General features: G+C 42.2%; 3 protein-coding genes across 25 annotated transcripts; 2 read left to right on the top strand and 1 right to left on the bottom strand.

The window, feature by feature from the left end:
- Nucleotides 1–93104: 93104 nt before the first annotated feature.
- Nucleotides 93105–213920, top strand: LOC106606370 (collagen alpha-1(XIII) chain). 22 transcript variants are annotated; one of them, XM_014202527.2, is made up of 42 exons: nucleotides 93105–93843; nucleotides 100120–100189; nucleotides 151940–151947; nucleotides 155538–155564; nucleotides 158365–158400; nucleotides 160044–160070; nucleotides 164886–164936; nucleotides 167262–167297; nucleotides 167933–167959; nucleotides 168240–168266; nucleotides 170609–170635; nucleotides 170783–170809; nucleotides 170901–170927; nucleotides 177145–177207; nucleotides 179008–179100; nucleotides 179258–179299; nucleotides 179422–179439; nucleotides 180042–180068; nucleotides 180577–180612; nucleotides 183210–183236; nucleotides 187600–187644; nucleotides 189032–189067; nucleotides 189161–189214; nucleotides 189805–189891; nucleotides 190003–190029; nucleotides 190217–190252; nucleotides 190357–190413; nucleotides 190520–190543; nucleotides 191189–191278; nucleotides 191428–191562; nucleotides 192304–192375; nucleotides 192567–192611; nucleotides 192763–192813; nucleotides 192948–192974; nucleotides 193130–193216; nucleotides 195810–195845; nucleotides 197663–197716; nucleotides 197894–197947; nucleotides 198150–198185; nucleotides 201545–201631; nucleotides 207457–207495; nucleotides 210933–213920. In XM_014202527.2, exons 1-42 carry the CDS (start codon nucleotides 93544–93546, stop codon nucleotides 210960–210962), a joined length of 2205 nt encoding a protein of 734 aa, XP_014058002.2. In that variant the 5' UTR covers nucleotides 93105–93543; the 3' UTR covers nucleotides 210963–213920. The 22 variants fall into 22 exon arrangements, with proteins under 22 accessions (XP_014058002.2, XP_014058017.2, XP_045576474.1 ...); XM_014202542.2 differs by lacking the exon at nucleotides 201545–201631 and adding an exon at nucleotides 202149–202226 and having other exon boundaries at nucleotides 177142–177207; XM_045720518.1 differs by having other exon boundaries at nucleotides 177142–177207.
- Nucleotides 213921–218926: 5006 nt separating this feature from the next.
- On the top strand, nucleotides 218927–235168 carry LOC106608672 (cGMP-dependent protein kinase 2-like). Its single transcript, XM_045695799.1, has 18 exons — nucleotides 218927–219423; nucleotides 220912–221117; nucleotides 221198–221311; nucleotides 221720–221825; nucleotides 222992–223055; nucleotides 223146–223223; nucleotides 223416–223510; nucleotides 223892–223960; nucleotides 224128–224226; nucleotides 224450–224600; nucleotides 224732–224868; nucleotides 228983–229072; nucleotides 229539–229680; nucleotides 230872–231035; nucleotides 231423–231545; nucleotides 233383–233445; nucleotides 234234–234300; nucleotides 234423–235168. Exons 1-18 carry the CDS (start codon nucleotides 218927–218929, stop codon nucleotides 234516–234518), a joined length of 2361 nt encoding a protein of 786 aa, XP_045551755.1. The 3' UTR covers nucleotides 234519–235168.
- A 17276-nt stretch (nucleotides 235169–252444) lies between these two features.
- LOC106606354 (uncharacterized) lies at nucleotides 252445–288137 on the bottom strand. Of its 2 annotated transcripts, none has more exons than XM_014202515.2 (8): nucleotides 287702–288137; nucleotides 270384–271219; nucleotides 264424–264585; nucleotides 259502–259667; nucleotides 257295–257428; nucleotides 257007–257128; nucleotides 254860–254965; nucleotides 252445–254663 (listed from the first exon to the last, which is right to left on the bottom strand). In XM_014202515.2, exons 1-7 carry the CDS (start codon nucleotides 287778–287780, stop codon nucleotides 254869–254871), a joined length of 1596 nt encoding a protein of 531 aa, XP_014057990.1. In that variant the 5' UTR covers nucleotides 287781–288137; the 3' UTR covers nucleotides 252445–254663; nucleotides 254860–254868. The 2 variants fall into 2 exon arrangements, with proteins under 2 accessions (XP_014057990.1, XP_014057985.1); XM_014202510.2 differs by having other exon boundaries at nucleotides 254864–254965.
- Nucleotides 288138–288358: the final 221 nt, after the last annotated feature.

Here is a 288358-nt window from a genome sequence, read left to right as displayed (position 1 = left end):
AATAAAACAAACAAGGAACACACGACTTTATCGTTTTTTTTAATTTTTTTTTACAAATGTTAAATCTCGTGCTTCTCTCGTGGGCTGATATTTCTCGGGGCTAGTTTAGAGGGCACATTGCTCATCAGCCCTGCTATCCTCATAGGGCCTATTATATTATAGGGTAAGTAATAAGGTAAGTAGTATGGTGATACTATACCAATTACCTATATTACATGAATACCTTCTTCCTTATTATAAATATGAATGGGTCCTTGTGTTGCCACAATTTCATTATTTGTACCTCCAATAAATCCCAATACCGGGATCAGGTCCTCAACAGGTTGTATCATCTGGCCTTGTTACTTATGGTTGATGCATCTCAATGTAAAAGTAATGAGCTGATTAAATGGTAGTCGATACAGAAGTAACAAATTGTGTTTGAACTGATGAAAAGATTCGAAGCATTGTACGATAGTGTTGAAATTATGGTATCACCCGCACACTTTGGAGAAACGACTTCCTTTGCAGTGCCAATTACTAGGTAAATTATACTTCCAACAGAGGGCAGTAAAATACAACTTTAGCTGTGTCGAACTATTATTTGGCGGGAGAGGCTATTCATGCTTTGCACCTGACGTCATAAACAGGTCTGCTCGCTGTCCGGTGCAATACTGAAGCCCAACTCGTTAACTTCGTTACTAGTTTCTTCAAAACTTATATCTAAATTACTGAATTGGCCAACATGCCTGTAATAAATTGTGTGACAATCGCACCGGAATGGAAGGGGTTAACTTCCATCGCATCCCACCGGATTGTGAACCGTCGGCAAAGGTGGCTAAGCTGTAGGGAAAACTAAGTACGGATTGTTGAATGGACGCCCATGAAGAAGCACTCTCGATTGTGCTGTGGGCATTTCTAGTCTGGTAAATCTTGTCACAGTTTGCTACCTAGCAATGCAGTCTTTGGTAAATCATCAACTTGAGTAAATTTAACTTGCTCAGTATTTATACTTTAATCAGTTAGCTAGTTGATCACTCTAAACCAGCAAACAGATCGATCACGGCCGCTTATGAGCAGTGGTGGAAAAAGCACCTAATTGTCATATTTGAGTAAAAGTAAAGATATCTTAATAGAAAATGACTCAAGTAAAAGTGTCACCCTGTAAAATACTACTTGAGTAAAAGTCTAAGTATTGGTTTTAAATATACTTGTAAAATGTAACGAGTACTTTTGGGTGTCAGGGAAAAAGTACATTATTTTCTTTAGGAATGTAGTGAAGTAAAAGTTGTCAAATATAAATAGTAAATTACAGATACCCCCAAAAACGAGTTAAGTAAAAATACTTTAAAGTATTACTTAAGTACTTTACACCAATGCTTATGAGTAGCTCACCAAACAATATCCAAAAGGTTCCTTAAAAGGTCAGTTACGATCACCACTTTATTTTAAGAATGTGAAATGTCAGAATAATAGTAGAGGGAATGATTTATTTCAGCTTTTATTTCTTTCATCACATTCCCAGTGGGTCAGACGTTTACATACACTCAATTAGTATTTGGTAGCGTTGCCTTTAAATTGGGTCAAATGTTTCGGGTAGCCTTTCACAAGCTTCCCACAATAAGTTTATTGAATTTTGGCCCATTCCTCTTGACAGAGCTGGTGTAACTGAGTCAGGTTTGTAGGCCTCCTTGCTCACACACACTTTTTCAGTTCTGCTCACAAATTTTCTATAGGATTATGGTCAGGGCTTTGTGATGGCCACTCCAATACCTTGACTTTGTTGTCCTTAATCCATTTTGCCACAACTTTGGAAGTATTTTTTATTTTACCAGGTAAGTAGACTGAGAACAGATTCTCATTTACAGCAACAACCTGGGGAATAGTTTCAGGGGAGAGGAGGGGGATGAATGAGCCAATTGTAAGCTGGGGATGATTAGATGGCCGTAATGGTATGAGGGCCAGTTTGGGAATTTAGCCAGGACACTGGGGTTAACACCCCTACAATAAGTTCAATGTGATCTTGAATGACCTCAGAGTCAGGACACCCGTTTAACGTCCCATCCGAAGGACCGCACCCTACACAGCGCAGTGTCCCCAATCACTGCCCTGTGGCATTGTTTAGACCAGAGGAAAGAGTGCCTCCTACTGGCCCTCCAACACCACTTCCAGCAGCATCTGGTCTCCCATCCAGGACCAACCCTGCTTAGCTTCAGAAGCAAGCCAGCAGTAGGATGCAGGGTGGTATGCTGCTAGCATACCAGCTGCTGGTATGCTTGGTGTCATTGTCAATTTGGAAGACCCATTTGCGACCAAGCTTCAATTAGCCTATCAGAAGCTTCTAAAGCCATGACATTGAATTTTCCAAGCTGTTTAAAGGCACAGTCAACTTAGTGTATGTAAACTTCTGACCCACTGGATTTGTGATACAGTGAATAATAAGTGAAATAATCTGTCTGTAAACCATTGTTGGAAAAATTACTTTTGTCATGCACAAAGTAGATATCCTAACCGACTTGCCAAAACTATAGTTTGTTAACAAGACATTTGTGGAGTGGTTGAAAAAAAGAGTTTTAATGACTCCAACCTAAGTGTATGTAAACTTCCGACTTCAACTGTACATGGCCAGTATTGAATAGAAGAGGATCCTAGCCAATTTCGAACTCTTGAGAGACGGTTTTACAACCAGAGTATGTGGCATTGATTTTATCAACTGTGCACCCCTATCAACTACGTTGTAGGCCATTTGCGGTTATACACGAGTGCTGGTGGAAAGTTATTTTAGAACATCAGACATGACAACAACATTACTACTAATAGTTAATTAGCGAGAACCAGCCAAACTACACAATATGTTTTGAATTAGCTATCTAGTTATTCTGTTGTGTATCATTATTTTACCTGCTGCGCAAATGTCTCTCTCGCTCTCTCTCTCCCCTCTGGCTACAGCCCACTGGAACACGCTGGTGTAGCTTTGGGATTGGGAGACAACATCGGGAGTCTGTGTATTAGTTGGACTCCCTGAGTGTTGCATCTTCGACTGGTTGGAAACGGAAAATAACAATATATGCACATGTGGGTACGCAGATCTGCGAGCAACTGCGGCCCCTCCTAATGATGATTTCCCAATGTTTTTATTTGTGGCCCCCCGCCCCCATCAAAGTTGCCCATCCCTGGTCTAGACCCTCCCTGCAGTTTGATCTAGCCATACAAAGCCCCAGTGTGTCTCATAGACTCCGGTGGAACCGCACAGTGAATACAGGTGGTGGATCAGGAAACAACATCGTGTTGGAACACCATGTGTGCCTCACAAAAGCACCTCAACCAACATCAAGGGGCTACTGTCCAGTTTGACATTTGCATAGAAAGTCAGCAGGACCACTGGAGAGCAGACAGTCCTCATGCGGCGATTTGATAAAGACTGATCTGAAGTCAGAGTCTGGAAAGCACTCCATCTCCAGTAGATCTGAGGACATCAACCATATCGTAAGTGTGCTTCTTGATCAGAAGATATTTGCTTTGACACCTGGCAGGTTCTACTCAAGCTTCCAGAACTTCCAAATAAACCTGTTGCACAAATTGGACTATGAGGAACTAGTGTTGTGGATCAACAACCACAAACTGAGTCCAAACTGTCTGCTCGTATGCATTCGTTGTCATTATAAAGGAATAAATAATACTGGTTCAATGACAAGATTTTGAAGGTAGAGTGTGGTCTTTGTGTTAATTTAAAGGAGTGTCATTTTGAGAGAAGATCCAACATTATTTTTAAGTGATACATACTAAGACGCACAACTGATCACTGAATTAGCAGGTTTCGCAGATCAGACAGTGGTTATACAAGTCAGATAATACTATTTTTACATTTAAGTCATTTTGCAGACGCTCTTATCCAGAGTGCATAAATGTTACCTTCTTGTCCCCCGTGGGAATCGAACACACAATCCTGGCATTGCAAGCGCAGTGCTCTACCAACAGAGCCACACGGGATTATATCAGGGCTTATCAAATAATATGAAGGCAATTAACGTGTCATGGAAATTCTTACACAGGGACACTCAGTCAATCTTAAATGAATCATTGTTTATTGTCACCGCACTAGAGAGGTTCCAACCAACTCAATGCACCATAGTACACATGTCAATCAGGAGCTCTTCCTTGGCAGTCCTAGTAGCTGTCTTGTATACGGCTATACACAGACAAGTTATATTTGCATGATTTAGCATAATTAATTCATCATTACCATTTTGTTTCATTCATGTGACAGACCAATACTGGTTCATAACATGTGACAGACCAATACCTCACAAGGCTTCTTCTCTCTAAGCTGAGACCTTGAAACTGAGATCTTTCATTCATACTCAAAACAAGGTCTGGGTGTACTGCCAAATTGCAGCTACTGATAGTGAGGATTTGTACTGTCAACCACTTGCATGAACACAGACATTGGTTTATAGATCAGCACATGAATAGAAAACAGAAATGAGTTATAAGAAAAGCACAAACCTTAAAATTCCATTACACATGTACACACACAAACACATGGCATGCCCCCCACCCCACATAGCTGCAATCCCATCCACCCCCTTCTCCTTCTCTCCCCACATAGCCGTACCCCACCCCCAACCCCTCTCACCCGATATCTCTGACACATTTTAGTAACACACAAATAACTTACCTTTGAACCACGGTGTGGACCTCATCGACAGCCATTCGAATGAGATGCTTGTGGGAACAAGGACATTTGAAGTAGACAAAATGTCTCTTGTCTTTAGCAGAGTGTTCAAGCAGAGGAGTTGTAATGCCTTCATCGACTCGATTTTGTGTATAGAGCACACTTTTGTTCTATTTTCTGGGATGTTGCAAACTAGCTAGCGTACGGAACAACTTTCTGCAAAATGTGTCCTAACCAGACCCGGCGCCAGGATAAAGTGACTAAGGGAGTAGTTGAAATCGGTGCGGTGACACAGTTTTGGGGGGTTCTGGCATTTGAATTAAGTAGAATTCTGCTTGTATCACGCTATACCACAATAAACATGAAGTTCAAACGCTGAGACTCCAAGACCATTGATTGAGTGCTTTGGAAGTGATAGGTTGGCGTGAAATCTGTGGCCTATCTCCGCTGCACTGCATCATCAGCACAATGGACAGCGCCTTCCACACTAAAGCAAGGCTGTTTTGGTAATGAATATAGGCTACAAGATGGGGTAATTCACCTATTACACACAGCCTATGTAAATGCAGCCGTACACACAGCTGTCTTAACAAAATAATGCAAACTAAATGCTGAAAGTAGTAGCCTAGTTATTCATGAATGCAAATAAAAATACAGAATAGCAATTTGGCTTAGAATACCGACACAACTGCGAATGCGCACAGAACAAAACAGCAGTACCACGTAGGCCTTGTAAACAAAATATCAGATCAATGAAGGCAAGACAAATCTATATTTAGGCTAGTTACATTAACAGTAAACATAAGGCGAATGGAGATCCAAACAACCAAAACATAGCCTACTACAGTGAGATACAGCCAGGATAAAGTGACCAAGGGAGCAGTTGAAATCGGTGAGGTGGCACAATTTTGGGGGGGTTCTTGCAATGGAATTACATTGAATTATGCTTATCACCACAATAAACATAAGTTCAAATGCCGAGACCATTGAGTGCTTTTGTCCAAGAAATGACAGGTTGGAGCGAAATCTACGCTGCGCTCTACCAGCACCTACACACTAAAGCAAGGCTGTTGAAAACCTAAGCTGGTGGCTAAGGAAGTCATTTTGAAATTCCATACCCTAGGTTTTTGCTGAAATTATGCAACTGGCTATATCACCAAGATGTTGATCAAAACCAACCAGCTAGATTGTTTCTTATCTTTTCAGAAGAGTTGCAGCCTCCTTGATGCTCTGTGAAAATTCCCGAGTAATTGATTCTTCCATTCTTCCAAAAATCTTCTTGTAAGATCCCCTTTCATATGCCAGTTGGATAAGTTGAGCTTTCCTCGGGTGTAGCTTGCTTCTGTGCTGACTGATCACATTTGTTAAAGTGGAAAATTTGTTCTTGCATGTAGCTGTGGTCGCCCCAAAAGTCAATCTATGTGTCAGTGCAATAAACACGGTCGGCATAGCGCAGAAAGTTCTAGAGAATCGTTGCAGGATATCAAGTAGGGTCCATTTCTCCTCATTGGAGCCGTGGCAGGCGACTTCAGTCTGCATAAACTGCAGAGCAACACTAAACTCAGCTTGCGCCAAATATTTTGCATAGATCCAGAAGTGGTTTCACCTTTTTCACATCTAATAGAAAGTCAAGGCTCTCTGGATCAAGGGCACACAGGGCCTCCACCAGTTGGCTGTTGCGTTCTCTGAATCGTTCTGACATTTCACCAATGACTGCACCCAAGAACAGTCTCTTCTCTGTCCTGCTTGGGGTTGGCGGCGCGTCAGTGCAGAACCCGCTGTCACATCTCAGCTTCTCAACGCACTCCGGACAGCTGTGGATCTGTTGCTTTTGCCTAGAGTAATTTGTTTGAAGGATCAAGAACACTGAGGAATGATTCTGTGCGCTATGGTGGCTGTAAACTTAAAGCCGGGGTCCGTCAACGCCTTCAGCCGCCCTGTAGCCTTGAGCCTTAATTCTGTGTTGTATGAACGCGTGCATTCGATGTCAGAGAGGAACTTTACAATGCTGTCACAACTTTTAACAACCATTGACACAGTAGCCAGGTTTCCCCTTCTTTGGCTTTGTTTGTGTACTTTGTCTCAGCCAATTTCTTATATCCATTGTGGAAGTGGCAGATTAGCTGGTTCGAGCTAGCTAAATAGGCTAAGGCTAATAACAATTTAGAGCTTTTTACAGCTAGCTAAGAAGCGAACTAAACTGTAGTAGTGGGGCGTGAGGTAGGGTTGAGTGAAGCAGCTTCAATGGTAAACTTGACCCTGCCCTTATAAATCAAATATTACAGTGTATCACGTTATTCACTTAGCCTACCACCAATAAGTGTTTTTCCCACTTTTTATGGAAACCTAAAGGAGTCATACCTAACCGCCCAAGTGGCTATTCATACCCACCCCACACATACCGCTGTGTGCTCTGTCCATTGTGCTGAGAAATTTTCACCAACCTGTCACAATTATATTTTTTGTTGCTATTTTTATATACTGCTCAAAAAAAGAAAGGGAACACTTAAACAACACATCCTAGATCTGAATGAAAGAAATAATCTTATTAAATACTTTTTTCTTTACATAGTTGAATGTGCTGACATCAAAATCACACAAAAATAATCAATGGAAATCCAATTTATCAACCCATGGAGGTCTGGATTTGGAGTCACACTCAAAATTAAAGTGGAAAACCACACTACAGGCTGATCCAACTTTGATGTAATGTCCTTAAAACAAGTCAAAATGATGCTCAGTAGTGTGTGGGGCCTCCACGTGCCTGTATGACCTCCCTACAACGCCTGGGCATGCTCCTGATGAGGTGGCGGATGGTCTCCTGAGGGATCTCCTCCCAGACCTGGACTAAAGCATCCGCCAACTCCTGGACAGTCTGTGGAGCAACGTGGCATTGGTGGATGGAGCGAGACATGATGTCCCAGATGTGCTCAATTGGATTCAGGTCTGGGGAACGGGCGGGCCAGTCCATAGCATCAATGCCTTCCTCTTGCAGGAACTGCTGACACACTCCAGCCACATGAGGTCTAGCATTGTCTTGCATTAGGAGGAACCCAGGGCCAACCGCACCAGCATATGGTCTCACAAGGGGTCTTAGGATCTCATCTCGGGACCTAATGGCAGTCAGGCTACCTCTGGCGAGCACATGGAGGGCTGTGCGGCCCCCCAAAGAAATGCCACCCCACACCATGACTGACCCACCGCCAAACCGGTCATGCTGGAGGATGTTGCAGGCAGCAGAACGTTCTCCACGGCGTCTCCAGACTCTGTCACGTCTGTCACGTGCTCAGTGTGAACCTGCTTTCATCTGTGAAGAGCACAGGGTGCCAGTGGCAAATTTGCCAATCTTGGTGTTCTCTGGCAAATGCCAAACGTCCTGCACGGTGTTGGGCTGTAAGCACAACCCCCACCTGTGGACATCGGGCCCTCATACATCCTCATGGAGTCTGTTTCTGACCGTTTGAGCAGACACATGCACATTTGTGGCCTGCTGGAGGTCATTTTGCAGTGCTCTGGCAGTGCTCCTCCTGCTCCTCCTTGCACAAAGCGGAGGTAGCGGTCCTGCTGCTGGGTTGTTGCCCTCCTACGGCCTCCTCCATGTCTCCTGATGTACTGGCCTGTCTCCTGGTAGCGCCTCCATGCTCTGGACACTACGCTGACAGACACAGCAAATGGAATCCACATTTGAAACTAAAGAAGATGTGATATTTCCTGCATAGCTGGTGACCAAGCCAATAAAAGGCCATGGTGACCGCTAAAGCACATTTATTGTATTGATTTTCATCGGAAATGTACAACTACGGCATTCGCATCTTAACGTAACATACAATAAAATAAAAATAAAATTACTCTGGGGAAAAAAAGCGGAATGATTCTGAACACTCAAGTCCCAACTTCGGAAGACCATTTTCAAATGCTCACTGAAGTTTCTAGCGACAAGCGTCCATTAGCTAGCTGAGAAGGGCTCATCAGAACGACTGACTGAACTGAAATGACTGAACAGAATCTGTTCTTCTGCCTGGGAAGGGCTGATCATGACGACTCACTGAACCGAATCCATTTGTCTCAACACTCGACTCTCAGCTGTGTGACATACGTCATATATTTGGGCACCAGGCGTGCCTGTATCAGGCCTCCAGTGTCCGGTCTGGAGCGTGAAGTCACTAGCTCTGCTGGTCTGCTACTGCATGACAACCTAGCGGTGCTAAAAGCCCTTGTCTGACATAGAAATCCTATGTAAATTACGACGGCCAATGTCTGCATTTGTTTTTGACACATGTATTATATTACAGACACCATCATTGCATACTTTTATATTATATTATGTAAGATAAACATAAAAATATAAAACAAATATATAAAATATATACAAACATTTTCCTTAAAGTATTTATTTTAGAGAGTACTAATGTTTGTCCCCACTACAACAAAAACATACTTAAATCCATGTAACTTCGTCCTTGAAATATTTCATTGAAATACTGTAGAATTCCATTCATTCCTATGGCATACTGCTCCAACTGGAGAGTGCCAGTATGGCTGACCGGTGGCTTCAAAGACTCTCATTGCCAATACATAGCGTCAGTAATCCAGGGTTTATATACATAATTGGTTTAGTCTCTCAGGCAGGATGAAAATGACTACATCGACCATGATCCTTTGCTAGTTATGCCACTTTCACCATGATCCTTAGAGATTTGTTTGTTGTCGCTATTCAGCAATCGATAGCATTAATAGTAATGTCGTTTTTTTTTGTAGGCAATGACTCCGCCATGGTTCGTTGGGCAAAGACTATGGGGAAAATGAACAAAGTTTTTCTAGGGTTTTTGGATAAACACAGAATACAAGGTCTGTGGTAAACCTAGGCTTAGAAGATCTTATACATTTTGTTTTATGAAATAATCTTCATCAGTTTACATCATTTTTTGTGAAATTTGAAGCATTTATGTAATAAAATAAAAAAAGCACATCAAAACTTCTGAATTCTTAAAGGTCATGTTAATGATATCATCTCATAGAACACAGCGTATAAGATTTCCTAAGCCTGTGTTAACATCAGACCTTATTTTCGGCATTTATCCCAAAACCCTATTCTTTCCCCCTTCATTTTCCCCATAGGAATGGCTGAACGAACCAGAGGTAACTCATTTCCGTTTTTAGAACTCCATGCTGGCAAGCTCTGTAGCCTCGCTCTTGTTTTGCCCATCGTTCCTAGGTCTATGCTATAAAACAGTCGAGGAAGAGATGATCTTGTGTACAGCTTTATGTAAAAATGATCTCTCAGGTAGTGTAAAGTGATGATATTGTGAATAAGAGCTTGCTAGTAATTCACATTCAGGTGGACAGAGTGGTTTGGGCTCTCGTCTTGCCCTGCCCTGTTGTATCTCGCTTGCTACCCAGTAGAGGTCAGCATCTGCATGTCTACTGTGATTCCTTCAATGTAATTGTCTCAGGCATTAAGTTACAGCAGACTAGTTAAACACTCTGAATCTATTGATTAAGGCCTGAGATTGTGTTGTAAGTATTGATCTGGTAGGCACATTGCACAGGCTTTATACATATATTTAAATGTTACATGTCTTACACACAGATAAATGTATAGGTTTATAACACGTAGATGTACAATATTTTGCCATTGTACCCCACTAGTTGTGTTACTTTGAAAACACACATGAGAGTCAATATAATAGAATACTTAAGTGATGTGATTTGTTTATTTAAAAAAATATATATATATATTTTTCAGGGGTGACCAAGAGCATTTTCACTCCCAAAACAACCAAGCCCACACAGCTGCAGGACTATTTTGAAAACATTCTGCATAAGCATGAAATATTGTCCAGATTGGCCTTGACTGACACAAGCACACCACGCCAAATCAAACTGAGAAATATTGTGTCATGCCATAAAACGTGTGAATTACTCAGTGTATCTGCTGACAACCCAAGATCAGTTAATGATAAAAAAGATGATCATTTTTATCCAGAGTTGTGAAGTAAAGCAGAACCAGATGGCAGTTATATAGATGGAAGCAGAGAGGATGCAGACCCTTCTAACATTGGCCTTTATTTGTTTAATGACCTAACCTACACTGTAGCCAGCTCACAGGATGGTCCTGTCTGTAATGGCCATAGGGTGCCAGATGCCTGCTTCATCCTCAGGAGGAACAGAAGAGATGGTTTCCCCAGGCCTGTCTGTGCGGGCTCTGTTAGAGGAAGCTTCGGGGGGAGGGGGGGGGGGTCCAGAGTATCTGCACAAGAGGGGCATGTACAGTCTTAGTCCTCGTTCACTAACAGAATGGTGAAAACACCTTTGTGCAACCGTCCAAACAGACTCTGAGCCCGCTGATGAGACGACTGGACCTGCTCCCATAGGGGCTAGACTACGCAAATGAATACCTCTGATTGATGGGGGCAATTGATGAATAGAATTTGAAGTCCATCATTTCATTTCAATGACTGGAATTGACCCTTAAACTACACCCTTTCCCTGACTAAAATGACGTACAGTAGGCCTCCGTTCAAGATGTTAACCTGGGATGTATCAGAGATCTCAGGGTGCCTACCTACTCACCATCTCAGATTGCACAACAGCAGTGTTATAAAGGCTGCGTTATGCAGTGGTGGATGTATTGCTTACCTTCATGTTAACGAATGGCTGGTCCAGTGGTCTTGAATTCGCTTTTTCCAAGTTGGATCACGATGAGGTCATCAACCCGCATTGACACAGAACATGAACCTGAACACACCTATACAGACGGGATAAATGAGTGCCTACTGAGTATACCAACGAGTAGAAAAGTATCATCTAGCTTGTACAGTACGTCGGAGGTCCTTTTAGCTCACTTGCGTGTCTGTCCAACCAATTAGCATGAAGATGACCTTTTCACCTGTTTGATTTTCGGCTCCATTCCAAGCAACGCACAACGTCTCAGAGGCTTGTGTGGGGTGTAAGTCTCTGAAGTGTGGAGGAGGTTCTTTTATTAAAGCAAACCTGTCGGTGGTCTTGTGTCTGTGACATCTATTGGAGGACCTGAGCTGATAACAGGAGCTTTGACAAATATTTACCCAAGAGACAGTGGAGATTATGCAGTGAGACCCCAGTTACTTTTTTTCATGTATATTTTATTGTCAGGGTCAGGTGGAGTTTGAACACAAAACGGATACATTTTTTTGTCTGAATGGATAACTTGAATTACGGCTTTTGAACACCAAGGAAAAAGACCATGGTCAAGTTAAGACCATGGCCAGATTTTCGTTTACCGGTCAGAATCTCCTCTGGAGTATATGATCTCATGGATGAGAGGCTGTATGTGTTTCCAGCTTTAAATACAGCGTAAAGGTGAACAGGAAGCTCTGAGTTTGTGTGTCATGATTCAAGACCCACATCCTGGGAATGTGACCCTCTGTACCAAGGTGTGATTTCCCCATCCCTTCCCCTCGCTGTCACCTCCCACCCCCACCCCACCCCACTCATACGACAACCCTTTGTTATCTCAGTACACTCCTTATCTGTCAGTTAAGGGTTGCGGGAGATGTTTACTCCGATGGCTTTTTTTTCATACGACCTGCTCTAAGGTGCAGGAAGAGTGGGATGGAGAGTTTGTCAGTTCCTACTTCTGCTGATGTCAGACTGCTTCAGAGACTATTTGTAAATGGATAACTCGGATGGTTTTATCAACAACAGAAAGCTCAGGGCTTGATTAGAGGAGTGAGTTATGAATTATGATAGCTTGACATTTGTAGCTTCCTATTGTGGTTGCTGCTGCTCCTTTCCTCCTCTAGGTGCTTGTTTCCCCTTCTGCTGACCTCCTCAAGGCTCTGCTTAGTTTGACAGTGGTGGAAGAGAGGCGTACATCTTTTTGTCAGATACTCAGTGTTCCTTATTACCTAACTGGCCTGTAACTTCTTATTCACTGAATCTGACCACAGCTGACTCCCCGTAAATCAAAGGAGCCCAAAACACACTCTGCTCTCTGGGGGGGGGTGCACGACTTATAATTCCTAATACAGTCTGATGGTCTGTTACCATACGAAGAGAGAAAAGTACCTCTCCCATTGTTGGCCCTGCGTTCCGTGACAGGTTCTGTTATCCCTTGGATAAGTAGCCAGCAGATACGTATGGTAATGCAATGGTTTCATGTTTAGTCTTTCTAACATCGTGGGGTTTGGATATGTTTTGCGATTATGAAAATCATATGGAGCCCATTTTTATAATCTAGTGTCAGGTGATTCAGACCTGTGACAAACGCATCAACAGCACATGGATGGACGGGGTTCAAGTCATTTCCCAGGAACCCACCTAAAAGAGCCCCCAAACCGCACTCAGGTGGCACCGTAAAGAGCCAGCTGGAAAAGTAGTCTACATGTGTTTACTCTATGGCTGTTTTGGCTGCTTCCCCATGCATTTATGGCTCATATTGTAATTTATGTAATAATGACCCTTGAAGTAGGATTCATTTGAGGGGATATTTAGTTGGTACTTTTATGCCTGTTCGGTCATGACCGTCTGTGGGAAGTTGTCAAATCTGCTTTTGGCTCTGAAATAGAGATAGTTAGTGATGTCTTTCTACAATGGTAAAGTGAATGTGTGGCCAATGCTTTACTTACTAATACTGTGAGATGTCTCACCTAGTCTCTGTCAGTTTAGGCCATGTAAAAAGATGACTGAAGCGCTGCCCTTCTAAAGCAGTCCAAATGCGATTACGTTCACCTTTCTTGTGGTCGGAAATGACATACAAATTGGACCTACTGTGAATGCCATTGGTGGGCTCAGTCATGAGGAGACCCAAATAGCAGACCCTTCCTCTGCTGAGACTGTTAAAGGCGTCAGTGATTGCCAGTTCCATCTATCCATTCAATTCCATCCTCATAGGACTCACAAAGGTCCTGATGGCATAACGGTAGGAGATAGAGTTTGCAGGTATAATTACTGGGATGAAAAATATACAGTGCATTCGGAAAGTCTTCAGACCCATTGACTTTTCAGAATGTTGTTACGTTGCAGCCTTGTTCTGAAATGGATTAAATTGTTGTTTTTTTCCCTCATCAATCTACACACAATACCCCATAATGACAAAGCAAAAACAGGTTTTTAGAAATGTTTGCAAATGTATTAAATATAAAAAACTCATACCATTTACATAAGTTTTCAGACCCTTTACTCAGTACTTTGTTGAAGCACCTTTGGCAGTGATTACAGCCTCAAGTCGTCTTGGGTATGACGCTACAAACTTGGCATACCTGTATTTGGGGAGTTTCTCCCATTCTTCTCTGCAGATCCTCTAAAGCTCTGTCAGGTTGGATGGGGAGCGTCGCTGCACAGCTATTTTCAGGTCTCTCCAGAGATGTTCGATCGGGTTCAAGTCCGGATTCTGGCTGCGTCACTCAAGGACATTCAGGGGCTTGTTCCGAAGAACTCCTGCGTTGTCTTGGCTGTGTGTTTAGGGTTGTGTTCCTGTTAGACTGGGCCGAAGGTTCACCTTCCGAGGTCCTGTGCAATCTGGAGCAGGTTTTCATCAGTGATCTCTCTACTTTGCTCCGTTCATCTTTCCCTCGATCCTGACTAGTCTTTCAGTCCCTGCTGCTGAAAAACATCCCCACAGCATAATGGTGCCACCACCATGCTTCATCGAAGGGATGGTGCCAGGTTTCCTCCAGACATGACGCTTGGCATTCAGGCCAAAGAGTGCAATCTTGGTTTCATCAGACCAGAGAATCTTGTTTCTCATGGTCAGAGTCCTTTAGGTGCCTTTTGGGAATCTCCAAGCAGGCTGTCATGTGCCTTTTACTGAGGAATGGCTTCCGTCTGGCCACTCTACCATAAAGGCCTGATTGGTGGAGTGCTGCAGAGATGGTTGTCCTTCTGGAAGGTTCTCCCATCTCCACAGAGGAACTCTGGAGCTCTGTCAGAGTGACCATCGGGTTCTTGTGTCGGGTTCTTGCCTCGACACAATCCTGTCTCGGCGCTCTACGGACAATTCCTTCGACCTCATGGCTTGGTTTTTGTTCTGACATGCACTGTCAACTGTGGGACCTTATATAGACAGGTGTGTGCCTTTCCAAATCATGTCCAATCAATTGAATTTACCACTGGTGGACTCCAGGTTGTAGAAACATCTCAAGGGTGATCAATGGAAACAGGATGCACCTGAGCTCAATTTCAAGTCTCAACGCAAAGGGTCTGAATATTTATGTAAATAAGGTATTTCGGTTTAAAATATATATTTGCTAACATTTCTAAAAACCTGTTTTCACTTTGTTATTATGGGGTATTGTGTGTAGATTTATGAGGGAAAAAAAGAATTGAAACCATTGTAGAATAAGGCTGTAACGTAACAAAATCTGGAAAAGGGGAAGGGCTCTGAATACTTCCCGAATGCAATGTATATACAATATCCCTCTAATGCCACACTCTGATTCCTATAAGATTCCTATAACACTTTATCTTCAGTAATTTGGATTTAATAGCTCTAGCTAAACTCATTCTAGACCAGATTATATTTCTGGAGAAATTTACACAGCTCTTCCGTTAGAGAATGAGCAACATCCTAAATGAGGCTACAATAAAATGGTACCTGAGGGGTGAAGGCCTGAGGAGAATTGCCTAGTAGAGAATGGGATAGAGATTGACTGTGGATGGAAACCCACCAGTGTGCTGAGGGTCTGTGAAATACCCCGCTAAATTGGAGAGGTGCAGTGTCGTGGATCCGACTTTATTTCAGTTGGAATCAGTCGACAGCTGATTTGTTTTATTTGCCATTCATCATGTCTTGACACTGTTATTTCTCCTCCTCTGTAAAGGGGAGGGGAACTGCTAAAGGACTTCAATTTGAAATGTACATAACATTTTTGAAAGGTGCTCCGATATTTAGATGAATTTAGTCCTTTGATAGAAAGCTATGAATTAAAGAGGGGGGGACGTTGCAATATAAGAACATTTTAAAATCCACTCTGTAAAACGATTAATGCAAATAGAGTCAATAAGAAATGCTGTAGTCCACTATCTCAAAATGGCTTTCGAAAAAGTGTAAAGTCATGTTGGACGCCGTTGCACGTTCGTGACGCTGGGTCACCAGAGCTGGAGGAAGCAGGGCGGGGTGGGGAAGTTCTAACCTAGAACAGGCTGTCCCACCAGAACGTGCTCACATAATAGACCTATCATGCCGTATCAGCGTGGGCACCTATGCCAGGGATTTATAGGGTCCAGAAAAGTGGGCGATAGTTCCTCTCCAGCAAATCTGGGGCCCTCAAGACAGGAAAATAGTACATCCCCCAGGGGCCCTGGGGAATAGCACCCAAAAATCTCCCTCATCTGCTCTTGGAACCCAGCAAGTCGTCCCGAAAAGAGTCTCAGAACAGAAATAACGCTTTAAAGTGAAGGAGCTGAACAGAGGAGCAGGTTTCGGGTTTCGCTCAGACGGCGCTGTCGTGTCAAAATAGGCCCTCGGAGTGGCGACAAGGCCCGGGCCACTGAGTTGACTCCACTGCCAACCCCCGCATTCCACACGGGTATTTTTAGAGGTGGCATTTAAACTTGGCAGAGCGTCATTTCCCAGGCAATCTGCAGTATTTCCTGTTCCTGTGAAAGATGGAGGTCTGAGGACACACACAACCACCCAGGCAGCCCACGTCTAAAATACATAAGCTTGTCATCTGCCTTACTTCAAATTAATATATTCTTTGATGCTTTTCAACCCCAAAAATGTTTTCCATACTCGTGGTTTGACACTCGTACGAGGCCCGTTATTTACGTGCTACACATACATAGACACCCAAACGAACAGACATCACGATATGTCAGCCATTTCATAAATGTAATCTGACACTGAGTTCCAAACGAAGAGTAGACAAAATAGTGCCTTGTCCAGTAGTCCCACCCTTCATGAAGGTACACGGATCGTGAAGGGAGACCTGTGGTGGAACCTGTGGGTATCAATCTCTATTTGATACCTAGGCATGGTGGCAAGCCTTTGTTTCTGTGGTTCTTTCACTTTATTGCCTGTTTAGTCCAAAACAAGATGAAGATGAGTGGAGGGAGGACAGGGACAGACAGCTGAGTGGATGTAATCCAGCGTGCTCTGTCTTAAAAGCAATTCATAAATCACAACATAACTGTGGAGCTACTGAATTATAGCATGAGAAGATTGCGTCTGTCATCAGCGTTTTGTCCTCGACACATCTGTTGCGAACGTCTTTATTTGCTAAGGACTGACAAATGGTTTATGAACTGTTTCTGTGCTGTAGGCTCTGTGTGCTCATTTTACTCTGGTGCTTGAATGTGAGGACAAACATGTAGTTCTCCTTCCAGGCTTATCATGGACAGAAAACATATTTGTTGGAAGTTGCATTAGACACCAAATGACCACACTGGCTAATGGTCACATTATTTCTAATTATCTTCAGGACAGAAAAAAGATCTGTGTAAAAATGTTGTACAGTAGCTTCTAATGGCCGTCTAGTTTCGACCCTTTTCTTTCAACAGTGTGTGAACCATGGAGTCCCAGCTGGGGACTGTTGGAGTTTCTGTTTCCATTCCAGGCCTACTCACCAGAGAGCGCGGAGCAGTGGATAAATTCTGTCTACACTATCTGGTTGCTTGTCACTTATCACTCACGTTAATGTTGGTGCCGCTGTATTAAAAGCACTCCCTTGACTCTGAAAGATCAGCGGTGCCGGACAGCATGAACGGCTTGAAGTGTGTAAAACGCATAAGAATGTTTCCACGCTAACAAGGGAGAGTGTTACTGAGACCGTCTCCAAAATGTCACAGATTCTTGAATAGGTGCCTGATTTTTCAGGCTGTGGAGTATGCGGAGGTGTTGATAGGTGTTCCCAAAGACATCGTTTTCCAATGAAAGCCCGGACAGGGGTTGCCACAAGCAGATCTCATTTTATGGCCCCTGGCTCGATCCAGGGAACTTTCTATATTTCCGCCATAAAAATAGTATTATGATCCTCGTTTAAACCCCCATTATGAAGCCAGGATGTAAAATGGAGGTTTTTTGTTGAAAGGAAAGGTGGATTTTCCATTGCTTAATACCTGAAAACAAGTGGAAATGCAAATGTGAACTTTGCCTCTTGTATAGCAAAGAAAGTTCTCAATCCACAAGGAAAAGTCACCGTGCTGCTTTGTATAGCAGCACATGGGGTGAATTACTGTTGACTATTTACTACTGTCCCATTGGTGGGCGACATGGTTTATGGTCATCTTTTAATCCTCTCTATTACTGTATTTATGCTTGCTGAAACATCTGCTTCTTATGAGAGATTGCATAAAACACCTACCTACTGTCTAAACCCTGTACACTAGCAAGGAGGTAAACCTGCAGGCAATTTCCCTCTGCGGGATACACTCTTGACCAACACTTGATACCTGAGTGACTCAGTAAGTGTGTGTGTGTGGAAGTGTGTGTATTCAGCATCTCGTACAGTTAAGGCTGGGCTGAACCTACAGTAATTGTGTGTCCATCTGGAAAAGGAGTCAAGCTCGTAAATCACAAAATCCAGCGCCGCGGGTTGGCAAAGGACTCTCTACCATAAATGTGTCTTTTGTAAAAAAAAAAAAGAAAAGAAAATGCTAATTTACTGTTCAACGACATATAGAATTGCCCTCTTACAAATACAGATGTTTCTCAAAGTACAGGAGCTCCTTTCCCAGCAGTGTTAGTGCCACCTGTAGAAACGCTTGTCTTGTCTACTATATCCAGCTCAATGGCATTAACCTGTTTGTAGGAGGGCCTGCAAATGAAAAATGGATTATAGGATTTAACAAGATGTTCCTAAATGAATTATGTGTTGTAAAATTTGATAGCCACAATCCTAGTATGGAGTTAAATGTAAAAATCAGTTCATCCGGACTATGGTTTCCCCAACACAGTGCACCCACAGACACATGCATGCATAGGCTACACACACACACACACACACACACACACACACACACACACACACACACACACACACACACACACACATATTCATCACAACCTGCTTAACAGAATTCACAGAAGTAACTCCAACCACACAGCCAGTATAATATTCCGTATAATATATTATATTCAATAGCAGGTACTTCATGAGTTAGTACACATTGCTTAAAACATGTAATTGATATAACCAATCTCATTTATGTCATATGTTTATATGGGTGGGGAGTGCGAACACATTTAAAAAGGTTCACTAACTATCCCTTGACATCTCCGCATTACCCTATTTGGGGCTCCTGTTTATAGGCCCATCACTTTGACGGAGAGTCACCCCAACAACATCACATAACAGTGTTGGATTTCAAAGGCCCGTTGGCACGCAAACCTCTCGTGTACATCCCTTTGAAGCTCATGTCTGGGGTCGGATACAAAACAATACCAGGTAAATATAGAGGCCACAGGATCAGGTATTAGGCTGCAACCGGAGTAGGAATTACCACAGCTTCTCTTTACATACAGATGGTTTCAAACCTATACATAAGTTATTACTATATGCTTTAAAGAGGCAATCTTCAGTTGCTTCATCAATGTTTGGACTTCTGAATTAATCAAAAGTACCCATTTGATTCTTGGAGAATGTCATTTGTAAATGCCTCATCAAATTGTATTTGTCACAAGCTTTGTAAAACAACAGGTGTAGACTAACGGTGAAATGCTTACTTACGGGTCCTTTTCCAACAATGCAGAGTTAAAAATATGATATAAAAAATGGAAATAGTGACGCAAGGAATAAATACACAGTGAATAACTATAACGAGTCAAAATAACATGGCTATATACCGGGAGTACCAGTACCTAGTCGATGTGCAGGGGTAGGTAGTAATTTACATACAGGTAGGGGGAAAGTAACTAGGCAACAGGGTAGATAGTACAGTAGCAGCAGTGTATGTGAAATTGTGTGAGTGTGTTTGTGGCGCCAGTATACATGTGTGCGCATGTTGTGTGGGGGGGTGGGGGCATATGTAGTGTGTGGGTAGAGTCCAGTGTGTGTGAATAGTCAGTGGAAGAGAGTTAGTGAAAAAATAGTCAATGCAGGTAGTCCTGGTTGCCATTTGATGAGCTATTTAACAGTCTTGTTTAGCTGTTTTATGGCTTGGGGGTAAAAGCAGTTCAGGGTCCTATTGGTTCCAGACTTGGTGCATTGGTACCGCTTGTCATTCGGTAGCCGAGAGAACAGTCTATGGCTTGGGTGGCTGGAGTCTTTGACAATTTTTTGGGCCTTCCTCTGACACCGCCTGGTATAGAGATCCTGGATGGCAGGGAGCTCGGCCCCAGTGATGTACTGGGCCTTACTCACCAACCTCTGTAGCACCTTGTGGTCGGGTGCCTTGCAGTTGACAAACCAATAACTTTTTGAGTATCTGATTTCCCATGCCAAATCTTTTCAGTCTCCTGAGGGGGAGGAGGCGCTGTCGTCCTGTCTTCACAACTGTGTGGGTGTGTGGACCATGTTAATTCTTTAGTGATGTGGACACAGAGGAGCTTGAAGCTCTTGACCCACTCCACTACAGCCCCGTCGATGTGGATGGGGGCATGCTCGCCCCTCTGTTTCCTGTAGTCCACAATCAGCTCCTTTTGTCTTGCTGATGTTGAGGGAGAGGTTGTTGTCCTGGCTCCACACTGCCAGCTTCACAGTCGTGGGTGAACAAGGGAGTACAGGAGGGAACTAAGCACACATCCCTGAGGGGTGCCCGTGTTGATGGTCAGCGTGGTGCATGTGTGGTTGCCTACCCTCACCGCCTGGGGGCGGACCATCAGGAAGTCCAGGATCCAGTTGCATAGGTCAATTGTCGTACCCAATCAGAACCCAAAATATAAGCTTGTTATACTCCAATGTTTGTAAACAAAGTAAATGTAAACAAACACTATGTAGCCTCAAAACATGGTTAAAACTAGACTTTCTGATCTCATGGATGATCAGTCCTTCCACCCATAGCTCTACCTATGAATTTGAGAGTGGTTACATTTCTCCAGCCCTATCACTCTGCTTTTTACCAAAACAGGGCTGGGGAGTATGCTTTATTATTTCAACAACTGATGGCAGCTTTAATTAGAAGTTACCAAGTAAAGCCTATGCAGTCCAATAACATGCGTGAAAATATTTACAGTTTGATATAGTCACTGAATTTAGAAATGAAAAAAGCTATGAAGTTATGATAATGGATTGCATTTGTTTAGTACTTTTTACTGGTCTCAAATTATTTTACATTTAATAGGTGTTAAGTCACCCAATCCACAAATTTGAATGAATTATTGGAAAATATGAATTATTTACGACATTAGAATATGGGTTGATACACATTTTCCAAAGGTCACAATGTTTCCAAGATAAATAGGTGTGAGTGTATGTGTCAGCTATTGTCTCTGGGCCAGTAGGTGGCATTCTTCCATCTGCATAGAGCCACTGTGACTGTATCCTGGTCCGTGTGGCAAAGGTCACAAACGGATCTCTCTCTGTCTCTCACTCACTCTCTGCCTTTCACTTACGCTATATGCTCTCTTTCCCCCATACGAAGATACTCTCTCTTCCCCTTATGTCTCTCTCATGCTCCACCTCTCTCTCTCTCCCCTCAAACTCTTTCTCTCTCTGTCCTTTCTCTCTTTCTCCTTCCCTTTCTCTGTTTCTGAGTGTATCCACTGTCTCTTTAGGCCTCTTTTGAGGCCTACTAGGAGCCTATGTAGTCACCATGGTTCAGAGGCAGTGTAATATGAGCATAGTCCTTGACCGGGGGGGTAGAGGGTAGAGTTGATATACGCGTCAGGGTCGTCACTTCAACAGCCACTCCAGACACCAGTTTAGGCATCAGGTGTGTGTCACCTCTCAAGTTTAAAGGCCTGCCTGGAGGCAATGAAAGGACTTCTGCTGGGTCCTGGGTCCTGGGTCATTCAGCTCACAAAACTCTATCCATATCCAATGAAAACAGAATATTTTCAGATCACTACAACGTCAATCAATCAAATGCATTTAGAAATCCCTTCTTACATCAGCTGATGTCACAAAGTGCTGTACAGGAACCCAGCCTAAAACCCCAAACAGCAAGCAATGCAGGCGTAGAAGTACCACATACTGCTGTTTCAGCTTAAATGTTATCACTACTTTGTCTTTGAAACTCCCTGATATCATCACTACGTTTGGTAAGGAACGAGTACCGTATAGACTGAAACAGAAAAGGGTTGATCTAATCTAGGCTGCTGCCTGCCCAAAATATACTGTAGGCCTAATGTCCTCATCCCTATCTTGTTTATCAGTGCTCCGCTGTCATGATCGAGAGGCTTGTTTTGTGGTTTTGCATATCGTGGTGCAACACGTCATAAGCTCCCATGACCTCTAAGCCCTGGCCCTAAAACATTCCCCCCTGTAGTGTTGCGGCTTCTGACTGCTGGGCCTTAGCACTACTGATTTATGGATACAACTGTGGATTAGCGATAAAGACACCTGTCCTGCCCTCCATCATCAGCTATTCCCACGCTAAGGAGCTCTGTGCTAACCTCAGCTGGAATGTCACCTCGCCAACCCCCGGTGGGTCAAAGGGACCATGTCCTATTGACAGTCCTCCTCACTACGGCCTTGTTCCCCCAAACCTGCTCCCCTGACAAACCGACAGCAAAACCTTTACTGAGGAATGGCAACCGTGAGGAACATTGTCACTGGTTATTTGTGATTGGATTCAGACTTGTTGTATAACAGTATGGAGGAGATGCAGAGATGGGTACTGAGTCAAAGATGTCAAATTGTCCATTGATTCACTAGGCCTAAAAACATACGAGTAATATTATAATTGTGGCAGATGTTTGTGTATATAGCACATTTTATGTTTAGGTTTTCAATATATCACAAACTGTTTCTGCATAAACGCAACATGCAACAATTTCAAAGATTTTACCGAGTTACAGTTCATATAAGGAAATCTGTCAATTGAAATACATTCATTAAGCTCTAATCTATGGATTTCACATGACTGGGAATGCAGATATGCGTCTGTTGATCACAGATACTTTTAAAAAAAAGGAAGGGGCATGGATCAGAAAACCAGTCAGAATCTGGTGTGACTACCATTTGCCTTATGCAGCACGACACATCTCATTCGCAGTTGATCAGGCTATTGATTGTTGTCCCACTCCTCTTCAATGGCTGTGCGGATATGCTGGATATTGGCGGGAACTCGAACACGCTGTCGTACACATCGATCCAGACTATCCCAAACATGTTCAATGGGTGACGTGTCTGGTGAGTATGCAGACCATGGAAGAACTGGGACATTTTTAGCTTCCAGGAATTGTGTACAGATTATTGCAACATGGGGCTGTGCATTATCATGCTGAAACATGAGCTGATGGCAGCGGATGAATGGCATGACAATGGGCCTCAGGATCTCGTCACGGTATCTCTGTGCATTCAAATTGCCATTGATAAAATGCATTGTGTTCATTTTCCGTAGCTTATGCCTGTCCTTACCCTAACCCTAAGCACTAAGCAAACCGCTCGCCCACACAATGCCATACACGTGGTCTGTGGTTGTGAGGCTGGCTGGACATACTGACAAATTCTCTAAAATGACGTTGGAGGCAGCTTATGGTAGAGAAATTAACATTACATTTTCTGGCAACAGCTCTGGTGGACATTCCTGCAATCAGCGTGCCAATTGCACACTCTCTCAAAACCCGGTGGCATTGTGTTGTGACAAAACTGCCCATTTTAGAGTGACATTTTGTCCCCAGCACAAAGTGCACCTGTGTAATGGTCATGCTGTTTAATCAGCTTCCGGATATGCCACACCTGTCCGGTGGATGGATTATCTTGGCAAAGGAGAAATTCTCACTAACATGGATTTGAAAACATCTGTTTACAAAATTTAAGAGAAATAAGCTTTTTATGCATACGGGACATTTCTGGGATCTTTTATTTCAGAACACTTTACATGTTGCGTTAGTTTTGTTGTTCAGTATATATTAAACCATGTTGGATTAGGGTAAGTACCAACAGCCCCACAGAAGTTGAACTCCAACCCCTGTGGCACACACGTTGTTGACGTGACTGATTTGTGGTTCTTCCAGGTAGGTAGTGTTATGGTCCTCTACCACCGTGGAAGAGCAGCTTGTGGCATTGGCCTTCTAAAAGATTGAGACACACTGGCATACCTTCTGACCGTGACATGACACCACATCACCCTGGTCAGTACCACAGCTATTTCACTGCAGATCTTTATGTCACTGCAAGGACATCTTTGTTTTTAAACACTTACTGGAAGGATCATCAGTCTAAAATAAACCAGCAAGATGTGCTGCTGACCTCACAAGAAGCACAAAGTGACCTTTGACTGGGACATGCAAGGGTATCAAAGAATGGCATTGTGAAAACCGTATGGTTTGGTGCACATAAGCTACAATGTCTATGGAAGAAGTATAATACAGTGATATAAGAGTGCATTACAGTCAAAAGGTAAATTAATCTATTATTGATTATTACAAATGGATCAATGTAGGATTTTGTTTATAACACCATAAAGCCTTGGCTGAATAAAACATAGAATTACCTTTTTCTTGCTATTGCGCTGTAGTTGCAAACAACCGAATGACCTTTGTAATAAATTACAAGAGCACACGTGAACTAAGCTTCTTCCCATTTGGGATGGGGGAAAGATCGAACAAAGTAAGAGGGCCATGGAATGGTTGGGTTCTTTCCATAATCACATCCTTGTCATTCTTGGACCTGCCTGGCTCTCTGAAGTCTTTGTGTTGCTAACCCCCCCATAGAGGAGCATCAATGAGAGATAGACAGTGGTCTGACAGCCTTGGGTAGCACACTGTGTAGCATCGCCCTGTTGGACTTCACTGTGGTAAATCCATTGAGCTTGTGCAGCCTGTTCACATAGTGTGTCCCTCTTTGCTTCTGCAGGCATTGGGACCGCAGCCCAACATTATCTAATGGAGCAGGATTCATTATACCGATTGAACAGATCACCATTTAACAGAAGGAGCAGTTTGTGGGGAACCTGCTATGATACCGATCTGGTTTCCATCTACTGTAGTTATACTCCGCTTGGGATGATCGTACACTCTCCGTCAAATAGCTAAACGTTTCAGAGATCCGTTTTTAATAAAGCAAGCCATCTGTCTGTCTTACATGGATAGAATGTATCTACATTCTTTACAACTGAATGAATAAAAAAAGATCGAATTTGAGATTGTGGTCCAATGCCAGTGATGCATTAGCTATACAGAACCAAATTGATCATATGGTGTAGTGTGAGGCATAACAAGGGTATGATTACTTGCACCTGGTTCACTGACCTGGTTTCCATGACTACCGTCTTCTACTGCACACTGGTATTGTCGACAGAGTGAATTTGTCAAAAAATAATGCTGAAGATAGCAGATTTTCTCTGCAATTAATTATTTTTGGGAGAAAGAGCTCTGTGGGATTCAACTGTTTTTCACATATGGCTGCACTGACTGATCAATCTGGTTTACATTAAGTTTATTTGTTTCAATTTGTGTGTCCCTCCCCATTCTGAGATGACTCCTCCAGACACCGGGGCTTTGAAAACCATGCATCGTATGAAAAAACACTATGCTGGTCACAGATGTTTAAAAGGTTCCCGATTCAAGCCTGCGGATGACTAATTTGAGCCACTGTTTTGAAATAAGTTTGGACTGACCGTATTGAAACTTCCTGCAGCCGCGCTTATTGCTTTTTGTCATATCGCACAACTATAATAAATCTATAACCTTTACAGAAGCTTCTGCCATGGACAGACGATATCCTATGCTAAATCTACGCATAAATAAATGGTCATTAGATCATTCTACTTAGATTTTCATATATTACCCCTCAAACTCCCCTGTATGGAAAAGTATGCTTGAGACTAGACCTGCCATGAAGAACGTACCCACCATATCCCCCTTTCCCAGCTGTTGGGCATTTTCCAAATCTCTGCTGATCCTCCCAAGAGCTCTGAACATCCCAACCACCACAGTGACCCACTGCACAACTCAAAGCAGCCCATCTTCCCCACACTGTAATTATGGCTGGGTAATGTATCAAGGGACGTACTCGCTTAAAAGCTTTGACTCTTCTTTTTGAAATGGTATACGGCCTGTCTTGTGGGTGGGAGATGAAAGGTGGAAGCCAAGAATGGGCTTCTTGTCAGGGGGGGAGACCTGGCTGGAGAGGCTACGTGTCGCTGTGACGTCATTCCGGGCTTTTGACCAACACGGATAGGAGATACATCTACCTGGCTGAAACCATTGGCTGTGAGGATGTTTGAAACGGGTCTAGAAAATAACATTTTGTTTTGCTACACTGTCAAATGTTATCGGTCTACCTGACCGGTGTTTACCCGAAATGTTAGTTAGTAAACATGTGTGTAGGTTACTGATGTTTCAAAGGACACACATCTGGAGGTGTGTGCTTGTAGTGTGGTCTCGTTAGTCTTTTATCAACAGATGAAATCCATAATACCCCCATTAGTGAATATTGAAAAGGACCAAATGATGTGTTCAGAGAACAGGTGGCATGCCCTGCTGCTTTTATGGGTGCAGATGTGTAAGCTAACCCAGAAGGGTAGGAGCCAGTGACTCGCGGTACCCCTGCAAAACGATGGTCCACAGAGGTAGGGCCGGACGTTTGGCTCCACCTAGCCACTTTGAAGACCGTGCTTGTCTCGCTTGCCTCACATTTAAGACCTTGGAGTCCTTGAAGAAATGAGAAAAGGAGCCTGGTCTGTCCTGCTCTGACTCCTTTTCTGTATAGAGTTACGTGCTATAGGGTTGGTTCATTACAATAGGTTCTGAAGGTGAGAAGCAGCTTCTATGCAGGGCTGCTGCAGGCACATTTTTATTGATATACACTGTGATCCCCTGTGACATTCCTGAAACTGATTAGGTTAGGTGACTTCTTGGCACTGTCTCTGCAGAAGATAAATGGGTGGCAAGCAACACAGGCAGAACATTTATGATGAAGTATGTTCTTGTAATTGTTGGTCAGGCTTGTGCTTCATGGCAATTTGTACCTAAAGAGGCCTGAAGACTCTATTTGAAAGAAAGTGAACGTACGTGAACACAAACTTACTATAAGTGTGTTCTGTCATTGCTTTGTAAAGGTAACCAATGGCAAGGCAAAGGGTTGGTCTTGGTTAATAAGAATAATCCAAAATGCGGTCAACTTTTATTCCCCACGATATAACATCAATGTATCGTTAATGTAGTCTTTTTAGTACCCTCCAGTAAAGGTATTACAATTATGTTTTCCCTTCCCCAGCTGACCAGTGACCATGAAGATGTTCTCCATGTTTAGGTTGAATCTCCATTAAATGAAAAGGTATATTACAAGGATGGGCTGCCATTTGTTTTTAGGAGTTACCTCTACAATCCTTACAACAGAATGAGTAATGTTATCTTGCCAACAGGTTCCCCTTTACTCACTCTGAAGGAAACATGCAGTTCAGCCATACTTTGAATGATGAAAATGGACTGAAACATGCTACCTTGACATCTAAAATCTTAAACATCCCTTTGCACTAGCGATTAACTTCGACCAGTATCAGATATACTCTTCGAGGAGTTCTGCGGTTTTGAAAAATGTATTAAAATAATTTTGAAGTATTTTAATCCCTAGTAATGGAAGTTCATTAGTTGAACTTGGCCAGTCATTGGAAGGTGAGCAAGCTTCTGGGAACTGAGGTAAAAATGCATGATAAGTAATGTGGCAGATGTCCTTTAAACACTTCTTCGACAGGAGCAGGTACTGTTAGGGCAGATGGCTTCTTAGCCAGTTTCCATGAATACTGTACATGCTTATTATATCAAAGGATATAGATACCTACACATTTTGTAACATAATATTGTTACATGCATACATTGTACAGTGTTTTAATTTTACTTTGTCTCTGAGTACACTTTGAATATAGTTAATTTTTTACAATTATTTTTGACACGTAATCCCTCTGTGTAGCATGGGATTTCTGTTTTTGCTATATACAGGAAAACAAGACAGTTTTCCTTAGCAAAGGCATATATCTCAACAAAAAATCCAAATGTATCTGTCTTTTCTCTGTAATATGTACAGTAAACTTTGAAGAAAATGTATTCCAATAATAATGTGTCTGACTCCAGAAGCCATTTTACATTATACCTGTGCTGTTAAATTGAGAAAATATATTCCATGAGAAACTGGCCCAAATATGATACCCAAAACAGAAATAAATCATGTTCTAAAATTATATGCATGTAAATGCTGAAATTCCATGACATGTTTTGTAAAGCAAAAAATATCAACGGTTAAAAATCACAGACATCTTGCATTTGAAAGAGAAAAGAATCGTGGAGGAATGTCCGTTGGGCTGAGGAGGCTTTGCGGTATCAGGACTGTGCTCTGGCCGTTTTGTTCTCTCTGGGTGGCAGGGATGTCTATCTTGAGAGAGCCATGAGAATGGATTTCCCATTGGATGTCCTTGAGCAGAATTATTCCTTTGCTATGTAATTGTGCTTGAACTTCAGGAAATTGAGGTTGATGGTAGGACTTGGCTCCAGGGACAATGAATTACCCTAAACACAACAGCCTGATTAATTCTGTACAGCAACCTGTCACTGACGACTAGAATTGCGTAGTTGGGTTGAGTAAACACCACTACATTTATTGACTCTGAAGTTCCCCACTATAATGTTTTTCCCCACTGTAACGCTATAACATTGACTGATCATTATGCATGGAGGTGTTGTACCTTGGATAATTCAACAACTGTTTGAACACTTAAATGCTTGCTGTAAAGTAATTATGGTTCTTGTATTTCATGAAAGAGCAATGGCGATAAATGTTAATCTTACATGGCATGCATTTGGACCCAAGTCTTTCTTCAGACGAGGATGGTTAATCTTAAAACATCATACTGCCTGTCTGGGGGGGCACACCATTTTGTCATAATTTTCAAATAAACATAATTTATGTTAATACCTGCACCTACACAACTGAGGGCAGTGATCCATACACACTATAAAACACGCATTTCTCTTTACACTTTACTGTTGCCTGTACTCCACGAACAAGCTTGTATAATGGTAACTAGTGAGAGAGTGCACCATCAATTGCACAAAAATAGATTTTGCATCTTGCATCAAATTGCATCTTGGCTAATCTATATATGGACATCTTAACTCACATTCAGCACATCAACTCCAACACCAACCTCCATGCTCCACCATCTTTCTTCCACACAGACAGTGTGTGTCTTCTCTGAGGGCCACCTCAGCCTGGCCTGGTGCTGCAGGATGGCTGCTAAAGCCATCAACCTGCCCTGGCCAGGGCCAGATAAATCACCTAGTAATAACAGACGTCAGCAGATAAGGGGGGGCCGAGCTACCTGCCATAAATCTCTTCTCCTGCTGTCCTCTCAATGTCCACTTTGGTGTGGGGAGCAGCGTGTAATCTCTGGAGTTGCCCCCCACCCTCGCCCCACACCACCACCCCAACCCCCTGATTTAGGGCTGTGAGAATTTTTGAGGGGTCTCTTCCCATTGCACCTCTTTCCTTTTTTTAAGGAGGCTGTTTGTTTAGGGTGTTCTGGTTTGTCACTATTGTTTATGTCACTTGTGCTATTGTACCTGAGACACTGTTCTCACAAAACCCCCATATGCCTACTATTTTTGTGAACTCTTACATTTAGTTGGCTTCTTGCTAAAACATTAGAGCTGTAAAAAAATATATATTTCTAAACCACTGGGGGAAAATGTCAGATGACTTCAACAAAAGTACAGCGAATACATGTAATCATTTGCTATCCCTATTTATAATTAGAGATCAAATGTGCCTCATCAGGGAGGAAATGGAAGACAACCAGTGGTTTACAGAAGCTGTGATGTCATCCCCAAGATGGCCTCTTGATTTTTCTTCTAGTAGCATAACGAATTGGAAGTAAAACTAGCCCCTAATATGCAGCCCTCGGTAGCGGAGGGATGATAGATGATGCAGACAGTGCTGGATCCTTCGGCTGCATCCTCAGGCAGCTTTCCAGGGCCAGATTGCCTGGATTACATTCCCCTTCTGGCCAACCTGCCATGGGTCTGCGCTTGTCTTTAAGGCCATGGAGGGAAGGAGGGATACTGTGAGGTCTTTTCATGCATCCCTATGTTCTTGTATTTGGAAGTGTAGTTACTGGCCAAGGCCAAAGTGCCAATGGCCTTTGACATGCCACTTGTCCTTACCATGTACTACACACATCGGTACATGTATAAGTAGTATAGAGCTAAGCTATACAGTATATCAACATTATGAAATTGGTCATAGATAGATAGGCATTTATCACAAATATAACAGTCGGTTTAGTCTAATTCTTCAGACAATAGATTGGCCTGTCTTGAAATGCATTTCCTGCCTCAGAAAACGTAACGTTTTTCCTAACTTCTGTTCCCTGAAGGAGGGAAATGAGGATCTAAAATCATGCCTGACAAGGCCAATGAAATCTGCGCCTTGCTGGAAGATCTGCCTTCCACAGGTGATATGCGTGAGGCTCGGGTTCATTCCTTCAATTGAATACCGCTCTTCACCGATACCAGGAATGGGCAGAGCGGGGGCCAAACAGGTGTTGTACCTAGTTTCCCTCCTTCATGGAACAGTAGTGAAAGTCATAACATTACGGTCCCTTTCAGTCAGTCAACTTCGGTACAACATACTATGGGGAAATAGAATCACTCCCCAAGCCGACCCCAACGAATGATAAATTAAACGGCCCCGCCAGGTGTAGCAGTCTGGGTAATGTGCACATGGCACGCTGCCTGGTGACTTTCCTTTGTCCCAGCCATGAGCACACTGTGGGCTAGACTGGGAGTAGTGACATCCAAGCGATAAAACCAAAAGTGTTTGGTGTTGCCCAACTCGCCGCAGCACAAATATTTCATATCTCCCTTTAAACAATTCCCAAGACACTACCAGGCCCCTGGTGGAGTGGACACGTACACCACTAGGTAACCCTTGCCCCTTGCTGTTATATGGCAGGTAGCCTCTGCAATACAGTGGGAGAGACTGCCCTAATGCAAGCTGGATTAGCAAAACAGACAAAAAGCTGGTCACATAACTGGTTATCCCATGTCCGTTCAATGTATGTGTGTAAAGATCGCTCCGGACACAGGGAATGTAACTTCTGATGCTCTTCAAAAGGTGGAGGGGAAAGGGGAAATAGCTCAAAGCTAAGGACCTGTAGGACATAGCCATGACTTTCGGGCCAAAGGCTGCATTTGGACGAATCGTCACCTTAGAGTTGCCCGGGGCGAACTTAGTACAGGAAGGATGTACAGATAACGCGAGGAGGTCCCCAACATGTTTAACCAAAGCCATGAGCAGGGAGGTTTTTGTAGGAGAGGATCTTCAGATCCACCGACTCCAGATGCTCAAAGGGGGCCGAACACAGTGCCTCCAAAACCATGCCAAGTCCCATGTGGGCGCAATAGGTTTAGAGACCATCTGAGACACAACGTACCACTTTCAGGAACCACACAACCATGGGGTGGGCCTCCGGTGAGGCTCCGTCAATTCCCACATGACACGCTGAGATAACGGCCATGTAAACTTTTAAAGTGGAGAATGCTCGAAAATCTCCTGTAGGAAGACAAGGATGTCCCTCATAGAGCACTGAAACCAGCCCTTTATCTTGACACCAGAGCTCAAACGCTTGCCACTTATACGAACACAGCCCTCTTGTGGAGGGCGCCCTTGCGGACTGAATGGTAGCAATAACTTTGGAGGTAAACCTCTAGCCATCAGATTGCCAGGCCCATTGGAACCATATCTCTGGCTTCACATACCAAACATGCCTGTGCGCCTGGGAGTTGCCATAGGTCCCTGCTTAAAAGTATAATGATCTCCGCAAACCAAGGCTGCCTGTGCCAACGGGGAGTCAAAATATCAATGATAAGCCCTCCTGACTCCAACGTAGGCTGAATCAGAACCACTGGCGGAAACTCATAAAGGAGCATCCAAAGCCACTGGTGCGCCAGAGCGTCCGTTCCCAACAGGGCACTTGGGTCCCTTGTCAAGAGAAATTGACGACACTTCACATTTTCTTGTGATGGGTCAAGATGTGCGTCATCCCTGCCGAACCTCTCCCATATCTGGGCAACCACCCAGGGGTGTAGTCTCCACTCCTCAGGAAAAGCCCCCCCCCCCGGATAGCAGATCCTACCTCACTTTAGGAAACTGGGAGCATGCATCACCTCAAGTGAGAGACAATGCGCACTGCACCACAGCAACAGGGAGTGAGTCAAAGCGAGGAGGGCAAGGGAACATATGTCCCCATGCCTGTTTGTTGATATGCCACTGTCGTCATGTTCTCGGATCTAACCAGCACATGCCAGCCTGACAAACGTGTGAGGTGGCACCTGAGCGCCAAGTACATTGTCAGAATTTCCAGGTAATTGATATGCTGGGCACTCTGTGACACTGTCCTTACTCCCTGAATTGAGTGGGGGGTTGCGTCTGTCGTGACCACATTGCAGAACAACACCTGGCCATGAGAACCCCTTGCGACAGTAGCCGGGGATCAGGGACACCTGAATCGACTGGTTTAGGTTGCGAGATGCATCCAAGCGGGTGGCTAGCACCCATCGCTGGAACTGCCGCATCAATAACAGTCCCAGGGGAAAGACCACTATCATAGAAACCATCATCACAGTAGGCGCAGGAACTAGTGAAAATGTTGGACCAAGCAGATCTGGAACCCGGACACCCTCTCCAGGGATAGAAAAGTGTGATTTACGCATGAGTCTAACTTGAGACCCAGGAATGGGGTTAGACTGTTCTTTTTCTGGTTTACAATGCAACAACCTACAGTATAGAGCGAAAATGGATGTGTGTAACACTGCTTGTTCCCTTGAACAAGCAGTCTTATCAGCAAACCGTCCAGATAGGTCAACACCATCAACCCCTGGACCCTGAAACGTTGTGAGGCGAGGGGGACTACAGTGGGGGAAAAAAGTATTTGATCCCCTGCTGATTTTGTACGTTTGCCCACTGACAAAGAAAGGATCAGTCTATAATTTTAATGGTAGGTTTATTTGAACAGTGAGAGACAGAATAACAACAAAAATATCCAGAAAAATGCATGTCAGAAATGTTATACATTGATTTGCATTTTAATAAAGGAAATACGTTTTTGACCCCCTCTCAATCAGAAAGATTTCTGGCTCCCAGGTGTCTTTTATACAGGTAACGAGCTGAGATTAGGAGCACACTCTTAAAGGGAGTGCTCCTAACCGCAGCTTGTTACCTGTAAAAAAGACACCTGTCCACAGAAGCAATCAATCAATCAGATTCCAAACTCTCCACCATAGCCAAGACCAAAGAGCTCTCCAAGGATGTCAGGGACAAGATTGTAGACCTACACAAGGCTGGAATGGGCTACAAGACCATCGCCAAGCAGCTTGGTGAGAAGGTGACAACATTTGGTGCGATTATTCGCAAATGGAAGAAACACAAAAGAACTGTCAATATCCCTCGGCCTGGGGCTCCATGCAAGATCTCATTATCTCTATTGAGATAAAAAAAAAATGGCTGCATTGGACCTATAAAAACCACTCTGTAGCAATGTGGTTAGTGCAGTAGGCTATATCTTTTATTTAGCTAGGCAAGTCAGTTATGAACAAATTCTTGTTTACAATGACAGCCTACTGGGGAACAGTGGGTTAACTGCCTTGTTCAGGAGCAGAACGACAGATTTTTACCTTGTCAGCTCAGGGATTCAATCCAGCCACCTTTCGGTTACTGGCCCAACGCTCTAACCACAAGGCTACCTGTTGCCTAGTGATTATACTGCATATTTGATATATTCACTATTCTTGAATTGTCCTGCCAAAGTTTGTTCTTCTCAGACTATTTTTAAATTGTATTTCAAAACGTTAGGTATATGATCACTTGTATATGATGACTTGTGCATTACTTGTGAGGCATCAATACAAATCATTAGATTTTATTTACATTTTTTGACTGGACTTCTCAGCAGGTGGAGGGACAGAGAGAGTGAGAGAGAGCCGCAGTGAAGCTGCGTCTACCATCCCATCTGCTCCTCCTCCCTCCGCTGACTGACAAAGAAGGGGTCACCGTCTTCCAACTGATGGCAAAACTCGTGTCACACTTCATTATTTTTGACTCATGCACCAAATCATGTTGTTACTCATATGGCCAGAGAACGTGAAATACTTATTGATATTAGAAAGACACAAGCCGCTAATAACGCAGTCTATCAATACAATTTGTGGCACGAGTGTATAGGGAGAGGGCATTTTATGGCTTTTAAAAGTGTTGAATAAAGTGTTAACAGTGATTAATAAAATCTTAAACATGATCTCACTTCTAAAAACAGCAGCTTGTTGAGTCTTTCTCTAGTCATGGTTTTTAATGTTTTGAAATCTCACACTGTAGAGTCGACTATCAACTTTGCTTTGGGCTTGTGGAAACTGGTGATCTGAGTTACACTAAACTCAGCAAAAAAAGAAACGGCCCTTTTTCAGGGCCCTGTCTTTCAAAGATAATTCGTAAAAATCCAAATAACTTCACAGATCTTCATTGTAAAAGGTTTAAACATTGTTTCCCATGCTTGTTCAATGAACCATAAACAATTAATGAACATGCACCTGTGGAACGGTCGTTAAGACACTAACAGCTTACAGACGGTAGGCAATTAAGGTCACAGTTATGAAAACTTTGGATACTAAAGAGACATTTCTACTGACTCTGAAAAACACCAAAAGAAAGATGCCCAGGGTCCCTGCTCATCTGCGTGAACGTGCTTTAGGCATGCTGCAAGGAGGCATGAGGACGGCAGATGTGGCCAGGGCAATAAATTGCAATGTCCGTACTGTGAGACGCCTAAGACAGTGCTACAGGGAGACAGGAAAGACAGCTGATCGTCCTCACAGTGGCAGACCACGTGTAACAACACCTGCACAGGATCAGTACATCCGGACATCACACCTGCGGGACAGGTACAGGATGGCAGCAACAACTGCCCGAGTTACACCAGGAACACACAATCCCTCCATCAGTGCTCAGACTGTCCGCAATAGGCTGAGAGAGGCTGGACTGAGGGCTTGTAGGCCTGTTGTAAGGCAGGCCTCACTAGACATCACAAACCCACCGTCGCTGGACCAGACAGGACTGGCAAAAAGTGCTCTTCACTGACGAGTAATTATACTTCAGTATTCCATAGTAACATCTGACAAAAATATCTAAAGACACTGAGGCAGCAGACTTTGTGAAAATTAATATTTGTGTCATTCTCAAAACTTTTGGCCACGACTATATGTCAGAGCAACAACCAAGCCATGAGGTCCAAGGAATTTTCCAGAGAGCTCCGAGACAGGATTGTGTCGAGGCACAGATCTGGGGAAGGGTACCAAAACATATATGCAGCTTTGAAGGCCCCCAAGAACACTGTGGCATCCATCATTCTTAAATGGAAGAAGTTTGTGACCACCAAGACTCTTCCTAGAGCTGGCCAGCCAAACTGAGCAATCGAGGGAGAAGGGCCTTGGTCAGGGAGCTGACCAAGAACCCGATGTTCACTCTGACCGAGCTCCAGAGCTCCTCTGTGGTGATGGGCGAAGCTTCCAGAAGGACAACCATCTCTGCAGCACTCCTCCAATCAGGCCTTTATGGTAGAGTGGCCAGACGGAAGCCATTGCTCAGTAAAAGGCACATGACTTGAACTCTTTGGCCTGAATGCCAAGCGTCACGTCTGGAGGAAACCTGACACCACCCCTACGATGAATCATGGTGGTGGCAGCATCATGCTGTGTGGATGTTTTTCAGGGACTAGCTGACTAGTCAGGATTGAGAAAAAGATGAACGGAGCAAAGTACAGCGACAGTGGCCAGACGAAAGCCACTCTTCAGTAAAAGGCAGACTAGTCAGGATCGAGGGGAAAGATGAACGGAGCAAAGTACAGAGAGATCCTTGAGGATAACCTGCTCCAGAGCTCTCAGGCCCTCACACAGGGGCAAAGGTTCACCTTCCAACAGGACAACAACTCTAAGCACACAGCCAAGACAACTCAGGCTTGGCTTCGGGACAAGTCTCTGAATGTCCTTGAGTGGCCCAGCCAGAGCCCGGACTTGAACACAATTGAACATCTCTGGAGAGATCTGAATATAGCTGTGCAGCGAAACTCCCCATCCAACTTGACAGAGCTTGAAAGGATCTGCAGAGAAGAATGTGAGAAACTCCCCAAATACAGGTGTGCAAAGCTTGTAGCGTCATATCCAAGAGGACTAGAGGCTGTAATCGCTGCCAAAGGTGCTTCAACAAAGTACTGATAAAGGGTCTGAATACTTATGTAAATGTGATATTTCAGTTTTTATTTTATTCATTTGCAAAATGTTTTTTCTTTCTCATTATGGGGTATTGTGTGTAGATTCAATTTAATCCATTTTAAAATAAGGTTGTAACGTTACAACATTTGGAAAAGGTCAAGGTGTCCTAATCCTTTCCAAATGCGCTGTATACTAAACTGCTACCCAAGCAGTTCCAGTGTTAGGAAGCCGGAATAGCTAGCAGTAGCTAGCTCGCCTCATCAAGTTAACTAACCTGGCAAGCCCGATATGCAGTGCTCGTTAGCTAGCCTGCCTCGAAAGTCTACGTAGGTCCAAATCCCTGAGGTGGGACCCAGACCCTTCTGGGAAGAGTGGTGTGGTGGTGGCAAGTGGTGCTTAACGAAGGCAGACACAGGCGGCGGGGGGATACCCACATAACCTGGTCGCCCTCTCTCTTTGAGTAGCCTCCCGTAACTGGCAACAGAGCACACAGAATCCGGGAGACAACTCAGACTCAGCCAAGGTATGGGCACCCGGGAGAGGAAGTCACTATCGGAAACACCAAGCCCCCTAAAGAATGCTACATGATTGTCAAGAGAACCTGCGCTGCGGACTAGTAGGGGAACACTGCCAGCCATCTCCTAGTCTCGCACACAAACTGATTAGAGCGAGGGCAGCCTGAGCATGCACCGAGCAGAGACACCATACATACTTCAGCACACAATGTCCAGGGGGTGAGCAACATAAGACATTATTGTGTTCTAATTGTTTGTTTTAGTAGAGTGAGTATCGTTCCTATTCACACCGAGGTGAAGAGCGGAATAATTTAAGGCACATATACAAGGCTCACGCTTATCACCTGTGGAAGGCGGGTCTTCAAGCAAGGCGCAGATTTCATTAGCCTTGTCGGGGCGTGATTTTATATCCTTCAACCGAAGTCGCAAGAGTGCGACTCCCCATAGTGTTTTTTTTACCGAAGTTGACTGACTGAAAGGGAACTATAGTTCATATTATATCCACATTCTTAGTGATCAATCACAATGCAAGGAAACTTGAAATGTATCAACTTCCATCCAAACATTGATGGGAGATTTGTCAGTACTGTCCTCTGGTGCTCTCTCTGAAGCAGCTACCACGACCACCGTTGACACAACCAGCCGATTCCATGCAGGAGTGTTTGAAGTCCCAGCTGCTCCCATTTCCTCTGTCCACAGGTGCTGGCAACACCAAAGCACTGGTTGGCCAAAGAAGGTTAGGAGCTTACGGCAGTCTCATAAAACACAGCTTTAGTACAAAGATTCTATATCTCCTATAAAAAAAGAACATGTTGGATTCCAACATCTGTCCAACAGCTGGAAGATGTGTTAACCCATAAACAAAGTAACATTAGAGTCTAATGCAGGTGTAAAATGCGGGGTCTCTTCAATGGCAAAGGTTGGAAGACTGCGTGTGCGTAATGTCCTCCTTGATTGATACACCATATTTCTTTGGGGGTGTTGAATCACGCATGAGTTTGATAATATGGGCTTGAGTGCTTCTTGTCGTGAGAGAGCCATATGCAGCGCTGTTAATATTAGATTGAGCTTTAACGTGCTGTCCATGCTTTGAATGAGGCTATATCATAAAATATGATTATTACATTGTGAAAAGGAAAAGTGTTTATTGGGGGATAGTCGCAGATAGTAAACGGCAAGTTATTATTTTATTTATTTGTTGTTACATTTCACTTTGTTCAGTCACCTCTGGAATAGTGTTTATCTACTTTATTGAATTTAGGTCAAAGTTGACGTCAGTGGGTTGGTTGTTCATGCCTAAGGTTGCAAAGGAAGGGTATATTACTGGAAACTTAAGATTACCAGCAAACTACCAGAATTTTGGTAACTTTCAAGGAATATATGGAATTTTATCAGATGACATCTAGTGGCCTTTTTGCATACTTCAGGTTATTACAGGTGTCTGCCGTTATCTCTGGCCCTCTGTGTGGCCTTATCACATGTACAATATATGTAAGATGATTTTAAAATAAAAAATAGAATGACAAAGCTGTAAAACATTATCTTAAATATAAATCATCAATTTAGTGAATACCATTGGTGTTAAATATGAGGGTTTTAGTATGTCTTTTTTTTGTAAATGTTTTGGGGCCAAACTGGTGCCAGTTTGACCATTCTCCTCAGTGAATTTCATAAAAATGTAAATTGTAAAACATTTAAAGTTATCCTTTTTAGATAAAACTATACTAAATATAATCACGTCACCAAATAACTGATTGATACACACAATTGTGCAACGGTCTACAGTAGCCTCAACAGCACTCAGTAGGGTAGCACTATTGTGTAGCGGGAGGACAGCTAGCTTCCGAGCTACAAAACCTAGGAGGCTCATTGTTCTCACCCCCTTCCATAGACTTACACAGTAATTATGGCAACTTCCAGAGGACGTCCTCCAACCTATCAAAGCTCTTGCAGCATGAACTGACATGTTGTCATTTACATTTACATTTAAGTCATTTCGCAGACTTACAAATTGGTGGATTCACCTTATGATATCCAGTGGAACAACCACTTTACAATAGTGCATCTAAATCTTTTAAGGGGGGGGGGTTAGAAGGATTACTTTATCCTATCCTAGGTATTCCTTAAAGAGGTGGGGTTTCAGGTGTCTCCGGAAGGTGGTGATTGACTCCGCTGTCCTGGCGTTGTGAGGGAGCTTGTTCCACCATTGGGGTGCCAGAGCAGCGAACAGTTTTGACTGGGCTGAGCGGGAACTGTGCTTCCTCAGAGGTAGGGAGGCGAGCAGGCCAGAGGTGGATGAGCGCAGTGCCCTTGTTTGGGTGTAGGGCCTGATCAGAGCCTGAAGGTAAGGAGGTGCCGTTCCCCTCACAGCTCCGTAGGCAAGCACCATGGTCTTGTAGCGGATGCGAGCTTCAACAGGAAGCCAGTGGAGAGAGCGGAGGAGCGGGGTGACGTGAGAGAACTTGGGAAGGTTGAACACCAGACGGGCTGCGGCGTTCTGGATGAGTTGTAGGGGTTTAATGGCACAGGCAGGGAGCCCAGCCAACAGCGAGTTGCAGTAATCCAGACGGGAGATGACAAGTGCCTGGATTAGGACCTGCGCCGCTTCCTGTGTGAGGCAGGGTCGTACTCCCAATCAAAGGATCAGAGAATTAATCTAGTACTGAAAACATAAACTACAGCTAGCTTGCACTGCAGTGTATAAAATCTGGTGAGTCGTTGACTCAAAGAGAGAAAGACAATAGTTGAACAGTTTTGAAAAAATTCATTTATTCCAAAATTAAGGAGAAGCAATAGAGAGAGAGATTTCATTATTTTTTTAAAAACTTTAAATTTCACTTACTTAGCTAGCAAATGCAGCTAGGTAGTTTAGCCTACTGAAACACCCTGCTCAAACAGAGGGATGCTATGTTAGCTAGCTTGCTATGACTATCCAACACAACACTGGAACTCTTCCAAGTGAAGGTAAACTTTTGGTATTACTAATTTATTGCCACCATGGCCGGGGGGTGTAACTGCTTACTGACTGAACACTGTAACGTTACTGCATGATTGTAGAGGGTTTACTAACGCGTTAGTTCTATTAGCTATGCTGACTATGACGTTACTTTAGCTAATATGTAGGCTGTTTTTAGAGGTTTGGCTTGGAAATGTTTTTTGTCATACAGTTGATGTGTTGTGCATTGAAGTTCACAAGCGAAGGGAAGATAAGGAATACAGCGTGGCTGTTTTGAGAGTGAACTCTGTTTACGTGTGGTCAGGGGTGTAGTCATTCCTGCCGATTCTGTTGACATTTTTTTCTTAAACGGAACAAAACAGGGATAAACATACCAGAATTTGTCGAATGGAAACTCTCGTTTGCAACTGTTGGATTAATAATTTCACCCTATATCAGCTAGATGCAGGCAAGAGTGTGCGGTATTTGTCTCTTGACCTGTGTGCACCTTTATTGTAAACTTGCATTCAGAGGTTAGGTTGTAGCATCCTCATTATGGGTATACGGACAATTTGAGTATAATGTAGTAGCCTAAACCTATCGCTGTTACATTGAACTAAGTGAATGCAATATGAATGAGCGTCATCCAATATGCTATACTAAAAATAAGGCCATGCTCATTTTTTTGGTGTCTTCCCTCATCTTGAACAGCACTGACCTGGCTGGGAATTATATAGAAGAAACCGACATACAGTATCAATAGTCTGGAGTGGACTAACACACTGTCTTAGGCTAGGATCTAGGATAAATGTTTTGGTAGATACAGTGGGGTCCGGAATTATTGGATCCTTTGATAAAGATGAGCAAAAAAGACTGTATAGAATAAATAATACAAATACTGAGCTATATTGTATGCAAAACAAAATGAAATTATTTTATACTAATACAATTGCTCAGAGAAAGAGATTTTGTAATACAACTTTAAAAAATCTAAAAAAGACAGGTGTCAAATTTATTGGATCCCATGTTTTCAATACTCCAGCACCCTCCCCTTGTGAGGATCATTATGTACAGTAGTAGGGTGTAGCCATTTGAATCATTATCTTAATCTGTTACTCCAGCAAGTAAAGATTCCTAATTTGTAAGGTCAACGTGTTGCCTGGAAAAAGGACTGACCTGTTTGTACAACAGAGTGAGAACAAATTTATTCCCTGAGCTTTTGAGCGGCAGCGCCTCAGGCATCTCTTTTCATCTACTATAACTCTGTTGACATCCACCACGCTTGCAAGCTGTTTTCACTTTCCCTTAAAAGGACTTTCCCATGTCCCCCAACAGGCCTCGTTGTGAGTTACAATAGTATTTGGGCATGAAGGGCCTCAGCAGTGCACCAATGTGTTGCACAGCTGATACCAATCATAGCAACACAGCGCCAGCAGCAGTCTAATGTTTACCTCAGGATAGGTGATGGGGTGCCTCAGCCCCTTCAAACAGACTGTTCTCCATCAAGCACAATGTTTCCCATGAATTAGCATTCAGGGCAACCCTGATAATTAGCCACCATGCAGCCAGCAATGTTGCCCACACAAGGAATATATTGGCTTGGATTGCATTTAGAAACAGAGATCAGACTAACACCACTATATATGTAAGCATGAAATGCTTGTATGGAAGGTAAGGATATGAATGCTTGGATGTCCAGAGCAGTGTCTGTCGCAGACATGTTTACATTGGTCAAATGTAATGTTAAACAAAGACGCCTGGGCCTCCCGAGTGGCGCGGTAGTCTAAGGCACTGCATCGCAGTGCTCGCTGTGCCACTAGAGTATCTGGGTTCGAGTCCAGGCTCTGTCGCGGCTGGCCACGGCCGGGAGACCCATGGGGCGGTGCATAATTGGCCAAGCGTCGTACGAGTTAGGGGAGGGCCGGCAGGGATGTCCTTGTCCCATTGCGCACAAGCAACTCCTGTGGTGGGCCGGGGGCAGTGTGCGCTGACACGGTCTCCAGGTGCACAGCGTTTCCTCTGACACATTGGTGCGGCTGGCTTCCGGGTTAAGTGGACATTGTGTCAAGAAGCAGTGTGGCTTGTTTGGGTTGTGTTTCGGAGGATGCACGGCTCTCGACCTTCGCCTCTCCCGAGTCCGTATGGGAGTTGCAGCCATGAGACAAGACTGTAACTACCAATTAGATTCCACAAAATTGGGGAGAAAAAGGGGTAAAAGTAAGAAGAGAAAAAAAGACTCCTGATTAGGGCCAGAGTGTTTACAATGACTCTGGTCAGCCCAGGTCAGGAAGTACATATGATTTTGATCATACCTGCATCTGTTCAGACCAGATGTGAGAACATTGGACTTTTGTTTCTAATATATGTGACTCACCACCTGGATTCGGTCTTATGTAGCAACATTTGAAATTGTGGTTTTTACATTGGATAAAAGTAGAGACTCAGAGCTAGAACATGGTATATCATACACTACAGTTGAAGAACAATGGGGAAGTATTTCTTCTTTGAAAGTTGATAAACTCGTATCCTGACTTTTGAGAAAATGGCCTTTGAATGTTTTAGTGTCTAGTGAAGAGCTCTTCTTTGTCTACACCCATTCAGCATTGTTCACACCCTCTTAAGCTTTAGCCTCACCCATCTCGTTTAGCTCTCGGAGTGCACACTTGACGCTCTGGCCGATGATTGGATAACATGAAAACAGCTCTGCTGGCAACATTTTCATTACGCTTTTTTGCAGTCATTTACTGACACCCGCCATATTCAACGTGTGTTGTACACACATCACGTAACGTTAGCTAACGAGCCAGCCAGCTAACATGAGCTAGTTAAACAACAATGAACAGTGCCAACAATGCCACAGTGCTGGGAGCTAACCAACCAGGTTCAATGTTAGCTAGCTTTGAAATCAGTGGAATTAGATCACACACGTTAGCTAACGATCATAACGTTAGCTAACGAGCCTGCCAGCTAACGTTAGCTAGTTAAACAACAATGAACACAGTGCCAAATCATGTCGTTACTACCCTGCATGAATACGGCTAGATAGCTAACAGTACACTTTAGCGTGAAATGAAACCACTTCCTGTAAAAATTTGAAATGTGTAATATCTGAAAATGTAGATAACTAACACTAGACTAACTTACCTGTATACATCATCATGCATGATGGGCGCGTCTCCCTGTCAGGAATGCCATACCACGGTTACCCTTAGTTTGAAGATGTAACAGAGACAGGTGTTTCCTCCATCTCTTTAGCTATCATACTCTAATTCCACTGATTTCAAAACTTGATCCTCCAGAAAGTGGAGAGCAACACTTAACCTGTAGGGGGCAGTATTGACACGGCCGGATAAAAAACGTACCCGATTTAATCTGGTTACTACTCCTGCCCAGTAACTAGAATATGCATATAATTATTGGCTTTGGATAGAAAACACCCTAAAGTTTCTAAAACTGTTTGAATGGTGTCTGTGAGTATAACAGAACTCATATGGCAGGCAGAAACCTGAGAAGATTCCTTACAGGAAGTGCCCTCTCTGACAAGATCTTGTTCTTCTTGTCTCTGTTTATTGAAGACTGAGGATCTTTGCTGTAACGTGACACTTCCTACGGCTCCCATAGGCTCTCAGAGCCCGGGAAAAAGCTGAATGATATCGAGGCAGCCCCAGGCTGAAACACATTATCGCTTTTGGCAAGTGGCCGATCAGAGGACAATGGGCTTAGGCGCGTGCACGAGTCGACTCCATGCTTTATTTTCTTTCGTCTTTTTACCTAAACGCAGATTCCCGGTCTGAATATTAGCGCTTTTTTACAAAAAAATGGCATAAAAATTGATTTTAAACAGCGGTTGACATGCTTCGAAGTACGGTAATGGAATATTTCGAATTTTTTTGTCACGAAATGCGTCGTGCGCGTGACCCTTATTTACACTTCGGATAGTGTCTTGAACGCACGAACAAAACGTCGCTATTTGGATATAACAATGGATTATTTGGGACCAAACCAACATTTGTTATTGAAGTAGAAGTCCTGGGAGTGCATTCTGACGAAGAACACCAAAGGTAATAACATTTTTCTTATAGTAAATCTGACTTTGGTGAGTGCTAAACTTGCTGGGTGTCTAAATAGCTAGCCCTGTGATGCCGGGCTATCTACTTAGAATATTGCAAAATGTGCTTTCACCGAAAAGCTATTTTAAAATCGGACATATCGAGTGCATAGAGGAGTTCTGTATCTATAATTCTTAAAATAATTGTTATGCTTTTTGTGAACGTTTATCGTGAGTAATTTAGTACATTTTTAGTAAATTCACCAGAAGTTTGCGGGGGGTATGCTTGTTCTGAACGTCACATGCTAATGTAAAAAGCTGTTTTTTTATATAAATATGAACTTGATTGAACAAAACATGCATGTATTGTATAACATAATGTCCTAGGTGTGTCATCTGATGAATATCATCAAAGGTTAGTGCTGCATTTAGCTGTCTTCTGGGTTTTTGTGACATTATATGCTAGCTTGAAATGGGTGTCTGATTATTTCTGGCTGGGTACTCTGCTGACATAATCTAATGTTTTGCTTTCGTTGTAAAGCCTTTTTGAAATCGGACAGTGTGGTTAGATTAACGAGAGTCTTGTCTTTAAAATGGTGTAAAATAGTAATATGTTTGAGAAATTGAAGTAATAGCATTTCTAAGGTATTTGAATAACGCGCCACAGGATTCCACTGGCTGTTACGTAGGTGGGACGATTTCGTCCCGCCGACCCTAGAGAGGTTAAGCAGCTCCACCTCACATTACATAAAAAAAAAGCCACGTCGACAGGATTACCAACACAGACTGACGAGCTCAAATAGACAGAAGCTTTCTATATGGCAGACCAATCGTAACTCATCTCTCGGCATGTCCAGCCCACTCATTATCTCAGCCAATCATGGCTAGTGGTAAGGTTGCTGGCTTTTTCTGTGGCTTAACCAACAAGGCTCTAATTTAACAATTGTATTCATATTTACAGATGCCATACAAGTTTGTTATGAAGGCACATGAAAGTTCACATGCTCGAGAAGGCATTTCTGCCCCAAAACAAATTTGATTAAAAAAAGTTTTTACGTTCAAATGGCTCTCTGGTGAAGTCATGACTTGCGACATACGCCTAGTTTCCTGAATCGGGTCACATATTGTTTCAGTGTATCTCAACAGTATTTCAGTCTGTGATTCCAATTGCCTCATTCCATCCCTCTCCTCTCCCCTGCCACTCTTTTCCAGGTCATTGCTGTGAAAGTGTTCTCAGTCAACTTATCTTGTGAAGTAAGGGTTAAATAAATACATACATTTTGGAGACAGAGCCGTCTAGGAGCAGACAGCTGTGAAACGCGTCAGTCTCTCTGTGTGGGTCATTCTTACTGAGAGGCCCTTAACCCAATCAGTGTGCAGGGGTCAACTTTGCCTTGCAAAATACTGAGTAGGGTTGTGACAGACAAGCTTGGCAATAACATTTAACAGCCATTTCTGCTCATGAAAGTTCTGTTCTCATTTCACAACCGCAGTAAAACTTTAAACCTGTGACTGACAACGTAGGCCTTCACTCATTTATTGTGAACAGACTTGTTGGTTGAGGTCAAAGGGGAACTGGGGAGACGTCGTCTTCATATTAGGGGGGCCTCATTTTTTGAAATACATCTAGTCTCTCAAAAGAAGACCAGAAGGATAGGGTATTACTTCCCATTAATTGGCAGGTGGGTGGAGAGGGACACTCATTCAACGTTAGCTTGTAATATAGGCAGGAAGTCCATTCTTAAGAAACCACAGCACAGGGAGACAATATACCTTACCAGGCCCTTTTAAAGACAGCAGCTTGTGTCTAAAGATTATGTTCTCCCTCTCCTGTGCAGCTGTCTCTCCTTTGTTTAGGTAGATTACTTTCAGCGGCGGGAGCTTCAGGCTGAAGAATGCGGGATGTTCTCTCCCCTCGGGTCCTGATGGACTATGCAGGTTTGGGAATCAGGAGAGAAATTGGTGGCTGAAAGAGAGGGACACTGCGACTGGAGAAAAATATCAGGACACTCGATAGGAGATGTAATGGAACTGTCTTTTCTTCCTTTTCAGGTAGTGCATCACTCCCTCCAGGGCCGGCTCTAGCCTTTTGGGGGCCCTAAGCGAGATTTGGTTGGGGGGCCCCTCACCTCGCGGCAAAATATTTTAGTAGTCCCTCTCTTGATGGAGGGGAAAATTTTATTTTAAAGCTAATTTGCTTAAATTCTACACATTTTGCAATGACTTAAGCCATGTTCATGATATCTTAGTGAGAATGACTAACAAAATCAATGGGAGCCTCCTGGAGGTCAGGGTCCCTGGGCATGTGCCCCCTGCGTGCCTGGTCAGTATTGCGTGCCCGGTCAGTTACTACAAGTTTGGATGGCTGCTAGACTAACTACCAATCAAAAACATTTTAGTTGACATGTCTAATTGAGTGACTGTCAGCGACCTGACATAACAAGTGAAAAACTGCTGATGCACAACCAAATTTTGAAATTGCACCTGGTGTATTCTACTATTCTTACTCTCATTACTGCCCGGGGGTCCTAAGCGACCACTTGTGTCTCTTATACCTGGAACCGGCCCTGTCTCCCTCTCTCTTTCTTTGTCTCTCTCTCATCTTAATACTTTCCTGCTCTGTCCCTCTGCCCCTGTGTCACCCAGTCTCAGTACAAAGGCCCTGGTATGAGAAGGGATAGGAGATGGGAGATGTGAGGTGGGCGGCCAGTGTGGATTGCCGTCTCCCTTTACCGGAGGAAGTGGATCTGCGTGTCCGATCCCAACGTGCATAAAGCTGTCAAACACCAATTGATGGTGATGAACAACCTCTGGTGATCAGGGAGAGTGATGACTGGTTTAAAGATATATGGGATGAATGATGATTGAGCAGTCCAGGTGTGATATCCTTCATTCAAAGACAATGATATAGACTCAAACTGCCATTACGCACAGCTAAATGTTCACTCTTTCAAATGCCATTTGCTATTTGCCTTAGAAATAAATATGTAAGGCACAGTACAGAAATAGGTTCTGGCAAAAACATTATAAATCTATAGATACATCATTTACATGGTTTATTAATTGGATGTTGACATGTTTGTGGCATCAGAATGAGTCATAGGGGAGTTAAAAATGATTAAACCCTGCCTAAATGTCAAATCCCTCCAGCTCTGAATGTAACGTACTGTTGTAATAATGTTTATTTATGAAGCCCGGCCATGATCAAGGCTCAGTTCGGGTTGTTTATTTCACTTTCAGAATCTTTTTGTCTCTGTAATGGCTCATTACGGCCATATGTTGTTCCTAAACCCGAAGTTCTAGAGCATTCTTCCTTATTTTGTTTTGCGCACATTGCACCCATTATCTGTTTCCACTAATTCCTGTCGAGAGCAATGCCCTTTTGCCTTGCTCATGCTCTCAAGACAAAGGTGAGTGAGTGTGGGTGGAGGGGGTTGTTGAATGAAGGCCTTTACTCGTCCCCCTCCTGAGGGTGAAGGTGGACCCCTGGGGGCAGGAGTCCCACTACCCCTTTTAAGTGCTACTCGAGCTTCCTGCTCCGGCCGGCCTTTGTTCTGCTGTTGTGAGAACAGGGGCTGCACACAGAGCCTGGGCGCTCAAAGCATGTGTTCTTCTAATTTGCCTTGATAACTGCCAGATGATGAGGCCAGGGCCAAGCAGTACACAGGGGGCCCTTATTGGCTCTTCTACAGCTGCTGTGCTGGTGGTTGTGGTGGAGGGGACAGGAAGGGGTCCGTCTGCTAGAGTGGGACAGGGAGAAACCGGGGCTTCTAGAGAGCAGTTCCTGGCAAGACAACTCCACTTCCTGTGTCATGGGAGCTATCTGAGTCACCTACTCCTCTACATCTCAGTCCTCCATCGGCCTTAATCATGGGGTGCCCGCAACCATGCACACGCCATATTCCTCACACAGCCCACCCGCCCTTCTCCCGACCGGCGACATTACAGCTACCAGTCGGAGGCAAGGCGCTTTTTCCAGCGTCAAGCCAGTGGCATGCCTACTCCCTGTCGCCACTTATTTTTATATTTTTATATATTTTTATTATTTAAGAAAAAGTTTTGTGGAAAACTACTGTAAATGATTGTGTGTGCAAAATATATCAGCTAACCAGAGGCAGTCCTGCATTTTTTGTCCTCATGCTAGCTAGCAGTAGCCACCGCAGTCATTTTGGAATGGCAGTGTCAGCCAATCAACTCCTTTGTTGTTCAACGCGATGTGCCATTCCATAATGGCTGCTGTGACTACTGCTAGCTAGCATGAGGACGAAAATGGCAATTTTCCAGGAAAACTAGCAGTATTTCAATCTTCTCGATGTATCAGTGTGGATAAAGGCAACACTTGGAGTACAGTGGCATATCCCATGCCTGCATTGAAGTACGTTTCTGACCCATATCTCATGCTGGCTCCACGGTGTGTTAATGTAACCATGATTGTGTTCAGACCCCAATGCAGCTCAGTGTAAACAAGCATAATGATAGGGTTGTAATCTTCTGGCAAGTTTCTAGCTAGCTAGCTAACATTAGCAAGACATCTAACGTCAGCAAGCTAGCCAAGTAATGTTAACTATCTAGGCTAGCTAAAACTACACAAAAATGAAGGAAAGCAGTAATGTTACTTACTTGAGCAAACAAACTTTGCATTCTAATCTGGTGCATAAACAGATGAGAGAACTAAAAATGATGAAAATAAAAAAACAAGGTCTATTGTCAATAGCAAATGATTCAACTCTAGTCTCTCTATGCAAGATTCAAATCTAGGCTACCGAATTGGTGCTTGTGAATGGGTGCTCCATCTATCTATATCGACTGAATGGGTGCCGCTAGGGTATTATTGTTGGGTATTTTCAAGGAGGTGATAAATACAAACAATTAAACTGTTCTTTAGTTCCAAAAGCTTGTGGAGTTTTCTTTTTCAAAAGCTACTGGCTACTATCAAGTATGAAAGACCGGTTTGAAAGCTCGATGGAGGATGGTAACAAAGATAACTTCCTGTTGAAGGCTTTTCGGCTTCTTCTGTGGGATTTGAGGTGCCGCCACCTACTGTACGTTGTGTTGCCCCGAAAAAAAAAAGTAGTAAATCAATCTACTTAATCTATAAATGATTAGCTGTGTCACTTTTTGTGTCATCCTGAATGATTTTAAATGCATTATGTCCACAAGTGTGGTTGTATTGTGTTTTAAAATTGGCAATTTAAATCAAATCAAATTAAAATCGCAATAAATGTAAGGTATTCTACAAACTACAAAAACAGCTTGCAGCTTCTGGTTGGCTGTGGTTAGCTGGAAGGTGACAGGCCGAATTTGAGATTAGAGAAATTCCTTGCTATTGTCTTTAAAATTAACTCATGGCTAAATGGCTTGCCTAGGGCTTATAGCTGTCCTCTAAGTGGAGGCTAAAAGCCAGAGATGGAAAACTGGCCTGCCAAGGTCTGATGATTGCAGGCTACTCGCCAGAGATGCAAATCACGTCTTGAGCGGCAAACTCCGCTTGCCTTCTGGCGGTAGAAATGTATACCCTTGGAGATAGGGAAAGCGGAAAATAGCAAGCGGGAGGAACTTTTTTGTCAATTTGATGAAATTAACCTAATTAAATACAATTTCAGGCAAATTACCTCAGCCGTAGTTAAGCAGCACACTTGCCCATAAGCCCAAAATTTGCCCACAGATATTGAACTATAGTGAAAACGGCTTCCTTTAATTTGGCTACTAATATTTACTAGTCATTTTGATAGTGTATGTGCCTTCTATGTCAAAGCCTTTGTCATTTCTATTTCCTCTTGGTTAAGTAGACACTCAGGTTCTGTCTGCAATGATCTGTAATGATCCATTCAGAGAGAATCACCTTATTGAAATCCAGGATGCCGGCTGTCTGTCAAGGCCCATCTGCTGTCTAATGAGCTTTCAAGTAGCCTACGCTACTGGTATTGAGCACGCTGTAATGTCAACATGCGCTTGATAATTTGGCCTATCCTTTACGCTCTATGGCTATTAAATCTGTTTATGTTAGATCAGCCCACAGTCTGATGCAGTCTTAATTTATATTCCTGCTCATTAGGCGTCATAGCAGAGCTCTGTGTGTGATGGAGGGGCTGTGAGTGTACATTAGTCATGAAGGTGCCGGGTCTTACCATGTATGTCCTCCAGCTGGACAGACAATTAGACGCCTCTCCTCTCTGTCTGAGATGCATGGAGCAGGAGACGCAGCACGGCCATTTTGGAATCAGCGATGGGCCTCTGTTGTGTTATTTAGTGCTAATGTCGATTTCAGGGCTTTGTGACTGACGTGCACTCACTGAGCATCAAATGACCAGACATGGACATAGATTCAGTTAGCAGTCAATATGTGTGAGTTGTTGTAATCAAACAAAATGTCTTCCTTTATTTATAGTACCTTTTATTTCACCTGAATGAGAACACATTCTCACGTACTGCAATTACCTCTAGAATTGTTCAGTTGAAACACAGTCCAGGTACAGACAATGTACAGACAATGGACCAGATTTGAGCATCTGACTCTAAAAACCTTGAACATCATTACCCCAAAATGACTGTCTTGGTCAAAGAGCATGAAGTTATAAATGCATATGATTTTCCACATGGATGACCCACATGCAGCTTCCACCCACTGTCTGTATGATTATATGAAAGCATGACCAGGAAGCAATTTGTTAGGGCTGGGAAGTCTGAAGACGAGAGGTCTGTAGGTCAACACAGCAGCTATTTCCACTTACCCCTCTGTCAAGGGTGAATGCCAGTGTGTTTTGTGCAATGAAGTTTCCTTTGTCTTCTTGAAACAGGAGAGAGAGGGAGACACTATATTTAACCGCCCCATTGAAATGCACAGGCTGTGTAGACAGGTATGGGGAGTTAAATGTTTCCAAGCCGTGAAAGTCAAAGGCTCTGGTATTTCCCCATGAAAATTCACCATCCATCAATTCATTTTGGCTAAAAGTATCACAGATGCACTAATGGATTAAGGTAACATATGTTATTACAAATTTATACAATTGTAATAACAGTGTGTTATCTTAATTTGCTAATAAATTCATAACCCCACCAAACTTTCTCAGCGACACATGGAGGAAGACACTGCTCTTGTCTACAGAGTGAATTTAGCTGTCAACACTCGGTGATGAAAATGTTTGATGTTTCCGTTCTGCTTTCACCTCCACAGGGAGATTTTCTCCACTGACCCAGTTGTCCGCCGTGAGGATGAGAACGCCGCATAGAGCAAGGCCATGTTACACCGGGGGCGGACACTGAAAGCCCGGATCATTAAACGCTTCATCAAAACGTTTTACTGCACCTTGTAGGGGAAACATTGCAAGATGAACAGCCATAATAATGACAAAGCTCTATATTACAGAGGATATGGAATAATATTTGAAGAGGCTGTTACAGATGGTTAAAAGTACGGCTTTGGGATCTTCAGTCTGGAAATGCTCAAGATAACCAAGAAGATGTACAAAGAAAAAGTTGATTTAATCAGAATCGTCCTGCTTTAATATTTTTAATTACTGTATTTCGATATTTAAGTCATAGTTTTGTTATAATAAACTGAAATGCATCTCGAAAAATGTTTGTTTATCATACAACAGAAAATATGGCCAGTGGTTGGATTTCACTGAGATTTCCAGTGAAATCTCAGTCTGGAACTCCAAGGTTCAGAGAAGCCGTCGCTCTCTAGGACCCCCCCCCAAAAAAACCCAACAACATTAGAGACCTCGTATTTGTACCTCTTGTCTGTCTTAGTCCAATCTATTTTGTCTTTCAGACTTGGACTGTCCTTGGAAACTGCAGGCATATCCCAGTCCTCACAGCTCTTAACAGTATTGTAGAACCTGAGATGTTTGGCCTTCTCCTTAAAGGCTAGATGTCATCGAATGATAATTGACCATTTCGTGACAGGTGATCGTAGTGTTGAATGACATTTCCTTCCATTATTGGAGAGAAAGTATGGGCTGTCTGTGAATACAGTACATGTACGCCCGCCATTCACAACCAGTAGCTCTCCGGAGTCAACCACACCTGTGGTTAGGGAGACATAAATAAAAACAGAACAGCTCCAAACACACAGGTGAATGAGCAGCAGCGCTACAGTATTAGAGTTAAGGACCTAGATTTATGACCCCTGGGTTACACTGTAGGCCCAAATGCCCAGTAGGGACAAATCAAATCAAATATATTTATATAGCCCTTCTTAGATCAGCTGATATCTCAAAGTGCTGTACAGAAACCCAGCCTAAAACCCCAAACAGCAAGCAATACAGGTGTAGAAGCACAGTGGCTAGGAAAAACTCCATTGCATTTCCCCTGCTGTAACCACTACGGCCTCATAATTCACTCTCTTTGACATTGTCTGTCAAGTGGAGTCTGCTGATATAAATGTAGTCCTCAGGGTCAATACTCAAGAATCACGTTGAGTCTGTAAGGGAGGGCCAAAATACCCATTGTCCATTCGTGTTTATAATCATGACTTGAAGCCAGACGAGAAATCATATACACCACAAATCTCTGTACCTCACATCCGTAATATTGAAAGCTGATGAAAGACATACCAATTCTAGGTGCCTAACCACTGAGCACGCATTGGTTTAATGAAACGTGGAATAGACGTTGAATTGACGTCTGTGCCCAGTGGGTATTTACATCGTTGATGGATTATGGCTCAGACACTTTCTGATCAACTGTGCACCTCTTGGATGGGAGACCTGTTCTCGAGCAGATCGATGCCGAGGTCAAAGGTCACAATAGAAGAGCCAGACAATGTGGACTCATTAGAGAACATGGGTACCTTCAGTTTGCTGTCCCACCCTAAAACTGAAACCACCAATGATTAAACAGGAAGCTAGGAAGACTTGGACCTAAAACACAGGAGACTTACAAGAGCAGGAACACAGGCCTATGTAGTCATTAAAGAGTGCATTAGGAGTAATGTTTTCCCCATGTGCTTGGGCTAACTGTAAGATACATGGAAAACAATTAAGAATCATACAGTCATACAGGCAGGATGGCGGGTTTAATCCAATCATTAAATTATAAGATTAAGAACATATGCCTACAGTATGCAAGCTGCTGTTAAGATGAAATGACTAAAAAAGGTTTTTTCAAAAATAATATTTCTGGAAAACAAAAAGCCCAGACAAAAAAAGTAGATCTGAGAGTGACCCAATTCTGTGAAAATGAAACAAAGAGTGGGCAGCTTCAATTACACTTACAATTTACAATTGTAATTTTTCAAAAGCGGTAAAAGGATTATCCATCGGTTGCTGCTGTAATTTACTACAACTGGTCACATGGCCCCTTGGAAGACGCAGTGCAACTTTGCCAGAAGTCAAGCGAGCATATTTTGGAAATGAGGCTACAACTTCAAAAGAGACAATTAGCCATGCTACGGTGGGCCACTCCTTAGGAGGAGACAGTGAACCCAGCTGCTACACATTTGAGAAGGACTGTGCTACTTCCCCTTTTAAATCCAGTCATGGTTTTTGTGGCATATCGATCAGAAATCAAAGTGGTATTTTATGGATATATACTGTGGCTATAAGTGCATAAATAATAACTATACGCCTAAATATATTGCTGCCTTCAAGTGCTGTTGTAAATGTGAACATATGAGATTCCGACTTAAATGATGTACAAAGTCGGAATTACTAATAGTTAAAGAGGGACCGAACTGGCTGATTTCGCCTAGGTTTTCCTCTACTTCATTAAGAGTGCTTTGATGGGGGGTTTCTATTGTGTGTCGTCACATGTGGGATTCAATCTGGCAACACAGTTACAGTCACTCATCCAACACAGTCTAACCAGCTCTGCTAGGGTGAGTAAAATGGTAATCGTGAGACAACTTTAGCTTTATTAGCTTCGGTGCTTGACTGAGACATCACAGATTCCCCTAATCTCAGACTTTCCTGTTTTAGAAAATACTTTATGTCCAAAATTATAATTTTTACATATGTTATTCAATTTTGGGAATATAATCAAATCCAATTTTGTAACACACACCGAATACAACAGGCGTAGACTTTACCGTGAAATGCTTACTTACAAGCCCTTAATCAACAATGCAGTTTTAAGAAAATAGAGTTAAGAAAATATTTACTATTAAAAAAAGTAACACAATAAAATAGCAACAATGAGGCTATATATAGGGGGTAACAAGTCAATGTGCAGGGGTACAGGTTAGTCAAGGTAATTTGTACATGTAGGTAGGGGTAAAGTGACTATGCATAGATAAACAGCGAGGCCGCAGCAGTGTAAAAACAAAAAGGGGGGGTCAATGCAAATAGTCCAGATGGCCATTTGATTAATTGTTCAGCAGTCTTATGGCTTGGGGGTAGAAGCTGTTAAGGAGCCTTTTGGACCTAGACTTGGCACTCCGGTACCGCTTGCTGTGCGGTAGCAGAGAGAACAGTCTATGACTTGGGTGACTGGAGTCTTTGACAATTTTTTGGGCCTTCCTCTGACACCGCCTAGTATATAGGTCCAGGATGGCAGGAAGCTTGGCCCCAGTGATGTACTGCCAAGCCTTATGGTCGGATGCCGAGCAATTATGTACATGACTACAACCTATGCCACAAAAAGTATCATTTTTTTTCTCCCACAGTTCCTCTTCAACCAAAAGATTATAAAACAAAGGCGTTTTTAACGTCGTCAAATTTTGACAATGTGGATAATGTTGCTAGTTTGACATTGTTTGCAAGCTGGCTAACTTTAATATTAGCAATGTTAGCTAGCTCATCTGGCTAGCTAAACTCTCAATGGCTGATGAATTGTTATCTGTGTTGAAAAACACTTGAATGTGATAATGTCTATTTTACAACTTCACCAACTGCAAAACCAGAATTCCAAGGAATATTTGAAGGCAGCATTTAACTTTATCATTAGGAAATGGTAAAAAAATTGAAAAGGTCAAGGGTGTATGAAAATGGGTGGATGTACAGTACCAGTCAAAAGTCTGGACTCATTCAAGAGTTTTTCTTTATTTGTACTATTTTCTACATTGTAGAATAATAGTGAAGACATAACAACTATGAAATAACACATATGGAATCATGTCGTAACCAAAAAGCAAAGAGAAACGACAGTCCATTACTTTAAGACATGAAGGTCAGTCAATCCGGTCTTTGAAAGTTTCTTCAAGTGCAGTCGCAAAAATCATCAAGCGCTATGATGAAACTAGCTGTCATGAGGACCGCCACAGGAAAGGAAGACCAATAGTTACCTCTGCTGCAGAGGAGACGTTCATTAGAGTTACCAGCCTCAGAAATTGCAGCCCAAATAAATGCTTCACAGAGTTCAAGTAACAGACACATCTCAACATCAACTGTTCAGAGTAGACTGCATGAATCAGGCCTTCATGGTGAAATTGCTGCAAAGAAACCACTACTAAAAGACACCAATAAGAGGAAGAGACTTGCTTGGGCCAAGAAACACGAGCAATGGACATTAGACCAGTGGAAATCTGTCCTTTGGTCTGATCAGTCCAAATTTGTCATTTTTAATTTCAACCGCTGTCTTTGTGAGAGGCAGAGTAGGTGAACGGATGATCTCTGCATGTGTGGTTCCCACCATGAAGCATGGAGGAGGTGGGATGGTGTGGGGGTGCTTTGCTGGTCACACTGTCAGTGAATTATTTAGAATTCCAGGCACACTTAACCAGCATGGCTACCACAGCATTCTGCTGTGATGCGCCATCCCAACTGGTTTGCGCTTAGTAGGACTATCATTTGTTTTTCAACAGGACAATGACCCAGCACACCTCCAGGCTGTGTAAGGGCTATTTGACCAAGAAGGTGAGTGATGGAGTGCTGCATCAGATGACCTGGCCTCCACAATCACCTGACCTCAACCCAATTGAGATTGTTTGTGATGAGTTGGAATGCAGAGTGAAGAAAAAGCAGCCAACAAGTGCTCAGCATATGTGGGAACTCCTTTAAGACACATTCCAGGTGAAGCTGGTTGAGAGATTGCCAAGAGTGTGCAAATGTGTCATCAAGGCAAAAGGTGTCTACTTTGAAGAATATAAAATATCAAATATATTTTGATTTGTTTAACACTTTTTTGGGGTTACTACATGATTCCACATGTTATTTCATAGTTTTGATGTCTTCACTATTATTCTACAATGTAGAAAATAGTCAAAATAAAGAAAAACCTTTGAATGAGTAGGTGTGTCTAAACTTTTGACTGGTATTGTACGTTAGAGATGTTGACTGCGGTTTGATCTGGGCGGTTAATAGAGGTTTTACAACCCGTTGCTAGATACAGACCACACAAAAACTGTGAACATAAATACAAGTTGATACGGTTCTTCTTTCAAACAGTTTGAAGCAACTATATCTTCAGGATATCCTCGTTATCAACACAAGTGCTACAAAAAAATCGATATTGTTGCAATTAACCAACATCAAGCACTTTTTTTACAAGCACAAAGGGCAGTAACCATTTTTGTATTTCAGGACAATAAGACTGCGTTTAGACAGGCAGACCAATTTTGATCTTTTTTTCACTAATTTGTCATTTGAACAATCAGATCTGAGCTGAAAAAGATCTGCCTGTCTAAACACAGATTATTACTTGCATGGTCATTCCAAGGACCCAATTGGAGGCTACTTCCTAATGGATAAAAATACACCCCCCTCCCCAACCTGTGTGTGTATGTGTGTGTCTACCTTGTAGCCTATACATTAAACTAGAGCAAAGAAATCACCCTAAATCTCCTTACATTTATCTACTTTCCTGAGGCTACAATTCTTTGAAGAGAAACAAAACATACTTTGAACGTAACCTGATGAACTTGATAGATGTTCGTTAGGACTACCCTTTCATCTCTTTAATGGAAACATGGTATGAAACTTGTAGCTGTCAGAACTTTAGCAATTATGGACATTGCTGTTTACCTGACCTCAATTCTACACACTTACCCCTCTGATATTACCAGTGCCTCAATGCCTCAATTTAGAAAAGCATCATGGCGACTTTCTTTAACTGTGAAATGTCATCTGTTGTTAGTCTCCGTTGAAAATGTATGAATCATCCTAACAAAAGTTGCTTAGGATCCCTTGAAGTTGTGGTGAATGGCCCTATGGTTTCCAGTGAAAATGGAGACTGGAAAGTATAGAGAAAAAATACAAAAACACTATACCTCAAATAAAATGACATAGAAGTAAAATATACACTTTATTCATAAACTAAGCTGTTACAGTGCCTTCGGAAAGTAGTCAGACCCCTGGACTTTTTCCACATTTTGTTACCTTACAGCCTTATTCTAAAATGAATTAAATACAATTAAATCCTTAGCAATCTACACACAATACCTCATAATGACAAAGTGAAAACAGGTTTTCAGTAAGTAATTTTTTCTTTTTTACATAAGTATTCAGACTCTTTGCTATGAGACTGGAAATTGAACTCAGGTGCATCCTGTTTCCATTGATCATCCTTGAGTTGTTTCTTCAACTTGATTGGAGTCCACCTGTGGTAAATTGATTTGATTGGACATTATTTGGAAAGGCACACACCTGTCTATATAAGGTCCCACACTTGACAGTGCATATCAGAGCAAAAACCAAGCCATGAGGTCGAAGAAATTGTCCGTAGAGCTCCGAGACAGGATTCTGTCAAGGCACAGATCTGGGGAAGGGTACCAAAACATTTCTGCAGCATTGAAGGTCCCCAAGAACACAGTGGCCTCCATCATTCCTAAATGAAAGAATTTTGCAACCACCAAGACTCTTTCTAGAGCTGGCTGCCCGACCACCTGAGCAATCAGGGAAGAAGGGCCTTGGTCAGAGAGGTGACCAAGAACCCGATGGTCACTCTGACAGAGCTCCAGAGTTCCTCTGTGGAGATCAAATCAAATGTTATTGGTCACATACACATGGTTAGCAGATGTTAATGCGAGTATAGCGAAATGCTTGTGCTTCTAGTTCCAACAGTGCAGTAATATCTAACAAGTAATCTAACAAAAGTTTTGAGGATCAGCGAAGTGGAGATGTTGTTTCCAATCAGGCCTTTATGGTAGAGTGGCAAGACAGAAGCCACTCCTCAGTAAAAGACACATGACAGCCCGCTTGGAGTTTGCCAAAAGGCACATAAAGACTCTCAGACCATGAGAAACAAGATTCTCTGATCCAATGAAACTCAGATTGAACTCTTTGGCCAGAATGCCAAGCGTCACGTCTGGAGGAAACCTGGCACAAACTAGATTACGGTGAAGCATGTTGGTGGCAGCATCATGCTGTGGGGTGTTTTTCAGTGTCAGGGAGTGGGAGACTAGTCAGGATCAGTGGTGGAAAAAGTACTCAGTTGTCATACTTGAGTAAAAGTAAAGATACCTTCATAGAAAATTACTCAAGTAAAAGTGAAATTCACCCAGTAAAATAATACTAGGTAAAAGTCTATAAGTTTTAAATATACTTAAGTATCAAAAGTAAATGGAATTGCTAAAATGTACTTAAGTATCAAAAGTAAAAGTACACGTATTAACCATTTCAAATTCCTTATATTAAGCAAACCAGACGGCACCGTTAATGTTTTTCTATTTATTTGCGGATAGTCAGGGGCACACTCCAACACTCAGACATAATTTACAAACTTTTGCGTGTCAAGGAAAATGTATGGACTAAAAGTACATTCTTTTCTTTTGGAATGTAGTGAAGTAAAAGTAAAAGTTGGCAAAAACATAAATGGTAAAGTACAGATACCCCCAAAAAACGACAAATACTAAAATATTTCTACTTAAGTACTTTAGACCACTGGTCAGGATCGAGGCAAAGATGAATGGAGCAAAGTGCAGAGAGATCCTTAATGAAAACCTGCTCCAGAGCCCTCAGGACCTCAGACTGGGGCGAAGTTTCACCTTCCAACAGGACAACAACCCTAAGCACAGAGCCAAGACAACGCAGGAGTAGCTTCGGGACAAGTCTCTGAATGTCCTTGAGTGGCCCAGCCAGAGCCCGGACTTGAACCCAATCGAACATCTCTGGAGAGACCTGAAAATATCTGTGCAGCAACGCTCCCCATCCAACCTGACAGAGCTTGAGAGGATCTGCAGAGAAGAATGGGAGAAACTCCCCAAATACAGGTGTGCTAAGCTTGTAGCGTCATACCCAAGAAGACTTGAGGCTGTAATCACTGCCAAATGTGCTTGAACAAGGGTCTGAATACTTATTTAAATGTGATATTTCAAAAACCTGCATTTGCTTTGTCGGTATGGGATATTGAGTGTAGATTAATGAGGGATTAAAAAAAAAAGTCAAGGGGTCTGAATACTTTCCGAAGGCACTGTACGTGTATCTGTACTTTTTAAAGCAATGGAGTGTCCCTCTGCTCCTTTTACTGTAATGCACCCCAGATTTGTTGACATGATATTATGTTGCACACTTTTTCAAGCTTCTTGGCTCTTATGCACAACTTTCCTGTGGTATTTTCTGGGAGACAGACGGACAGCCGTTGCTGGAAATATCATTTGTTGGGTCATCAACAAGACACCATCAAATTTTAAGAGTTGCTTGCATTTAAAATAAAAACACAGTGGAACTGATTGCGTTGAACTCACTTAAATGACCCGTAGGTGCTTTGCCCTGAAGCGTATGCATGAAAGGATTGGCTCCATATGCACCCCTCCACCAGAAGGTATGCCCAATTTCTCATGGCTTCTGAACTAACTCTGGTTGGGAAGAGGGAGGACCAATAATAAGGACCAATCTAAACCAAATCTAAATCAAATGAACATGATTACCATGCAATTTATAGAAGTATTCAAAATCAGTGAACTGCAACTGATGAAACCCGGGATTGATTCAATTGACTTGGCTCTTACCTTAAAAATGGACAAAATCAATGTACGAAGCATTTAGGCTGTCATTCATCAAGTGCTCTGGACAGAATTACCACCCACTAACTTCTGCGATGGTCATTAATGGGACGTCCGACACATGAGTCAACAGAGCAAGCCACTGGCATAATGAGAGGGGTTTAGTCCATTCAGTTTCTAGTCAACTGTGACATGGCTGTAATTACTCCTCATTGACCTTCATATAATTCCCTCAAACTCAAGTCTGGACATCTAAGCCAGTTCCACTGCGTTTTGTCATTGTTCCCCACCAATCAGGGACTGATTTAGACCTGGGACACCAGGTGGGTGCAATTCATTATCAGGTAGAACAGAAAACCAGCAGACTCCGGACCTCGTAGGGTAAGAGTTGAATACCCCTGATCTTACGGAACGAAACAGTCCTCTCCCCTCAGAGCAGTTGGGAACGTCTGTCTCTCCAGCCTCAATAACTACAAACTTCAGCTTATGTGATCCATTAGTACAGAAGGATTGCACAGGCCAAGACCAGTGCTTATGTTATTCAGAGCTTCTGTTGGCAGGTCCTGAAGGGGTACTAATGGCCAGTGTTTTAAAGGTGGCTAATGTCATACTGTACAGTTCCAAGACTTGCACAAAGGTGTCAAGCTAAGAGGCTCATTATTTGAAGTGCTTTGTGTGTATTACGTGTCATATAACATGTCAACCTGAAATCTATATAGATCTTTTGGAGACAGGCTATACTGTATTTACAGTATATCTGTAACTCAACATATTTCAATGATTGCTTCATATTTAGGCTGCAGTATATTATTCACACTGTAATACAATATTGATGCCAGGGCTATACGATGTTGTTCAGGATATCCCCTGTATCAGTAGAGCATCTCTACAAGCTATCCATTTCCAACCAGAGCTGCTCTCAGCCTCACAACACAGTTTGACACACATTGTTTTGAAATAGCCAAAAAGCTATGAAGCATGGCCATCTAGCAATGCTGGCTAACACTGACTCATAATCTGCCATTGTATAGGGGATCACCAGGCTTTAACCCCTGACATGGCTCATCCCCTCCCCTCCCCCTGCCCCCATACCCACCCATCCCCTCCACTATGCACTCAGTGGAGTGATTGAGGTCCATGCCAGAGGCGATAACAACAGAGCCCCATCCTGGATGAAAGGGTACATTATCAGTTTATTGCCTTGAAAACACTTAACCATCATGCTGACCCAGAGAGGATGAAGCCCCTGTGCCGTCCCGTCCACACAGACGTGATCCCCTGGACCCCCGTCCATACAGTGAAGCTGGGCTGTGGTTCAGTGACCTGACAGGTTCTTAAGGAGGGCACCCCAGAGCCTCCATCATCTTCAGGGATGTGTCAGTCATCCCAGACCATCTCTACCTGAATGTACTGTAGAAAGACGTAACTCAAAAGCCGAGACATCTTGTTCCCAGCCATGTGTTTTTCTGAAGTCTCCATATGAAAGCTTGGTTCACTCTCAGTTTTTTAAATTGTTCTGTTGTTTTTATCTTCATTCTGTTATCTCACTGGAAACATGGTATTCTTGGAATCACTGCTCTTGGATTCAAAATATGTAAGATTTAGGTTCTAGGAAACCACTGGGTTGAGAGAGAGAGAGGTACAGTATGTTGATGTCATGGCTGATGTCTCTTAACTGCAATACTAGTGTTGTTAGCTGTTAATTACATACAATTGTTTATAATGCTTATGATGATAGGCTTATTACATTAAAGCATTGTGTGCATTTGGAATTGCAGGGATGAACTATTAATCCAAAGTGTTACAATAGGCACCAAGCAAGCAGTGAGAACAATTTGACATGTATGCCATGTGTCAAAGAGACGTGGACCAGTAATCTCAAAGTATTTTATTACGTAATGTTCTGATTGGTTTAATCATATGCAAATGTGGACAAGGGGTACAGTGGGGGCGGGGAATAGGGTTTGAGTGTGACTGACAGTAACCAGTGGTAGGAACCTGGAACATCTGCAGTCACCGTGGCAATGAGATGACAGACAGGGCTTGGGAATTATCACGCAGATTACTGGTGCAGACTTTACTGCTATTCAGCCACCCTGCGTTTTATGTCAGAGTGTCTCCAAATGCACTGGCGTGGGGACTGTTGAGGGGATAAGAGCTGCTAGAACCATAAAACACACAAGCCAGTTGGGATTTGCTGGAAATGTACAGCACCACTCTCCTTTTTTCCCCCAACACTAAATATAAACATGGACAGCTGAGGTGGGCATGATCAAATGCTTCCTGGGGTTAAAGTTCTGATTTATGCCAAAGAAACACCAACAACGCCTTTAATTGGGGCCGGTTCTGCCAGCACAAATTTATAGAACAGTTGCTTGGAGACTGACTCTTGGAGCCTGACGATGTCCCAGCTGTGCAACACGTAAAATGTTATTTCTGCAACCTGCATCCTTCATTTACTTAGTTATTGTGATCTTGCGTAGGAAACAAAAAGTGGCACTTGGCACACTCCCTTTGGTGAGAAAAATACAGAACTTTTTAAACTACCAGGCGTTGGGTTTTTTGGAATGCACATGTGTTTACAGATCAATATTCCTGCTGTTGGAAGGACAGAGGAGTAATGGAGTGTGTTTGGGATGGAAAGTGTGTATGAAGTGGTGGAGCGGATGGCTCCACTAAGACCGAGGGGAGCTTGGGGCTGGTATTTCAATGATCCCTGCCAGTCTAATTGGTTTGTGCGGGCGTCTGATTAGCCCTTGAATTGCAGCAATTACCAGAGGTGATCTCATGTTTTCTCAGCTGACAGCCGAGCCAATCTAGCTGCAGGCCAACAATTAGGCCTGTTTGCTTCTAATAGACAAAGTATAGACTGGCATCACACAGACAGAGTTACATGCATTACTGGGTTCCAGGAAAGAGTATGATTACCCACTGTCCTGAGATGATATCTGGTAATCGAGGCAACAAATACTAGTGTGTCTAGGACATTGGTTAACTATGACTGACTGAAATAGTTGTCGGTTGTCACTGGAACCTTCCTTTTTATGCTCTTCTGTTATTCCCAATTTGCTTCTCCCCATTTCATCAGGTTGAAGGTTTTAGTCAACCCCCAACAAGCAGCTGATCGTAGTCATAACAGGCTTTCACTGGGAACAAAGGCAGAGAGGGAGCTGGGATTTTAAAGCCTACTGAGAACAAATGTCACTGCTTTGCGCTGATACAAACGATGAGGAAAGTGGACATGAAAGTTGTATTTTCACAGTAGAAGGAGAAATCCCATTTCATCTAAAACATCCCAAAACAGTCCTATAGTCTCTCAGCGTTATTAAAGGCTCAGACAGGTACTGTATGTATGTTCCACTTGTCTTTCAGGAACCTTCTACTGTATATTTGTCTAAGGATACACCAAGGAGAGGACACAAATCTAAAGTATGACATTTCATTGGAACCAAAATGTATAATCCACTCTGTTTGTTTTGTTGAGCTGGCTATAGTTGGATGGCCATTATTTGCATGTTCATCTGTACCATCCCAACCATTTCACATAACATAACTTGTTGTCTGGGCTTAGTATCGTCTTATTTTTTTTAAATTGTACCTTTATTTAACCAGGCAAATCAGTTAAGAACAAATTCTTATTTTACAATGAAGGCCTACTCCGGCCAAACCCTCCCCTAACCCGGACGACGCTGGGCCAATTGTGCGCCGCCCTATGGGAGATATTGTATCAATTCAATCGTACTTTCAAAAAATCTTGCAAAGTCCTATCAAGTCATTCACTCTGGAAACAATGCCATGTTCACCTAACTACCACAACCTTGGAATCAGTCTAGCAGATGCAGTCTCCTCCTGCTCCATATTGCACCTCTATTGTACCTTCAGCTGCCCTGAGGGTCACTTTAGAGTCGACATGCCTTTCATTAGACCCGTGTCAGGAGTAATGCCGCGTTCAAAACAACTGGGAGCTTGGAACTCGGAAATCTCCGACTTCAGTGCATTTAAAACAACTGGGAATTCAGAAAAAAAAATTGCTCCGACTGGGAAAAAATCTATTTGAACTGTCGTCCAACTCGGAATCTCAACTCGGGAACTCAGGCCTCTTTCTAGAGCTCTGACCTTCCGACCTGAAGCTCACTGACGTGTTGATTTGACAGAACTCAGTTCCCAGTTGTTTTGAATGTAGCATTAGATAGAACGAGGTTGAGAGAGAGTGATGGGGTGGAAACCACCCAGAGGGGCATCAAAGCACTTCCTTCTTTTTTTCCTTGAGGTCGCTGCACTTGTGGACCCGAGGGAGGTAGCCATCATGCCATGGAACCCTGACAAGGCCGTTTCTGCTCAGTCCTTCCAGCTCCTGAGTGATGACTTGGGTGGAACATCGATTGCCATGCTCCACAACTTAGCTCAGATCCCTCACGCTGGCAGACATGGCCTCAACTGCTCTAGGGAATGATCTTATAACTTTGTCAGAGACAGGATCTTCCTGAATAGTACTGATGCTACAATTCAAGTTTGGGGTAACAGTATTACTCTGCACCTTGTAAGTATGCTTATGGATCCAATATGAATAAGACTGGCTTTCTCTCACAGCACACAAAGGCTACATGAAGGTGGACATCAACAACATGAACAAACTGAGGAGCATTTGATTAGTAGCTTGAGGGAAAGCCATATAAACTTTCAGGAAACCTGGGTTAAGATACCTACCATATATTTCCAAGTAAAATTCTGTCCACAACCTACTGTGTACAGTACACGTATCACTAATGTAATCTCGTAAACATTGTTTTCCAGTTTTCATTAACAAAAAACATGGCTGTGTTGGGGAGGCATTTGTTCCACTAAGATTACTGTCTCATCCTCTCTCACAGGATGCTAAACTCTACAGGATGCCTGGTCCTAACTTGGATGTTCAGGAGCTTTAATGTAAATGAATCCCACCAAAAGGCCTCTTTGTAATTGTCATACTGTCCTGCCAAATAGCTGCTATTACTACGCTGGCAAGTTGTCTGTCCAGTACTCTTCCCCTAATGACACAATACTTAGGAGTGTTATCAGTCACTTATGGTGTTTTAATGGTGCTTTAATGGCGCTAAGGAACAAAAGTCTCATTGACTTGGCAAAAGTTAACATAGTTGTCCCTTCATTTCTACAAATTTGCCAACTTGGAATTGTGAACATGCAATTCGATTCCAATTCTTTTGGCAAGCTGCTTCTTCGTAGGAACTCAATGGCCCGCACTTAAATGATTAGAGATCCATAAAAAAATATACCTGGATTCAGTGATAGATCTTCAACGTGTTTGGAACCAGAAATTAAACAAAAACTTGGAAAAACCTGGGGGAGATGCATTGCATCATACCCAAAATGACTTTCACAGCTTGCACTAGGGCTAAGCCTACATCCAGTCAGTGAGAGAAAAACACCAGAAAGAGCAGATTCCATTTGGGAGTATCTATATCCTCTCTGTGAACTACCGAGCTGCATGCTTGGCAAGACACAGGAGATAAGGAGTTTCAGCCTGCTTGGATTTTCTCCTGTGGTGAGGCAGTGGTACCTCTAAGAAATCAGACTGTTAAAGACTCTACTGGCTGGTTTAGGGGCAGATGCTACAGGACCAATGCCCTGGGCTTCTCTGGTTTATGTATTTTGGCTGCACCTCAAGGAGGCATAGTGTTCCTCTCCTCTCCTATTCCCAGACAGTCTGAACTGCCTTAAGCTCACTGTTGTGACGTGCCGGCTAACCTGCAAGTATTTCTGGCTGCCTGGACCCGCTGAGGGAGACCGTAGACTGTCTTACAGTCACACCTATTGTAGCAGGTATGTGTGACCGTGCTAGCCATTTGAGCCAAAGGCCAGGTCAATAAAGGAGATACTTAGTCAGTTGCACGACTGAATGCATTCAACCGAAATGTGTCTTCTCTGAGTAAGAGATGTGCGGGGGCTGCCTTAATCGACATCCATGGCACAGTTGTTGTTGGGTGGTTAACTTTTGCTCAAGTGCAACAGTAGATTTTTTCCACCTTGGACAGCTCGGAGATTCAAATCAGCGACTTTTTCGATTACTGGCCCAACGCTCTTAACCGCTAGGCTACCTGCTCCTAAGTTCAACTTCCTCCTCTGTTTAATTGGTATTGCCTGGCCAAAGGCACATAGCATGGGGAGGGAGGGGAGGAGACGGGGAGGAGGGAGGGGAGGAGACGGGGAGGGGGCTGCTGGTGTCATGGATGTTTAGTGTCAGAAGTGCCGGATGCTTCCATTCCTCCCACCTGTTTTGCCTGCCTTGACTGAACCTCAGAGTCAATTAGAGCTCCGTCAGGCTGAATGGAAACAGCGCGCACACACACACAAACACAAACACACACACACTGCTGTGCACAGTGAGAGATAGTAGCCAACAGGCTGATTTACTAGAGGCAGAGATTCTCAGACTGCTCTGTTTATCGTCTCTTTTACTCTATAATGTTTCAGCTCCTTTAGGCTGATACCTTTTTCATCTGGCCTTTACCATCTGTTAACAGAGAGATGACCTGCTCATAGACAACTATTTCATTGTCTGATGAGACTCATTCACAGACTAAATTAAATGATGAAGCAGACAGCAGAAAAAAGACATTTGCACTTATCATGCAACATTATGGTGTAATTACATGTAACTAAACGGTAAATATGTGAGAAAGTAATTTGAACAGAACATGGCAACTTTCCTTTCATTTCCAGTTACCATGTACAATTGTGTAATTACATTCTGGCTGTCTGCTAACTATAAGGCATATGGGTACAATGTTAAGTGCAACCAAAAACTTGTACCGGTAAACATCAACTCTTGCAGATGGCTTTAATTTAGAAAGGCACATCTTAACCATACACAGTGTGGTGAGGCCTGGTCCATCTCATGCTCTTGGTTACGACTCAGGATCCAAGCGGCCAAACCAAAATCTAAACGAGTTAACTGGGGTCTGGGCACACAGTGCAGTCTGTAGCCAAAGGGCATGACCAAACAAAAGTGGGTCCAAACCATGAGACCAGGACTTGGTGCTGAAGCAGCACTTCTCATCTGAATGCGGTTCTCATAATAAACCTCTTCCAATGACTTCACTCACCGTGGGGTTAGTGTAATTAAATCATGTAGCTCTGTTCTTTAGATATCATTTCTTATTTTTGTGGGAGTCCAGAAATATCATCTGACTCCTCATTAATGATTGTAATAATAAATTATAAGTTGGTGAGTATGGTTTCCTTTCATTTTCCCTTATGGCTCGTTTCATAAATCTTGATTGGCTGGGTTAGATTATTTAGCCTGGTTTGCCTCTGGGAGTGCAGGAATGACTGAAATAGCTACAGTATCTTTAGACAATTGTTCAAACTGATTACAATGTACAGTGGGGTCTGGAATTCTTCACACCCTTGATAAAGATGAGCAATAATGACTGTATAAAATAAATAATTCAAATACTGAGCTATATTGTTAGTAAATCTTTTTAAATTATTTTATACTAATACAAATGTTCAGAAAAATATATATTTTTAAATTCTCTAAAAAGGTAGGGGTTAAAATGATTGACACCCCTAAATGATTACTATAATCCTGAATGAATCGTGTATAATGACGAGTGAGAAAGTTACAGAGGTTCAACGAGTAAACCCCCATGACATGCTAACCTCCCCTGTTATTGATAATGGTGAGAGGGTCTTGGGGGTATAATCTTTGACCCTCTGTACCTTTCTCACTCGTCATTATTCACAATTCATTCAGGATTATCCATAATCATGGTAGCATCCACTTTAATGTAGAAGTGTATAGAAACATATTATATTATTATTTATAATAAAAGTGACTCCAAAATGACACAAATGATTTACCACATAATCTAAAACACAACCAAAACTTAAAATGCATCCAACAAGTTTGTATAGTCACAAGCTTGATGCGGTAATTCTGTGGTAGGAATATGGGACCAAATATTAAACTTTTGACTACTTTATTTATGAGAATTCTGACCCCTACTTTTTGAGAAAAAAGGTATTAATTGTTAAACAAAATCTTTGTATCTTTGTAAATCAATTGTATTAGTATAAAATAATATATACACTGAACAAAAACATAAACACAACATGTAAAATGTTGGTCCCATGTTTTATGAGCTGAAATAAAAGATCCCAGAAATGTTCCTGTCACGTCCTGACCAGTATAATGGGTTATTTGTTATTGTAGTTTGGTCAGGACGTGGCAGGGGTGTGTTTGTTTTGTGTTGTCGGGTTTCTTTCGGTATTGTTCTATGTTTTGTATTTCTATGTTCGTATTTCTAGTATTTGTATTTCTATGTTAGTTTTGGGAACGACCTCCAATTAGAAGCAGCTGGTTGTCGTTGCTTCTAATTGGAGGCCATATTTATATGGGTTTATTTTCTATTGTGTTTGTGGGTGATTGTTCCAGGTATAGTCAAGGACTGTCGTGCGTTTTGTTTCAGTGTTCACGCTTAAATAAAAATATAAGTATGGACACTTACCACGCTGCGTATTGGTCAGATATTTCTTACTCTTCATCAGAAGACGAAACGTATGACAGTTCCATATGCACACAAATGTTATTTCTCCCAAATGTTGTGCACAAATTTGTTTACATCCCGGTTAGTGAGTATTTCTCACTTTGCCAAGACAATCCATCCACCTGACAGGTGTGGCTTATCAAGAAGCTGATTAAACAGCATGATCATTATACAGGTTCACCTTGAGCTGGAGACAATAAAAGGACACTCTAAAATGTGCAGTTTTGACACACATCATAATGCTACAGATGTCTCTAGTTTTGAGGGAGCGTGCAATTGGCATGCTGACTACAGTAATGTCCACCAGAGCTGTTGCCATAGAATTTAATGTTCATTTCTCTACCATAAGCCAATGTCGTTTTAGAGAATTTGGCAGCACGTCCAACCGGCCTCACAACCGCAGACCACGTATATGGCGTCATGTGGGTGAGCTGTTTGCTGATGTCAACGTTGTGAACAGGCAATTTGAATGCACAGAAATACTGTGACGAGATCCTGAGGCCCATTGTGAGGCCCATTTTAAATATCTGTGACCAACTAATGCATATCTGTATTCCCAGTCATGTGAAATCTATAGATTAGGGCCTAAAGAATTAATTTCAATTGACTGATTTCCTCATGTAACTCAGTAAAATCTTTGAAATTGTTACATGTTCCATTTATATTTTTGTTCAGTATAATTTCCCAATTATTGTTGAGCATACAATATTGCTCAGTATTTGAATTATTTATTTTATACAGTATTTATTGCTCATCTTTATCAAGGGTTTCAATAATTTCGAACCCCACTGTACAATCCTACAATAATAACATGGGGGAACTTAGAGTTGTCCATCACTAAATGAGGCTAGATGAAGCCTATATACAGTGATTTTCAGAAAGTATTCAGAACCCCTCACTTTTTCAACATTTTGTTACGTTACAGCCTTATTCTAAAATCGATTAAATAAAAAAAATCCTTATCAATCTAGACACAATACCCCATAATGACAAAGCAAAAACAGGTTTTTAGCAATTTTTGCAAATTTCTAAAATGTTTTAAACTGGATAGACTTCTGGCAACGATGTGGCGAGGGGCAGCACCTAACTAAATATAGCTGGAGCTCCAACTATATTTTAACAAATTATTCAACGCCTAGTTACACATTTTGTTAACTAATTGTCCAAGATATTGGTTACATGGAAAAACGACTTAGAAAGCCACAAAAGCAGACACTTTTGACAAAAAAAAACACAAAAATGGCGTCTCTAAATGCAGCTAGCAAGAAAAATGGCGGAGAAGAACAGTCTGATGACCCAGTACTAAATGAGATTCACAAAATGAACAAAAATCTCGAAGAGAAAATGGGCGAAGATGTGGCTGAAATAAAACATACAGTGGGTGCACTGAAAACAAAAGTGGACACTCAACAACCAAGTTACAAACACAGAAGAGAAGAAATCAACCCTGGAGGACAAGAACACCTGCCTAAACGACACAGTTGAAAAAATGGAGACTGTGATTTGAAAAACTCAAAGAACGACTTCAATACCAGGAAAATTACAGGCAAGAAACACACTTCGGATCAGAGAGGTTCCCAAAATCCACATAAATACGGAGGATTGTGTAAAATACATTTTATGCAACCTATTTGATAACGCACTGGAGAATGTTAACAACATGACCATCGAGAGAACACATCGGACACTGACGACACTGCGCCCAGGACCAGCTCCACGCAACCCCCGGCCTATCCTGGTGAAATTCTTACGATACACCGATGGGGAGAAAGTCCAGCTCAGAGCAAAAAGAGTTTAGGACTTTTCACTTGAAAGGGTCAAAGGTGGAGTTTTTTCCTGACTTTTCCAAGGAGGTTCAGGACAAGAGAAATACATTCACGGAGGTGAGACACGTGCATGAAACGGGGACTGAAATACTCGTTGCAATATCCTGCCATGTTCTGGGTTACTGTGTGAGGATCACTACGTCGTTTCACAGACCTAAAGGAGGCAAAGGAGTGTGTCGCGGACGTCAGTGAGGCCGAACAAATTGAGTAACGTGGTAGGCTATGGAAGATCCGCATGGTGACGGCGGTTCATCACGGATGGACTACCATTTTTCTCTGAGGTGATAGAGCTTCCTATATTGTGAGTAACAGTCTCATTGAGTGTTTATGCTGTGAATGCTGCCTATAATTTATCTTTCTGGTTTACAGTTGATATCATTGTAGTACTAGATTAAGCAGGATTATAGTCCAAGCATATCATTTTGTGTCATGGTTATAGTGGCGATAAACATATTATTTTAAGTTTTCACTCTTATAACAGCATTAATGGGTCAATACATGTATATGCCACAACAGGCATGTTTGTGCCATGTGTGATGGGCACAACTCAAAGTGGTTGGTATAGGTCATAATAATGGTAAAGTAACTGTCTCCCTTTTGTGTTTGTTCTCTGCTTACATTCCTGCCTTTTGGAAATAGACAGTTCATGTATCAGCCTACATGAGAAAGGTAATCTCTTCTTTTTAAGAGAATAATGATCAGCCTGTCTTTATGTTTGATGTTTTTGGTTGATCTATGTCATTTCTATGACATGTCATCTCTGTTATTTCAAAATGTATATGGTCATGCCTATATTTGGCGTTGGTAAAACATTCTTATTCTAGTTGGAGCGTCAGTGCTCGGAAGACCTCGGGACACTTCACATGGATGAAGGCCTGGTTTAGGGGAAGGGAGATTTATATTTTGTATTTACATTTTTTTGTATCTTGTGGGGTTGGGATATGTTTGACATATTTGTTCTATGGGAAGTTTAGTGCTCTAGGTAATTTGGTATTTTATTAGGATCCCCATTAGCTGTTGCAAAAGCAGCAGCTACTCTTCCAGGTTTGCTGTTTATTTGAGCAATATGAGATGGAAGGAAGTTCCATGTAGTAAGGGCTCTATATAATACTGTACTCTTTCATGAATTTGTTCTGGATTTGGGGACTGTGAAAAGACCCCTGGTGGCAAGTCTGGTGGGATAAGTGTGTGTGTCAGAGCTATGTGTAAGTTGACTATGCAAAGAATTTGGGATTTTCAACACATTGTTTCGTATAAAAAGAAGTGATGCAGTCAGTCTCTCCTCAACTCTTATCCAAGAGAGACTGGCATGGATAGTATTTATATCAGCCCTCTGATTACAATGAAGAGCAAAATGTGCCGCTCTGTTCTGGGCCAGCTCCACCTTAACTAGGTCTTTCCTTGCAGCACTGGACCACACAACAATAATCAAGTTTAGACAAAACTTAGAGCCTGCAGAACTTTCTTTTCGGAGTGTGGTGTCAAAAAAGCAGAGCATCTCTTTATTACGTCTAGACCTCTCCCCATCTTTACAACCATTGAATCTATATGTTTTGACCATGACAGTTTACAGTCTAAGGTAACGCCAAGTAATTTAGTCTCCTCAACTTGTTCAACGTTCATTACCAGATTCAACTGAGGTCTAGAACTTGGGGAATGATTTGTACCAAATACAATGCTCTTAGTTTTAGAGATGTTCAGGACCAGTTTATTACTGGCCACCTATTCCAAAACAGACTGCAACTCTTTGTTAAGGGTTTCAGGGACTTCATTAGCTGTGGTTGCTGATGCATATATGGTTGAATCATCAGCATATATGGACACACATGTTTTGTTTAATGCCAGTGGCAGGTTATTGGTAAAAAATACATGTTAGAGAAATTAGAGACGCTTCCAAGAAAACCCTTTGAGTTTTTTTAGATAGATTTGCTGTGAATCCACGATATGGCAGAGGTTGAAAAGCCATAACACATACGCTTTTTCAACAACAGGTTATGGCCAATAATATCAAAGGCTGCACTGAAATCTAACAGTACAGCTCCCAAGCTTATAGGTCTGCTGTTATAACCAGTAAAGGCCACTTTACCACTCTTGGGTAGTGGAATTACTTTGGCTTCCCTGCAGGCCTGAGAACAAAGACTTTCCTTTAGGCTCAGATAAAAAAAATATGACAGATAGGAGTGGCTATAGAGTCAGCCACCATCCTCAGGAGCTTTCCATCTAAGTTGTCAATGCCAGGAGGTTTATTATTTTTGATCGATAACAATTTTCCCACCTCTCCCACACCAACTTTACAAAATTCAAACTTGCAATGATCTTCTTTCGTTATTAGTTTTTTTATGCGTGAATACAATTGCTCACTGTTAGTTTTTGGCATTTCCTGCCTAAGTTCGCCCACTTTGCCAATGAAATAACTATTAAAATAATTGGCAACATGAAATGTTTTTGTGATGAATAAGCCATCTGAATATGATGAAAAATGGAGTTGAATTTGTCTTTCTGCCTATAATTTAAGTACTCAAGTTTTTTTCCCATCATTCTTTATATCATTGATCTTGGCTTCATAATACAGTTTCTTCTTTTTGTTGGGTTTAGTCACATAATTTCTCAATTTGCAGTAAGTCAGCCAGTCAGATGTGCTGCCAGACTTACTAGCCACTCATTTTGCCCCATCTCTTTCAACCATACCGTTTTTCAATTCCTCATCAATCCATGGAACCTTAACAGTTCTAACAGTCAGTTTCTTAACAGGTGCATGTTTATCAATAATTGGAAGAAGCAATTTCATAAATTCATCAAGTACAGCGTCTGGATGCTCCTCATTAATCACATCAGACCAATAAATATTTTTAACATCACCCACGTAAGAGTCACAGCCAAATCTTTTGTATGATCTCTTATACATTATTTTAGGCCCAGCTGTTGGAACTTTGGCTTTCCTGGATATAGCCACTATATTGTGATCACTGCATCCAATGGGTACGGATACTATCAGGTATAAAGGTAAGACCCAGATGCAGATAACGTCAAATTAACACTGGTTTAATAATCCAACAGGAGCAGGCAATAGACCGGTCAAGGCAGGCAGGGGTCAGTAAACTAGAAGTGGGGCAACGTTACCGGACGCCAGGCTGGCTAAGGGTCAGGCTAGGCAGAGGTCAATAATCCAGAGGTGGTGCAAAGGTACAGGTTGGCAGGCAGGCTCAGGGTCAGGCAGAGTGGTCAGGCAGGCGGGCTCAGAGTCAGGACAAGCAAGGGTCAAAACCAGGAGGGCAAGAAAAAGAGAGACTGGGAAAAGCAGGAGCTGAGACACAAAAACACTGGTTGACTTGACAAACAAGACGAATCAGGGGATAATGGGGAAGATGGGCGACACCTGGAGGAGGGTGGAGACAATCACAAAGACAGGTGAAACAGATCAGGATGTGACAGATACAGCTTTAGAACAAAGTTCTACAATATTAGTAAAATGTGATCGATACATGTGGATGATCTTGTTCCTGTAGTGTTTGTAAACACCCTGGTAGGTTGATTAATAACCTGAACCAGATTACAGGCACTGGTTACAGTAAAAAGCTTCCTCTTGAGCGGACAGCTTGATGAAAACCAGTCAATATTCAGGTCCCCAAGAAAGTAGACTTCTCTGTTTACATCACATACACTATCAAGCATTCACACATATTATGGTGGTGACAAGCACCAGTGTTAAAACTCCAGGGTTGGATGGGATACCCAGTGATTTCTATAAAATGTTTGCAGAGCAATATTGAAAACATTTAACACATCGATTGACACAGGTGAGCTCCAGCCTTCTATGAGTGATGCAGTAATTACCCTAATCCTCTAAAAGGGAAAGGATCCCTATGAAGCTGGGAGCTACTGTCCTATTTCTTTGATAAACTGTGATGGAAAATTGTTTACAAAACTTCTGGCTATGAGGGGGAAACATATCATTAAGAAAATCCTCAATCCAGACCAGGTAGGATTTGTGAAAGGCAGAACTTCATCTGATAATCTTAGACGCCTATTGCATGTCATCTGGAAGGCAAAATATTTGGATTCTTTAGTGGCAGCCTTATCCCTAGATGCAGAGAAAGCCTTTGATAGGGTGGGCTGGGACTACCTGCATTATATAATAAATGAATTTGGATTTGGACGGGGCTTTCAGAATATTATTAAACTTATGTACAACAACCCCAAATCCATAGTATTCACTAACGGACTACGATCATCTCCATTTTCAGTAGTACAAGGCACGAAACAAGGGAACTGTCTCTCGCCTAACCTATTTATTATAGCATTAGAACCATTAGCTGAAGCCATTAGGCTGCATCAGTCAATCAAAGGGGTTAATATGAGAGGTACTTGGGGATCGCTTTAAATCCTGGTCTAGAGAACAAAATTCAACTCCATTTTAAGAGCTGGGATAAGCTACAAATCTCATTATGGGGTAGGATACAAGTTATAAAGATGGCCATAGCTCCTAAACTGAATTACGTCGTCAACATGTTACCACTATCCATACCTGTCTATACTTTTAAATCCAAAGACAAAATGATTACTGAGTTTATTTCGGCCGGTAAAAAGGCCAGGAACTAGCGAGATTACAGGCAAAGACTGAGAAGGGAGGATTAAAGCTCCCTAACATGCAATTATATCAAGAAGCCTTTGTAGTTGCCCAAAAAGGCTCTCTCTTTATTGAGAACTCGACTAGGCCAATTTGGGTGGACATGGAAGAGGACCTTAATGCCCCATTCGGAGCATCAGATTATTTGAGTCAACAAAAGGTGGGACTGCAGAATCCAATAATGTCCCATATAAAAAATATATGGAGTCAGATTCATAAGAGAGAGAGAGATCTGCACCTTTCTTGACAAGCTCTGCTTCGTTATGGAACAACCCTAAATTGAAAATAGGGGGACAATAGGGCTTTCTGTAAAGAATGGTATAGTAAGGGGATAACGAACATTGGTTGTCTATATCAAGAAAACACTTTTACCTCTTTTGAAGATCTAAGGTCCAAGTATAATTTACAGAAACAATAGTTTTGGAGATTTCTCCAGCTTATGTTTAAGGTAGGACAGAAAAACAACAAATTCCCAGTACAGTCTGATATAAGTGTTAAGATAGAAATCCTTTGCAAATTACCACCTACTGCAGGGCTTATATACTGCTCAAAAAAATAAAGGGAACACTAAAATAACACATCCTAGATCTGAATGAATGAAATAATCTTATTAAATACTTTTTTCTTTACATAGTTGAATGTGCTGACAACAAAATCACACAAAAATAATCAATGGAAATCCAATTTATCAACCCATGGAGGTCTGGATTTGGAGTCACACTCAAAATTAAAGTGGAAAACCACACTACAGGCTGATCCAACTTTGATATAATGTCTTTAAAACAAGTCAAAATGAGGCTCAGTAGTGTGTGTGGCCTCCACGTGCCTGTATGACATCCCTACAATGCCTGGGCATGCTCCTGATGAGGTGGCGGATGGTCTCCTGAGGGATCTCCTCCCAGACCTGGACTAAAGCATCCGCCAACTCCTGGACAGTCTGTGGTGCAACGTGGCGTTGGTGGATGTAGCGAGACATGATGTCCCAGATGTGCTCAATTGGATTCAGGTCTGGGGAACGGGCGGGCCAGTCCATAGCATCAATGCCTTCCTCTTGCAGGAACTGCTGACACACTCCAGCCACATGAGGTCTAGCATTGTCTTGCATTAGGAGGAACCCAGGGCCAACCGCACCAGCATATGGTCTCACAAGGGGTCTGAGGATCTCATCTCGGTACCTAATGGCAGTCAGGCTGTGCAGCCCCCCAAAGAAATGCCACCCCACACCATGACTGACCCACCGCCAAACCGGTCATGCTGGAGGATGTTGCAGGCAGCAGAACGTTCTCCACGGCGTCTCCAGACTCTGTCACGTCTGTCACGTGCTCAGTGTGAACCTGCTTTCATCTGTGAAGAGCACAGGGCGCCAGTGGCGAATTTGCCAATCTTGGTGTTCTCTAGCAAATGCCAAACGTCCTGCACGGTGTTGGGCTGTAAGCACAACCCCCAGCTGTGGACGTCGGGCCCTCATACCACCCTCATGGAGTCTGTTTCTGACCGTTTGAGCAGACACATGCACATTTGTGGCCTGCTGGAGGTCATTTTGCAGGGCTCTGGCAGTGCTCCTCCTGCTCCTCCTTGCACAAAGGCGGAGGTAGCGGTCCTGCTGCTGGGTTGTTGCCCTCCTACGGCCTCCTCCATGTCTCCTGATGTACTGGCCTGTCTCCTGGTAGCACCTCCATGCTCTGGACACTACGCTGACAGACACAGCAAACCTTCTTGCCATAGCTCACATTGATGTGACATCCTGGATGAGCTGCACTACCTGAGCCACTTGTGTGGGTTGTAGACTCCGTCTCATGCTACCACTAGAGTGAAAGCACCGCCAGCATTCAAAAGTGACCAAAACATCAGCCAGGAAGCATAGGAACTGAGAAGTGGTCTGTGGTCCACCTGCAGAACCACTCCTTTATTGGGGGTGTCTTGCTAATTGCCTATAATTTCCACCTGTTGTCTATTTTATTTGCACAACAGCATGTGAAATTTATTGTCAATCGGTGTTGCTTCGTAAGTGGACAGTTTGATTTCACAGAAGTGTGATTGACTTGGAGTTACATTGTGTTGTTTAAGTGTTCCTTTTTTGAGCAGTGTATATATAGCCACCTTATAGGTGGATTTAATGGAACTTGTAAGGGCCTAAAGTCCGTATGGGAAAAAGACTTGGAGGTAACATTTGGTGAGGAGGAATGGAATACAATAGTACAACAGATGCTCCTCCCTATGAGAGATGCCCGGTCCAAGTGTTCAATAGGATGTATTGGACTCCTCTGAGGATAAACAGAATAGGTTTGAATGAATCCAACCTATGCTGGAGATGTCAGTCAAGCACAGGTGACATAATCCATATGTTCTGTAACTGTCCAAGCTTGCATACCTTTTGGCAGAAGGTAATGGAAAAGATTGGGGATATTCTGGGTACCACAATACTTGCAAATCCTGCTTTATTATTACTGAATATCACTAAGGATATTGATAGACTGAGAAGCTCATGATTAAACTGGCTAAAAGTTGCTCTAACCACAGCCAAAAGAGTCATATTGAGACACTGGAGGGAGAAGGAATGGTATATAGCCTTGGGAGAAACAGCTTCATAGGAAAGATTGATTTATAAAATGAATGGTAAACTTGATAACTTTTCTGACATCTGGGGACATTTTCTCTCAGAGATAGAAAGAGAAAACAATATGTAAACCTTTTCCGCATTTTGTTGCGCGTTGCAGCCTTGTTCTAGATTAAATGATTGTATTTTTTTCTCATCAGTCTGCACCCACCCTGGTGGCGGGGCAGGGTTGGGGAGTTGTTGTCATTGTTGGGTGTTATGTGTGGATTGATGGGGGGGGGGTCTGGGTGCTTTCCGAATGAACTGTATACATTTATGTCTGTCAAGTTATTGTTTAATGCCAAATGTAATTCAATTGCATTGTAGTTATATCGTGAAAGGAAACAATTTAAACGGAAATGACTAAAAACATAGTGTAGTCATAGCAAGAAAAAAATATTTATGTAACCGTTACTGAGCATGTTGTTGTAGTTGAAGTGGTCTGTTGGTTTATTCTGTAGGTTGGACTACTTTGAACATCATCCCTGCCTGATTTAAAGCTTTTGAAAAAGCTAACATAAGTGAAGGTGACAGATGGGAGCAATAATAAATATTCTATGTTGCAAAAAAATGAAATACCTTATTTACATAAGTATTCAGCACCTTTGCTATGAGACTGGAAAATGAGCTCAGGTGCATCTTGTTTCCATTGATCATCCTTGAGATGTTTCTACAACTTGATTAGAGTCCACCTGTGGTAAATTAAATTGAAAGGCACACACCGGTCTATATAAGGTCCCACAGTTGACAGTGCATGTCAGAGCAAAAACCAAGCCATGAGGTCGAAGGAATTGGCCGTAGAGCTCAGAGACAGTATTGTGTCAAGGCACAGATCTGGGGAAGGGTACCAAAACATTTCTGCAGCATTGAAGGTCCCCAAGAACACAGTGGCCCCCACCATTCTTAAATGGAAGAAGTTTAGAACCACCAAGACTCTTCCTAGAGCTGGGTGCCCAGCCAAACTGAGCAATCAGGGAAGAAGGGCCTTGGTCAGGGAGGTGACCAAGAACCCAATGGTCATTCTGAATGAGCTCCAGAGTTCCTCTGTGGAGATGGGAGAACCTTCCAGAGGGACAACCATCTCTGCAGCATTCTACCAATCAGGCCTTTATGGTAGAATGGCCAGACAGAAGCCACTCCTCAGTAAAAGGCACATCACAGCCCACTTGGAGTTTGCCAAAAGGCACGTAAAGGATTCTCTGGTCTAATGAAACCAAGATTGAAATCTTTGGCCTGAATGCCAAGTGTCATGTCTGGAGGAAACCAGGCACCATCACTACGGTGAAGCATGGTGGTGGCAGCAGCATCATACTGTGGGGATGTTTTTTAGCGGAAGGGACTGGGAGACTAGTTAGGATCGAGGGAAAGATTAATGAAGCAAAGTACAGAGATCCTTGATGAAAACCTGCTCCAGTGCGCTTAGCTCCAGTCTGAGGTCCTAAGGTTCACCTTCCAACAGGACAACAACCTTAAGCACAGAGCCAAGACAACGCAGGAGTGGCTTCGGGACAAGTCTCTGAATGTCCTTGAGTGGCCCAGCCAGAACCCGGCCTTGAACCCGATCGAACATCTCTGGAGAGACCTGAAAATAGCTGTGCAGCGACGCTCCCCATCCAACCTGACAGAGCTTGAGAGGATCTGCAGAGAAGAATGGGAGAAACTCCCCAAATACAGGTGTGCCAAGCTTGTAGTGTCATACCCAAGAAGACTCGAGGCTGTAATCGTTGCCAAATGTGCTTCAACAAAGTACTGAGTAAAGGGTCTGAATACTTATGTAAATGTGATTTTTCCGGGGGGGTTTTGTATTAGAAATTTGCAAAATTAAATACAAACCTGTTATTGCTTTGTCATTATAGGGTATTTTGTGTAGATTGATGAGGAGAAAAAACTATTTAATCAATTTTAGAATAAGGCTGTAATGTAACAAAATGTGGAAAAAGTCGAGGGGTCAGAATACTTTTCGAATGCACTGTATACAGTACATCAGCTTTTTACCCTTAACTTTGCAAATTTGTGTCAATGTTTTTTTCTGTGAAAACTGCAAGAATCCCCTAAAACCCAGAAAGAGAAATTATACCAAACCACTTCCCCTAATTTTCTAAATATGTATTTTTATGAACTTAAAATCACAGCTTTTTAAAGTGTTTTTGTGGTGAACTATTTGGCAAATTGACTTTTAATGCTCAGCAATGGGACCCAGGTGAAGCTAAGGTGAGAGCCATGGGTTCAATTATGTGGTGGGACACTGAGACACGTTTAGACGAGAAAACTAGAATGAAAAAAAAATTGCTGTGGAAATCGGTAATGTACTGTATCAAATGCAACTAAGCAAATAAGCTGTGTAATTCAATGACACACTTTGAAAGGAAAGAAATGATAAGCAGAGAGTTCAATTTAAGTACTCTGCACAATCCAAAACGATTTTCCTCCACCGACTCTCTTGTTTTTCTTTCTTCATTAAAGAGACTCGCTCCACATCTGTGCTGGAACGACTCCCTGCCTTCGAAAACCTCAGCGTAGCCGTTTCTAATTTGTCATTCCTTACACGTTTTTTAAACTTAACCAGCAGGCTCAAAGAGAATAGGGGGTAAGGAGGGTGGATTGGGCGTGGGATGGAGGATGACCCAAGGCAGTAATAACCATCCAGTGCCTGTCTTCATACTTGTTGGACTCCTCAGTAAGAAGGTTGCAGAGAGACATGTCCAGATGTTTATTGGCTTATCCCTCTGCTCACTGCTTTGCCTTTTCAGACACAAACAAGTGGTATTTTGCGTATGTTAGTGTTTGAATTCATCTATATTAGTCGAATGGGGCACGTGGCAATTGAATTACATCAAATGTAACATGTATGTTAAATGTTTTAGTTGACGCTAATCACTTGCTGTTCACCCAAATTTGAAGTCCTAACACACATGTGAAGGCTACAAGTCCCATTCCATTACCAGTGCATTTCAAGCCCTTGCCCATTGGCAATGTAAATAAAGTACATATAGGTGATGAAAATCCATACCCAATCTTAGTGGTGAGCTGTGTAGAGTCAGTGCAGACATGTGCCTGGGTTTAAAGTTCCTGACCTGGCTGAGATACCCAGGGTCTGGCCAGTGCCTTTCCTCATCCCTCAGAGGATGTCGAGCTGGAAGGGGGCAAGCGCTCGCTCTCCCAAAACTAAATGACCTGACCATAAGTGTACCAAGAGCCTATAATTTATTTGACATGGATGTCAGCAATACTTTAATATCCAATAAGAAAATAACATTGAGGGTGGAGTGCTGGACTAATTCTAGAAGTGTGAGAAAACCGCATGCACCGCCAGAAGGCTTGACGCGCGGGCTACATTCACCAGACACAGAAATCTACCTCACCTCGTGTTTTGTTAAATGTAATGTCAAAATGTAGATTGATGCCTAAATAGACATACCCAAAAGTAATTATTTATCATGAGCGGGCCATAGACATTATACAATACCTATTAATGCTTATATTTCCACCTTTCTGGTACAAATAGTTCTAAATTGCTGAGGTGTTGTCACTTATGAGGACACAAGCTCAAGTACATAGTACAAATATGTGACCGACCAGCTCGATTCGGTCTTATGTAGCAAAATTTGAAATGGTGTTTTTTACATTGGATAAAAGTAGAGACTCAGAGCTAGAAAATTGTATATCATACACTACAGTTGAAGAACAATGGGAAATTATTTCTGCTTTGAAAGTTGATAAACTCATATCCTCACTTTTGAGAAAATGGCCTTTGAATGTTTTGGTACCTAATGAAGAGCTCTTCTTTGTCTACACTCATTCAGCATCGTTCACACTCTCTTAAGCTTTATCCCCACCCATCTCTTTAAGGGTTGATCTGAGCGTTCTGTCCTAACAACACCAGCTTGCTAGCTACTTCCAGACACAAATGAGAGAGCAGCTCACTGACCATTTTACTCACCCTAGCAGAGCTGGTTAGGCTGTTTTTATGTTATCCAAAGCGTAAGTGACTGTAACTGTGCTGCTGGCAACAATTTACGCTTTTTGCCAATGTTTATTGACACCGGCCATATTCAACGGGTGTTGAGCATTCGTAAATTCGGCAGTTATTCTGCGCTCTGGCACACTGACGAGAGAGCTCTAAAATCAGAGTAGACAGCCAGAGCGAATTTACCAACGTTTACTAACGTTAGCTAGCTAGCTTACAGTACACTTTAACTTGAAATGAAAAGGACTTTCTGTCAAAATTTGAAATGTGTAATATCTGAAAATGTAGTTAGCTAGACTATCTTACATATACATGGAATGGACACTTCTCCCTGTCACGGATGCCATGGTTGCCCTTACTAAGTTTGAAGTTGTAATCCGGAGACATGTGATTTCTCCATCTCTTTAGCTATCATACTCTAATTCCACTGATTTCAAAACTCGGTCCTCCAGAAAGTGGAGAGCAACACTTATGCAGTTCTACTACGCAATATATATATATTTTAAACACGTTAGACAGGATTACCTACACGTACTGACCAGCTCAAATAGACAGAAGCCCGCTACATGGCAGACCAATCCAAACTCATCTCTCAGCATGTCCAGCCCACTCATTATCTCAGCCAATCAAATGGCTCTCCTGTGATGTAGTGACACACAACATACGCTTAGTTTCCTGAAACGAGTCACATATGATATAAGTATGAAAATATGAAATTATTTCCTATTCAACAAAACTGTATGAATAAGGCTTGACATGACATATGCTTTTTAAATATAGTACAATTACATTATAAAATGACTAACTATAAGATTCCACCTTCCTTATAACTTAAAAAAAACATATTTGTATCTTTAGAGTTAGAGAAAATGTGCATATCTTCTAACGGTCTCTCTTTTTATTAAAACTTCTACCCCCACCCTTCTGAACATCGGACAGTGCTCTAGCTTGGCTTCAGTGGTGTCATGCCCATAGGGGCACAAAGGCACATGCTACCTCAAATTTGTTGTGTTTTTATTCCGTAGATGTTAAATGAATTACAAAAAAAATGTAAGCCCACGTTTTATCATAATTATTTATAAAAAGATCTGTCAGCGGTATTTTGAGGAGGGGGCACACTGAATGAACCAGGGAAAGAGTACCCCCCCCCTATTCTCCCCAGTAAGTGGTTCCTTTCAAGGTGCACAGAGCAAAGATATGCCTAGGCAGGACCCTACATACTCTAGTGAGTGAGGTAACATCAGTGGAGGAGGGGAGTGAGTGTAGAGTGACACACACAGCGTTTGATTTTAATTTTAGCTGTCGGTGATGGGCAGGAGGTATGTTTGTAAATGAATTTGATCAAGCTATGTAGCCTATTGATTCCTTCTTGATTAATAAAGAAAACAAAATGTTTTGTTGTTTCTCTGTAATACTAGCCACCTACAGTAGCAATTTTATGAAGTTGGAAATTCAAAGACCGTAACCAGGTTTCCATCCAACCTTTTTATGCAAGTAAAGTACGTTGGATAAAAAATGTCACGACAGGCCTGATGTAAATTTGTCGTTAAACTTTCCAAATGTTGTCAGAACCAAATACTCTAGACAATGTGGGATCTTTTTGTGTCTGGAAAATAAATTATGCGAGAAATGGCGGTGTAAAAAAATATTGCGCAAATATTTATATAATAGCCATCAGTATCAAAGTAAACTTGGAGTCACGCGATGCTCTGTTGTGTTAGCCCATTCTGTTAGCCTGACGACTCACACTAAATTCTTCTGCTGCTATGACGTTTGCTATAGTAACGTCCGTGGGCGTGGCGTAGCATTCGGCCGGAGCGTTGTGTGGGTAGCCAGGAAAATGTTGTGTGGTCCTCCCACTACGAAACAGGAAAGCATGCAGTTCATTAGACTATAGACAAAATAAGTTATGATGACCTTCACAGGGTGGTGAAAGTGCACGGGGAGCTTTACGATCCTTTCCAGTACGTTTCGAAGGTCTGGTGACTTGCTCTTTTGTCCATAATAATAATCACGACACAGGAAATGACCTAGATGCAGACACAGGTGGCGGACATTACAGTTCTCAATCATTTATTATAACATGGGCCAAAGGGCAGGCCGAGGACAGGCAGAGGTATGAGTCAGGTCAGAGTCAAGCAGGTACAGGACGGCAAGCAGGCTCGGGGTCAGGGCAGGCAGAGTTTCATAATCAGGTCAGTGTCAGGCAGGTACAGGACGGCAGGCAGGCTCGGGGTCAGGGCAGGCAGAATGGTCAGAACCGGGAAAACTGGGAAACAAACACTTGAGAAACAGGAAAACGGGAAAGCACGCTGGTAAGACCTGACAAGACGAACTGGCAACAGACAAACAGAGAACACAGGTATAAATGCTCAGGGGATAATGGGGAAGATCAGCGACACCTGGAGGGGGGTGGAGACGAGCACAAAGACAGGTGAAACTGATCAGGGTGTGACAATAATCTCATCATGTCGGTAGCCTAACCGCACTGTATCTGTGAGCGCACGTGCCAACCCCAGAGTGGGCACATTCGCTATATAACCAAAAACTTTTGAAGACAAAACCATCAGTAAAAATGCAATGGAAACATATTTAACTTGTATTTTTTTGTCAGTACATGGGAACTTAACCGCAAAAGTTATTTTTATATGCACTACGTTATCATGCACTGCCTTTTATCCCCAACAAGTACATTTGATGGAAACACATATCTGATGGGGGGGGGGGGATTTGTACAGATTCTTTAAATATTTTATTTATTTTCCACTGTGAAATTCATAGACAGAGCTATGCATGCAAAGATTGACAGACATTTAGATTGTTATTTACAAACTCAAATGACAATAAATAGATACACAACTGACATAAATTGCTTTTAACTCTTAGTTTATGATAGTATATACCAGTGTAGCAGTTGTACTAAACTCCAAAAGTTCTTAAAGACTCCATGTGCATAATTTATTAAAATGACAATTAAACAGGTAAAGAGAAAAAACATGTATATTTTTCTGCATAGGCTATCTAAGCATACTTAGATATGCAGAAAAATATACATGTTTTTTTTCATCTCAAATTTATCTTGTCCGTCATTGACAATCAAACAGTTTTTTGTTTCAAATTTATTAATGCTTTTAGATTACTTTGATAAAGTTGGCTATAAATCGATAAAACCACTCTCTCCTGCTGCGCTAGAAACTAAGGATTGCAGGCATGTACTTTGTCAGTGGCTGTGATGTAGCGTTCGGCCAGGATTTGATGGACAGTCGGAGACATCACAGCTTCAAGTGGTGTCAGATTTCACAGCCTGAATCACGCAGGCTGAAAAGATATACTCCCGAGTCTGTGAAATCTAGGGCTATCGCTGAATGCAAGCCATTTCGTAAAGAGAGAGAGAGAGAGAGAGAGAGAGAGAGAGGCCAGCTCTACCTCATTAGAGTCCATGTAGGGTTGAGCAGATCATTGAATGAGTGCAGCCCCGTGACTGTCCCACCATGTAATAACGCAGAGGTTGTAATTCTGATCTAAAAAAAGCCACAGCTGTTTGATAATGTGGTAAAACCACAAGGAAATAAACTACTTTTAAGCTCTCTGGAAGGTGTACTGAGTTCAGGAAAGCTTTGAATTTGTTTTATATGATTGTCCTCAGAATCCTTGCATGAAGAGTATGCAGACATTTTGTTCTCTTTTGTATTTAAGCATGCATGGTGGTCCAATCACAGACGTGGAGAAGTGATGTGTTCTCTCTCTGGTTCTTAATGGAGTTGCATGCTGCTACGGAAAGGTCCTCACTAGCTAACAGGACAAGGTCCTTCTCCGGACACACCTGAAGATGACTTTTAATAATTAGCCTTACACGGAACCCAAACCGGGTGCGCGCGTCCACCATCGTGCATACATTTATTTTGTCCCCCTACACCAAACACGATCACGACACGCAGGTTAAAATATCAAAACAAACTCTGAACCAATGACATTAATTTGGGGACAGGTCGAAAAGCATTAAACATTTATGGCAATTTAGATAGTTAGCTTGCACTTGCTAGGTAATTTGTCCTATTTAGCTAGCTTGCTGTTGCTAGCTAATTTGTCCTATTTAGCTAGCTTGCTGTTGCTAGCTAATTTGTCCTGGGATATAAACATTAGGTTGTTATTTTACCTGAAATGCACAAGGTCCCCTACTCTGACAATTAATCCACATATGAAAACGGTCAACCGAATCATTTCTAGTCATCTCTCCTCCTTCCAGGCTTTTTCATCATTTAACTTAGATGGTGATTGGCATCTAAACTTTCATAGTATTACCATGACAACCGGCAACAGTTCGTCTTTCAATCACCCACGTGACTCGAGCAGTGTAGTCAGGGTATTAGGGACTGTGAAGATACTCCTGAACCCGGAGCTTTCCCCTCAGCATCACAAGAGATGGGCAACAGCGATGGTTCAAGATGGATCACAGCAATTGTCCCCGCATCACAGGAAAGGCCTTGCCTAACTCTCAACGAGAGAACAGCGCAAGACTGGTGTTCCCTCTCAACCCGGCTTGGTTCTATGTTGTTAGACATCTGAACTTTTCCGCTATGAATCTGTCAACATGCTAGACTGCTAGACAGGCCGTTAGGTTTTTCAGGTTGTGGATCATGAACAGAGCCATGGTTTCTCCTTATAGAGTAATATACACCATGGGACATAATTCATTAACAGTGACTTATAAAGCCCAGAGATTTTCCTCAATGTACTCACATGCCAAAAAAATGTGGGTCTGTAGTCAATCTAACCCAATTAGTTTTGTCATAGGTTACACAACATATGTTTTTACAGCCAAACGAACACAAGCATTATATAACTACATACTAACAATACCCCCTGATGTGGAAGGAAAGGAAGTTGGTCAGCTAAACAAAGCACTGCCTCAGTGCTTCCACAGCAGGACGACAGTCCCAAAATAGTGTTTTTCACTAATGTCTACAGTTGGGCACAACGTGACTGTAATCAATGGTCTGATTTCTCTCTTTTTTTAGCAAGGCTTTGACAATTTATAGGACAATACTTACACATGTATCTGCTCTAGAGATACACAGTAGAGTAGTGTGGGGGTAGATAAATGAGAACAGACAACACATGGACAACACATGCTTTGCTTCCACCTCCACTATGTCAAACCTGCAGAGCCCCTGCATAGTAATGAAGTATTAACTATTGTTAAACCTGCTTGCACTGTATTCTGCTACTGGTATGACATCAATAACGCTTTGTGTGATTTGAATGAGCTGCATCCTACAACTGGTGTTAAAGGGGTTCCCTTCAATGTGGGTACAACGTGTGCATGCGTGCGTGTGTGTGTGACAGAGAGAGCGAGAGGAAAAATGTAGTTGCCCATTTGCTCAGGCATGCATTACAATGCACACATATAGTATAGTACCTAACCAGTCAATAAACATGAGTGATGTGTCTAAATAAATATCTATTACATGGGTGCAGCAGCACACTTGAAATATTTGTTTATCCCACAAGAGAGGTCACCCTTGCCTCTCTCAAATATACATTAGCTCATTTCTGAAGAGGGCTGGTGCCTCATGCTCCTAGGGCAAGATAATATCCCTTTAGAAACGTTTCAGAGTGCTGTTATAAACATCAGATAAATATAAACAAGTATTTATCTGATGGCAAGCATGGCTAATTCCAGATGCCACCGTGTTCAGAAGACGCACCAGATGAGGTGATTTTCAGTTATCCCTCAAGGAGATGTCAGCTCCAGTCAGGTAACGTTCATAACAATAGAGTGACTCACGTTAAAACTATAACATTCATATTGTGATGCATCATAATGCTGCGTTTGGGATTGACCAGATGTGAAAACACGCGATACTACTGTCCATACTTCACGGTGCACTGTGAACGCCTGAATCAGTATCACCATTCTAGGTTAACTGAATATTTCTCTGAGGATGAGAGGCAGAGAGCAATAAATATCAAATCAAACGCTTTACTCTAATTTAGTACTGAATGAGGCATACATCACTCAGTTTGATTTCTTTTACAACCCAGTGTTTAAATTCACTCTGTCATCATTCTTAAACACTAATTGATACACTTTGTGTCACAGCTGGGATGCTGGTAGGATGTTCTGGTACCAACGTACTAATTTAATTGGATCTAATCTTATGATTGCAATAAATGTGTATTTTTTACACAGTTCATTCTCAAAGTAGGTTTTTTGATTCCTGAATCACAAAGCCATCTGGCCATTTCAATGTTGTAATTACAAGGGTTTACAGCAGCATGGGTTCATTATATGCTCTGGATGGACCTAAGTCTCTTAGTAATAAACTCTGGTATAGGGTTGTAGCACCGTAAGATGTGGTTGACAGTAGAGGGGGCATCTCTTGATCTGGCTTCAAGTCAGGAAACTCTCTATTAGCTTTTATAAACGTTCTGTGGTGCCGTGGAAATCTGACCATTATCGAAACCACCCGTGTGGTTTTGTAAAAGCAATTAGACAGTCACTGGTTGAAGTCATCCATCTTGATTCAGGTGGCCGACGAGATTCATCTGCGCTCAAAGCCACAGTGGTAGTTGAGCGGTAGTTGCTACAGACAGTTGCTACAGCGCAACAGCAAACAAATGCTCCCGTTATTAAAACTGACGTGCCCTGCAATTGGAAGGATTAATCAATATCCAGTGGATATAATTAGAGAACGCAATATTTAGGGGGACATCTTCCTAAATTTGAACCTGTCTCACAAAAGAGTGGAAACATATGGTTTTACTTTTGAAAGACTGCTTACCTAGTAAACATGCACTCTGGTGAGGCTAATCTGGAAAATGATTTGACATAAATTACAATAAACACTGACAAATAACTATGTGGCATTAATCAAGATACTCTTGCTGCAGTATGTTCGCTAAGGGCTGGGTTCAATCTGTATCGCAGAAGTATCGTGGGAGATCCGCGTTATAGCTTGATTGAAATTTAAAGGCAATGTTCCCGCGTTCGCGGAGACTGCATTCACGGTAAACGCTGCATATGTTGGGCTCAATCGGAAATTACCTTTACATTTTTAAGCAGATATGGCCCAAGTGACAATGGCTATGTACAACTGACTACAATTCCTGGCAGGCATTGGAAAGTGCCAAACACACCCCACAGATGCCCTCACCAAACTTAGGCACACACACACACACACACACACACACACACACACACACACACACACACACACACACACACACACACACACACACACACACACACACACACACACACACACACACACACACTTCTATGCTCTTCCTCTCTCTCTCTCCAATCATTTCAGCGTCTGATTCAGATGCAGTTCTGCTCCTCTCCTGCTCCTTCGCTGTGCCAAATACTGTCCTGGGTGCCATCTTTCACATGCACTCTGCGTCCAGGGGACAAGTGTCCTTTTGTCCTCAGGCTAACAGGGAGCACTGCTACTCTCTGTGCCCTGTTAGAGATACTGCAAATAAGGGTCCCAATTTGGATTTAACTTAATGGCATCTCCGATGGATATTGAAAATGGTTGCATAGGGTCAGGTCCCCATAGCACATGCACTACCTGATCAAACAAAGTGGCACAAACAGAACCCAGCTCAGTAATATTATTTTGCCTCTGGCTGGATAGTCATTTTAATGCAGTGGGAGCCCTCAAAGAGCCCTCAGACTGAACTAAACACTATTATTTGGCTGTGGGTAAAACAATGACTGCAAACTAGTCAAAGGGGGAGGGATGTTTGTCTTTCTCTGACAGGGCAACCAGATCCATGAGGTATTCATACCTACTCTCAACTTGCTCAATTTCCACATTATTTATTACAAGATTTAGTTGAGGTTTAGGGTTTAGTGAATGATTTGTCCCAAATACAATGCTTTTAGATTTAGAAATATGTAGGACTAACTTATTCCTTGCTACCCACTCTGAAACTAACTGCAGCTATTTGTTAAGTGTTGCCGTCATTTCAGTCACTGTAGTAGCTGACGTGTATAGTGTTGAGTCATCTGCTTTACTCAAAGCCAGTGGAATGTCGTTAATAAAGATTGAAAAAAAAGTAAGGGACCTAGACAGCTGCCCTGGGGAATTCCTGATTCTACATGGATTATGTTGCAGAGGCTTCCATTAAATAACACCCTCTGTGTTCAGTTAGACAGGTAAGTCTTTATCCACAATATAGCAGGGGGTGTAAAGCCATAACACATACGTTTTTCCAGCAGCAGACTATCATTGATAATGTCAAAAGCCGCACTGAAGTCTAACAAAACCGTCCCACAATCTTTTTATAATTTGTGTAAGTGCTGTGCTTGTTGAATATCCTTCCCTCTAAGCGTGCTGAAAGTCTGTTGTCAATTTGTTTACTGTAAAATAGCATTGTATCTGGTCAAGCACAATTTTTTCAAAAAGATTACTAAGGGTTGGTAACAGGCTGATGCGTCGGCTATTTGAGCCAGTAAAGGGGGCTTTACTATTTTTAGTTTCTTCTTATTTTTATTCAGTTTAGTCACATGATTTCTCGATTTGCAATACATTTGCCAATCGGTTGTGCAACCAGACTTATTTGCCATTCCTTTTGCCTCATCCCTCTCAAACATAAACATTTTAAATTCATCATCAATCCAAGGGGATTTAACCGTTTTTACAGCATTTTCTTAATGGGTGCATGCTTCTTAGTAACTGGAATAAGCAATTTAATAAATGTGTTATGTGCAGCATCTGTTTGCTCCTCATTACACACCAAGGACCAACAAATATTATTTACATCAACAACATAGGAATCACTACAAATAATATTGTATGACCTCTTATACACTATATTAGGCCCAGATATGGCTAATATATTGTGATCACTACATCCGATGGATCTGGATGCTGCTTTCAAGCTAATTTCTGCAGCGTTAATAAAGATGTGATCAATACATATTGATGATTCCCTTCCTGTGCTGTTTGTAACTACCCTGGTAGGTTGACTGATAACCTGAACCAGGTTGCAGGCACTGGTTACAGTTTGAAGCTTTTTCTTGAGTGGGCAGCTTTATTGAAAGCCATATGTTGTCATGGGCTATTTTGAGCACTTTTCTTCTGGGATGCTTACTTGTTTTCATTGCTTTACTGGGAAGCTTAGCAGAAGTAGATATGCTCATGTTATTTATGTTAGTGCAGGGTGAGCTGCACACAGTGGACTTCCAACTAGGGCACACCGCCTCAGTGCTAACAGCATAACTCTGGTTCATAGGCACATGGTTACTGCATACAATAGCTGTAGGATCAGCAGAGGCATTCAGGGCAGTTAGAGGGACATACATTAGGTTACTTACATTGTGTCTACCAACACCCCTGGTATAATGTACATTTTCTGAAGCATTATGACAACACAGCATCACAATGGTAGTGATTAACTGAGCTGGGCTTGGGTCATTGGTAAGTCATTGTCTCAACACATCCTTATAATGCTGTGAAAAGTGATTTGGGTGGATCCCATCCTCCTTATAAGACGTGTTTTGTTTCCACAAGGTATCAACATTGTCCACAAAAGTTACACCCATTGAGCTGCAATAATCACGTAGACAGTTGTGAAGAGAAAGAATCCTGCTAAAGCGTTCAATGCCACAATTCAGAGAGGGCACAGGACCTGATATGATGGGTCTTTTATTAGGGTCTAGCAGAGAGTCAATCAGCATTTTGAAATCCAGTTTCAACTGTTCAGAGCTACCTTTCATAATGTCATTAAAACCCACATGGACTACGATAGAATCAATATTCATGACCTAACGTAGTGCATTCGGGAGCAGCTTAGTAATGTCATTTACTCGAGCTCTGTGATAGGACATTATTTTTGCACCAGGAATGGTCACATTCCTTACCATGGAGCTCCCCAAAATCATGGCTGGCGAGAAGGATAAGGAAATCCACCCACTCCCACGCTTCACAGGATTCAGAGAACCTTTTATGGATGGGCGAGAGGCAGGATAACTTGAGCTCGTTGCACCTAGCGCCTTGTGAAGGCCTCTGACAGATGGAGAAGCCCCACTCGATCCAGATTAGGGACGGAAGGTTGCCGACATCGACTTTGAAATCGTAGGAGTAGGCACTGCGGCCACAGACACAGGTACCCTCACCGACGAAGGTGCCGGAAGATCAGGCTCCAGGACGGAGAAACTATTTGTTGTTTGTATTCACTCTGGGTCTCTCGTTAGGAGTGTAGACTGCTTTGCGGGAGGCCAGTGTCTTCGGCTTCCACGGCTCGTGACATGCGACCATCGTTGATTACCTTGCTCCTCTTGCTGTGCTCCTTTGACTCCGCTATCAGATGGGGGAGCTCCGGGCAACAACGGCCAGTCGGATAACGACAAACGACAAGGCGGAGATGCATCCAACAAGCGCGAACGCCATCCAGTCACCGTCGTAGAAAAGGTAAACATTCCACTCTGCGTTCTCTACAGTTTCTTACGTAGGCTGGCGACCCACGTGATCAAGGAAGCCACCTCAAGCCTATAATCTTTGGCAAGCAAACAGTTTTGGAACTTTAAGTGATCCGGTTCATCCCGAAACAAAGCGTAGTAGATACAGCTCCTACATCGCTGGAACCGTTCATTTATTTCTCCAGAAAAAGAGGGCTCCATTGCAAAACTCATCTGGGATTAACTTCGTTAGCTTGATGGCTAGCAGCTTAGCGGCTCTGTCAAGCAGGCTTCAACCTGTCTGTTCAGCGGGATTCCGGGACAAGAAATAGCGGTCCTAGCTGTTAAAAGATAACATGTCAAGGAATCCACGCAAAAACAAGTTCGGTATTTCTATTTAATGTTTTAGTCAAAAATAACAAGCCAAGTGTTTCCAGCATACAGTGTTCAGCTGCTGATGACGTCACAAGGGTGCGGCAACTGCCAAAGCACTCTTCATGAGAGTTGGACTTAATGTTTTAGCCTAAGGATGAGTCTGAGTTTTATTTCACTGTTAGTTTTACACAAAATAATTCTACATTTTCAGTTAATAAAATTGACAATTGTTTATTTTGGATGATGGGTGTACTGTTGCTTGTATGCGTTGTATGCGTGTGCTTACTGTGACTGTCACCCTGATATTGGCTACACTAGCCCAGCTACTTCAGTGCTTGATGAGCTGGAGCGAAGATACTGTGTCCCGGTGTTGTTGCCGTTCAGATGGTTATCAATATTAGTCATTTATTGTGTAGGATACTATCCTACTTGAAATAAAATCAAGGGAGGGAAAAAATTGACCATGTTAGCTAGCACCGGCGATACCATGAATACAGTGAAAGCGCCAAGTTGCTGTCTGGCTTCATAACGTCCAAACTCTTGTGGTATTTCAATGGTAAATCTCGTCCCTAGCTGTATTCCAAAATAGTTTTGTATAGGCTATACTATATATGGTGTAGTGTGGCTACACTATACTTTGTATAGTGTGGGTATAACCACACCTGTAACTACAAGTATAATTGTCTAAAATGCCTCTTCATTTTAATCAAACATAGGGTCAGGCATAAGCTATGCTTTGGTCAACAAAATCACTATTCAGTTAACCTCATTGGACTATTTCCTACTCTTCGATGTTATCAGAAACTGACTAGTCATCAGTGGGGTAAAGTACTTAAGTAAAAATACTTTAAAGTAAAATACTTTAAAGTAAAGTCGTTTTTGGGGTATATTTACTTTACTATTTATATTTTTGCCAATGTTTACTTTTACATTCCTAAAGAAAATAATGTAGTTTTTACTCCATAGATTTTCCCTGACACCCAAAAGTACTCGTTACATTTTGACTGGAATATGGTCCAATTCACACACTTATGAAGAGAACATCCCTGGTCGTCCCTACTGCCTCAGATCTGGCAGACTCACTACACACAAATGCTTCTTGTTTGTAAATGATGTCTGAGTGTTGGAGGGTGTCCCTGGCTATCTGTCAATAAAAAGAACAAGAAAATGGTGCAGTCTGGTTTGCTTAATATAAGGAATTTGAAACGATTTATACTTTTACTTTTGATACTTAGCAATTCCATTTACTTTAGATACTTAAGTGTATTTAAAACCAAATACTTTTAGACTTTTACTCAAGCAGTATTTTACTGGGTGACTTTAACTTTTACTTGAGTCATTTTCACTTCGGTTAGCAAGGGGTTACCATGTTCCCTTTCTCATCTCAACTGTGCTCACCTAAAAATATCCTCCGCTGGTACTGGATCAAAGGGGGCAGCAACACCGACGTGGATCCCGCCCCGCGATTTCGCCTAATAGGAGGAGCATGTAGACAACTCTACAGTGGAGCAGAAGGCCCATGGTAACCACTTTAGCACAGAGGCGAGTGAGTGGGTAGGGTTTCAGCTGTTCAGCGAGTGCTCTCTGGTGATCTCGCAGAGATAGTAGTCTAGAGCCTGTCGTCTAGGACACTGCAGGACCGCTTTGAAGAGCTCATCAAATGGCAAAGCTGAACCACACGGAAACTGAATAGAGCTCCCTTTCAAATAGGAAATGACTTATTGATTTATCCAAATCTACAGAAAGCCTCACATGACTTTGATATAGACACTCACCTGAAGATAGTAAGGTGGTTGGAGAAGAAGACAGTTGCAATCCCCCCCTGTCAAAAGTTAGGTCGTAAGGATTTCTATACCTTACGATTCGCTTTTCATCGTTCTCCCGATGAATATTGGAATTTCGTAGTGGATAAAAATCGAATAGACACTTACAACAAAAATGGAAGAAGATCAAAAGTGGGGAGTTGTTGATAAAAGTGTGCGGAGGACTTGCAGTGACCACCCTTGCAAAAAGGGTGGTCACTGGACGATTTGGAAAGATTTGTCCGGTATAACTGTCTGCATCGCATTATCTTTATTGTCTCTTGGATTTTGCGTTCTCGTTTACCTGAGGACCTCGGAGCTGAAGTCCAGGATACTAAACCTGGAAAAACAGAGAGATACGCAGCTCTCCGCGTGGATCACACTCGAGCAGGTGGAACCCGTTGTCTTTGGACGAATAGATCAGATTCTGGAAGAGGTAAGGGTTATGGACAGATTATTCCATATGAAACATATTCTTACTTTTTGTTCAAGTGATACATTGCAAGTAGGCCTACTGTGTTTTTGAAATGATAATAGGTTATGGGAATTTTAAAAAATACACACCTGTGGGGAAACAAGCTATTTAAAATGTAAAACCTATTTAATCATTCCGTTGGCTGCGCTAATGAAAATATTGATTAAGCTACTTAAAAAATGTAGAATATGTATTTTGTTTACATGTCTTATTTTAAAGGGCATGGATAGGATGTGTAGCCCAGTGGCGGTTCAGACCATTTCAACTGGGGGGGTGGGGGGCAAGCTGGGGCCAGTTGTACTGTTAGAGGGGCCAGTTACATTAGACGTTATTGTTGTCATATCGTTTTCTTCACTGCATTGCAGGCATTAGCAGGCAAAAGACCATGTTCATAATCATCATCGTTGCCACTGTCTAATAACAGATGTAAAAAAAGAACGATAGCAAAAATTTGTTATGGGAAAAATATTTCATACTCTACATTTAGGGGGGCCACAAGGGGGTCCAAAATTATTGTCAAAGGGGCACTGGCCCCTCCTGCCCCCCCACCCCCCCCAGAAGCGCTAGTGGTGTAGCCTGCCGCGCATATCGATGTCTCTCACTCATTCCACAAGTGGTTGAAGCAGCGGCAGTTCCGATTGGTATTAGACCAGCTGCTCATGTTAACATGCACGAGAATATAATATCCAAAGTTCAAATAAGTTTGTTTATAATAGCCTACGTTTCAATTAAGAATTTAGTCTAATATATATTTTATATTTTATTTAATCACATGCACTCTCATAGTCTACCTGTGCTACCTTAATATCTTTCTTTTAACTTTTTGGATTGTATGTCTTGTTTTGTATTGCTTAATGCACCGTTTGAGCTAGAAACACAAGCATTTCTCTGCACCTGCGATAACATCTGCAAATCTGTGTACTCGACCAATAAACTTTGATTTTATTTGTATTTTATTTGTATATTGCATGGATGAAATGTCCATAGCACGCTGGCTTTAGTTCAAAGTCTATTTTTTATCCCTAAATGTAAACCGAATGGCAGGATAATTTTTCGTCCGTCTTTGCGGCATCGTCATGGTTTAGATAACAGGACTGTGAATGACCCTGGGATCAAATCTGTTGTTTTAAAATGTGCTTTTCAACGGGCCCTTGCGCTGGCCACTTCCACACTCATACCAACAACCTCTTCTCTTGTGATTGAAGTCCCGCAGGGCCCCTATTCCCCCCCTGTTTACTTTAGGCTACCTTTGTTGCATAACCCCCCCCCCCCCCAGCCCTCCACTTTTACTCAGGACATCATTGTAAATGCACTTATTGTAGGGACAGCAGTGCACTTCAAAGGGGTGCGTCAGAAGACTCCCTTTTCACTGCAATCATGGTCGCCACACTATTTTCAGGATGCACATTAATGTGTTCTTATACAACATGTACATAGGTTTGTCTTTTGTTCATCTCGGATTTAAAGAATGTATCTGTGATGTTTCTTTATCAGTTATTAGCAGAATATTAGCAGACTTGACATTTTGCATGTCTCAAATAGCTATGGAGCTTATATGTTTGATACCTTCCTTGTCCTTATTGCAGTTATTGACTATCTGCTATTGAGCATTGTGCATCCTAAAAAGTGGAGTCCTATAAACAAGCTTACTCCAGTCTTGCTGGAGGTATTGTGATTCACCCCTTTGTTTAGATCTGTTTATATATCTGGCCATTATTAATATGATGCAACAGCAGATGTGGCCGCTTCTAGCCCGACTGCCTTCGCGTGTTTCTGTCCAGAACCTCCAAGACTTTCTATTGATTTACTGCAAGTTGGAATCCTCTCTGGAAAATGGAAGCTGCAGAGGCCTAAATTATTTCCCACTATTCACATTCTGATTTTGAGGAAATATCTCATACATTTGCTGGATAATGTTCATGTTTTTGGACTCTAATCTTTGTTGCCTGAATATATATTTTCTGCTCTCCATCTCTCTATTCCTCTGAAAAAGCACAGTACCTGTACACTAAATACAGAAATTGGTAAAGTATTCTCCCACCTGGATAATGGCAAGAAAAAAATACAGTACAGAGTGCTGATGCCCTTGAATCTCAGCAGTCACATGTGACACGAAAAGCTGCTGAAACCACATCAATGGTCCGGTCACTGAATAGAGAAGTCTGCTGGGAGGAGGAACATATGTAACCAAAGGACTTCAAACGATCAATATTAACCCAACTTGTACCATCACAGACATATTATTTCTTTAGTCTAGGAATGAATATAGTTGTGTCTTTACTAGCAGACTGACTTGAGAGTGATAACAGGTATCATGATGTGGGTGGATGGATGGATGGTGAGGAGTCCGACTCAGTTATAGTCCATACATGGCAGCTGAGGCTCTCGCTCCTTTTTGGTTTAGGGGACAGAGAAAGGGAGGGTAAAGAGGGGGGCACATTCTCCGCCTCTCTGCCTCCCCACTTTAATGGTAACCCGATGCCAGAGTTTTTGATCTGGTTTTAACATTCTATTTTAAAAGGATGACAAAACATTTTACAGTCCCAAAGTCAGATTAATATTAAGACCCTCTGACTTTGCTGCCCAGGGGCCCTGCTATGGAGGCACTATAGTGAGCGCTGTCCCCTTGTCCTGTCCTGTGGCTACATCTCTGTTACTGGACTGAGGGCCTTTGGGGCATATTCTCCAAAATTCTGCTGTGAAACCTATACCCCACCTGACTCTCGCTGATTTCTCGAACAGACGTGCCACTAACACATGGGTATCATCAATCACATGGTCTTGAATCATTTAACACCAGGACATAAAATACATTATTGATCCTTTTGTTCTCATCAACAATCAACGTGTTGTTTCCATGTGTCATTAAGAGATTCACCTCCACACTCTTGTTTGCCCTCTGCAAATTCTGATCCCCTCCCGGACGCAATGGACACACCAAATACCCGCTGGTCTGGATTGTTAAATCAGCTGTAAAGGAACTTGACCTTTGCCTTCTTTGCTTTCCGAGGGGCCCTAAATCAATACACATCTACAAATCAAATCAAATTGTATTCGTCACATGCGCCGAATACAACAGGTGTGGTAGACCTTACAGTGAAATGCTTAATTACAAGCCCTTAACCAATAATGCCGTTAAGAAGAAAAAAAGTTTTAAGAAAGTATTTACTAAATAAACTGAAGTAAACAATAAATAAATACACATTAAAAAAAAATAAGAAAATGGAAAAATAACAAATAATTAAAGAGCAACAATAAAATAACAGGATCTACACATCTTCTGAGGCTGTGGTTGTTTTGAAATGTCTTGGGTACCGAAATATTGAGATACAGTACAAGAGGAGAATTGTAAGGTGGTTCCATCATGCAAAAAAGTTGGAGATCTCATTCTTATCCACTTGTGTTCTACAGACCTCTCAGCCCTGATCCTTCCTTAGAACTGAATCTCTCACTGCTAAATCACTGTGAGAGGTTGAGCTCTGGTCTTGGCCTCAGCCCTACTGTACCTGGCTGTGACTCCACCAGAGAACTTTACTCTGGCAGAGCACAAAGGCGTCTCAGGCACTTCTAGATTGTGTTGTTTTAATTCCCCTGACTTACTAGCACATGTAGCATTTATCCCCACTACTCCGCTGTTGCTTTCTGCTCTCTTGAACTGCAGCATTAGGTAACATGCAAAGAGATGGCGGGTGGCTGTGTGCTCAGCGATGGTCTGCCTGCCCAGAAAACCACATCTAGTTTACACACTGTGGGGTGACAGACCAGCAGGGACCAGAGCGAGGAAACCGGGGCAAGTGGAGGTGTATTTTCCCTTTTCTACACCCCAGAATCTGGACTGAAACTCACACGAGCTTGAACAGGCCTCTGTCATTGTTCATGTTAAACAGGCCAGTTTTAAGGTGACATAATGACGTGTTCAGGGAAAGTCAGAGAATTTTCAAAGAATGAATGTTTCTCAAGACTTTTGATTTTGCTACATTGGATTTGACACCTGAGGTGTATTGTTGAAAGGTCAGCCTCTGGGTTTTATGAGTAGGCAGTGCTAGGCACTGAAAAGAAGAGTGTTTCAATCAGTGGAAGTGTCACACCTGCTCCCGCTCTTCCCCCCTGGCACTCGAGGGCGCCAGGCTCCCCAGCATTGCGTACTCCTGCCACCATCATTACGCACACCTTCCTTCCCCCCGTCACGCGCATCAGCGATTATTGGACTGACCTGGACTCAATCACCTCTGTCATTATATGCCTGGTTACCCGCTCTGTTCCTTGCTGCAGCATTAATTGTCGTTTGTCTTTGTCTACCCGTGTGCTGACGCTGTTTCTGTTCTGTTACCTGTCTGTTCCTGATTAAATGTTGACTCCCCATACCTGCTTCTCATCTCCGGCGTCGGTCCTTACAGGAAGACATTTTCTATTTCTACAGGAGTGGCTTAAACTGCGTAGAAATAGCAGCTCACAAGTCATTTTTACTGTACAGCTACTGTGATTTTTCAGAGCAATACAGAGATACAGAGCAGGAAATATGTATTCGGGCAACAGAGCTTAGAGTACAAAAACATGAACCACAAACATTATCCAACAAATGTATGAGATATTTCCTCAAAATCAGAATGTTAATAGTGGGAAATTATTTAGGCCTCTGCAGCTTACATTTTCCAGAGAGGATTCCAACTTGCAGTAAATGAATAGAAAGTCTTGGAGGTTCTGGACAGAAACACGCAAAGGCAGTCGGCTAGACGTTTTGGACGTTTTTAGAAAGTTCTTGGGATGTTGTGTCATGGTCCCCAGGAGGTTTTTGTCACGTGCTAGTCCCAGGTGTTCCAAGTAAAAGTAAAGTAATAAAATGTAATAGGGGGTTTTAAGGTAAGTGGTACGCTGTTCAGCTAAAATAGTGTAAAAGTCTTTAATCAATGATAGTATGATTACATTTGACATGATCAGTTAGTACTGACTTTTCAATATGGGTTTTAATTTAAAAACTCTGGATTTGGGTTATAAGGATATTTCTGCTGCGCCACAAAGTCTGTAGAATTTCAGAAGTCTCCTACACATTCATTACCTATGATGCATCTCTGCACTTAGCAAAATAGTGCCACCTGCCCTGCTATTTAAGTTATCAGTTAATCTGATTATTCTCTTATTGAGTTAATTTACTTATTTCAGTCATTTGAGTTTGGATTTTCAGTATAGTTGCCTAATGTTGGTGGAGCATATTATTTTGTTTTAATGTTACTCCTGAATCCCTATGATAAATATAATAGTTTTTCTTCTGTGTATTTTTAACAGAGCTGAGATTTACTTTGAACAGCAAAGTGTAGGAATAAACCTACAGGTGGGTGAAATCTGTCATTGATACAGATATGGTGGCGTAGCAGGAAGTTTGTAATGCTGTCAACAAAGAGATTGTAAGTTCAAATCCCAGGTGAGAACATGTCAAATAATAAATACTCTTTAAACAAACATGCACAATGTAATCACATACAGTACCATTCAAAAGTTTGGACACACCTACTCATTCATGGGTTTTTCTTTATTTTTACATTTTCTACATTGTAGAATAATAGTGAAGACATCAAAACTATGAAATAACACACATGGAATCATGTAGTAACCAAAAAAGTGTTAAACAAATGTTTTATATTTGAGATTCTTCAAAGTAGCCACCCAGTGTAAAAACTATTTCTTTTTGAGGGGGAGAACGTTTCTTTGCGACTACCAGGTGACGTCCCCGGTACAAACCGGGAACTAGACAAAACTTCCAGGGGACCATGACACAACGTCCTGACGACTTTAGGCGACCATTTTGTTCTAACGACTCATTATTGTTTGCAGGGGCCATAACATATACATTAATTTTAAGCTGTTGAATTAAAGTTGATACCAAGAATGGACTCACTTTTCCATGACCAGTTTGCTCCATTCCCGAGTCTGTAGTGCAGTATCTTGGTTAGAGACCAGATAAGAACATTGAGCTAACATACACAGTTCCTTTATTGTACCCGATGCTTAGAATTACTGAACACTCATAACTACAACATGTCAACTCCAGCACCTGTTGGAGGTCTTTAAACAGCACACTGACATGCCTCTGACAGTAAGTACTATGAATTGTCTTGACTGCTGTGCAGTGGGACAGTACTGGAAATTCTGTTTTGGTTCAGGGTTGAAAAGCAAACTATACTCTGAATTCATCACCATCCACAAACTAATATTGTCTTCCGTTTTTTTACCCACGTGCAGAAATTGGCGGCTCGACTTCCCAAAACACGAGAGACCAGAGAAGCGCCCCCTAGCTGTGTCTGTCCACCAGGTAAGCCTCTGTCCCACCCACTTCTCACCTCTTACCCCACACCCTCACTTTTGACTGATTCTAGCACACCTCCTGCAGCTGTGCTCAGGTTTAATCGAGGGTTTTATCCACCACGACTAATCTGTGCTGCTCAAATCCTGCTTTGGTTTCACCCCTCTGGGTGAGCTCAGTTTGCCCTGTTTAAATGGGTCACTACCCTGAGTACGTAAGCGGGAGGAGTGTAGGGTAGACTTGAGTACTCATAGTGAGATCCGCTCCTCAAGGCATTAGCTACCTGCGACTACCATAAAAGTAGCCAGGGTGCCCGTTTTTTTCTGCTTTCTTGCTAACTTCTTATGAAAATATATTTTGTATTTATTATTATGGATTCCCATTAGCTGCTGCCAAGGCAGCAGCTACTCTTCCTGGGGTCCAGCAAAATTAAGGCAGTTATACAATTTTAAACACCTTACAATACATTCATTACAGAATTCACAACACACTAAATGTGTGCCCTAAGGCCCATACTCCACTACCACATATCTACAATGCAAAATCCATATGTACGTGTGTGTATAGTGCGTATGTTATCATGTGTGTGTATGCATGTGTCTGTGCCTATGTTTCTGTTACTTCACAGTCCCGCTGTTCCATAAGGTGTATTTTTACCTGCTTTTTGGAATCTGATTCTACTGCTTGCATCAGTTACCTGATGTGGAATAGAGTTCCATGTAGTCATGGCTCTATGTAGTACTTTGCACCTCCCATAGTCTGTTCTGGACTTGGGGACTGTGAAGAGACCTCTGGTGGCATGTCTTGTGGGGTATGCATGGGTGTCCAAGCTATGTGTTAGTATTTTAAAACAGACTGCTCGGTACCTTCAGCTTATCAACACCTCTTACAAAAACAAGTAATGAGAAAGTCAATCTCTCTTCCACTTTGAGCCATGAGAGATTGACATGCATGTCATTAATGTTAGCTCTCTGCGTACTTTTAAGGGCCAGCCGTGCTGCCCTGTTCTGAGCCAACTGCAATTTTCCCAAGTCCCTCTTTGTGGCACCTGACCACACAACTGAACAATAGTCCAGGTGCGACAAAACCAGGGCCTGTAGGACCTGCCTTGTTGATAGTGCTGTTAAGAAGGCAGAGCAGAGCTTTATTATAAACAGACTTTTCCCCATCTTAGCTACTGTTGTATCAATAGGTTTTGACTATGACAGTTTACAATCCAGGGTAACTCCAAGCAGTTTAGTCACCTCAACATGCTCAATTTTCACATTATTCATTACAAGATGTAGTTGAGGTTTAGGGTTTAGTGAATGATTTGTCCCAAATACAATACTTTTAGTTTTGGAAATATTTAGGACTAACTTATTCCTTGCTACCCATTCCGAAACTAACTGCAGCTCTTTGTTAAGTGTTGCAGTCATTTCAGTCGCTGTAGTAGCTGACGTGTATAGTGTTGAGTCGTCCGCATACAAAGACACTGGCCTTACTCAAAGCCAGTGGCATGTTGTTAGTAAAGATTGAAAAAATCAAGGGGCCTAAACAGCTACCCTGGGGAATTCCTGCTTCTCCCTGGATTATGTTTGAGAAGCTTCCATTAAAGAACACCCTGTGTGTTCTGTTAGACAAGTAACTTATCCACATTATAGCAGGGGGTATAAAGCCATAACACATATGTTTTTCCAGCAGAAGACTATGATTGATAACTTCACTGAAGTCTAACAAGACAGCCCCCACAATCATTTTATAATCAATTTCTCTCAGCCAATCATCAGTCATTTGTGTAAGTGCCGTGCTTGTTGAGTGTCCCTCCCTATAAGCGTACTGAAAGTCTGTTGTCAATTTGTTTACTGTGAAATAGCATTGTATCTGGTCAAACACCATTTTTTCCAGAAGTTTACTAAGGGTTGATAACAGGCTGATTGGTCGGGTATTTGAGCCAGTAAAGGGGGCTTTACAATTCTTGGGTAGCGGAATGACTTTAGCTTCCCTCCAGGCCTAAGGGCACACACTTTCTAGTAGGCTTAAATTGAAGATGTGGCAATATCGTCCGCTATTATCCTAAGTAATTTTCCATCCAGATTGTCAGACCCCGGTGGCTTGTCATTGTTGATAGACAACAATATTTTTTTTCACCTCTTCCACACTGACTTTACGGAATTCAAAAGTACAATTCTTGTCTTTCATAATTTGGTCAGATATACTTGGATGTGTAGTGTCAGCGTTTGTTGCTGCCATGTCATCTCTAAGTTGTTTATCTTGCCAATGAAAAAGTAATCAAAAACGTCGGCAATATCAGTGGGTTTTGTGATAAATGAGCCATCTGATTCAATGAATGATGGAGCCGAGTTGGCTTTTTTCCCCAAAGATTTAATTGAAGGTTCTCCAAAGCTTTTTACTATCATTCTTTATATCATTTATCTTTGTTTCATAGTATAATTTATTTTTATTTAGCTTAGGCAAGTTATTTCTTAATTTGCACTACGTTTGCCAATCAGTTGGGCTGCCAGATTTATTTGCCATACCTTTTGCCTCATCCCTCTCAACCATGCATTTTTTCAATTCCTCATCAATCCAAGGGGATTAAACAGTTTTTACAGTCATTTTCTTAATGGGTGCATGCTTATTAGTAACTGGAATAAGGAATTTCATAAATGTGTCAAGTGCAGCATCTGGTTGCTCCTCATTACGCACCACAGACCAGTAAATATTCTTTACAACATATGAATCACTACAAAACTTCTTGTATGACCTCTTACACACTATATTTGGCCCAGCCTTTAGAACTTTGGTTTTCCTAGATATGGCTATTATATTGTGATCACTACATCCTATGGATTTGGATACTGCTTTAAATCAAATGTATGCAGCATTAGTAAAGGTGTGATCAATACATGTTGATGATTTAATTCCTGTGCTGTTTGTACATACCTGGTAGGTTGACTGACAACCTGAACCAGGTTGCAGCCACTGGTTATAATTAGATTTTTTTTGTTGAGAGACAGTCAATATTGACATCACCCAGAAAATATACTTTTCTGTTGATATCACATACATTATCAAGCATTTCACACACATTTTCCAGATACTGTTAGCACTTGGTGGTCTATAGCAGCTTCCCACCAGAATGGGCTTTAGGTGAGGCAGATAAACCTGTAGCCATACTACTTCAACAGTATTTAACATTAGATCGTCTCTAAGCTTTGCAGGAATGTGGTTCTTTATATAGGCCGTAACATCTACCCCGTTGGCATTTCTGTCTTTTCGGTAAACGTTATAACCATGTATTGCTACCACTGTATCATCTAAGTGAGTTTCAGAGATAATCAGAACATGAATCATCTGTTACAAGCAAGTTATTGACTTCATGGACCTTGTTTTTCAGGCTGCATATGTTAATATGGTCTATTTTTAGCACTTTTCTGGGTTGCTTGATTGTTTTTAATGGTTTACTGGGAAGCTTATCAGAAGATGACTTGATAGTGCAGGGTGAGCTGCACAAAGTGGTCTTCCTACTAGGGCACACCGCCTCAGTGCTAACAGTGTAACTCTGGTTCATAGACTCATGATTACTGTATACAATAGCTGTAAGATTAACAAAAGTATTCAGGATATTAGGGGGACATAAATTAAGTTACTTACATTGTGTCTGCCAACGCCCATAGGATAATGTACATTTAATGCAGCATTATGATGACTCATTGTCACAACGGTAGGGATTAACTGAGCTGGTCTTGGGTCCTTGATAAGTCATTGTTTCAACGCAGCCTTGAAATGCCAAGATGATTTGGATGGACTCCGTCATTCCTGTAGAGTGTCTTCTGTTTCCAGAAGGTGTCAAAGTTATCTATAAAAGTGACTCCAGCAGAGCTACAGTAGTCTTTTAGCCAGATGTGTAAGGCCAGCAGTCTGCTGAATCTTTCACACCCGCGGCCCAACGATGGTACTGGACCTGAAATTATTGGCTGTTTTTTGGAGTCTTTTAATGCTAAAATCAGTTCTTTAAAATCCATTTTCAGATGTTCCGAGCTAGCCCTCCTGATGTCGTTTGATCCCACATGGACTACGACAGTGTCAGCCCCCGGCATCTGTGGTAGAACAGTCAGAAACAGCCTTGTGATGTCCTGTTCTCGTGCTCCTGGGTAGCACAGAGTTTTTGCCTTGGGAACCAAGATGTTTCTCACCATAGAGCTGCCTATGATGACAGCTGGCGATGTTAAATGGGCCGGTCATTGGCTTGACAATGACAATGAAGTAGTCAAAAGCACAAACAGATCTAGAACCAGGCTACCATATATGGATCTTTAAAGGCCCAGTGCATTTAAAGTTCTGTTTTACCTTTGTATCATATTGTACAACAGCTGATGAGGCTAACACTGTAAAAGTGTGAGTAAAAGTCAGCAGTGTTACATCCTGATAGTTGCTGGTTGAAAATACAATCGAAAGACCTTCTAATCAGCGTGCTTCCATGGGCCGAAGTTTCGGCTTTCCTGGTGACATCACCAGTTAAGACCACTTTATTGGTCAATTGCAGACAAAGTCCAACTGAAATTTGACTTCCGCTTTTAACCCCTCCAAAAGACAAACATACATAGGTTTTGGAGAGGTGCAGGGGGCTGCCACACTGGGAGCTGTTATTGTGGGGGGTTAAGTGCCTTGCTCAAGGGAACAACTGCAGGCAATGGCCTCTAGGATTTGATACCAGCAACCCTCCGGTTGCCAGCTCACTTCCCGAATTGTCAACTCTCCGGTTGCTGGCTCGCCTCTCTCCAACCTCTCGACTACAGTACCTGCCGCTTCTCTTGAATATTGGTTAATAGACCAATAACAAAGAGAGTTCCAAACCTCTCGGCCAATAAAAGCTTGTTTTAAGTTTCCCCTCCCCACTCAGACCACTCCCAGACAGTCCTAGCAAAATTCTTGCTTGAGAAATAGTTTTTTTGATAAAAAGCTATTTTTGTCCAGAAATTATTTGATTTTGATATAAAAATGGCTGGATTGGACCTTTAAAGTTCTCTAAAAGCATAATACTGCAGTGAGGCTTTTTGTATAATGGTGTTGCTATAGCAACGTTTCATTCAACGTTTTTCTTTCTAAGTGTGATATTGAATTACTTTATTTTTTAAAGACGGATGACAAGTTGGATAAGATAACGATAACAAGAGTAAACACATGAACAGCAACATTCACACATGACAGATGCAAATGCTTACAAGGTCTAAACAAGATCATTTCATTAAAGAGACGTGCTATACGAGATAAACATATATATAAATATGTATATGTATAGAAATATAATTGATTGCGGTCATTCACTGTACTTTGGTTGTCAATGGGAACAGTGTGCAACACCCATGCCATAAACGGATGATGAGAGAAGGACTTTAAATTAGGTTGCGCTCAGCTGCTTTATAACACCCTGTGAACGTAATGACACTTTCGTGATTCACTGGTTACTGATGTTGGGTACTGATAACTTGTTTGTATGGGCTTCTGTTGTTGAAATTGTGTTACCGACAGCCATTAACGATAGAATGCAAACTTAACAAACACTAAAGACGTCATGGCAAGGTTGGAGGGTGAAAAAACAAACATGATCAAAGCAAGTTAGGGAAGATTGTATTGATGCAGTAGCTGTGGCACTGCCGCACAATGCAGGATTCCTTGTCTGAGTTTTAGGAGGGGCGACAGATGCAAGGATCCAACAGGTTTCACTGGTATATACTATGTGTACACTTGATCCTGTACATGCCAAATATTGCCCTCCTTTTGCACTTGTGCCCTCAGGCTAGCTTCATAATGACGACAGGTGCAGGTGTATTTCGGGCACAGTTGGCGGTGGTCGGCAGCGCAGGCGTTTTGTATCACATTGGGTAATGGTGCAAGCTGGTGTGACGAGGTACCATCATCAAGGCATTCCTAGGCAGGGACGACAGCCCACTGATAACTAGCCACATCCGCTACACAACTAACCCTGTAGATACAGTATGAGTGGATTGAAATGAACAGCAGTGAACTGACAACAAATCGCATCTGTCTTTGTTCCATTAGAAAAAGGATGCCACAGAGAGCACCTATGGCGCCAGTATATTAGATTAGTACCACATATTCTGGAACATACATTATCTTGGGCTGTCGTGCAAGCATGAAGCATTGTGTCTGACAGTGTCTGAAAAGGGTCTTCAGTCACCAAGCCCACCTGTTTCTCAGCTGTCAGTCATTAAGTAATTAGGTAGTGAAGAGTGTTTGTGTGTGTGTGTGTGTGTGTGTGTGCCTGCGTGTGTGTGAGTGGGCCTAAGCGGAACAGGCCTGTGAGAACCAGTGGAGGTGAGAGCGTACACACATTAGTGCTAATTTGTCTTGTCAGTAGGAAGTCAGGGTCTTAACTGACCGGTAAGTGTCTTTGGAGGTCCCGTAAAAAAACAGTTAAGGTGGACAGAGCTTCTGAGAGGAACCCTTTCTTTTCAGGTGTGAGAGCCTTCTAACTGGAGACTGTTCGGTAGTTCCTGGTCACACACCTCAGAAACAGGCTCTTAAATGTACATATGAGGCCTTGTTTCATTTTTTGGATTTCTCTAAATGTATGTTTTCTAAATATTTCCGGCTAACCATTCCTGAATATACTTCATGAAACAATTTGCCTTCGGTTTTTAGCTGTCAGGGTATGAAGACGACAGTTCCAAATGCCATCTCACCGAAGCATGAAGAATGCCATCTTAGCCTGAGCAGGATCCACACTGTTCATCAAATGTCCTGTTCATGAACTGTCCCCCCAACATGCACCTCTCTATAAATGGCCCCTTAACAATGACGAGGTCCTGGTTCGGTTCAGCATGGCAGGCTGCCCTCAGGATGATGAAGCAGTGCATTGTTGGATATGTGTATGTATATATGGCTATACAGTGCTCCCAGTGTCTACCTGGCCTCTGCCAATCACGGCGGAACAAAGTGTTCGCATGGCTCCGATTCATTAGTTTATTTTCAGTTCCCGGCGACGAGGTATAATAAGCCCTCCCCTGGTCCTCGAGTCCCTGTACAGACACAGGAACCTAGGCACCTGTTGTTCAATAAAACAGAGGAGGCGTTAGATGTTGTTGAAAGGCTGGTTTAAGTAATGGTCGCTGTGATGCCTTAAGAGGAACGCTTTCGTCCTGAAGAGATTTCCAATTGTCCCTCAAAAAAAATCAACAGATGTAGTATTTGATTGATCGTGACCTCGTCAGCTTTGCTTGACTGAAATGAACTACGGTTGAAACATTGTAAGTCTGCGTAGTGTGGTGTTGAGTGGATGTTTTTAACTGGGGTCAGTGTGTGTATTTCACTTGAAGGACATTAGGCATTATTCTGAGCTTGACATGTTTCATGAGACGCTGTGAAAATGTACCTCTCTCTATGCTGAACGGAGCTAGTTAGCTAGCATGCTTTACACATTTCAGTTTCCCTTTTTCACTGCGTCATGATTATAGACATATTTTTATGACAATTTGTGACACAACTCCTCAATGCAGTTATAACACTGATGACTCTCTAATGTCGTCTCATACCACGTTGCCGGATATAAAAAGTCAGACTTGGTCGTTGGTTGAGTTGTGCCCATGAACCGTCTGGGAATGCAGAGATGTGTACTGTACATCCCTGAGTTTGTAATAAGCATCACATGCTGCCATAGCTAAACATGGCGAGGGGGTGAGTAAGACCCTCTATGTGTCACCATTCAATTACCCCATGTTAATGGTCACATGTTGACCAATGCCAAATAGAACGACAGTCGTATTCTTAGCAGCATGGATTATAGTATTTCACAAAGCCTTGGGCTCGAGGACTTGTTTTGGTTGGCTGGAAATCAGACATGTTAAATGGCTTGGATGTTTGTGGTTTTTATCGAGAGGTGAACCATATAATATAGATATTGAAAATGTGTTAGCTGAACTATTGTACATAACTCTGATGAATTGATTATCACATTAAAGTCCACAGTTGCATAAATCTGGGATTCTTGAAAGATGGGAAAAATCAACTTTTTTTTCACACTTTAAAAAAAATGTATATTTCAAAAGAACAAAGTATCAGCTATGTAAAGGAACAACCTAATAATTGTAAAAAAAATAAATAAAAAAAAAGATAAATCCAGTTGGTTGCATTTTATGTAAACTCCGTCAGACACCATAAAAGGCATTTCATTTGTACATTTATTGTCCAACGAGTGTTTAAACACTTTGTTCGTTTCTTATATTAGATTATTCAAATATCTCAAACTTCTTTTTGTTTTATTTTACAGCACTATATAATGCTCCATATAATGCTAATTTCGTTAGCATTTTGCTATGTTTTTCTAGATACAGAACACAGAACACAAAAAAAACCTAAGGAAAACATTATCCCTTTGATCAGCAAATATGTCAATAGTTTAAGCATACAGTATGTTGCAGAACGGTGATTAAAATATTTTTCAGAATATTTACAAAAAAAAGGCATCTTAAGGGGTTTAGTTTATTTTAATGCATTTTTGTCAACTCTGTAAAATATCAACTTCGTCGTCTTTTTGTCTAACGTGAACTCCATCCGAGTGCTGAAATATCTGAAAGAATGTTTATATTTTTATTGGAGACTTTCAAATGAATCATTTTCTATATTTCACAAATGTTTGTACTGAACAAAAATGTGTGTTGAGTACTTGATGTCAGTATTTGGATATCCTATTTTAATCTATCGGGGAGATGGAGTTGACAGTTCACGGTTGTGACCATAGTGATTTCAATATTGTTTGTTTAAATCTATCAAAAGAAAATCTATCAACTTTACAGTTTTGTTGCACTACATGTAATGAAGACACGAAGAAGGGGTCCTTATGGTGTGGCTGACCCTGTTCATTCCTGATTCATTTAGAATTGAATACAAATCTGATGCAATTGACCAAATCTCTAGACACATTTTTTTGGAATCAGTTTTGAGAGATATATTCTTCAAAGTCAGAGAGGGCTATTGCAAGAAACTACATACCATCCTTTTCAGTTAATATTCATTATTGCCCATTTAATTTTAATTTTAAAAAAACGACACTTTTTTGGAGAGTTTGAAATTGTGATCCTTTGCTCTGGACAAGAGCATTTCCGGGCATAGAGCCGACATGGAAATTAATATTATTGAGAAAAAAAAAGAAAGTTCCAAAAGCAAATCTTTCCCCTCATAAAATTCCCCTAAATGTAATCTTTAAACTCAAATAATGTATCCCCCCCCAAAAAAATGTCAACTATAAAAATAAAGTTTCCCTGCTGGACAAGGATTTTCCCAACTTTCAAGAATCTCTGAAATATGATTTTTTTTAATATGAAAATAAAACATTCTCAAAAGGTAGGTAAATGTATAGGTAATTCAAGGAGATGCTCATGAACATGATCATACTGTGAGATCTTGGTAACAATGAGAGGGACATCGGGAAGGAACTATCATTAACAGTGTTTACATTGATATCTATGCCATCAGAGGAGGCACGGATGGAGAAATTGTGGCTTTGTGCATATTTGTTGCAAATTAATGACATTTATATAAAGGCTTATTCATATTTTGCACCAAATTAATACAAGTAACTAATAATCTGCCAACGTGTAGGAAAATGTATGTGACAGGGAGATTGATCCAGGCCCATGTTGCCAGAGTTCGACTCCAGAGTTGACTTCAATCAACACATTATTGGCCGACAAGCTGAGTGGCACTTTCTTGGATCTAACATCAGGAAAAAGAGAAAAGAGAGAGAGTGAGCCCACCCCCCTCTTGTCAATTGCATTTCCGCTTCACCAAAGAAGATAACCTTCTGGATTTAGCTGCTTTGTGGCTTGATATCACAGTAGTGACCAACATTGAGCATTGAGGGAGGGTAAGAGTGAATGGGAGGCTAAAGGGGATGCGGGGGGGCTGGGTCTATCTTTGGAAGAGCATGTCACTGGCACTGGTTGGACAACTTCCTGGGACAGTTAGGCCAGAGTAGATCTATCCTCTCCACATTGCTTTGGAAAAGAGCAGGGCGTGAGCTCACATCACATCCATCTGGGAGTATTAATCCCGGGGAATGGGGATAGCAGGTAGGGGGCAGGGGATAAAGGCCTTTAATACTTGCTGCCCGAGAGGGAGGAAGTGGGCTTTGACAGTTTACCTGGCAGGGGTCCGAGGGGAAGCCAGAGACAGAGTGTAATCAGAACCCCCTGCCACAGAGCTGGCAGCCTTGCATGGTTGGCAAAGCGGACCCCTACTCTACCCCCTCTCTGCCCACAGAATACTGGGCAATGAAGGAGCCAGCCAGGCAGGCAGGCGCTGCCACCCACAGGCCCTCACACAGCCACCATCTGGCCTGAGGCCGGGCATGTGGATAGACACACAGCACTGCATGACACAGGCAGAACTCTTTCCAACAACACTTGTTCTCCATATGCACAATAGCATAATGCATAATTGCAATTCTTTATTTCGAATATTAATATTTTACAATATTTAGAGATGGTGTATTTGAATGAATGCATTTTAAAGTACAGTTTTAAATACAGATTTTAAATGCACATCTTTTGTATCAAAATGTGTCAGTGTTATGAAGACAATCCATTCCCTACATTAGCAGTGAAAGAGTTAACCCTTGCTTGTCCATCAATCTAAATTGGACCTGGTTCGAGGAGACGGACCACTTGAGGAGACTACGCTACGTGCAAACATTATGACTTTTTTATTGCCCAAGGTACAAACACTTGTCAGAGTGGCTCCAGTGCCAGTTTCCCTTTGAGGATTGTGGCGCTCATTGGCCAACTGGCACGCTGGGCACTCAGAGCATAACCATAGCCTGCTTGCTGACAGATCAATGCATCACCTAGCATCGGATCAAAAGAGAGCTGGGACTGGGATGTTTGTGCGTGCGTGTGTGTGAGAGGGAGAGAGGGAGACAGAAAGCAAGCAAGAGAAAGTAGGAGAGAGAGAGGGGAGAGACAGGGAGTGAGCACACACACACACACACACAAGCAGCTAAATTAAACCAGTGCAGTAAAGCCAGTTAATCCAGAGCCTCTTTTTTTTTATATAAATACTCTCCCTGCAGATGATAATGTAGTTCAACAAGATCCCTGTTGCCCTTGTAAACTGGGGTGGGGGTGAAGAGGTTGTGGGGCTGGTTATTTAAGGAGTCCCCAAGTTCACCTTGACATCTCTGCTGACAGGAAGAGGGGCTGGCGGATCCCCTTTCTTCGCCCATGATTAGTTTTCAGCACAGCTGCCAGTGTGTGGCCATACTTGGAGGGCTGTTGCCTGCTGCAGACAGAGAAAGAGAGAGAAAGAGAACTAGGGAGTGGTCTTATGGGCACAGAAAGAGAGGAATAAGAGAGGTGATGACTTAATAAGGTAGATGAGGTGGAGCACAGTAGAGCTTGCTGGCCATCTTGTTTCTAACAGTCTGGTCCTGACCAAAGAGCTTTTCTGCCACCTGATCCCCCTCCCACTGGTCCAGGTCCAACATAATTCACATCCTAAACTTGTTAGCATCTTGTTTGTAGACTTTTCACAGCTAACTTCACGTTCCACGAAAAAAAGAACAAGAAACGCCTTTATGGTGCATTTGCCTTCCTGTTGTTTCCGTTTTGAATTTGAGAAAAGGTTGAGCTAATATAGAGAGTATGCTGTCTGCAATGTGTATACTGGATGCAATATCGAAAGTTTGATATACAGTGCCTTCAGAAACTTTTCACACCCCTTGACTTTTTTCCACATTTTGTGTTACAGCCTGAATTAAAAAATGTATTCAATTGAGATGTTGTGTCACTGATCTAACACTTTACTCCATAATGTCAAAGTGGAATTTTGTTTGTAGAAAATGTTTGAAATTAATACAAAATGAAAAGCTGAAATGTCTTGAGTCAATAAGTATTCAACCCCTTTGTTCTGGCAAGCATAAATAAGTTCAGGAGTGAAAATGTGCTTAATGCATCACATAATAAGTTGCATGGACTCATTATGTGTTCAATAGTGGTTAACATGATTTTGTTAATGACTACCCCATCTCTGTACCTCACACATACAATTAACCTTAAGGTCCCTCAATCGACTAGTGAATTCTGGTGAACAGATTCAACCACAAAGACCAGGGAGGTTTTTCAATGTCTTGCAAAGAAGCGCACCAATTGGTAATGTGTAACAATAAAAAATAAACAGATGCTGAATATCCCTTTGAGCATGGTGAAGGTATTAATTATGCTTTGGATGGTGTATCAATACACCCAGCCACTAGAAAGATACAGGCATCTTTCCTAACTCAGTTGCTGGAGAAGAAGGAAACTACTCGGGGATTTCACCATGAGGCCAAAGGTGAGTTTAAAATAGTTACAGATGGTTGTGATAGGAGAAAACTGTAGATGGATCAACAACATTGTAGTTACTCCAAAATACTAACCTAAATGACAGAGTGAAAAGAAGGAAGCCTGTACAGAAAAAACAAAAAATATTCCAAAACCTGCATCCTGTTGCAAAAAGGCTCTTATGTAATACTGAAACATTTTTGGATAAGAAATGTACTTTCTGTCCTGAATACAAAGAGTTGTGTGGGGCACATCCAACAACACATCACTGAGTACCACTCTTTATATTTTCAAGCATGGTGGTGGCTGCATCATTATATGATTATGCTTGTTATCAGCAAGGAGTTTTTGCACCAAAATAAACAGAATACAGCTAACCACATGCAAAATCCTAGTGGGAAACCTGGTTCAGTCTTTTTTCCGACAGATACTGGGAGACAAATTCACTCTAGCAGGACAATAACCTAAAACACAAGGCCAAATCTACACTGAAGTTGCTTACAAAAACATTGAATGTTCCTGAGTGTCCTAGTTACAGTTTTGACTTAAATCTGTTTGAAAATCTATGGCAAGACTTAAATGGCTTTCTAGCAATGATCAACAACCAATTTGACAGAGCTTGAAGAATTTTTAAAAGAATAATGGGAAAATATTGTACAATCCAGGTATGCAAAGCTCTTAAACACTTAATCGCTGCCAAAGGTGTTTGTAATATATGGGGGGTATTTTCTGTAGAACAACAATTACATTCATTTTAATCTCACTTTGTAACACAACAAAATGTGGAAAAATTCAAGGGGTGTGAATACTTTCTGAAGGGCACTGTAAATACCAGTGAATCAGACATGTACTGAATTAGGACTTGTGCTATGTACATATAGATATATACACATTACAGTATGTATCCAGGTTCACATTGTGTTTTCAGTCAGGCATGTTGCGTGAATTGGCTTTAGGAAATGCATGGTCATTCAGCTCGAGTTGGGCTCCAGTGAGCACTAATTTGTGCTTTTACAAATACGAGCATGATAGTGAATACATAGAGGTGAAATTAGATGTAATTCAAACTGGCCTCCAGGTTCCACCTATGAACCACCAGAACAATTATAGTTAGCTGCTTTGGATGGAATGCAGTGGACTATGTCTGACTGTCTTGGCATGGAGAAGTTTAATCATGGGTAGAAAACCCAATACAGTACAATGCCATCCTGCTGCGGTGACCCTAGAGGATTAAGGAATTGCTTACATGAATGTATCTATGTTTTCTTGGAACATGCCAAAGGCTCTAGACTGTAGATGTACAATTGAAGTTGGCAAGTTTACATACACTTAGGTTGGAGTCATTAAAACTAGTTTTTCAACCACTCCACAAATGTCTTGTTAACATTTACATTTACGTCATTTAGCAGACGCTCTTATCCAGAGCGACTTACAAATTGGTGCATTCACCTTATGATATCCAGTGGAACAACCACTTTACAATAGTACATCTATATCCTTTTTTTTTGGGGGGGGGGGGTTAGAAGGATTTCTTTATCCTATAAATTACTTTATTCCTTAAAGAGGTGGGGTATAGTTTTGGCAAGTCGGTTAGGACATCTACTTTGTGCATGACACATGTAATTTTTCAAACAATTGTTTACAGACAGATTGTTTCACTGTATCACAATTCCAGTGGGTCAGAAGTTTACATACACTAAGTTGACTGTGTCTTTAAACAGCTTAGATAATTCCAGAAAATGATGTCATGGCTTTAGAAGCTTCTGATAGGCTAATAGACATAATTTGAGTCAATTGGAAGTGTACCTGTGGATGTATTTCAAGGACGACCTTCAAACTCAGTGCCTCTTTGCTTGACATCATGAGAAAATCAAAAGAAATCAGCCAAGACCTCAGAAAAAACATTGTAGACCTCCATAAGTCTGGTTCATCCTTGGGAGCAATTTACAAACGCCTGAAGGTACCACGTTCATCTGTACAAACAATAGTACGCAAGTATAAACACCATGGGACCACGCAGCTGTCACACCGCTCAGGAAGGAGACGCGTTCTGTCTCATAGATGAATGTACTGGTGCGAAAAGTGCAAATCAATCGCAGAACAGCAAAGGACCTTGTGAAGATGCTGGAGGAAACAGGTACAAAAGTATCTATATCCACAGTCAAATGAGTCCTATATCAACATAACCTGAAAGGCCGGTCAGCAAGGAAGAAGCCACTGCTTCAAAACCGCCATAAAAAAGCCAGAGTACGGTTTGCAACTGCACATGGATACAAAGACTGTACTTTTTGGAGAAATGTCCTCTGGTCTGATGAAACAAAAATCGATCTGTTTGGCCATAATGACCATCGTTATGTTTGGAGGAAAAAGGGGGAGGCTTGCAAGCCGAAGAACACCTTCCCAACCGTGAAGCACGGGGGTGACAGCTTGTGTTGACAGCTTGTGTTGTCATGTTGTGGGGGTGCTTTGCTACAGGAGGGACTGGTGCACGTCACAAAATAGATGGAATCATGGAGAAGAAAAAGGATGTGGATATATTGAAGCAACATCTCAAGACATCAGTCAGGAAGTTAAAGCTTGGTCGCAAATGGTTCTTCTAAATGGACAATGACCCCAAGCATACTTCCAAAGTTGTGCAAAATGGCTTAAGGACAACAAAGTCAAGATATTGGAGTGGCCATCACAAAGCCCTGACCTCAATCCTATAGAAAATGTGTGGGCAGAACTAAAAAAGCGTGTGTGCGAGCAAGGAGGCCTGCAAACCTGACTCAGTTACACCAGCTCTGTCAGGAGGAATGAGCCAAAATTCACCCACTTATTGTGGGAAGCTTGTGGAGGGCTACCCGAAACGTTTGACCCAAGTTAAAGAATATAAAGGCAATGCTACCAAATACTAATTGAGTGTATGTAAACTTCTGACCCACTGGGAATGTGATGAAAGAAATTAAAGCTGAAATAAATCACTCTCTACTATTATTCTAACATTTCACATTCTTAAAATAAAGTAGTGATCCTACCTGACCTAAGACAGGACATTTTTACTAGGATTAAATGCGAAAAACTGAGTTTAAATGTATTTGGCTAAGGTGTATGTAAACTTCCGACTTCAATTGTAAATGAGCTTGATAGCCAACTCTGGTGCATTTTGCATATTTTGCATGACAAAAACAAATAAAAGGAGGTGCCATTAGAAATGCAAAACAGGTAGGGTGCAAGACCTAGCAGAAAAAAACAGTAACGTTTGTGGTGAATTACTCCAAAATAAATTACTCCTTTCCCAGTATCAATTATCCTTGACAATACGTTTTTCAAACTCCTGAGTTCTGCATTCTCCGAGGATTCACTGGAATACCAGGGCTATTTTCCAGTGTTCTGGAGAACATTACAGAAGGTTGGCCTATGAACATTCATGCACTTACGTATGTGACGATCTAAAAACATAAAACTTAGCAAGAGCAAAGAATTTATCATTTTCTTTGGATGGAGACCAACAAATACAAACATATATGTTACAATTCCAAACTCACATGTGGGGTTCGGAGAGAGTTGAGTAGTTCTGCAGATGGCACAGAAATTGGGAGAAACTCCTACCAATTCAATACAATGGGACTCCAGTCTAAACAGAGGGGAGATATCAGATAGAAACGCTGCAAGATTAGTTCCTTTGATTGTGAAGCAGAGATCTGTCATGTTTGAATGCCAGTATCGCAAAATAGCTGGCACTGGTCTGAGCTGAACCCACTGTGCACAAACAGGTCAAATCAACAATGTTTCAACATAATTTGTCAACGTATTGTGATTTGGAATCTACGTTGAAAATAAATAGGATTTGAACAAAGTCATCAACTGTTGTTTTCAGGGTGAAATTTCATCCACAGGATTATTTTATCATGGTAACCAAATTTCAACAGACAAATAAAACACACTACATTACCAAAAGTATGTGGACACCAGCTTGTCAAACATCTCATTCCAAATTGGGTCAGTGCAGGCCAGTCAAGGTCTTCCACACCGAACTCGACAAACCATTTCTGTATGGACCTCGCTTTTTGCACAGGGGCATAGTCACGCTGAAAAAGGAAAGAGCCTTCCCCAAACTGTTGCCACAAAATTGTAAGCACAGAATCATCTTGAATCTCATTGTACACCTGTATTTGGAGAGTTTCTCCCATTCTTCTCTGCAGATCCTTTCAAGCTCTTTCAGGTTGGATGGGGAGCTTTGCTGCACAGCTATTTTCAGGTCTCTTCAGGGATGTTCGATTGGGTTCAAGTCCGGGCTCTGGCTGGGCCACTCAAGGACATTCAGAGACTTGTCCCGAAGCCACTCCTGTGTTGTGTTGTGTTGTGTTGTCATGTCTGTGTGCTTAGGGTCGTTGTCCTGTTGGAAGGTAAACCTTTGCCCCAGTCTGAGGTCCTGAGCGCTCTGGAGCAGGTTTTCATCAAGGATCTCTCTGTTCTTTGCTCCGTTCATTTTTAACTCGACCCTGACTAGTCTCCCAATCACTGCCGGTTTAAAAACATTCCCACAGCATGATGTTGCCACCAACATGCTTCATTGTAGGGATGGTGCCAGATTTCCTCCAGACATGATGCTTAGCATTCAGGCCAAAGAGTTCAATCTTGGTTTCATCAGGCCAGAGAATCTTGTTTCTCATGGTCTGAGAGTCTTTAGGTGCCTTTTGGGAAACTCCAAGCGGGCTGTCATGTTCCTTTTATAGAGGAGTGGCTTCCGTCTAGCCACTCTACCATAAAGGCCTGATTGGTGGAGTGCTGCAGAGATGGTTGTCTTTCTGGAAGGTTCTCCCATCTCCACAGAAGAACTCTAGAGCTCTGTCAGAGTGACCATCGGGTTCTTGGTCACCTCCCTGACCAAAGCCTTTGCTCAGTTTGGCCAGGCAGCTATCTCTAGGAAGAGTCTTGGTCGTTCCAAGCTTTTTCCATGTAAGAATGATGAAGGCCACTGTGTTCTTGGGGACCTTCAATGTTGCAGATATGTGTTGGTACCCTTCCCCAGATCTGTGACTCAACACAATCCTGTCTCGGAGCTCTACGGACAATTCCTTCAACCTCATGGCTTGGTTTTTGCTCTGATATGCACTGTCAACTGTGGGACCTTATATAGACAGGTGTGTCCCTTTCCAAATTATGTCCAATCAATTGAGTTTACCACAGGTGGACTCCAATTAAGTTGTTGAAACATCTGAAGGATAATCAATGGGAACAGGATGCACCTGTTCCCACCTGAGCTAAATGTTTTGTCTCACAGCAAAGGTTCTGAATGCTTATGTAAATAAGGTATTTCTGTTTTTTTTATTTATAAATGTGCAAACATTTCTAAAAACCTTTTTTCATTTTGTCATTATGGGATTTTGTGTAGCTTGCTTAGGATATTTAAAAAAAATAATAATAATAATTTTAGAATAAGGCTGTAATGTAACAAAATATGGAAAAAGACAAGGGGTCTGAATACTTTCCGATGGTACTGTATACAAAGAACTATTAATAGAAAACAGGTAAAACGAAACGAATTATACTTAGTTTGCTGTTTTTCAAGTTTTAGGTTGAAGTGATTGTGTTAGTTGTGTTGTTGGCCATCTCCTCTGAACAACAGTATCCTGAAGACAGAGCACATTTTCTATGCCAGGCGAAATCGTGCATCATTTGCTCATTGTTATGGATGTATCCCAATAAATGTTTCTAGAAAATAGCTTAAACAAACGCAAATGCAGCTTCTTCACTGTTATTCTGGCTGCACTTTTTGACGTGACTGTAATTTAGCCGTAGTTGGCTAGCTAGCGAGCAAGGGTCAAGAACTTGGCCAGCCAGTATGGCAATGGAACATTTAGAACGAACGACTAGGTCCCGTCCATAGATACAGAACAAAAAGACTGAACGACTGGGTCGCATCTCTGGCAACCGAACGGGTAGAACGAACGACTGGTCGGCTTGGGTAGCAACCCTAGGTTTGTGTCGGGACTATATCTTGGGGAAGGATGAAATAGTGTGAACAAATTAATCAAAATAATGTTTTTAATGAAAATATGTCAATCTTTATTTGAATCTGTTGGTAACCCGTTGTATAAAAGTGATAATGCCCTCGAAGCCTTACAACACCCGTGCCAATATCCTCCAAACACCTGCTTCTCAGACATTATCACCTAAATATTGAATTGTGTTTGGTTGTCAGCGCAACCAAATATCAACATTTGAAGCAGATGTATTTTCATCTTAAATATTTTCATCTGTGCCACTGATTTTAATCTGGCTTTAAATATTTGTATGTTGGATTCACTTCTCCATCTCAACCAAAAATCTATGTTAAAGAATAGGACTAAGTCAAATCAAACTTTATTTATAGTGGTTGAGATGGAGACGTGAATCCAACATATCAAATATTAATTTGTAGACAAACTGGAATTAAAGCCAGACTAAGTCAGTGGCACAGATGGAACTATCCAAGCAGGAGATACATCTCCTTCAAATGTTGATATTCGGTTGCGTTGACAAGCAAACATGATTCAATATCACTTTTGAAATACAATAAATAGCCTATTAACTTGTCGGCAAGTTAACAAGTTACATTTTGGAATCATGTCTCCAACTCAACCAAAAATAAAAGTTGAAGAAAGGAATCAAGCCAGTGGCTGAGATGGAACTATGCAAAGAGTAGATACATCTCCTATGTTGATATTTGGTTGTGTTGTCAACACAATTCAATATTAATTTTGAAATACAGTAAATAGCCTAAAGTTAAGGCTAATATAAAAACGAATGTAACATTCAACCTTAGAATGAGTAACACATCCATGGCCACATTTTGAGGTTACTGTAACTATAAATGTGTTATGTAATCATATAAAGTGTGCATGTTCAAAATAGCATGCATAGGTCATCGCAGGTCTGTGGAGATCTTCACAATTGCTGTAATAATCTGTGCAGAATCTCGAACGGCATTGATAATTTGCACCATGTACTTTTAATGTAATCTCAACAGCAATCCAGGTCATTTGGTTCTGCTATTAGATGAAGCACAGTGATATCACATGAATCGGTTGTATAAATAAACAAAATATTCTGACATTGTATTCCCATTTGCTTTTAAATGGTTGAAAGCGCAGTGATAGACATTTGGGTGACTAACCCAAAAAATTCGGACGTTGTTTTTCCGTTGGAATTTGGTTGTGCTTTTAGATGGTTGAAAGCCTAGTGATAACACATTGGAAATTCAACTAACTTTTGGCTGTTTTTTTGCTGTAGAGTGGGATAATATAGTTTGTAATCTCATTGATCAACGTCTCGGCCAAATATTACCCATGTTGAAATGACGCAGTGTGCCCAGTGGGAATGTATCCATCATTTATTTGGCTCACCGAACGAGTCAGTCAAACTACAGTGTGTGTATCTGTGTAGCTGAGGTCCTGGTTGAATTCCACACATTGCTGCTGACACATTGTTCACAACCACATACCTCTGACATTTGACACTGATAATTAGTCCCTGTGTGTATCAAACTCAATGATAGTGTCAACTGTAACTACTGTAGCAACAGAAAATCTGTAAAATGGAAGCCACATTCCATATGGCAATGCAACACTTCTAAAGCCAGGCCCTGATCTGACAGGATTTTTAGGGGGTCGTATCTGCTCTATTATCTGTGTCCACGGAGAATTTCATAACTTTATACTTGGGAGTTATGCATGAAATATAGTAGAGCCTGAGAACTGCTTAGACCACAGAAAGGCTGCTGCCTTGGAAAGCTAATCATGTCCTAACCGGTATCACGGCCAGACCCTTTAGGTGTAGTAGCCCCTGAAGCCACTTTGTGGGAAGTAGTCATACTGAGATGTTTTTGTCAAGTCATTTTACTCTCCCTGTACAATAGAGATTATCCACATTTACCTGGCTGAAAAGGTTTTTGTTTTGCTGCTTGTTGCTTTTGGCAGCTTTGATACGTCAGAGAATTTTCTGTGTCGTGATTGGGAAGTATCAACTAGCCACCTCAACAGTTAGAGTTACTTCAACGTGACATATACTGTACAGTTGCTTTCAACAACAACAACAGAATATGCCCCTTGTGCCTGTGTAGATAGGTTGATTATACTTACCTAATTTGTCATATTAAGATACTTATTAAGACACTGTGCTTACAGGAAACATGGGCCAAAACATGATACCAGGTGTCATGTGAGTGTGTGGCCCGCTATATGTTGACACCGTCCACAGCGGCCTCCTCGCTCGCTCCAGACTTCCTGTGGGCATCAGAGCAGACCACAGCCAGGGTACCACATGGACCATGCTCTTATGTTAACAGAGCTGGGACGCCTGCCAACGGCAACACATTTCATTGAAATTTAGCGGGGAAACAGTATTTCTGTGTATCTCCCGTCGGCAAGGGAGGGCAACGGTAGTTGGAATTGCAGTAGCTCATTTGCTAAGGTCACGTATTACCTTTAGGAGTTCAGGCGTAATTAGGGAGTTGAAAGCTTTCGGGCAAGAAGAGACACCGTACACCGTAGAATGGCACCCTGCCACCTCCCGCAGACGGATTGCGTAAATGTACGTGTTTAACTCGCTAGCAGATTGGCTAAATGACAGCACTTCATTGCTGATTGTTAATAAGGGCTATTAGGAGCGTGGATGAGTATTCCTCTCGTCTAATGGGGCCATCTGCTTCACATCACACTCTGATTGGGCGAGGGAGTGGAACCTTGAATAATATTATGTTCTGGTGGAAAAAAAATCTCTCCAGGACTATCCTCCAAGACCTCTGTGTTTGCCAGTTTCTCTCCAGCTGAAACATCAACATCCAATCGGAGGGGAATGAGTTTATTTAGCATTGTGACTTTGATGGATGTTGCTCTTCTCGTGAGGCATGGAGGAGTTTCGCTCGAGACGTTTCTGTTTTACACTCTCTTGCCTGACACGTCTTGCTAATGATAGTAGGCTAATATACAGGATGATAAGGCTGTGTCAGTGATTCTATTGAAGTGATTTTGACCATATTATAACTGGGTTCTATTGGCATGTGTAGGCCTATGGTTCATTCCACATTCACCTCAAACCAAAAGTACTGTGCTTTTTTGCAAAACAACCTCTGGAGTACTGGATATGATGTACAGGATATGATGCTACATCTGGGCCAAAAGTACATGTGACCACTGTTGTCCGTAATGCTTTTCCCTCAACAAACAAGAGATCTAATGGTTGCTAATTTGCACCATGCAGTCAATACGTACCAATTTATTTTTTAACCTTCTCTCTACTTGTTTTCAGTCCGTGGTACAGGAGGGCCTAAGAAAGCTAACAGCACTGGGAGTTCTTATTTCCATATTCCCGAAGATGAAGGCTTTTGAGGGGAGCTTGCTCTTATGTTGGAGTGGAAACTCGGTGGAAATGTAACTCTTCAACAAATGTGACGTGACACCCTAATACCCTATGATGATTGCACATTAAAAGGATCCGAATCAGAGTGCTCCCTCTAATTTTCGGATTATGTTTCTTTTGACTGACTTATTCCTGTGCCTGGTGCTGCAAATGCTCCATATAAGCATACAGGCAAATGGTTTTCAAAATATATAAGTGGCCAAACGTATAGGCAATGGTGGTCACATCAGAGAGCACTCTTTACCTTTCTGAAATATCAGACATTTTAAATCAAGGTCAAATCAATGAAGGGATCATTCTTTCTTAATAAAAGCATGGCTTTCCTCATGTCTTTATACCAATGAGGACTTTTCCAGATGTCAAATCCGAGAAAGGGCTCCCATAGATGGGTTACCTGTTGCTTTTGTGTTAACATCAGGCATTGATTTCGTAGACTTAGGCCTTGGGGCTTGGCTTATGCTATTCCCTCTTATGTTCAATTGCCTTTTCATATGAAACCATTACCCACAGGATCTGTGACGCACACAGCCACTTTATAGGGGTCACTTTTTTAAACAGTGACATTGCCTGGTAAAAATGTGGATTTCTTAATATTACTTTAATTGCAGGACTGCGTATTTCAAAAAAAAAAAGTTATGGAAACGATTGCCCGCGTTACCTGATTTGACTTGAATGAGTATTACATACTTATTGCAGCTCAGTCCCAGTCTTTGTAAAGGCCAGTAATGTATTTCAGTCAAGTAGAGACGGTATCGACAGAGTTCTCCCCCATACTGTACCTTGATATTCACAGTGACACATTGTGTCAGGAATACCAGTGACATAAGGAGTGTCTCTCCTAGGAGTTTTAGTGGCCAGCCTATCACAGTCATACAAGGGTTCCTCTCAGAACACAGGCTTTTCCTGGAACATAGTAACTAGCTAGCAGGGCCCTGCTACAGGGAGGAGTTAAGTTGCATCACAAACAGACACCAAAGGGCTGCCGCCAGTCGAGGGGAGCGGGATCCATTTCAGGCCCAAGAATCTCTTACAGGTCGCTTTGACCTCTGCCCCTGCCCATTTTAGTTGCCTAAAATTACTCCCAATCACTTTGGGAATGTATACTGGAGCCCTGTAAAAGGCAGAGTACACACACATTCTCATACTCTCTCTCTCTCTCTCTCAAACCCTCTCTATCTCTCACGTGTAGACATGTGTCTACATTTTCATTTGAGTCATTTAGCAGACGCTCTTATCCAGAGCGCACATTGACAGATTTTTCACCTAGTCGGCTCAGAGATTCAAACGGTATGCAGGCCTGCTCTGCTCTGCTGGGAACGGATGTTTTTGTGCTCAGGGTGACCCCCATCAGCGCTTTCCACCTCCTTCCTCCCTCCCTCCCTCCATGCTTTGCCCCCCCTCCCGTAACCCCTTACAGCCCTCTTCTGAACCCTTTAAGAGCTAATTAGGCCCATTAAACAGATAGGCTGCATTTCTTTCTTCTTTGTTTATGTTGGCCGCTCTGCCAAAACTGTCACCCTCCACCTTGTCAGTTTGGTTTACTGCTTTTAACTCACCAGGACCCCCTCAACACACACGCACACAGACAGACACAGAGACGGACACGGACGCATACATTAACGATATCTGAAGGGAATTATATGATGGTTTTGTAAGTGTACCTTTGGGATGATACATGTACCAAAATATAAAATATATTGTAATTGCAGAATTCAGTCAAGTTGAAAATAGCTTGTTTTGTTGGTGATCTAAACCACTTGTGATGGTAAGTTGGTACAGCTTGATCCCGTCTCCAAGCTGTTTTGTGAAAAACATCTGAAGCTTTTTTCTTTTCAGACTTCTCTAAATGCTGAAAACGGTGTTGTTTTAGGATGAACTGTAGCTCAGTTGGCCTACCCATGGACTTCCTAGGGCACAGTATTAATATTTCCTTTTTGGAGTCTAGGAGACTGGAGGAAAAGTTCAGGACTTCATATTTCTCTCTAATTTGGTTGACTCTGCAGGTCTGTCACCCTTGCTCTTGACAGTTGAGCCTTTCTGGAGTTCGTCATTGCTGGAACAGAGGAAGGAAAAGAACAGAACAGTTCAGATGTTTTTTAACATTTGTCCTGCTATCATAATACACTGAATTGTTGTTACATTCTGAAGTACACCTATGAGGTACCATACTTAATCCAACTGAAGAGCACTTCTTGGAGTATTCAAAGTAGAGAGGTTATGTTGTCTGACAACTTCAACACAAATAAATCGTTGTAAATAATTGGTTTTATTCACAACACTCGATTGACTTCAAAAAATAAATACTGAAAGGTTCGTACGCAAAAAAAAGCTTGTTTCCTTAAGAAAACAATCAGATCTCCACCTTCAAGGGAGGCTTTGCTGCTGTTTTTGACTTGGAAGTAAGTCCAGAGTGCTTTGGATTCCTCTCTGGTCAAAGAATGCTCCTGCTCCCACGTAGGAGCTCCTTTTCCACTTTTCGCTTGTAAAGACGTTAGAGCCTCAATTCTCTGAGGTGAGGAGAAAAATGTGGAGGAGCTCTATACATTTAACAGGGAAACCGGGTCCTGGCCTGGCTGTCGGTCCACCACAAGCCCAAAGCGGTGGACTCTGGTTGACTTACAGGGTTAACTGAGAAACAGTGAGAGAGGCTTTTAAATTGCTGGGATTCCATTGTTACATGAGATGCCAGTTACCTCAGAATTCTGCTCAGGCACCATTGGAGACAGACAGTTCATTCACACCTTATAGATCGAGTATGGCTTATCATTGTTACCTCTGCATCATCAGAGGACCTGTTAAGGCCATTCCTGGTGCGGTCTGAGTCCATCCATCCGTTTGTCTGTTAACGAACTCAATGGGAGCCATTTGGAAAGAGGAGAGGATGGGCTGTGCGGCGGAGGTCTGGGAAAGTGTATCGCGGGAGACGAGGGTAGAGGTCAGAAACGTAGTGCGAGGCTAATCATTTGCCCCTCTCACACACAGCAGAACATATAATGGGCACTTATCAATTACAGGGCCTAGAAGCCCTAACCCTGGGAAGGGTTTGTCTGTCAGCGTTGCAGGCCTGTCAACACGGCTAAGGCTTCCCAGAGCCCTGCATTCAAATGAAGGAGAAAATGTCTACCCACACTCCTTGTTGGGAAATTACATGAAACAATTTGTGAGATGGGGAGGTCATAATTGTCTTGGCGATTCCAGTAAAAGTTACTCAATGACTATGTTGACTGATCTCATAAAATGTGTCTATTTCCCATTACAAGATAATTGGATAGACATTGGTCTGCTTTTTAGCACGGCAGTAGTATTTTATGACTGCAATATGTATATGTTGACGTCTTGTTACCTACGTTTTATTACCGTGCAATAATTGAAACCTCCCCTGCTTAGATAAATGGGCTTGGAAAGGTGGGACGAGACAACAACGACGAAGAGACACATTGACTTCCTACTGTAGCTCCTAGTAGTCATAATGTCACATCCCATCAGATATCAGAGGGCATTGTCAGTTGTTGTCAATGAAGGTTATCTGGCTCTGTATCTCTGGTGCCTGACGGCCCTTATCGAGGGGTGAGAGGTCAGGCCTGTTGCTGTGTCCCCCTGGGGCTGTGATAGAGGGGAGATGATGACACCAGCCCATCACAATGACTTCCCCAGCTGTGAAATGAGAGAGCCTGTGGACCAAGAGAAGGGGAGGGGGGTGAGGGAGTGGTGAGAGGGGCGATCCAACAGAGAGCCGTGCCAGGGGTTGGGAGAAAAAGGCCCCAATCCAGACAGTTGGTTTGCTCATCTAGCCGTTAAACAGACGTTTGATGCCCCCAAGATAAACAAGGTTATTTACAGTGCTGGAGAGCTGTGACAAGCCAGCAACGGTGGCCTCTCTTTACATATCAGTGGGTTGTCAGGCAGATGTGTGTTTAAATGTTTGTACTATCAGTGTGTGTGTGTGTGTGTGTGTGTGTGTGTGTGTGTGTGTGTGTGTGTGTGTGTGTGTGTGTGTGTGTGTGTGTGTGTGTGTGTGTGTGTTGTGTGTGAGACGAAAGAAGAGTTAGAGTTCTCGATCATGGTGTCTTTAGATCTGAGAGCAGGGTTTAGTGTACAGGTCACATACGCTGTGTAAATTAGTTCTGTGTAAATTGGTTCGGTGTAAATTAGTTCGGTGTAAATTACTGCGGTGACCCGAGTCTGCCCTTTTGACCTCGGGAGCCTCTGTCCCATTGTACTTCAGACAGGCCACTCTCCCAAAACAGTAATGTTCAGAGTCGTGAATGAGAGGGTAGCTAGCTGCTTAATTGTTAGAGGTCCCCTTTAATCTGAATGATAAGGAAGTCCTCTGTGGAGGTTTCAGTCTCTTTTCAGAGAGAGACTTGTAATGCCCCAAAATCTGTGACTGGGATAGTAAACGCATAAATAAGGACTTGAAGGTCCATGTTTATTCCCCTTTCTATGTGTGGGTCTTTTCCCGACAGTGAAGTGCCAGTGTGATGGCTCTTTAGTTGACATGGCCAGTGCTTTCCCCCTCCATTTTTCGGTGCCAAGTGCTGGGCCTCCCGGTGAAATCTAAAAGACCCTCCAGAGAAAGCACCCCCTCTGCCCTCCCAGGCACAGACCCACCAAACCTGATACCATCATTTACTGTAGTGCTGCACCCCCCCAGCTCCGGGCCGGGCCGGGCCAGGAGGGTTAGACAGGCTTTCACAGCCAGGTCGAGGTGGTGATGGTGGGGACGGGGGGCGCAGGGCAGGGGGGAAAGTAGTGTTTTCAGCCGGTCGAGGCCCTTCATAGTAATCCAGGATTAGATCCCTCTGTGTGTGTGTGTGTGTGTGTGTGTGTGTGTGTGTGTGTGTGTGTGTGTGTGTGTGTGTGTGTGTGTGTGTGTGTGTGTGTGTGTGTGTGAGTTTGGGGGGGGGTACAGCACGACAATGAACTGATGATGGAGTCTAATCCAGGACTGGGTGTTGGTCGGAGAGGGGAGGGGAGAAGCGAAAAAGTCACAAATTATGTTTCTCTTTCGCCCATGGTAACAGTGGCCATCTAGAATACATTGAACACATTGAATATATTCAATTACTGAAGATGCCTGGATGGTAGAAACATGCCAAAGGCAGGTATACCGTCAGATTTCTGTGTTTGAAATCGTGAGCTCTCCATAAATTATAGAAAGATGTTGAGAAAAAATGATGCTCTACTTTTTCAAAACTGAGGCATCATCATGAGCCCCCGTGGGCTATGTGACCAGAGGGCAATGGAGGCAGCATGGAACAGTCTCAGGGCCTTTGTCCCAGGCCTGTCGAAAATGTTTGGCTGCGGTTCATGGGTGTCCATGACTCTGGAATGGAATGGACTGGGGAGATGTGAGAAATACGCAAACACCTGTGTTTGGCAACAGGTTCATCTCCCTGGCCCAACTTGTGATGTCAGTTCTGACCTAGTTACCAAAGTTTCTGTTTCCTTTTGTGAAACAGCCCTACACTACCACCATAATATTTACTCTGTGTCTAAGAGAGAACTACAAAATCGCAGCTATTTCACTGAATTGGGAAGCTTAAAGATAGGCCTCTTTATCTGTCTTTGCTGTTCAGTATTTACGCTTGACCCTCCTGTGATTACTGATGCGCGGTGACATGGATATCCCAGATTATGAGGTGATAACAGAGAGCTGGGTTGGACACTACTGTGTATCCATGGTGAATCGGTCTCACTCCAGTGAGCCAAAATGGATTTCATGACTCCCTGGCAGCACTGTTTCTATGTGGCAGTAGTTTGAGTGGAGGTATGCACTGCAGTAGTGATGGCGGGCGTTTGGTCAAGGGTTCTGCTTGGCCGATCTGAGATGGAGGGCTGAAGAGTGGGCGGGTGTTGCGTACAGAACCATTTTGTTCTGGGGATAACAATCAAACAGCAGATGGTTTGTGAGCCAATGTGGCCACCAGCGCCAGCCAGCACCATCAGAGAGAGGACCACTTCCATATCCTGGAGCATCCTTTGTTCCGGAAACTTCCAGATTTGAGTTATCACCCCAAGGATTGCAATTTGGGATTGTTTTATTGGCGTCCACGTCAGGCCTGGGGTCCCGTGTTTCATTCTTTGAAGTCTATAATTCCTGGAAGTGCATAGCCAGTGACCGCCCTGCAAATATACCCCCACCCCTTTCAGATCATGGATGGTTTACAATTGAAAGGCCTTATTTTCCACAGTCAGGGATGATGACCGTGGTTAGATGAATGGTAGCCATGGATACGGCAGACAATTGTCATAATTTGGATCTGGTGAAGTAGGGAGAAGTAGTTGGAGACTGATTGGACGGTCTTGGTGCAAATGTAAATGATGTAATTCTTCTATAACATGTCTAGAAAGTGTGCAGGCTGTTTTTGAGTGTTATCAAACACCAATGTATTTCTAAGTTAAACTAAGAATGAAATGATTCTCAATACCCTCATAATACACAATAGGTAACATTGTTGAAAAAAAATGACAACATCTAGATGTTCTCAGCCCAATTCCCTTTTTGACTGACCAACCTTTTCACATGGGACTTCAATTCAGAATTCCCTGAGCTTTCCCTCCTGTTCTGTGAAATGAGATTCATTTTCATAAGACCTAGCCTAGCCTGGGGCTGTACCAACCTGAAGTTGATCTCTTTGGCTTTTGAGTGGAGCCTGTTCAGCCTTTAGAGGAGAGTGTAAGAGAGGGTCTGGACATATTTTCTCCGAAGAGTTGACTTCCCCCTGTTTTGGAATGCCCTGTTGTTCCGTAGGGGAGTGTTCCCCCGAAACGAGACGTGCCTAACTTCTTCTGTGGACTGCGAGAGAGTCCATATGCTCCAGTTAAATGGTTGGAGGACAAATAAGGCCTGTTCTCCATTTAGTGATGTAGTATAAGGATTTTTGAGTGTGTGTGTACACAAAGGTCACTACACTACAGAGGTTTATTAGAGTCTGTGTACCATGACGGGTCTCTTCACACTGGTGTGTATGTGTAAAGGCATGATATGTATATCCATACAAACCTACTAGTTGGGTATTTAGACACTGTTTGGACATCGATTTCATACATCCACTTTAGAACATCATGACGCACTTTCGATCGAATCGATATGTGCAAAGCATTGACGCTTTGTGGAGAAGCTGTAAACGTGTGTGGGTCTGTGTTTTAAGGGAGCCGTTCCAGTCAGTTTCCCGTTCTCTGGCCTTTTTGTCCACTTTGCATTTGTCCAACAGTGGAATGGGTTCCCAGGAGCAAAAGGATCTGGGTCCTGTCTCCCAAAATGAGGGTGAGCTGGAGTCTATGCACCTTGGATTGACTCTCCTGGAATGCAATATCTGACTCAAACGTTTCCACCCCTTTGTCCATGTCACCCGTATCCATGGAGCACAACTGCTGTTGGCAGGACAGGCCCAGAGGCCCATAGCAGCTCTATCTGCCAGTCTGAGCCCAGCGCCAGCACTGTTTTTGAGAGGGACCAATAGGCAGGTTTAGGGCATGTTTGGTTTATGGGAGAGATGCACTCTCAGGGGGACCCCTGGAATAGAACTGGTTTGGGTTCCAGGGGTTCACAGCTGGGGTTATAGGGTGACTTTATACCCAGCAGAGGGGTGAAGTTGTTTATATGTCTGTGTGTTCGGTTGGGGGTTTGGTCGGGTGAAGGGGGGGGGGTTGAGGTTTGCAGAGGTTTCTGTCTGAGCATTCAGTGGATGTGTAGGACATCTCTTGAAGATCACAGCAGGTCTGTCTTCTGTGTAGCAGGGGAAGACATCTGGAAAGAGAGAAAAAGAGTGAGAGTGAGTGATGAACGTCTGTGTTGACTGAGCAGGTTCTGGGAACTGACTCTGGTCAGTGTTGTCTGTAGTTACGGCCAGACAGGGACAGATGAGACTGAGACAAGATGTTCAGCTTTCTTCAAATCTCTATGGATTTAGAGTGAACGCTGCCTCCACTTTGGAATCCCCGTGGCAATGTGACGCAAATATAGGACAAACACAGAGATACTGAAAAAGATTCTGCCGTGCTCAGAAGTATGAACACGATACCGTCCCATTTCAATTGAGTCCTCAAACTCAGAACATTTTTTTCACCTCAAATATTTAATCCAATAATAACCTGATCATTTCTTCAGACACCTTTTCAAATCAAAAATCCAATCAAATCAAATTGTATTAGTCACATGCGCAGAATACAACAGTGAAATGCTTACTTACAAGCCCTTAACCAACAATGCTTTAAGAAGTTTTAAGAAAAGTTATGGGATCCTACCCACCTTCATGTGGACCAGGTCACCAGCCATATTACTCAGTGAAAATGTTAGTTTTATTTGTTCACACAGCTCAGAGATCATTACTGTGGTCCTTTACTCCAGTGCGGTTGTATAGAGTTTTATTTAGAGATGTAACGGAGAGCAGTGAAGAAAATGTTCTCATGTCCCCGGCAACAGTCCTTAACTAAGACGTAGGGATCAGTGCACATAGCAGTAACCATTTACAAGCGGCATTATGCATGGTTCATGATTATTTTTGTTTTCTTGTTCAGTTTTCAGAGACAAATCTCAGAGCTTCTGTTTCTGGTTGAAAGGGGAAGCGAGGAGGGAGGAAGGGAAGGGGGAAATGGGGTTCAAGGGGGTTGTGAGTTGAAGGTATGTGAGAATGTCTTGTCAGTCATAACTCCACTCTGCTGGACGTACGCTTGTGTTCGCGGCCAAGTCTGTTTTTCCCATTTAGGCTTTCACCTTCTCAACGAAGAAACCCGATACTTTCATGTGATTTGGGTTTTCACTTTGTTTGTCTTTGCAGTGGACATGTCATTCTTCAACAGGCCTGTGTTTATTTTTGATATCCTGTTTTGTGGGAACAGAAATAGACAATTGATTGGGACACACGCTTTGATATTTCTCACGGGAGAGGCTATATGGACACGCCTGGTGCCCAAATTGATAACCTATGCCGTGCAGCTGAGAGTCGAGTGGAGACGAATAGATTCGGTTCAGTCAGTCGTCCTGATGAGCCCTTCCCAGCTAGCTAATTTATGCTGGCTAGCTGGCAACAACAGCAGCATGGCACTAGTTAAAACTTGTAAAAGAAAGTGATGCTTATTTCGATGGGCGAGGGAGAAATAACTTGTAGTATTGGTCACCAGCTGGAATCTGGATGTCGCCATGACATGTCAATTAGCTAACGTAACGACAAGCCAGTGTGAATGACCAGTGCAACGGTGTTGTATCGAGGCAACTGTTGCTTCCCACTGGGCAGCTGTATCACATGTCGCTGGCGGTAGCTAACGTGGCCAATTCGTTCCATCCCACTTGATTATATTTCGAGGAAGGTAGCAGCCTACATGATAAATAACTTGTAATATTGGTAGTAACCAACTGGATGTCACCATGATAGTCTACTGACTACTCAATGAGTTGGCACTGCACGCCGGAAACACAATAACACGGGGGCACAGTGTGTCCTGAGTCCCGCTTGCCAAGCACTGCTGTCCTGTAGTAGTTTAGAGGGAAGTAGCTAGATATTGTAGCTAATACCTGGCCAGGGTGACAGCTAAAGCACATTTGTTGCTTTTGTAGTCTGAAAAAAATGGAGTGATTCTGAACACAAGGCCCAACTTTGGCGGACAAGTTTCACATTTTTCAGAAGTTTCTTGCCACAAGCATATCACTACTTAGCTGGGGAGGGCCCATTGGGACAAATGGCTGAACTGAATCCGTTTGTCCCCATTCAACTGTCGCTGCGCGACATACTGTACGTCATACATTTTGGGCACCAGGCATGTCTGTATAGAATCTCCCATTTCTCAGAGGAAGTGCAGTGATATCCTGTGGTCTGAAGTCCTTCCTCTTGGTCTGAATGTGCTTCGTCATAATTTGTAAAAAATTATATAGCGGCACTAATAAAAAAATAGATATGGAAAAAAATGCAGAGTGACTGAGCCAAATTGTGATTCATAGACAGACAGGACATATTTCTTTATTTCTCTGAACCCACACTAGACCACTTTTTTTGGACAGCTCCTATTTTCATTCCCTCGCTGATTATGTCTCAAACTCAGCAACAATTCGCATCTCAAAAATTAAGAGTGATTAAATGGAGTGTTGCTGCATTGTTTTGAAACGTTAGTAGATTGCTTACAGCCATCCCAGCTCAGTGTGTTTGATTCATTTGTTTGGCCACAGGATCCGCTGCTTTCACTAATGCTTCAGTTTCCAACATTTTCCAACACGTTGAGGTGCCCATGCTCATGACAAACAGCAGACTTAGTGCAATGGAAGTTTTCTCAGCTCCTGACATTGTAACAGAAATGTGGCTGCATACCTGTGGCTTTCCTATTGGATGCTTTCCTATTGGATGCTTTCCTATTGGATGCTTTCCTATTGGATGCTTTCCTAATTCTAGCTCCTCTCTGACTTTCAGGGGTCTCAGATAAGGTGAGGCAGGGGGGACATGAGGTAGGAATCAGTTGTACAACCGAACGCATTCAACTGAAATGTGTCTTCCGCATTTAACCCAACCCCTCTGAAATCAGAGAGACAGGGCAGTTTGTAGACAGGGTGTTATTTCAAAGTATCTGAAACTCAAGCTTTGCGGCGGTTCTTCTGTGAGGCAAATAGGCCCGGCAGGAGTTTAGATAGAATCACAAGATCACCTTTCTGTTCTCCGGGCTGCAGGAACACTTCAAGGACTCAGTGCACATTGGTGTCCAACTGGTATAGCTCCAGCATCAGGGCCCGGATACATTCTGTTATACGTGAAGTCTACCCCAGGCAGTGGCAGTTAGCTTGATCACCACTGACAGTCTTTTCTGCTCAAATATCCAAGTGGCAAGAAAAAGTATGTGAACCCTTTGGAATTACCTGGATTTCTGCATACATTTGTCATAAAATTTGATCTGATCTTCATCTAAGTCACAACAATAGACAAACACAGTCTGCTTAAAATAATAACACACAAGCAATTATACATTTCATGTCTTTATTGAACACACCGTGTAAACATTCACAGTGCCGAGTGGGAAAAGTATATGAACCCTTGGATTTAATAACTGGTTGATCCTCCTTTGGCAGCAATACCCTCAACCAAACATTTTCTGTAGTTGCGGTCAGAAGGAATTTTGGATCATTCCTCTTTACAAAACTGTTGAGCATCAATTGGTGGACAGACATTCTCCTGCAAAATGTATTGATACATTTGGGAATTAATTTTTCTGTTGATGATAGCAAGCTGTCCAGGTCCTGAGGCAGCAAAGCAGCCCCAAACCATGATTCTCCCTCCACCATACTTTACAGTCGGGATGAGGTTTTGATGTTGGTGTGCTGTGCTTTTTTTTCTCCACACATAGTGTTGTGTATTCCTTCCAAATAACTCAACTTTAGTTTAATCTGTCCACAGAATATTTTGCCAGTAGCGCTGTGGAACATCCAGGTGCTCTTTTGTGAACTTCAGACGTGCAGCAATGTTTTTTTTGTTGGACAGATGTCGCTTCTTCCATGGTGTCCTCCCATGAACACCATTCTTGTTTAGTGTTTTACGTATTGTAGACTCGTCAACAGAGATGTTAGCATGTTCCAGAGATTTCTGTAAGTCTTTAGCTGACACTCTAGGATTCTTCTAAACCTCACTGAGAATTCTTCGCTGTGCTCTTGCAGTCATCTTTGCAGTACGGCCACTCTTAGGGAGAGTAGCAACAGTGCTGAACTTTTTTCATTTATAAACAGTTTGTCTTACCGTGGACTGATGAACATCAAGGCTTTTAGAGATACTTTTGTAACTCTTTCCAGCTTTATGCAAGTCAACAATTCTTAATCTTAGGTCTTCTGCAGTCTCTTTTGTTTGAGACATGGTTCACATCAGGCAATGCTTCTTGTGAATTTTGTGAGTGTTTTTTAAAGGGCAGGGCAGCTCTAACCAACATCTCCAATCTCGTCTCATTGATTGGACTCCAGGTTAGCTGACTCCTGACTCCAATTAGCTTTTGGAGAAGTCATTAGCCTAGGGGTTCACATACTTTTTCCAACCTACACTGTGAATGTTTCAATGATGTATTCAATATAGACAAGAAAAATACAATAATTTCTGTGATATTAGTTTAAGCACACTGTTTGTCTAATGTTGTGACACATTTTACAACCAATTTAATCAGAAATCGGAAGGGTTCACATAGTTTTTCTTGCCACTGTAGAGATAAGACAAGGTAAAATATTGTTTGCTCATACACTGTTTTCCCTTTCCAGATTCATAGGCCTACAATTCGGGGTTGTTCCTCTTATAATCAAATCCAGGCTGTGTTTTGGTCCCTTTAAGCCGATAGGTTAAAGACCCAAACTGTTACAGACCTATATCCATCCTGCCCTGCCTTTCTAAAGTCTTTGAAAGCCAAGTTAACCTCTTACATCTAGACATTCCGCTAGCGGAACACCTGCTCCAATATCCAATGATAGGCGTGGCGCGAATTACAAATTCCTCAAAAATACAAAAACTTCAATTTTTCAAACATATGACTATTTCACAGCATTTTAAAGACTCTCCTTTATCTAACCACACTGTCCGATTTCAAAAAGGCTTTACAACGAAAGCAAAACATTAGATTATGTCAGCAGAGTACCAAGCCAGAAATAATCAGACACCCATTTTTCAAGCTTGCATATAATGTCACAAAAAACAAAACCACAGCTAAATGCAGCACTAACCTTTGATGATCTTCATCAGATGACAACCCTAGGACATTATGTTATACAATGCATGCATGTTTTGTTCAATCAAGTTCATATTTATATCAAAAACCAGCTTTTTACATTAGCATGTGACGTTCAGAACTAGCATACCCCCCGCAAACATCCGGTGAATTTACTAAATTACTCACGATAAACGTTCACAAAAAACATAACAATTATTTTAAGAATTATAGATACAGAACTCCTCTATGCACTCGATATGTCCGATTTTAAAATAGCTTTTCGGTGAAAGCACATTTTGCAATATTCTCAGTAGATAGCCCAGCCATCACGGCTAGCCATTTAGACACCGATCAAGTTTAGCCCTGATCAAACTCCGATTTACTATTACAAAAGTTTCATTACCTTTGTTGTCTTCGTCAGAATGCACTCCCAGGACTGCTACTTCAATAACAAATGTTGGTTTGGTCCAAAATAATCCATCGTTATATCCGAATAGCGGCGTTTTGTTCGTGCGTTCCAGACACTATCCGAAATGGTAAAGAAGGGTCGCGGGCATGGCGCAATTCGTGACAAAAAAATTCTAAATATTCCATTACCGTACTTCGAAGCATGTCAACCGCTGTTTAAAATCATTTTTTATGCCATTTTTCTCATAGAAAAGCGATAATATTCCGACCGGGAATCTCCTTTTCGGCAAACAGAGGAAAAAATCACAAAGACGGGGGCGGCCAGGTCACGCGCCTAAGCCCACAGTCCCTTGATCGGCCACTTGAGAAAGGCGATAATGTGTTTCAGCCTGGGGCTGGGATGACGACATTCAGGTTTTTCCCGGGCTCTGAGCGCCTATGGACGACGTAGGAAGTGTCACGTTAGAGCAGAGATCCTTAGTAAAAGATAGAGATGGCAAAGAAGTTCCAGAAATGGTCAGACAGGCCACTTCCTGTAAAGGAATCTCTCAGGTTTTGACCTGCCATTTGAGTTCTGTTATACTCACAGACACCATTCAAACAGTTTTAGAAACTTTAGGGTGTTTTCTATCCATATATAATAAGTATATGCATATTCTAGTTACTGGGTAGGATTAGTAACCAGATTAAATCGGGTACGTTTTTTATCCAGCCGTGAAAATACTGCCCCCTAGCCATAAGAGGTTAACAAACAGATCACTGACCATTTTGAATCCCACCGTACCTTCTCTGCTGTGCAATCCGGTTTCCGAGCTGGTCACGGGTTCACCTCAGCCACGCTCAAGGTACTAAACGATATCATAACCACCATCAATAAAAGACAGTACTGTGCAGGCATCTTCATCGACCTGGCCAAGGCTTTCGACTCTGTCAATCACCATATTCTTGTCGGCAGACTCAACAGCCTTGGCAGTCTCTCTTCTGACTGCCTCGCCTGGTTCACCAACTACTTCTCAGACAGAGTTCAGTGTGTCAAATCTGAGGACCTGTTGTCCGGACCTCTGGCAGTCTCTATGGGGGTAACACAGGGTTCAACTCTCGGGCCGACTCTTTTCTCTGTATATATCAATGATGTCGCTCTTGCTGCGGGTGATTCCCTGATCCACCTCTACGCAGACGACACCATTCTGTATACATCTGGCCCTTCTGTGGACACTATGTAATAAACCTCCAAACGAGCTTCAATGCTATACAACACTCCTTCCGTGGCCTCCAACTGCTCTTAAACGCTAGTAAAACTAAATGCATGCTCTTCAACCCATCGCTGCCTGCACCCGCCCCCCGACTAGCATCACTACTCTGGACAGTTCTGACTTAGAATATGTGGACAACTACAAATACCTAGGTGTCTGGCTAGACTGTAAACTCTCCTTCCAGACTCACATTAAGCATCTCCAATCCAAAATTAAATCTACAATCGGCTTCCTATTTCGCAACAAAGCCTCCGTCACTCATGCCGGAGTGACATATCCTCGTAAAACTGACTATCCTACCGATCCTAGACTTCGGCGATGTCATTGACAAAATAGCCTCCAACACTCTACTCAGCAAACTGGATGCAGTCTATCACAGTGCCATCCGTTTTGTCACCAAAGCCCCATGTACCACCCACCACTGCGACCTGTATGCTCTCGTCGGCTGGCCCTCGTTACATATTCGTCGCCAGTCCCACTGGCTCCAGGTCATCTATAAGTCTTTGCTAGGTAAAGCGCCGCCTCATCTCAGCTCACTGGTCACCATAACAACACCCACCCTAAGCACGCGCTCCAGCAGGTATATCTCACTGGTCATCCCCAAAGCCAACATTACTGTTCTCTGCTGCCAATGACTGGAACGAATTGCAAAAATCGCTGAAGTTGGAGCCTTATATCTCCCTCTTTAACTTTAAGCATCAGATATCTGAGCAGCTCACCGATCACTGCATCTGTAAATAGCCCATCCAACTGCCTACCTCATCCCCATATTGTTTTTATTTACTTTTTTTGCTCTTTTGCATTTGCACACCAGTATTTCTACTTGCACATCATCATCTGCACATCTATCACTCCAGTGTTAATTTGCTCAATTGTAATTACTTCACTACTATTGGCCTATTTATTGCCTTACCTCCTTACTCCATTTGCACACACTGTATATAGATTTTTCTATTGTGTTATTGACTGTACTTTTGTTAATTCCATGTGTAACTCTGTGTTGTTGTATGTGTCATACTGCTTTGCTTTATCTTGGCCAGGTCGCAGTTGTAAATGAGAACTTGTTCTCAACTGGCATACCTGGTTAAATAAAGGTGAAATAAAAAAATCGATAAAAAGGTTATGGACTGTTTATGCCACTGGCTCTGTTCTTCAAGTTATCCAAAAGGCAATACTAATTTGATAGCCCCTTTTAACACTGGACTCAATGTGTAGTCTGTATCTGGCCAAATGCCAATCCTTTAGCACACATGGTTAAAACATTAAGTTCTTCCCTGTTTATTTCAGCAATGAAACCAATGTATGCTCTTGGAGCTTCTGTTTTAATGAAGTTTTTGCACAGCAAGACCCCCCCCCCCGCTTCTTTCTCCTGGTAACCCAATATGAAGAGGTATTGGCTCCACAAATCGACATCGCACCTCATTTTTGCACTTGGCAGCAGAGTGGTAGGTTATGAATTGAAATGCGACTGAGCCTCCAACCCAGTGGTCCTAGGGGAGTTCTGATGTCTGTGCATTTTCACATTACCAGTGTGACATAGCTGGCCAAATTCATTTGTCTAACACAGCCCTGGAAGATGAGAGAAGTCCTTATGGAAGGGGAACATAAGTTTGTTTTGGTTGGTTTAAGAGCTGGAGGGATTATAAATGTGACTAATTGCCATGTAGAAGTCAAGCTGTTATTTGATTTTGACCAAATTATGATATATGTCAGCAGCACACTGAGATATATGGACCACTGATGTCATGAACTGTAATATGCTAACTGCAGCAACCCTTTGTGGTCAGCGCCAAGCAAAGGTTATTTGCAGTAAATCCATCATGTAAGCTTAAATGTATGCATAACACTCATTTGCTGACATAACAAAATATTCCAAGCCATAGATATAGGGGAAATTATATATACACTATATATACTAAAGTATGTGGACACCCATTAAAATTAGTGAGTTCAGCTATTTCAGCCACACTCATTGCTGACAGGTGTATAAAGTCAAGAACCCAGCCATATAATCTCCACAGACAAACATTGGTTGTAGAATGGAAATACTGAAGAGCTCAGTGACTTTCAACGTGGCACCGTCATAGGATATCACCTTTCCAACAGGTCAGTTCGTCAAATTTCTGCCCTGCTAGAGCCGTGCCGGTCAACTATAAGTGCTGTTATTTTGAAGTGGAAACGTCTAGGAGCAACAACGGCTCAGCCGCAAAAGGTGTAGGCCACACAAGCTCACAGAACGGGACCGCTGAGTGCTGAATCGCGTAGCGCATAAAAATTCTCTGTCCTCGGTTCCAACACTCACTACCTACCGAGTTCCAAACTGTCTCCGGAAGTAATGTCAGCACAATAACGGTTTGTCGGGAGCTTCATGAAATGGATTTCCATGGCCGAGCAGCCGCACGCAAGCCTAAGATTACCATGCGCAATGCCAAGCGTCAGCTGGAGTGGTGTAAAGCTTGCCATCATTGGACTCTGGAGCAGTGGAAACGTGTTCTCTGGAGTGATGAATCATGCTTCACCATTTGGCAATCCAATGGAGAAATCTGGGTTTGGCGGATGCCAGCAGAACGCTACCTGCCCGAATGCAAAGTTTGGTGGATGAGGAGGCCCCTTAGTTCCAGTGAAGGGAAAACTTAACGCTACAGCAAGGATGAAATTCTAGACGATTCTGTGCTTCCATCTTTGGGGCAACAGTTTGGGGAAGGCTCTTTCCTGTTTCAGAATGACAATGCCCCCGTGCACAAAGCGAGGTCCATACAGAAATGGTTTGTCGAGATTGGTGTGGAAGAACTTGACTGGCCTGCACAGAGCCCTGATCTCAACCCCATCGAACTCCTTTGGAATGAATTGGAACGCCGCTGGCGAGCCAGGCCTAACCGCCAACATCAGTACCCGACTTCACTAATGCTCTTGTGGCTGAACGGAAGCAAGTCCCCGCAGCGATGTTCCAACATCTAGTGGAAAGCCTTCCCAGAAGATCGGAGGCTGTTATGGCAGCAAAGGGGGGGGGGGACACCAACTCCATATTAATGCCCCTGATTTTGGAATGAGATGTTCGACGAGCAGGTGTCCACATACCTTTGGCCATGTAATGTATCTTGGCGACCTGTTGACATGATTTACTAACTGTACTTCACCTAGTTTGTTTTTGCAGGTCTGTTTTTACAGGGGTCAACTGTTGGTTCATTCATCAGATTTTGAAAACAATAACACACGCCTCTCAGATCAGTCTCTCAGCAAGGTCATCAGCGGATATGCATATACATTAGCCCTGAAAAGTTGAAGGAAGGAATGCTAGCTTGCACAATGCGTTTTAGCACAAGCACAAGTTTTCCAATGTCAATAGTGGACTTTTTAGCCCCTTGTTGTAAAGATGTTGTTTTAACCTTACCCACGTTGTCATTTGTCTTGTGTAAATAATGTGTTTGTAGGTCAAGAAGTGGTGGGGTTTCCCCTCGGTGACGCCCCCTGTCTGTGCAGTAGCTAACACAGCAGCTACGTGCAGTAGCTAGCAGTCGTGTGCTCTATGGCCCACCATGCACACATGCCAGGGCTATTATTAGAGGCTGTAAGAGAGGAGGTACTGTAAATTAATGTCATTGTTACTAATCCAAATGTAGGTACTGGTATTGAGGTAACCTTTAGGTGGCAAATCATTAAGACAGTTAAGCTAAGCTTTCTGAGATGATATCAAGACATTAGCCTTTTATTTGGGGAAAGTGGGCATGGTAAATAATCCGATCGCAATTGCTCCATCGGACAACAGGAAATCATTAGAGCCCTAACACATAGTTTCCCTATCATCTGTCATAGGCTGTTTGCACCATTCATTTTCTGCTAAGCATTGTATTTAGCTGTACCAATGCCAGATCCCTCCAATTAGACCCCAGCAGACAGAACTCTCCACCTCTGACAACACTAAACCCACGCGCCGCTTCGGGCCCCGGTCCAAAAACCACAGGATATGTCCAAATATCTCCTGATGATTTTAAACATAAGCAAATGAAATGTGGCTGCCACGTCCCAGCCACGCATTCAAATCACTCCACTGGGTTGTTTCCTTTGGCTGATGACGAACAGCTTAGGAAGTGCGCAGTGCATGACATATTGGTTTTCATGACAGAGGCCCGTGGACTTGTGAAGGTTATTTAACAGCTACAGTAGGCCCCTCAAGGGTTACAGTGGGAGCATCCTTGAGAAGGCGTTGAGGAGGCTTTTCCGGAGTTTGCTGGTAAAAACTCCTGAAACCCAGCACGTATTTGCTCTGTGGATTTTCCCATTTTCCCGCGATCCCTCCCAGTTTTATAGTGAGTTGTAGTCTAATTCCTTTAGCGTTTGCCAGATCTGACAGGTGTTAATACATTCTTCCTCCTTTTAATCATAGATTTATTTGTGAGATGAACTGCAGACCAGTAGATCTGGTGTTTTGAAAAGGTTGAATGTTGGAGACCAGCTGCCCTTTACCTCTCCATTGGCATTCCTGTCTGTTCAAAGGCCTTCTTGTCTGGCAATGAAGTCTAATTGTTTTTTCCCCTTGTGTCTCTTTTGTGTGCTGTTAATTCATGGCCTTAAAGTCCAACAACAGTTAGATCCGTACAAAAGCGAACCATGCCAGCCTGAATGAAACTTGCAGTTTGAATGCAAACCCACTACCAAAGGGATAGTTTGGGATTTTGACAATGAGGCCCTTTATCTACTTCCCCATAGTTTGATAAACTTGTGAATAACTCGTGGATAGCTGTTCCGGTAGACTTCCAGTCATTGCTCTAACGCTAGTTAGCACTGGCTCGTAAAATGACCTCTAACTTCCTTCATACTGGACACAGATACATAAGAATTGGATCCACGAGATCATCTGACTCTTGTGAAGTATATAAAGGACCTTATTGTCTCCTGAGTGGCGCAGCAGTCTAAGGCACTTTCATCATAGTGCTTGAGGCATCACTACAGCCCCGGGTTCAATCCCAGGCTGTGTCTCATGACCGGGAGACCCAGAAGCGGCGCACAATTGGCACAGCGTTTTCCGGTTTAGGGGAGGGTTTGGCTGGTTGGGATTTCCTTGTCCCATTGCGCTCTAGCGACTCCTTGTGGCGGGCCGGGTGCCTGCAAGCTGACTTCGGTCGGAAGTTTCCTCCGACACATTGGTGCGGCTGGCTTCCGGGTTAAGCGAGCAGCGTGTCAAGAAGCAGTGCGGCTTGGCAGGGTCATGTTTCGGAGGATGCATGGATCTCAACCTTCGCCTCTCCCGAGTCCGTAGGGGAGTTATATCGATGGGACAAGACTGTAACTACCAATTGGATATCATGAAAAAGGGGTAAAAGTAAAAACAATGAAATGGACTTGGTCTTTTACCAAATTGGGCTATCTTCTGTATACCCCCCTACCTTGTCACAACACAACTGATTGGCTCAAATGCATTAAGAAGGAAAGAAATTCCACAAATTAACTTTTGACAAGACACACCTGTTAATTGTAATGCATTCCAGATGACTACCTCAGGAAGCTGGATGAGAGAATGACAAGAGTGTCCAAGTTATCAACAAGGCAAAGAGTGGCTACTTTGAAGAATTTAAAATCTATTTCGATTTTTTAACACTTTTGGTTACTACATGATTCCATCTGTGTTATTTCATAGTTTTGATGTCTTCACTATTATTCTACAATGTAGAAAATAGTACAAAAACCCTTGAGTGAAAAACCTTTGAGTGAGTAGGTGTGTCCAAACTTTTGACTGGTACTGTATATATACACAAAAAAATGAGTTCTTATTTTCAATGAGGGCCTAGGAACAGTGGGTAAACTGCCTTGTTCAGGGGCAGAACAACAGATGTTTTCCTTGTCAGCTCGGGGATTTGATCTTGCAACCTTTCGGTTACTAGTCCAATGCTCTAACCACTAGGCTACCTGCCGCCCCTGCTGACCCCTAATTAAACCTATTAGTCCCAAGACTCCAGCAAAAATCAGCTTTTCATTTATTTGACTTAAATTTATCTGGCTAGAGTCTTTGACCATTTTTAGGGCCTTCCTCTGACACCGCCTGGTATAGAGATCCTGTAAGCAGGAAGCTTGGCCCCAGTGATATACTGGGTGGTACTCACTACCCTCTGTAGCGCCTTGTGGTCGGATGCCGAACAGTTTCCATACCAAGTGGTGATGCAACTCGTCAGGATGCTCTCGATGGTGCAGCTGTAGAACGTTTTGTCCCATTCCCCTAAGGACCCATGCCAAATCTTTTCGGTCTCCTGAGGGGGAATAAGTGTTGTCGTGCCCTCTTCACGACTGTCTTGGTCGGTTTGGACCATGATAGTTTGTTAGTAATAACGGCTCTTGTGTAGCTTGTGAGCATCATAGAGCAAAACAAATAGTTTGTAACTCCAACTATTTCGGACTCAACAGACGTTTTTGTAAAAAAGACCCGGCCCCGGGCCCCTTCGGGATCCACCCTTGTCTCACAAACACTGTTCTATGTATAAAAGGGGTTTGAAGTCCTAAATCACGCCAGCGTTTCAGTGGGACTCATTGGGTTAAAACCAACGCCCAGTTCCAAACGCCTGACAGTGCATTTCCAATGATTATGTGAATTAGCAATTCAGGAAAATGTAACCTAGTATCCTGCAGCACTGCTGTTTAACCTCATTTTCGAATGATATAGTTTAAACTGTATGTTTCAAATGCTCTGGGTAACGTTTTTGTTACATAGGAACACCAACATTACTGCTGCTCCTTATAATGTACAGCAGCCTACATTTTATAGTATCTTTTATCACTAGACATGCAAACTCATTAATATACTGCATGTACGCGCTTAAAAGCCGACGGGTACAGCTAACTGAGGGTGTTCAAATAGATTCCGCTCCAGAACCTGACATTGGGACTGGATTCCACTGGAGCCACAATTCAATTGTTGCTGTTTCACATCCATGATTTAAATAGAGGAAAATATGTCAGTTGCTAAAAACAAAGGGAGATTTATGCACCCCTCCATTAAACCACTTACTGCAATGGAGTGGAAGAGGAAGCCTTTCTTCTGCCCAGTCTGGAGGGCTGTTCAACTTTTAAATGTGTGCCTCTCCCTCCCGAGAGCAATTTGGGAGAATAATGGTAAAGTCAGGTTAATGGTGGCTTTTCTGGCGCAACCACAATGCCGTCTTTGTGGTGATCTGCTGTAAGAGGCACTGCGTAATTATTTAATCTCAGGGCTTAGTGACGTTCTGTGGTCCAGCAGTTGTTTGGAAAAATATTTCAGTCTCAACCCATTTTCTCTCTTTCAGACATTCCAGGAATGGTACAAAAAGAAACAGAATGGGATCGGGTTGTGAAAGACTGAACAGAGATGTTTCATTTGTGTGCAGAAAGTGAAAGGCAGGTCCTCTGATTGGTGTTATCCAGCATTGATAACCTGCAACATAAAGTAATGCTTATTACATTGATGATTTACTTACACAACATTTAATGATTTTCTCCTGATCTGGTATTGCAGTGTGTTTACATGTATCTGTTCAATGTGGTCACTTCCCTCTGCACATGGCCTCTGAAGCTAGTATAGTATGTAAACCATGGAAGGAGACAGTCGAGGGCATTTAAATCGCGTACAGCATGTGGTGCCCCCACTCCCCCTTAGTTTATTGGCTCTTTTCCCATGGCCTCCACATCCCATGGTAACTAACTAATGGAGGCAGAGTTTGTCATGCATCGACACCCACCTCTTCGCCATGAACAAGCTTATCCAAGCTAAATGACACATAGACAATGTGTCTGGGTCTGTATGTTTTGTGTTCCATTGAAATGTATACACAATATTCTGCTTTTGTTTGACGACCAAAGCAATTTCACTCGTGGGGTTTAACAGTTGCCTCTCAGCAGTAGTAGAGAACATCTTTTCATGAGCGTTGGCCTCCCCTCTTTTCGCTGTGACATTTTCTCATATCATCAGCGGCACATGAGCCCAAAAACATCACTAGCGCCTTTAAAACTATGAGTCATGTTTAACAAGGCAACAAACCGACAAGGGCTCCTTGTGAACTGGTCTGTGAACTGTCACCTTTGGGTACACTGAGAGGATCGGGGAACCTCTGCATTGGATCTCTGTGGTTAGCGTAGGCTCCCTCTGGCTGCCTGTCTACTGTTCTAGACATGCTGTCTTTTCACAAGGACTCTCTCTCCCCAGGACCAGTTGAAATGAGCAGAGGAAGGGGTGTGTGATGAACTGCTGATTTGTCTAGACGTGACATTTTTGTGGAGCGCTGGGAACCTGATAGGGCCGTTGTTAATCTTTATTGGTTCCCTGTGGACGGCAGAGGTGCAGGGAGAGGCCTATCCCATTCTTTCAAAGAACTAATCTCCCTCGCCTTTTGGACCAGTCATATAGTCATATTTTTATTTGGTTATGATTTTTCCAGATCTCAATAAGAAGAGGAGGTTTTTCTCTCAGTAGCAAGGTTTCCATCCAATTGGTGACAGGTTTCCATACAAATATTCTAAAATCAAATAGATTTTTTTGCGTGAAAAAAAACTGGACATGATGAAGTAGTGCACATAAAAATAACTTTTGCGATTAAATTTCCATGTACCAAATAAAAATCACAAGTAAATGGGTTTTATCACATTTTCAACTCTATAGATCCTTATGTCACAAAACATGTTTTGTTATGTAATGAATGTGCGATCTAGCCAAAAGCTCTCAGATACAGTGTAGGTAGTTTATCTACATGATGAGATTCCAATAATAAACAAAAGAGCAAGATTATTTGTCAAACGGCAGCCAAGCATCGATCATCATGTCAACAGAATAAGACCCTCGATATTTATTGGAAAGGAGCATCAAGCTCATCACCGTGCACTTTCACCGCCCTTTGAAATTCATCATAATTTATTTCATCTGTAGCCTAATAAACTGCATGCTTTCCATAGTCGTAGTGGGAGGACCACACAACATATAATCGCGTGACTCCAAGTGTCACGTCCTGACCAGTAAAAGGGTCTATTTGTTATTGTAGTTTGGTCAGGACGTGGCAGAGGGTATTTGTTTTCATGGTTTTGTGTATGTGTTTAGATAGAGGGATATTTTGTGTAGAGTGTTTCTGGGGTTTATTGGTGTAGTTGATTTAGGTGGTTCAGGGTGTGTGTGTATTGTAGAGGGGTATTTGATTTATGTGTTCCGGGGTGTTGGGTATGTTCTTGTGTTTGTATTTCTAAGGGCCTGTTCTAGTTTTGTATTTCTGTGTTGGCCTGGTATGATTCTCAATCAGGAACAGCTGTACATCGTTGTTGCTGATTGAGAGTCATACTTAGGGAGCCTGTTTTCACCTGTCACTTTGTGGGAGGTTATTTCCGTGTTTAGCGTTATGCCTTACAGGACTATCTATCGTCGTTGTGTTTTTGTATATGTGTTTGTTTTTGGTTTCCCTTCTTTATCCAAATAAAAGAAGATGAGTGTACATATACCCGCTGCGTTTTGGTCTCAACCCTTCGACTACCGTGACACCAAGTTTACTTCGATATGATGGTTATCATATCAATATTTGCACATAAAGGCATTTCCGCCGCCATTGCTCGCATAATACCTTTTACAGACTCAAAAAGATCCCACCTTGTCTAACGTATTTTGTTTTGTCGACATTTAAAAAGTTCACCGGCGATTTAGCTGTTTCCCGTTAGGGTTGTGACATTTTTTATCCAACATGTACTTTACTCACATAAAAAGGTTGGATGGAGACCTGGTTAATGACAGTAAATCCTGCCCTATGCTTGAACAACTGCAACTGAAAATCCTTTATGTGCAAAAGGAAATTGGCAGAGAGCAAAATCAATTGACTGTTATTGCAAAGTATTCGTTTCCCCTCAAAATCATTTTTTTTAAATTTATTTTTTACGTTTCGTAGTATCAGCATTATAGCTCTATGCGATTTATGCCCTTTAGTGCTTGTGGTAGAGCAAGTTCTGTTGATAATGAACATTTTATCATTTTCTGCCTAAAATAGCATCATTAAATTATCACCTGGCTGTGGCACAGACCCTGATGTACTATTGGCTATTGAAAGTAGTGCCCCCTACTGGCTCTCCATCACCACTACCGACAGCAACCTGTCCCAGGCGATCTTCAATACAAATTCCAACCAACCAACCCAACGCTGCTTTTAGATACTGGCTTTACGAATCTCAACAACAGGAAGAGAACACGCGTGTTCTATTTCAGCACTAGCGCCGCTGCATTCCATTCAATAGCATGGCTCCAGACTTACCACATCACAAAGCAGACTTTCTGAACGCTGCAAGGTTGTCAACCTAAAAATGTCCAATGAGAGTGACCCCTGGGTTCTGGCTGTATCTTACATAAGGCTAAAACAGACAGTGTTCTTACTGTTCTGGCACAGCACACTGTAGCCTTTTCCATATAGTCCTGTGGTTTCCCCTGTCTGGTCTAGTGTATTGGGAACTCTCTACTACCCTTACAGTACATTTCACATTTGTGCCGGCCACTACTGTGTGTTTACAAGGGGAATTGGAGAAGCATGGAATCCAGGAGATTGGCTCAGGGAGAGGGGGTTGGGAGGGTATTTTCAGCACTGGAATTCCATAGGTTATTCCTGGATCTATATCGCAGGACACGGATCGTCTTAAGATGGTAACCCACCTGCCCATAAGGCCTCTGATCCAGTGTACTCAACCGACTCAAAAGGTCATGTGAATTTAGCATCAAGCCAAGGAAATGACAGCCTTTTTGAAGTTTTGAGTAAGTGTGGATGGTTATAAAAAAAAAAGCCAGGATAAAGTGCTCAATTTACTGTTCACACACAAAAAAAGTTTGGGTTATTGGTGTTGCATGAGGAGGTGATGCTGAAACTATCATTGTGCGGAAAACAATCTTTACATCTGTTGTGGAGTTTGAGACAGACATACACTACATGGCCAAATGTATGTGAACACCCCTTCAAATTAGTGACCACACAAGCTCACAGAACAGGACCGTCGAGTGCTGGAAAAACAATTGTCTGTCCTCGGTTGCAGTACTCACTACCGAGTTCCAAACTGCCTCTGGAAGCAATGTCAGCACAATAACTGTTCGTCGGTAGCTTCATGAAATGGGTTTCCGTGGCCGAGCAGCCACGCACAAGCATAAGATCACCGTGCGCAATCCAAGCATGGTGTAAAGCTCGCTGCCATTGGACTCTGGAGCAGTGGAAACATGTTCTCTGGAGTGATGAATCATGCTTCACCATTTGGAAGTCCGACGGACAAATCTTTGTTTGGTGGATGCCAGGAGTACGCTACCAGACCGAATGCATAGTGCCACTGTAATGTTTGGTGGAGAAGGAATAATGGTTTGGGGCTGTTTTTCATGGTTCGGGCTAGGCCCCTTAGTTACATTCATTGGCAATCTTAACGTTACAGCATAGAATTACATTATTGACGATTCTGTGCTTCCAACTTTGTGGCAACAGTTTGGGGAAGGCCCATTCCAGTTTCAGCATGACAATGCCCCTGTGCACAAACTGACGTCCATTGTAACGGCTGTTGGGAGAGAGAGTAGACCGAGGCGCAGCGGAGTTAGTGTTCATCATGATTTTAATTGAACAACGTGAACACTATACAAAAACAAGAAAACTGACAGCCAAACAGTCCTGTCAGGTGCAAAACACTCAACAGAAACAATTACCCACAAAACCCAAAGGAAAAACATGCTCCTTATGTGTGACTCCCAATCAGCAACAACGAACCTCAGCTGTGCCTGATTGGGAGCCACACACGGCCCAAAACAAAGAAATACAAAAACATAGAAAAAGGAACATAGAACACCCACCCAATGTAACACCCTGGCCTGACCAAAATAAAGAACAAAAAACCCCTCTCTATGGCCAGGGCGTTACATCCACACAGAAATGTCAAGACCGGTGGAAAGCCTTCCCCGAAGAGGGGAGGCTGTTATAGCAGCAAAGGAGGGACCAACTCCCTATTAATGCCATGATTTTGTAACGAGATGTTCCACATACTTTTGACTAACTATCGCTCAAACTTAAGCTCAGTGTTGGGTAGATGCTTGCCCTTTGAATTATTATCAGTGGTGAGGGAAGGGGATACGCCCAAGAGTTTGCATGTATAGCATGCAACATTAGACCTCAATTTCCGACTGTCACCAGCTCAGGTCCTTACATAAGAAGGACAACAGGTGTCAGTGGTACTTGGACAGCATTTTGTCCGACTGAGGAGGAGCTCGGCGTTTGGCATGCTCGATATAAATGCATCAAAACAACTACCTCTTTTATGTGTGTCTGTATACGTGTTGAGTGTGTCGCCTTTGCCCCGTAGAGTGTAAAGCTTTGGCTTCATGGCCCTTGCATTGTACAACTGGAGTCCTGTGGGCGCCATCACATGAGCTATTTTTGCAACGCCATGCCTCCCAACGTGCCTTTGGACCAAGGTTGTCTATAGATGTCCCAGAGCGGCCTGCTGGCCTAGCCAACAGGATGTGATGGTGAGCCCAGAATGCTGCTGGAATCTGAGTCCATGCTTGCTTCCCCATGCTTACGTGCAAGGGGTTTAGGCTTTCGCTTCTGGAGCTGCTCACCCCCACAAGAATTATTGGAGCACCCCAAAATGTTTGCTCCGCCCATCAGTGACTCAGCCTGTGCTGGGTGGGCGTGTTTTGGCGAGCGCCCCGTCTCTTAGCGCTGTACATGAGCTTTGCAACCCAATGCTTAGTTTCTTTTTTTTATTGAATTATAAATTTTTGGGCTGCATATTGAAGGCTGGCCAGCACTTCCACACATAGCTCAGCACAGTTTCTCTAGTTTCTAGTTTCATAAGCTGCCAATATCCCTTTCCAGGACATTCAGAGCTGCAAATACACAGTCAGCACAGATCTAGAATGACTTTGCAGTATGTGAAGATGTTGGCTTGGTACAAGTAGGCCCAGCCTGGGTAAAGGGATATTGCTGAAGTGGGTGTGGAGTGCAACTAACTGGTGGTTGTTTTTCAACCAGGGCCTCCTGGGTCGAGGGGAAAGAGAGGTCACAATGGGGATCCAGGTAGGTTTGCTGTACTGTACCTGCCCTCCATTCTGCATTAGACTGTAGGCCTGTAATGGAACAGGTGAAGAAACATCATAAACATAATACGTTCAATGGAATCAGTCATCTCCTGTTATATGGCAACTCTGACAATAACCTTATTTGAGAAAGCAATTTAATATGTGTGTGGGTGTGTTTTTTTAGGAATTGACTTGTGTGTTTTTTTAGGAATTGAGTTTAGTGTTTTTTTTCTCCAGAATTTAGTCTAGTGGGGGTTTTTTTAAATTAAGTTTAGTGTTTTGATTCTGTATATTGTGATGAAGTGAAAGTAAAACGTATCTGAAAGGAACACATTCACCGCCCATTCTGGTTGGAACCAGACATCTCCTGTGGGTTTGACCCACTCAGGTTTGACATTTGCTTGTACTATAGTCTTTACTATAGGGTCGAGTTCAAAATAGCACCTTCCCAGTAAGCAGAAGCTTAGGAAAATGCTAGAAATTGCTAGAAAAACAGAAAAGGAAAAATAATGCAACCCTCAAAGGGAAGGTTTTGTCACCCCTGATTGCATCATGTGTTTTTCCTGGATGTTATTGCTCATGTCAGAATGATCGCAGGTCTGTAGGAGTGGCCTGACAGTCTCCCTCTGTCATTTTAGAGAGTAATTCCTTTCAGGGCTGTTTCTCTAATGTCTATGACAGCTTCTTGCAGTATAATAAGTATGTATTAAGAGTGACCTTCAGACTCTGTCCTCCTTCATTACGGTGTGGCTCCATGGGGTTCTAGGTGTCCTGAGCCCACAGGTTTTTTTACTCCTCCTCACTGAGCAGACTACTTGTCCAGCTACAGACCATTTAACAGAGAAAACATCATGTGCTTACTTCCATTCCCATTTTTCACATTGTTTTTAATGCAAACCGTCTGGAAAACCTGTATGATCCAATTTTCTTTCTCCAGTTCCACTGCTTGGCTTGATTGTTAATGGGAACATTCCCCCCTGAACAAATTGACCTGACAGCCGTCTTTTTAGCTCATAGAGTCCTAAACTAGGACCAGACAAAATAAGCCATTGAGAAGCTAATGCTGGTGATTTGATGTGACGTTAAGGGAAGTGATTTGTCATCAGTAATTTTCCTCACTGTTCTGTGATTGATGTGATGCCACCATGTGTGACCCTACCTTGTTTGACCCGGTCTTGATTTTGCAGTAATTGATTCTGTCTGGTGACTGAGGTCTTTCTGATGATCCCTCTAAAAGGTCAGAGGAAGACGTGGTCATAATGTAAGAAATATACCTGCTCCTACGCTTTGACTACTGCTGGAGTATTGCCTCTGTACCAACCTTGTGTTTCTGATGAGAGTTTTAAAGTTTTATGTAACCCGTCAGGGTCGTTCTTTATAGAACTTCAACGATCAGTTGTTCTACTTATAGAAAGCATTGATTCCATTAGTATTTCATCACTTCTGGTATTGTGATTTGTAATACAGCTCATGGAGTCCAACGTAGGAGTGAAATAAAATGTTAATTCGGGGAATCATTTTTAAAGAACCAGTTCCCAGGATTCAGAGTAAGCATGCTGAGAAGAGATACTCCATTGAAAGTGCTTCTTGTTCCAGGAGAAGACTTCATCTGGGTCCTGGAAAACTGCCCGTAATGTCACGTCTGTGTGGATGTCTCTCTCCACAATGGAAAAAGTAAATGCAATAAGTAGTGCATTAATCTCAGCTGGGTGTGGAGGAAGCTCTTGAGGAGCGACGCCGGTTTGGCGTTGGGCTCAGTCTCATGCTACAGGCGGTGTAGTGTCATCTGGCATCTCCTTGGCCCAAGTTTCCCTCTCTCCATCCCTGTTCTCATCAATCCAGAAATTGCTAGGCAGACTATTTCCAACACTACCAAGGAGGGGAAACGTCTCAAGGCCAGGAAGGACTGTCTCATGGGAGGGCTGAGGGAGAGTCCGGCTCCCAAAATGAATACTTTTATGCACCAAATTTCTTGATGTGACGCACAAAAAATATGACCTGCCTATATGCTCAGCTTATCCACAAGTTGCCTCAAGAGTGCTGATCTAGGATCAGTTTGACCTTTTAGATCATAATAAACCAGATTTTTACGGACTGATCCTAGATCAGCACTCCCACTCCGAGACGCTTTGCGAATACGGGCCCAGTAGTCCCGTCTGTGTCTCTGAAGGTGGTTAGGGACAAAGACAAAGAGCATGAGTGAGGCAGAAGCTGTCCCGCTGGGCACAGACGTCAATTCAACGTCTATTCCACGTTGGTTCAGTGTAATTTCATTGAAATGATGTGGAAACAATGTTGATTCAACCAGTGTTTGCCCAGTGGGGTGGGTCATGATGATTTGGAAGAAGTCCCCTTATCACTGGACTAATAAAGTCTTCTATACTTTCACGGAGCTGGCTGAGACATGCACCTTTGTGATTTGTTCTTTGTAGATGGAAGTGGTGAAAAAACCTCTTCTCCTAACTAAACAGAGATGTTTTGGGTCATGATTTTTACTGTTCTATAACTCAAAGGCAGGAAGGTTGTCGAGGTGACGCATTGTACCGGTACAGAACAAATCCAAAGCAGACCACCACCGTAAACTGAACTAAAGAACACTTGAAAAACTTTCCATGTCCTAACTCAATTTCTGTCATGACCTGATCAATGTTTTTCTATACTGGATGACTAATTAAATCTTTCTCTCTCTCTCTCTCTTTTGCAGGACCTCCTGTAAGTAGAGCTGATACCTTGTGTGACCATGCAGAGAGTGGTAAAGTGACTGTGTTTTTGTGTTTGGGAGTGTTTTTTGTGTGCAATGGGTATATGTAAGTCCTTAAACGTACAGTGATATCTCTGTTTGATAGCACCCAATCTTGCCTGGATGCACCCTTTTGGTGTTGCTGTGTGGTGTGTTTGCAGAGACCTTGTAAAGAGTGGTGACATGATGGTTTTGAAGACATATCAAGGCAATTAGTTAAACGTGGTCATTATAGTCGCTCTTACTTGCGTTGTTTGTGGGGGTGGAAAAATGGGGGATATTCGTCAGTTAGTCAGTTATCCTTATTCAAATATACATTTTAAGTGAGTCTCCATTTAGAACTACAGCACAATAATTACAACTGCTATCAGCTGCTAAGCATTTTAGTGGTGCAGCTCAGTGAAATATCAAGTGGTCTTGACATTATGAATAGTACATTTACACAGGGGTGTGAATGTTATTATGCCTTCAACTTAAAGTCAACTCCTTGGAAAATATCAATCATAGGACCACTGAGGAGTGTTTAAAAGTACTTGCTAAGTCAGGAGACCAGGCTTGTTTTCCACTCCCAAACTCCTCCATCTTGTCTCTATTTGACAACTAAGAAGCTTTCGGATGTCTGAGAGCACGTCTTCCCTGTCTCCCTCGTATCCTGCCAATACTCAGGGACCCTTCGCCATGTCAGCGTTAGCCTAGCATCTCTCGGCTTACCTGCTGGTCTTAGCCCAGGTCCTGTGGGAGGGCAGGATGTATGGAACATCTTGGGGAATGGGGCTAAAATTGGGCGTAGCTGCGACAGCTGCGTCCTGGTGTTGAGAGGGGGAGGAAGGTCGATGCCCAGCTTTGGGCCATGACAGTGATTGATTGGTCAGCAGCAGCCAAGCAGGGATGGATAGCCAGACCAGGGCCAGGGATAGCCAGAGACAGAAAGGCAGGCCTGGGAGGAGTGGACTCTGTGGGTTTCCCGGAAAAACACTCACACCTGGGCGGCTGCTTTGCACACTTGATGAAAAGTTAATGGCTGATTTCCAGTCAAGTCAAAAGTAATGACTTAATTATGAAATTGTTAGCTATTACATGAGGATGAAGTTGATAGCTATTTCTTATGATGAAAATACGTTTCACAGGACAGGTATTTCTGTCACTTATGCTTTCATTACGTCAACAAAGGAAGGAAACTTTCCAAATTATTTAGTGGCGCTTTGATTTGTGGTTGGAATCCTTTTGGAAGTTAAGTGCCATTATGTACTGGGGTGTAATACCTCTCCACTTGAAATGCGTTAGCTATTCATACTAGAAGCACTCAGCTATACAGTAGAGACACAATAGCGCTACCACACAGGTCTCCATGAAACTGCAAGTGAACTTTCACATAAGGAATAGCACTGGAAGTAATTGATCAAGTTACGTTTTAAATCACTGCTTATATATGAAAAGGGTATTTTAAGACATAAATAAATCACCAACACATTTTCTTCATCCAGGTCAAGGATTAATTGAGAATCTCGCTCACTGTGACTAAACGCTAGTGTTTGTTTTCAGTAGTAAGAGGGAGCAATATGGCGCTTCCTCCTGTGTTTGATGAATCGCCTCAGCTTTTCTTAACACGCTGGTCCAGACGATCTGTATAAATACTCTTAGCCTCTATTTACATTGGGATGTTACGCTAACGCAATTACTCCATGTGATTGCAACTGTAAAATGACATGAAATTGGTGCTTTCCTGTTCCCCCCCGAAACTGAGGGCTTTGGTCCTTTTAAAAATATAATACTCCATCATTCATCATAGGTCATATCACAGGCGCTTGGCCTCGTGCATTTAACACACTCTAAAACAATCAGCGTTGATGGGAAACTCCTTCAGACTGAAATGAAACTGAACAGCATAAGAGCTCTCCATCCCTCCACCGTTCTTATGATCAGATTCAGCGTTGCTCAACACACACGGTTGACCGTTATAAGTGTACATTTGTCTGAGAAGGACATATTGTTGAAAACGAATTGCTAACAGACCTGTTTTCCAGAAAAGAATTTGGTCTCCCCTTTTTGTGGCCTTTTTGTCTGCCTTTTGGTTCGATTACAATCAGCTCAGATGTACAGTAAACCAAACCACTCTACCACACCTCCACCCTTTCTACTAAAGGTACAGGCGGGCCCCAGGGGCCACGGAAACCCCAAGGGGGGACCTCTCATTCGTCCACCAGCACTCGGCCCAAATGGGAGCCACATGTGTCTGGCGTAATTCCAATGAGGGGTTCCTTCCGGAGGTAGGGCCCCTGACCCCTGCAGACAGCCCCCAGAGGCCCTGTAGCAGGCAGGCAAGCAGTCAGGCACCCATGTGCAGTATGTTCTCACTCAGCACCTGGCCTTGCACCTCACCTCAGCGCTGCCCCAGACCTCCAGGGCCATGCAAGGTGCTCCACAGAAGCGTTGATCATTAGGCTTCCTAACAGCGCCGCTTGATTCACTCCCCTGAGCTTAAACATCTATAAAATCTAGCTTCACTTAAGTAGATCAAATAGAATTATGATATGAGATGGGGAGTGTGTTAACATCTCTTCCCTTTAGGATTGTTGATGGACTGTTGATGCAAGATTAATGACTTCCCGGCAAATAGTCGCCCACGCGCTCAGTATAGGAAGCGGACATAACCATTACTCTTGTTTGCTTTTCAGGGAAGATTAGTGTCAAAATGTCAGTCTGTAAGCCATATAACTCCTCCATAGAGATAACATACTCCTCTGTGGACAAACATTGGCCAGTGACTTTTGGAAATGTCAAGGGTTCCTCTTCCCGTTTAACCAGTCATTACCGCTGATACAGCACGGATAAAAGAGCCGTTGATTTCTGTTCCCTTAGCTCACCGCAAACAAAACACTCAGTGTTGGAGGAAATGTTCCTTTCTCCTTGAACATGGCAATATTGAACACAGTATCGGACATCCTCATGGCTTTGTTGGTTTGTGAAAGGCCCTAAGCCGAAATAAGTTTTTTCGTTCAACTTAGTTAGCCACCAGCTGCATAAAGAGCTTTATGTAGATGAATCCATGGCATGCCTTCTCACAAGACCTATCTTTGCATGTATTTACATATTGATTGAAACAAATGGATGTCATTTGATGTTCTTTAATGTTGATGAGAATCTACCGTATACTACAGATAATTAATAACAAACAGCTGTGGCATATGATTGATCCTCGACTTAAAGAAGCATGCTATCGTCTCTTTCATGTCAATGAGGTCTATCAAACCAAATGAAATGATGTAATGTTTTATTTGTTTTTTCTTTTGTTGTGGAATGCGGCCTTTGTTTTCTTTTGTGTCTGCCTGTTATAACTGAACCTGACAAAATACAATGAGCACAGAAAACGACTTTTTAACATACAGTATTGGATACAATCCAAATACTCTGCATTGAGAAAGTTCAATAATGAAATAATACTGTAGAAAATGCTCAAAAAAACCCATTTTATTCTGGCCTGGCTCAGTGTGATGTGAACTCTTTTTGTAATAATGTCACGTTCACTTTTTATGTTGTACCCATTTCTCTCACCCCTTTTCAGGGTCCGCCCGGACGATCAGGCTTTCCGGTAACTGTCTTTTAACTTCTGTCTGTCTGTTGGTCTGTGTGTTTTGCGATCTCTCTGATCTCTCTACTGAGAAGTTGTTTTTGTACCACGAACAATTTTTCCTAATCAACGAATGATCATTGGGGGGAAAAAAATGCATAGTTGGACAATCAACCAATGAGTGAAAATGTGATTATGACAGCTTCTCAGCTAAGATACCTCAGAGATATCTCCTTAACAGAGAGACTGAGTGCATTATATGCATACTTTATACACTCAAACGGTGCAGCCATTCAATAAGATGTACAGCAGTCTTTACTACTACATTTAGATTGGACATATCATTTGCATTGAAAAGGTTAAGACCCTTTTCATGAAAGAGTCCATTAGGAACCCAATTTTATAAGAATGAGAGACCTCCACCTAGCATCCCAGACACAAGTGCAGTAGTTTTGTTATCACCTCAGGCCCTCTTTTGCCTAGCGCTTTGCTTTACTGTGTCCCTGTCAGCTTCCTGGTTACCCAGCTCTAACATGACTAACTCCCAACCAGTCAAATCCACATGGTCTCCAGCATAGAATGGCAACAGGAGGCCATCTTAGAGCTGACCTTTGACCCCAGCTGCCTGTTCTAACCTGTGAACCCCCCTCAGTCCTGTCAGGCTCACTGGTGAAACAGGCCCATAAAACAGTTTGAAGTGGAAGAGAAGGCTCACAGGGTGAGTTTTTCAAGGGAGATTAGCCGACAGGTTTTGTCAAAGTACGGACATGATGCCTTCCAGGATTTTTGATTGATGACACTGTCAAAGAACTGGACATTTTATCACAAGTGCTCTCTTCTCTTCTTGGAAAGGATGTGGTTTTGGAGGGGGAACTTGTCTGCATATAAATCAGTAATGCCTCCCCTTTTTCCATAGAGTGTGGTATATCAGATGTGAGTTTTGAACAAAAGAGCAAAACCGCCTCGCGTGATGTTGGAACTCTATACGGTCCTGTCACGCTAACACTTCACTATTTTCTACTTTGTACTTCAAGCCTGCTATATATTAATTTCACAATATCTCCATGCAGCTTCCACTAACTCATTCCCATTGATTCATTATTCTACAATGACAACCGTTGCGTAATTATCACATTACGCCACAAACTCTTAAGATGAGTGTTGACTATCATAATACTTTTAAGCCCTGTACATCCTCCTTCAGTCATGCCTCATCTAAAGTAATCCGCTGGTCTGAGTGTGTGTATACTGAAGCAGCAGCCGTGCTAGCGGTGGTGAGTGGAGCCGGTCCGTGGAGTGAGAGTGTGCTGGGCTCGAGCCTATAGTCCAGCTGAGTCTCATTACTCCTGTTAATACACTTGTAAATCCTCCTGCAGGGGTGTGTGTGTGTGTGTGCGTAAGTGCGTGCATGCCTGCATGTTTGTTCAGTGGGGGGGGGGTCAGCAGTGTGGTCAGGGACCAGTGAATTTGAGACTGCCGCAGTCCCAGCAACCCAGCAACTCTAAATCCCAGGCTGAGAGGGAGTCAGAGGGGACAGGGGGTGGGTGGAAGTGGTCGCCTAAACTCTTGTCTTTTTTCGGGCAACAGACTTTAACAATAGAAGGAAAACACAGTGGGGAATAGAGTGGGGAGTGATCAGATTTCTGTCTGAGATCTCTCGGAATGCTGCCTTGCACAATAACAGACTTGGCTCTGCGCGGGATAAAGGTTAGAGAGCCAGCTGTTCATGTGATGTTCGGGAATCAACAGTTTTTAGCGAAAGCTGCATTAAGTGACCATAGGAATTTGCTCATTCTGCTCCTTATAAAGGCATAATACTGAATATAGGGGAATGTTGAGCAGGTATGATATTGCAAGGGCTTGTCTTGAATCAGAACCTTGGAGAGGGCATATAGAGCCCTGCCTTAAGCCAGCAAATCTCTAGAGACCTGATAATGATGTTCCAGCATGGGGGTCATTGTTTTTAATCACAGCGAGATTTGAAATAGCTGCCATTCTACGTAGTGGAAGCGGTTTGTTTTATTAACAATCTTTTTTTATTTTTTTTATTGGGCAACTATTTTTGTTTATTTTCTTAAAAATAGCCATCACCTGTGGGACTCGCTAAAAGATAGTCAGCTTTATATTGATGACCACCCATGTTAGGTTAGTACTTAGGTCCATACTATATTGAGGGGGGTGGAGAGAGAGTGGAAGTCCAACCCAGGCCTCTCCACCCAACATCTTTCATGGATTCAGGGATCCAGCACGTGTTGTGTCGCTGTGCGTTGTAACGACTTATGCGGCTGGCCCCAAGCTGGTCAGCTGGCGAACCTCATCTCTGACAAGCATCTGATGTTTAAGTGATTGAGGGAAAGTTACACAGTATATTAGTGAGTTCTGACATAATGTTTACCTTTATGAACCATTTGTGTCAAATCATCTCTGATGAGGCTTGTTTTCTGACCACCGTTGGTTCACTGCCGAACTGACTTATTTCACTGTCTGGCATCCTGTAGCTAACCATGAGGGGAACCTACAGTTTTCAGCATGACTGCATCAAAATAGCTCAACCTACCTGAATGTTGGTGAATAGTTACAAAGCTATACAGTTGCTTAACTTTACCAAAGTTGACCTCTAAAGCCTGACTGTCTGCCATCAATTTAAACACATACATAATCTGTATTTGCTGAGAAGAGCATAATGTAACATTTTGATGGCATGATAGGATGAAAGCTAGCTCAAGGTTGGCAAAGTTAACATGTTGGCTATGATTGTAGTAGTTCTAGAAGATATCATCATTGTTTACCCCTTTCCTCTTGACTTTGCGTTGCTTATTAGGGTGACAAAGGAACAATGGGAATTCCTGGAAGAATGGTGAGTGACATGAAAATGTGCAACAAGTAATGTGTAGAAACAGTCAAAGGGACATTGACCAAATAGAGGGAACTTGAGTACTGTCTTTAAACTTTTAAAGAAAAGTCTGAAGAGAAAGGGCACCAAAGGTCAGGCTATAACCAGATAAAAGGTTTTTCTGAAATTTTCAGAAATTTCTGACATTCTTTATTAATTAATATGTTGTTTTGTATATGCATATGTAATTATTATAAAGTTTAAAATTGCCCATTGCAGATTGCAACCTTTGGTGCCCATTCATCAATTATTAAAACTGACGTATCACAGAGTATCAAGACATATGAGGATTGGGTTGGGTATATTTTGACATAGCTAAAGATGTGTAGTTGTACTGTAACTTGACATGTTTGCATAATGCTGAAAATTCAACTTCACAAACAAGGCTCTTTTATGCGGTCATGCCATTCATAACCGCTCATATCACCTAATATTTGCACTTATAGTGTGTGGACATGGCCTGCATTTAAAGCGTCACGTCATGCTTATGACTGCTTAGAAAGTCATTTAACAAGCATTGTATCATGTTAATGGAGCTGATCTTGTTAGCTGCGTACAAACATGCCAAATCACTGAAATGTCATACTCAAATATCTCAAAAGTCACAGATCAGAAAATGCTCTATTGTTGTGTAATGCATCATCCAATATTCCATTACTCCCCATCCCCATCCCACTCGCTCTCAAACTTGTAGCTTTCAATTTATTCATTAATTTATTAGAACATAATGACGTTGCTATAAAAGCCAATCATTTTTGTATCTATTTTTTTTGTATTAGAAACACAGCTTCCCCATATATTTCATATTTGTTACGTTTTTTGGCTTGATACATATTCACATGTTTTTATTATTCCGTGTGTGAACTTTATTTTGAGGTTTTTGTCGTTTTTGGTATGCGGAATTGCCAAGAGACATGCACACATTTTTTTATTTTAAAGATGAGGAAAACAGTTTGCATTGACAAGTGAAGGCTCTCCCCGATTTTGCGTGCAGACTTTTTGTTTTCTCATTTACTTAGATTTGTTTATTTTAGTTTATTTCAAGGCAATCTTAAACCGCAACATATGGCTAAGAGTACCTCGTCTCTCCCTGTTTTGCTGAGTCGTCGTAGCGGAGGGGATTTTTCACAAATACGACTCCTGTTTGTGGCCTGAAAATTCTGGCTTTAAAAACACTCCAACGTGGGGCTTTCTGCAGCATCGCTCCAGCTGTGAAGCCCATGCAGAGCACTCAATATTTCACACAGTGTAGAGGACTTAAGCTACTATGTGGTCCTCAAGCACCTCCTCAAAGGAAGTCCTTTTTTTTCTGGCTTATCCCACGCTCCCAGCTCACTGCCTCTCCCTTTCCTTCAGTCACTACTACTTCTGTGAGAAAAGTACGTCTCGACATTAGACAGCTCCCCGTGGCCCTAGACTTTAGCCCAGCCAAGCCCAGCCTCCTCTCCCCACACCTCCCTTCCCCTCCCCTCCCCTCCCCTTGACCACTTCTGAGGCTGATGCATGCCCCGTGTCTCTCTGTGCCTGTCTAACCCCGGTTCCTCTCCCTCTCTGTCTCTCTCCTCCTTCACACTTTGCATGCGACTGTGTCTGCTGTGACTGACCAGGGGATAAAAGGATACGCAGGGGAGAAGGTAAGTGTATAGGGACGTCAGTAGGAACAGCCAAACACCAAAGCCTGCAGGAGAGAAGGCAGGGAGAGAGGCTTCAGCAGGCTTAGTGGTGATGGTGGTGGTTAGAAGCACACACTTGTTCATTGTACAGTAGTGTATGGAGGTAATAGTTGATTTATTTCAAGGGCCCCAGGCGTTAGGGTCACATTCTGAAAACCATTTCCCACCCTGGTTGGATTACCTGTGTTTTTACACGCAATGAAACAGAGTAGCAAATAATTGTTACATAAGAGTCTCAGAGTTCTTGTTTAAAGAGTGATTGCCCCTGAAAGGTCATTTTCAAAATGAGAAGTTGTTTATCTGGCATCGATATGAGTCAGAAACATTTATTCTAGTGTCAAAATTGACTATAAATAGCATCATTTTGGTCATAAAGTAATTATCGTCCCAAACAGAGATTTGCGAGGTGATGGGGGGGAAAAGAAGGTTATGGAACAGTTTTCCTTGGGTTGGGTTTATTTAAATCTTGCCTAGATGTGCCCAGCTAGATGTGCCCATAATGCCCATGGTCAATTTGGTTTGACATTCTATAACCCTACGGGGCTAGTTAGGGACTATCAGTAAATTACACAATGTACATGAGAAAATATTTTTAAATGTCAATAGCTCCAAATTTACAATATAGAAATATTGAAAGCATTTAATGAGCAGTGGCGATTTAGCAAAATTGTGGGATGCATGCCAGCAAAGCCACTGCACAACACTAAATTAATTGCACTATAACGGTGACAAACGGTGCCCACAAACTGTTAGGGCCTACAACTGTTAGGGCCTACATAAAAGCTGTCCCAACAGCAGAGCTTTCTTTTCAGAACCATGTAGTGAATCCTTACCACTGCTACACCTGGCTATCAGCGGAACCTTGTCTGGCAGCGAAACAGTTCATTCAGATTCATTCACTGCCTTTTAAAAAAAACATAGCTGATATGGCTGAATTGCTTAAACAAATGTGGGTTCTACTGATAATTGAGATGTACAAATTATGGCATAAGGCACCGAGGAGCAGATAAGAGGCAATCCTTAATTTCAATTCTTTTTTACAATATTCGATGATTACATTTCTCTAAAACAAGCTATAGGCTACATGTGCACCACCAAGTCAGAACAGTAGTCTAAGTTATGAGGGGGAAAGGGACCAAATTATTAGGGTGAGGCACATGGGCTACTAACAGCTTACTACACAACATACAATTAGTATTACTTTCTTAGCTACAGTATACATTTTTGGACTCACCTTGTTGGGCTGTGGTCACTTGAACAGGAAGGTTGCATGGTGGTCATCAAACTTTGTCATCAAAGTCTGGCATTCTCTAGATTTATGGTGCTTTCAAGACAACTGGGAACTCAGGGAAAAAAACAAGGTTGAATCATTACATCAGTGGTCTTCAGGTCGGAGCTCTAGAAAAAGGGCCGAATTCCCGACTTGGAATTCCGAGTTGGATGACCGTTAAAAAAAAAAAAATCCCAGTTCCCAGCTCCTTTTATTCAGAGTTCCCAGTTGTCTTGAACTCACTGAAGTCTGACATTTCCCAGTTCCGAGTTTACAGTTGTTTTGAACGGGGCAGAAGTCATGCCGGATTGACAGCATGGCCAATGTATTCAACCTTTTCTGGCCCATGGTGTTGAATGTTTATCCTTTTAAGCTTGGAAAGGAGACCCTTAAACCCAGACTTAGACCACACACCCACTCCACTGAATAGCAGGCTAGCGATTGCTTTGCAACGCTTGTAGTTAGCCAATGATTCGTTCTATACCACTCATTGTTAAATTTGCAATTTCCAAATTGTTGTGTAATATTTATGTCCAATGGCCAATGAGCACCGATGCGTCTTGATTCATGATGATGACTGCTTGTCTAGCTTTCTAGCTAAGATTTTGAAAGTATGATGTTGTTGTCAGTCCAATCAAAGCAACGGTAGATATAACGTGATTTGACGTCATTATATCTGTGGCCAATGACCTTGAGCCTTCTTGGATGGGCACTTGGCTATTCTTTTCTCTTTGTTTATTATTTAAATAAACACCCTTGAAACCGAGTTAATACAATTCTGTCCGTGTCTGATCTGTGTAAAAGTCTTAACCAAACCCCCTGGACTGCCACAATATATATATTGGTTTTAATTGAACAGGTGCCCCACCTGCCCTGAATGACGGGTCGCCACTGTTAATGAGACAACTAAAAGATGTGCAACATGCAAATATTGTTCCATTTACATTGTGTAATTTATTGACGGTCCCTAACTAGCCCCAGAGATAGGCTATCCAATGTCAAACCAACTTTGCCACGGTCGCACACCAGCCCAGCTGAAGCTAATTGGCGAAAGAAATTGGTTAGCACTAATTAGCCTAAGCAACTTCAAGACCTGGTTGGACTGTTTCAAGTTATCTACAAGGGGAGTGACTATAACTGTGTATTTTTTTGGCAGAGTGAATTTACAAACGCTTGCCACGTGCGAACACACACAAGACACCCACATTAAACCCCCACTATTTGCTGGTTGCTAAAATTCTAATAGTTCGCCTCATTTCATTTTATGTGACAAAACAAGCAAGTATATTGTAGAGAATCATTGTTCCATCTATACCGCTGTGAAATATATTTTCCATAACCCAAAATACTGTATTTTCAACTATTTTTAAAGCTGGTCTACAAAACTGAAGGTAAAAGATGCAAAAACGAAGGAATGAGAAGCATAGAAGCGCATATAGAACAGATCTACCGCTTCTTAGACTTGCTTTCAATGCGAATGACAGATCTATAACACAATTTCTATGTGAATTTGGTTGGGTTGCCCAAAAAGTTACATATTACAGCTTTAAGGCTCCCTCTAGAAATTTGAGAGACATTTGTTGAGATCATGGTATACTCCAGATACACTAAGAAGATTCCACTAAGATGTAGGTTTCAGAACCCTACTTGAAATTATATACACTGATGACCAATCTGCGTTGGTGGTGGTGCATTTCATCACCATGAAATCTTATTTCCACCTCAAAGTTCTCAATATGTGTTCATTCCCTCAGATGGCCTATAGTAATTTATAGCAGACTTTTCCAGTCCACTAAATGGCCACAGTTGCAAAAGCAATCAGATCTGCCCTCTCTTTTGTTCCAATCAAAGCCAGAAGCAACAGCTTTTTGGATTCACTTTCATCAAACCTGAGGTGATATGGGATGGGCAGAGCTGAATGTGCAGCTAGAGGAGAAACATGCGCTGCATTCTTCACTGTCATACTGTAGAGAGTAGCAAGCTAGCCAAACAACTTCAATATGTCTCAGCCAGTCTGCCTGCCGGCGGAGAACCTCAGGAGTTATGGGTGGACTTGTGAGGAAACAGAAATAGTAACCAAGACTGTAAATGTAGAACCAGACAACGGCACTGGCTTTGGGTGCTCTCAACAGATCTGGGTCCAAAACAATCCAATAGCTTAGCTCATATTTCTCTGCACCAATTGTTTTAGGAGTGTAATATTGCGGCCTGTATCCCCATGTGTGGTTAGCTCTGGCTGCCAGGAGAGAGGATGAAGAAACACAGGGGTTAGACAGGGAGGCTTGACTGCAAATCCTCATTAAATATGAAAACATCCTCTCCAGAACAAAGACAGAGAGCCAACGCAAGGGGAACCTTAAAACAAATGAGTTATGCGGGTTTGTGGGTGGGCCGTAATGTATCGGGCAAGTGACTGGCAGAAGACCAGAGAAAAGGAAAACCATGATGAATTGGTTAAGCAGAGAGAAGCATTCACCCAAAGAACACTTGCTGCTGACTTCATGGGTACGAGAAGATTTAATATTGTAGGAAATGAAATCTCAAAAGGCTCTCTCTATTCTTGGTGTTTCATAGTCCTGGGTTGTAAATGTGTGTGTTTGTTTTGAGTGGTTTCTGGTCTTAGTCATGATTTTCGGCCTCTTGAGATTGACCCTTTCCAACACCAGTAATCTAGAAGGGCATCTGTAGATCTTCACTTGTCCAGTCTGTTGGATCTCTGTACCATGGGAGGAACTGTAAACCCCTGAACTATAGTAGATTCGAAGACCATTTTTCTCACCTTTTGGCCACTGTGAGGCACAGGCACCATCAATCCATCTTCTCCAGTAGCGCTGCAAGGCGACAGCACCTAACCAGAGTGTGAAACAAATACTTCCCGTCCCAAAGTAGGCATTTTTTGAGAAACATTAAAATCACCTGCATTTGTGATGGATGGTCGGGCCATCAAAGATGTCCCAGTGATAGGGTTTCTGGGGCGAAAGCTAATTAGGGAAAGTGCTGGAAACCCGAGCCGGCCCTGTCTGGCCCGAGTAGTTTCTGGGATTGTGCTGCGAGGGTCCGTAGGTCTGTATGGACGGCGCTGACACTGTGCAAATCACCCACTTTGTGCCAGAGGAGCCCAGTGAGTGTTCTTGTGTTTGTACAGCAGTGCTGCTGACCTTCTGAGCGAGCACTGCTGTCGACGGTTTAAAGTATGCTTCTGAAATTTGAACTTTTGACTTTGCTGAAAATGTATAGAAATAGTTTCTAAAGCCTCTTCGCCTGAAACGTGGGAAAGACTAGGTGTGCGTGTGTAGGAACTAGACTAACTGTATGTGTTACAGATGTTGGTGGCTATTTTTGAAATAATTTCCCTCATTTACCATTTTATTCATGTACAATACATATTATACAGAATTACTAAGCAGAACATCTGGTTAGCTGGCTAGGACTAGGAGAGAGGTATTATTCCATTATTTTGTTCCACTGTTGGTGCGTCTTCTCACATTCTGTTTATCTGTCTATAGGGAGCGCCAGGGGAGCCAGGCCTGTCTATCATTGGGCCACGAGGACCTCCTGTAAGTGTCTTCACCTCGTCTTACACCTAATAAACCTGTGCATTACCTGTACTGTTAACTGCTGCTTTCAATTCTCCTTTTCAATTCTCCTTACTAAGTCATACGTCTTCAGTTCAATGACTCATGGCCTGCCACTCTGAATAAGCCTGGCATGATTGTAATGTCATGAATTTGTCAACAGCAGTTATAAAAGAAGATATCTTGTGAACCCCAGACTCATGACCACATAGCAGAAATGTCAGAGATTCTACATGTCTGCCTGTCAGGACTTTCCAGACCAAGTTGCTGAGCTAGTCCACCACAGAGCTAATGGAGACTGAAGACCGATAATTACAGTTTGTGTGGGAGTACTTTGGCATTGTCTGAGGAGGCCATAGCTTTGATTTGCCTGTAATCTGGATCATTCCGTATTTCATCAGGATGCGAAGTGAAGACATTCCTATACCTCTTATCCTGTATCCCAGACATCAGAACCCAATGGGACCTATTGTAGGTGAAATAAGACTGCATCCTGCTTCAACAGCTTTCTTCCCCCTGTTTTTCTTCTTTTTTATCAGTAGACAGACAATAGAGGTACTGCGTTGCACCTCAGTTGTACAATATCCTGATTATGCTGTGAAGAATTGGACATGTTTTAATTTGAGGTTTTCTTGTTTCCGCCCTGGTTTTTGGACAGCAAGGTTAAGAGTACCTTGTTGTGGAGCCAATAGACTGGCTGCTCATGAGGAGTAGACATCTGTTTTCCCAATTGACGATTAGTTACATACACTACCTGTGTTCCCACTCCCCTGGCCGGTAATAAGGCATTTATAATGAACATCAGGCTACTGCGGATGTAAAGCCCAGCAGGAGAGTGAAGGAGTACACAGAGAAGCAGAAAAGCAGGGGCACTTAAAAGGGGGTTTCCCACAGCAGGTGAGGTCGACACAAGAGGCTCTCTCTTGACCTCAGGAAAGGGTGAGGAAATTGTTTTGGTGGAGAGAAAAGAGCAGAAATGACAGCAAGATAACGGTTATTCGAGGAGGTGCTTATATTCGTCCCGTTAACCACAAGGGTGTAATGGAAATGTGTTTCTTGCATATCCCTACTCCCTCTGAGGCACCTGCAGGGAGTGAGTCATGGCCAGGATCACTATTGTCCAGCACCCCTAGAGCAAGTGCCTTGCTCAAGGGCACATTGGCACATTTTTGACCTTGTGGGCTCCGGGATTCAAACCAGCTCTGTTTTGGTTACTGGCCCAATGCTCTAACTGCCAGGGTTCCTACCTGCCGCTGTAAGGTGTCCCTTCTTATCTGTCCCTGTTCTCCACACTGTCATTTTATAGATGAGCGTAGTTCTTCTATTGTAGTTGTCCTACTGCAACCTGACCATAGGGAAACATGGAAATATGGTTATATCAGATTAGTTCTCTATGTTAATAGTTATACACAATGGTCATATTGAATCATACTGTAGACGTATGTTAAGATATGTTGTCCACATGCAGAATTAGCCCTACTAGTATGAATAAATAAAACTAAATGTGATAGGTTACTCTTGATAAACCAACGACTGAGTCAGTTGACCATACATACAGGTCAATACTTTTTGCAAGTTCAAGCACAGAAGCACAGCAAGAGAAAAGGTTCCCATATTGTGAATTGTATTTGATCACACTGCATTCTCAGTGTTCCAGATCCTCTGTAAGGCTCGTGTGCAAGGCATGTACAAGCAATATCCTTTTGCTCTCTTTCCGAAACAGACAATCCCTTTGGGAGGGAAAACATGCATAGCCCCCAATAACTACTTCGGTCCCAGACATTTCATTAGGAACGTTCACCTCTCCCTAATTTTGTCTTTACGGCCCTCCCTGTCTTTTTCCCTGGGATATTGAATGGCCTCCTCTGGTCCCACAGGCCGGGTAGCATATCTAACACCCAGTGCAGAATGTTTTCATCCAAGCATTTTCCCTAATCATTATTGACTTTTACTCATTCGGCTTGTTTGACTTTTTCTCTTTCGCAGTCAATCTTTATTAGATCGGAAAGCGCCAACCTTTGTTTCTTTCATCCCTCTAAAACTCTTTCCAGTGTTGTGTTTCGCCCTCTTATTCCCTCCTGTTTTGAGAGTCAGTTGGTTTTCCCTCCGCAACCCACACAGAAGGCTCTCCCCGTAGTCTGTGGTATCACTCCCTCTGTCAAGTACTGTTATAGCTCTGCCCAAATGTACTGCTGTGGAAGAGAAAAACGGTACCCTCTCACACTGACCCTCTTTCACCAGAGTTTCATGTAAATCTTTCAGCAGAAAAAAACTTTTAACTCGACATCTATTTCTGACTCTCTGTAGGGACAGCCAGGAACAAGAGGCTTCCCAGGCTTCCCGGTAAGACTTTGCAGCTTCCCCAATTAAAGTCTGTATTAACGGTGTTATAATGTTAGGGTACTATTTTACAAGTGGAGCTTTATTACATAGTTGGAGCTCCCAAATGTCAGAAGGTTAGATGTTTCCTGGCTGGAAATCTCCCGTGGGCAGATTCTGCACAATCACGCAGTTGACCAAATTACACGAGAGTTTACTTCTGGCTAACCGAGATTACATGGCTGGTTAAGTGCATAAGTGCCTTGATCATTGGTCTTGTTTTATTCAAGTCTATAGCCAGTCTACTGTCTCCTTTATGCCTCCTCATCGGGAATAGAGCCTTGTCCAATAGCAAAGCTGGCCCTTTATGTTTTAACATGGCCGTTTTGAAGTGTGTGTCAAGTTTGCTGCATCTTAAGTCACTATAATTTCCCTTAAAGTCCCTTCAGAAATGTAAATGGCTCTTTGTGACCGGCTAGACTCACCGCGCCACTTACACCTGCAGAACACAAAACATGCACTATATCCTCAATTTCCTTGACCTTAGAATACCTTTCTTCCCCTTCATAAGGAGTTTCATATCATTGCTGTGGTCTGTGCAGCTATATTAGCTGCTATTAACCTGTGTTTAAATGTCTTCCCCTCTCTTTTTATCCTAGGGTCCGATTGGGTTGGACGGCAAGCCCGTGAGTTTCGCCCCATTCCTGACAAATGTTGAATAATTGAGTAATTGAAGTACTTTAAAAGCCCAGAATTCACCACCTTATGATGATGATGATGGGGATAATTAAGTTAATAATGATTAGGGTCATTATTGTAGTAAAATCTCTATTAGTATCATTATTGTTATTATAGGAAGGAGGTAATAGTGTTATTGATATTTCTTAAACATTTTGCCAAGATACTCAAGTAGAGGCTTGCTTTGATTATTTTACCACATGCATTCACTCTTTTATGCTCACACAGGGACAGAACGGCTTGAAAGGAGACTTGGTAAGTGGTGTTGTCATTTTGCACACAGTTTTGTAGTTCATGTAAACAGCGTAGGCCTATTGCTGTCTGCACTCCTGTATTTGCAAAGGACGTAAACTCACACTCTTTATGTGTTTTGAATGCCCTACAAAATGTGATCACCATAAACGTGCAGGTCGGTAAATTCTTCTTATGCACCATTTGTTATCCATGTGACCATCTTAGCAAGTTGTTTACCTTGTGCCCTGAGTGAAGCCACAAAATGAATTGGGAAAACACTGTTGTGGCCTGATTTATTTGGATATTAATGCGCTAGAACACATGAATGATCGGCTATGAAAAGCCAAATGACATTTACTCCTGAGGTGCTGACCTGTTCCACCCTCTACAACCACTGTCATTATTATTATCTGACCCTGCTGGTCATCTATGAACGTTTGAACATCTTTGCCATGTTCTGTTATAATCTCCACCCAGCACAGCCAGAAGAGGACTGGCCACCCCTCAGAGCCTGGTTCCTCTCCAGGTTTCTTCCTAGGTTCCTACCTTTATATGGAGTTTTTCCTAGCCACCGTGCTTCTACATCTGCATTGCTTGCTGTTTGGGGTTTTAGGCTGGGTTTCTGTATAACTCTTTGTGACATCGGCTGATGTAAAAAGGGCTTTATAAATACGTTTGATTGATTGATTGATTGATTGACAGCAGTGGGCTGTGTTTTAGTGACAGGCAGAATGTCTGTCCGTATTTCAATTCATGTGGTCTTCAAATGGGAGTTGGAATCCACTCTCAGGTTCTCAATCAGACTCGAGGTAAAACTGACTGAGATAAAACACAGGGGAGCAAAGGCAAACAATAGTTTGACTTGTCCGTTTGCATATGGTGATTCAAATTCTTTTGAGAGTCCAATTCAGTGGAGGTTTCCAAGAATACACTGAAATACACCTCTAAATAAACAGTATAAAAGAACAATGAATAAAACAGACAGACCATAGAAAGCAAGAATGGATAAATGGCAAACCATAAAAGGCAAACCATAAAAACCTCCTCTCCAAAAGAATCACCCATAAATGACTTATTTTGGCTTCCACTGTGGTGCCAGGGGATTGAGACTTCAATTTCCCCCATAACTCTGACACCTTTATAGGCCCTAATGAATCTGGTGGAGCTCCCTGTGAGGCTTCTGAATATGACACAATGACTGTTGAACGTCCTGTACCCCTTCACCTCCAGCCCCGTGACCGCTGGACAGATCTCGTCTAGGACCTTGAATCCCTCTTTTATTGATAACTTTCCTCTCTTTTCTGAAGCCTCGCCTCCTTTTTTCATTGGCAATAAAGACACATTCACTAAAGACTATATTCTTCTTGGACGATGGTTGTGGTACCCCTGGAAGCTGTTTCTTTATCTAGTACTCCAGGTCTGACTTTTATCAGGCCAGCTGCCGATTTTCGAGGTCTTTGTGTCTCCGTTAGAAAGCCGTTACTCTTTGTTGGATTTTAAGGACTTATTTTATTAGGGGATATTCACGTCGCCAGCCTCTCGCTCGGAGCGTGTTTGGAGCGCTGCCTTCCTACAGAAGCTGACACCCAGAGAGGCAGCTCGGGCAATACAAAGGACATGCCTGTCCGGGGCCAAGTGGGGTGGATAATTTTCGATGTTGATTAATGTTCATTTAATGAGACCCTTTTCCTCTCCTCCCACTCCTCTTCCCCCAACAACTGTTTTTAAACTTTGTTTCCGTTGAACATGCCATACAAATAAAGGCATTTTAATGAACTATATCAAGAGTGCCTAGGTCCTCATTTCTTTTTGATGACCAATACCCCTTTTACCAAAGCTCACTTTCTGTCTACCAAGATCTACTAGTGTGTACCTCAGCAGTGCTTTTCTTCCTCCTTCCTTTTTTTCTACAGCTGTCAATCAGAATTTTAAAGGGTAGTGAAGGCCAGTCTGTTAAATGCACAGATGAAATCTTTCCAGTCTCCACAATGCCTTTATGGAACTCCTATGCACCAGGGTCACAGTCATGGAGTGTGCTTGATGTGTCCAACTGTGTACCACTGACAGATGTTAGACAGCTCTCCCCAGGCCTTGATGTGTAGTCAAACAGAGCAGAGCTGTGATTGGTACAGTCCTTTGGTTGGTTTGCCTATTGCTTGCATCTGAACTTTAGTTGAATTCTCCTCAGGTTTGTTTTTATCGTTTCCATTGATCCTCTTAAAATGTATTTTAATGCATGTGCAGTAAAATAATTAAAGTTGCATTTATAAAACGCAAATGATAGTTTGCTGACATGGTGTTTTTACATGGTTTTAATCTCTTGATCATAGATTGATATACCGGTACTGTTTATTGCTTTTTAGGGTCAACGTGGTCCTAAAGGAGTTGCAGTAAGTTATTTTTTATTTTCAGGTTTTGACAGCTTTTCTGTTATTTGACATTAGTTGATTAATGTGTCTGTCTCTCTTCACGACGATCTGTTCTCTTCACTCATATCCTTTCTCCTTCTTCGGCCCTTTTTTTTTTTTACTTACTAGGGTGAACCTGGTCTGAAAGGGGAAAAGGTGAGTTTGTGGTATAATCCACTGTAACGCAACATAAAAGTCTTAATTACGAAATCAATCTAACTCACGATCCATCTCTCTCTCTCTCTAGGGCGTATGTGGAGACTACACTCACAGGGTAAGTGAGTCATTAACTGTATCTCTGTGTTACTACAGCAACATCAGGGTCATATTGATTCATGTTAAAGGCCCAGTGCAGTCAAAAACATGATTGTCCTGTGTTTTATACAGTGCATTCGGGAAAGTATTCAGACCTCTTGACTTATTCCACATTTTGTTACGTTACAGCCTTATTCTAAAATTGATTAAATCGTTTTTCCCCCCCTCATCAATCTACACACAATACCCTATAATGACAAAGCAAACACAGGTTTTTAGAAACGTTTGCACATTTTCTTTTTTTTTTACAAAAATAGACAAAACATTTACATAAGTATTCAGGCCCTTTACTCAGTACTTTGTTGAAGTACCTTTGGTAGGGATTACAGCCTCGAGTGTTCTTGGGTATGACGCTACAAGCTTGGCACACCTGTATTTGGGGAGTTTCTCCCATTCTTTTCTGCAGATCCTCTCAAGCTATGTCAGGTTGGATGGGGAGCGTTGCTGCACAGTTATTTTCAGGTCTCTCCAGAGATGTTTGATCGGGTTCAAGTCCGGGCTCTGGCTGGGCCACTCAAAGACATTCAGAGACAGGTCGTTGTCCTGTTGGAAGATGAACCTTCACCCCACTCTGAGGTCCTGAGTGCTCTGGAGCAGGTTTTTATCAAGGATCTCTCTGTACTTTCCCTCGATCCTGACTAGTCTCTCAGTCTCTGGCGCTGAAAAATATCCCCACAGCATGATTCGAACACCACCATGCTTCACCGTGGGGAAGGTGCCATGTTTCCTCCAGATATGACGCTTGGCATTCAGGCCAAAGAGTTCAATCTTGGTTTCATCTGACCAGAGAATCTTGTTTCTCATGGTCAGAGTCATTTAGATGCCTTTTGGAAATCTCCAAGCAGGCTGTCATGTTCCTTTTATAGAGGAGTGGCTTCCGTTTGGTCACTCTACCATAAAGGCCTGATTGGTGGAGTGCTGCAGAGATGGTTGTCCTTCTGGAAGGTTCTCCTATCTCCACAGAGGAACTCTGGAGCTCTGTCAAAGTGACCATTGGGTTCTTGGTCACCTCCCTGACCAAGGCCCTTTTCCTTCGATTGCTCATGATGGAACCCACTGTGTTCTTGGGGATCTTCAATGCTGCAGAAATGTTTTGGTACCCTTCCCCAGATCTGTGCCTCGACACAATCCTGTCTCGGAGCTCTACAGACAATTCCTTTGACCTCATGGCTTGGTTTTTGCTCTGACATGCACTGTCAACTGTGGGACCTTATATGGACAGGTGTGTGCCTTTCCAAATCATGTCCAATCAATTTAATTTACCATAGGTGTACTCCAACCAAGTTGTAGAACAATCTCAAGGATGATCAATGGAAACAGGATGCGCTTGAGCTCAATTTCGAGTCTCATAGCAAAGGGTCTGAATACTTAACTAATTAAGGTATTTCTGTTTAGTTTGTTTTAATACATTTGCAAAAAAATCTTAACCTGTTTTCACAAAAAAATGTATTTAATCAATTTTAGAATAAGACTGTAAAGTAACAAAATGTGGAAAAAGTCAAGGGGTCTGAATACTTTCCGAATGTACTGTATATACGCATTTCCACAATATGAGGTTGGAATAATTCTGTGAAAATGATAATAATGCCCTTTTAGTGTAAGAGCTGTTTAAAAAGACCGCCTGAAATCTCTGCCTATTTTGGTGGGATGGAGTTTTGGCCTGCCTAGTGACATCACCAAATGATAAATCAGTTAATAGACCAATAAGAAAGAGAGTTCCAAACCTCTCTGCCAATAATAGCTACTTTTCAGTTTTCCCCTCCCCACTCAGATCACTCCCAGACAGTCCTAGCAAAATACTTGCTTAAGAAATTGCTCTTTGCTATTTTTGTTTCTTTTTGACCATTTTAATTGACAACAGTCATAGTACGATACTTAATTGTTATTCAGAAATGATTTGACATTGAGATAAAACGGCTGCATTGGACCTTTAATAAAGTGACTATATAGTCTAGAATGACCATACTGAACTCTAATCATTTTGTATTTGGAAAAATTGCCCCTCAGCGATCTCTTACAGTAGCACCACAGTGGATGGTGCTAAAATGTGCTTGTATGCTGACTTACATTCTCTTTGGTGTTCTCTGTAGCAAATAACATTGTATTCTTCACAGGTACAGACGTAAACAAAGTGAATTGTGGGTCTGCGATGTAACATCAGATTATGTTCAAATTACAAAAAAAGAGGCCTGACAAATGAGTCTATGATGGGTAGCACATGCAAACACCGAGGCAGGCATCCCCATGAAGCAAATCAGGCCATCTCTCAGGGGCTTGGCTGTTTGAGTTTAAACAAGGCAATTACTGACAGCATGCTGGAGCATACACGACATCAGTGTTTCCCAACCCTGGTCCTCCAGTACCCTCAACAGCACACATTTGTATTGTAGCCCTGGACAAGCACACCTGATTCAACTTGTCAATTAATCATCAAGCCCTCAATGAGCTGAATGAGGTGTGTTTGACCAGGTCTACAATGAAAAGGTGTACTGTTGGGATTACTGGAGGACCAGGGTTGGGAAACACTGCAGTACAAGATAAGGGTCTATGTGTGGGGATGCCAAGAAAAATAATCTGCTGTGTGTTAAGGGATTGTTCAGATAGCTCATTCCATGTCCAATGTAATTCAATCTCCCACTTTTCAATGGGTGCTACAAAGACTTGTTGTTATAAACTTTTGTTGCCCCAGTAAAGAATATGTATGATGACCTCATAACAACAACGCAAAGCATGTGGAAAATAATACTTAATTCATATACTCTGCCAAATGCTTTGGCTAAATTAACAAGTGTAGCAGAGAATGTGTAGTTGAGAGGGAGAAGGTCAAAGCATTTGGGCGGTTGTTTAAAACCTTCAACCTGTGCTGGAGCCCCCGCCATGCTGTTGGCCCCCTGGCGCACACTGCATGGGAAGTCCCTGCCAGCGGGTGGTTCCACTCAAGTCCTCCTTGTCCTACAGGGGGAACCAGGAGGGGGGTGTAGGTTCAGGTTGGATGCTGTTCGACAGAGTGGTTTCAGGAGTAGGACGGGATATCAACAGTTATTCTATGTGGGTGTGTGGCCTCTGTACAGGATCTTCCGGTGAAAACCCTGGCTGCCATACGCTCCAGTCAGTTTGCGGGTAACCCCAAAACTGTGTCCCAGTTGTGTCGCAAAGATAGCCAATGCTCCACTCGCAGGTGCTCCTCTGTTCTCCCCTACTCCTCCCCTCCGTTTCTGGAGTCAACAGGCTACAGTAGAGTAGCGCTGTTCTCCAAACTTGGCCTATTTCTCACACAGTCCACTGATTATCTATCTTCAGATTGGACATATTATGACAGACATCAGGCTTCAACTTTCAACTCTTTTTTTTCTCAATTCATTATATTTCTGATTGCCAGAAACTGCACCACGTACTCTCATTTACTCTATTACCACTGTATGTGGTAAACATGTTTTTGTGTCAAATAAGAGGCACTCTAAAGCTATTTTACTTCTTCGGTCAATTTTTGGTGTAAGTTTAACTTGGTGCATATTGGGTGTGTATGGTGGATAGCTCTGATAGCGGTGGGGGGATAACAACACACTTGTCTACAGTCGTGGCCAAAAGTTTTGAGAATGACACAAATATTCATTTTCACAAAGTTTGCCGCTTCAGTGTCTTTAGATATTTTTGTCAGATGTTACTATGGAATACTGAAGTATAATTACAAGCATTTCATAAGTGTCAAAGGCTTTTATTGACAATTACATGAAGTTGATGCAAAGAGTCAATGTTTGCAGTGTTGACCCTTCTTTTTCAAGACCTCTGCAATCCGCCCTGGCATGCTGTCAATTAACTTCTGGGCCACATCCTGACTAATGGCAGCCCATTCTTGCATAATCAAATCAAAAATCAAATGTATTTATATAGCCCTTCTTACATCAGCTGATATCTCAAAGTGCTGTACAGAAACCCAGCCTAAAACCCCAAACAGCAAGCAATGCAAAGGAGAGGTTAGGGAAGAACTCCCTAGAGAGGCCATCAATAATCAATGCTTGCAGTTTGTCCGAATTTTTGTCCACCCGCCTCTTGAGGATTGACCACAAGTTCTCAATGGGATTAAGGTCTGGGGAGTTTCCTGGCCATGGACCCAAAATATCAATGTTTTGTTCCCCGAGCCACTTAGTTATCACTTTTGCCTTATGGCAAGGAGCTCCATCATGCTGGAAAAGGCATTGTTCATCACCAAACTGTTCCTGGATGGTTGGGAGAAGTTGCTCTCTGAGGATGTGTTGGTACCATTCTTTATTCATGGCTGTGTTCTTAGGCAAAATTGTGAGTGAGACCACTCCCTTGGCTGGGAAGCAACCCCACACATGAATGGTCTCAGGATGCTTTACTGTTGGCATGACACAGGACTGATGGTAGCGCTCACCTTCTCTTCTCCGGACAAGCTTTTTTCCGGATACCCCAAACAATCGGAAAGGGGATTCATCAGAGAAAATGACTTTACCCCAGTCCTCAGCAGTCCAATCCCTGTACCTTTTGCTGAATATCAGTCTGTGCCTGATGTTTTTCCTAGAGAGAAGTGGTTTCTTTACTGCCCTTCTTGTCACCAGGCCATCCTCCAAAAGTCTTTGCCTCACTATGCGTGCAGATGCACTCACACCTGCCTGCTGCCATTCCTGAGCAAGCTCTGTACTGGTGGTGCCCCGATCCCGCAGCTGAATCAACTTTAGTAGATGGTCCTGGCGCATGCTGGACTTTCTAGGGCGCCCTGAAGCCTTCTTCACAACAATTGAACCGCCCTCCTTGACGTTCTTGATGATCCGATAAATGGTTGATTTAGGTGCAATCTTACTGGCAGCAATATCCTTGCCTGTGAAGGCCTTTTTGTGCAAAGCATTGATGACGGCTCGTGTTTCCTTGCAGGTAACCATGGTTGGACAGAGGAAGAACAATGATTCCAAGCACCACCCTCCTTTTGAAGCTTCCAGTCTGTTATTCAAACTCAATCAGCATGACAAAGTGATCTCCAGCCTTGTCCTCGTCAACACTCACACCTGTGTTAACGAGATAATCACTGACATGATGTCAGCTGGTCCTTTTGTGGCAGGGCTGAAATGCAGTGGAAATGTTTTTGGGGGATTCCATTCATTTGCATGGCAAAGAGGGACTTTGCAATTAATTGCAATTCATCTGATCACTCTTCATAACATTCTGGAGTATATGCAAAGTGCCATCATACAAACTGAGGCAGCAGACTTTGTGAAAATTAATATTTGTGTCATTTCAAAACTTTTGGCCACGACTGTACTGTTCATGTATTTCCTCCCTGTCTCTAATGACATACAGTACTGTATATATTTCCTCATTGATACCTCAGCATACAATTTTACTTGATACATTTTATGTTAACTTTAGTTTCAAAAGTCATTGCCACTGAAATATTGCTTTGGCAAGGTCTGAGGACATAACTTCTTTTTTTTTTTTACCAAAACCTCAAGTTGGAAATGTATACCGCATGTAAAAAATAAAATAGGCAAGTTGTACAGTGCAGGTTCTATGCATAACGCAATGGGACCATACAGTATTCTTCACCTCTTTAAAAACTGTGCCTGATAATACTGGTGAATCTCAACAGAAGCGACGTATTGTACAGCCTTGTGTTGGAGGATTGGCCACAGTAAGTCTGTGAACTGTACTCTCTCTCTCTGGCAAGACTGAATCCTACCTGATCTCCACTCAGCTGCAACAGGACAGGGGCCAGGAGTAAAGTTGATCTGGGAGATTGATGTATAAACAACTCAACTGCTGCCCCTATGGTCTTACAAGCATTCAAAAGGGCTGCCTGATATTAAGTAAACTGACAGCATCCAATCTGGTCAAAAACCAATACCTATTCAGTTACCAGTAACCAATCTGACCATGGAGGGCACATCAACCCTCCCCTTTGACACCAACTCCTGCCCCCCTAATTTGCCCTGTTGTTACTCTTTCTCTCCCACCGTCTCTCTCTTCTCTCCCTGCCTTGACAATTTCTTGCTTTTCATTCTCATGTTTTGTTTTTATTTCTCTCTTTCTTCTTCCCTTCCCAAACCCACCCTCCCTCCCCTTCTCATTCTGTCCTGTTTCCTTACCCTGGCCTCCCGGTGAACTTGTCGCCCCGTGACTTTCTTACACCGCTGGCCACCTGTGCTTTGTGACCTCAGCAGATGTTACCCATCCCCATGCGAAACATGCCCCCAATAAACCCTGTAATCCTAAAGCGCCTCAAGGTACATTTCTCTCTGCCCCTTCCTGCCCGTTTTTTCCCCACTGGATGCTAACCGCCGTCGACTTCCGCCAACCCTCCTCATAACCCACCGCTAACCCGTTATGGCACCTGTGTGTCTCAAACCTGAATTCTGTTCTAGCAGGAAAAGGACAGAGTCTGAGACACAGTTGGAACAGTTGATAGATTTAGTTGGAATCCAAAAAGAGAAACAAATCAGTAGTATTTACTTTGAACATATTCATGACTAGAGAGGGTTAAGAATAAAAACACATACATGCAGTAGATTCTATAAATAGCCCGGGCTTCAAGGCCCATTTAAATTCCATTAACGTAAATGAAATGTCGAAAAAGCCCAATTTGGCTCTTTCACAAACCCTGCATTGCTGTGGGAAAGAAAGCATTTTTTTGTCTGGCAAAACATTAAAAGCTTCTATGATTTTCATAACCTTAGCAAAGATATGAAAAGAACAGGAAAGAAAAGTTACCTTTTCTGTCAGGACGGGAGTCTTCTCCAATCCTCTTTGTGGACTTTCACCCTGGCTCTCTGAAAGGACCTTTGTCCCTCCCAGGTGCACCACTGTTGGCATCCCTCCTCTATCTTGTTTTGGCCAGGTGTACAGTCTCGCTGTGCCAGGATAGAGTACCTTGTTTGGAGACAATGCAACACACTGTGGTATAACCATCAATAAAGACATAGAGGGGAATTACCACCCAGACCCAGGCCGAATTGGCTCTGTTTTTTAAATTGAACCCCTGGAATCAGTCCTGTGCAGCATAACGGAATGTGTTCATTTCATGGAAGCACATCCGGATCCTAAATCATGGCCAGACACATACTGTAAAGCACGGGATGGATAAAATATGGATCTAATGTGGATGGATGTGTTCCTGATTTTTCAGAGCCTCGATGTCTGGCCTGGCAACAGAGGCTCAGCTTGAGCTAAAGATGGGGTCCTTGCAAGCGTTAGTGTAGCCTACTCCACAGTGATTAGGGAGGGTTTGAATTCAAGGCCAAGATTTTGTATTGTGACTTTTCTAAAGTTAGACCACATGTGCAGTAATAAATCATCTGTTTGGGTATTTGTTATGTCATATCTAGTCATTCCTTTGAATAAAAACGAAATGACCGTGGAGATATCCAGAAATGTGGTTTTAAAGCCAGTAAATGCATTTCTAAGACAGTTCGCCATTGAATATTTTTTGAGTTTGGTCAAATAACGAAATAGATGGTTTGACATAATCAATGGGATGATGGTATGACCACGAGCCCTGCTAGACTCTAGAATATTAAGACAAGTTGAGGTGTAGGCCTCTTTCCTCTTCTTATCCGTTCCTCGTTGTAAATACATTATTTGACTTTTTGGATTTTGTTTAGTCTTCTATTTTGTGTTGGATATTCCCCCTGGCTCACAGTTGAGTTGCCGCAGAGCAACAATAAAGAAAGATCAGTTGAAGTTTTTTTAAGTTTTTTTTTAAGTAACATGTCACTCAAATATCCTAAGATACCACAGAAAAGATTACTTGTGCCCTTGTTATGTCAATGAGTTGGTATTGTTAAAAACAAACTGGTTTTGACAGAATAAACCATTGAAGGACACAAAAACACAAAATATGTCCTGGTGGTATTCTCTCCAAACCTGGTGCTCAATGAAAAGAAACACCCTTATAACCACCCTATAGGCCTTGATTCCTGCTAATATTGCCCGCCATAAAATTCCCAGCATGTGTAGTGCTGTGATGTGTTGTGTTGGCATGGCCTGGCCTGGCATCGACTGGCAGATGGTAACTGAAGGTCTCTCAGCAGGGTGAGCCTGGAGCTCAGGGCCCACCAGGACCTCCCGGGCCTCCAGGGCCCTCAGGGACCTCTGGACTGAATGGTGCTAGTGGACCGCCGGTGAGTCCCCTCAGCCAGCTGACCACCACCATCAGCACTGGACAAGTGACTCTATTGAGGAAGAGGCTATGGCCATTGAAGTGGAAATGTTATGAGTGTTTGCCCAGGAAATGATTGTTCTGTATCTGTGATGTATATTTCTGTTAATCTGATGTAGGGTAAACCTGGTGAACCAGGAAAACCTGGGAAAGATCTAAGGGTGAGTTTGTTTCGCCTCTTGCGTTTGCCGGAACTTATGTGTTTTCCTAATAGGAAAAGTAGATGGAAATCTGGTGTTGACCTGCTTGTGACTTCTTCATTTTCCTTCCCCATCTTCTCCAGCTCCTATCAGGGATGAAGGTAAACATGATTTGTATTTTCCGTAATCAACACCACTATACATATACTACACACGAATGGACATGTATTGCCACTACTTATAGCTGCACATACTGTATGAAACGCAAACGCTCCGTGATTGGCAGACATCTCTCAATTGTCCAAGTGTAGCTTCCAGTCTTTCTGTATCTGCAGACCAATTCATGTTAGGAAGCCTACATTTGTGTTCTCTGCGTTGCTATTGGACTAGAGGACTATATTTCCCCTGATTACGTTCATTGCCATGGATTATTAAGAACGGGGAATTTAGATATGTGGGCCATGGAAACAGACAGGGAACCAACTTCTCCATAAAAAATGAAACCAAGTTCATATCACAGCGGGACGTTGAAAGAAATGTGCCCTGTAACTTCTGATTGGGCTTTCACAGCGAGGAATACCTTCCCCTTAACTGGACTGTGGTGAAATATAGCCATCTAGTTGGAAACAAGTCTTTGAACTCCCCAAATTGAATTGAAGTAGTGCGTACTCTTTTGTTGACCTGTGCTTGTAATGAAAGAGGAGGCGTAACTACAGTACATGTGTTGTCTGTTACTGTAATATGAATCTTTCTGTTGTTTCAGGGGGAGCCAGGCATGGCAGGAATAAAGGTAGGTTGTGGATCTCAATTAAAGCTTAAATCCATAGTTCAATTGAAATGTGTGGTCTCTGGGAATTCATAAGTTGTGCATTGCATGATTTATAGGTATTCACGACAGCAGAAAAGTAATGACCGTCTGTTTTTCCTTTAGTAGTGGAATTGTATTTTTGATGAATCCATCTGCTTTCAAGCACCCGAAGCAGAAGGAAGAAATATTTCATGTAATCATCCCACGACTTGATTGAAAAATCCGCTGTTTGCGGCTTGTCAGAACTGCTACATTCAGATAATGAATGTGCTGATCACCAATGGGCTGCGTCTTCTAGCAGAAGTTGCAGACTACGGATAGGAACTTGGCGAAATCCAGTTGAAAAGGAAGAGTTAGGTGGATTAAACAAGCCATTGCGATCTGTCTTGCTGTCGTCTGCAGTTCTACATCGCCTTTTAACGCTTCTATTTTCACCCTCCTCTTTCTCATTCTGCTGTCTCTGTTTCACCTTTGTGTCTTTCTTCCGTAGGGTGATGTTGGCCCCGCTGGTCCTGAAGGCCCCAAGGTATTGTTATGAACAATATTACCTGTTGATCAGTCTCATTTGACCTGTTCCACTCACCACACTATCAGCAGGACCAGAAATCAACATGTAACCGTTCCTGTACCTCAGAGTACTTCCTCTGTCAATGATATAGCACAGGTTTTGTATTTAGAGCTTAAACTGATCACAGTCAATTCTAAATTCTATTTGTAAACCTCAGGCCCAACTGCAGCCTGTCTCGCCCCTAGCCATGGGCCTTCTCTACCTCTGCTTTTATCACTTCCTTTAGTATTGTACTATACTGTATAGGAAATCCAGGGATGGTCCCATACCATTATTGATTGAGGGAGCATTCCTCTCCTACACACACACACACACACACACACACACACACACACACACACACACACACACACACGCTCCCATTGGGTGGCTGTTGGGGCTAACATTGGCTTTGAGGTGCTGCAGGGGGCATGAGAGCTGTGACTCTTAAACTCTCCACGTGTCTGTCCTTCTCCACTTTTCCATGGCTTAATGGACTTCCTCTGGTGGGCTCACACTCACAGCCGCTGCCCTTCACTGAACTTGGTTCAGCCAACACACAGCGTGACTGCATGGGGTGGGGGGGTGAATGTGGCTCCCGCAGTGGTCTAAGGCACTGCATCTCAGCGCTAGGGGTGTCACTACAGACCCTGGTTCGAAAACTATTATTAAATGAATTATAGATGAACATCTCCTTTATGCAACCGCTGTGACAGATTTCAAAAAAGCTTCACGGGGAAAGCACACTTTGCAATAATCTGAGTACTGTGCTCAGAAAAATACACTAGGCAATACAGATACCCGCCATTTTGGAGTCATCTAAAATCATAAATAGCATTAGAAATATTCACTTACCTTTGATGATCTTCATCAGAAGGCACTTCCAGGAATCCCAGGTCCACAATGTTCGATAAAGTCCATAATTTGTGTCCAAATAACTCCTTGTTGTTTCCGCGTTCAGTAAGCTACTCCAAGTGTAGGAAGCACGGCCAAAATGCCACAACGAAAAGTAAAAAAAAGTTATATTTACGTTCGTTCAAACATGTCAAACGTTGTATAGCATCATGCTTTAGGGCCTTTTTAACTTAGAACTTCAATAATATTCAAACCGGACGATTCCAGTGTCTTGAAAAACGTTTTGGAACACAGCTAACTCTCATGTGAATGCGCGCCAATGAACTTATTTGCTTTCCTGAGTCAACAACTTCCAACTTCCTCTGTTCGCTCTCTGTTCATCATAGACGCCCCAAACAACTTTCTAAAGACTGTTGACATCTAGTGGAAGCCTTAGGAAATGAACCCTAAGTCACTGTGTGTTCGATAGGCAATGACTTGAAAGGACTACAAGCACCAGACTTCCGACTTCCTGGTTCGATTTTTCTCAGGTTTTTGCCTGCCATATGAGTTCTGTTATACTCACAGACACCATTCAAACAGTTTTAGAAACTTCAGAGTGTTTTCTATCCACATCTACTAATAATATGCATATTCTATGCATATCCTGGGCCCGAGTAATAGGCCGTTTAATTTGGGCACGTTTTTCATCCGGCCGTGAAAATACTGCCCCCTACCCTAGAGAAGATAAATGTTAAGTTTAAAAATGTACACAGATACAAAGAGGGAAAGAGATTGAAAAGGGGAAAGAGAGAAGAGGACGATGGGGTAGAGATAGGGGTTGAAAAGAGAGGTAGAGAAAGAAAAAAGAGGGAGAGAGAGAGACAACAACAGCCTGCATGGCTCCCACATCCCCCAACAAAACAGGGTCACATCCACACAAGCCTCTGGAGCAGGTTAAACGTCTTAGCCATCTGGGCATTGTCAAACTGTTTGGCTGCTGCTGTCAGCAAACCACAGCCTCTCTATGACACGATCCGCTCTCAAAGTCATTAGTACACTTCCTCAAGTGAGATATACAGAGTTTGAGTCAAACTGTGAGTTTGTAAAATAGGTATTTCTGTTTGGCAATTGCCATTTCATTTATGTTTGACCCCTATTTTGAGGAACTCTGGAAGAACCAACAGCTTCCAGCTCCTAGTTATATTATTGCCTTGTCAACTCCAGCTTTCCTCCATCTCACTGTTTTCCCATGACAGAGCCCCAAAAAGTTCAGTCTGGTTTATGAGGAGGTTGAACAACCCTACAGTAGGTTGCTCAGAGGACGACCAAGACTAAGGCTTAACTAAAGCCATGGCCATGTTTTTACGAGAGTATGTTCACCGCTTTGAAAGTTAGTGTTGCACTAGATGTTCAGAGGTGTGTGAGTTACTCAAATGTGAAGGCATTGAAATACAAACTCTCCCATGTTTCCACTGCACCCTGTTCCTGATGGAGGATCCAATACCTTTTTGTAGCTGCGTCAAGAGTTTGTTCATGGGTCCACTACTATCAGAGTGTATTGCACCATCTGGTGGAATTGTACAGGGCTGTAACTCCATTTACAGAAGCACAAGGAAAGGGTCTTCCTCTCAACTTTGACTGGCTGTATTTTCATATATTGAAAAATAAATCATAGGAATTATTTAGAATATGTGACTAAATGTTTTGTGTTTCTCTTGTCTTTCTCTCTCCTTCTGTAGGGACTGAAGGGAGAGCTTGGACTGAAGGTGAGAGCCGTATTACAACTCACCCTCTCTCTCTGTTGTTGGTTAGATAGAAGCAATGGTGTCTCACAGGTTCTATGTGAATTTCTCTGACTGTCAAAAACACGACGTGGGAGTTTAGGAAGCTTATTGTTTAGCTGACACCCGCTGAAGCACAAACGCACCCCACAGACCCCACACCACTGACTTTGGTCCATTAGTATATTTTCATGAATGGGCTGAATTATTTTCACTTAAAGCCTCACAGGAGAGGAGCCTCCCAGTGAAACATGTGATAGTGGGTGTGCAGCCACCAGACGGTAGCAGGTTGTAAATAATATTATCTAAAATAACCCGGGAGTATTTATCTGTAGACACAGATCATAGACAAACTCTGGGCTGGTTCCTGAATCTGGCCCAGATATCATCCCAGTTCAAAAAGCCCAAGTGGTGCGGTCTTGTCCTCTGTAATTCCCTCCTGTTTAGTAGGGCTTGATGGAATATTCATTTCCCTCACTAGACCCACCCCCCCTTCAGTCAAGGGACCACCATGCGAGGCTCAGAGCCCAGAGGTCTAGACGTTGACATGGCTAGGAGACGTTTTTAGGAGATTTATGTAGCCCACTTTCAGAATGGAAGACTTATTTCCCTTGGTAGCATTGGTTGTCTTTTGAGTCCCTCTATTTGAGTCTTTCCTCTGATGATGTCTCCATCCACACTGTAGGGAGGTGAGGGGAAGAAAGGCCTCATAGGGGAGAGGGGAGAAAAGTACTGGAAGCTATATGTGGAGTGTGCCATCTGAAGTTATTTTATAGATAAATTGAGCACTGTCTGTGACTTGATTTTGTTATTGCTTGTTTGAGATAATTACCCTAATATAGTTTGTGCTGTTGAACTAGTTCATTTGAACATTGATGTTTTTTAAAGTAACTGTCCAGTGAAAATCCCACTTTTACGATGTCTTCTTCTGTTAACTCATACCCAAATAATTTTGTTGACTCGCCCTGTACTCGTATTTGTGGCCAAAGACTAAATTGGAATCAATTTTTTTTTCAAAAACCCCACCGAAAACTTGTATCTCAAACAAACCATTTAAAAAATGCTTGCTATTTCCTCACAGAGTATGATGTCATGAGCTGGTCAGTCAATGGTCTAGAGGAGGATGAGCTGGCCACTCAGCGGTCTACTCCCACACCATTCTGTTGTTGGGGTACTCCCTCACCATTCCAACACAGAAAAGCTGCTTTTTAACCTTCCCTAATTACCATTTTTTGAAAGGAGAACTATTTCACTCATATTCTAAGTAATTACAGGTCATATTTCATACTGCGCTCAGAACAGGTGCATCCACCAAAATAGAATCGAATTCCATAATTGCGTAGCTGGTCCACACTCAAAAAGGAAATTCAAGGTATCTTTTTAGTATTTATTTAATTCAGGGGTGGGTAGATAGACAAACGTTTTGGCCTTCGTCAGTGTCATCAGTGTCTCCTCTTCAGGTGCTCTTCTTTATTTTGAGCTTGTTAAGGTGTAACGACCGACAGGTGCGTTCGTGTGCGTGCTCCTGGAACAGGCACACATGCCAATAATGCATCACAAATATACAATATAACCACCCCTGAATGAAATAAATACTAAAAACAAACCTTGAATCTCTTTTTTCTGAGTGCCGACCAGGTCATATTTCATAGAAATCTGGAAACACTGGACAGTTACTATAAATCAGAAGGCACACGTTTATTTCAGTCCTCACAATATGTGGGCAAATGATCTTATACATCATGTGATGCAATCAAAGAAACAGACCAAACAATCCTAGGATGAAAAACGTTGTGTCAGAGAAGGCGCCACACGGGGGGTAGGAGGAGCCTTCCAGAAGAAGCTGTATTGCCCATCTCTGACCGGAAAGCTTCAACAACAACAACATGGTTGCTCTCATCCTCCCATTTACCCCCCTGGGATTTGAACACATGTGATCCCCAGGCCTCTTCAGTCCTTTGACTCAGTCTCTCATAGACAGTGAGCAGCGCCCTCTGTGGGACATTCTCCAGTGACGTGACTGGATGATGTAGCACAGCCACTTGTTTGCTTACCTGTCAGCTCCCTGTCATACCGACTTTGCCCTCCTTGAGTCTCGGACTCACGGCCGACCAGTTTCCATGGTGAACATTCCCGCTTCCTCGGCCTGAACCGCCCGACACAGCAGTAGCAGCTGCCGTGTGTTTTCCCCATTAGACTCCACAGACCGAGAGATTGGGAAAGAGAGGGAAAAACACTTCAAGGAAGGGCGCTTTTAGCAGAGACACGGTATCCACAGCAACAGTGGGGCTGTGAGAGGAATGGCTCGAATTGTTTTATAGTAAAGAGAAAGCGCTTTTGCAGGAAATGTTCCAAAGCTACACTATATTCACCTTAGGATTTGGGATTTGCCTCTGCCCAGGGGAACTTTGTTCTATATTTATACTCCACAATGTTGGATCAGGCTCACAGTATTGTACAACCAGATTGTAATAAAAAGAACAGGTAAAGGATTGTGGCATGGGCCATAATCGTTAATGTCCACATGGTGCCGACCACAAGTCTGACCGAGCTACTTCCACATCTCCCGCTCAGCAGGATACAGTCGCCATGCTACAGTCGACAGGCTAGAGTCGCCAGGCTACAGTCGCCAGGCTACAGTCAACCAGGCTAGACATAGAGGAAGTGAACAGGATAGCCATAGACCTCCTCCTCTGCTCTGCTTTCGTAATGGTGAACAAGCTCACCGTTGCCGTACAGGGGTTCACCATTAGCCCTGTAATGGCGGATGTCTCTCCCCCGGTCTGGACGACTGGTTGATTTAATGAGCCTGTTAGGCTGTTAGAAAAGCCTGCTTTTGAAATGTCTCCCTTGGGTCAGAGCTGTGTGGGCACTCCCAGACACTCCAGTCAGGAAAGCAGACGACAGAGACCCAGAGACAGTGGATAAGGTGACAGTGGTGCTCAGAACACAGGGGGAAGAGGTGTGTGGGGAGGTAGACTTTGCCAAGCCTAGCGCTTCAGACACCGACCGTCTGTCTGACTGAATGGGGCTCTGCCCTCACTTTCCCTCGAAATCAGAGAGCCCTAGACCAGCACAGCTGGAGAGCACATTAGACCAGAGGGGAAGGCAAAAAGTAGGCCTCTCTATTCACCTACCTAGTGCTATTATTCCTTTCACTTGCTTCAGATCCACTCTGGTAGTGGTAGTGGCTGCAGTGGCCATTTTAAGGCCATCTTTAAAGTATCTCACACTGTTTACGCCCTCTTTACTGGTGTATCAGAGGGATCATTACAGTTTGTTTTGAACAGATGATGAATCTTTTCCCCTGTGACCAACAGGGCATTTCCTCTGAACTGGAAAGGCCATGACCGCATCGTTTCAATAAAGAGATTAGCCTATTGATAAATCAAGCACCAGGCTTATCAGTCGACAGATTACGCGCGGGCCTACACCCATGGAGTTTCATACACACACGCCGGTGTGAAAATAGAACCTGGGGGTGGTGAGTGACGCTGACGGGTAGGGATAGCTAAGTAGATGGGAGGAATGGTGCGAGCTGATTAGAGAAGCAGGAGATCAAAGGGAGCTGTGCTTCCTGTTTCTTTGCTGTGATTGCTGGGGGCCCCTCCATGCGATTAGAGCCATCGTCGCTCACCTGCCCTGATCCCTCCTGTCCAGGGGGCCCGCTCGGCGCTTTCATCTTCTCAGAAACGGACGGACACTCTATCCCCACGTGACAACCCCCTGACGGGTTGGTGTGAAAGCCATGGGGCAGTTGGGCATGCGGGGGCTGTGGCTGCGGGGGCTGTGGCTGCGGGGGCTGCGGGGGCTGGGCTCTGGCTCGGTGCCCCCCCCATTGGTCCAGTACAGTCTGCAGTCTACTGGCGCCCCATCCTCCCCCCTCCCACTCTCCTCCCCCCTCCACAGTGAGCCTGAACCACAGCACCTGTCAGAGGCTCCAGCAGAAATGCACTTGCTGAGTGTCTGTCGGTAGGGTGGGGGAGAGGAGAGGAGAGTTGCCAAGTTGGGTGATGCCACCTGCCCCTTTGTCAGACATAGAGGAGTCAGACTGCCGCCTTTGCTCTCTCTGCCAGGGACGTTCCACCACTCCTCCCCATGTCTCTGTTCTTATTTGTTTATGTAATACGCTTTTTCTCTTGAGGATCTTGGTCACGGACATTGATCATTTGTTTTCATTACTTTGATACATGGCAACAACAAGTTTGTTTTGGTTGGTTGAATTGTGCCTCCAATTGATGCGTTTTCATTTGAGCTTCAGTGTGTTTCGTCAATACTAACTGTGTGCTGTCCTGCTTGTTTGGGAACAAAATCGCTGTAGTTATTGATAATCAATGTCCTCTTTTAGGGGGACTTTGGTATGCCGGGAATGCCAGGGAAACAAGGATTGAAGGTAGTCCACCCATGTGCAACTATCTCCTGACCTTTCACCCTTGTCCTAAACCATCCTGTGCATACAGTGTGTCTGACAGTGTGCATACTGTGTATCTGAGATGAAATGATGGGAGCAGTCCAGTGTCTTTCTCCATCCATATTGTTCCTCTCAGACCTTTGTTTGTCCAAATTTGTTTGGGAGAATGCTTTGTATCTGTTAACTGGTAGTATACTCTATGCCAGAGGTATTCAAATCTAACAATACGAGGTCCGGAGCCTGCTGGTTTTCTGTTCTACCTGATAATTAATTGCACCCACTAAATCAGTCCCTGATTAGAGGGGAACAATGAAAAGGGCAGTGGAACTGGCTTGGAGGTCCAGAGTTGAGTTAGAGGGCTGTATTCCCAGTATGCTGTCTGTTGAACTGCCTGACAAAGAATTTCCTAATCCAAATGTTCCCCAAAATACAAGTCAAACCAATGATTAATAGTGCATGGCATTTTTGAGTAATAGTCTCAGGTCCATGGTTGTTCTGCATCTTGATTTAAGAACCAGATCTTGACATTCATGATTAGTCGTTTGAAATGGGGTGTAAATTGTTACGAGAGAAGTCACCCTGGTAACTTTTGGCATAAGACATGGCATTTGAGTCTCAGCAAGTCAAGTAGATACTGTATAAGTAAGCGAGAGGCACCGGTTGCGTCCTTAATGGCACCCTGTTTCATATCAAGTGCGCTACTTTTGACCAGGAATAGGGTGCCATTTGGGACTCGGACCACAGCCCCCTGCTATAAACCCGTGCAGGTCCTGTGGTCACAGCTGTGACCATGCATCATCCGCCGTGTGTCTCCTCGTTAATCTAGCCAATTGAAGAGGGGAGCAAACACAGGGATTAATTAAATAACTCTCGTGTGCTCTTCACTATTTATAGCAACCAATTTCGAGGGTTAATCGGCTTGCGGTGGGCTAGAAGCTCTTGACGGATGACAATCAGCGACAGATCCGTGTCCAAACCCAGACCAGCTATGTGCAAGCGTAGAAGGCACCAACCCAGACATGCCTTTCCAAATATCGATCCCAGTGCATGTTGTTTACTTGCGCTGAGGGAATGATGTTCTTCCAAGAAAACGGACAAACATGTGGATGTTAACAGGCTCCGCGCTGTTTCAGACTATTAGGAAATGTATAGAAACTGCTTGTTAGGGATATGTGGCATGGCTACTCATTCAAACAGGCAAGTTTACTGAGTACCAATTAGCTTACCTCCCTCTGTGTGCATGTGCACGTGTGTGCTTTTTCACATATTGGTTCATCAATATTTGAAAAAGAAGAGTAGGACTTTCATTCTTTCTGTCTTCTTTCTTTTCCCCCTACCTTTGACCTTTGTGCCATCTTGGACACCGTAGGGAGAGCCAGGTTTTCCAGGCGCTCCTGGAAGAAAGGTAATTTCCTTGGAATGGTGTGGCTAACACAGATCGTAAAAGCCTATATATATATGTATCCAGGGTACTGAAACTCTTCTTTCCACTATAAAGGGTCAAGCTGGTATCCCCGGTACACCTGGTTTTCCTGGAAAGAGGGGCTACAGGGTAGGCCTGGAATGGACATTGTGTTTGTGCTCCGTGTCTGTCAATCATCAGTGTTCCCATAACAACAAGAGCTCCATCGAGTCAGTCGTCTCACTGTTTGTCTTTGTGACTGACTGGAGCTGCGATTAGAGTCTCGAGTTGCTTCTTTAGCTTTCTCCTCTGTTAGGAGGCTTGGCTTGTGTAGAAGTGCTTTGATCTTTGCAGTAGTTATGGACTGAAAAATCAGCTTCCTGAATGACTTTCTTCTTATAGCTGCTTGTACTGCGGTGACGCGGCATAACATGCATCACGTGACAGCGGGCCATTTCAGAGAAATCGTTCACTCACATGACCCTGTTTCCATCAAATCACAGAGATTTTCCAAATGTGTGAAAACATCCTCTTGTTAGAGAATGCTTTTGCAGATTTGAGTGCGTGCCTCTGTGTTGAGGGGTTAAGAACCAAAGCTGTGGACAAGGAGCTGTGCTGTTGGATGTTTTCATGTGATTCACTTTGTGGTTCAGATCCGTATGGATCCGTTGTGACCAACCTTCAGGGCTGTGTTATTCATCTCTCGTTAATGGCACTGTCCATGTCCTGTTCTGTGGCAGGGTGACAAAGGCGAACCCAGCGCAGCAGGAACTGGCATCAAAGGAGAACCAGGGACACCAGGACTCCCAGGCCTATCAGGATCCCAGGTACTAAAGCTATCCAACAAGAGGCTGTATACCTGTCAGAAAAGGCTACCTTGGTTTAATAATATCATGCATGACAATAAAACATTTTTTTTTTTTTTGTATCTTTCCCAGGGTGACAAAGGCGACCAAGGTCTCAAGGTGAGATGGGAACTTTTTGTAGCCTCGGTTGACATTTTGGCCCAACAGGAAACGTATGATCACTTAACATTGTCCTCTCATTTTGCTCAAGTAACGTTCACTCCCATCCTGCTAGTGTTGAATGCTGTGTTGAGGTTGATAATTGAAAGGGGAGAGGCTAACTGTCTAACCTTTGATCATCCTCCAGGGGGAAGCAGGATCTGATGGCCCAGCTGGACCAAGAGTAAGTACAGGCTCTGTCATGCGTAAATGCCAGTGGGAGATTTGCGCAAATGAATTATTATGATTCTTAATATACTTTTTTTTTGTTGATCCCCAACTTGATAGGGTCCTCCAGGTGCAGCAGGGGAGCCAGGGAAATCAGAAATCATCAACAATGAAAATGTACGTCACCAACTCTTTACTGCTTCCTGTGATGAGCCTGTGTTTGATTCGTAAAGTACTGTAAATGGTACCAGGACTTCTAACATTGTGTTTTTTTTCTCCTTAGGATATTCGGAATGTACCTTTGATGGTGAGTGACTGTCTCTAAAGTCTGTTGATGATGCATTAGAAATGTATAGGCCTTCTTTATGCAGTTCTGTGTAACAAAAAGACAGCCAGTTGTGATCAGACAGCTAGTTTAAAGGCCTACTGTATTTTGCCACTTTAATTCCAATACAATGTTTTCTATTATGAATACGGTACTAGATATACAGTATGTTTTCAATAAGTCATTCTGAGTCACTATTATACTGCAATGTAGAAAATAGTATAAAATTAAGAAAAACCCTTGAGTGAGTGTGTCCAAACTTTTGACTGGTACTCTCTATACTCTCTATATATATCTGATATCTGATATATATATAAATAAACAAAACAATCTTGAACAGGATTATCTATTTTGTATGCATTTTGAATGGAACTGATGGATAGAGAAATGCTGCGAGAGTGCTCGAGCGAGCACTGATTTAAAGCAACAATATTCGAGTGATCGGCTCTTTTAAAACTCTGCAGCTGTATTAAAAAAAAGACTCTTTCAAATAAAAAAAATGATGTGACCCCCAAAAGCCAGATGGAGATGTGTACATTGGAGACGCATTCGGTCCCTATGTTACTGTATGCTGCAGAAAATGTAGGCCAACCAGTTTTCAATGAGTCAGTCTCTTTATCTATCCAGGGCCCACCTGGACCTGCAGGGGTCCCCGGAACACCAGGAACAAAGGGTGAAGTTGGCCTTCCAGGCCCTTCAGGTCTTGACGGAGAGAAGGTTAGAGCACCCCCTATTGTGTATTGTCCAGTATAAATGTCCATTGTACAGCTGTTACGGATGATAAAACACAACATCAACAACAACATGGCAAAGATGACGATAAAAATAAAGACAACAAAGACAATGATGTCTATTTTGTGTGCCAGGGTCCTCGGGGGAAGCCTGGAGAGCCAGGTCCTGTTGGCCCAGCAGGCCCTGAAGGTCCCAGAGGGGAGGGGGGCCTGATGGGTTTCTCAGGACCTAAAGGAGACAAGGGGGACATGGGTCCCTTTGGATCACCTGTGAGTGACTGGGGAACCACAGACCCACACCACACCACTACACACACTCCCACACCAAAGCCAGAGCACTATCATTAACTAGAGGGAAGGGAGGCCCTTAGCTCTTTGTACCACCCACGTATTATGTAATTAGAGACCTTCTATAGGCTACAGTAATATATCAACTCCAGTTCTGACGCTGGAGTGGGCTACACTCATCAGACCATGTAGCCAAAACATACCGCAAGACTACGCCATACTGTGGGAATGGCTTTACCGTTGTCTTATGGTTATTATGAGGACGCCATGCAGCGTTAATCATATTAACAGATATATGTACTGTATTTTTTGTTAACCATGAAAGGATTGTTTGAAAAGAGTTGTGCGATTATCTCAGTGCTTTCATTCAAGCAGTCTGGGTGGTTCGACTCTGAGAAAGGATGGGCAACATTGCGTCCCTCGTTGTGGGCAGATTCATGTCCTGGCAGTCACGAGTTGGAGACTACTACCAAGACCAATCTCAAAAAGCTGGTCGTAATTCATTGTGTCATTTTGAGGCCTTCAAGATCTATTTTGACCTCGAACATCTGACAAATGAGAGGACTACATTTTCTATAAAAAAAAATATTCATTCAAATATGTAAATTGACTAACAGTTTATTATGAAAAGTAACACACAAAACACAAAACAACAATCCAAAACAACAAAATATAGGCAATATTTTAACGTCTATCACTATCTCCCCTTTCCTTGTTCTGTAGGGTTTAGACGGCCCTACTGGTGAAAAGGGGGTTTCTGGGCCCCCTGGCCCCATTGGATTACCAGGCACAATGGTACGCAATGGTGCCCCTCAGACTGCATCTGACCCTACAGTATGAAGTGTCTGACCTGGCTTTGGGGATCAGTGAAGTACTGTTCAGAATGCTATTCATTTGTACAGTGCTGATTGGGTGTACTGTAGTGTTTTATTCATGCTAACTATGATGAGCGTAGCCTAAGTTAACCTTGTATCTTGATGCTTCAGGGTCAGAAGGGTGAGTCCGGAGATAAGGGAGGAAGGTCAGACATGGTGAGGCCCCCTCACTGCTGTATATCTCATTGTTTTTAATGACCCATGCATGTTTGAGTGGACTTGAGAGGGTCAGATTCAGAGGATTTGTTGTTAGAGTGAACCCACTAATGAAGGAGTGTATCATTGATGACCTGGTGTTTGTCTTTAGGTCTATGGGCCCCCAGGGCCTCCAGGGCCCCAAGGACCAGTTGGCCCCGCGGTGAGTACACTACAGTTGGCACGCCATTAAGCAATATAGGCCCTCAGAAATATCCATAAAACCTCCTGATAATATGTCGTATTTACATGAAGTGATTGACATATCCTGACTGGAATTGTGTCTTTAACCCTCAGGGACCTGAAGGACTGGGAGGACCAAAGGTAAGAGTTGGTTGTTGTAGCCTCTGTTATGTCTTACTGTACCTCCAGAATCCTTTGATACTGTAGTTAACAGTAGCTATGTTTATTGATTTTAGTAAGTGAGTTTAATGCCTATGTACTAAACATCAGTAATAACTTTTCTGTGCCTCTTTTAGGGGGAGCAAGGCATAGGCATACGGGGAGAGAAAGGAGCATCTGGTTCGAAGGGGGATAAAGGGGACAGGGGCCATCTTGGACTTCCTGTAAGTACACCAATCAAGAGCGACACCATTCAATCCCTATGTAGATTGTGGTTGGTGTTGTTTTTTTTCTAATTCCCTTTGACCATTTTGCCATTAGACATTTTATTTAGACCCCTGGAAACCACAGTAGGGTAGGCATACTGTTTGTTCAGACTTTTGTGTCTTAGAACCAGGCAGCATGATTGTTCTGACGTTGTCATATGTCGCTTTGAAACTAGGCTTAACTCACCAAGGATGGTTTCCTGGCTCAGCAGTTGCATTAATGTTTTCAAAGTGCATGGATGGATGGTTGCTGCAATCCATTACACAGGGGCAATACAACCACTAATATAAAAACAAACAAATGAAATCTACATTACCCATTGCCATTGTCATATGTTCAGATAACCCAATAATGATTTATTGTGTTAAAAATATTTAATGATCATTTTCTTTATTTTGCCAACTTTTTTCTGATAATCTCTCTGAAATGTTGTTAATGTAGTTTCTTGTAGTTGCATGTCAAGGAATAAGTTTGATATGTATCACTGGGGGGTCTCTTCTCCTTACTTCTGGTTTACTTCTTGGGTGTCAAAGGTCATTGCTGACAGTCAGTACATGTACTAGTCACATCATCAATGGCACAGTAACTCCTTTTATATGGAAGTGATGAGGACTATTATGTATATGTATGCTAGTCAATGTTAATACAAGACATGCTATTTGCAAATCATCAGAGACTCATATCTTCACACTTCTGTACATACACTGCCTTCGGAAAGTATTCAGACCCCTTGACTTTTTCTGCATTTTGTTACGTTACAGCCTTATTCTAAAATTGATTTAAAAAAATGTAATCCCGAGCAATCTACACACAATACCCCATAATGGCAAAGCGAAAACAGTATTTTAGGAATGTTTTCTAATTTATTAAACTTAAAAGCAGAAATACCTTATTTGCATAAGTATTCAGACCTTTTGCTATGAGACTCGAAATTGAGCTCAGGTGCATCCAGTTTCCATTGATCATCCTTGAGATGTTTCTACAACTTGATTGGAGTCCACCTGTGGTAAATTCAATTGATTGGACATGATTTGGAAAGACAGACACCTGTCTATATAAGGTCCCGCAGTTGACAGTGCATGTCAGAGCAAAAACCAAGCCATGAGGAATTGTCGGTAGAGCTCCGAGACAGGATTGTATCGAGGCAAATATCTGGGGAAGGATACCAAAACATTTCTGCAGCATTGAAGATCCCCAAGAACACAGTGGGTTCCATCATTCTTAAATGGAAGAAGTTTGGTACCAGCAAGACTCTTCCTAGAGCTGGCAGCCCAGCTAAACTGAGCGATCGGGGGAGAAGGGACTTGGTCAGGGAGGTGACCAAGAGGTGACCAAGAACCCGATGGTCGCTCGTTCCTCTGTGGAGATAGGAAAACCTTCCAGAAGGTAGAGTGACCAAACGGAAGCCACTCCTCAATAAAAGGCACATGACTGCCCGCTTGGAGTTTTCCAAAAAGCACCTAAAGACTCTCAGACCATGAGAAACAAGATTCTCTGGTCTGATGAAAACAAGATTGAACTCTTTGGCCTGAATTCCAAGCGTCATATCTTGAGGAAACCTAGCACCATCCCTACGGTGAAGCATGGTGGTGGCAGCATCATGCTGTGGGGATGTTTTTTAGCAGCAGGGACTGGGAGACTAGTCAGGATCGAGGAAAAGATGAACGGAGCAAAGTACAGAGAGATCCTTGATGAAAATCTGCTTCAGAGCACTCAGGACCTCAGACTGCGGCAAAGGTTCACCTTCCAACAGGACAACAACCCTAAGCACACAGCCAAGACAACGCAGGAGTGGCTTTGGGACAAGTCTCTGAATGTCCTTGAGTGGCCCGGACTTGAACAAGATCGAACATCTCTGGAGAGACCTGAAAATAACTGCAGCGACGCTCCCCATCCAACCTGACAGAGCTTGAGAGGATCTGCAGAGAATAATAGGAGAAATTCCCCAAATACAGGTATGCCAAGCTTGTTGCGTCATACGCAAGAACACTCGATTCTGCAATTTCTGCTAAAGGTGCTTCAACAAAGAAATTAGTAAAGGGTCTGAATACTTATGTAAATGTGATATTTCTGTTTTTTTATTTGCAAACATTTCTAAAAACCTGTTTTTGCTTTGTCATCATGGCGTATTGTGTGTAGATTGATGAGGGGGGAAAAACAAATCAATTTTAGAATAAGGCTGTAACGTAACAAAATGTGGGAAAAGTCAAGGGGTCTGAATACTTTCCCAATCCACTGTACATGATTCAAACTGCTTTGAATATGGGGCATCAACCATAGAAAGAAGATGAACCATGCATATGTATCTGAAAGACACTGAAAACAAATGATTTGATAGAGATAATCAACTGCAGCTATAAAAGGAGTTACTGACAGTTACTGTTTCTCATGTCATCACAACACCATCACCCTTCATCAACAACTGGATGTGTTCTTTGTGTCACACGAATCACTGCTTCACTCACCCCCCTCAACCCTCTCCACACCTCCTCCCCCTCTCCCACCACCTCCCTCCCACCTCTGCTCTCTAACTGTTTACACACTGTCCAGGGAGCTCATGGTTTAGACGGCAGGCCTGGTCGAGTGGTGAGTGGCGCAAGTCCTGTACCCCCAACACACACTCCTCCCCTACCCCGCCTCTCCTCCCCTATTCTGCTCCCCACACGACTTGCTTGTCTGTCTGTCTGCCTGTCTGCTTGCTTTCCTCCATGCTTGTCCTTTTTTGTTATCTGTCTGATTGTCTGCAGAGAGAGCATTTCTGTTTTTAGGCACTCTTCGAGGATTGCTCTGGCATAGGGATGATATTCACATGACTGTGTCCCATGTCTGTATGGCAATGGAACGTGTCAGGGTACTAAAATGGGCCCTTTGATGCGTTTGCTCTCAGTACTTAGAAGCAGTAAAGAGCAAGAAATAGTCCCCTTGTTCATTACAGGTTGAATCCTAGCTTGAGATTTGCATGTATAACCTAGACTTCTGCCTAAATCATGTGTTGATGTCAATGGAAGATTTATAAGGACATTTGAGTTACGCAATCAGAGCTCATGCCATTGAGTGTCAGAGTTCATGCCATGGCAAATCTTCAAAACAGGTGTCTTAACAATGTCTCTCCTGCAGTGTAAAGCTTTGAACTGGCGTTGTGATGTCATACCAGGAGAGCATGCTGGGATGCTCATGCTGCATGTTGATATGCATACAGGACAGTATGGCGTTATGGCTCCCCAATGCTATATGCTGTACGTACTGTATTATCTGCCTGAGATGCAAGGTCCTCCTGTTGAATCCTGACTTCCACACAGAGAGAGAGCTGCAGCTGAACTCAATGTTTTTCTCCTTTTTTGTTACTGTTCATTCTTTAGCTCAACAAGCTTGGTATAACATGCACAGTGGGATAACCGTGAGAAGACCACTACCTAATCAATTGGTTATTATTTGATAATGGTAAACCGAAACAGAAATGGATAACTACTCTTTTGGCACTTAAAGACATGCTCCGGTAATTTGGCGACAAAGAAAGTCTTTTTTTAAACCCCCTGCTTCGGGCCTGGATGTGTCAAATCAAATGTCACGTGCGCCGAATACAACCTTACAGTAAAATGCTTACTTACAGGCTCTAACCAATAGTGTGTGTGTGTGTGTGTGTGTGTGTGTGTGTGTGTGTGTGTGTGTGTGTGTGTGTGTGTGTGTGTGTGTGTGTGTGTGTGTGTGTAGGTAAGTAAAGAAATAAAACAACAGTAAAAAGACATTTGAAAATAAGAGTAGCAAGGCTATATACAGACACCGGTTAGTCAGGCTTATTGAGGTAGTATGTACATGAATGTATAGTTAAAGTGACTATGCATATATGATAAACAGAGAGTAGCAGCAGTGTAAAAAGAGGGGTTGGGGGGGGCACACAATGCAAATATTCCGGGTAACCATTTGGTTACCTGTTCAGGAGTCTTACGGCTTGGGGGTAAAAACTGTTGAGAAGCCTTTTTGTCCTAGACTTGGCACTCCGGTACCGCTTGCCATGCGATAGCAGAGAGAACAGTCTATGACTGGGGTGGCTGGGGGTCTTTGACCATTTTTAGGGCCTTCCTCTGACACAATGTGTAGTTCATACATGCATAATCTATGAGCAGAATTACGGTCTTACCTCAATTAGCGAACAAAATCCCAAGTTTGAAATCAACTGTGTGCCAGCCCCCTAGCAATTTGCAGGGGCCACTTTTGGATCGTTAGTGCTACTTTTAGAACTACTGGCTAAAAAAGCATACAAAGGTACTGGAGAATCTCTTTAAGTGCTCCAGAAAGCTTGTTGAGCTATTGATGATGGAAATGAAGTAATCCATTTTTATTTTGATGTCCTCCCATTGTAATGTCTGCATCCACTGAGGGTCTGTCTTGTCCTTACCTTACAGGGTCTAATAGGACCAGTTGGTGTGGCAGGGCCAGCAGGACCAAAGGGAGATAGAGTGAGTACTCACATCACTGATCATCATCACACACCGACACATGTACGTACACACACACACACACATACAAACACACACACGCAAAAGTAACACACACACCACACAAGAGCTTTCAGTCAAAACAGCTTATTTATCTATTTGAGATCAATGGTTTATTTTTTTTTATTTTTTTTTCAGGGTTTCAAGGGAGATTCAGGAGTCCCAGGACCAATTGGGCCTCAAGGCATCCCTGTAAGTAGTTTGTACAATTACCTAAGTATCAAGAACATCAAATAAATAAAACAAAAGTGACAGAGAAAACATGAATCTTCTCTTAATCAAGTCTAAGGGAATGAGTGGATCAAATTGATTGACAGCACAAAGATATACCTCACGGTAACGTCTCTGACTGCTTGCACAGGAACTCATAATGTGTTTAATTTCCGCTTCTCAGGGTTTAGTAGGACCACAAGGATTCAAAGGGAACCGGGTAAGACAACAGCTGACAATGATGTGTCTTCCGGAGCAAATCATTTATTGTTCCAACAGAAAACATGTTCTGTGCTAATTAAGTACATTTGGTACTTATGATAAACTGTTAGATTTAAAATGGCTGCTGATCCTCCATGCTCCTACTCAACACTAAATATTATTCTCCCACATAGTCTTCATTGAAAAGCAGTACTCATTTTTAATTTGTCTTTTTGGTTGTTCAAGATCCATAATAGTTGTTCAATTGCAAGCCCATTGGAATGTCAAGCTTAAAAGCATGGTGGGCCTATATTAGTTGATATAAGAAGGACCATGGTGGGCCAAGGATAGGTGATATGAGCAGGACCATGGTGGGCCTAGGATAGGTGATATGAGCAGGACCATGGTGGGCCTAGGATAGGTGATATGAGCAGGACCATGGTGGGCCTAGGATAGGTGATATGAGCAGGACCATGGTGGGCCTAGGATAGGTGATATGAGCAGGACCATGGTGGGCCAAGGATAGGTGATATGAGCAGGACCATGGTGGGCCTAGGATAGGTGATATGAGCAGGACCATGGTGGGCCTAGGATAGGTGATATGAGCAGGACCATGGTGGGCCTAGGATAGGTGATATGAGCAGGACCATGGTGGGCCTAGGATAGGTGATATGAGCAGGACCATGGTGGGCCTAGGATAGGTGATATGAGCAGGACCATGGTGGGCCTAGGATAGGTGATATGAGCAGGACCATGGTGGGCCTAGGATAGGTGATATGAGCAGGACCATGGTGGGCCTGTATTAGGTGATATGAGCAGGACCATGCTAGGCTTGTATTGGGTGATATGCCTGTATTAGGTGAAATGAGCAGGATCATGGTAGGCCTGTATTAGGTGATATGAGCAGGACCATGGTAGGCCTGTATTAGGTGATATGCCTGTATTAGGTGATATGAGCAGGACCATGGGAGGCCTGTATTAGGTGATATGAGCAGGACCATGGGAGGCCTGTATTAGGTGATATGAGCAGGACCATGGTGGATTCAAAGGCTCTCCTAATTAGGCAAATCTGAATAAAAATGTTCATGTGAACATCAATAGCCTCATCTTCTGAATATCCCATTACTACAGAGGAAAAAAGAGATGTGCTCTTTGATAGTATGTGAGTTTATGTGATTCATATAGCAAAAGTGATGTTTGAAGAAATTATATTCATATGTCCTTTACCTTTGCAGTGGCCTTTTTACCTCAGAGTTCAATGAATCTTGTTCAAATATGCAAATATGACAGAGGTAGTATAAATTAAGTCAGAGATCAAAAGAGATTGAAGATGTTCAACCTTGATAATGAGATGACTGGAACATGTGAACGGACACATCAAAGAACTTACAAAATTATATTCTATTTACTCTGAAGACCAGTCAAAACGTTGTATAAATTGTCCTTGGTTTACCTTGTGCCGTCGTATCTGAATATTTTGTTCTTACTTCAGGTAATAACAGAATGCTATACTCTCATTTTGTAAAATAGTCACTGCAAAATAAAATAGGAGTATGCACTTTAATTATACCAATGTATTAAATCATATTTTACCCATGTCCCCCCCCCCCTTCCTCTTGGAGAATGTTTGTTTCCTTCCTATTAACATCTCATTTAATATTCTGACTCCCTACTTAAAAGTCACAACATGTCATTGACCCTCCCAGCACTTCCAACTGTGCTCTTGACAGCAGGAAATATATGACATTGACAGTTATGTGTACTTCCTATTTGTGTAACAAATTTATTTGCTACGTTGGGGTGTAAAGATGGGATAAGAGATTGATATTATGAGGTATTTTGCTAAACCAGTTGGAGGTGCTGTGGCCGGCTGTGGGATCCTGGTGCTGTTTTTACTTTTGTCCTGTTTTCCTTTGTTTCCGCAGGTCTTCCTATCCCCTTTTCCTCCCCTCCACCCTGCTCTGTTTCCCGTGGCTCTTTTTGCCGGGTCGTGTTGTCCTCTCTCTCCCTCTCACACACCCTGGCAACCTGCTCCTTCTGCATTCTAATGTCGTAGTCTCGGGTTAATCTTCCTCCTTCTCCTCTTCCTCATCCACCTCTTCCTCATCCTCCACCTTCTCTTTCCATTTACCTTCCCTGCTAGCCTGTAATCTCCTCTCCATGGCTGACAAATAATGTTCCCATAATGTTGCCGCAACGTTAGCCAATGTTGATGTTTTTCAGGCAACGTTGAGGCAAAGTTGTGAGAGGGCTTACATGTTTGCCAGGGTTTATTATTCTTCCAATTCCTTCTTGATAAACTCGTCCAGCCCCTAATCCAACCCGTTCAAACGCCTTGATCTTGGTGAGCGGATGTTTGAATGACAATGTGGTCAGGTTTTATACATTTTGATCACTATATAGAATAGCTTGCTTTGGTTGGAAATATTTGATCTGCTCCCAGTAGAGAACTAGGTTAATGAATTTAGAATGTATTGTAAACCGTACAGTTATACCTGTAAATATAACTGCAACTTCAGCAGTATAGGAATAACATTTCTTGAAAGAAAAATATTAGCTTTTGAATACTCTAAGTGGCTTGTTTACTTGTAGCCCGCTAGCAGCCAGTCCAGCCACCTTCAGTGGACACAAACAACAGCGTCTTTCCGTTTCATCATTTGGTTCTCATTTTCGGAGAATGGAAAGAGTATTTTTGGGGATTGGGATGATAAGGGAAAGTAGTAGAGCGATACTATTTCTGGTATTTCTATGCCATATTTTGCATGGTGCTGGCTTTATAGTTGGGCAACTGGACATAATCAATGGTGTCTTTACTCAGAGGAGGTTAGTGATCATGTTCTTTGTCAGGTCTAGAGTACGGTATGTGCAGTGAAACATGATGGTCAGTCACTCGCAGTAGACGACAATGCACCGCAGAGAGCCAGCTTTCTAAATGTGATATATGACAATTAAGATATTGTTATGGTACTATGTGGGTCATCAAGTCTATGTTGTGTTAGGGCTAGTGATACCCTCGTAATAATCTATACAGTGGTAGTTGATGAACCGATAAAGTGTTTCCATTCCTGCAACAAGTCTGTGAAGGTTACATTAGACACTTAAGGAACCCGCTCACCAATAGCATTGGCCTGTATCCCTACTCCCTAACTCCCTCCACTTACTTTCCCCACCACAAAATTCTTAAACTTCAGTACTCTTCTTCGTAAGCCCAAAAAAGCACATCAATCTTTAAATACCTGTAAAATGTCTAAATTACTTAGGTAAGAATTCAAGCTTCATGATTGTGCTTTTAAAAAAACACACACATTTGCTTACTGTGTGGATGAGTCAGCAAGGAGGAACTAAAGACTGTCTCTTTTAATGCAATGTTGTTTTCAGGGAGAGAGGGGCAAGAAAGGCAACAGGGGAACTAAAGGGGATAAGGGAGACCAAGGAGCACCCGGATTAGATGCCCCCTGTCCGTTGGTATGTCCTGCGTTCAATGTGCAGCCAGGAGGCAAAAGGAAGAAGCGATCCTCAGAATGCCATATAACCTGCAGTGACAGTCAGTAGTCTCTGAATTCTGATTCTGACTTCCTTTTGCCTCTGATGATAATCGACTCTAATAGACCCTGAAGTGGTTTTGGTCCTAACGTCCTTTACAGTATTAAGTCCAGCGATACAAACTACAGCAGTGATGATAATTTGGTATTCAGTGAATGGCTGGATGATTATTAGTTCTGAACAATTACCCCAGGACCAGGGACCATAAACTATCAGCGGGGGTTTTCTTTTCAGGGGTAAGACGAACAGGAACATGGCCCATTCTCTCCATTGAGTGTTCCTGTCAGTCTCAGGCCACTTGCATGTTTAAGTGCGTCTGTAGTGACAGGCTTCGGTCTGTTCATGGAGCGGCAGCAGGTCCTCTCATTGGCCAGCAGGGGGTACTGCTCCTAAAGGAGGGGCAATGTGCAAATGTTTACAAAGTTGATTTCACAAACAGGGTTTCCGAGGCTTTAAAGGAGAGAAGGGTGAACCGGGCCTACCTGGCCTGGATGGGCTGGATGCCCCTTGTCCTGTGGTATGCTTCCTCTCTTCCTTCCCTAATCCAGCACTTTGGCTTCCCTAACCACAATTCCGTTCACTCTCGTATTCACTTTGCTGTAGGTATGAGTAAAAGCTTATATAACAGCGCTGCGTGAAAATGACATTGAAATAACAGATTAGTATCGTTAGTTATGTAACAGGTTATTACCCCGAAAAAGCAACGCCTTTATTAACCAAGTAGGCATGCGCACACTTCAAGTTCTTGCTCAAGACGTAGCTATTTACTACAAATACTGCTTAGAACACTTGTTTAGATGAACTGTGCATCATGATTTTTCACTTTTACTAATATTAATAATTGATTTCCCGAGAATGTTGTTATTCTGTCTTGCAAGGGCAGCAGAACACCTACACTAATTTGTGGTGTGTGACAGAGTCTATTTTCTTGATCACAACCCGTGATCCATTCAGTGACTTTTGTTTGAAAATGTCAAATACTCTTAATAGTTAATGGCTTTACTTTTCGTTATTTGTATCCCTGTCACACTCGCATGGCACCCTTTTCCCACCTTGTCCCTTACCTTTTTGGCCAACAGAACTGTATTGGGAAAGATTATCTTGGAAAAACCAGCGTCTCCTCATTGATTTTCATTGAACCCTGTTTTGAGTTTGTGTATTGAAAAGGAGAAGGGGAATGGAAGGTTTGATTCATTCATAGAAGTTGCCAGATGAAAGAAAATAACAGCCAAGTGACTGGGCTTAAACCCTATTTCTAAATAAAAGTTTGAATGAGGCCTCACGAGTGGCGCAGTGCCAGAGGCATCACTACAGACCCGGGTTCGATCCCAGGCTGTGTCACGACCGGGAGACTCATGAAGTGGCGCACAATTGGCCCAGCGCAGTCCGGGTTAAGGGAAGGGTTTGGCCGGCCGGGATGTTCTTGTCCCATCGCGCTCTAGTGACTCCTTGTGGCGGGCCGGGCGCCTGCACGCTGACCCCGGTCGCCAGTGGTACGGTGTTTCCTCCGACACATTGGTGCGGCTGGCTTCCAGGTTAAGCGGGCATTGTGTCAAGAAGCAGTGCAGCTTGGTAGGGTCGTGTTTCAGAGGACACGTGGCTCTCGACCTTCACCTCTCCTGAGTCCGTACGGGAGTTGCAGCGATGGGACAAGACTGTAACTACCAATTGGATTTCACGAAAAAGGGGTAAAAAGTACAGTTTGAAGGAATTTAGACTATAGAGTATTTCCACACATACACATATACTACTGCGCCTGAGCAATGGAGCAAATGGAGCTGCTGCATCCCCACTTTCTGGTGAAAAAGTGGGGGTGCAAAATGATCATCATCCATTGGGTAATTTTCAATGATTAATAATGTTTTGAGCTAGTATGTATTAAAATAGATGTGTCCATTTGAAATATTATATAATAACGATGCAATTGTGTCGATTGCACCCTGTCACATCGAGATGGATTGTTTTTACCACTCTAAAGTTTTGCTTCGCTCCCATGCGCCACTGTTTTAGTTCAGTGCAGATAGAAAGCACTAGTTGCACCACTGTTTTAGTTCAGTGCAGTTAGAAAGCACTAGTTGCACCACTGTTTTAGTTCAGTGCAGATAGAAAGCACTAGTTGCGCCACTGTTTTAGTTCAGTGCAGATAGAAGCACTAGTTGCACCACTGTTTTAGTTCAGTGCAGATAGAAAGCACTAGTTGCACCACTGTTTTAGTTCAGTGCAGATAGAAAGCACTAGTTGCACCACTGTTTTAGTTCAGTGCAGATAGAAAGCACTAGTTGCACCACTGTTTGAGTTCAGTGCAGATAGAAAGTGCTAGTTGCACCACTGTTTTAGTTCAGTGCAGTTAGAAAGCACTAGTTGCACCACTGGTGTATAAAATGAAAAGGGACCTGCAAAAAAATAGTTTATCTATTTTGTTGTACTGTTGTTACATTTGCATCGTTGTGTCATCCGATGGTGTTGGTCCAATGGTGTTGTTACATATCATTTGAGCGGCATGTATCATTTCACTTTGCCTGAACACGGCCCGGGCATGTCTTGGCTTTGCTGTATGGCAGCCTCTGATTCTGAGTAGCCTCCCTTTAGCGTATGAAAGGTTGCACCTTTGCAGAAAACTGCATGTCAGGTAGCTTGTGGGCTGTCAATAAGTAGCTCGCAAATTGAGAAATAATCAGTAGGCCTAATATTACATGATTAAATCTGTGAAATAATTTCACCCCCCAAGCTGTTTACAGGCATTTAACACCATTCTGCATTTTGCCATCTATTTTCCCAACATCAATCGGTTAAACTACATTGTCAAAATGTTTTCATTCAGTTACAAAAGTAACAGTCCTGGGTGAGCCCCATATGCAAGCGCACCATTGTCGCTTTGCAGTTGCAATGTAGTCAAGCTGTGTAGGCTACATGCAGTGCATTTGGAAAGTATTCAGACCCCTTCACTTTTTCCTCATTTTGTTACGTTTACATTTAATCTGAAATGGATTAAATAAATACAAATCCTCATCAATCTACACACAATACCCCATAATGGCAAAGCAAAAACCTGTTTTAGAAATGTTGTAAATGTATTAAAAATAAAAAACAGAAATACCTTATTTCCATAAGTATTCAGACCCTTTGCCATGAGACATCCTTGAGATGTTTCTACAACTTGATTAGAGTCCACCTGTGGTAAATTCAATTGATTGGACATGATTTGGAAAGGCACACACCTGTCTATATAAGATCCCAAAGTTGACAGTGCATGTCAGAGCAAAAAACAACTTCATGGTAGACGGAAGCCACTCCTCAGTAAAAGTATCACGTCTGGAGGAAACCTGGCACCATCCCTACGGTGAAGCATGGTTGTGGCAGCATCATGCTGTGGGGATGTTTTTCAGCAGCAGGGACTGGGAGACTATTCCGGATCGAGGGAAAGATTAACGGAGCAAAGTACAGAGTGTTCCTTGATGAAAACCTGCTCCAGAGCTCTCAGGACCTCAGCCTGGGGCGAAGGTTCACCTTCCAACAGGACAACGATCTTAAGCACACAGCCAAGACAACACAGAAGTGGCATCTGGACAAGTCTCTGAATGTCCTTGTGGCCCAGCCAGAGCCTGGACTTGAACCCGATCGAACATCTCTGGAGAGACCTGAAAATATCTGTGCAGAGCTTGAGGGGATCTGGAGAGAAGAATGGGAGAAACTCCCTAAATACAGGTGTGCCAACCTTGTAGCGTCATACTCAAGAAGGCTCGAGGCTGTAATCACTGCCAAAGGTGTTTCAACAAACTGAGAAAGCGGTCTGAATACTTATGTAAATGTGATATTTAAGTTTTCTTTTTAATACATTTGCAATAAATTACAAACCTGTTTTTGCTTTGTCATGATGGGGTATTGTGTGCAGATTGATAGGGAACATTTTTAAATCAATTGTAGAATAAGGCTGTAATGTAACAAAATGTGGAAAAAGTGAAGGGGTCTGAATGCTTTCTGAATGTACTGTACAGTATGTGACTATGCGCCATAAAGCACAGGATAATTTGTATCTGGATAAAACAAACAGCTCCGCTTGGTAAGTAAAATTGACAAAATAAGCCATTTCTACCCTATTTCCATCAAATATGTATGCTTCTGAGACAAGTTAATTTAAAAAATGTTCATGGTGACAATGCTTCAAAAAACGGTGCCAAAAAAAAGCCCTTGTTGGAGTAAAAGCGGAACGGTCAAATAATGTGCTTGCTGAGAATACACTTTTGTTATTCCTCATACTTTTCATGATTATTCTGTTTCTTCACTATTTCTTGTCAAATATATAGCCTACTGACTGTGGTTGTTGTTCAAAATGACCATTTGTGAGTAATTGCAAAATAGTAGCATATTCCTGTTAATGCAGGCTACATATTTGTTCAAATGTAAAACCTTTTTATTCTCTCATCATTTAAAAAGGAAAGATTCTCAAGGTAGGCTACAGTAGAATGATTTGTGTGGTTTTAAGAAACAAAACACAATTACGTTATGAATGCTGTGCTGTTCTTTGTTTCTATTTATCAAATTAGGCCTACACAATAAGAAAACATGCAGGCAGTATATGAGTAGCTCCCCCCAAAATATTTTTGATGAAGTCGTTTTTATGAAATAAATGGTTGAAGACCCCTGCTCTAGCCCAAACTGTTCAAATATAATCAATATTATCGGAGCTACGTTTTATTATTTCTGTTGCAGATTCAGGGCCGCAATTTATGGATATATAGAGCTGCCAAAAAAAATCTAATTTGATCATGATAATGGTAAATTAATAATACATTGGCAATATTATTTTTAGGTGAACATAATCAGTGATCACATTTAAATGCAAAACTCCAGTTGGATTTTTTTAAGTTGACAGTTCTTGTTCAATGCCCTTCCAGATAACACTGCCATATTGCGAAAAATTAGAATTTAAAGATAAACCAAAGTAATTTGTAATTGTACTACATTATTGTGATCGCATTATTTGTGACATAAAGAAGACGAAAACTCAATGTGCAATTAAACAATGCTTTTTATTAACCTACCAAGTGCAAAATTATAATTAAAATCCTTATTAGGTAAAACAATATTATTAATAATTTTATTTATTTATTTTTTCATCATTGTCATGTGTTATCCTGGCCACGTTGTGGCCTGTCAGTCGATAACTGTAGGTGGGATTGTCAAGGGAGGAGCAGGATATTTGTGAGAGTCTCAGAGTTGGTAGGGTTTCAGATCTGTCAATCAATCACTATGGGTGGGATTTTCAGGGAAGGTAGTAGATAAGTAAACAAGTAATTAAAAAACTTTTTCAATATAATTTATTGTGACAAAACCTAAGAAAAATAGTTGTGTTCTGTTCATAAATATGGATTCCCCCTGTTAAGAAACAGCGTTGCAGGAAAATTATTTTAATATTATAAATGCTATAACATTTTTGCTCTCCCACTTTCAGAAAAAGTCAGTTGCCCGTGTGTACCACTACTTGTTTGTTGCTGCTTTTTAACACAATATGCATAGTACATTGCATAAATATTATACACATATACACACACAATAGTATTATCCTGACAAAAGCATTTTTATTCAACAGTAAATTGCGTTGTGTTATACGGTACATTAAGTCACATTCTACAGTCTTAGCAGTGTGGGTAACACATTACCTTAAGTTTATATCTGTGTTAGAACAACTTAATGTAAAGTGTTACCTCAGAGTGTATCTTTATTACTCACTCCCTCTCTTTCCTTAGGGGGATGACGGCCTACCAGTATCAGGGTGTTGGAATAAAGTAAGTGAAAGAGCGTTGAGTTCCTGCTGTGAACATTATCTGCATCTTGAGGTGATATAGTGCTTGGCAGTTCTACTTTTTAAATGATCCCCATGCTAGTATAATCAACAACATCATCTATAATTTCTTAATTTATACTGTAGAAAAGTGCTTATTATTAATTGTATTCATGTTCATTATGTCCTCAATGAACATTGCATGAACTAATGTGTGGTTTGTTGACTCTTGTTTTCTCCTTGCAGTGACGATAACTTCGAGGTGGCATGTGTGATTGTACATAGAATATTTATTTTTGTACTTTGTATGTGCTTTCTTATATTGATGGAAGAAAAAGAAAATCATAACAATATGCCAGGAGTTTTGTACAGATTGTTTATTTTTATTACTTGTAATAATGTTTATGTATTGGATTTTATTTTATAGCTATGCATTTTGTCAACATGTTTGAATAAGGAAGAATTACAATGTGGCTACATACAGTATGCATGATATTTGTGCATAATGTGAATGGATATTGCCTATTAACTTATTGTATCATGTGATTTTGTTTTGTTGTGACCATGCTGCACTGAATTGTGGGGCTGGAAAGATGAAGTGTTGGCTTATTGAAATATCTTAGTTGAACCCTCTTTGTAGCGATCAAAACTATCAAAATGAACAGCACCGCAAATAATTCCTGTCTAAATATGTACACAACTCAAGTCACGGTGACAGACAGCACTGTATTTAGTCTGCACTGTACAGTATAGCCATTTGAATCACTAGCACACAGATACCCATGGATCTCATCCGATTTTTAACCGTTTAGGATTTCTGATATCATAAACCCATAAAGTATCCTGAATATCCAGCATGCCACACAAGCACATTTTGTCGCTTTCTCTGAAAGGGGATCTCATGAAGGTGGTTTCAACTAAGATTGCCAGACCATTTCAAGCTTTAATTGTTTCCACCATGGCAAAACTGCCATTTTTAAATAGAAAACAAATACTTAGCATTTGCTGCTTTTTCACTGGCTGAGTAGTTATACAGCCAGAGTGACCAACCATTCTAAGCTATAGCTTCACATATAACCTGACCTCAATTTGTCCAAGTTATCTGTAAATATCTTTTGAGGACCAAATCTAAGGGGCCACCTCCTGCTTTTTCACTATCAGGCTCTCTTTAACCGTAGGTGTTTGCCTTTTCGTTAGAACGTTATCAAATTGAGACGAACCCATGTTACAAGCTTTCTCTTGGATGACTGAAATATTGCTGCTCACCCTTAAGGCGTGCTGCTGCAACCAGCCACATAGCCTCTACGGCCAGTGTACCTCATCCATGTATTTATATGAAGAAAGCCATTAATGGACAATAAATATATATTTTTTGTTAAGAAAAACCAGACTTGTTAATTACAGCTGTTTTATAGGATGTAGTAGTCTACGTCGCCCTCGCTAACTGTGTTTATGAATCAGTATTGAAGAAATGGATGAAGGGGACTGGAGAAGAGTTGCCCCATTACCGCTGCTCATTGTAAAAAAGCTGTGTTCTGCTCTGCCTGGAAATGTATAGCTAGATTAAGAGATTGTCAGATTACCACCCTCAATAAAGTCTTCATCAGGTTCTTATACCTCATACTAGCGTGTGCCTTGTCCCCCTGCCTTGCCCTCCTTGTGTTAGAGTTCAACCCATAGTTCATGGGAAACCATTGAGAATCTGTGTTCAAATGGACATGTGTGTTTGTTGACCTAATATGTTCAACATGACAATTAGAAATAAACATCCCATTTTTACAGTACATACAGTTGTGTGCTTTAAAAATAACACACAGTCAGGACCATCATTATTGGCACCCTTGATAAAGATGAGCAAAAAATACTGTATAACATATATAATACAAATACTGAGCTATATTATACACTGCAAAAAATTAGGAAATTATATTATTTTATACTAATACAATTGCTCGGAGCAATATATCATAAAAGTAATAGTGGTCAAAAACAGATAGGGGTAAAAATGATTGGCACCCCTGTTTTCAATACTCTAGCACCCTCCCCTTGTGAGTATAACAACACTGAGCTTTTTTCTAAACTGTGATTAGAACACATTTGGAGGTATCTGAGACCAGTCCTCCATACAGAATCTTTCCAGATCCTTGACATCCTTTGTCTACTCTTATGGACTGCCCTCTTAAATAATGTATTGTTTCATTTTGCAGTCACTTGTATTGTGAATAAGAATAGAATATGTTTCTGAACACTTCTACATTAATGTGGATGCATGCTACCATGATTACGGATAATCATGAATAAATCGCAAACAATGATGAGTCAGATTGTTACAGAGGCATTAATATCATACCCCCCCCCCCCAAAAAAAAACTAAAACAAATGCTAACCTCCCCTGTTATTGTAATTATTGTAATGGTGAGAGGTTAGCATGTCTTGGAGGTACGATATAAAATTCTACCCTCCCCTGTTATTGTAATGGTGAGAGGTTAGCATGTCTTGGAGGTATGATATAAAATGCTAACCTCCCCTGTTATTGTAATGGTGAGAGGTTAGCATGTCTTGGAGGTACGATATAAAATGCTACCCTCCCCTGTTATTGTAATGGTGAGAGGTTAGCATGTCTTGGAGGTACGATATAAAATGCTAACCTCCCCTGTTATTGTAATGGTGAGAGGTTAGCATGTCTTGGGGGTATGATCTTTGTGCATCTGTGTCTCTATTTACAATAAAAGTGACCCCAAAATGACACAATACATTATTTACCATTAATTTATATTGTGCACAACATAATCCCAAACATAACCAAAACAAACTGCAAATGCATCCAACAAGTTTGTGTAGTTATTGCATGCTATGAACATGGGACCAAATACTTCATTTTTGACTATATGTTATACACTATATGTGAATTTGTCTAAATACTTATGACAAATTAAAATGGGGGGACTAGATACTGTACATAAAGTGCATTCATTTCTAAACCGTAAAACATATGTATGAAAATACCCTCAAATAAAAGGTGACATTCTTTACTGTCACTTCATATAAAACATTTCACCTCAAATCCAAAATGCTGGAATATAGAGCCACATTAAAAGTGTTAGCTTCACTGTCACAATAGGGGAGTGATTTTTTCTTGCATCACTTTGCATAGAGTACCATGCAGAGTTGTGGATCTGGGGATCCCTTTGATATGCAAATGTTCCATTTAGCATGAATTGTGGGAAGTGTGCATTTAAGTCTCTTAATTTCATTGCCCTGCTCTGGTTTGTAGTGACCTGAATGTGTGTGTGCCAAAAAAGCATGGATTGTGCTGTTTGAGGTGAGGTCTTTGAACTGACATATACAGCACACTACAGTACACATGAATGGGGGAAAGGCATATAGATTGGTAGTATGGAAGTAGTTATCCATTGACATGAACCTCTTTTTCCTTAAAAGGGTCAAAATCCTTTCCAACTGGCCAAGTAGTAGAGGTTCAAGAGGTCTGCTCAGCGACATTTCGCTCAAAGCTACAGAATGGAAACTTGAAGACATTTGGAGGTATCTTTGAGTTTTGACCCGACCTGTGGTTGCCATTTTACTCAAAGATTTTCCAGCCGACTGAAGACAGAGCCAGTAATGTTGGGGGGGCTCCAGTGGCTTCAATAAGAAGTCAATAAACAAAAGGATTTCAGTTTCCAATGAAGTTTTTTGTTGAAGGCTTCTCAGGGTAGAAAAGCCGTCAAAGCCACAGAGAGACACGGATGCATTTCTTTGAGATGAATTTGCGTGATTTTCATCTGTCTTTATTCACTATGTGAAAGTAAGACATGAACCTTTTATAGTGTACACTTCCCTGTGTTTTATTTGACACCAACAACTGTGATTCAAGAATTCAGAGCAGCTCACAGAACATACAGAAATATTCTCTCCCTGTTCATGTGTTTCCAAGACAAACCAAAAAAAAACGAATGGAAACGCTTTTGATGATTCCTGATATCAAACTCACTGCCTTCTCTACTATCCTGGGTGCTGCAGGCATACAACAAACTGTTTATGTAGCTATGTTGCCTGACCTGTGCCCAAGGAAGAACTTTAGTACGAGCATTATACTGTTGGTATACATTATATATACTAAAGACATAGTATATTACATTTATTTACATTCTTGTACTGAGGTGTAATACTCACCATATCAATGCTGAAAGAGTAAGTATTGTACAGTAGGTGAGGGTTCACACTTTATAAAGTGCTCACTCCGTGTTGTTATATATTACATTGGTGTGACATGGGAGCCTCTCCAAAAACCGGCGTCAGAACATATCAAGCATATGAATTACTCATCGATATATACATTTTTAGACTGTCTTAGAAAATACATGTCAGCAGTCATACTGACAGCTTTCAATGAGTATTCTAGAATAACTTGATTCATATTCCTGAGAAATGCCATACTAAATGCAAGACATCATGCATCATTTTGGGCAGCTAATTTCAACTGGAATAAATTTGAAAACATGTTTATCCTGTCTGTATGAATCAGTGGGCTTTACGGTTACTGTTTGTCGCCCTTAAATATCGATATGAACCATAAGAAATTTTATTTCTATTGTAGGAACATCTTTATATAAGATTGTAACCTTGAACAGCTCCTCCAAACAATTTTATTCTTGAATACTGATGAAAGAAAGATCCCCTGATTTTTGTTGTTGTGGCTGGAGGCACCAGATCAGTTTTGGAGTTATTGGACAGGTGATAACAGACGCCGAGATTATTTTGAATCGAATGAATTGCTTATTTAGGTCGCCTGTGATGTTTTTATTGGAGCTGATCTGCAATTTAATGACGTTCTTGTGTGAAAACAACGTCTGAAGTCTGAACTGCCAGTATGTCCATCTTGTCAACGACTATGATATCTTGCGCCTTTTACTATGTTTAACACAAACTTTCCTGTTTCCTAAAATAATCAAATGCACAGAAGCATTCCTTATGTCATATTGACAACTGTCTTCTACCCCTTTGCACAACTCAATCCAAATGCACAGAAGATAATTATTTGAATATTCAAAGTGGTGAATACAGAAAAAATGGTGTATTGCGAACAAGGGGCAGTTATTGTGGTTGTCCTTTAAATTTCATAAAAGCCACATCAAGTCTGAGAACTAGGCTTACTAAAGTATGTTGTTCATACTTTACACAAAGTTGATTCTGAATGTATTTAAATTCACATGTAACTGCACATGAACTGCTCCTATAAAACCTCTGTGGAACATGGTCCTTATAAGAGTGGATCAAGTCAAGTGTTGTTACTGTATTAAAGTAACTACTGTAAATGTCACTTAAAGTAAAGTGTTGCCCACAATTGTTGTGTTTAACAATTGATGAATGTTTCCATTTATTTTGAATGCTCTAAACAAGAAGTTGTCCTCCCAAAGATTAAAATTCGTATTTATTTAGTGGAGCCCGTTTGTGCAATGATACATAATACATGTGTAATTGGGCCATTTGATGCTTTTCATTTGATTAATAGATGATTTACTTCACCTCAAATATTTTTAACAAGAGAGTCCATCGTCCCCAATACAGCCCACAGTCCTTAATTAACCAGAATAATCCTATGAAGATTGAATATAAATATACTAAGAATCATTCATTCTTTTGTAGCAAATCATTCAAAACAGCAGTCACCTGTGTGCATTTACTGTAGGGTCATCTTTGAAAGTTTGTGTGCATTTCATTTCAGCTTTTTCTCACTTACATTTTGCACAATGATGGCAGTACTCTTTAGTTTTACCAGATATTTTCTGGACATTATTATTACATGTATTATTTGTATTATGTTTCTTTGGTATACATTTCCCAATTGGTACAACTTTACTGTGTCTTGATGTTATATTGTGTTGTGTTAATATATTAAGTGTACTCTTCATGTAATATGCATATAAGTATTTAACAATGATCTATTACAACAAGTCATTCATGAAAAACACCTATTAACTGATGATAGGTCATGCGTAATTATTTCTGGAACTGAGCACAAAATTGGTCCTTCGTAAGTATTTTTGTTGTCTGCTGCAAAAACTCAAATGAAGTCCTCGATTCATTATTCATTTTTGTCAAAGACAATTTGCAATTCATTCACTCTCACTTTTTATATGAAGAGTACACGGATTTGTTTTAGGACTGGTGTTGTATCAACTGTAAAGTTATGTGGTTCATCACTGGTTGACTTTACCGATATGTTTATGCCAGTCTATGCTCAATGCATTCTGTTTTGTATAAAGTGGATGTATCTCTTTTTGATGCCATCACCATTCTGAGCTTTTAAAGAAATGTAGGAGATTCAGGTTTAGAAACCATTTTTAGATATTATTGTACAGTACTGTATAATACTTAATGTGCTGTTGACATACAGTGGGGGAAAAAAGTATTTAGTCAGCCACCAATTGTGCAAGTTCTCCCAATTAAAAAGATGAGAGAGGCCTGTAATTGTCATCATAGGTACATGTCAGCTATGACAGACAAAATGAGAAGAAAAAAAATCCAGAAAATCACATTGTAGGATTTTTTATGAATTTATTTGCAAATTATGGTGGAAAATAAGTATTTGGTCACCTACAAACAAGCAAGATTTCTGGCTCTCACAGACCTGTAACTTCTTCTTTAAGAGGCTCCTCTGTCCTCCACTTGTTACCTGTATTAATGGCACCTGTTTGAACTTGTTATCAGTATAAAAGACACCTGTCCACAACCTCAAACAGTCACACTCCAAACTCCACTATGGCCAAGACCAAAGAGCTGTCAAAGGACACCAGAAACCAAATTGTAGACCTGCACCAGGCTGGGAAGACTGAATCTGCAATAGGTAAGCAGCTTGGTTTGAAGAAATCAACTGTGGGAGCAATTATTAGGAAATGGAAGACATACAAGACCACTGATAATCTCCCTCGATCTGGGGCTCCACGAAAGATCTCACCCCGGGGGGTCAAAATTATCACAAGAACGGTGAGCAAAAATCCCAGAACCACACGGGGGACCTAGTGAATGACCTGCAGAGAGCTGGGACCAAAGTAACAAAGCCTACCATCAGTAACACACTACGCCGCCAGGGACTCAAATCCTGCAGTGCCAGATGTGTCCCCCTGCTTAAGCCAGTACATGTCCAGGCCCGTCTGAAGTTTGCTAGAGAGCATTTGGATGATCCAGAAGAGGATTGGGAGAATGTCATATGGTCAGATGAAACCAAAATAGAACTTTTTGGTAAAAACTCAACTCGTCGTGTTTGGAGGACAAAGAATGCTGAGTTGCATCCAAAGAACACCATACCTACTGTGAAGCATGGGGGTGGAAACATCATGCTTTGGGGCTGTTTTTCTGCAAAGGGACCAGGACGACTGATCCGTGTAAAGGAAAGAATGAGTGGGGACATGTATCGTGAGATTTTGAGTGAATACCTCGTTCCATCAGCAAGGGCATTGAAGATGAAACATGGCTGGGTCTTTCAGCATGACAATGATCCCAAACAGACCGCCCGGGCAACAAAGGAGTGGCTTCGTAAGAAGCATTTCAAGGTCCTAGAGTGGCCTAGCCAGTCTCCAGATCTCAACCCCATAGAAAATCTTTGGAGGGAGTTGAAAGTCAGTGTTGCCCAGCGACAGCCCCAAAACATCACTGCTCTAGAGGAGATCTGCATGGCGGAATGGGCCAAAATACCAGCAACAGTGTGTGAAAACCTTGTGAAGACTTACAGAAAACGTTTGACCTGTGTCATTGCCAACAAAGGGTATATAACAAAGTATTGAGATAGACTTTTGTTATTGACCAAATACTTATTTTCCACCATAATTTGCAAATAAATTCATTAAAAATCCTACAATGTGATTTTCTGGATTTTTTTTCTCATTTTGTCTGTCATCGTTGAAGTGTACCTATGATGAAAATTACAGGCCTCTCTCATCTTTTTAAGTGGGAGATCTTGCACAATTGGTGGCTGACTAAATACTTTTTTCCCCCACTGTACATGTTGTTTTCTCTTAACTATCTATACTGTATGTATGCTAAGTAGAAATGAAGATGTAGAATATTTTAAAACCAGTTTGTGTGACAATCTATCAGTTTCAGTAGCTAACTAACTGATATGAGGGCATTTATTTCAATGCATTTGATGTAAAAACCATCTGCATGCTGATATTATTGTTTAGAGGCACTATTTTACCATTTAATAGCAACAGCGAAATAACTATACACCATATATGGGCATATATTTGATATGCCAATTCTGCACAAGATGAGGAATTCTGTCAGTTAAGTGACCTTTTATAATTCCCTCTGGTGTTACAGACTCTTGAAAATGAATACAATTTGCAACGTTAACATTAAACTGAGGTTTAAAAATGTTGTTTCTTGAGATTCAATGTGAGTCATCCGTAACCCTTTGAATTAAATCAATCTAATCCAGAGTTCGGTAAGTTTTAATAACTTCGTTGAGTGTGCTGTCAATGGTGTTTTAACAGTTGTTTTTTTTTCAGAAAATGTTTTTACTTTTTATAGATCTTAAATGGCGGAGTACGTCACTGACTGCCAATTGTTATTTCACTGTTCAATACATGTCACATTTTGAGAACATTGTCAATAATTCCAAAAAATAAAGAATTGAGTTATCATTTTTAAATTGTTGTTGCTGGAGGCATCCTCAATTAAACCTAGTGTAAATAACCTGCAGTAGCCTATGGACTGCTCAATATGGCATAGAGCATCTATTCTGATAAAAATGAGTCAATTGTATGCTAATCTACTGAACTTTGAGAGAGGTAATCAAGACATACGTCGGGCCACCATGTAAACGTATAATATCAACGCAAGGTATGAATATGGCCAGTATTCAACTCAGTTTCTACATTGATAAACACCATGCGACCACCAGGGGTAGCCACCAGAGGTAGCCTTGATTTTTCTTGCCGTCATTGGACCGAGTAGGAGTACCATTATTTCCACATAAGACAACAAGCTTCTGAGGAGGATGTCACAGATCACAGTCCATTCAAGGGAGATGACCGTCTTTGTTTTTTCGCAGGTGTTTGAACATCTGGAGATGCTCGTTCATTACACTTATGAAATACTGCATTACATTTTGAGAAACCAGGAACGTACTCGACGATATTGTAAGTAATATAGCTACAACTTAGGCTATTGTTGTGACGTATTACAGGCCAGTGCAATTTCATTTAGGCTATGATAGGACAAGCTCTGATGTGTGGCTGTGTGAACTTATGATTTTACAACATGTATACCATATATACATGGCATTTTTAGTCATACTTTTCGTTGTGTTGCTGCAGCATACTGTATGCATGTCAGTGTTTCAATTTCATAGAATGGTAATTGTTGCATTCTCTAGAACAGGGGTCCCCAAACTTTTTTGCATCAGGGGACCCCCTTTGTGATAGCAAATACTTCAGGGACACCCACATAATATCAGAATACAACTCCTACTTTAGAGCGTGATTAAAAATGGTATACAAGCAGTTTTACTATTACTGTTGCAGTGCATGGCCGGACTAAAGAAGTCTTGGGCCCTGGGAAAAAAGAATTGAAGCAAATTTCCTGCAAATCTATACATTTTTCCTTGGGGCAGAGAGAACGTTTAGCAGTTTTAAAACTATTTTTGTGCAATTATACACATTTTGCTGCCTTGGGGCAAAATATACATAGAATTAGATATTTGGGGATGGGAATATTGCTAGCAACAACAGATTAAATTCATTTTTGAAGACATTTAGAGAATGCAATACCATTTAATTTTATATATATATATATATATATTAAGATCTGGTCGCAGACTCCCTGCAGTACCTCATCTGCAGACATCACTTTGGGAACCACTGCTCTAGAGTAACATTCTCAAGATATAGTGATACACTGTATCTCAGATATGTTAACGTTTCCGTTTGTAAGATATTGTATCAGTTCCGTGCAATGAATGCAGGAATATCGACTTCCTTATTTACACAGTCATTGGCTTGTACAGTATTTTTTCACCAAGTTTCATTCATTGGAGGTTAAACCAAATGCAATTGATGCTTGGAAATTTAGAGATAGTTTGTCAATTAAATATTATTGTAGGGATGTATCTCCTGTGGATTCAAAATCTATTCAAGATGATCTGTTGCTGATCACATCTATTTTAACATTAAAGCAGGGACGGCTCCAGCTATAAGCAGTTGCCCCCCCCCCCAAATGTTTTATTTTTATAAACTCAGTCAGGGTCTTAACTTACTGTTTAGAGTTAGAATAGTAGAATACACAAGGTGCAAGTTCAACATTTTGTCATTTGTGCATCAGCAATTTTTATATTGTTATGTCAGTCACTGACAGTCACTCAATTAGCTCTGTCAGCTAACAATTTTTAGATTGGTAAGGAAGTTTAGCCAGCTATCTAAACTTGTAGTAATCATGGCCCTATACCGACCAGGCATGCAGGGCACGTTCCCAGGGTCCCTGACCTCCAGGGGGCCCCCATTGATTTTGTTAGTCACTCTCACTCAAACATCATTAACATGGCATAAGTCATGGCAAAAGGTGTAGAATTACAGGAAATTAGCTGTAAAACAGAAATGTTTTCCCTCTGCCCATGGCAAAATTTGTAGAAGTGCATGAAATGTGTTATAAAATTGCGAAATGTTCTCGGGGTCTGAACTTACTGTTAAGAGTTAGAATAGGTCTCCAAAGTGGCGCAGCGGCTTCCGGGTAAGGGGAGGGTTTGGCCGGGGGGCTTTACTTGGCTCATCGTCCTCTAGCGACTCCTTGTGGCAGGCCCGGCACCTGCAGGCTGACTTCGGTCATCAGTTGAACGGTGTTTCCTCTGACACATTGGTGCAGCTGGCATCCGGGTTAAGCGGGCGGGTGTTAAGAGGCGCGGTTTGGCGGGTCATGTTTCGGAGGACGCATGACTCGACCTTCACCTCTCCCGAGCTCGTTGGAGAGTTGCAGCGATGAGACAAGATTGAAATTGGATATCACAAAATTGGGGAGAAAAAGGGGGTAAAAAGAAATAGTTAGAATAGTAGAATACAGAAGGTGCAAGTTTGAAATTTGGTTGTGCATCAGCAATTTTTATCTTGTTATGTCAGTCACTTACAGTCACTCAATTATCCATGTCAATTATCCATGTTCACTCAATTATCCAACAAGTTAACAATTGTTTAGATTGGTAAATTAGTCTAGCTAGCTATCTAAACTTGTAGTAATCATGGCCAAATACCGACCAGACACGCAGAGCACGTCCCCAGGTGCCCTGATCTCCAGCGGGCCGCCATTGATTTTGTTAGCTACCAAATCTCGATAAGAGCCCCAAAAAGTAACATAAAGCATAACATTCTTCTCAAGGAGAAAGGAGACTTTTCACCAGACGGAGACCTATCAGTGACAAGACGAGGGTGACCAAGAGCTTTCCTATGGTGGCCAGCCAACAGCTGGCCATGGGCAACGGTTCAATCAAAGCCCCACTGCCAGAGGACAGATGCCTGGCCTCCAGCCTCAAGGTGGAGCCTCAGGGCAGCCCAGTGTGGGACACGGAGCCCCTGAGACTCAGGATAGCCCACCTAGAAGAGCAGCTGGCCCAGAGGGACCAGGAATTTAAGGCCCAGGAGCTGCAGCTGCAAAGCCTGCAGAGAGAGCTGGAGGCTAAAGTCTCCCATATAGAAAAGCTCCAGGATGCCATCGGCTACAACAGCCTGAGCCGCTCCGCTCCGGCTCCCAACTACCACAGCCACCGCATGCTCAGTGTCATCAACCAGGGTCCCACCCGCTTCCACAGGGTGGCCGTGGAGGTCCACTGCAGGCTCAAGGCCAAGGAGGGCGTGTCGGCCGAGCCCACCTCAGGGCACTTCTGCGGGGGTTTCAGAGCCCAACATGTGTCCATAGAGAGGGCCCGTGTCCGCAAGGACTCCAGGTGAGTGTCAGACATCAACAGTACCACAGAATGTTGTTGAGGATATCGGAAGGGATAATAACTCTAGAAACATTTCCATGTAGTGCTGGACATCCCAGACTGATTGTCCTCCATTGTACTTGTTCCTATTGTCTCATTCTCCCACATTTAATTACATTCTAACCTATTTCCCAATAGGCTAGAAGCAATCAGCTGGGTCTGTGATGATAAAGCCTGCCTTTAATCCTTATTTGTTCTCACTGAATGCCGGTGTCTGGTATAGGCTACATGCAAATAAAAAAAGAACTATGCCGGGATTCAATTTGATCTCAAATCAAATCAAATCACGTTTTAATTGTCACACGCGCCGAATACAACAGGTGTAGACTTTACCGTGAAACGCTTACTTACAAGCCCTTAACCAACAACGCAGTTCAAGAAAATATTTCCTAAATAAACTAAAGTAAAAAATAAAATAACAATAACGAGGCTATATACAGGGGGTACCGGTACCGAGTCAATGTGCGGGGGTACAGGTTAGTCGAGGTAATTTGTACATGTAGGTATGGGTATCTTGCTTTGGGCCGCAATGCACGTTTTAAAGTCAGATGTTCCCGTGTTCACGGAGACCACGTTCACAGGAAGAAGAGCATATGTCGGTTTAATTGTAAATGACCTTTTAAACGGCGCATTGTCCAAATCTGTGTTCTGATTGATTCTCGGCCCAAGTGTTCTCAGGAAAACTGTCTGACTCTCTTGAAAGAACAACAGCTCTGGCCAAGCCTTTGTAGTGTCTGCCACTCCAAGGAGATTCGAAGGCCTGTATTAGCATTGGGGATAATTGGAAGGCACACGGGGAAACAAAGGCGTTGAGCATCAATATGCAATATGTATGGACTGGATAATTATGGCTTCAATTATGCAGACCTCGGTTGCCTGCCTCATACTCTCCTGCTTTAGTTCATTCACCAGGTCGATTTTAGGTTAATGGACGGGCCCTCGGCTGTCTGATGTGATAACATAGGCCTTGTAGTTAAGAGCGATACAGGGCGAAACTGACAGCACTAACGGTACTACATCAACAGTTTGTCTTTCATGTGGCCGGTTTAGAGACTAGTGACAACATAGTGCTTTGTCCATCTGTGAAAGAATGAATGCTGTAGTATAAATACAGTAGTAACGCCGTCGTTGAAGCGTTTACTCATGGTGGTGCAGACTCAACCACCAGTTAGCAGCCCCTACTGTATGTAGGGCTTAGTGGGCTGTTTAAGGGGAAATAATTTGACTTTTGGTGTGCTATCCTAATACTTTACTGCAATACATTGAATCCCTTTGTTCAGAAATGTTATCCAGAGGCAATAAAACCACATTATTCAAAATAATCTGCCCATTTCTGCTCCAAGTACCAATTTACTTGACTTGCTGTCAAAGCTGATATTTGAATTCCAACTAAAACGCTGGATGAAGATTGATATGGAGGTGAAACAAGCCTTTGACCTCTAAAAGTAGAGTGTCTGTGCCTCTTATCTGTGCTCCTCCTGCTCCTAGCACCAAGAAGCTAATCAATGACGCCATCATGAACAATGACTTCCTGAAGAAGCTGGATCCGCAGCACCTGAGGGAGATGGTGGACTGCATGTATGAGAGGATCTACACTGATGGCCAATTGGTCATCCAGGAGGGAGAATCAGGGAACTACCTCTATGTGCTGGCAGGTCATATCGACTTTATTATCTTCTTACACAGTATATCTTTGGCTGTTTGTCTATACTCAGGCTAGGTTTTGTCCCTTCAGATGGCCTGCTAAAGGTCACGCAGAATGGCAAATTGCTTGGAGAGATGAGTCCCAGGACTGCCTTTGGAGAGTTGGCTATATTGTACAACTGTAAGAGAACTGCTACAGTGAAAGGTGAGTTTAACTAGTAGTCTCTAGAATGAGAAGATTTCCCCTTTGAGATACAGTACTTTTCCACACACATCGTAAACGAAGTGTTCATACTCAAGTGCAACAAACCCTACGCATGTGACATACATGATTACCAACATATGACAGAGCAGCATGGCGGCACACGATTTTATGAGATGTCACTAAGGGACTATTAAATCGCCATTAGAATGTGCAAGACCATATTTCACACAGGTGCTTTCTCTAATCTTGCATGGAATAGTACTGTAGGAACCACACACCTTTTTCACATATTGAAAGTATGTTCACGCAATGTTTGGCCAACTCATATAACGTTCTAGGAATACCTGGCCCTGTGAATGTCTGATGTTGTGTGGTGTATTGATTGGACTTGTGATTTCCAATGGCCAGCTGTATCCCAGGCTCATATCTGGGCTCTGGATCGTCAGACCTTCCAGAGTATTATGATGAAGTCTACACAGGCCACACAAGAAGAGTACTTCAGCTTCCTACGCAGGTACATCTAGAGGCTTGGTCCTCAACCCTGAAGCAGGCGTTGATGTCTAAGGGCATGAAAGTTTGAGATGCGAACGCATATACAGTACACTGACGAAGCCAAACATTAGGAACACCTAATGTTTGGCAAATAGAAATCCAGTATGGATGGTGTTACTGTAAGAGATCGATGGGTTGAATGGAGCTGAAGGTTGGGAATAATAACAGCTAATAACAACAAGATAACTAATGTAAAACATACTGTACAGTGTCCGTAAAACGTGTATAGGTTCAGAACTTTTGTGAAATAAATGGGAGAGGTTGAGGTTAGAGGAAGGACAGGAGAAAAAACAAACAAAATATAACTATTATAAAATAGACTGTTCCCGTAAAATGTATATAGTATGTATAAGTTGGAAGTAGAAGCCTAAGCGTTGTTGTTCATTAGTTTGCTCCAATTAGCAGAGAAGTGGTAGGGTTAAAACGTAATAAAGGAAAATATATTTAAAAAAAGATGTGTATATATATATATGTATATGTATGTATTTATGTGTGTTTGTATGTATGTGTATGTATGTATATGTATATAAATAAATGCAAAAAAATATATGGGGGATTGGAAGGGATGCAGACAATTACATTGATGGAAGCTACAATTTATCTGCAATATTAAAAAACAATTGAAATAAAAATGTAACATTAGGAACACCTTCCTTATATTGTGTTGCAATATATGGAATGGCATCAAACCATGTGTTTGATTCCGTTCCAACATTCCGCTCCAGCCATTACCACGAGCCCGTCCTCCCCAATTAACGTGCCAGCAGCCTCCTGTGCTACTACCATACCCCGTTCAAAGACACTTAAATATTTTGTCTTGCCCATTCACTCTCTGAATGTCACACACACAATCCATGTCTCAATTGTCTGAAGGCTTAAACATCCTTCTTTACGCTGCCTCCCCTCCTTCATCTACACTGATTGAAGTGGATTTATCAAGTGACATCAATAAGGTGGGCTTTCACCTGGTCAGTCTATGTCATGGAAAGAGCAGGTGTTCTTAATGTTTTATATACTCAGTGTCTACTGTTAAGTTAGGTTATCTTTGAAGTAGTTGGCAATATGTTGCATTGCTAAATCCACATTTTTTTCCCCCAATAACTATCTCTGTTTCCTTATCTTTTACAGTGTATCTCTGCTGAGAGACCTGCCAGAAGAGAAGCTTTCTAAAATCGTTGACTGTCTGGAAATTGTGAGCCTTTTACTTTGTTTCTAATCAGACTTTTTTTTTATAACAGGTGATTTGGGAAGATTTGTTGATTATTTTGTCTCATGCCTATAGGACTATTTTGATAAAGGAGAGTATATCATTCGGGAGGGCGAAGAAGGGAACACTTTCTTCATTATAGCTAAAGGAGAGGTAAGACACGATTGACACATGGTTCATATTTGTAGCTGAAAAGAGTCACTTTCGTATCTGGCATTACAGAGAAGTTAAAGTGCTTTATCCGGCCTTGATAGATCACGCAATCTTGATTGCAGAAAACGTAGTCTGCCATTTTGGATTGAGGGCAAAAGAGATCGCCCTTAACATGCTGTGGTTTCTGGCCAGGTGTGTGTCACCCAGACCACAGATGGATGTACTGAGCCGCGGGAGATAAAGACACTGGGTGTAGGCGACTACTTTGGAGAAAAAGCCCTCATAAGGTAAGAGCTGTTACTGATCGCTTTGACCGACTCAAAATGTTAAATGGGCAAAAGCACTCTGGCCTGGTTTGTCTTGCACCAAGGCAAGTTTCAAACACACTTGTAACACAACGTCGGTTCCCTCGTTCTCCCATGTTAATATGCGTTTGTCCACTTTCTATCAATTGTCATTGCTAGCCCCCTGACTGACAATCCACACATTTTACCAATGCGGTTTCAATCAAATCCTTTCACAATATTGTAGAGTAGTGGGCCTTGGAATGTCTGTCTGTCTGACAAAGATATGCATTATAAGGCGGCTATTGCATGATTCTATAGTGAATTTCCATTGGATTCAACTGTGTGTAGCTCTGCTGAATAAGACTGTCTGTTTCTTTCCAGTGAGGATGTGCGTTCAGCAAACATCATCTCTACTGAGAATGACACACAGTGCTTGGTGGTGGACAGAGAGTGAGTGTGCGTGCGCGCGCGCGCACGCACGCACACACACACACACACACACACACACACACACACACACACACACACACACACACACACACACACACACACACACACACACACACACACACACAATGAAAGGAAACACCAGTCATGTGTTTATGCCACCTCTCCAGCAACTTCAACCAGATGGTGGGCACTTATGAGGAACTGCAGGCGTACCTGAAGAAATATGTCGAAGAGCTCTCCCGATGTGACGAGAGGAGAAATGCACTGTAAGTAGTTCCACAAAATTACTGTTTCCACATAATTCAAATAACAAATGGTAGTTACATTGACAAATACCCAACCACCCCAGACATTTTAGGGCCCCACTGTGGGCAGAAACAGAGATTTAGGAGTTGAACCCAAATGGTTCCCCCTTCCTCCCTCCCTCCTTCCTCCCTCCTTCCTCCCTCCCTCCTTCCTTCCTCCCTCCCTCCTTCCCTCTTTCCACAGGCCCCATTCCCCCGTTATCGACTCGTCCCCAGAGGCCCAGGAAGTGCATCGGCTCAGGGAGAGGATTGCCGTCCTCCCCACCCATGACCCCTTCCAGGACCTGGAGGTCATAGCCACACTGGGCATGGGTGGGTTCGGCCGAGTAGAGCTGGTGAGTGGCCTGACGTCTGGGTCACACCACACCATAAAGCAACGGCAAAAACAACAGCAGAGGGCATAGGCCTACAGTTGCTATAAAAACGATGTAACATCCTGTCAATAAGAGTTATGTTTATATTGCAGGTGAAACTGAGAGATGAAGACACTACATTTGCTCTGAAGTGTATTAAAAAGAAGCACATTTTGGACACGAGACAACAGGAGCACATCTACTCTGAGAGGAACATCCTTCAGCTGACCAAGTCACACTTCATAGTCAGGTCTGCGTCACATGCTCACGATGCTCTCCGGTTGTCCTCACACAACACTTCCTATTGCAGAGTCCCCAAAGCAGTGTAAACATCCAGAGCCTTTTATTCAGGCTTTTGTTCAAGCTTTGACAACTGCAATGTTTTCTTAGAGTACTTCACATGATACATGTTTATATCAGTGTAAAGGACTTCCAATATGAATGGAACATGACTGCTATCACCTGGACCATATGACAATCAGGTTCAATCTAAAGAGCACGGCCCACTACTCTGTCACTGTAAGGTCTACTACACCTGTTGTACTCGGCACACGTGACAAATAAACTTTGATTTGAAGAGGGAGACGAGACATATTGATGTTTGCAAGGCCTCCCATGTGGAAAATCATATACAGTGGGGTCTGAAATTATTGACACCATTGATAAAGATTAGCAATAATGACTGTATAAAATAAATAATTAAAATACTTAGCTATATTGTATGCTCAAATGCTAACTTCCCCTGTTATTGGTAATGGTGAGAGGTTAGCATGTCTTGGGGGTATGATATAAAATGCTAACTTCCCCTGTTATTGGTAATGGTGAGAGGTTAGCATGTCTTGGGGGTATGATATAAAATGCTAACTTCCCCTGTTATTGGTAATGGTGAGAGGTTAGCATGTCTTGGGGGTATGAAATGTTGAGCATACGATATAGCTCAGTATTTAAATGATTTATTTCATATAGTCATCTTTTATCAAGAGTGTCAATTTCAGGCCCCACTGTAGATTTTGTACTCTATTTCCAATCATCATTTGCATTTTTAGGATCCTGTATTGTTTCATAAAAACAATGTATGGTTATACAACATCATACAATCGCAGTAGGTTCATTTATGCAAAGTGGGGCCTCGTGTATCCGCTGAATGCATAAACAAACAGTTAAGTGAAGGACAAATTCATTGTTCAGATCTATGAAACAGAGAAGAGAGTGTTTGTATTTACAATGGAAATTAATACAGCATGTATTGTATGCATCTAGTCAATGAGTAACGCATGTTTTTAGTGGTTTCAAACAAAAGTCAAACTTGAAATATAAATGAGGCAAATGCTGCCTAGACCAGTCTTACTTTCACTTACTTTTGATGGGTTTTAAAATTCATGAAACAAATATTGTAATCTAGTATAACTAGGTTTCCATCCAATTGGCGACAGATTTTCATGCCAATATTCTAAAATCTGCATAAAACAATATGCGCATTTTCACACCAGAGATGTGTTTCCATCAAACGGACTTATTGCAGATATAAGGCTGTGCTTGATGACATAGTGCGCGTAAAAATAACTTTTGCGATATAGTTCCAATGTACCGAATAAAAAGTTCAATGGGTTTCAATTGCATTTGTTAACTCGACTGATCGTTTGTCACAAAAACCGTTACGTAATATTGCAAATGTGCCCACTCTGGTCTTGGCACGTGCACTATAGCCAACAGCTCACAGATACAGTGTGGGTAGGGCTAACTATACATGATGAGATTATTATGGATAAGATCGAGAATTTTTATTTGTCAAATGGCAGCCAAACATTGATCATCATGTCTCCAGAATAAGACCTTCAAAATGTATTGGAAAGGAGCATCAAGCTCACTTTCACCACCCTGTGAAGTTCACATTAATGGATTTAATCTGTAGCCTAATAAACTGCATGCTTTCACGAGTAGTAGTGGGAGGACCACACAACATACAGTACCAGTCAAAAGTTTGGACACACCTACTCATTCAAGAGTTTTTCTTTATTTTTACTATTTTCTTCATTGTAGAATAATAGTGAAGACATCAAAACTATGAAATAACACATATGGATCATGTAGTAACCAAAAAAGTGTTAAACAAATGTTTTATATTTGAGATTCTTCAAAGTAGCCACCCTTTGCCTTGATGACAGCTTTGCACACTCTTGGGATTCTCTCAACCAGCTTCATGAGGAATACTTTTCCAATGGTCTTGAAGGAGTTCCCACATATGCAGAGCCCTTGTTGGCTGCTTTTCCTTGACTCTGCGGTCTAATTCATCCCAAACCATCTCAATTGGGTTGAGGTCATGTGATTGTGGAGGCCCGGTCATCTGATGTAGCACTCAAATAGCCCTTACACAGCCTGGAGGTGTGTTTTGGGTCATTGTCCTGTTGAAAAACAAATGATAGTCCCACTAAGCGCAAACTAGATGGGATGGCATATCGCTGCAGAATGCTGTGGTAGCCATGCTGGTTAAGTGTGCCTTGAATTCTAAATCAATCACAAAGTGTGTCACCAGCAAAGCACCATCACACCTACTCCTCCATACTTCACGGTGGGAACCACACATGAGGAGATCATCCGTTCACCTACTCTGTGTCTCGCAAAGACCAACAATCTCAAATTTTGACTCATCAGATCAAAGGACAGATTTCCACAGGTCTAATGTCCATTGCTCGTTTTTCTTGGCCCAAGCAAGTCTCTTCTTATTATTGGTGTCCTTTAGTAGTGGTTTCTTTGCAGCAATTTGACCATAAAGGCCTGATTCACGCAGTCTCCACTGAACAGTTGGTGTTGAGATGTGTCTGTGAATTGAACTTTGTGAAGCATTTATTTGGGCTGCAATCTGAGGTGCAGTTAACTCTAATGAACTTATCCTCTGCAGCGGAGGTAACTCTGGGTCTTCCTTTCATGTGGCGGTCCTCATAAGAGCCAGTTTCATCATAGCGCTTGATGGTTTTTGCGACTGCACTTGAAGAAACTTTCAAAGTTCTGGAAATGTTCCGCATTGACTGACCTTCATGTCTTAAAGTAATGATGGACTGTCATTTCTCTTTGCTTATTTGAGCTGTTCTTGCCATAATATGGACTTGGTATTTTACCAAATAGGTCTATCTTCTGTATACCACCCCCTAACACCACAACTGATTGGCTCAAATGCATTAAAAAGGAAAGAAATTCCACAAATTAACTTCTAACAAGGTACACCTGTTAATTGAAATGCATTCCAGGTGATTACCTCATGAAGCTGGTTGAGAGAATGCAAAGAGTGTGTAAAGCTGTCATCAAGGCAAAGGGTGGCTACTTTGAAGAATCTGTTTAACACTTTTTTGGTTACTACATGATTCTGTGTGTTATTTCATAGTTTTGATGTCTTCACTATAGTAAAACAATAGTAAAAATAAAGAAAAACCCTTGAATTAGTAGGTGTGCCCAAACGTTTGACTGGTACTGTATCGTCGCTTGACTCCAAATTTACTTAGATATGATGGTTACTATATTTCCATATAAAGGCGTTTCTACCGCCATTTTACTGACCATAAAGTTCCCTCCATGTCGAACAACAAATTGTCTGTCAGCATTTATAAAATCCCCTGTTTCCATCAGCTCAGTCATGACTTTTTTCATACATCAGGTAATTAATCCGCATGAAATGGATGGAAACCTGGCTAGTTTCAGACAAAGGGATTTTTATTATTTCCCAAGTGATTTGGTTCCATTGCCATGACTCCCATGACTTGAGAGTGAAAGGTCTCATTTAACTGAATATCCTATAAGACAAGTCAGCCCTCAGATTGACACGGGAAAAGGGACTGTGGAAGTGAAGGGTGTTGACCATGAAACAAGAAGTGGTTCATGAGAGGAAAGCTAGAATTTTTTCTCTTAAGAGTGAGAGGCCCCTCTCCACGTGTTCTATGGTCCAGTAGGAGTTGCTAAGGAGTCCCTTTGGAGAATGTCGTTGTCCTTGGTCTCACCGCTGAGTGTAGACTGAGGTTTGATTTATCCGCCCTGTGACATTCAAGGACAAAAAGGTCTGGGCAAACACTGATTCCAGCTGCCACTCAAAGAGGAAAGTTCAGTTTGAATGCCATATCCATCTTCACACATCTCTCTCTTTTTCAAAATGCTCCTTTCTCTCACTCTGCTTTCCTAGTAACTGTTCTTTGGGGCTCAATTGACAAGCAGATCCAAGGCAAACAAAAAGAAGCTTAACACCTGAAAGTACCTCATCCAAAGAACTATACTGCGAAGCAGAAGATCCCTGTCAAGCAGTCATGTCTTTAAGAACTCCAGAACAGTAACATTGTTCAGATGGTCCTAAGCCCTCTAAATGTCACTTTGTGTTCCAGGTTGTTTCGGACATTCCGAGATGACAAGTATGTGTACTTGCTACTGGAAGTCTGCCTGGGTGGTGAGCTGTGGAGTGTACTACGGGACATGTGAGTGTAGGTTGTCTTACATCTGCTAAAACACCTCAAAAGCCTGGAATCAATAGAGCTCGCCAGCTTGTAGTCCTAACAGCGAAACATTTTAGAATTTACCTCTAGTTCGTACAGCAATTCCAGGCAAAATGAATGGGGAAAGAAGCCTTTATGGGCGTGGTGTTTTTTTAAATGACATAAATGCCTCAAAATTCATAAAAAGTTATGTTAGCTGATTAAGATGATCTCATAGAACAAAATGTTTAAGATGTCTTAAGCCTGTGTTTACCACAGACTTTATTTTCAACGTTTATTCCAAAACCCTACAAAAACATTCATTTTCCCATAGGCTTTGTCCAATGAACCATAGTGGAGTTTGTGCCCAAAAAAAGATGCCATTACTTTTGATTGGCATTATAAGAGCGATAGTAATCAGTACAAAATCCTAGTATGTGTCTTAATGTTGGCCTTGACTGTGAAACAGGAGTTTCTTTGAGGAGCAGACAGCCCGCTTCTGCATTGCCTGTGTCCTGGAAGCCTTTGACTACCTCCATGCCAGAGGAATCATCTACAGAGACCTGAAACCTGAGAACCTACTACTGGATGCAGAAGGCTATGTCAAAATGGTAATAGACCTTAATTTGATCATTTTCAGTTGTTTGTATATAGTCATACACTACATGACCAAAAGTATGTGGACACCTGCTCGTCGAACATCTCATTCCAAAATCAAGGACATTAATATCGAGTTGGTCCCCCTTTGCTGCTATAACAGCCTCCACTCTTCTGGGAAGGCTTTCCACTAGATGTTGGAACATTGCTGCTGGGACTTGCTTCCATTCAGCCACAAGAGGTTTAGTGAGGTCAGGCACTGATGTTGGGCGATTAGGACTGGCTCGCAGTCGCTGTTCCAATTCATCCCAAAAGTGTTTGACAGGGTTGAGTTCAGGGTTCTGTGCAGCCTAGTCAAGTTCTTCCACACCGATCTCAATAAACCATTTCTGTATGGACCTTGCTTAGTGCACGGGGGCATTGTCATGCTGAAACAGGAAAGGGCCTTCCCCAAACTGTTGCCACAAAGTTGGAAGCACAGAATCCTCTACAATATCATTGTACTATATGCGCAAGATTTCCCTTCCCTGGAACTAAGGGGACCTAGCCATAGACCATTATTCCTCCTCCACCAAACTTTACAGTTGGCACCATTCATTCGGGCAGGTAGCGTACTCCTGGCATCCGCCAGACCCAAATTCATCCATCGGACTGCCAGTTGGTGAAGCATGATTCATTACTCCAGAGAAGGCGTTTCCACTGCTCCAGAGTCCAATGGTGGCGAGCTTTACACCACTCCAACCGACACTTGGCATTGTGAATGGTGGTCTTAGGCTTGTGTGCGGCTGCTCGGCCATGGAAAGCTTCCGATGAACAGTTCTTGTGTTGACGTTGCTTCCAGAGGCAGTTTGGAACTATGTAGTGATTGTTGCAACTGAGGACAGATGATTTCTGCTCGCTACACGCTTCAGCACTCTGCTGTCCCATTTTGTGAGCTTGTGTGGCCTACCACTTCACGGCTGAGCCGTTGTTGCTCCTAGATGTTTCCACTTCACAATAAGAGCACTTACAGTTGACCGGGAAAGCTCTAGCAGGGCAGAAATTTGACGGACTGACTTTTTGGAAAGGTGGCATCCTATGATGGTGCCAAATTGAAAGTCTGTGAGCTTTTCAGAAAGGTCATTCTAGCCTTCTATAGCCAAAACCACTAGGGGTGTCCACGTTTGAAGGGGTGTCCATGTTACAGTATCTGTCTGTTTCCTCAGGCTGACTTTGGTTTTGCTAAGAGGATTGGCCTGGGGAAGAAGACATGGACATTCTGTGGGACCCCAGAGTATGTGGCCCCGGAGGTCATCATGAACAAGGGCCACGACTTTGGAGCTGACTGCTGGTCTCTAGGGATCCTCATCTTTGAGCTGCTGACTGGCAGGTGAGTCAGTAGGACAGTATGACATGTGGTCTGCCTTTGACAATAACAGTGCCCCAAAAGGGTGGAGTGTTGTGGACATTGAGTATGTGCTTGAATCTTGAATAAGGCTCTTCTGACACTTCACTCTGAGAGGAACCATTAGACGTTAGGCCACATTCCACAACCACAGTAACATATTTGACACTAGGATGTTGAGTGTATGAGGGTCTATCAGCCCACTTGAGATAGCTTGTTGGTCTGCATAAGACAATACAGTGTGTGTAAGTGTCCCAAGCATATCCACGATACCATTTAGCTAGAGCCTGTCATGTTCATCATGAGCAAGATCCCTCAAGATCCCCTATTTGTTTTCTACCCGTATTCTACCCTCCAACCCAACTCTTCCAGCCCACCATTTTCTGGAAGTGACCCTATAAAGATCTACACCATGGTCCTCCATGGGATTGAAAAGGTTGACTTCCCCAAGAGGATCAGCAAGCGCCCTGACGACCTCATCAGGAGACTCTGCAAGTATGCGGCTGTGGCATCACTAACTGCTAATGTTGTAATCCCATTAAGCGACAAATAAGAGGCTGTAGTTTAATTAAATGAACAGTGTGTCTGTCTGTCTACTTTGTTTGAGGTAAAGCCAACGCAAGTAATGGAACTATAGTGCCCCATAGGGCGGCACACAATTGGCCCAGCGTCGTCCGGGTTTGGCCGGGGTAGGCCGTCATTGTAAATAAGAATTTGTTCTGAACTGACTTGCCTAGTTAAATAAAGGTTAAATAAAATGTAAAAAAAATAATAATAATAATTGTGGTCATACGCACATCCTTAAAAACGTAGGTGCTGGGCTAATAAAGTATAACCTACATGAAAAGAACAGAAAGGGCTACTGAAAGAGTTAACACAGGAACTTTATTTAAACACACATATGGGGATGCACATGGGAATGAAAAGTAGGAAAGTTGGTAGAAAGTAGTGCAGTGGTACTGGAACACAAGAGATTGGTGGCACCTTAATTGGGGAGGACAGGCTTGTGGTAATGGCTGGACCGGAATTGGTTTCTATATCTTTGAAGCCTTTATTTTAAGCCGTCCTCCCCACTGTGAATGGTATTGGTTCTGAAACAGCCATAGTAACAACCAACTATTAAGTTCAGAGATATGAGTGAGTCCTGTTGTTGATGGGCAGAGACGTTGCCACTGCTTGAGAGACACTGTGTGACCTGTATATTTAAGAGGATGGACAGATGTCCGTCCCCCTAGTAACATCCCTAGCAACCTATCAGGGCACAAGTCACACAGGTCAGAGAGCGTTTGAGAGGCAGGTTTATGGTACCCCCTAGACTCTCAGGCTCCAGTCATGGGGGAAGGGGAGTGTGCAGCTCAGGGTTGTGAGGTGCTAATAACAGTCACCGGCAGGGAATTTGTAATCCCTACTGACTGTATTCTCCCAATTAGCACCTCAACACCAGTAAACCTGGCGAAGATCCTCTGGATCTAAACGTTGCCGTGGTGGTAATTGGCAGCATATAAAGGATGTGTTTGTCAATTCAATCTGGCAGTCTGCTCCGATAGCAGAGCTGTATTGAGGGTGCCAGAGAGAATAATTAAGGACTTTACCAACGCCCTTCACTTGTGGATATGACAGGTGACAGTAAATGTCTGCTAAAATATTTTATTAAATTGTTGCCATTAGCATAGTTACATTCAGTAATCCTCAGAATGATATCAAAACAGTCCAACTGGGCCTGCTAGGGCAGCAGAGTGTGTTCACTCATTTGTGTCTGGAAGTAGCTAGTATGTTCGCCAACTTTAGCCAGTTAGCTTGTGTGCTTGACTGCCGTTGTGAGTTCAGAACACTCAGATAAACCCTGCTGTACTCTTCGGCCAGAGCGTCCAGTGTGCGCTCTGAACGCTCAGAGAGTGAAATGCTCTGAATTTATGCACTGGACAATCTGACAAAGCTCTGAATGTAATAACGACCCAGAGCGCACTTTGACACACTTTCAGCTGGCATAACAATATGTTGATATTCGATTGGCCATAAATAGGCTACTAGATAAGGCTAGTGAGCACCATGTTTCAAATCCTTTGGCCAGCTCAGTGAGTCACATAGCAATTGGGCTTTTAGTAATTGACCAGACAAAAACAATTGAATGTAATTGGTCCATGAGGGACCTGCATTGATAATAATCACATATCAAACCAGACCAGGTTGGAATCAAATAGACTGTGTCATATCTACTGTATCAACCTGTTTTCGTGTGTATAGGGTATTAGCTGTAATCATGTTGTCAGCATTCTGTTTGTCCAGATGGTTGTCAACAATGACAGGTACATATATATTGTCCTACCTTTAGGCTCAACCCTGTGGATAGGCTTGGCAATAAGAAGAACGGAATCATCGACATTAAGAAACACAAGTAGGTCCACTTCTTTTTAATAAAGCATCATCAACACCAACTACACACCTAGATAGATCCTAGCCACTAATCAGCTACTGTTCTTTAACGGATGGATGATGGATTTCTGATCAAATGTCAAATCCAGCTCAGTTTGAACAACTTGCTCAGTGGTGCCTTCATAACCAGTAGGCTATGGATCATTCTCTCTCCATTCAGTCACCCAGAGACATTAGGATAATTATTTCAGAACCCATTGGTGTCATACCTCTCTGCACTGTGCAGACAAATGTGTGTTGAGCACCCCCCCTTCTCTTCAGTATCATGTTACAATAGGCAGTATTGCATAGACCATAGGACTGGCAGAGCTGGCTTCCTCTCAACAGTCATCCACTAATGCTCGAAGCTGGAGGAAGCAAATCATAAAATCGTGATAGCCATTTTGACATATGTTTGGTCTTTAGAGAGATGTTCCTGTTCTGTGTAGGCGTGTGATGTTTGGTAGAAATGGTATGTAAACATTAGTGGCCCTATTAGCAGTTCAATATGACCTAAATCATTCTGTTTTTAGTGTTACTGAGATTGCATACTCCTGTGTGTGTGTGTGTCTTCCTGCAGAATAAAACATTTTGTTCACTCCTATAGGCTGGGATCTGTCTTTGTGGGGTGATGTGTGTGCATGTATGCAATATTTATACCAACTGTTCTGTATTGTATTGGGTCTGGTGGAGTGTGTGGGCACTGGGGGATGATGGGATCTGTAGTTCTGACAGAAAATGAATAGCTGAACTTTTTGTTACGTCTTGCAGGTGGTTCCAGGGCTTCAACGGGGAGGGGCTGAGATGCCAGAAGCTCATATCCCCACTGAAGAGAGAGGTGAAGTGTTCGGATGCGTAGTACTCTATTCACAAAATTATTTAGTACAGGTATATGACCGTCAAAGGAGTTCTTGGATGTAACTGTATCTGACTGGTGTTCTTTGATGTTTCTCTCCCCAGCTGAAGGGGCCGATGGACCACAGCCACTTTGACATCTTTCCCCCAGAGCTGGAGGAGCCTCCAGATGAGCTGTCAGGCTGGGACAAGGACTTCTGAGGTGCCATTTTGAGCCTCTACTCCGCACAGCCATGTCTCCAGACAGTTGGTGTCACTCTACTACCTGACGCTGGTGTTCCACTACTGCAGTGAGCTGTGCTATCTGACCTAAAACAATAGACACCACAGAAGCAGCCTTGACTGAATACTGTAATCCCATTTCTTCCCTGCGGTTGCCATACTTGCCATATATTTGACATCATGAGTGCCTGGCGGTTGCTGCCTTGCAGACGGAGAAGATCGCCTTTTTTTTGGCTCTTGGCCGGAGGAACAGTGTTTGAAGTGTCACTTGAAACTCTTATGAGACAGCAAGGACTTTCATCAAGCGATTGATTAACTTTGAGTGCCAAAAACCCTAATCTAAGTCAAATTCTTTCCCTCAGACAGAAACTATTGGGACAATGGAAGTAAATAAAAAAGCTTCTTGATTGTTACAATTAAAAACCACTGCATTTCGGCTTTTGGAATTCTTCAGGGTTTTTACAAAAGCAAAGAAATAATGAGGGTTTTATACAGTACATTTCAAAATGGCCTACTATGGACACTATAAGAAAACATACTGTAACAAAATATGTGATTAGTAAAAAATCTGACCAATTGTCCTTGACACATTACACACAATACATACACTGCTCAAAAAATAAAGGGAACACTTAAACAACACAATGTAACTCCAAGTCAATCACACTTCTGTGAAATCAAACTGTCCACTTAGGAAGCAACACTGATTGACAATACATTTCACATGCTGTTGTGCAAATGGAATAGACAACAGGTGGAAATTAGAGGCAATAAGCAAGACACCCCCAATAAAGGAGTGGTTCTGCAGGTGGTGACCACAGACCACTTCTCAGTTCCTATGCTTCCTGGCTGATGTGTTGGTCACTTTTGAATGCTGGCGGTGCTTTCACTCTAGTGGTAGCATGAGACGGAGTCTACAACCCACACAAGTGGCTCAGGTAGTGCAGCTCATCCAGGATGGCACATCAATGCGAGCTGTGGCAAGAAGGTTTGCTGTGTCTGTCAGCGTAGTGTCCAGAGCATGGAGGCGCTACCAGGAGATAGGCCAGTACATCAGGAGACGTGGAGGAGGCCGTAGGAGGGCAACAACCCAGCAGCAGGACCGCTACCTCCACCTTTGTGCAAGGAGGAGCAGGAGGAGCACTGCCAGAGCCCTGCAAAATAACCTCCAGCAGGCCACAAATGTGCATGTGTCTGCTCAAACGGTCAGAAACAGACTCCATGAGGGTGGTATGAGGGCCCGACGTCCACAGGTGGGGGTTGTGCTTACAGCTCAACACCGTGCAGGACGTTTGGCATTTGCCAGAGAACACCAAGATTGGCAAATTCGCCACTGGCGCCCTGTGCTCTTCACAGATGAAAGCAGGTTCACACTGAGCACATGACAGACGTGACAGAGTCTGGAGACACCGTGGAGAATGTTCTGCTGCCTGCAACATCCTCCAGCATGACCGGTTTGGCGGTGGGTCAGTCATGGTGTGGGGTGGCATTTCTTTGGGGGGCCGCACAGCCCTCCATGTGCTCGCCAGAGGTAGCCTGACTGCCATTAGGTACCGAGATGAGATCCTCAGACCCCTTGTGAGACCATATGCTGGTGCGGTTGGCCCTGGGTTCTTCCTAATGCAAGACAATGCTAGACCTCATGTGGCTGGAGTGTGTCAGCAGTTCCTGCAAGAGGAAGGCATTGATGCTATGGACTGGCACGCCCGTTCCCCAGACCTGAATCCAATTGAGCACATCTGGGACATCATGTCTCGCTCCATCCACCAACGCCACGTTGCACCACAGACTGTCCAGGAGTTGGCGGATGCTTTAGTCCAGGTCTGGGAGGAGATCCCTCAGGAGACCATCCGCCACCTCATCAGGAGCATGCCCAGGCGTTGTAGGGAGGTCATACAGGCACGTGGAGGCCACACACACTACTGAGCCTCATTTTGACTTGTTTTAAGGACATTACATCAAAGTTGGATCAGCCTGTAGTGTGGTTTTCCACTTTCATTTTGAGTGTGACTCCAAATCCAGACCTCCATGGGTTGATAAATTGTATTTCCATTGATTATTTTTGTGTGATTTTATTGTCAGCACATTCAGCTATGTAAAGAAAAAAGTATTTAATAAGATTATTTCTTTCATTCAGATCTAGGATGTGTTATTTTAGTGTTCCCTTTATTTTTTTGAGCAGTGTATTACAGTCACACATTATTTAGATAGTCCGGATCCGGATAGTCATATTATCAACAAACTATATGTTGATAAGCAACTGCTTGCTAAGGTTAGGGTAAGGGTTAAGTTTAGGGTTAGGGCTAGGGTTAGTAGACTTCTTCAGGATCGGTGGATCCCCTGCGGGACAGTTGAGCTAACGTAGGCTAATGCAATTAACATGAGATTGTAAGTAACAAGAACATTTCCCAGGACATAGACATATCTGTTATCGGCAGAAATCTTAAATTATTGTTAATCTAACTGCACTGTCCAATTTACAGTAGCTATTACAGCGAAATAATACCATGCTATTGTTTGAGGACAGTACACAGTTTTGAAAATGAAAAGTTGTTAATTAACAAATTAGGCACATTTGGGCAGTCTTGATACAACATTTTGAACAGAAATGCAATAGTTCATTGGATCAGTCTAAAACTTTGCACTTACACTGCTGCCATCTAGTGGGCTGGAATAATAAATTATGGCATTTCTCTTGTGTTTAAAAGATGATGATAGAAAAAAAAAATACAAATTTTTTTTTTTTTCTTTGTATTATCTTTTACCAGATCGAATGTGTTATATTCTACATTCCTTTCAAATTTCCACAAACTTCAAAGTGTTTCCTTTCAAATGGTACCCAGAATATGCATATCCTTGCCTCAAGGCCTGAGCTACAGGCAGTTAGATTTGGGTATGTCATTTTAGGCGAAAATTGAAAAAAAGGGGGCAGGTTCTTATTAAGGTGACCAGATTTCTGAAATGAAAACCGGGGACATTTCCAGTTCGGCGGTCAATATATAATTAAAATATCTAATGTTATTGTCTATGAAATAAAAAAGGGGACAATTACAGTTTCATGTATTTAGTCTAACATGCACACTGTGATAGACAGAGAAAACAACTATATTACAGAAACACTACAGACAAGACAGAACAGCCTTTCAGTGGTCCTGGTAGTCTGGGTAGAATAAGAGCAGAAGAGAACATGAGCAAAATTTAAGAAAACAGAGAAATGTCACTCCCTGATCTGTTTCACCTGTTCCTGTGATTATCGCCACCCCCTCCAGGTATTGCTTATTTTCCCCGGTGTACATTTACATTTTAGTCATTTAGCAGACGCTCTTATCCAGAGGGACTTACAGTAGTGAATGCATACATTTCATTTCATACATTTTTTGTTCCCGTACTGGTCCCCCATGGGAATCGAACCCACAACCCTGGCATTGCAAACACCATGCTCTAACAACTGAGCCAACTGAGCCCTGTGTTTCCTCTCTCTCTGTGCCAGTTTGTCTTGTATGTTTAGTGAAGTCAACCAGTGTGTTTTTCCTGTACTCTTTTTGCTATTCTCCTTTTTCTAGTCCTCCTGGTTTTGACCCTTGCCTGTTTCTGGACTCTGTACCTGCCTGCCTGACCATTCTGCCTGCCTTGACCACGAGCCTGTCTGCCACTCTGTACCTCCTGGACTCTGATCTGGTTTTGACCTTTTGCCTGTTCACGACCATTCTCTTGTCTACCCCTTTGGATTATTAAACATTGTAAGACTCCAACCATGTGCATCTGGGTCTCGACTTGTGCCTTGATAAGAAAATAGAATATGTGAAATACTTAACAACATAAATAAAGAAATAAGATGATGATGAGATTGGTAACTACATAATATACTTAAACCAACATAATCTGTATATTTCTCAGAAGAATGTATTTTCTTCAGGATTGCTCTGTCTTTGGCCAACTTCTCCATGACCTCCTGGCAGGGGAGGTTGAAGTTTGTCTTCACAATAAGCATGGCCTTGATGGTAGGAACAGTGACCCTATTTCTTGCTGCTGTCCATATATCATTAATTTGGGAGAACACTCTCTCGACTGGTGCATTACTTCCAGGTAAGCCCATGACAACAGACGCAAATCTAGCCAGGTTAGTGTGTGGGATGTCATTCTCTTTGAAGTGGGTAACCACCGTGCTCCATCTCTGACTATGCGATGTCTCAGAAATCTTGCAGGCCATTAAGCTCGTCAAACAATGCATCCTCATTGATGGTCACATTGGGGCATTTGTACATATTTTGGATTATCTGTGTGCTTTCCCCATGCTTGAAAGTAGTTCACAGCCGTAGTGAAGTATGATCAGGATGTTTTGAGAAAGCTCTCTTTAGACATGGCTCCATTGTCCTCTAGCTCTCTCAGAAGTCCTCTGACCAAAACTGGAATGAAGTTGTCATCACGTCTTGCAGTCAATTTTGCCTCAACGTTTCTTAGAATTGCAGCTGACTCCACAGCACAGCTGTCCTGGCCTTTAAGCATCTTGATCGTGTCACTGAATACGGTCAGGTTTCCATGGACAAAGGCCAGCCAAAGTTCAGTCAGTGGATCTTCGAACGTTGTTCGCAGGACAACAGGGTATTTGTCTTCAGAAAGAAAAAAGGATTTCAATGGCACATACATTTTCAGCACTCTTTCTAGAGCAGGGAGCATGGACAGCCAGCGAACATTGCTGTGTCCTAAAATGCCAACAAACTCACAAAAGCTCTTCAGTCTTTCTACTCCGATGGCGAAAGTATGAACATATCCAAATATCTTTGTGAGCAGGTACTCAACATCAAGGGGAATCATATCCAAAGCTGTTCTGGCCGTGTTATGAATGATATGGGCAGGACAACCTAAGCCAATCACCTCCCGCTGCAGAGCATTTTTAATTTTGGTATGGACATTGACCCTCCCCAGCCTATTCAGTCCTCCAAAGTTGGTATTTGTGTTGTCGGCAGAGAATGAATGCCACGACTTTGTTTTTCCAGGTTACATTTTTGGATGCAATTTCCTCTGCTGTTTCTCCTTTCAATTCAACAAAATCAAGCAGTTTTGTTTGCACGGATGTGCGGCCATCATATATCTTACAATATCTGACTACTATCGGCAGCAGCTTTACATGTCCACGATTGGACGCATCAATGGACAGGGACACAAATTCAACTTGGTCTAGGTCCTGTGTTACCAAAGTAGTTGCCCATGGTGCTAACACGTTACTCACTATGGCTTCACATTTTGTCCTAGCACATGTAAACTTTGGCTCATAAAGCTTCCGTGCCAGTTGTGCTGGGCAGTCCATAGATCTGTAACTATGATTGTGTCGCATAGTGTGGTATGCAAAGACACCCTCCTGCACAGCTAAATCATATTCTTCTTGGGAAGCCTCTACCTTCTTGACGATTTAACTCCCAGCGCTTGTGGGACATTTATTTTGAAGGCACGTATGAATAACAACAGCACGAGGACAGACAGTGACTGACAGGCTGACACGCACATCACATTCTTACGAGGCATAACCCCAGACTTTGAAATTACAGTCAATGAAGAGCACAGCCACAGGGAAAGATTTATTGGAGGAGGTTAATAAGTGTGTGGCAAAGCTTGGACTGAGTTTTGAAAAGTTATCCAGTGTGACCACTGATGGGTGCCCAAACCTGACAGGAAAAAAACGTTGGCCTTTTGAAAAGGATACAAGATCAAGTAGCTGAGCTGAACCCAGATCAGAAAATGATTTTCCTGCATTGCATTATTCACCAGGAGGTGCTCTGTAAATGTGTTCTGAAAATGAGCCATGTGTGGGGATACAGTCACTAAAGTGGTAAACTTCATAAGAGCAAAATCTTTTAACCACAGGCAGTTTGTCTCACTGTTGGAAGAGACAGAGTCGGGTCATGCAGATCTCCCCTACCACACAAACGTGAGATGGCTGAGTTTGGGGAAGGTGCTTTAAAGGGTGTGGGACCTGAAGTCAGAGATTGCTGAGTTTTTGCAAATTAAAGGAAAATATGTGGATTTCCCTCAACTGCAAGATAAAGAATGGTTGGCTGATTTTGCCTTCACCGTGGACATATTGGCCCTCATAAATGAACTGAATTCCAAACTACAAGGGAATGTACAGATGTACAGCCTTGTCAAAGACTTCAAGGGAAAATTACTCCTCCTGACCCGCCAAGTAGAAGCCAACAATCTCACCCACCTTCCGGCACTACTGGTCTGTTCCCTATCAGGTGACCAGTGGGAGAAGTATACATCGCTGCTGTGTGCTTTGAACGGTGAGTTTTCTCGTTGTTTTGAGGAAAATGACATGCTGTTGATTTCCTCTCCTTTCACCTTCCATGTGGATAATGCTCCCACTGACCTGCAACTTGAGCTTATCGATCTTCAGTCTGATGCAGTGATTGGAGAACTATTCAAAACAATGTCCCTGACCAGGTTCTACGCATCTCTCAATGAACAAAACTTTCCAAAGATTAGGAGTCATGCTCAGAAGATGTTTGTACTGTTTGGGTCAACCTATGTATGTGAACAGACATTTTCAGTGACAAAATATAACAAGTCAAGGCACAGATCATATCTTACTGGCTATCACCTCTCAGCACTCCTGCGCATAGCGACATCAGAAACTATACCTGACTTCACTGCTCTAGTCAATGCCCATCAGAGACTTCACTCCTCACACTGATTGAGTAGTTTAAAATGTCATCTCTCTCTTTCTTGTGTTTTTGTGCATACCCGTTAACAAGAGTTCTGTCCGTGGTGCTGAATGCACAGTGGTACTTTTCCCTCTGTGTAGTTCATTGCATGTTTAATAATGAAAATACCTGCCAAAATGAGAACATGGATGTGGTTTATTTCTGTGCATGTTATAAAAGTAAAATAAGTAGCATATCTGAACGTGATTTACAGTAGATATATCTGTCAACACAGTCATACACATGATAATCCTGTAATATGATGGCAAAAATACTATTGGTTGGACCTCTATTTACCCTGGACAATCATTTTGGGCATGTTGCTTTGAATGTGCTGAAACACATTTCTGAGGACCGGTAATTTTGGACGGATATATTTCCCATATATGAATGTTGTAATGTTGGTATCGGTGCAAATATATGATAACATATAAATATATAATAATATATAAATATATAATAATGCAGCATTAATGTATTTTACATAACTCCAAAAAAGTATGTGCACCCTTAACTTATTGAGAAAAGCTCTACTGCAGCATATGGATTTGTAGATGTTACCAAAGTGAACCCAATATTTTTTCTCTTTATAATTAAACATCTTTTCAAGACCTAATACCAGTTCAACATTTTCAAGGTTGTTGATTTTGGAAGTAGTCACACCATTGCGATGACATCACAATGAATTGAAAAAAGAATAAACATTTTAGAAGCATTACAGACTGACAACATTTTGCAGCAATAACTATTGCATGTCATTTTGGTCATTTGATTTGCGTTCTGTGAAAACGTGGCTTTGTGGAAATCTGTGTCATTCTGTAAACCACTCAAATTTTGCCTTACGAAGATTTTAGGGAAGCAATGGCGCCCTCATCTGACCAGAGACAAGAGAACAATGCCTTGAAACAGGTAGTCAAAAATAAAGATTTCAACCTTCCTTTAGTAGGGAAAGGGGGATACCTTCAACTGAAACATGTCTTCCACATTTAACCCAGCTCTGAATCAGAGAGGTGCAGGAGGCTGCCTTAATCAACATCCACAGTGCCTGGGGAACAGTGGGTTAACTACCTTGCTCAGGGGCAGAACAACAGATTTTTACCTTGTCAGCTCGGGGATTCGATCCAGCAACCTTTCGTTTACTGGCACAACGCTCTACCTGCCACCCCTAGGTAAGGTATCTGTGTCAAATTGTAATATCTAAAATATGAGAAATCAGGGATACACAAATAGAAAATGGTGACCTGTGATTGATGTTATTATGTGTTGCTTTGGAGGTTCTCAGATACAGGCCTGTGGTGCAGGCTCTATGGTACATGGCCCTGGGGGGAGATGAGGCTCTCTGCTTGGCTCTGATTGGCTCTGAAAGAGAAGGTATTGTATACAAGTCAAGTGCTAATAGCTTTATGATGGTAAGATATGGGGTCCCGTCTGGCTCAGCTGGTAGAGCATGGTGTTTGATTCCCACAGGGGACCAGTACAAAAATGTATGCATTCACTACTGAAAGTTGTTTTGGGTAAGGGCACCTGCTAAATGTATGTTCATGTTTACCCAAAACATACTGCACAAGTCCACATGAGGGGACGTGCCAGCAAGACTCAATCTCAGAGGAGATGTACACTACATGACCAAACGTATGTGGACACCTGCTCGTCGAACATCTCATTCCTAAATCATGGGCATTAATATGGAGTTGGTCCTCCCTTTGCTGCTATAACAGCCTCCACTCTTCTGGGACGGCTTTCCACTAGATGTTGGAACATTGCTGTGGGGACTTGCTTCCATTCAGCCACAAGAGGATTAGTGAGGTTGGGCACTGATGTTGGTGATTAGGCCTGGCTCGCAGTCAGCTTTCCAATTCATCCCAAAGGTGTTTGATCAGGTTGAGGTCAGGGCTCCGTGCAGGCCAGTCAAGTTCTTCCACACCGATTTCGACAAACCAGTCCTGGTTGGACCTCGCTTTGTGCACAGGGCATTGTCATGGTGAAACAGGAAAGGGCCTTCCCCAAATTGTTGCCACAAAGTTGGAAGCACAGAATCTTCTAGAATGTCATTGTATGTTGTAACGTTAAGATTTCTCTTCACTGAAACTAAGGGGCCTAGCCCGAACCATGAAAAACAGCCACAGACCATTATACCTCCTCCACCAAACTTTACAGTTGGCACTATGCATTGGGGCAGGTAGTGTTCTCTTGGCATCCGCCAAAAACAGATTTGTCCGTTGGACTGCCAGATGCTCTTTAATTATTTGTTCCTTTCATTTATGTTTATTTTAATATTTTTTCTTAAAACTGCATTGTTGGTTAAGAGCTTGTAAGTAAGCATTTCACTGTAAGGTCTACACCTGTTGTATTCGGCGCATGTGACATATACATTTGATTTGATTTGAAGCGTGATTTATCACACCAGAGAACGCGTTTCCACTGCTCCAGAATCCAATGGCGGCGAGCTTTACATCACTCCAGCCAACGCTTAGCATTACGCATGGTGACCTTAGTCTTGTGTGAGGCTACTCGGCCATTGAAACCCATTTCATGAAGCACTCGACAAACAGTTATTTTGCTGACGTTGCTTCCAGAGGCAGTTTGGAACTCGGTAGTGATTGTTGCAACCAAGGATAGACTTTTTTTTTACACGCTTCAGCATTTACACGCTACACACTTCAGCATTTGGCAGCCCCATTCTGTGAGCTTGTGTGGCCTACCACTTCTCAGCTGAGCTGTTGTTGCTCCTAGATGTTTCCACTTCACAATAACAGCACTTACAGTTGACCGGGGACGCTCTAGCAGGGCAGAAATTTGACAAACTGACTTGTTGGAAAGGTAGCATTCTGTGACGGTGCCACGCTGAAAGTCATTGAATTCTTCATTAAGACCCTTCTACTGCCTGTTTGTCTATGGAGATATCATGGCAGTGTGCACGATTATATACACCTGTCAGCAATGGGTGTGGCTGAAATAGCCAAATCCACTAATTTGAAGGGGTGTCCACATACTTTTGTATATATTGTGTATTTCCCTTGCTATGAGGTAAGATAAGTTGGTCCATAGACACTTGACACTGGATTTATTCAGGGGATCTTCTGTTGTGACAATGACTGTACCTCCAGAGCATTGTAAGCTTGGAGAGGAGCTTCTCTGTAGGCTACACAGATGTGGGAATATCCCAAAACTGGAGGTGAGCGCTCTGCCAATAGCGCTCAATATGTGCAAGGATGACATACCGTGTCTCCATGACAACCAAGCTGACCAGTCAAGGAACATTAACACTTGGTGAAACGTCCCCCTGTACTCTTATCACAGCCCCTACCTGCCAGAAAGTGAGGATGATGCTTTCATCAATATCAAGTTCAATGCGATCCATCACGCATTTGAGGTAAGCAATCCCCTTACTGGTCATGTGTCAGGCAGAGAAAGACACATAAGCTGAATATAGTGCCACTCATCCATGTCTGTTTCCTGCACCACAGCACATCCTCAGAGACCCATGGGCCAAACACATCCTGAATGAGACAGGAAAGAGCCTGATATGAGGGCTGCTAGCTTTAACAGGAAAGTTATGTAGCTAGTAGTATACTGGAAAAAAGATGTTCTGTGTGGGGAATAAATGCTTTGGTAGGTATTCTATACTTGCATCGATTATATTAGCTGGCATCAAGAATATAACTTATGACATCTACTGTAAGAGCTTGGCATTTATCAAGACAAGCTCTGAAGGTTTTGAAGTTGTAACTCTCCCTGCTATGTGAAGTGGTGGGTTTAATAGCCCTGTCTATCTCTCAGTGGGTTTGTACAGTACATAATTCTCTATGCATCGCATGTTTGTTCCTGAATTCCTCTGGAGGTGGGCAATAGGAAACAGCCTATTTTCCTCAGAAACACCACACAGTAAATATCAGATATGTCCCAAGTTAGAATTATGCCATTAGACGCCTCTGCGTGTTTGTTTGGGTGTTGTGTGTTGATCTCTGTAGAGCTCAGTGGGTTTTGGTCTGGTATGAGAAAAGCTCATGGCATTCACTGAAAATCCAACACTCGTTGACGAGTACCAAGAGGCAGGGGTGAGCTGCTGTCATAGAGACACATTATATCAGTACCATCCGAGCTCTCACTTTTATACAGTATGACCACATGCTATTGTCAACGTGTCATAACATGAATAGCCACTTTATATTCTTAATTCTATTTGTATATTAGTGTTAAGTGCGCTCCCAACCCTCATAGCAATACATTTGGCCTTATACAGTACAGTGGGAAGAAAAAGTATGTGAAACCTTCAGAATTACCTGGATTTCTACATATAAAATCTTCATCTAAGTCACAACAATAGACAAACACAGTCTGCTTAAACTAATAACACACAAAGAATGATAATTCATGTCTTTATTGAACACACCACGTAAACATTCACAGGGCAGGTTGGATTTAATAACAGGTTGACTCTCCTTTGGCAGAAATAACCTCAACCAAACTTTTTCTGTAGTTGCGGATCAGACCTGCACAACGGTCAGGAGGAATTTTAGACCATCCCTCTTTATAAATCTGTTTCAGGTCCACAATATTCTTGGGATGTCTGGTGTGATCCGCTCTCTTGAGGTCATGCCACAGCATCTCAATCGGGTTGAGGTCAGGACTGACTGGGCTACTCCAGAAAGCGTATTTTCTTCTGTTCAAGCCATTCTGTTGTGGATTTACTTCTGTCTTTTTGGGTTGTTGTCCTGTTGCATCACTTAACTTCTGTTGAGCTTCAAATGGCGGACAGATAGCCTTACATTACAGATAGCTCCAGGTCATCTATAAGTCTTTGCTAGGTAAGCCCCACCTTATCTCAGCTCACTGGTCACCATAGCAGCACCCACCCGTAGCACGTGCTCCAGCAGGTATATTTCACTGGTCACCCCAAAGCCAACTCCTCCTTTGGCCGCCTTTCCTTCCAGTTCTCTGCTGCCAATGACTAGAACGAATTGCAAAAATCACTGAAGCTGGAGACTCATATCTCCCTCAGTTTAAGCATCAGTTGTCAGCGCAGCTTAAAGATCATTGCACCTGTACATAGCCCATCTGTAAATAGCCCACCCAACTACCTCATCCCCATATTTTTATTTTTTTGTCCTTTGCACCCCAGTATCTCTACTTGCACATTCATCTTCTGCACATATATCACTCCACTGTTTAGTTGCTAAATTGTTATTATTACCTCCCCAATCTTACTTAATTTGCACACACTGTATATATACTTTCTATTGTGTTATTGACTGTACGTTTGTTTATTCCATGTGTAACTGTGTTGTTTGTGTCGCAATGCTTTGCTTTATCCTTGCCAGGTCGCAGTTGTTCTCAACTGGCCTACCTGGTTAAATAAAGGTGAAATAAAAAATAAAATAAAAAAATAGAACATTCTCCTGCAAAATGTCTTGATAAACATGGGAATGCATTTTTCCGTCGTTGATAGCAAGCTGTCCAGGCCCTGAGGCAGCATAGCAGCCCCAAACCATGATGCTCCCTCCACCATACTTTAACTTTTTAGTGTTGTGTGCTCCTTCCAAATAACTCAACTTTAGTTTCATCTGTCCATAGACTATTTTGCCAGTAGCACTGTGGAACATCCAGGTGATCTTTTGTGAACTTCAGACGTGTTTCAATGTTTTTTTTTGGACAGATGTGGCTTCTTCCATGGTGTCCTCCCAAGAGGACGTATTGTAGACTCGTCAACAGAGATGTTAGCATCTTCCAGAGATTTCTGTAAGTCTTTAGCTGACACTCTAGGATTCTTCTTAACCTCATTGAGCATTCTGCTCTGTGCTCTTGCAGTCATCTTTGCAGTACGGCCACTCCTAGGGAGCGTAGCAACAGTGCTGAAATTTCTCCATTTATAGACAATTTGTCTTACCGTGGACTGATGTACATTAAGGCTTTTAGAGATACTTTTGTAACCCTTTCCAGCTTTATATAGACAAGAAAAATACAATAATTTGTGTGTTATTAGTTTAAGCACACTGTGTTTGTCTATTATTGTGCCTTAGATGAAGATCAGATCAAATTGTATGTCAGATTTATGCAGAAATCCAGGTAATCCCAAAGGGTTCACATACTTTTTCTTGCTACTGTATCTCTATAGAACATTGTTCATCAAAGCACCATGTGAACCTACACAATATACTAAAGCTATTAGAGCTACCTGTATTGTTAAAAGGGTCTGGGGAAACCCGAGTTAGACGTAAAGGGAGCGGTAAGATTTTCCCTGCAGTAAATCATCCTTACCAGAAAGAATTTCCTCCATATTTCACTGAACAATGGCTCTGCTCCCTGCCTGCTATCTTTAGAAGCACATGTTGGGCTTTTATTACATAGTTTACGAGTCCATTGTTCAGGAGCACATTCCAGACGTCTTAAAGCCAACTCTATGCACCCCATAGATCTCAGAGGGCACCAAGTAAACAGTGCACTTATTTTATTCTCATAATCAATAACACATATATTTTTTTAAATCATACATGCACTCAGTATTGATTCTAATGGGATTTCTACAGATGATTGGACATACTTTCACAATGGTAAAACTTGTATCTTATGGTAAACACGTGAAGGTAAAACTTTGTATCTTATGGTAAACATGTGAAGGTACAACTTTGTATCTTATGGTAAACACGTGAAGGTAAAACTATGTATCTTATGGTAAACACCTGAAGGTAAAACTTTGTATCTTATGGTAAACACGTGAAGGTACAACTATGTATCTTATGGTAAACACGTGAAGGTACAACTATGTATCTTATGGTAAACATGTGAAGGTACAACTTTGTATCTTATGGTAAACACGTGAAGGTAAAACTTTGTATCTTATGGTAAACACGTGAAGGTACAACTATGTATCTTATGGTAAACACGTGAAGGTACAACTATGTATCTTATGGTAAACATGTGAAGGTACAACTTTGTATCTTATGGTAAACACGTGAAGGTAAAACTTTGTATCTTATGGTAAACACGTGAAGGTACAACTACGTTCTGGTCAGTTTCAGCACGTAATAAGGTGAACCCACCGCCCACAGTCACTGTCTGTTTTAAAAATGTCTTCACAGACTGTGATGTTCTATGCCTGGCCACAAATTAAGAAGAAGATGGAGTATTTAATGGTAGGATTAAAAAAAAACGAGGGTGTGGGCAAAATAAATTCAATAGTATCAATATTTTTCCTTTTATCATACATGCATTACCACATATTACCAGAAGATGTCAGAATGGTTCTGAGGTAATGGAGGCCTGGCCTGGACTGTACCATCCACCAACTGTATGAGGTGTTCAACTACACAGACCCAAAGATTATGTGGGCAGCCTATGGACCACAGAGCAAAACCAAATAATTATACATCCTTCTTAGGGTATGTGACTTTTTGTTTCCCTTCTCTCAACTGTGAGTGAGTTAGCTTGCTTTCTCCTCAGTTGTTCTGTATGCTGAAGTCATTTACTATTGTATAGTATCCTTTCTATGCCAATAGATCCAGTTGCAGTATTTGTCTTTGATACAGACCTACTTAACCATGACGTGGCGATCAAATACTTTTCCTTTGCCTTCAGATACCATTCTTTAATTCTGTCTTTTTATCTGACAAAATTTCAGCCTGGACAGAAAGAGGTATGAATCTCTGGAGTCACTGGCTGTGAAGGTCCTTTCTGATTGGAAAAGGCTTTTCTGCTCACTGTAGTCCTACCTGGATGAAGATCAGTAGTCATTACCTATTAGTGCTGTGATAAACTGAGTTTATAAATGATATGGCCACACATTGATTAATTCACCTGCGTGCAGCTAACTAGGGGGGAACTGCACAGGTGCGAGTAGGACAGGGTAGGAAACCCAGTTCTCTGGTGTTGGGAGCTATTGCGTTGTGGACGCTGCAAGGAGAACTCCTTCATTGTGGTAAAGCTACAGCAAGAGTTGTTACCAGTATTGTTGGGCAGAGCCCAAAGAACAGTGGGTGTATAGATGCACAGACTGAGTGTTGGGTATTAGACCGAAGAGTACCGCACTAGCTAACATAGGTTAGCCTGGTTTATGCCGAAGATGGGAGTGTGCGAGCTAGGACAGCGTTTGGCATTCATTTGACATTTTAGTCATTTAGCAGACGCTCTTAGCGACTTACAGTAGTGAGTGCACCATTTTCATACTTTTTCCCTGTGGGAATTGAACCCACAACTCTGCGTGGCAAGCGACATGCCCTAACAACTGAGCCACACAGGCATTTGTTTGAAGATTTAGGAGCTGCGTAACCATTTCACACAGACTGTGTTTCTGGGCCTCGGCTGAAGAGTGATTAGTACTAGGTTGGAGGGTTGCTCACATGAACTTTGTCAGGACTTTGGTCTGAAGAACAGTACGGTTTGCACTGTTCAATAAGAGACCGAACCTGGGTGGAGCCAAAAAAATCATTGCCTAATGGAGACAAACATTGCCATTGGCGTTCCGGCTAGGGATGTTGCGGTGACTGGCCTCTATTAGAAAGAGGAGGTTCCCATGCGCTTTCTATAGGCTAGGCCTACTATATTTATTTCTCAACTTTCCTAACATTAAGAACATTGCTTATGCTTTACAACAGGAGTATTGTCTACCTGGCTGGCATGAAAATGAACCACTGGAAAAGCTTCCTCCATTTGCTATTTAATAGATGACATGTATTTTCTTTCCTGCTGCCCCTGTTTAGAGACAGGTGCATGATAATGGTCCATTCTAAGTCAAAACAAATTTCACACATATTATTTAGTATATGTAAAGACAAGATTACATCAAGAATAGTCTGATGGGTGACAATATTAGCCTATTTCTTGTGAATTATATATTATCACTTGTGAATGATGCCCAGCTTAAGGCAAGAATCCTAGTCGCACACCTCATGTAGCCTAGACAATAGGCCTATATGTTTTGATAAGGTTTGTATCACAACTAAAGTGGCCAAATAACTTCTTAAAATTAAGCACATAAATCAGATTTACAAGTGGTGTAGAGTCTAACTGGTGTACATAAGCAGTGCGAGTTTCAAGTTTGGGGAAGATAATTTTCACCGTAAAACGTTTTACCTTTATAATAAAAACATTACATGCATAACCGCATTTGCGGTCACTTTGATAATGGTGTTTTCCCGCTAATGGAACATTCGCGCTTATAGTCTACTGCCTTGTGCGCATTGCTGAGCTTATAATGTGAAGAAATAGGCTAATAGTTTATCAACATTTTAAGCTAAACTTTCTGATCTGTTATGTCAGCCACATTGTGTAAAAAGGTTTTTTTTGGTGCTAGTGATTGTATTCATTTGGGATCTATCACATCCCACAACTGTCCCAGTCTATGCTTGGAATATTTATTTCTCGCACAGAATAGAATAGGTCAACGGGGGATAGTAGATTGACATAGGCTAATTCGTTAGGCCTACTCATCTTGTAGGCTGACGAAAAATAAATGTGGACAGTTCATCCAATATCTTCAATATGGACCTTGGAAATGGATAAGGACGCACGCAGTTGCTTCCCCGATGTCTGTCTTCACTTGTAGCCTGTGAGAAAGACCCATCATGTGAGCCATGTGAAGCATTCAGGGAGAAGGTCGCAAGGCAGCACTCCGGGCGAAGGGCACAACGGCCACTAGCCGCAAAAGGCATGGATTTTTTTAAGGTGCATTACGGCCATACAAAGGGGATGCCACCAGGAAATGCCAGGCATTAGCAAGTGCTTGTCAAATTGTGAATGAGAGACCGACGATGTGTACAGCCTGCGTAAAAAAACAAAGCAGAGCTCGTGCTTTTCTAGCAATTTTTTCCAAATCATCATTAGAGTCTCATCATGCAGCCTTAGAATGTCTTAAACATCTAAACATAAAGCCCAACATTTGTAGAACAACTAAAGTTACATTAATAACTCTAAATTAAGCATATAGGAGTACATATTTTTTTGTTAAGTGCTCAACACAGAATAGCTGCATGTGCGCACTCCCTCAAATCATTTGGTGAAAATATCCTTTCTATTTTATTCAGCTTTGTTCAATTGTATTCTCCATACTGTAAAATAATACCACGGAATTGTAAGCAAATCTTGTCTGCTAAAGGAAGTAGTGTAGCCCATAGCCATTTGGAAAGGCCAGATCAGAGTCTAACATAAGGACAACTCAGAGTATGTGATTCTGTTCTTCTGAAATAGACTACATTATCTTCATATCATGTTTCTTTAGACCTGTCTAAAATAAATAATGGATTTATTGTGAAGGTGTAGGCTATATTACATGGATTTATTAGACTTTTTAAAATGTAGATGTTCCAAAGGTCTACATCAGTGGCTTGTAGGCTATGTGTGGAAGCCAGGAGATGCTAAATGTGTTTATGTTAATTAACAGTCAATTACCGTGAGACCGACAGTTATTTGCTTGACAATCACCGGCTGACGAAATTTCGTGACTGGTTGATATTCTATGTGTTTAATAAATGGATTACTGTGAACTACAAACTCCGTGTTGTATCCATTGCACACTCTACCCTGTGATGGAAAGTGTTATGTTTGTGCTTTTCTATTTACCAATTTCTGTGTTCAATGTTTGTGCTGTTCTAATAACCAATTTCTGTGTTCATGCAAGTGACTGATTGAACGTGCCTGGGAGGAATCCTCACTATCAGTAGAGTAATTTGGTAGTACTCCTAGAACCTTGTTTTGAGAACACAAGGGATATCTCAGTTTCAAGGTCTCAGCTTGGAGAGGAAGCCTTGTGAGGTATTGGTCGGTCACATGCATGAACCAAACGTTAATGATGAATGAATTATGAATGATGAATAGCTAAATCATGCAAATATAACTTGTGTAAGCAGTATATAAGAGAACTAACGGGACTGCCCCAGGAGAGCTAACTTCAGACCGGTATTTTATGCATCTAAGTTTGACTGTGACCTCTCCAGCATGCTGTTAATGAACAATGATTCATTTAAGTTTGGATATCGGGTGTCCCTGTGTAGAATTTCCAAGAAAACCCCATAGTAGGTTTTACTGTAGAATGAATCATAAATAGAGGGGAATCTCTAAGGGCACCCTGTTGAGTATATCTTTCCACTTATTTGGAAACTCTAGTTTCTAGTGAATGAGTGATCTTTACATCTTTCTTTCCATGAGAAACATGATTTGCTTTATATCCTGCAGGACAAGGTGAGTGGTATAAAATTACTGAAAACACAGCATTTCATGTCACTGGAAATGTCAACTTTATTTTGAAAAATAACTTTGAATAATGATACATTATGCATATTGCGATATTCCATCCATGTACAACTTACTGTAACTCTACAATATACAGATATCACAATCTTTAGTCTTTAGATCCCAGTCCTGACAAAACATGTAGGCCTATCATGCATATTGACAGCATTTACTGCCTCTTAAGTTGCAACAGATTTATTTTCTACTTGATTAGAGTATTTAGAAGTACATGAATTCCGTATGATACAGCTACAGCTGTGCTACATGTACAGCATTATTATTTTAATAGGAGTACATGTTGACCATGATGAATAACTCATTGGTGTTGTACAATACTGTTGTTCACATTGCTGAAGTACATACTGGATAACCAACTGTTTTGTTCTTTCTGTGGGATTAGTGTTTTCTAAAAACTGATGACCTCCATTCCTGTTTTAAACAACGCTGAACAGTTTTGAGCATTTGGAATTTACTTCTGCTGTATTTCAATTAGATGTCAAGGCTTTGAAGCCATTTTAATAATCCTTTTCAAAGTTTCTGTGTTGAACTTTCCTTCTGTAGTTACCCAGTGAGATTTCCAAGGTACCATGGCACTTGCCTGTCTGTTATCAAAGGAAGCTCATAGTGATGTAACAAAGGTTGCAAAATTCCAGAAGCTTTCCCCAAATTCCCAATTTTTCAAGGAAGCCTGTTTGGAAGATTCATGGAATTAACGAGGGAAAAGCAGGAAATACTGGGAATACTCCAACCAGGATTTCTGGAAAACCAGGGAATTTAACCGTGGTGTAGAAAAGCTAAATCACCGTTAGCTTGTTAACCAGACTTGCGTGTCACAATAAAAAAAAATATGTCTTGAAGATGAACATATGCAACAGCAGCCTCTGATAAATACATGTTGCAGTGATATGAAATTATTGTTTTTTTCTTTACTATTTTTTTTTTTACATAAATGTTTGAGAGGAACATTAAAAAACCTTGGGGCAATGCATCACAAACGTTTTCTAGCGTCCTCAAAGTGTTTTTTATCATAAGGGATCTGGAACCCCGATCTCCAAAAAGTATACATTTCCATCATATAAACATAGGAATTTACAGAGGCATAACTCCCCTCCTGTACATAAACAATGGCTGTACACAATTAACTTTTGTTATATACAGCACATTCACACAACATCACCACGATCTGTTATCCCTGTATAGTGCATGCACACACAGCCTCGTAGGCCTACACTCAAAACAAGAAGAGAATTCATACAAAATATGTTGAATAGTTAAGTACAATCCTGAAATATGTATGATATGTGTATGTTTCACATTTGTTCAAGGGGGCATGATAGCCAAAGCGATAGTTCACCCAAACACAAAATGACATATTGGTTTCCTTACCCTGTCATGGGACCGATATTAGTATTTTTCAAGCATCATGTTCAAATCATCTATGTGACTTTGTTGAGTTTGACAAGCAACTTTAGATACTTTCAAATTATTGTTACATTTTCATTTTAGTCATTTAGCAGACGCTCTTATCTAGAATTTAAATCATGTATTGATTTGGGCATGACGTGCGAATACATTCGGTCCCATGACTTGAATGGGATTTGTGCCACAAATGCTAAAATGCTAGCATGTTGAAACAGTGGCAGGGAAACTAAACCAAAGGATGCATTGCTGTCATAGCTTGTCCATAGACTGCTTACAGTGTAAGGAAACCAATGTCATTTTGTAAATTGTGTGAACTATCCCTTTACTTTCACCCCAGAATATTGTCTAGGCTATTTCTTAGTTGGAACAACCATATCAAAGAGTTATTGTTTTCTCCAACACATAGTACTGAAATGTCAATAACATAACATATATTTAGAGAAAGCATTACAATATGAATTGAATAGAAAACGATTATAGTACAAGATTAAATAATTTGTATCGTATTCATGTACATTGTGGAGTACATGCATGTCTATTCTCATAAAAATACCAATGTTCCCTTATCTGAAACAATAAAATCCCTTAGTTTGAATTGTATCTCATCCTCTTTTTGTTTTCTTTTCACTCCTCACTCAAAGTTTTGTCATCCATCACAAGTGTTATTTCTCACATCCCTCCTTTCACACTACTCTCTCTGTCCAGTCAAGAATCTGTGCAACTTCACTTTATCCTCTTCCGGGTATTCTCTTCCCACTTCGGGCCATCTGTTTCATATCTGAGTAGAAAACAAAGACGTTCAGTGTGGGCAGTGTTACAAAAGTGTTGCCTCTTCACCTCTATGGATATCTTTATTATACATGTACGCTGAGAATAGATCGTACGATAGCTGCTAAAACAGTTGTACATGCACAGCATGCTTCCAACATGTTTCACTACGCATTAGCAATATTTTGTGTCAGAAATTTGTGTACCAACAATGGTTATCGGGGCCACTGGAAGTCCAGTTTGTTCTGATGGCCCAAGGCGATCATGGAGTTCCTGTTTCTTCCTGGTAGGTCCACTGGTCCCAGGTCAGGGCTGTAGGGAAATGGGTCATTGTTATTGGTGCTCTCCAATGCTATTACAATGAGCAATGCATTAGTTTGCACAATGCTTGAGACCAGGATGGTTTTTCCACACGCATTTCTTTCCAAGAGAGGGTCTCCCTTTTGATCAATTCTGCATCTCTCTATATATCCTTGGACCACTCTGAAATACATGTGGAATTCGCCAACTCCTCCCTGCATACCTCAAACCTGACACTGCAACCCCTCCCCTATTTGTCTGGGTCCGTGCCAAGCTCCCTCCCTCTGAAGAGTGCCCATCCAAGTTGTGGAATACGTTGAAGGGCACAACGAATAGCTGTTCTTTCCTCAAGCTCTTCAACTCCCACCAGATTCTTATGTTCTACAACCCTCAAACAAAATAATACCACAATTCATCCACTGACACATCCCTCTTCGCATTAACAAAATAATAGAAAATCTTGCAGTGCCAAGAACCTGTTGTCACGTCCTGACATAGAAAGCTGTTATTTTCTATGGTAGAGTAGGTCTGGGCGTGACAGTTTTTTTCTTCTAGTTTAGATTTTCTATGTTGTTATGTTCTAGTTTTTGTATTTCTATGTTGTTTTTTGGGATGATCTCCAATTAGAGGCAGCTGGTCATCGTTGTCTCTAATTGGAGATCATACTTAAGTAGTTGTTTTTCCCACTTGGGTTTGCGGGAGATTGTTTTTGAGTAAGTGTATGTTGTAACTCTTCGTCAGTTTGTTGTTTTGTTCATTCAGTTTATTTGTATGTATTGCATAGTTTCACAGTTTAATAAAGAAAATGTGGAACGATACACACGCTGCGCTTTGGTCCGCTCCTTCATTCTACAACAACCGTGACACCTGTCATAGTTTAGTATTCGCCTAAAGTCGCTAAGGATGTCAATACTTTCTAACCCAAAATATCCACGTCTTTTTTGTCTACTCCAAATATGTTGCCGTAGATTCCTGCTTGCAAAAAAAGCTGCATACTGTTAGATGGGGCCAATTTTGTTTTGTTATAACAAATGAGGGAGGTTGGTTTGTTTTCAGTGGTTTTGAGCTTAGGCCATTTAAACCCAGCGGTGCTAGTCACCAATTACAACCAGTGTAGAGAACCAGTGAACTTGGGAAGTATAATTTTACAGGCTTGTGCTTAGATAAAAACACTTACGCTTATCATATTTGCCTCAGTCATATTGAAATAAACGGTGCGTAGTTGCTCCCTGACACTGAAGAGTGCATCTGCTTTGTGTACAAGTCAGTTTTTTTTGCTTCATTGTGACATTTTACGGATGCTATTTAAGATAGATGCCAGTGGTTGTGGGCTAAGTTTTCCATGACGTATACTGAATGCTGTAAAATATTATAGCCGTGGTTATTACTCGAGATAATTTGTCAAGGCACACACTTCTGACAGTTGTGTTGACTGAGTAACAATATATTCTGGTTAGTGGTACGTTTATTTGATTTTGATGTGTTTAGCTTGGCTGATCATTTGTCACAGGGGAAAGTTAAAATCGCTACTTACAAGTGATGTGTTATAACTGCATTTTAAATAGCAATATAAAAGTAATTTTATTTAAGTAATTATCTCTAAATGGTAAGATGATATGAGTCGGTCGGTCGGGCATTTTCAGTATTTTCAGTGTCAATATTCTTTCTCGGAAGCAGTTGAATCATTCTGCAAACACAACCCATGATCTACTGCCAATGACAGTCTTAACTCCTCTTCATGCTAAGACTAAATTATCTAGAAATAATAGGCACACACAAAAATATGAAACTAAAGCGAGCTGTGATTAATAACTTAACCTCTCCTTCCTTGTATCATGATTAGCTCAAGATTTTCAAACATCCTTGAAGGACCAACAAGCTCCAACTGTTATTTTGAATTTTATGAAGTTAAATGTAATCCTAGTGTTAGTTGTGTGTTTGTTTACAGATACTGTAGTAAGAAATACAGTATTTCGAGTAGACTGAGTGTTTCCTTCGAGAGAGCGAGAGCGAGAGCGAGAGAGAGCACGGGGAGGGTGGGGGTTGTCCTCACCGGTAAAGCTGTGGACAGGATCTCTTCAGGGAGGTGGATGTTTGTCCCAGTCTGCTCTGGTTCCTCAGCTTGGTCTTCTTCACCAGATCCTTCACTCTGCCCCACGTGTAGTTCTCACTCAGCTACACAACCAAACACACATCTCTCAGCATTAACGAATAGGCGCTTTACCCACTGTTTGGTCAGGTAGCATCGTGTTGTGCTCATGTAGATATTTGCACCGTAAACAGGGGTTGAGGGTATTGTGCAGAGCCAGTGAGTCAGAGGAGGGATGTAAGAGTGACTCACCCGTCTGTGTGGGGTAGAGAGACCCTCTGTACTGTCAGAGAGATAGGAGCGCGTATCTCCCTCTGTGTAGCTCATCCGATTCAGGCCCCTCTTCCAAAGGGGCACCAGGGGCTGGCATCCACCCTGGTCACTCTCTATAGAGAGAAAGAGAGCGAGAGAGAATAAATTAATCAGAAGATCTGTTTATACGTGGTTATAGCATGCATCCTTTGTTCTGATCTTGTCCACATTCTGATTGTGCCCACATTTTCAGACCGGTGTAGACTGTAGATGATTGAAATACGCATTGTGATCTGATTGTGATCTTTCTGACCACCTACGAAGGTAGTCAGGCAAGCATTGTGTCTGGATACCTTACAAGTGTAGACGGATCTGGACAGGGAAACCATTTATTCATAATTATCCCACCATCTTAAATCATTGACAGGTGGCACCATTGACTTATGGCATCAATATGGGTCTTAAAATAAATAAATACTTTTTTTTTAAAGAATAGCTGGTCACATTGCAAACACATTGAGACACATTTTAATACCATGTGTAGACATATTTCTGAAAATGTGGGCACAATCAGAATGTGGAAAAGATCAGGACAAAGGACGCATGTTAGCGCCAGGTATAAATAAGGCTAGAGTCACAAGGGCTGGAACCACTCGCTGCTCATAGTGGGGGGAAACTGTTATGACACACGGTGATGGGAATCAGCAGTCCCAGAGGAACCCCTTATTTCAACCTGCCGCCACTGCCCACTCAACCTCACCAATCTGTTATCGCAGTACAGAGAGGACCGTTCGCCATCCTCCTACTCCCCAGCTCCAATTTCCTGAATCCTGCCTACCGGAAGAGCAAGAAATTCCTGAATCCATGGGACTCTATATGTTCCCTCCATTTAAAACTACCTCATCAGTATGTTTTTTAAACATTAGATCTTTATCAATCCAAACGCACAGATATTTGTAGGCTGGAACCCGCTCGATGAGGGAGCCGTCCAATGAGTGAATATGTAGCCCGTCTGAGAATTTGTTTTGTGAATTAAAGAACATCATATTTTTAGTTTTGCCCGCATTAAGTACATGTTTTAAATCAACGAGGGCTTTCTGTAATGCAACAAAATCAGATTGCAGCTCTAACATAGCTCGGTCAACAGTCAGTGCAATGGCATACATAAACATATTGTCTGCATAGTGATGAATATTACAGGATTGAATACATAGACCAATATTATTTATATACATAGTGAAGAGAACAGGTCCCAATACCAACCCTTGCGGTACACATTTCGTAATATAGTGGCAACTAGACTTGACACCATGAGAAAGCACACGTGTCCTGTCACGGGGTTCGTTAACTCTTGAGGTCCCGCTTGTCTCCATAAAGTTTGGTAAATCTGCCTTTAGTTTTAACACACCACAGTTATGGAATATCTTACAAAACAAATTACTCCTGGATTCCCTGGTGCCGATAAGGAAGTTTAAAACTCTGTTGTTAAATGAGTTTACTGAAGTGTGCAATTGTTTCAATGGACTATCATAACTTGTTGTAATAACCTGATGTAATGTATTTATCTTGTGTTTTATCTTTTGTTGTTGTGTTGTTGGAATTTCTGTTCTCAGGGCACCATTACAAATGAGACACTGGTCTCAATTGGTCTTCCCTGAATAAATAAAAGTCAATAATAATAGTCAGAACCACCACACTGTCACCAGCCCACCTGAGGGAATGTGAGCCACTTCGAAAACAGGAGAGTACAAACATTTGGGGAAATAATTATATTTCTGGGGGACTATTGTTGCTCGGAATGTTATATGAGATTATGAAAAGGTGAACATTGGGCGAAAACACACCTGGGGTCGTCGCCCGGTCACATTTTTAAAACCCTCTAATGATTTTTAAATAAACCCAGAAAATCCATTTCAGGAAAACTTAAAGGCAAACATTACTATAAATCGGTCTTGTGATTGTTTGTGACTGAATGATTACCACAGGAGCAGGTTATCAAGTGCTAATCTGCCTGCCAATGAAATAATACACTGTGGTTTTCTGAGGGAAACAAAAGGATAGGGCTGGAAACTTCTGATGAAATTACAGTCAAACTGGGACACAAATACTTTTGGAGAATGTATGGAATATCCATTGGATTTTGAGTGAGGAGAGATGACTGGAGGTAGATTATGGGTTGTTATCATGTTATTAAGTAGTTAACTGACCTCCCCTGGCTGTGAGTCCTGTGTGGTGTGTGACCTCAGGGATGGTGGAGAGGTCAGAGAGGGTGTCGCTCATGGAGGTGGTCAGGAACTCACTCCTAGAGTGTCTTTTCTGTTCATGGAAGGCCATGCCGGCCATTCCACAGCTACAGTGCTGCAGGAAGAAGTCCTGGGGGAAGAGAAGGTACAGGACTGTGAGTAGGAGGCATATGAAATGTATTTTACAATATCCGAATCGAGTTTGTTGTTTTTCTCGCTCGTTGGTCAAGAATGGCCCTCCAATACTGCATACTTGGCTCAGCCAGCAACCATCTGTTACAAATTCAGGAGAGTGAAAATGTGTTATGGCCATCACACTCTTGTATTTCTTGGCCTTATATGCTACCACATTTTTTATAAGAGTCTTTGGGATATCTGAGTTTATTTTTATTGTTTTAAACCTACTTTAACTTAATAACTTACTTTAATTGTTGTTTTCATACATAGTGTGTATTTACTATTTCTTTTCCAGACTGAGTTGGGTTTGTGCTAACCTAACCTCAAAGATAAACTTCTGAACTCAACATGAACTTGTCCAAAGTAGGCCTTATAATCTATGTGCTATGCCGATACATGTATGGTGAATCAAAGAACAATGAACGAGACTTTCCGAGTCATTGTGTGAAGTTGGAATTTGTCAGGAAAATGTTCACATCCGTTTATCCCAGCTGAGGAAACTCTGGATGTCACATCCACGCTAACGTAAAAGAAATCCCCTTATAGCTCAAACAACGCAGACACTCAGCAGTAGCATAAACGGAATAAAATGAAAGCCTGGAGACAAGTGTTGGTTTTTCCTGCTTCATTGTTAACATTTAAACGTGCAGTGTCACTTCTACAGTAGGGGGATTTTTCATCACGTGAAGGTTACACACTCGCCACTTGCACAAATTCAGAACCCAGGACCGATACCCAGGAGGCTCATTAGGTGAAGTCACTTCCTGATCTTGTGCAAAATAATTTCCTTCTCCGCACTGAAGTTACCTCTACCCTGGACACAAGGTGCAAACTTTACACTAGAATAACATCATCACTGGGCAGTGCTCTCTCCCAGAATTCCTTGTTTGAACTCTGAATAGCCTGTTACGAAACCACTGGACGTTTAAACATCAAAAATGGGGTAAATAGCATGATGAATGACCACTGAAGTCACACTCCACGGCTTTGTTTTTGTTTCGCGGAACTTTGACCGTAGTCTGACATCCCCGCTGGAACCACGACCACACTCTACACTCGGTGAAGACACCGCCTCTACTGAGAAGGGTCTTGGCCCAGGTTCCTGGCCCAGGTTCCATGGGCGATAACAGTATGGTCTTTGCACTCTCCAAGGACCTACCCAAACTGTGTGTGCTTAACCCTTAGAAGGAGGCAGCCCACATTTGGGGACTCAGAGAGCCGGCCACACCGGGCCTTTGACCTCAGAAGAGGATTCAACTTTTAAAGGCAATATGCCTCTTTGCACTCGGGAAAAGGGAAGGTCTAGAACACTCCAGCCCTGGAATGTTCCCTTCATCAAATCCTGTTCCTCAATAACCCAGGGACAGTCTGCAGATGGCTCCATTGTCTGAGGTAGTACTGCATTGAGGATAGGGAAAGGGGGAGCTTGAGTCCGTAAGAGTGAGCTCATGTTCATTGCTCACATTAGAAACTTGATTACAAGTCTTCTTCCACTCTAGTATTGACTCTTGCATTTCAGTTCATCACAAGAAACCCCAAAGCACGCTGGTCCTGGTAGAGAACAGATGAAGCTGGAAAAGAGGGCTCTATGTAGGTGGTAACTGGCCATTGTCTCATTGATCTCTGTGTTTATAATGAGCCCAGCGGTGACCCTGGTGTTGATTTGAATGGTGGGCTAGATGTGTGTAGGCACAGGGAACCATGGGTGTCGTTCATGGAGCTTAGATGTGTCCCAGCAGACTTGCTCCTCCTTTTGATGTGTCATCTATGGGGTTCAGCTTGTGGCGTAACCATAGAAACACTCACAGCAGGGGTAAAGACCAACCGCTTGGGAGGTCAGCCGGTGTGGTCCTAAAAGTCTTCTTTCAAGTCAGGGTTTGGCCTAGAGAGAATAACAACACCAAGTTATCTGGACAAATATCATTATCAAGGTGAAATCATGTCAGAATTTGATGACCTCAAAGAATTGTAAGTTCTGCTAAGATTGTTAAGAAATAGCTTTTGTAAGAGAGGATGCAGTTGTCTGAATGAGCACTTTTTGCGATCTCTCTCTTACTGTCCCCCTTTCTCCCTCTCTCCTTTCTCTCTCCCTCTTTCTTTTTTTTCTCTCTCTCTCTGTCTTTGAAGACTTTGTAGTGTATGCTCCTGCTGGGCTCACCCTTTGCTTCAGTGGAAAGCTTTTCCGGCCCCCAGGCCCAAACTGACAGGGATAGTTTGGAACAAGCTCTCTGAAACCTCCTTAACGTAGCCGGTCCGGTATTGTGCCAAAGTCTCAAAAGGAAAGGGAGGCATCCACACAATGCCAAAGTACTTTTCTTTAGAAGCACAGGCAACTGTCACAAGAGAGGGGGCAAAGTTGAATACAATGCAATAGGGTTGGGAGAAATCTTGTGCCAATGTTGTTTTTTTTCATATTCAAGGTCATGTTTTCTTCTTATGTTGAGCTGAAAACAAAAACATAAAATTGAGGTAGCTTTGGGACTCTAAACTCTGCGAGCCTCATTTTCTATTCAAGTGTGTTAAAATGCCACCCATGTGCCCATGTTATTGCCATACTGATTTTTTTTAAATGACAATGCCACAACTTTTAAAAGCCATGAATAATAAAAAAAAATGTCTCTCTGGCGTTGGTAAGATAACATTCAGAGCGAACGCATTCATCCTGTTTGGGAACGGAAAGTGAGAGCGAGGAGAGCTGGCCTGGGGATTTTATAGGTTACACATTGTTAACTGAGCAGAATTGTAGCTATTTTATGAGAGTTTACTGGAATACTACTCTAAATGATGCTTACTACAGAAAAACAAGAAACGTAATTTGCCCTATTTTACTGCTGACATTGTGCTTGCATTTCTACATTTTCATAGACAAAAGTTTAACAAACAAATGTGGCTATCTAATTTGGGATAGCTGTTAGAGAGTGATGTTACAGATACAGTACATGGTTAGCAAACATGGACATTATTTCAGATATAAACAGATGTAGATTTTTCAGGTTATCATCATGAATGATGCATCATTGGCCCAACCACAGACTCTAACTTCTCTGCTCTCTCTAAACAGGTGACCGGAAAGCCCCTGATGTTTGTTATTAATAAACATAAAAATACACGTGCCCCTATAAGGACCACTTTACCGTGCTATAAGGACCACTTTACCGTGCTATAAGGACCACTTTACCGTGCTATAAGGACCACTTTACCAGGCTATAAGGACCCCTTTACCGTGCTATAACGACCCCTTTACCGTGCTATAAGGACCACTTTACCGTGCTATAAGGACCACTTTACCGCGCTATAAGGACCCCTTTACCGTGCTATAAGGACCCCTTTACCGTGCTATAAGGACCCCTTTACCGTGCTATAAGGACCCCTTTACCGTGCTATAACGACCCCTTTACCGTGCTATAACGACCCCTTTACCGTGCTATAAGGACCACTTTACCGTGCTATAAGGACCCCTTTACCGTGCTATAACGACCCCTTTACCGTGCTATAAGGACCACTTTACCGTGCTATAACAACACCTTTACCGTGCTATAACAACACCTTTACCGTGCTATAACAACACCTTTACCGTGCTATAACAACCCCTTTACCGTGCTATAAGGACCCCTTTACCGTGCTATAAGGACCACTTTACCAGGCTATAACAACACCTTTATCGTGCTATAACAACACCTTTACCGTGCTATAAGGACCCCTTTACCGTGCTATTTATTGATTTATTTTACCTTTATTTAACAAGGCAAGTCAGTTAAGAACAAATTCTTATTGTCAATGACAGCCTAGGAACAGTGGGTTAACTGCCTTGTTCAGAGGCAGAACGACAGATTTGTACCTTGTCAGCTCGGGGATTTGAACTTGCAACCTTTCGGTTACTAGTCCAACAACGACCCCTTTGCCATGCTATAAGGACGTTCCTAAATGTGTGCCCCATATGTGTTCCGGGGCGGCAGGTAGCTTAGTGGTTAGAGCGTTGGGCTAGTAACCGAAAGGTTGGTTGATCGAATCCCTGAGCTGGCAAGGTAAAAATCTGTCGTTCTGTCCCTGAGCAAGGCAGTTAACCCACTGTTTCTAGGTCGTCATTGTAAATAAGAGTTTGTTCTTAACTGACTTGCCTGGTTAAATAAATAAAAACATGTTTGAAGACTGCAGTGTGCTGGACCCAGCTGTTCTACTTATTAAATACACTTTCCTCCGGCATGACTTACAGCTCCTACTGCCGTTCTGAAACCGCTGGATTAGCACTGGGACCTAATGGTGAGTAATCACTCATTTCAAGGCATGGCTACCTCTGCACCACCTGGGCAGCAGTCAGCTGCAAATCAAAGATCAATGGTCTTAGGTCTGCCCTGCACGACCTACAGCTACGTTTACAAAGTTTTTACAACATTTTTAGGAGCTTTGTATCTCTGACAAATTAGGTAGTAATTGAGATAAATCATAATACCGTAACATTAGAACATTCACACGGTTAAGACCCCTTTGTTTGCTATAACTCATTGAGAGAGATGGTTTGACCTTAAGCAAGCTTTGTCTCAGTACTTACTGTCTTCGCCCTCCCTGATCTGACAAGACTGGATATGTCATGCAAAAGCTATGTGGCGGAAGCCTATCTTTGATAAGATGCACAAGTCCAATCCAGATGTTTTAACCTGGGATTCTTCCCAGGGTCCCATAGCGCATAGTATTGTCTGTATGTGACTCACCTCTTTGGTCTTGGTCAACCTTCCATCCTTCTGCAGCCCACAGATCTGCTTCTGCAGCCTGAGGTTGTGTTCCTGGAGCTGACCAATCTTCTCGATGAGCTGGCAGATGTGCTCCAGGTAGCCCAGTCCAGAGCCCAGTGGGTTGGAGCTGGCCTGGTGGACCTGAGGAAACAGAGAGACAATTTGGTTGGTGAGTTTAGTGAGGTCATTAGGGCTCTGTAGGGCTACCATAGAGCGCACAATCTGGAACAAAGAGGAAGCTTGACTGCTGAGAACTAGTGGTCAAAGGTATTTGGTGAAATGATTCCAGACGTTTATATCACCCATCATTCCTGACAACCAGATTAAAGAAAGGGCTACTGATTTACTGATCCCTAATCCACAAAATGTTCCTGTGTGATAAAAAATATCTTTATGTCCTCTGAAATTCTTGGGTCCAGCTATAACATCGTCTTAAAAGGTGCCCCATATGATCGGTGGATTTAACAAGGTGATGTTTGATGAATGATGTAACCTGCCAGGCAGGTTATCCATCCACTCTGATATTCAACACATTTTTATATTTTATTCCATTTTTATCATAGTCATGTTTTTATGGGATATTTTATGACACTGTTACATGTGAACCATATAGACTGAGTCTGTTTTACTACTCCGGATCATTGTACAAACTCGTAAGTACATTTCCCCCGCTGCCGCGTGGGCCACTTGTCTTCACCTAGCTTCGTGTCATCGTTGACCGGGAGGAGACGAGTCAGAAAGTCTGAAAGGGATTATGTGTGACTCATATGAATTTATCTTAGGGTCTAGCCTCATCGTGACGGTATTGCATAATCTATCGACATACCATAGTGGCAGTGCATACATTTCTAATCGTTTGATGGATGGTAATGGCGGGTGGTTGTGGTATTCCCATGGTAGTTATGAAGATGTTCAATTTAAACATCAAATCGCCTATGAGGCCATTGGCTGGAGATGGGTAAGTGAAAGGTCTGCGATAACAATGTGAGACATAGTGCCTTTGAGAGGGGTGGAACAGAGGTTAAGTCATTGCCTTTGGTGTGGGAACACAAAGTCAGGTGTGTGCCATTTGTTTGTTTGTTTTATGGTGTGACCGTTTGCCCGAGAGGTGCAGATGCTCACGTTTGCAGAAATATGAAAAGGACATTCTGAGCAAATATTTATACAATCGTCCACCATTCCACAGTGTCCAAACAAAAGCAGGAAGTAAGCTCAGGTCGAAGCCTTTCTCCACCCAGAAGGCTTTTCCGTGCCACTTCTGTGAAACTCCAGTAAGGGATCTGTCCACTAATGGAAACGCAGGCCAAACAATGGGACAAAAAGTCATAACAGTCAGGAGAACTGACATCACTCATTTCCTCCGATGGAGAAATGAACCTTCTACCCATTACACACGGTCTTGACTTACTACTCGTTTCCCAGACAGTGGTTTTGAAGCATTACATTTTGTCAATGGCTCATGGAGATGTCCAGTACTGTCCTAGCTCTCCCCTTATCTCCCCAGATATGCAGGTGTCTGCCCAGGGCCTCAGCGATGATATGTCGGGTGGACAGTGAATTGGTGCCTGTTCCTCTAGCCTGTAGCCTGTAGCGTGTAGCCTGGCCATCCCAGCTCTGTTTTACAGGGGTTCAATTAAGATAAGGAGGAGATTCCTCCTCACACACAGTAAGTAAATGGGCAGAGGATATGAGACAGGCAGTCATTAGCAGTCTTCCTGGCAGAGGCGGTGATGGAAGCAGGTTGGGACTGATCTTATCACCCCTCCATGGCCCCCCATGGGTCATGGAAGGGGACTAGAGTGGAAAAGAGAGGGGAAGATATGTCCCCACTCCCTTCCTCAGAACTTCCTCTGGCCCCTTATGTTGTGAGGGGGTGATAATGTTTCAAACGTGGGAATCGCTGACGTGTGGAGGAAATGCCAGGCTTTGGCCTAGTTAGTGAATGACTTTTCACTTGGCTCTTTCCTTTAAAGTTGTGAAAGTGTAAAATAGAGAGAAAGGAGAGGTGCATGTGTTAAAATGACACTTAAGGGCAGGTCCATTTTCCAAAGCAAATACACAATGAGACAATGAGAAACAGAAATAAAAAAAAAACAACTGTGGGTTCTTTTTCTATTTTTCATATCATACAGTATCTAATGATTTTATTCATTTAGCAGACATTTATCCCGAGCGACAGCATACATGGGAATCGAACCCACAACCCCGGCATTGCAAGTGCCATGCCCTACCAAGTGAGCTAGACGCAACATAGAAAATATGAGCATGATATGCCAACATATCAAAGTTGTGGAAAACTGAGACTCTCCTCGGGTCTTGGTTCTGGACATTCCACTGCGTCTACCGCACCAAAAAATACTTTCCTAAACATGACAGCGTTGGAAAGGAATTGGCCGTCAGATGTGGGATGCACACAGAGATAGAGAGAAAGACAGAGATAGGGAGAAAGTCAGAGATAGGGAGAAAGTCAGAGAGAGGGAGAAAAGTATGTGCTGTACACGTTTACTCGTTTTCTATCCAGAAAGCTCCATTTATTTTCAGCACACAGTCTGGGGAGAGAGTTGAGATAATATTCTTGCCTCTCTGCTTTGTTGTTTATCTCCCAAGGCACTCTTTGGAGAACACTGTGTGTCAGTGCTGGCTCTGTCAAACTTTGACAGGAAAAGGGGATCTTGAGGATTTACAGAGAGACAGAATGTATGACGTAATTCCGATAAGGTAAAAATGCTGACAAGGTAAAAATCTGTCGTTCGGCCCCTGAACAAGGCAGTTACCCCACTTTTCCCCGGTAGGCCATCATTGTAAATAAGAATTTGTTCTTAACTGACTTGCCTAGTTAAATAAAGGTAAAAAAATATATAAAATAAAAAATATGGGTTGGTGGTGAGATTAACAACACTAATGATGCTAGCTACCTGTCTCAATTAGCCACCAACCACACCTCACCAAAACGCTGGTCTACCTCAGTAGCTCTTACTACCTGCCAACAATAACCAGTGTAAGTCCTTGGGTGTCTTGCATCAATTCAGCAGCCATACTTCTCATGTACTCTACTTCTCATGTACTCTACAGATGCCTTGAGCAAAAGGGCATATAGGAACCAGCACCACAATACACACAGACCAGCTCATCATAAACAGACGAATCAGTGGAATGCATCTGAAGTCCCTAGGAAGTGTGTTTGGTACTGTATCATGTGCATGTTTATGGGCTGCAGCTGAGGAATTCGACAGGACCGCCATTTTAATTAACCGGGGTTGCCGTCTTCTCCGGTCTTCATTATTTTATGACACCATATTCCACAGTGTTCCACACATCCTTCAACGGAGGGGAAAATATGCTTTGAATGCCCTGTGGTTCCTCCTACGGATAGAGGCCTGCACGCTGAAGATCAGACAGAGAGCTAAACACATCCATATGATAAATCTCTTCTCCTCATGGTGAAATATGTCGGCGCTGCGCTCTGCGCTCTTACGCTACCCTGCAGCCCTGTCTCCATATACAGTAGAAGGCAGTGTTATTGGTAACTAACTGACATTAGTGTTTTTATGTTTAGCATGCTTAGGGAACGCTCTTTTCAAAACATTTGATTGACAGACCATCTTGAGGCCATCATACCACTTAAAACTATAAAACAGGGGCAGAGGGAGAGAGAAAGAGAGCCTTTGATGTTTGACTGGGGGTGGGGGGGGGCTTCCAATATCTAAATTCCTGGGGCCACAGAGCCCCATTTGGCAGGCAAAGGAATGGCATTATTAGCTGTGGTGACAAGTGATGATGATGATGAAGAGTTTTACCGCCGGACTGCCTGTCAGCAATACACCTCTAAAGTAAGCCACGGAAGGGCCCCCCAAAATATCCGCCACCCGCCGGCAGCCGGCAGTTCCCTTAAAGGGGCCCTAGAGGCTATCAAAGGGGCTTTATCTAGGTAAATATGTGAGTAATTTGAGCAATTTGACACCTGTTTGATGCGTCCAGGTAGACCGTCCAGCTCTGGGCCCAGGGAGCGGCAAGACCCAGATGAGAGAGAGAGAGAGAGAGGGGAGCTGGCTGGCTGGCTGGTTCTCCAGGACAATATCACCACAGTCATCTGCACAGTCACTCAGCACAGATGAACAGGTGCTGTTTGACATGCGGCAGCATGAAATAGGCCCCCGCACTGTAACACATGCCCTCTCCACCTTTCCTTTCAGTCTGTAAGCTACTAGGCCCTGTGTTAAGATTCCCCTGCTGTATGCCATAATACAGCCTTGTCTTCACTGGGTCTTTGAACGTGACATTGTTGTGAAAGGTCTTTGAGGGAGAGATGGGGAAGTATGTGTTAAGAGGTGCATGCTTTGAAGTATGGCCTAGTTTTTCTAGTTTGGCCACCTCAAATTCTTTAACAGATTAGTTTGCTCATTAATATTGGATTGTTGAACATTTTATGTATCATGTAAAGGATGTGAGATCAACTAACAGCTCGTGTGTCATCCAAGATATGATCTGAGGAGATACCCATCTGTGTCCTGGGAAATTGTCAAAAGGTCATAGATGTCATGGGCATCACTTTCACCTTGCCTTTCTTGACACAGCACACCAAACTGTCCACGGTAAACTTTTATAGCTCACGTATCCCTTACTGCCTAATTCAATTGATGACTAGGCTACTTACAGTAAAATAAATGTTAAGCAGATTTTTGGGGGGAGAAGATCAAAGCATCTCAGACTAAACGCCCATCTTCACTCAAAACCAAAATCGACCAGACATTCAGATGAGAGTGCATTTGACGCCGTATCAAAGACAGAGCTGAGAGCTGATAGTGACGTGTACAGCAGCACATCAAACAGGTTATTATGGGTTGGCAAAACTCTTCAACTGTCAGGTGCAGCTCTGCAAGACAACACTGTTTTGTCATTTGGAACATGAAAAATATGATTTTTTTTTTTTTTCCAAACATGAATGAGAGCACAGCTGTCATTCGCAAGCTTTCATTAAGGGAACGTGCCTCTACTGGTCCTATTGAATGGGTAAAGTAGCTTGTTGTTGCTCAGCTATCTCACTAAGGACAAGCTGAGGTCATAGCTATCTTCTTATTTTTACCTTTATTTAACAAGGCAAGTCAGTTAAGAACAAATCCTTATTTTCAATGACGGCCTAGGAACAGTGAGTTAACTGCCTTGTTCACAGGCAGAAGGACAGATTTTTACCTTGTCAGCTCAGGGATTTGATCTCGCAACCTTTCGGTTACTAGTCCAACACTCTAACCTCTAGGCTACCAGCCGCCTCTATCACAGATGTTCAGTATGAGAATACTGTATTTAATTATTTTTTACCCATAATTAGAGATTTAAGCTGAGTTCTTGTCATGTGCTGTTTGTAAAATCAACAAGCACTTATCTCATAACAGCGTGATGTTATCTTATTGCAATAATGTGATGAAGAGGTCTACACCTCTATGGGTTTGATTCACCCGAGTTCTAATCTAGCACGTACTTGTAAACTCAAAGACAACGTTTAGTCATTTCTCTCTAAATACACCCAAATTCCCTGAAATACTTTCCTAGAGCCGTGTTGTCGTTAGAGGTTCCATGATTAGCTGCTGACATAGAGACTGGAAAGGGTTGGTAATCAGGGATAATTAGAGAATGTACAGATCTTTGTTGTCCACACCCAAAATCCATCAAACTACTGAGGGCATCATGTTTAAATTAGTGAGAAGTCACCATAGTATCCCTGGTTTGAATCCTTTTAAGAGATGTGCGTTTTTCATATGAATGAAAAATGAGGTCCTTGATCCTGTTCAAGTAGCCAATACACTTAATGCTGCAGATGAAAGTACACAGATGGCATAGCTACAACACATTTCCCCATCTATAAACCTTTCTCGTTTATACATAAAACAGAATATAAAACATTGGGAGTAAATACCAAGTGTGGGGGGCGGGGATATCTTTACCTCACTCAGTCTACAGCATTCCTCCATATACTCCTCCAGGCTGTCGCTCGTCGTGCTTTTCCTCAGAGGCCGCTGCTCAAAGTTAACTCCTGTCATATCATCACAGGCCCATGTAGAGCACTGGCTCTTGGACCTCGTTTTCTCAGAGTTGATCCCGTCAGTCACAGCCCTGTTCTCACCCAGCTCCTCTGAAACCCTGTCACTGTCCTCAGCAGTGTCCTTCAAGGCCCTGTGTTGGGCCCTCTCCATATTTATGTCCTTTTCAGTTATATGAAAGTCTACCCTCTCAATTTCTGTGTTGAGTTCAGCCCCCGACTCCACAGTAGTACACTCCAGCACAGCACTGTCTACAGTCGTACATGGTGAGTCTCTCATATCCTCTGTTGGTTTGGTGTCAGAGCACTGTTCAATGGTGAGTAGTGGACCTGGGGTAGGGACAGGAGTATTGAGGTTACAGGAGTCATAGGAGGGTTCCCGGCTGTGGACCACAAAGCTCTGCTCTGAGCCGGTGGGTGTGGAGGGAGAGTTGGTTCCACTGGGCAGTTCCACTCCAGAGTCCTCCGACTCAAACTTGTACAGCATGGGAAGCTGAGAGTCTGAGAAAATGTCAGAGAGGTAGCCTGAGTTTGACTCCATCAGGGGCTGTCCAGGCATGTTATCCAGGTCAGCATTCCCCTTCAAGCCTTTGACAGGCTCTGAGACGTCCTGCTCAGATACTGACATGGAGATAGTGGATGAAGAATCATCAGCGTTGTTGAGGAGCTTCTCATGGAAGTTGTTGAAGAGCTTCATCTTGGTCAAGACAACCTCATTATCCAGCACATTGTCCCCCTTCCCTGTGAATAATGAAAAGCACAATTAGTAAAGCAGCTTTTTTTGCGCATTACCTGAGTTGCCTATTTCGAGTGTTCCCACAAGTGACTTGAATTTCACTCACAATTATCCCCAATGTAATAAAATGTATGCGAGTGTATGCCAGTTTTCAAGTGTTGCATAGCAGTCTACTCTAAGGGCTACAAAAATACCATATGCCAGAAAGCTTCAGGTGCACTAAAGGGATGGTGAAACAAAAAGTAAACTCTTTCAGATTACAAAATGTACTTTTCTTGACCAGAGACATAGAATACCTAAGAACATCACTAACATCTAATTACAACATCTCTTTCTTAAGGACAGTGGATGTCAAGAGTAAATGTAAGACTGGAGCCACTCAGGTATTTGAAATATTCTCTCTTCAAGTGTAAGCAGGAGGATGGTGTTTTTGTTCCAAAGGTCTCACAGTTGCATGTCCAATTCCTTTGACCATGAATGACAGATGTACTCTCAAAATATACATCTGAGAGGTATTTGAGGATCTTCCAAAGAAACCTGAAGACTGGTTTTATACAAACCAGCATTCTTTAACTCGGGCGTACACAGGACACACACCATTTATCTGTGCCCTACACTGGACTGTCCAGCTTTGACCTTAAGGTCCGGTTAATACTATGATGGGGTGGATTCATATGTGACATCTCCTCATTCTCGCCACGGGCAATCTGATACTCCTCGGTGTCAAACAAACATTTTTTCCCCCTTACGTTGAATTCCAAAACAACAAACTTACATAACACCATCTCCTAGTGGTCTTCATGGGTCCACCTGAACCCGAATACCCGAGACCCGACCCGAGCTGGTCCAAAATTCTAACTTTTCCTTCCAATCCATGTCGGGTCCTGTTTTACTGTCATTGGGTCTATGTAACTACAGCTGATAGACCCGAATGGACCCGACCACGGCTCTGCATAGCCTATAGCATATTTATTTGACGCTAATAGGGTGAATGTATTGACTTATAAAAGGCTTAGCCAACATATTAAGACCTATTCATTAACCAGAAGAGCAACTTGGCTGATAAACATATTGTTGTTGACACTCGGGTCCAATCGGGTCGTGTCTAAGTCAATGAATTATATATACTCTAGATGACTAATAGGGGCTGCTGTGTTGAAGCCACCGTGCCTCCATCTTCGCAGACACCTTGATGCATACTTTTAAAGTATATTATGTGAGCTAAACATTATTATTATTTTATTTTTTTATATATGAAAACATTAGAGATTACTAATGTAACTGTTCCCACTACAACAAGAAAAACACTTAAATCCATGTAATTTTGTCTTTGAAACATTAAATTGAAATACTGTAGAATTCCATTCATTCCTATGGAGGACTGCTCCTACTATAGAGTACCAATATGGCCGACCTGTGGCTTCAAAGCCTCTCAGTGAACACGTTTACATGCGCACAGTATTCCGGATAGTAGCTGGACCTTTGATATCCCACTCATGAGTTTCCCTGTTACTATGAATAAACAAAATATTCTTAATTTAAACTAATATGGGTTAAATGGAATAGTACCGTAATTTCCGGACTATTAAGCGCACCTGAAGATAAGCCGCACCCACTGAATTTAAAAGAAAATATTATTTTGAACATAAATAAGCCGCACATGTCTATAAGCCGCAGGTGCCTACCGGTACATTAAAACAAATGAACTTTACACAGGCTTTAACGAAACACAGCTTGTAACAAAAAAAATAAAAAATAGCAGTAAGCTTTAGTTGTCCTTTTGCACTGAGTCAATTCCTCACGCTGCTGTTTCCAACGTCTTATCATCGACTCATTAAGACCAAGCTCCCGTGCAGCAGCTCTATTTCCTTTTCCAACAGCCAGATCAATCGCCTTCAACTTGAAAGCTGCATCATATGCATTTCTCCGTGTCTTTGCCATGATGAGGGTGACAAAATGACTACCGTAATCAGAATGATGGGAAGTTTGAGAGCGCTCGATTTAATCTAAACAGTGAACGAAAAAGTTGTTTGACCTTAACCCGTTCGGCAATTTCATTGGTCTAATGAAAGCTTCATGCCGCCAAAAAACTGAGCACGTCACAGAATGTGTTTTTTTGGAGAAAAAAAAATTGAAGGCGGGAAAAATCCATATATTAGCCGCGAGGCCGCGAGGCTCAAAGCCTGGGAAAAAAGTTGCGGCTTATAGTCCGGAATTTACGGTAATTGAAATCTGGACACTGACTGTAGGTCTATTTTTTATTTTTTTATTTCACCTTTATTTAACCAGGTAGGCAAGTTGAGAACAAGTTCTCATTTCCAATTGCGACCTGGCCAAGATAAAGCAAAGCAGGTCGACAACATACAAAAACACAGAGTTACACATGGAGTAAAACAACATACAATCAATGATGCAGTATAAAAAATAAAAAAATAAAAAATAGAATAAAAAAAAATTAAAAAAATATAAAATAAAATAAAAAAATATATATAACACTATATACAATGTGAGCAAATGATGTGAGATAAGGGAGGTAAAGGCAAAAAAAATGACATGGTGGCAAAGTAAATAAAGTACAGCAAGAAAAACACTGGAATGGTAGATTTGTAGTTTGAAGAAAGTTCAAAGATAAAATATAAATAATATGGTGCAAAGGAGCAAAATAAATAAAATAAATAAATACAGTAGGGGAAGAGGTAGTAGTTTGGGCTAAATTATAGATGGGCTATGTACAGGTGCAGTGATCTGTGAGCTGCTCTGACAGCTGGTGCTTAAAGCTAGTGAGGGAGATAAGTGTTTCCAGTTTCAGAGATTTTTGTAGTTCGTTCCAGTCATTGGCAGCAGAGAACTGGAAGGAGAGACGACCAAAGGAGGAGTTGGCTTTAGGGATGACCAGAGAGATATACCTGCTGGAGCGCGTGCTACAGGTGGGTGCTGCTATGGTGACCAGTGAGCGGAGATAAGGGGGGACTTTACCTAGCAGAGTCTTGTAGATGACCTGGAGCCAATGTGTTTGGCGACGATTATGAAGCGAAGGCCAGCCAACGAGAGCGTACAGGTCGCAGTGGTGGGTAGTATATGGGGCTTTGGTGACAAAACGGATGGCACTGTGATAGACTGCATCCAGCTTGTTGAGTAGGGTATTGGAAGCTATTTTGTAAATGACATCGCCGAAGTCGAGGATTGGTAGGATGGTCAGTTTTACAAGGGTATGTTTGGCAGCATGAGTGAAGGATGCTTTGTTGCGAAATAGGAAGCCAATTCGAGATTTCACTTTGGATTGGAGATGATTGATGTGAGTCTGGAAGGAGAGTTTACAGTCTAACCAGACACCTAGGTATTTGTAGTTGTCCACAAATTCTAAGTTAGAACCATCCAGAGAAGTGATGCTGGACAGGCGGGCAGGTGCAGGCAGCGATCGGTTGAAGAGCATGCATTTAGTTTTACTTGTGTTTAGGAGCAGTTGGAGACCACGGAAGGAGAGTTGAATGGCATTGAAGCTCGTCTGGAGGGTTGTTAACACAGTGTCCAAAGAAGGGCCAGAAGTGTACAGAATGGTGTCGTCTGCGTAGAGGTGGATCAGAGATTCACCAGCAGCAAGAGCGACATCATTTACGTATACAGAGAAAAGAGTTGGCCCAAGAATTGAACCCTGTGGTACCCCCATAGAGACTGCCAGAGGTCCAGACAGTAGGCCCTCCGATTTGACACACTGAACTCTGTCAGAGAAGTAGTTGGTGAACCAGGCGACGCAATCGTTTGAGAAACCAAGTCTGAGTCTGCCGATGAGGATGTGGTGATTAACAGAGTCAAAAGCTTTGGCCAGGTCAATGAATACGGCAGCACAGTATTGTTTCTTATCGATGGCGGTTACGATGTCGTTTAGGACCTTGAGCGTGGCTGAGGTGCACCCATGACCAGCTCTGAAACCAGATTGCATAGCGGAGAGGGTGCGGTGGGATTCGAAATGGTCGGTAATCTGTTTGTTGACTTGGCTTTCGAAGACCTTAGAAAGGCAGGGTAGGATGGATATATGTCTGTAGCAATTAGGGTCAAGAGTGTCACCTCCTTTGAAGAGGGGGATGACAGCAGCTGCTTTCCAATCTATGGGAATCTCAGACGACACGAAAGAGAGGTTGAACAGGCTAGTAATAGGGGTTGCAATAATTTCGGCAGATAATTTTAGAAAGAAAGGGTCCAGATTGTCAAGCCCAGCTGATTTGTAGGGGTCCAGATTTTGCAGCTCTTTCAGAACATCAGCTGAATGGATTTGGGAGAAGGAGAAATGGGGGAGGCTTGGGCGAGTAGCTGTGGGGGGTGCAGTGCTGTTGAATGCAGTAGGGGTAGTTAGGTGGAAAGCATGGCCAGCCGTAGAAAAATGCTTATTGAAATTCTCAATTATAGTGGGCTTATCGGTGGTGACAGAGTTTCCTATCCTCAGTGCAGTGGGCAGTTGGGAGGAGGTGTCCTTATTCTCCATGGACTTTACAATGTCCCAGAACTTTTTAGAGTTGGAGTTGCACGAAGCGAATTTCTGTTTGAAAAAGCTAGCCTTGGCGTTTCTAACTGCCTGTGTGTATTGGTTTCTAACTTCCCTAAAAAGTTGCATATCGCGGGGGCAGTTCGATGCTAATGCAGAACGCCACAGGATATTTTTGTGTTGGTTAAGGGCAGTCAGGTCTGGGGAGAACCAAGGGCTATATCTGTTCCTGGTTCTACATTTCTTGAAAGGGGCATGCTTATTTAAGATGGAGAGGAAGGCATTTAAAAAAAATAACCAGGCATCCTCTACTGACGGGATGAGGTCAATATCCTTCCAGGATACCAGGGCCAGGTCAATTAGAAAGGCTTGCTCGTTGAAATGTTTCAGGGAGCGTTTGACAGTGATGAGTGGAGGTCGTTTGACCGCTGACCCATTACGGGTGCAGGCAATGAGGCAGTGATCGCTGAGATCTTGGTTGAAAACAGCAGAGGTGTATTTAGAGGGCACGTTGGTTAGGATGATATCTATGAGGGTGCCAGTGTTTGCGGCTTTGGGGTTGTACCTGGTGGGTTCATTAATAATTTGTGTGAGATTGAGGGCATCAAGCTTGGATTGTAGGATGGCTGGGGTGTTAAGCATGTCCCAGTTTAGGTCACCTAGTAGCACGAGCTCTGAAGATAGATGGGGGGCAATCAGTTCACATATGGTGTCCAGAGCACAGCTAGGGGCCGAGGGGGGTCTATAGCAGGCGGCAACGGTGAGAGACTTGTTTTTGGAGAGGTGGATTTTTAAAAGTAGAAGTTCAAATTGTTCAAATCTTGTTCAAATCTTCCCCTACTGTATTTATAACCTCTCACATGTAGCATAATATAATATTAACTCCTGCAGAATTCTGTGTTTCTTGCAATAAAATGATATAACAAATGTTCATTTTGTTTCAGGAACAGGAGTGAAGAAATATGATTTATTTATTTCAGTATCTCTTAAGAAAATGTGAATGCGCACATGTAAATGTGTTATCTTTGACACTGTTATGCAAGCAGACAGTACTTCAACCACATAAAATATGCACCCAAGATGAGTTGAAGTCCTATCAGAAAGGCATTTCATAGTTCTCTCAGCTCTTCATTTCCTTAAAACCGGTCAAACGTATGACATTTGGACATTTTACACAGGACCAATCTGTTTTGGAGTTATTGCGTTTTCTCCCCGGTCCCTAAACAAAACAGTCAACTTTACAGGTGTTGACTAGATTTCTAATGCATTCATTCTATCGATGTAAGACATTATTCTGGTGAGCACTACTTTATTTAGTCTTCTGGGTCAACAAGTTATGACACAAGAGAAGCTGCATTTATATAACTATAGCTGACAAACAAATGGCCTACCTAATGTTGGAAATTATAAATCAGAAAGTTGTCTAGATATGGGGTGAAAGTAGCCAGCAGGCTATACGGTCCAGTAAGGAGTATCAGCAAAATAAATTATTATGGAATTATAGGGGATGCAACTGCACAGGTAGCCTACTTTTAAAGTGATTTCTTTGACAATCAGATGAAAAAATCATCACAGAACACCCATGTTATGCGAAACTGAGCCTGCGCAGACCGCGAAAAACAACAATAAACAAGATAAGATGTTTACATGCCACAGTATCCCCTCTAAAATCAGCATATCCCAGGCATCTTATCCGGGTTTCTCATAACCGAGATACAATCTTTTTCGGGTTATTGTAAACGGGATATGATGTTTACGTGTCAACTCAAAAACTAAATACTTGAGTATCCCGAATAATAACAGGATATTGGTGTGCATGTAAACGTGGTCAGTGACCAATACATAGTATCAGCAATCCAGGGTTTATATACATCATTGGTCTAGGTTTGTTTGTCGTCGGGTCCATTGGGATTCGGGTCTGATTGTTCTCGGCTCAGTTTGGGTCCGGGGTCCCACCTTTTTTTATTTTTTATTATTGGGTCCTGGTCTGATTGTTCTCAGGTCCCTTCGGGTTCAGGTCCAACTTTTTGGACCCGAGAAGACCTCCACCATCTCCTTGAGCATCTCATGTGTTTTAATTAAATCTGAGTATTACTTTATTCTATTTATTTAGTCCTGTGCTGCAAATCTAACCCAAGCATCTTTCTGGTATAACATAATAGTAGACTGTTAGATAAAACTTCAACAGTAGAGGAAGTTTGGCGACTACCGGCTATTTAAATTGAAGATCTGGCCAAGGCAAATGTGAGATTAAAAAGGACTTTGAAGATGTAATCCAGTGCTTTCATTCACTTTATTGAGGGGAGTTGTTGAAGTAAACGTTTGTGAGAACTTAAAGAAAAGTTCAACTGAATTCTTTTGAATATTAGTTGAATCTCATTACCACGTTACCTCATTACCAAACAAAACAAAACTTCCTAACATGATGCCTACTTAAATTATACCTACTTAAGGAGTTGTGGTAGGCCATTTAAAATATTTTACTGCAGTGGGCTGCAGGCATGTATAAACACTCCCAGGGGAATTCCATAGCTGATTGTTAGGAAATTAGGCAGGCAGAGTTTGTGATTGGATTGGAGGGTACATGGATAGAATGATGATCAAATTCACAGGAGCTCAGGCTGAGTGATGATCCTAAAACCTAAATTGGCAGGAAGTTGGTCACTGAGATGAGCACACAAAACTGATTGGAATTAGGTGTAACCACCATGTTTTGTTATAACATTCTACTGCCAAACTATTTGGAGATGGTGACGTGTCAGATTTAAAAGCAGCCAGTCAATTACATTATAATAAATCATATTACAGTGATACCCTTCCGTCATTTTTTAAGTTGAATGAATTATCTTAGCATGGAATTGCATTTGAATATTAGTGGGGGTTGTGAGGTGGAGATACTTCCCCCCCTGTTTGCTCGCTGCTTTTTCTCACAAAACGAAACCCATTGTTTTATTATTTCACTGTGAATAACATCCACAACAATGGAGGCACACCCATGTTTTCCCTGAGAAAACAATCAGTTGTGATAATACTGTTATGGGGTTAGATAGCAGCTCCTATCAGCCTTGGTTCTGGCTCAGGTCTCTTCCCATTTAAAACAATGGCCTTGTTTTCCCAGTTAGTTGACATTTACCGATTTTGGCCAAAGCTTGTGAATCAAGGTAGCGGAGCAGTTTCGTGGGGTTTTCCAGACCACAACGTTGGCCTCTTGGAAATATTAGAAGATTCAGAAATTCCACTGGTGGACAAATAACTTTAACATTAGTATCAGAAAGCAATACTTGCTAGCATATACAGTCAAATGTAGCCTACATGTGTTTTCTCTTTCAAATTTTGAGTTCAATGTGTTCAACTGAATTGCATTCAGTCAAAATTCCACTGTTTATTTAAGTAGATATCATGAATGAGATTTAATCGACAAAATTGCATGTGGTGTACATGTGTCATTTGGTATGTCCACTTAATTAGAATGAGATGTGTACTTTCTACATTACATTCCCATAGAACTAATGTTACATGTGGAAAGAATTTCACTGGCTTAACTCAAGACAGTATTCTCAAAACAAATTATTGCAGTAGAGGCTAGGGAATGTATTTCCTGTTTTCTTCAAATGCCGGGAAAATGTAGCACAACTGTTTCCACTGTGGTCAGAGCAAAAGTACAACTACAGTGCCTTCAGAAAAAAAATCTTTGAAAAGACTTGAAGATTGCTGTTCACCGCCACTCCCCATCTAACTTAACAGAGCTTGAGAAAATGCCCAAATCCAGATGCGCAAAGTTTATACAGACATTCCTAAGACAACCCAAAGCTGTAATTGCCGCCATAGGTGCTTCTAACAAAGTGTTGATTCAGGGATGTGAATACTTATGTAAATGAGATTTCTGTATTCAATTTTCAATACATTTGCAAAAATGTATAAAAACATATTTTCACTTTGTCTTTATGGGGTATTGTGTATAGATGGGTGAGAGAAAAAAAATCTATTTAATAAATTTTGAATTCAGGCTGTAACACAACAAAATGTGGAATAAGTCAAGGGGTATGAATACTTTCTGAAGGCACTGTACTTCAACACTGTTTATGCCCTATTGTGTCAACGATTACCTAGCAACATCAGATGAAAGACTTGTCCAAGTGTGAGTTATTTCTGAGGTAAGTCATTCTTGAACAGTCTGGAGTATACAGCCTTTTGATCAAATCAAAATCAAATTTTATTGGTCACGTACACATGTTTAGCAGATGTTATTGCGGGTGTAGCGAAATGCTTGTTCATGCTCGATCTAGCCTGAGTCCTGAACGAAAGCTTATACAGGATCATATGGTGCTTCCCTTAATAGAGGTTTCACCAGTACAAACAACAGCAAGACTGCAAATAAAAATACACTTAAAGACATATTTAACCAAGACCTATTGCTCCCAGATAAACACATAGCATGGACACTCCTGAATCCTGAGCAGCCCAATCAGAAGTATGGAAATGGATGTCTGGGATGGTCCTCAAGGTATGACTGTACACTAAAGAACTAGTAAATCTCATATGTATACCCATTTACAGCGGCTCCCTAAGCCTTGATAAGGCTGTGGTCCCTTGGGAGAGATATGAGAGATATGAGAGACTGCAGTCCATGTGAAACCCTCTAGCAGTACCGCACGGACGTTCTCTTAAATTGTCTTTATCAGGTCAGTCTATGGTCAGTCGTGTTATCAATACGAGTGTAATGGGAACTGGTGTTTCTCACACGATGGCAACAGACCAGAAGGAGTAGATAGTTAAAGAGCAACATTGATGATCTCCTGCATAACAACTACCAGAGCCGGTTCCATGAGCTCAGTCGAGGTCTCAACTTACTATTGAGAGTAAGAATATTAGAATACACCGCGCAATTTAAAAATGTGGTTATGCATCAGCGTTTTGTCTCTCGCTATGTCAGTCACTCAATTAGCCACTGACAGTCACTCAATCAGCTAAACTATTTTTTATTGGTAGTTAGTCTAGCCAGCTATATAAACTGACCTCCAGGGGGCCCCCATTGATTTGTTAGTCATTCTCACTCAGATATCATATTAACATGGCATAAATCATTACGAAATGGGTAGAATTGCAGGAAATTTGCTGTAAAACTGCACGTTTGTTCTCTCTGCCCCATGGCAAAATCTGCAGAATTACAGGAAATTAACTTTCAAACATAACATTTTCTCTCCGCCATCAAGAGGGGGGCCACTAAAATGTTTTGCCATGAGGTGGGGAGACACTAACCCAATTTTGCTTAGGGCCCCCACAAGACTAGAGCCGGCCCTGACAACTAGTGTACTGCACTTCATCCTATAGACAGACATACTGCACAACATGTAGGCTGTTGTATTTTGGTTGAAAGTTACTAAATGTTTGTATCTGCTACTGTAAACTAAAGCCCCTCAACTGTCCCACCAAAAATAACTCACCTGAGTTTTCTTTAACTTCTTAGGGCTAGGCCCCCTTTTTCTCAATTTCCGCGGAGTTTTCTTTAACATGCATGCAAATTGTAAACTGCATTGCCATAATGTTTATGCTAGCAGCCAAAGCTTTACTCTCCCAAGGTGTCATTCACCTTGTACTTTGAAGTTCACTGACATCCTAGGTATTGATATGCACTAGTATTTAAGGCAGTGCTGGGCTTCTAATTGAGCACAGGGATTTTGCTGATGAGGGGGCATTTTTTCTGTTGTCCTGAGGAGAAAGCAATCTGCATCCAAATCCCTTTGGATTTTCAATGAATGACCCAGAGACCTGGCTCCCTGTTCAGAGAGATCAAACAGCACCTCACCCAGCTCCAGGCAGCGTGGAATGTGAATAATGCAATACAATGTAAGTGCCCAGGAGTATGAATAAAGTGGAGGTATGTGTTTTGTAAAATACAAACAAGAGAAATAGGTCAATGTCTGTGTTTGCAGGATGTGTAGAGACCCTATTTCCCAATCAGTTTTCGGAGTTTTACAAACTCTTTATTCAAGACCTTAATCTTTCAGCAGAAGTACTGGAATGACTTCGTTGGAGTAGTTGACCTGGTTTTGGTCAACTGGTTTTGGCTATAGGTTCTCACTCAATAGCAAACCAAATAACTAAAGGGTGGCTGTGTTTCAGGTTGTCTACACAGAGCAAGTTAAGAGGAAATCATTTCTGAAGTCCCTTTATCCAAGCCATCTTTTTCAACAGCACCGATTGACACGTTGATGTGCAAAGCGCTCTGTGAACGCCTTAGGGTCTCATGCCTTATAATGACAGGAAGCCCCATCTGTGTCAGGTTTCAGAACCCACATTTGCATAGGGAGTAACGTGTTATGTTTTCTGGCCAATCCAGACAAATAATCTATTCCCTCTGAGTGAGTGAGCCCAGCCTGGAGCGCCCATATGAACGGTGACAGTCTAGCGAGTCCAGTCGTTATGGTTTCAACTGGCTGTGGGATTGTTCCACCTCAAAAAGCACAATATAGAGGATTTCATCACCAACCATCTCAAGTTGTTCTGAAATCATTTCTGTTGTTAGAAACAAATAAGATTACCATTCCTGCAACATTATTTTGTTTAAATACAATTTGATCTCTGATAAACTAAGATAATTGATTGCACCCAAATTGGCAATTTTAATTTATAATTTATAATAATCAATAAATATAGTACCTAACATCCGATTTCGACCAAAGTCGGAATATTGTTTCTTCGCCATTTGTTATGTATTCTCAGTGAATTCAGTGATGTTTTTCCCACCTGTTCAGAGAAATTAGTAATTGAAGTTGTTAGGTCTATGTCCCATCCTACATCCTGATATGACCAGGTTCTGTCCACTAGATGGTGCTGTTCCTGCTATTAGGTAATTTACAAAAAGACCCAATGTTCACTCAAATTACAAAATGACAATTTATAACTAACTATTACCAGAATGGTGAGTTTTAGACCTTTCTAGAACTATGTTATTGTTTATGGCCATCTCATGAAAAATAATTACATTTGGGTATGTCTATTTAGGAGGAAATAGAAGAGGTTTAAAGAGAAAACATATTTTTCTGTGACTGAAGAAACTAGGAACCTATTTTCAAAACCAAGAATGTGGAAATTAATAAAAAGCTGGAGATTAATAAAAACATTATTTCATGGATTAAAGTTAATCAAGAAATTGGTTCAAGAAATTAGAAAAACAATCTTGCTTTGTGAGAATTTTTTTTGTTGCCTCTTTTCTTCTCTGTTTATGCTATCTGATCCTTACTCATAAATGAAGTTGCCGGTTCCTCTGAATTAGCAGCAGACAGAAATTGGACCAGAGTGACATTAATCACACACTGAAGTCACCTTGCTTATTCAACCATGGAATCCAACTACTACCATTGTGATACAATCTGCTTGGCTTGATCCCTCAAATCATCTGGTATTGCACCCAAGCAAGTGTCAACATCATCCAGGTGTCATCATCGGAAAGACAAAACAGATCTGAAATCCCACACTGTAGTTGAACAGACAGCTGAGTCAGCCAGTTTTCAGTAAGGCTGAGTAACCCCACAACATATAATTAGACTGCACACTGTCCGCCCCCCTAGACTCGTCTTTCTGTCATAAAAGATGAAGTCAGGTGTTTCCCTTAACATTAATTTCACATTCCAGACACACAGTTGATTATTGTAAATCAGCTTAGCCAACAAAAATAAGCCCCAGATAATCAACTTCACAATGATCTCTCTAAAGGGGAGTTTAGATAAATGGATCGCCCTGCCGCCCTCCCAAATGCCTGGAGCCTCCACTCTACTGTGAGAACAACGGTTTAAGCTCCTGGATGGCTGTCACTCCCTCACAGGGAAAACACAGCCAGCCAGCCAGTTGGCAGAAGCTGGTTGGATTGGGGAGGGGCTAAAATATGTGCTGTAAGGAGGGGTAATATCCTTTCCTCCTCTCTGCAGTGTGTGTGTGTGTGTGTGTGTGTGTGTGTGTGTGTGTGTGTGTCCTTCATTAGATTTCACGGACCCTCCCTGAGGTGTGTTGACCTGTGTATGTGCAGACTCAACATTCCACTACTGCTCTCGCAGTAGGGTAGAAGTTGGGATCCCAACAAAAATATGATTTACAACTAGAACGTGACAGATGTTGTTAGGTTGAGCATGTACAGTATATTTCTACTGAAATTCTCCCATTAATTAAACTAAGCCAAGAAGAGTTTCAAATCAACTTTTTTTCCCACTCACTGAAAAGGGTGTTTTACCCGCTTAGTGTTTTTGGAAGTAGGCTTTACCTCCTCAAGCAGGAGTGCTCCTCCGAATGCAAAAGGCGGGCTCCAGCAGCTCAGGCTCTGGGCAATGGCATGTGTAAGCCCCGGGCAAAACTATTAATTCAGTTGGCCCCTTGGATCCTAAGTGGAAAGGTCATAAACAGGTTGTGACAGGCGTGCTATTTTTACGGCCGGGGGGCTTTGGAGAATGTCCGTTCTCTGTTAGCATTTTGAGTGGTTAGTTGGACTGACCATAAGTCTGCTGGTAGAACTGCTGGTAGAACTGCTGGTAGGCCCGCTACTTGTCACTGTCATGAAATGTTTTTTGATACAAGTTTCAACCTCAAGTTGTTATGGACGTAATGGTAACTGGAGGTGAATACTCAAGAGACATTTATAATTCAAGGAAAACACCATTATGATCCAATTGACCGAAAGAAAACAAAAAACATATTTTCCAACATAATTTCAACTGCAGTTCAGGTGACAGAAACAAGATGCCCTGATGAGGTGTGAAATACCATGACCCACCCTTTCCCTCTCACCCCTTCCCCCATCTCTCACCTCATCCCCCAAGGAAACCCACCAGGGCACCTCTCAGCTCCATGCCTCTCAACACACAGGCCTTGTATCTTTTTTCCAATTACACCTCTTCCTTGGACGTGATGGTCGACCCTACGTAGGATTCCCAGACTGCGAGCTAGGAGCTAGCAGGGACCCCGCTCCCCACTATCAGACGCCATTAGGATAAGGCAAGAATGAGCGAACTCAAGTCAAGTCTCCTTGGGGCTAGTTTCCTCCAACAGCTCAGGTCTGGAGTTTGAATCCTCCCACAATCCCCCTCACCAACCAACTCTGATGTTTTTAAATAACACATTTCACTTCAAAATTTAACACAAATCAACATGAATATGTTTAAATAGGTGATTCCCAATCTTGTTGGAGGTTTGATGAAGGAATCCTATAGACACTGCCATTGGCTTTTGATTATTGTGATCATGAATTATTGTGGCAGGATCACACTGGAAAAACTAGGGCATCAAGACACAGTTAAACTTCACACATAGTAGAAGTAAATCTGATGTTTAACATGTAAAGTACTCCCCTTACTCCCTTCAGGTGCTCAAATTCCTTAGAATCTGAATCATACCTCAGCCTGTCCTCACAGGATGATTCCATTCCATATATCAGTGAATTCCACTGTGTGCAGTTCTGCCTGGTTGTTTATGAGTCAGGGTGATGAATACGGAGAGGCTAATGTTAACATTTTAAAACATTGCTGATATAATTCCTTAGTATATGCTCAGGGAAACGCTATACACAAAGGGTGTGTTCGTAAATGCATCAGTTATTCTGCGCTCTGGCACACTCAGACGAGAGTGCTCTGAAATCAGAGTAGATAGCCAGAGTGAATGTACAAAGTAAGAGCCCAAGGATGTCGCTGATTGTTAGCTCTTTCACACCCTGATCTGTTTCACCTGTCTTGTGCTTGTCTCCACCCCCCCACCAGGTGTCTCCTATTTTTCCACATTATCCCCTGTGTATTTATACCTGTGTTTTATGTTTGTCTTTTGCCAGTTCATCTTGTTTTGTCAGGTCTTACCAGTGTGTTTCCCATTTCTCTAGTTCTTGTTTTTTAGTCTTCCCTGTCCTGAGCCTGTCTGCCGTTCTGTCCTTGATTGACTCTGCCTTGGATTACGAACCTCTGGCTGCCCTTGACCTGCCCTTTGCCTGCCCCTTTGTCATAATAAATATTCTGAGAACCGAACCATCCACCTCCTGTGTCTGCATCTGGGTCATATCCTGAGTTGTGATAAACTCCTTTTTCCCAAAAAATTATTAGTGTCATTGTATTTCACCTTCTCTTGCAATCCTCTTTCTGTGAACTAAACAGGGATCGAAGACAACAATAGCGCCACACAAGAATACACCAATAAATGCCTTGATGTACTGTACACAATGTGAGCGTTATCTTTACAATGGTTATTTTCTACCAACCCAAGGATCATGGCAAACAACATGATTCCTGCCAAGGGGAGTCTAGGCTCTTTCACAACTACAACAATGCTGAAAATTCTCGGTCTCAGGACAAAACAAATTGAGGATCTGAGGGGGGAACAATCCTTCCCAACATGTGTTGGTCATACTGTACATAAGCTGAGATCGTTATCTGATAGAGGCGGATTCTTGGAATGTAGATAAACCTGTAAGCTACAGAATAGTCCCATTATAAAGGAGAGGAAGGAGAATGAGAAGTTACACTGTATCACAAGAGCCCCATAGATTCTGTGACTATTAACAGGTCCTAAACACAAGATGATTACTACGTTTTTGAGTCAGGATATTTCAGACCTTTTTTTTCCCCTTAAAACATGCAATATATAGCTATTATGCTTTATCAGATGTGATTTGTCAAAGCACTGGGTTTTGCATTGGCATATAACATAAAGCTTTTTGTCTGCTGATTACCATGTGTAATGTAATATGATATTCTTCAGTTACCACAGACATGAGGATGTGGATTGATATGAACGTGTTTCACAGCTTTTTCAGAACGGCTCCACAGCACCGACTATTAATGTCCCTTTCCTCCGAGTTTTGAAGAGTCAACCTAATCTTTGGTGGCACGTCTGTACAATATGCTTTGCTTTAGCTTGGATCGTATATAACAAACAGATGGTACATAAATGAGAATAATAAAAAAAAAAATGTCTCACTCCCCGATGGTATAGTAATTAAATGTATTGCCATTGGAAAGCAAATGTAATTGTTCTGTCTGGGCTCCAAATTAAAACCATGCTAGGGTATATAAGAGCATATTGTTGCTTATTCTGATCAAGAGACCATTATACTGTATCAAGTCCAGTTCTCCTCAATCCATTCTATTGGAACATACGTCAGTAAAACTCTGAATTTAGAACCTGCAGATTCACAGTAAAGCAAATTTGTTGTCTTCCCCTTGCAACTTTTCACAACTTTTCACAAAATGCATCCCTAGATCTTAATTTGAGCCAGTTTGCTACAGCAGGAAAATAATCCTTCATCAACAGGAAATGTGAATTATTATGTGGATTATAAATAATGGACATTTCTGTAGGGGTTGATACATTTTTCATTTGGGCAAATAAAGTGGAAATTTCAAAGTGGAAATTACAAATTTAGAAGAGTTTAAAAAAATCAAATACACTACAAGTTTGCATTTCCTGCTTTTCAGGAAAATTCTCAGCAACAAGTGATCAAATTAAGATCCTACATCTGTATGTGAGAGGCAACAATACTACTTTACTCTCCTCTGTTCACTGAGAAAAAGTCCATGTGGATATGAGTCAATATATGTTTGTTTTTGTCTATGTTAGTGGTTCCCAACTCCAGTCCTCGATTACCCCCAACGGTAAACATTTTTATTGTAGCCCGGACAAGCACACCTGATTCAACTTGTCAACTAATCATCAGGCCCTCAATTAGTTGAATCAGGTGTTTTTTGTCTGGGGCTACAACAAAATATGTGCTCTGTTTGGGGTACTCGAGGAGTTGGAAACCACTGGTCTATGTGATGAGATTATCAGTCTCCCAAAATCCTGACACCATAACAACCCAATGCTCTTAACTAAAGACACCCTCTACTTTCAGACTGAAATTACACCTGTCTCAAACCACAAAAACACATCCATCAGACACTCAAATTACAATTTGTGCTGGCAAATCTAGCTGGTAGGATGAGACAACATGATGGCACAAGAGATAGAGACAGGTTCAACATGAAGCATACTGTACCTTTCCTCCAGGGGTTCAGGATGGCAAAGGACTTCTGCCAGCTGAATACCATGCTGGCTTTAGTCCTCCCCTGGCTCATAGATGTAATTCCACAAGTTCAGCAACTACAGAAAAAGTGTGTAAAATACCTCCTCCTCCTCAGCCAAAAAACAGCAGTCAAGAACTCCTCATCCCGTCTTGTTATTTGTCTTATTTTCTGCTTATTCCAGCTGCACTGAGGCTCTCAAAGTAAACTTCAGTATTCAGTTCTGTGGGAGGCATCTGTTGTGACAGAGCTGAGTCTGTCCCCTGTTTGCGTCATGGTGCCTGCCTCCTGCTTACCTGTCTGCCGGTCTGTCTGGTAGCGTGCCTGCCTGTGGCTTGTTGCGTCTGTATGTGTGTCAGTGAGCTTCACTCCTCCATCTGAGGAGAGAGAGGGGGCCGGCCTCAACCGACAACATACACCACTACCACAGGCACAGATCCGCTGGGAGGAGTGGCAGCCAGCCAGAGGGAGGAGGAAGGAAGAAAGGAGGAGAGGGAGGAAGGGAAAAGACTAGGGAGAAGTATGGGACTCAAATTCAACCTGAGGGTGAATGTCTGAGAATAATAACAGATGGATAGGAGGAGAGAGAAAAGGGTAGAGGGGTTCAATTGCCAGATAAGGCATTATTCACT

This window comes from Salmo salar, chromosome ssa01, assembly GCF_905237065.1.
Source record: "Salmo salar chromosome ssa01, Ssal_v3.1, whole genome shotgun sequence".
Classification (NCBI taxonomy): domain Eukaryota; kingdom Metazoa; phylum Chordata; class Actinopteri; order Salmoniformes; family Salmonidae; genus Salmo; species Salmo salar.
The sequence above is the reverse complement of the archived record's forward strand: the minus strand, read 5'-3'. Positions and strand labels throughout refer to the sequence as shown.

Excerpts from the sequence above, each read along its gene's own strand:
- LOC106606370 (XM_045720518.1), top strand. The coding sequence starts at position 93,544 with ATGGAAGAAGATCAAAAGTGGGGAGTTGTTGATAAAAGTGTGCGGAGG. Across the intron at positions 158,401-160,043 it reads TGGGAATTCCTGGAAGAATG|GGGATAAAAGGATACGCAGG; the intron begins GTGAGTGACATG and ends GTGACTGACCAG. Across the intron at positions 198,186-201,544 it reads AAGGATTCAAAGGGAACCGG|GGAGAGAGGGGCAAGAAAGG; the intron begins GTAAGACAACAG and ends TGTTGTTTTCAG.
- LOC106608672 (XM_045695799.1), top strand. The coding sequence starts at position 218,927 with ATGGTGGCCAGCCAACAGCTGGCCATGGGCAACGGTTCAATCAAAGCC. Across the intron at positions 229,073-229,538 it reads TGGAGTGTACTACGGGACAT|GAGTTTCTTTGAGGAGCAGA; the intron begins GTGAGTGTAGGT and ends ACTGTGAAACAG. Across the intron at positions 234,301-234,422 it reads TATCCCCACTGAAGAGAGAG|CTGAAGGGGCCGATGGACCA; the intron begins GTGAAGTGTTCG and ends TTCTCTCCCCAG.
- LOC106606354 (XM_014202515.2), bottom strand. The coding sequence starts at position 287,780 with ATGAGCCAGGGGAGGACTAAAGCCAGCATGGTATTCAGCTGGCAGAAG. Across the intron at positions 257,429-259,501 it reads AGGACTCACAGCCAGGGGAG|AGAGTGACCAGGGTGGATGC; the intron begins GTCAGTTAACTA and ends TTCTCTCTATAG. Across the intron at positions 254,966-257,006 it reads TCCTGTCCACAGCTTTACCG|CCCTGACCTGGGACCAGTGG; the intron begins GTGAGGACAACC and ends ATTTCCCTACAG.